The sequence below is a fragment of the Lepisosteus oculatus genome, chromosome 23 (assembly GCF_040954835.1).
Source record: "Lepisosteus oculatus isolate fLepOcu1 chromosome 23, fLepOcu1.hap2, whole genome shotgun sequence".
Lineage (NCBI taxonomy): Eukaryota > Metazoa > Chordata > Actinopteri > Semionotiformes > Lepisosteidae > Lepisosteus > Lepisosteus oculatus.
Genome location: NC_090718.1, coordinates 5,453,858 through 5,742,215, shown reverse-complemented (window position 1 = coordinate 5,742,215; position 288,358 = coordinate 5,453,858). Strand labels below are relative to the sequence as shown.

Below are 288,358 nucleotides of genomic sequence, written 5' to 3'. Positions count from 1 at the left end.
GAATTTCATTCAAATTTTGTCAAACATTTCTGTGCTGTTAATATCACCCCTTGTGCCATGGTCTCTATAATAAAAAAATAATCCATCACTAGGTTTTACAGTGTTTGAGTCCACTCCATTTTCTGCTTGGTGCACACAAAATTTCTGTGTGTTCACATTAATAATGCCAACCCAGGGCTGACTACCATGGTAAGGTTTTTTCACTAGCTTCGTTTTTAGGACCTTAAACCATCCTCTTTTGCTTCATGTGTCACGATAAGTATTGGAAAAGTAAGTGCAATACAGTAGCTGGAATTCAGAGAATTTAGGATTTAAGAAAGTACTAGGGTTTAAATTTATTTCCAGACATTGATGTGTTGAGTATTCAGCTTAGCTAGACATCACACATTCTCTTTCAATGACAATTAATTTGAATATGGGTCTTCAAAAATTCTTCTGTTTCGTGATTCAGATGGACACGCTGACCAATTTAATCAGATAGTCATGGTACGAGTGGAAGACTGGAACTGAATCACTTCAGTCTATTAATAGAGAACACTTAAGCTCCTTCTTAGTGGTGTTTAAGTTAACTGGGATCAGTGGGCCAGAAAAAGGTGAAAAGCTTTCAGAAAGTGAAGAGCCATTTGGGATCCCAAAACGCAGCTTGGCAGTGTGTTCTGCCAGTTCAAGTCATTTTAAATCTACACAAGTCTTACACCAGAAAAATAACCTCAGCTCTTAAACACACAGGCCCCATCATGCATTTACTTTACTTTTCACAGTGGTACAGTAGTTTCTGAAAGGAACTCCAAAAAAACATGAACACTCCCGTAAACCACTTTTCTTTAGAAAATACAGAGCGGCTATTTGGTTAAATAATAGTGAAAGAAAAAAGAATTGTACTCATGCACTTATGTTGAAAATTGCTTTAGAAAGAAAATGTTTACCACAAAATTTTTTGAAATACCCCTTTGCATTTCAGAATGTTAAGTCTCTGTTTCATTAAATTCAGTGTAAGTGGTGCACAAAAACAGCCTCACAGTCTTTTGCGTATATGGGTCTGTGTGTGCACAATTTAATGAACGTGTTTCCAAATCACAAGCGTGCATTGCGCTCCCACTGCTTTTCAAAAGCACTCAGGATGATCCTGATTCTTGAGTCACGCTTCAGTTAACCAGCATCATGACAGGAGAAAACACACTGATATTCAGGGATTCATGGAGTTCACGTCTCTCCAGGGATATCTCCGGAGAACAGAGACATGCAAAATCAAAGAAATCAGTACCACCTCCTCTCACTGGTTCACTCCTTTATATGCTTAATGACGTCTTACTTAAGCACAGAGGCTTCACTTGTCTTCTCAAAGAAGATGTAATTGGTAGCCTGATTTATTGAGTGACATACAGTACGTGTACAGAGGTTCAACCCTGCTTTTTTATAGTGAAAAGATTGGACTCTCCATTACTGAACCTTTCTCACACAAGGACATTCTGCTGTTGAAATAAGACAATGACTTTCAGAGGTTTTTGCTCCTTCGCAAAACTTTATTTAATCTTCTGGCAAAGCCCTGTCATAATTATTGAACAGCATCTGAAAGTCTCTTTCAACGACATCTAGGCAAAAGGAAAGGACTTCAATTTCTCTTACAGACAGCCACCCTGCTGCTTGCTACTGTAGATTTGAAAGAGTAAATGCAATTCCTTTAAAAAAACTGGGCATACGTTTGTTATGGAGCAAGACCCTGATGCCAAAATCTATTCATACTGAATCAACTAAATGCGGAAAAGGTGAGGGGCCACCCGTTTGAACATCATTATTGTCTGTTGGTTCCTGCCCTTGGGAGTTCAATTTTACAAAACAGTGAGCAAATTAAGCTCTCCTTTGCAAAAAGAGCTTAGGCTTGCCTGTCTAATGGCAATATTGACTTTCTGGATAATTTAGTCAGTGTGTACCTGTTATTTTATTCATACAAGGTACTAACGTACAGTATCATAGTAATTTTGTGCAAAATCTGCACAGGAACTGCAGAATGAACCCCAGTGATAACACCTTTTTAAGTGAGCTGGTGTTACTGGTTGTTGTTACACCGCTCAGAAAGCACAACCAATACTTAAGTTGCATTTCTGCTCTGCTTATCCTTTTACTGAATGTCACGCACTAAAAAGATTGTCCTACCTGTAGATGTACAGTGTTCAGCATATTTCAAAACTCCCTGAGATAAATGACTCTTCCTGTCGATTTTGTCTGACAAAGTGGAAATAGAAGCAAAGATGAAAGCCACAGCTGCTGTGATTTGTAAGACGGCTGACCGAAGTGCAGACACTGGAAATAAAATTTGATTTAGTATTTGCCAGTATCCAAAATGTTAAATACAACTTTGAATTTCACAGTGGAGGAGGCACAGTGGAGCGCTGTCTGTAACTTTGCTGCCTTGTAGCACAGGGGCCCTGGGTTAGATTCCGGGGGTGCTGTCTGTGTGGAGTTTGCATGTTCTCCCTGTGTTTGCGTGGGCTTCTTCTTGGGAGCTCCGATTTCCTCCTACAGGCCAAAGCCATGCAGGCAGACTAATTGGAATGGCATGTATACACCCCAGGGAAAAGTGTTCGAAAAGTGACATTTAAAAACGGTGGACGGCTCGGATTGGTTAACTATGGTAATTCCAATAAGAAAACAAAGTGAGAGCAATTTCAGCATTTTTAAAAGAATGGAAGCATCCTATGTAGAAAGTTAACAGAAGTCTGTTTTAACATATACAGTACATGGAATGCAATGTCCCCCCCTTTCAGCAGACCATGAGAGTGCATTCAACAGCAACACTTAAAAACATCCTGGACTAGCAGAGAGAACTTACAGCACAAATAGTCTTCAAAGTTTTAAGCTCAGAAGAGATCTAATTGAGCAGTGTGGGCAGATTTTGAAAATTGCTCCTTAAGTGCACTTGTCAATAAAGCATTTTGGGTAATATATAATTTTTTTATAAAATAATTGAAAAATAAATCATTCAAAAGTTGATTTTTTCCTCCATCAAATGACTAATTGAATAAAACAATGAATCCATTCAGTTAGATACATTGACTTTTCTATGACGTGAAACATTTTAGATCCGAGTCTGCCAGATCCTCACTGATGCTTATGTATTTGCACGCTGTGCCTGTGAGGATGGCAGGATGAAGAGTAGTGGAGGAGAAATTGCCTTTAGCTCTTCACTAAGTAATCTCTCACCCCTCCGATCACCGACTCTGTGAGCAATGAAGATACTTACTTCCCTCCTTATTGATGCAACACTCTTACATTGCTTGTTGAACAACGGCAGCATTTTGAGATAAATATTTTATTTGCAACTTACTCTCATCATTATTTGTATGCCCCCCCCCACACACACACACACACATACTGGGGAGGAATACCATATGTATTAGTTTTTGTGCCAGAGGCAGCACACGGTGAATGAAGCCTGTGTCATCTGGAGGAAAGAATGGCCTGTGATTACAAATGCAGGTCTCTCTTGGTCTACAACTCATTGAAGAAACAGCATCTTCAGCTGATACAATTCTTATCAAATTATTTACAACTTGGTATGTTTTGTTGTCCTGATGTTACCAAAAACTACGTGCTTCTTGCTGTTATTCTGGAATGTTTCTTTTTTTTTTACCTGTTACTGGGGGCTTAAATATCAAAGGTCATTATTTCATCTTTTGTCAAATTCACCACGTAGATCTTCCACAGACTAGAGAAAACAAATAAGTTTAATTACATAATTCTGCCAAATATTAAGAGTGAATATCAAACTGCATTGGCACGTACAAAACGTTTAACACCACATGGTATCCACCTTGTAAATAAAACACAAGATCACCTGCCTTGTTGTTGAGACTGCTTGCTAATTATATAATAGTCAGTTCAAAGCACCTGCATTGAGACAACTACAATGTGCCAAAAACCTGCCCAATAGGCACAATTGAAAAATAACCTTTCCAGCAGCTGTGCAATCTTCCAGACTATCCAGAACTTAAAAAGCCCTATTATCCCAACTTAAAACACACACACACAAAAGTTGAAGATGAAGAGATGGTTTTAAATAAATTCTTGCAGTGTTGCATCTTTAAAAGAAATAAGACAGATGTAAATAGCCACCTGCTGGCTGTGCCTCATAATTGCAGACAGTTTCAGTGTGCGAACCCCATGCTGTGCACCTCTGCCTGCCTTCTGTCTGTTCCTGGGATTACAGCCTGCAATTTGCACACAGAGAAAGACTCCACCTGGATAAAAATAAAACATAAGCTTCCGTTTCTGGAACTGGCATTCATGGAAATGTCAGATAAATTCTCCAAAGGCTCTTCAGGCCATTAAATTAAGCATGACATGCAGAAATGGAGTTGCAATGAAATGCATTATTCTGAAGTGGAGCGTTCATTCGTAGAGCGTTTGTCTTGTTTTTGTTTTCTAGGAGAAGGAAGTGGAGGGGTCATTCAAAATTCCTCTGCTGGCTCCAGGTGCGCTGAGTGACTTGTTTAGTGGATAGCAAGGATGAAAAGCTTTAAATAAAATTCTCAGTAGTGGCACAAGGCTCCTCTACAAGGTTCACAACATCTGTCAGTCAGGCAAAGGCAATGCTCCCTGTGACAACCCCAGCAGCAGAAATCCGTTTGTGTGTTCCACTGCTGTAAGGCTTTATTGAATCTTTTTTATAGTTGCAGTGTACTTGGACATTTCAAAGTAGAGGTGGGAGAAGAGGGTGTGAAGTTTGATAAAAAATAACAGCTGTAATCGCTACGTGTCACATCTTAACGATGATCTCTGAAAACTCTCTTCTTGCAGTTCTCAGTAGCAGCACTAAAATAACTCAAAACATTTGGATATTCTGATAATAGTTGTTCACAATTAAAGGGACATTTCATTCCTGTCTTAATACAGACACCAGGACATTTGTTTAGACTAACACGGCTCTTAAAAATACCATTAAAACACATGAATTAAATCTTATCATGGTACCAACTGGGAACTTCCACTTTCACCATTATCTGACACAGTAAAAAAACCTTCTGTTCCAAATCTATCAAAACTATTACAGTATATTATAGCTCACCTTTCCTTTCCAGTCTCAGTTTTTGACCTTCTCATGTATCGAGTCCCGTATCTAGTGATGAAAGACTTTGCACAACAGTTGACCATTCAGCAGAATGGGGAACCACAGATTAAAACACAGTCTTATGAAAATTAAGAGATTGGCCTGTAAGAAGACTGACACAGAAAAAAACCCTGTTAATCCATGCACAGCTGTGGAGTGGGGAAAAATATTTTTTAAAGCCCAGTCTAGAGGTCATGGTGTGGTGGGCTAGGACTTTTCCTTCCATGAATGTTGCTAACCAAAGTGGGTTTATGACAGAATGGTTCAGTCCTTCCTAATGCCAAATGTAAAGTGCTTTTACAGGCATTCATTTCCTCTATCAACAAATTACCCAATCCATTGTACTGCACAGCTTGCCCAAATACACTGCGGTGTTTCTCTTATTAAACAATCATACCTTGCTCTACAACAGTTTCAAAAAGAGGAATCTAGCCTCTGACACTATGTTTTCTGAGAGTCTTTCAATTTCAGGCAGTTTAAGATCTATAGAGTTGCTATTGCTCCAGAAACCCTTCAAGGGACTGATTAAAACATTTTCCTTAGCTGTGAATTTTTTACTTCTTAACTAAACCTAAAAGGACACCTGGACCTTATAAGTGCTGGTGTTTGAGCCCTATGATTTAGAAGAAACTGAGCAAACACCCTAAGAGTACTTGAAAAGGAGAAATCATTTGACCCATAAAAATGGTGGCTGGTAGCTAATGTAGGAGCTCTAATCTTCTCTCTTCAAGAATAAAAGGCTTTTGTTCATTCAACCTGTCTCGGTAGGGCCTTCCTTTGAGCTTAGTATCCGTGTATCCTGGTTACTGTTTAAACTGATTCTATAACAGCAATATCTTTTTTTGGAATGTGTACTGTACATAGTCGTTCACAAGACCCTTAATGAGGTCTTACCACTGTATAATAGTGCACATTATCTATATATCTTAAAAGCCTCCTTTCTTATCAGTTTTCCACCTTGATTGCTGGATAAGAGTTTAGAAAGAGTGGAGAAATAAAAACATTAAAGAGAAGAATTCTGCAAAATGAAAATCACAGGTGCGTGGGGATTAACACCAAAGCACGCCCATAAGACGCAGTGTTAGAATTTAATGCTTCCTAACAAAGCTATCTGCAAATTCAGACTGGATTACCTCCAGTGCAGAAATGACCAGTATTATCACAGAATTACCGTCAGTAATGCTCAGTGGGATCAGAGTTTGTGTTAATCAAAGACTTTAATCTCAGATTATTCAGATGGAACTGCAGAAAGTAAAATGATGAAATGGGCAAAATTTCAAGAAAAATATTGAATTTAGAGGATGGGCAGGAAAAAAACAGTCATGAAGTGTAAACATCTCACAATGATACATCCTGAGTATCGCTTTGTCAGAGCCGGACTTTGGAATTCATCACATGGGGGGGAATATACAGTAGTTTGGATTCCAGCACCTAACCTACTGAATAAAAAGACACGTCAAAATGTTTCTTCAGGCAAGCTTTGTAACAGAATCTGGGGAACACCAGCAAACCTGCAGGTCAGCACCGTTTTTTCTCGGATGGGAAGACCTACAGTATCTCATGGGCTAGTTAACTACAATCTACCTTCGGTCGTGCGAGATAAACGTGAAGAAGATCTAAAGCACAGAAAAGGTGGCCAAAGGATCTGCGTCTCAATAGCACAATGTGCTGGATGTGCTGGATATTGATTACAATCATGTGGATTAGTGTCCTGGGGGATTTTGAGATTGTAAGGTAACAAACGTGCTGACTAGACATCAAACATGCTGTGCTTGCTGAATGCTGTATCTTGTACAAGGTTTATATTTAAACTCCACTGCTTCCATTCCCAGACTATAATAATAACAGTGTCAGTCAGCAAAGTTTGAGGAATTGAAGAATTTGGAGGAAGCTGCTGTTTCTGTCTCTTCCCCCCCGCAATCGCTTTGGGCAAGCGGTCAGCCGGTTTAATTGTAAATGAGAATTCCAAATTGCCAATAAACTGTACTGTCCTAATTTTATTTTGCTTTCAGACATTATGCATTCCTCCAACTCACAGAGAAGAAATCAAGGTCTGAGTTACTGTACTTGTTGACATTAGTAGCGGATTATGAAGCACATGGGAGGTGATTTCAATTTACCCCGAAAGCCTTTACAGACAATCGACCTGATGATGGTCTCAAGGGTGTTTTTTTCTTCACTCAGCAAAATCCTACGTACTACACTAGATAGTATACTGTAGATGGTTTCAGTTGTCTCTGATCAGGTTAACAGACAAGCAGTGCAAGTGAAATCAAGTTTAGTTTGTAAAATTTCCTACAGTAACATTCAGAATTGTACTGTACCTATTTTTTTATTAAGAAACCATTAACTGAAGGTTGTCACTCTGTCCAAGCATTTCTTTGAAACAAAAAAACACATCAAGGTTTTTTGCAACATTCTGTGCAAGCTTGGAGAATGGGAAAAAAACGATCTCTTGGTCAGGTGGGTTGATTTTGCTGCAACTGACCAAGAGACAGCTTTAAAAAAATCTTTGAACTTAGATAATTAGGTTAAAGTAACAACCAGGAGTGCTTCTGAGGAGCTGTGGTTACTGAGGATGTGGTAATAGAGATACATACATACTGTTGTCAAGGGTTTCTACTTATCAGAGGATGCTATGGTATATAACGGCTCCGTAATGAAACACAAGGGCAAAGTTTGTACACGCACATTTACGGTGAGAAACCACATTAGGTAATACGGTGTTCTTCCTCTGTCTGTAGGTTTTGCAGCTGGGGGCACCACATTATATTGTATTCCTCAGCTTTATGGAAGCATGCAGAGCTGACGGATGGGTCAGTTTACACGAGAAAACAAAACCTGCAAATGGAGCTGCAATCCAAGTAAGCAAAAGGACAATCTTCTCAAGCCAAAGTAGTTGGAGATGTCCTGCTAATGACTGTTTGAAGACACTAAACACTGTATGATACTGAGGGTTTGAAGTTATTTAGAAGTGAAATGCATGTATGAAATGCATCTATCATATCAACATTTAATTATCCGAAATGATAGCACAGCACTCTAAAGAGCAAGCGTGTAAAGCATAATTACGCAAGAGGAGGAGGTCTGAGTCTTGTACATCACCTTGTGACCTTCTAACAAGTCAGTACAGCTACAATTTTTACCCAGTGGGCTAGCTGGACTGCTCGTAGCCCTCCTTACTGTATGTAAAAAGACAATCGTCCCTTCTGCAGTGTCCAAACTAGGGAGCAGTGAAACAAATGAAGATGAAAATTGAGAAGACATTTTGCGGAGGATAAAAATGAGCTAAAGAAAGAAACGTTATCATAAATGACATTGGTGACAATATTTATAACATTTATAACATTTTTCTCAAAGAGGAGATTATGCCAAGGGATAGATGTTGATTATAATGAGGATCCAAATATGATTTTCAGGACCTAAGTGGCTTTAAGAAGATAAGAACATGAGAACATTTGGCCCATCTAGCCCCTTCGATACAGTAATCCAGTCCTTAATGGATGCCAGGATCTCAACTAGTCATTTCTTGAAAGAAACCAGGGCACCAGCTTCACAACATGGTTTGGTAACTTTTCCCACACGCCCACAAGCCTGCACCCACTCCCCCAGGTAAAGAAGTGCCTCCTGTACTCACTATGAAACACGCTTCCTCTGAGTTTCCATTTGTGTCTTCTGCTTCATGTTTTGCAATCCATGCATAAGAAATCCTCTGGGTTAAATTTGTCAGTGCCTTTAAGGATTCTGAATATGTAGGGAACAATGCTGTACACAATATTCCTAATGAGACCTTACTAGTGCATTGCACAATTTTAAAATAATGGCAAAATTGAAAGCAATTTTAAATTTTTGCCATTACAGTAACCTAGCATTTACTCTGATTTTATAACTGCTTCCCCACATTGTCAACATAAACACCTACTGTACATCATTTTGTACCCTGTAAGTAATGTGTAACTTTGTATCAGTTTGCCTCTTCTTCTGTTTAGTATATATTAAAATTATATTATAATTGTGCATAGCGAGCAGGTTTTTAAAATACTTTAAAAGTTGCTTGTAAATTTTCCTAACTGCCTAATGAAGTTCATATGAGTCATAGGTTTGTGCTTTGAAAATTAATCATCACTTATCATCCCCCCTCTGTACAGAGTGTCTGAAGATCGAAATTCAAAAATGATTCAGTCCATGGCTTTACAAATACCATTAAATTCAATATATATGCAGTGCTTTGTGATTAGCAACTTTACATACTCTTGGCACGCTGAAATTACATAAGGTATTTTAAATACTTTTTAAAAATGCTTCAAAATATAAAGCCTTCTAAGATAAAAAATTCCAATCACTAAAACAAATGGAAATACTGCAAATCCTCGTTAATCCTCATGCAAAATTCATTGTGTTATAACCTAGTCATTGGCAGATGTTCTCTTGTAAAACATTGCCTAATCACTGCTATAAATTCTGCTCCTTCAGCAATATTGAGTTAAACCTGGCTTAATTTTCCTAAAAACTTTGGCTCAATGTTTCTAACAAATGTAGGGGATAATGTATCCAAACCTGCCATATCGAAGGGCTTTATTTTTAAATAAGTTATCACAGATCTGTGAAAGAAATGGACATTCTGACAGTGACAGTGAAAGCTTACTGTACTTACATGTAGAATTTAAAGATCCAATTTTTAGAAATGCATAATGCTTTATTGACCCGCTTATCAGCATGCCATAACTTAATAATTGCCCAATAACAGAAGTAGATATGCATTAGACATCAATTATCAACTAATAAGGTGTGAAATTCAAATTCCAAACCGCTCATCCATTCTGTTTGACTGGACTTTGAAGACCGCAATAAACTGCCTTCAGCATTAGAAGATGCCTAGTAAAATGATTTTTTTCTCTGGTTTGAGGAGTGATGAGCATCCTTTCAGGAATTGCTTCTTTCGATCTTTGAATGAGATCCTAATCCAAGGTCCAGACTACCTGATCATTAAAGATCCCACAGAACCTTTCAGAAGAGTCAAGGTGTTCCCTCACTGTCCTGGCTATAGTTAACCCTGGGCCTCACACGTACTGCCTGTCCGAAGATATTTTTTTATTTCTCCTTCCATTATTAATTTTCATATGGTGGAAATGACAACACCACTTCTGTAAAGCCTCTGATTCTACAAAGTGATGTTTATCTTTGTGCAGTGGGTCTGAGAATGTCCTGATGTCCTTAACATGTTTTCTCTGGGACTCTCAGATAGTTTAAGCAGAAAAACCGTGATCCAGCAGTAGTGCGAGGCTGATTCGGGTCACTAACAGATTGTGATGGCTTGCAGTTGGCCGAGCAGTGCTTGGTGTGGGTGGTAGGGCTAGGATTAATCAGCGAGGTCCTGGTATCCAGAAACACAGCAACCGCTGGGACCTGCTACGTACAGTATGTGCCTGAAGTCTATCAGTGACATCATTGAGAGATGCACTGCTGCTTTAAGACGTATTGACTCTCCGGTTGTACGCTGGGGAATGTCAGCACATCCAATGGCCGCATGTCATTCTTTCCCAATCTCTGAAATTGCACCACATCCCATTCCAGTCCCATTCCAGTCCTAAAGCATCTAGCATTTCTGGATTGGGTGGGTACACAGTTAAAAACATTATGGGCCATTCTGCATTGAAAACACCACTGCTTTGCATCTTTGCACATACTATAGTGTATACTGTATATCCCAGATAAAAAAGATCAAAGATAGTGTGATAATAATGGTTCTAGTAAGACTGTGCCAAATACAGATGTTTAATTCCAACGAAGGTAGACTATCAGATTGTCCAGGCTGTTAAACCTAGACTTTCCTGCACACAAAGCTTTGATATCATAGCAAGAAAGGGAACATACACCAACAACTTTGCTAATTAAACAGTTTCAATGTTGCAATCAGCGCAACATTCAGTTTTTGCAAGTATTTCTGACTTAATTATCTGTTCCTCTGCTACTGACATTGCAAATGACAAATGCTTCATGAATGAAGTGTCCCCCCAACCAACGCATAAAGAAAAAAGAGCATTCCTGGCCTTGGCCAACTTACTCACTTAAGCAGTTGTGTAACCTGGTGATGTGTAATGTAGGATTTATTTTGTAGCTCCACTGCTCTTCCTTTAAAGTAGTATTTTAATGAAGTGCGCTCTATTTTCAACTCAAAGCCAGTCCTTTTCGTTTTCCTCCCACTGACATGCCCTGTGAGCAGCAGCTGATTTCTCTTTACTCAAACTGTACATTCTGAGCTGTATTTCTGGAGGGAAGTGTAATCAGTAGTTTTAGATTTCTATTCCTGACTTGAAAGGCACTATATGGCTCTTTCAATGTCTTCAGTGCTGATTCCCAACCACAGAGCTTTTTAGGGAAGACCCGGATTTTACTTTTTCCCTCTGCACGTCCATGGGGCATAGGGCTGAGAGAAGAAGCCACATGGCACCAGGAGATTGTGCATTAAGAAGACTGATTTAGCAGGCAGATTTAGAAAACACAAAGAGACAATTCTGCCTATTTCTGCCAGTGGGGGGGAGAGTATATTTGAGAACACACAGTAGGCTGTGGTAATTCATAGTGGCTGGAAGGGAATGAAATGTATTTATACATATACAGTTGTTTTTTTATGTTCTGCAGAAAATCTCCAACTTTTCTAATATAGTTACACTAGAGCAGTTAATGACAGAAGCCGTTCTGAAATCCACAGAGCTGAGGACTTGGAGAGACAGGCAGGCTTGGAGGGGGCATGAGCAAACAATTAAACACTGTCCAGATGCGACATTCCTCAAAGCCAATCTCCCTTTTCCCCATAACCTAATTTTGCCCTTTGCGATAATGCTCATAAGAAAAAACAATTACCTGCAAATGTGTGTGTGCAGGTCTTGGTGAATACAAGTGCTCGCTGAGCCCTGCTACCATGTACAGTATTTAACACCTTGAGCTTAGACTGATGTGTGGTACACTCTGTGCCTACCTACTCTACTGATTCAAAAGATAACAATCCACAAGCAAACATCAGTTTTCATGGAAATGGACCAAGTTAGCAAAAATGTTTGAAAGGTTTAGCTGACATGCATTTAGGATAGAAGATGGGAGGCACTGAGGTCTGGGTATGTAGTTAAGTGACGTTATGTTTCAGAAGCTTTCCTTAGAGACCTCCATACAGAGTGGCTAATGATCAGTTAGAAAAGCAAAACTGTCCAGATGGACAGTTCTTGATCATAAACGTTCTTGTTTGTTAAAGAGTTTGCTTTCCTTCTAACAAGCGGGGAAACACATCATTCAGATTGTTACAGTGCATTAGAGAACCGGAGTAAAAAAACAACAACAACAACAACAAAACCACTAGTTCAAAAACCAATTGCTTCACTAACTGCTGAAATCATGCTTTCCATTACCAGACAAAGTGCAGGCACAGAATGAGTGATGATTTCAGCTCCCAAATCAGTTACCAGGCAGCAGCCTAGACATCCTGTATCAGCCATAAACAAATGTCTGCATCGCAGTCATGAATATTCAGATAAAAACAAACAAACCGGAGAGTATGATGTTGGGACAATATCTTTGAGCTTTGAAATGAAATGGAGGCATCAGGACGCCCTCTGACAAGGGCGATTCTGTGTGTATTACTGGGAGAACAAAGAGATGCGAGAGCTGTACTGAGGGGAAGCAGGTAGAGAATGCAGTTCTGATCAGCACCTGGTTTGAGGAGAAGACTGCATCACACCTGCTGGAAAACTGCAGGCCTGGCCTCTTTCTCTCGAGCTAATCTTGTAGCAGACAAAGGGAAGTAAAGTCATATTCTGAAATGAAAAGATGCATTCTAACATTTTCTGCATTGTAATACATTACACACGAAGACCTAAGAGATACACTGTAATATGCAGCTGCCTCTTAGTTTACGAGATTCTCATTTGACGTGCTGGCTCACTTTTGAGACTTAGGCTTTTAATTCAAATACCCTCCTGCAAAGTATGTGTGGTCACTCTGTAGTTTCAGGTACTTGTGGTTCAGATGACCTTGCACAGGCTATTTGTTTTAACAAAATTGTATGAGGATTAATTCTGCCAGAAAGCATCAGAGCGAGTTTGAGGGCATTCATTTAAAACAAGTGGATGCAGTGTAACCAAGGGCAGTGAACTGTTTCACCTGAAAATTGTTTTGCCTCAATGCAATAAATATTTTGGCCTCAGTGAATGTGTTTTAAGGGTGGGGGACAGGTAAAAAGATTATGAGCTGCTTTTGCAAAAAAGAGATTAACATCATTTTGAAGGTATAAAAGTTATGAATTTAAAACATACAAAAAGGATCGCTAATGCGTGGGTAATACATTGTTCTCATTGTCTGCAGTCATCATTGTCTACAGAAGCCACAGGCTTCCTTACTTTTTAAATTGCAGCTTCATTCATTCTAATTATTTTTTTCTTTCTGTGAAGGTCACTTTACAGCATGTTCTGGTTTTCACAGCACGAGGAAGGAAATTATCAGATATGTCTTGACATTAGGAAATACATTCGCTCACCAATGTTAGTTTATCTATTTCTGGACAGCAAATTATAGCCTGCAACTACTTTTTTTCCATAGGTTTTAAAGTTGTGTTGAGCATTCTCATTTGAGAAGCTCTCCTGTAGGGCTACACAGGCTTAAGGCCTAATTCAGGATCATGCAGACACTGCAGGGGATTAAAATATTTAAAGTACTCAAGTGTCCAGCTGGGAAAGATTCAGGTAACAGCGGCCCAGAGCAAAGCAGAGCAACTTTGAAAAAGCTATCGAATTGCAGTTAAAGCGACATACTGTACTGTATATTTTATGTATATTTCATATCCCGATGAGATTTCAAGTCTCTGTTCGCGTGTACAGCCCTCGTCAGCTTGCATCTCACTTAGAGGACTGTCCTTGAGGCTGCTGCCTGTTGACACCACTCACGGCTGTTGGAAGAGCTCCAACCGCATTCATTGCAGAAGAACAATTTGGGGGGAAAAAGGTGTTTCTCCGGCAGCCATGAGTGACAACAGATGCACAGCATGCTCAAAGACCTACACCTGTGGGTCTCCGAGCTGGGATCTTGTGAGGGAAAGCAGATGAGTTTTAAGTTTAAATATACTGCATGTCAGGATTTAAAAAGTGGAGAGGCGTTACACTCAAGGACACGCTACTGCCCAGATGCATATTTGAAAATGAGTGTTTGACAGCAGCAACACTAACGTGTAGCCTGATCTTGTCAGAGCTCAGAAGCTGATGATAGGAGAGCTCTAAGGCAAACCAGGTTGCTGCTGTTAGAGGTTTTGGTAGACCAGTAGGTGGTGCTCCACCCTTTGGACAAAAATTTCTGTGTTTTGGATGTGACATTAAACTGAGATCTTGGATCCTTCGTCACTAAGGATCCTATGACACTGTTTGCAAGAGTAGGAGTGTTTAACATGGTGTTTGGGCTAAACTCCACTTGGGGCTGACTCAATCTTGCTTTTGTCAATTTCCCCTTAAATCAATCCATGACCACACTTCCCACTTCCCCCCCTGCTCTGCTGCACAGTGGAGGTCCTGGTGCAGACTTGCTGCTATCCGTCATGCGGGTGGGGGACGCATTTTAGTGACAAATGAAGTGGGTGCCCTCGTATACTGTATGTACTATACACCGTTTAGGAAGTGTGATGAACATGCCTCATACACATTCAAGACATTATACGTGCAATGCAAAAACTTCCCCATTTAGGCAGATTAATGGTAGTAGTAACAGTACACATACAGACTCACAACCCCCGGTTTGTTTCAAAACCCAGGGATATTTAAACTGGATGGAGACAAAACTATTTCCCTAACTAAGGAAAGCAAACTGTTTCAGAATAAATAGAGAAATAAAATAGTCTACTTAGCATTTAATTGAAATCTATAAGCCCAGAATTTGCTGTTTGTTCAAAATCGTGAAAGTCAATAGATGAAGAATTTAAGTTTGTACAAAGAGGCAGCATTCTGGGTAGTCAGACATTTGTGGTCCATTCTTTTGCACTGAATCATATACGCAGCTGACATTAGTGCCTAAATTTCCGAGGGGAAAATGCTTTTAAGAAACAGCAAGTGGTCACCCCTGGCTCTCTGGTAGTTTGAGTGTTAACGTGCATATCCACAGATATACAATTACTTTCAGAGGCTGAAATACATTCAAGCTAATCAAAAGCCCCCTAACTTGATGAATAAATAAAACTTAAAAAATGAACAAAACCTGAATGTGCAATCTTGGTGAGATTCCAAGGAGGCTAAACTCAATTATATAAAAAGTAACCATTCATCACCTTTTGCAGAGGCAGGAGTTGCTAAAAGATTGTTCTCTGCACTCTCTTGGCAGTTTTCACTATTAAAATCATTTGATTCTACTCATGCTTTTGCCCTTTCATTCATTGTTAAAGCCCTCTCAGGCAAATGCCCTGGCCATTACTTTTTATGACATTCTGCAGTACAGCAAGTAATTATTCCTCAACTCCAACAGAGCAAATGACAAAATGACTTCATAATCTTTTTCTAAGGCCACGAAATTTGCACACATGAAGAATGGTGCATCAACTAAATATCTGTTGACAAGTGTTGGCATTTTCAACAGTTTAATAAAGGTGGCCATTTTCTCAGTATGGTGTTAGAGTGGGAATATATATATATGATTCAAGAAGAGATTTACAGTAATAAAAGCCATTTGCATTGATACAAAAAGATAAAAATATCTGAAGTATGTGAAGGTTTGGGAAACCTGTGTCTGATTGTCCCCTCAGATTCTTAAAAAGTATCTAGGCTATACTCTAGGTCTTGAGTGCAATTTAAAAAGCGCGTCGGAGTGTTACCATATGGTCTCAAAGATGCAAATTGTTCCTTATTTTCCATCAGGGACTAACTGCGGGCAAACAGCCCACTCCGCTGTAAATGAATTAGATGGGACGCTTGCCCACAGTTTGCATTTTTGCACTGCATACTGTATGTGGGCTTGTATCTTCTAACAATATGTGCGGGGACGTTTAACCCTCAAACACTCTGGAATGCAGAACTGTAAGTGTTTTTCAACAAGCCTTTCGATCACCCTCATCCATGTAAATATACAGACTTTGTGCTCAGTACATTATCTATCTTTTGAGGGACATTCCTCAGCTATAACCCTGAATGTTGCTGCGTCAGCCAGACGCTCTGCTGCTCTTCTGATTATAAAATTTCTCTATTTTTCTTATAATTCGCAGGCAGAATTTATCTCTGCAATGCTTGGCTAGGACATGGCTGAATAATTGAGGCCAGATGTACTGTACATTTTCAAACACCAAGTCCTGAAGTTTTCATTCCACTGAAGAAATGGGAGTAGAGAGAGAGAGAGATGGGATGGCAGGGAAAAGCCACCCTTTCCAGCCATGGCAAAGAGGGTTTGACTGGGGCAAAAGAGAACCAAGTTAATCTGATTTCTTCCAAGTGGATTATATGCAGGAACAACTTGTGTGCAGTTGGGATTGAGCTGGATTGGCATCTCTGAAGAAGATGTAATTTTTCCCCAATTTGTGGCTCTTGCTCCTGCATCAGGGCTAGTCCTGCTTTCCTGGACTATTCAGCGCTCAAATGCTCTACTGTCTATCCTTCCACAGTCCACATATTGAATTTAAAAAGGAGAAGTCACTGTCTAAAACACATGCATATGAAAATTCTCAGGCAGCGTTCATTTTGTCCTTCTTCCTATGCGTTTTCCTACTGTCGGAGCTTTCCAGATCAGTCCTTCCAATACATACAGTACTGTATTCACGCCATTGATGTGCAGATCCTCCTTTAAGAATGGATACAACACGGAAAATCGCCTAAATCTCCGCTTTTATTTGTGTGCATATGCAAGTGCATGAAACCATCAAAAAGACTCATTAACACAGCAGGTTTAACTTCACCCACTCGTCCTTCACTGCAATCCAACCCAGCCACGGCGCACAATATCTGTCATTCTGCTCCGGCTTTCAGACTGGGGTCTGTCGACTCTCTTCCATTCAGTCCTCGCCCACCATTAATCAACAAGGAGCTGCTTTTTGTTTTCCTGTCTCCCGCTGCCTTTTCCTCCCTGGACGGTGACAAACATGAGAGTGCCACTTGCTCCAGTGCTGGAGGAACAGGAGCTCGCCAATCTGCTGTGCATCTGCTTGGCAGCGGCCTGGGCTTATCATTTCTCCACAGGAATGGACTGGCACGGTACCGATTGCGTTTATTTCTTTTTTACTAAATATTATTCTTGCCTCCCACTACCCCCGCCACCTCCCTGCTTTGCCCACCCAGCTAAGATCCTGAATAAATAATTATTTTCAGCACCAGTGCGCCTTTGACCATCTTTTGGACTTTTTCCCAGAGGTTTGATTCAACAGATCCGCATTTAAAACAATTTGTTTTCTTTTTTTTTAAACAGCTATCAGTATGTTCAGATAGTTAATTCAAAAGACCAGACAAACTCCTGTGAGTGCCTACAGAGGATAGGTGAATAGAGGAAAAGGCAAAACCTATTGCGGAGCCCTGTGGATCCTCAAGGCAGGGTTCATTCTGGCTACCCTAGTGTAAAGCAGAGAGATACAGCATGTGCCTCCCTGAGACACAGGCTCAGCCCTTCAGCCCAGCACTCATACAGTACAGATGGGCGCACAGGAGCAACTGGGCTAAAGTACCTCACCCAACGATGTACACACAGCTGTGTCTGCAGTAAAAGACCCGAACCAGCAACCATTTAGTTAATGAATCCCAAGCATCACACACTTCTTTGTATCATCCCTGATTAATGGAGGACTGTAAGCTAAATTAAAGTTTCCACACTTTCCCTAAAGCTGCTATTCTGACCAACATCGCAGCAACTAAACCGCTGTGTTTAAGTTGACATATTTTTTAAATAAATTGCCTTCCTTTTTATTTATGTCTGGCATAAAATCTTTGGGGATCTCTAAGCCAGGAACCAGCAAGATATTTTTGGATTGAAAAGAGCACAAAATTGTTTTGTAAGCAAATATTCTGTATTTTGTTTTTCCTTAGTAACCATCCTGGAGCTGTGCCCCTTTTCACTGTAATTGTTCAAATGCTTTCTGAATGAAATGTCTTATCAAATCAGAACACACCTGTAGACGGGTGTATTGATTGGCCGGTTCCCTGCATGTCTCATTTCCTGTGAGATACTGCAGGTTATAAATATAAAATCTGTCCCCTGGGGTCCCAACCTGTATACAGCTGCCCAATATTATTGTGCATGCAGGAGGATAATAGCAGACAATCTGATATACCAAGACTTCAAGTAAAGCTTATCCTGTTTTAAATGGAGAGTCTTTTGAGATTGCAACACCTTTCTACTTCTGACATCATTGTCCAGAGATATCGCTATTACATAGCCCAAAGTTAAATTATCATTGCTCATTTGGTTAAGACAGACATTTCTAAAGAACTTAATCAGTTTACAGTTATCCTGAGAGCCCGGTGGTTCATATCTTGTCAATATTAAATGCTGCATATGGTCTGCGTAGGCTGGAGGTATTTTTGCTTGAGGTAACACTGATACTTCCAATTGGACATCTTCTAAGATGAGCAATCCAGCACTGCCCCCTCTCTCAAAGAAATCCTTTAGCTCCCAATCTACATAATGTTGTTTTAACAACAGACAGCAGAAAATCATTTTTCTTTTCATTTCAAACCTATTACAAGCTTGCTCTGCACTTATGAACCACTTAAGAACCACTTTACCAACATCATTCACTTTTAACTACATTGTAGTCTAACCTTGACAAGCTTGAAGCAGAGCTATTTAGAAAACCTGGAGTCAGAATGAACAAGGGAAGCAGCTGATTTGTAAAAAAACAAAATACAAATTTTAAAGCTTCTAACCACCTCTAAAAGAGTGTTTAGATTTCTTTGGGCACTTTCAATGCTTTTGTTATTTACAGATCAGGCAATATGGCCACCTCCCACTGTTTGTTGTGAATTGCAAGTTCGCTTGCAGAGGAGATTGCTTTCATCAAAATTGTTAAATAAAATAAAACATTGTTAGTTTCCACTGTGGCATATCATTGCAAAGCTGTAGAGGCCACAGGAGGAAAGAAAGGGAAAGTGCTGAACTTTAAGAAGCAAGCCGATGAACAGCACAATACCAGGGAGGTCTTACAGAGCTCCAGGCTTCCGAGGCACAGATTACATCAAAAGCCACTTGAGATACAGTAGTAAGGAAGATCTCAGCCACATGGAGGAGAACTGGTTTGTTGATCACAGCAGCAGCACTCTTAGACAACAGGCCCATAAAGGATTATGCCAAAGTGATCACGTTATGGCTTTGTCGAAGAAAATCCTACATGACAACTAGACGTCCTCTCTGGCTGCCAACGTTACCACCCTTTCCTGTATACTGACCACTAAACCAAGCCAGGACTCATGACATTATGTAAGGCTTTGGAATAACTGCGTAGGAATTATAACTCTGTTCTCTCAAATATGGATTGTACATTATATCCACTGGAAAAATAAATACGTTCTAGCAGGAACCTGAACACTAAAGCAGACAGAAAAAGACAGAAGACCTGCATCGGGGGCGATGGCTACATCTGCCGTCGTGGCATTGGATCAGACGGACGGAGGAGTAGGAGAGGGGATGCTGGGCAGCTGGACCGCCTCGATTCTCGTCCATGGGGGCTCTGTGACGTTCTCGGCACAGTGGAAGCATGAATCAAACAAGGTGGCAAGGGCTGGGAAGGCAACTGCTGTCTCAACCGGCATTAGGGAGGTAATGGTGCTGATGAGACTGCAGGCCCTGGCAGCAGAAACCTGTAAGGGAGGAGGCCAAGGCCATCGTGTTGTGGCAGCTGCTGAGCTGCTCATGCAGCTGTCCCGTGTCTCCTTTCAAAGGTTCACATGAACCGGGACTGTGCCGAGGGAAGCAAGGACAGTTCTGCGTCATGCAGGAAGCAAGATTAAAAATGTTTGCTTTCAGGATTGACATTTACTCTGTGTCTCCGATATTGTTGCAGATAGAAGTACAAGCCCTTCAAATGAGAAAACAGGTTTTTATAGTGAAAACCTCCTTTTTTTTTGCACCGTTTTGGCCAAGCATCACTCTTCTATATATTTTTCACAAACCTTGCTCAGATTAGAAAGAAAATATAAGGACTTTACAGCAATATGCTGTCTCTAGTATTTTGATTTTCTGTTGGCCCATGCAAGAGAGTTTGTAGCTGGACTTAGCATTGCTACCTCAAAAGGCCCTTAACTCAGATAAGGCATACTGAAACTCTCTCTAACACATCCTTCAGCGCTTTCAATTTTCCTGAAAAAAGTTCCTAAATATCGTCCTCACCCATCAATAATTCAGATCTAAATAAACTACTTTGTGCAGTGCTTTTCTAAGGATGGCAACATGCATGATTTATGTAGCATTTTGACAATCGTTAGCAAAAAATAAAAAGTAGAGAAGGAAAGAAAAGCCAGCAAACCTAGTGCTCAGTACAAACCACATAAGTCACTTGCCAAACCACTGGGATTGTGGAGCTGCGTGTTTGACATCTGCATGCGCTGCACTGGTTTCTGCCAGAGAGAGGCCTGATGGAGAACCGGGGGCCTTAATCTTGATCTGCTTTCTCTAAATTAGCTCTGAGAGCTCACAGGCTGTTTCTGCAGGCTCGGGGAGGAGCAGAACTAGAGCCGGATGAGCAGAAAAAGACAGGGCGGCTCAGTGTAACTTGAGACAGATGCATTTGTCTCTGAATATTTTAACCCTTAAGTCCATATGATTTTCATTACATTCCAAAGGCACTGGCTGGCAGAGAGCAAAATTTCTATGGTAAGGTAGATACACCATGTTTCTTTACACAATTTGTCTTTTTCGAATATGCTCTGAATTTCCTGCAGTAAGTGGATTCATGTAGAAAGTAGTACAGCAAATATTGCTGCATGATAAGTGATTTTGGCCGGCATACTGAGAAGACTGCATCCTGCCCTGCACCTGTTGCTTGCTGGGATAGACACTGGCTTCCCCATGACCCTGTACTGGATAAAGTGGCAGACAATGGGTGGGTGGATGGAAAATGGATTTGTAGGACTAGATTTCTATAGGACACTGAAATAAGCCCATTGTGCTCGCAGCTTATAAGCAGCAGAAGTAATTGGCATCCAGCACCCTATATTAATGGGCCCTAATGTGGGAATAATGAGGGGGATTGTTATTCGTTTGCCTGGACCACCTGTTTTCTCAAGTCTCCAGAACGAAGGGTGGGAAAGGCTGTGATCACGAGCAAAGCCACCACAGCCAAATAGACATGTTGACATCGGGGGGGGGGAATGACCCTGACTGAGGAATTAACAATTTCAGTTGAACTGCAAAAACAGCTGTAAAAATCAGAGCTGAATCATTACCCTTCTGTTGGAACAAATGAAAGATGCCCTGCAACCACGTCTTCCGTTTAATTTATTGGCCCTATGCACTCATATGCAAAACTGATTTTCATTTAAACTAATCATTTTCAGAGCAGAATGACCCATCTGAAGTAATGCATCACCTCTCCCCAGCCAATCAGATTTTAACCGCTGGTGTGATTTTGTATAATTGAGCAACTGTTTCATGGTGCGCCAAAATACAGCAGCACCAAATGCAGGGAGTCCCCTTCCTGCCCTGATTTTTCCAAATCCGCTGAATTAAATGATCGCCTGGAATTGTGAAAGGACTGTCCCAGCATGCTTCCCCGGCACTGTGGTCAGTGCTGGTGGGATGAGCTCACCAAGAGAGCAGCTCGGCCCGCAGACCAAACCCGAGTGTCCAATCAGAGGGCAGGCAGCAGTTGACCACATCGACCACCGGGAGACGCTGGGAATCACGGCCATTAAAATTCCCAGTGCAGCCCCGAAACCATTTCTGTTAGGGTGAAGCAGCGAATCAGTCAATTGCATCTATGCATCTCAATGAGCCAGGCTCAATATTAACAGTTCGGCAGCTAGGTTATGAGGAAAAATGAGTGGCATAACCACTTCTGCTGCGCCTGGGTTCCTCAGCCTATTTCTCATTAGGGACTCCACCATCGTCGTCCACAGTTGTAACAGCAGAAGCCAGCGAGAGTCAACACCCACGCTGACCGACGCACACACATCTGCACTTGCAGGGTTCCGATCTCACAACCTGAACTGCCGAGTCCTGCAGGGAAATTGTTTTCCCTGAATTATTCAGAAATTTCAGAAGAGGCATTGTTTATGTTACTCCAGAAGCAATTTGCTTTTGATACATTTTTCTATTTTTTTTTTGTTATGTTGAGCAGGCTCTGTATTAAGCAGAGGCAGGATTTCAGTTTAAGATGGGAAAATTAAATGAAATGTATATTTCTATCCGCACCAAGATGACACAATAAATGCATAGTACCTCTTTTTTTTTCCACAAGTGCCTTGCAAAAATTGTCACTATCCATCTGATGATGCCCACTTTGTTGAAATAGAAATAATATATAAGCATTGTTTTAAAATGAGTATTTTAATCCAAACCTGAATGCTCAAACTGAACACTTATGGGTGAAAGAGGTTAAATAACAGCAAAAACGAATGTACAGTATGTGGTTTGCAGAAGTGTTCACTCAACTAAGTCAATATTGGATGGAAGAACCTTCAGCTACAAGTCTTTTTGAATAGGTTTCCAACAGCTGTGAGCACTGGCAAGGAGCAATTTGTACCCATTCTTCTTTGCGAACCTGCTCAAACTCGATCATGTTGGTTGGGGATTGTTGACAGACAGCAATTTTTGCAACAGTTTTTTATTGGGTTTACGCCAGGACATTAAGTGGGCCACTCAATGACAATCATCTTCGTGAACTCTCTTCTTGTTAAGCCACTCCACCATTGCCTTTGGTTTAGGTCACTGTCCCGCTGAATTTTGATCTCAGTATTTAAGAATATTTTCCTCTAAGATGTACTTTGTCCCCCTCACTGCTGGAGCAACAGTAGGGTTGGTGTTGACTGGGTGATGTGCTGTGTTGGGTCTGTGCCTCACATAATGTTCCAATTTTGTCTCATCTGACCACATGTAAGCAGAAGCACATAAAAACAATGTGTATACAGTACATTGTGATTTTACAGAATGAGACACATTGAAAGGGGAAAGTACGTTTAAAAGGCACTGTATTTAACAAAGTTTAGTTAAGAATTTCCTCTTTACTCCGTTGCTGCTGACTACCTTTAGAACTGTTTTAAGAGTTGAAATGCAAATTACATTTCATATATTTTTTTAGAACAACAATCGAACGGTCACCGACGGGACATACTTGTATAAATGACCATTGCCTTCTATTTCCATAATGTGTCTCAAAATGATCCTATTTATGCAAAATACTAAGGCAGGTTAAGTAATCCCTACATAACACAGGCCTGTATTAACAGTAAAGGAGTAATGTCCTTTTCAAGATGGTCTCCATGGACTTTCAATTACCTCCGGTTTTCTATTCCAACTGATCTCTTAGCCACGTGCTTGAAATTGGCCCTAGTGTGAGTATGTGCTGGTCGATCACAGAGCACATTAACACAGACGCACACACATTCACACCAGGGTCAATTTTCCAAGTTAATCTTTGGACTGTGGGAGGAAAACCCCTGCAAACACAGGGAGAACATACAATCTCCACGCACATCTGTAGCGCCTCAGGAATGGAACTCAGGTTTCCAGCCCTGCAAGGCAGCAATTCTAAGCACTGCGCCACTGTACCACCCTGATTTAAAACAGAAAAACAAAAATCAACACAGGGAGGTTGAGGCTGTTATATAAGAATGACAGCAAGGTTATGTTCCAGATGAATTCACATAATCCAATCATGGAAGCCTTTTCCGGATGAGCTGTCGAGCAAGTCACTCGGTGTCTCCCAGGAAGAAATGTTCTCTCGGTTAACCTGTCCAGTGCTGCCTATGGCTTTTAAACATGCTTAAGGCCAGATCACCCATGAATGACTCTTTTAAATTAACCTTTTAACCTTTACCTATTGTATGCTAAACAATTCAGGTCCCACGGGCATCAATTGCATTTCCTCTGTATCTTTGGTTACATGGTTATTTCTCCAAGCAATACCTCAAAAGTTTGGAACCATTCAGTCAACTGAATGTCGTTATAGAGACAGGTGTCTTTCTTCTGAAATCATATCAACCAATAAATGAATTTACCAATCAAATGAGAACGTGTGGACTCCATGCACATTTTAGAGCTCACAAGGAAATGCATCAGGGCTCAACCTGATGTGTCATTGCAAAGAGGGGCAAAAGACTTAACAAACCAAGACATTACAGTAATTTCTTTTAATTTTCATGTAACAATTGTCCAAAACTTGTGTTTGACTTTGATGTTTTAGAGTGATTGGTGGAGACCAGTGCCGAAAACTCCATGTGTTTCTGTTGGGGTTTTCAACAAAACAAATTGTGCAGAAATCCAAGGGTTGGGAATCTGGAGGCATAAGGCAGCCTTTAACAGCTCATCGTTAAAGGGGGGTCCTAACAGCTGCGGCTCAACATCTGACTTGTCCACAGACCAAATGTGACAATCCATCGTGCAAACGGACAACAGAAAGAGGTTAACGAACCTGTGCCATTGTCTCTGAACACATTCTGAACATACCATCTGCCACGGAAAAAAAACAACGCGGTGCTCAGCGCCCCTGCCAAAACCAGCCGCGAAGCGCTTTGGTCTCTCGTCTCGGCTCTCAGGGGCCCCCGTCACTCGTTAGTGGCTGGCGAGGCCGTGGGAGCAGCAGAGGGGCAGGCCGGCCAGCGCTGAGCGGATCGGCTCCTCACTCCGAGACGGCAGGTCTGATTTGCCAATCAGAGGAGTCGTAAGCTTGATCTTCACACAGGCCCAAAGGGAGTCCCGGCCTTCTTATGGCGCAACAGGCCACACGGTTTTCTTTATGCAAGCTTATACTACGCTACATGAAAAATAAACACAAAGTCCCATGCAACATGCATGGAGGTGCAGTGGTTATCATTGCTGTATGGCTGTGCTGAGGCCCTGGGTTTATCTCCTGGGGGGGGCTCTGGCTTCCTCCCACAGTCCAAAGACACGCTGGTAGGCTAGGCGATCGGCTTCTGAGAAAACTGGCCCTGGTGTGAGTGTGTGCGTGTCTGTGGCTTCAGATGCCCTGCAACCCTTTATCCAACGAATTAAATCACGTGGTCAGAAAATGGATGGATCGATGACGCATGCAATGTGAGAATGCTGCGTTTTTGACTCTGCTTCTGTATTTCTGCATGTACAGTACGCGTTGGGACAAGTGAATGCTGAAGCTGAAGCCCCTCGTGACAAAACTGTTGCGGATGAGAACAAAAGCCCTTGCTTGGGGCTTTGACATGTTGATCTCGCTACTGCAAAAAAAAAATGAAGAGAAATTATCCTTGATCTCATCCAGGTCTTAACTCCAAAGTTTACTAAACACTTTTCAAATCTCTTTGACGCCCATCTGTAATTCTGGAGCTGGCAGACGACAGTGAGGCTCTCCTTCTGCTCCTGCCATGGAAAAACCCCTGCGCTGAGCAGAGCATTTCGCTTTCTTCCCTTCAAGAAATGGTGCTAAGCCTGCAATACCCCCGGCATCACCTTTAAAGCAGAGTTTCGCCTACACACATAGTGCTGTTAATACAATTGCCTGTTTTGTTAAAAAAAAGTGCAAGCTCTTGTTTCAGTTTACATCCAAACATGAAAAATTCCATTAAACGTCTGCACACAGAAAAGTATACCCCATGGGAATCTCTCTAAACACCCATTAAATCACTTCTGCTACAGCCTGCCCTGGACTAGCTAAATGTTAGAATGCCCTCCCAGTGACTAAGGCTTTAAAAAGAGAGCATAGAGAACACAGGCTCACCAACATTCACAACAAAAACAAGAAGAGGAGGAACTGAGCCAATGAAGCTTAATGATTTGCTCATCTGTAGAAGATAACATTTCTTCATCCTCGTTTATCATTTTTGATTATCAGGACCTCCCAGGGCTAACGTTATCACTGCAGTTTAGCTGCCACAGTCATCAATACATCCATAATAAGATCTACTTAAAAGAGGGATTAAATACAAAATGTAGAGGCTTTGTATATTTTTACATCAACATAATAGTTTTTTTTTTCTAAAAAGCAATTGTCTGAAAAATAAGAAATAATCATAAAAACAATGGAAGAGCCACTTAAGCATATCAGAAGAATATTCTCATTTTATATACAGAGTAATAGCTTGCAGTTCACACCAAGTGTTAATTTTGTGTCAAGTTAAACAATCACTTTAAATGTTCTAACTTTTCAATCTTAACCTCAGCTTTTACGGAACAAATTGATTTTGGCTGCATCATCTGTTAATCACAAATGAGCCCGGGAGTTTGTTCCGAGAGGAATAGAGAGACTCTCTCACAAACTCCAGTATCCTGAACCAGGAAGCAAGCACTGTGGTAGACTTGAATGAAGGATGGGGTTCTTGCTGAGACTAAGAGCAGGATGCCAGGGTGCCAGCCCACCAGAGGGGCACAGAGGAAGAGACAGTTGACAATAGCCAATCAAAATGAACCTGCAGGTGTTAGGGAAATAAGAGGAAACTGGCACCACAGAAGAAAACACGTTCACAAATCCAATCATTTTTAAAAAGATAAATTGCCTTGGATACATTTTACCTGTTACAAATTTAGAGTACAGGTTGCCAAGAACTGCAGTATATACAACTCATTAATTGAGAGAGAATTAATTACTAACAGCAATGTTGCAGCTGTTGGAGTCTACCCATTCTTTACAAAAGTGCAGGCCCCTCAAACGGAATGCCATATCCAGAGTTCGTACTGTATCTGCATGTTAAAGACTTAAGAAAGAAAAGGTCTGAAAATGTATTCTAAACAAAATGAAAAAAACACTGTGTAGAATGCACTAGAAGAGCCGGTCATTTTCTGTGAGTGTCCTGGGATGGCCTGCAGATTGGGACTCAGGGCATGTCAAAAACGATTAGGTATTACAGTGTGGGTGAAATTAGGACACTAAACTAAAGAGAAAAAAAGCCACTCTCTAGCCTCCTCTGGAACTTCTTCACTCATCTTTGTGATGGAACTAATGATGGCAGCAGAAGGAATTCTCACATTCACAGACACATTTTGTCTGCTTTCTGTATGAATAAGAATATGCTTTCATACTTATTGGGTAGTGGTTCACCATACAGCTTGACAAGGATTCAAAGCATACTGAATATGCAACTAAGGAATTCATCAGGAGAAAAAAAGTGGAAAATCTTAGACTGGTCAAGTCAGTCTACAGATGTAAACCCAGTTGAGTGTGCGTTCTATACACTGAAGAACAAAATTAAGTCAGAACACCCCAGGAATAGGCAGGATTTCAAAGTGGCTGCAGAAGAGCATGTATTTAATGAAAAGCACGATGAGATCTACAGGTCACAGACTGCATGCTGTTATTGCCTCAAAGAAATATGCAACCAAATATTTTATAATCTGTATTCTTTACTCTCTAAGCTTTACTGAAAGTCAATATCTCAATACTTTTCTAAATCACTGTGTTGAACACAGAACATGCATTTGCTCTAATATGATACAATATTTGCATGGAATTAACCAAAATAGAAGCATATTTTCCACTGCACTTGTTTTTCATATTAATCTCATGATCGCAAATGCAAATTGCTTGACTGTAAAGCAAAAACGGTAGTTTCGATTTTGCTATCTCAACGCTTTTGGAGGGCACTGAAGTTTCAGCTGTATGAAGTGGTGATACACCGTACCGAGTCCCCCTCAGATGACATTCCTAAGATGCTCAACAGGCAGAAAAGTACAAGGGCATGCATATTTATGTTTAAAATCAGGTCACTGAATTAATAAAATGTGTGTTGCCATTCCATAAATGAAAAAAAAAACAGCATTAAATATTAATTCTTTGCCAGTGCAATATGTTTTGGGTCATGTACTATAGAAAGCAGCGAGGATGAAACAGAGGCAATGGTTGTTCTACATCATTGGTTTAACCCTGCATTCTCCGGGGTCAGTTTCTGCTTTTACATAAATATTCCAAAGGGAAAGTGCCTGTGGAAGTGACGTTACAGGCAGCACAAGCAATGGCTTTCTGAGTCGGGAGGCAGCAGAGGCAGAAGTACTGCAATAGCAGAATGCAATGTGTTAGAACATGCAAACCAGACTGCCCCCTTGATGTTAGTAGTGCTGCTTGAGATCTGTGCATGTTTCACACTTTGGCCATACTTATCCTCTGCTTTTTCCACCACGCGTGTCTGTGAACCAGAGTCACATAAAGCCACGGTCGACCTTAATGGACTAGTATTGAGAGACTAACTCATAGCACTTATCTTCCCCGTGGTAAACTATAGTGCAACTGTATTGTAGTGAGAAATGAGAAAAGACTATTAAAATTAAAATAAAAGTCCATGGCAATGTTTCGGAAGTAAATCACAGTAAGTGTCAACTTACATTTGAATGGCTTTTTTTTAGCCGGTAATTATCCTTTTTTTCTTTAGGCTGACTCCAGGACACTATTCAGCTGCTATTTAGAAATCGGCTGCAGCCTTTTCATGCTCTATTGGAACCAAAGATCCCCGTTTATGACTGAATGCCAACTCAAGGACAAACGAAGCAAGTTAAAAATGGAGATGGACTAAGGAAAAGGCTGCACAATCAATGTTTCCCCCCAGTTCGTCCCTCCTCCCTACCACTCCTCCTCGTCTTCCTTGGCTGTGCTGGTTAAACTCTCACTGTCAGCCTGGCCCACAGCTTGCTTTTCAAATGGGGTCTTCACTTGTTTACCAGGAGGACAGGAGCCAGGTAACAGCACGTGCTGGATTTTCTCCAGAGGAAAAGACGGGGAAGCTGAGCTGATTCAAAACCCTTCTCAGGACTGGCTACTGTATGTTAAAAATTAACATGCTTGCCTGCAATACAGAGATCGGGGTCTGGCAGTAGAGCAGATTATTTGGCTGGCATTCAGTGTCCCTCTGCTAAAAAAGAGGCCTACGATCAGTCCCTGCTCAGTCGTCAGCATATTAGATATGGACAATAGTAGCAGAATTAATGTTGCCATAAGGGTCAAAGAGAGCCCAGTGCAGAGTATCATTGGAATTGGGGTTAAGAAGGATTTGTAAAAATATGAGGGAAAACTTGCTGTTGTGCCATCAGTACAAATAAAATATCAATAATAATCCACATAAAAATGCTCCCATTTTCCAAAGAGCTTATAGATTGGACCCCAATATATTGTAACATGGTTGTACATAGCAAACATTTCAAAAATACTTTTTTAGTACAAAAGAATGTACCTAAGGGGGTAATAAGCATGAGATTTGCAGTTACTTACTGTAAATAGACATTTGTATGCATGAAAAAATGGTGCAGCTGAACAAGACGAGAAAGGTCAGCAAAGATAGAGAGACAGAGATAAGTACAGTAGATACTGATAGCTGAACCTTCATTTCTAGACTATTCCCAAAGACGCTCCCGCCCTCTGAGATCCCCCGCGGAAGCGTGAATAAGGGGGAAAAGCGGAGCTCAGCAGCCATGTGTCAGACACACTGGGGCCGGGGCCAGAGGCTCAGGGAGTCCCTGAAGCGTGTCTAACAGGCATGATGGCTTCGCAAGGCAAAGATCGGGCGCACGGAAGCGGAAACACTTTCAGATGTCAGCTGAGATGGCAGTACGTCCAGCGGGAAGGTCGCTGCGCTGTCCCCGTGCGTGTGAGGGGGAAGGGAACCTACAGACCTTTCATCGGCTGCAGACCCTGCAACAGCTAACACTAACCATCAAGAGCAAAGCAATACAAGAGATTATTTTACTGCCGCTTGCAAGGTGACCTGATAAATAGCTTCATCCATCCATTTTCTACCTGCCTTATCCTGTACAGGATGGTGGGGGAAGCAGAGCCTGCCCCAGCAAGCAACGGGCACAAGACAGATACTCCCTGGACGGGATGCCGGTCCATACAGGGCAGAAAGACAGAAACACACACACTCATACCAGGGGCAATATCTCCAGAAGCCAATCAACTTTGGACGGTAGGAGGAGATCAGAGCTCCTGGAGGAAACCCACAAAAACAGAAGACAGACAGACATCACCCCAGGTCCAGAACTGAAGCACGGACCCCAGCACTGCAGTGTTAACCACTGTGCCACCCTGCCACCCCTTAAATAGAGTCATGAGGCATAAAATATATGTCCTTTGGATTACACCCTTAACTAAGGCACAGTCAGTAAAGCATACAGTATATATGCAATGGCAAGAAGGAAAGCTAAACTACAGTATACAAAAAAGCAGAGAAAGTTACTTACAGTAGTAAAACAGGCTATAGGAGAAGGCAGCAGAAAATAGAACTGTTTTTACTGTTTCTGAATGTAACCAAGAAGTAAGCACTTTTTTCAGAAGATCCACAAGTGCAATCTGTACAAGTGATTATAGGTATGGTGTAAGCACTTAATAATTAAATCAGTAAACAAACACTTTCCCCTTTCTTCTGGATTGGTTCCCTGCTATTTAGATTGGCCAGCTGTCAGAATCCAAGCAACAGTCTGAAAATACAATGAAGGGCATTAGAAAACAAAGCGAACATTGTCTTCTGAAACGTTTAGGTGAATACAAGGGGAATTTTTAACTGTTGCTGGTTTATAGGCCTAAACAAAATTTCCTTTGCATCTACTGTCTCTCCGTTAACCCTACTCTCTCCCCACTCCTGTCTCTCCATTAACCCCACTGTTGTACATATAATCAACTTAAGCATGTTATGAAAAAAGATATTGCTGCTCTGGAGGAGCAACTGGATGATTCCCTGGGCTTAAAGGAATGTCCTGAGCTGACAGGCTAAAACAAAAATTGCATCTTTTGAGTCTTGAACAGAGAAGACTGTGAGGAACCCCAATTTAAATATTCAGAATTGTCAAAGGCATTAGCAAAGCTAACCTGATGGACTGCTTCACAGTACCTAGAAGAAACATCAGAGCTAGGGCTCTGTACTTCAAAACCCTGCAACGCCCTGCCTGGCTTTAAAGCTGGGTAAGGCATCACTGTGGTACCCTTGAGCAAGGTTCTTTGCTCATATTGCTTCAGCAAAATGCCTAGTTGTATAAACGGGTACAACTGCAAGTCACTTCAGATGCAGGCATCAAGCAAATAGATGAATAATAATAGCAAAGGGACAAGCTAGAAGGGATAAATGCCCCCCTTTGGCCTGTAATGCCTCTTACGGTATATCTAAACCTTGCATAATAAAATAAAAATACTCGCATAATAAAATAAAAATAAGTCACCATAGCTTAGGGCATTTGGTAAGAAAACATGATCATTATTTTTTTCATTTATTTGACTGGAACAAGGCACCAATTATAACACTTGTGACCAGCTATGTGATGTATTGCACCCAGAATTATCTATATATGCGGAATTTACATTGGCAGTCCCTTGGCAGATAGGAGAAAAGGCTAAACCAAAAGGAAAGACAATACACAAACTGCAAAAAACAGCACTTACAATAAATTCAGCAGCTCGTTATTTGATTGCAGGAGTTAACACTGTTCACCCTGACCTTATCAGATGTCAGAAGCCAAGCAGTACTGGGATGGGAGAACTTGAAAGAAAAAACACTGTACGTGGTGTGTCTGGGGCCTGTAGGTGGTGAATCAAAGACAAACCCTAACACTCAAGTCAGAAGTCACACTTTTATTGACTGGAATCTGTGATGCCACAGCTACCACTCAGATGGATCCATGCTGGCCATGCACCGATGCTTTCCACTCACAAAGAACTGCAGGAAAAAAAAAAACTTGCAAAAAGTAATACTGTGTAAACATAACATTAAAAATAAATGTAAAAAAAACCCACATCAATCCATACATAGTTATTACACACCACACCTAAGTAAATTTACCGGTTCTAGAATCCACAGTTTACCACAATCTGTACATTCACTTCCCCACAATCACCCTAAACCCTGGAATTGCACAACACCCCTTCATTTGTGCACAGAAACACCAATTACACTTGCCCATAAACCAAGGCTCCTTTAACAGTGAGGCAGCAGCATTAACACCACAGCACAGTACCTCCCAGAATTATCAGCAGCAGCAAGTTAAATTATTTCACATGAACCTAAATGAGTTATATTGAATCTGACGGGGGGGGCAGGAGCCAGGCAGGGGAGGTGAGAAGGTGGGCCAGACGAGCCTATTTGTGTAATCCGGGCTAGCCGGGGCTCCACTGGGAATTCCAGAAGTGTCTGTTCTGGTCCTAATAGGGAGGTGGAGGAGCAGCTGGTGCCAGAGCTACAAGCACTGAAAGACATCTTAGAGAAGCAAAGAACCGGAGAGAACTGCAAATCTGGAATTCCCCCACTGAGGGATTTCTGGGAGCTTGTTATTGTGATCATTTTAGTTTGTTTTCTTATTTTGTACTCTGGAGCTATAACCACTTACTATTTTTACACAAGGTATCCATTCCTATTGTATATCCATGAATTGTGATTGACACTCAAAGGTTTTAACTTCTTTTTTATACGACAGTATGTAAAGCATACACTATGTGCTGGGACAGTGAAGTTGTGTACTATGAGTACTATTCAAAAGTACGGAATTTGTTTCTGGGGATTATTTTGTATAGATGTTTAGCCATGTCCAAACAATGTCATTTGTTGTGTTCAATCCCCCCATTTCATGCGAGCATAAATAGTGGGACAAATGGCGACAGGTGTTTCAAATTGTTCAGGTGTTCCACGTTGGCTTAATTGTGAAAGCACAAAAGAGCTGTGCGTGTGTATATTGGTTCCTGTTTTGGAGCTTAATTTCTGGGTCTGCCTCTTGAGTTAGTGGCAGTAAACCAACATGACGAGAGAGCTGTCTATGATGGAAACGCAAGCATGAAGATGACAGCAAAGGAAATTCCAATTAGACCCTTTGCAGAGATATGCAACGATAATCAACATTATGCCTTTAAAAAAGAAAAAACTAGAGGAGGGAGCAATCAGCAAAGGCCAGGTCATCCGAGGAAGACAACAGCAGTTGATGACAGAAAAATCTTTAGAGCTGTGAACAAACACCCTGAAATAACAGCCAAAGGGATTGCAGACAACCTCCAGAGTGCAGATGTGAAAGTATCTCAATTCACTGTGCATAAAGGAATTTGACAGGAGAATTACAAAAGTTGCACTGCATGACGCCGACCTCTCATTAGCACTAAAAACAGAAACACCAGATGAGAATCTGCCAAAAAAAAGTACAAAGAGGAATAGTTACAGATCTGGAACAAAAGTTTTTTTATAGACAGACAAGTCAAAGATCTGTGAAGATCTGTGAAGCACGGTGGAGGCAGTGTCATGGCTTGAGCACACACGACTGACTCTGTAACTGGCTCACTGATCTTTATTGATGGAGTAACGGATGTCGAGGGTAGCAGAATGAACTCTGAAGTAGCAGAAACATCTCGGCTCCCCATATTAAAACAATCTTCCAAACCCATTGGGCAGCAACTCCTTCTGTAGCAAGACACTGACCCACAGCATACAGTCCACTTCACCAAGGAGTTCACCAGGAAGAAGAAGTGGAAACGTTTGAACTGACCAAGTCAATCTCCTCATTTGAATCGGATGAAGGCGGTAATTTTAGTTGTTGAAGAAGAAACTAAATTCAAATGTGCAACAGCTGAAAGTGGTAAAGGCTTGACAAAGCATCTCAAATCAATGTGTCAAGAGTGTGGTCATGTAAATGGGTCACACACCTGAAGCAGTCATTTCTTGTAAGGGGTATATGACCAAATACCAGCGTTACAGTAGTTTAATTTAAATTAATTTGCAATACTTATGATGACCTGTAATTTTTGTCCTAACATGGTTTAACATGCGCAGAAATCCAGAAATAAAAGCAGATAAAATATTTCAATTGTACACAGCAAAAATTATTTTTATTTCACTGTCCTAAGCCTTACCGTTTTCACTGTACTGTATAATTTAAAAAGCAGTGATTACACCATTTTACTATTTCTTTCAACACTTAAATACTGTGTATGAATCTAATATCAGTATACATTTGAAATCTTAACTCAAGGCTAAACCAAGACCAGGAGATCAGCAAAATTGAAGGGTTTAATTCTTTCTCTGGACACCATGTTCAGCGAAGCACAAACTGAGCCATTAAGTGCAGCCAATGCTGGTGAGACTAGAAGCCTGCAGACAGGAAATATGCCTATTCTAGCGCAGATGCTTAACCAAAACTGTACCCGTTTTTAGATGCGTTGTACTAATTCAGTCACATATACATTTTGTGATCAATCGCCATGGAAGTTTCATTAAGTAGTAGAAATCAAATATAACTGAAGTTTTCCTTGAACTTAAACTGTTCGTCTTCCTTATCAAGTAAATGTATAAAAAGTCAGCTGTAACTCTTCTTGTTGGGATGACTACATTCTGTCTAGATTACAATTATTACTCTTTTGCATTACCCTATAAGAAACTAGATTTGTTAGTTTAGAAACCAAAACATTAAGAACAGCCATGTCAAAGGTGGATCTACTCTATCATTTGTAAATAAGCACACTGGGTGATAATTAGTTAAGTATAGTGATGGTGATGGTGATGGTGGTTCATTTTACATTCTTGCACAGGTTTAATTAGTGGAATGTGGGAATATAAAGGAATATCTCAGGATTGGTTGGAGATAGTTAACAGTTTAGAGAGGCTGATTTGAGGACTGGTGCGAAATCCTGGAGGATCTCTGAAATAAAACCTCCTGTTCAGTCCATCATTGCCAATTTAATGGGTTTTTTTATTCGCTCAAATCAGGATCCACCTTGTTTATGGGTAGGGTCAGTCAAATCTAAATCTAGCTGGGCTCATTTGCACTGAGCCTATTAAAGAAGGTGATATTGCATCCTTTTGAATCCGTGATGGCTCTGAATTCTCTTGTGGCAGAAGACCTGGTACAATTCTATAGCAGAATTCACCACTGTCTCAAGAGAACTGCTGAGTTTCTCCAAAGCTGGAGTTGCTGATGAGCAGCCATTATCAAATTCCAGCGCTGGCAGAGTTTCAATCACCACATCTAAATGGAAATATTTTAAAGCGTGAGAAAAATAACCTTAAACAAGGTTACAACATACTAAGTCTTGAATCCAGGATCTCAGTACTGTGACTGTCATTAAAAATACATTATGAATCAATAATTTTCCCTGAATAAATGTTCATGGTATCTCTATAAACCTAAAACAAAAAATGTTTCATTCAGCAGAATAAGAAAACTAGATTCTCTTGAAAAACATAAGACTAACTTTCTAGGTACAGTACGTGGTTACCATGGAAATGCACATTAAAAAAATAACTTTAAATATCAGCGCAAAACCTGTGATAACAGGCATGGTAAATCCCATAGAGTCTTCATAAAGGAAAACTGCTTGAATGGGATCCGTAAGAAGCAAATCCAAGCTCGTCACTTAGGTTAACCACAACAATTATTAAACGGCTGTTTAAAATAATGCATATACCACTTCAATATTGTTGAAGAAACTATATTACATTGAAAGTCAGCGTGGTTTAGTATGGTGCTGTTTATGTGCTTAAAATTCTTCAGAAAAGGGAAATGGATGAAGACCATTGAGATGATGGAGTAAGGAAACGTTTGCACTAAATCTGCATCTGGTCTCCAGTTTGAATTACAGTACCATCTGTATAACTCTGAGCAGCCTGATCCCTTCAAAGTCATCCAGGATTCTCACATGGAACAGAATTCAGTTAATCTGTGAAGAAGGGTAAGAAAGCCTTCAAAACGAATCTGAGATTGAGCTTTACATCTCAGCGTGGACTCAAATTGTAAAAGGCACTGTGAATCTTGCCAGAATGTACTTGCAATGGTGCTCTTGAACGTTTTTTTTAAATGCTAATTTTGACATCAGCCTTGACTTATAAATTGCCCAGTAATAAGGTCCCCTCCTCTGGCACAGATAACCAACTTCAAAAAACCGACAGAATGTGATTAGCATTTACTGCTGAGTATAGTGTTTGAGTTCCCCTTTTATTCCATTTTTTGGTCAAAATAAAGCGCTAATTGGAGCTCACTATCCAGCTGTCTTCTGCAGAATCAGGTTGGCAAATTAGGTTGGAGACGATACACCTCGAGAAAGTCACATTAATTTTTTGCTAAAATGGCCCACTTTTCATGCCTTTTCACTTGTACAATATATTCAAGCACTCTCCTTATTCTTAAATTTTAGCATTAACATATCACTGATATGTTATTTTACAGTTTATTTATAATTATTTTTACTACATACTGTACCTACCAAACTACCGAATACTTGAATCTTTAGATCTTGGTTCCCAGCGTTGATCACTGAACCCAGAAGGGGAAGAGTCAGAAAGTGCAGCTAGGCTCCTCTGACATGCCCACTATTCACGAGCTCTGCCTCAATTCAGGCCAGGCAATTCAGCTCCAATCAGAGGACTAGACCTTCCCTCCCTGATGTTACTGCAGGCTAGGGGCAGTTGCTGAGGTTTCTATTTTGCCTGAGAGCTGAAGAGAAACACCTGACTGGCTCATCCCAAACCTCCAGTTCCACCAGTAAAACTGAGCACACTGTGGGCCCCTTGCAGAATATGGTGAGCCAGAGAACACACATGACATCTGCATCTCCAAATTGAACCTGCGCGAAGGCCAACCCATCTGGTCATTTCAGGACCCCATGACACTGGAAGATTATTTTTGGGGATGTACAGTAGCTGCTACAGGTAACTTGCAAATGTCGCTTGACAATGGAAGAACTACAGTGAGCTGAAACAAATTACACCCACAGTAGTGCATGGCACTGGAAAGCATTGCAAGTGAGTAACACGGAATCAGACAAGAATGTGTATCCACTGTGCTTCCACTTGCCTTGGAAGGCGCAAGCAAACATCAGGAAATTACTGGAGGGCCTGAGGGCTGCTGTCTGAACCCAGGGGCTCTCAGCGAAAGTTGTGCATTCACTGAGCATGTGCTGGCTGTCTTTGATCAAATTTCCACCAAACATATCCAGCAAGATTCCTGTAATTCCCCCATGTAAGGAGTTTGGGCCATGAATGGGCCGCAATCTCTTGTTATCTCATCCACACCATGAGTGTTTTAGCAAAGAGCCGCGTCTCAATCCACTAACATCACTCTTATGTTCACAGTGCTGCTGTGTATGTGTTTCAGCCATAAATCTAAATTCTTCCAAATTATGGAGTGTGTTTATGTTGTGTCAGGCCTCGGAAGCAGTAACACAGAAAAGTGACCTGCATGTGTTCCAATCTCATCTGTCTTCCATGCCAGCTGAACAAACAGCAGCAAAGCAAACAATAGGCATCCAGCTGTGGTAACTGGCAGCAAGCCAGGTCTGGTGTGGGCATTCTGTGGCTCCCCAGCCTGGTCTGCTCCCTCCTGTTCCCCTGTCACACTCCTCTCCCTCCTCTGACAGCCAGGGAGGGCTTCATCACGTCAATATCTGTGACACGCCACTCGCGTTCCTTTTCATTTCCCCTGACATTTAGTGAACACATTCGCAGCTCGGAGCCGGGCACCGCCGCAAAATATCACAAAGCAAATCAGATGAAATGAGGGGCAGAGGGATTTATGATCATTTCCCCTTCTTCGGCGGTGATGTATTGTACACACATTCATTGGTAACTACTGTACTGCTGTCAAGCTGACATTGAGCGTGGCCTTCTCTTACAGTACAATGGATTGCTGTCTTGTGCTGATACCAGAGCGGATATGCTGAAAGGTGATCGTTCCTGAGTGCGGGTAAAGGGAATAAAAGGCATTAAAGCAAATTTATAAACCTTATTTATATCAAACCTTTCTGGTTGATATCATCAGCCACCACTGATGTGAACGCTAATTTCTTTTCATGCATTTAAGATCTCTTATTCTCTTATTGACTTAAGCTTAACTCCTATCCACAGGTTTCACTTAAATCTGAAAGATTTCTTCTGTGGGAAGGTGACCATTCATAAGAAATGAAGGCTGCTTACTGCGCAAGGTTGAAAAACCCGAAACAAATAGAAACTCTACTGTTTTAGCTGACCTGGAACACCCCTTACAGATATACAGTAGCAAAACCCTGAAAGAGATGCCAAAAACCATTCAAATGAGTTTATAAGGTTAGCATAAGGTTTTGTTATTGCAAAAAAAAAATCGATATTTTTAACAGTGCTCTCAGGTTACAGTCGTTCCAAAAGATACAAAGCTACATACGGAAGAAAATGATTGAACTGGATTCAGATAGATGGATGAAAGAATCGATATTTTACTTTTATTTTCCCTGCCAGCACCCAATCAATGAACCTCAATAGGTCTTAATGGGGCACAGTGTTGAGAGCTGAGTTCTATAGAGACATTTGAAATTGCCTGGCAGACACAATAGATTCACTTTAACCAGCCCTAGTCAAACATTAATACACTAATAATAGACAGGAACTCACAGTGTTTCTATCTGTTTGAAACTAATTTTTAAATAATACCAATAAAATTGCAATAGTTTTTTCTCTCTCTCTCTCTCTCCTTCTCCAAGCTCTGAGCTGCAAAGCCCCACTGTTCTATAATTATTCTGCCCTTTAAGAGAAGGAACAATGGGAGAGACTTTGTTGCTATCAATTTAATTTCTGTAGAAGTGACACTCACCAGCCTCGATACATTTTACCTCCATTTCACCTTTTCTCCGCTCTCCAAATGCGGAATCATTCTATTAAATTTGTGTTTAACAAGGCCCTGGCAGTTACACAATGGAGGTAATTCATTAGAATTACTTAAAGACCAATTTGGAATGCAGCCGTTGTTTGATTTAACATAAAAGCCTGTCTTATCTTTAGGAAGAGGCTTTATGCGAAGACTATTAGCTCACTCCCAGTGGATAAGTGCATTTACTCATATTGTTATTGTTGGTGTTTTCCCTCTTGCATTTTAATCGGACCTCTGCAACAGTGGGACAGTGCCACAGTGGGTGGGAGGGGTGAGTGTGAATCATTCAGAATTAATATTAAAGCACAGAGCCTCTGAAGGACAAAGGGTGGCTTAGCCTGTCACACAGAGTGACTGACGAGAAAAGAAGAGAACTGCAGGGAATTAGGAAACTCAAAAAATGTTATGGCATAAAAGATATCCAGTATTAACATTAATTATCCATTAGCAAGCTGTGCAGACGGTTTGATCTGATTACCTATAGGATATAATGCACAATTATAGTAGATTAAATACTTGTCTTTGGCATCAATAATCCCAAGAGAAAACATTATAAACAACTTTCTGATGCAGATTCCTTGGAGACAGTGGACAGTGTTCATTAATCGTTTCTGGAACATCTTTTGTGAAAGTATTGCAAAATCAAATCACAGATATTGAAACTGCCTATATAGACTCATTAGCATGCTGGTATAAAAGTATCAAGATAATTGCTTTTTCATGCATTGTACCCAACTGGAAGATAGTGGGAAAACTGGAAATGTTCAGTGTAGAAGTGAGGTGATACCACATGCGTATTGTAAGGACATTTGTCCAATTGTCCAATTTATTTAATAATATTGCATGATGAGGTATTTAGTGGACACTTATATGCAAAGTGACTCAAAGGCCTTCTCTGACAGCTACACAGAATAACAGATGATAAGCACTCCCCATTACTCTCTGTCACTGCCCTTGCATGTTTTCAAAAGTGGCTCAATATTTTCCCACAGAGGGGCCATTCTGTTAAACAAGCCAATGGAATTCACCATCAGGCCACAAGCTCACCATGTTATGCAACACTGAGGTGCATCAAAAGCTATTGAACACAGATTTAAGTGTGAAATCTGCATTTTTCCATTTTCACTTGGTTTTATTCCTCTTGAAAACACTAGAACACAAAAAAGAAAGCAATAACTTCCCTGGCACAACACAGCCAGGGTAGCCAGTCAGTGGCAGAGGCAAGAGGAAGCAGCCCTTATAAATAACACCGTCCATCCCTTGCCTACAGGTTTTCTTGGTTTGTATTTTATTTACATTGGATCCCGCAGTTTAACTCCTGCATTGTGCACAGTGTATGACCACACTTATTCTCACACCAGGAATGTTTTTCCTTGAACAAATTTTTCATCATCTGTGAAAATTTCTACTTCTACAAATTGTCATGAAAAAAAAATACATCAGTCTACTTCCTTGGGACCCTGATAGCTGCACCGAGCCGAGTAAATGGGGAAAAAAAAAGTTTTCTTAATGGGTCTCACAGCAAGATGCCTCTGATGCTGTAATATTTTAATTCTTTAAGGTTATACAGGTCTACCGACAAAGTAGGAAAGCAAATTAAAGGCATTTTCTCTTTATGTTTTTGAAGTTTCACTGAAAATAAGAAGACAACATGAAACACCTGGTCTTTGCATTGTTCAACAGCCTGCAGGTTCTACCACCTAAAGTGGATCAAACTGCTATAAAATAGGAGTCTTAATGAAGTTTCCCTATGACTCCTCATTAACTATAATAGCTTTTACAGCGGAATGCATTAGGTTAAAATAAGATAGGCGTGAAGACACCCATTGATTGTTCTGTGGGGTCTCTCCAGTGGGTGCGACCACAAGCGCGTTCGCATCGCCACCCTGCCCAGTCACCTGGTCCCCTCACTGAGGCGATTCAGAGGCTGCCTAATGTTCTGCTAAATTGTAATGGTTTTCAAAATCTGATTTAATGACGAATACAGTCTGGATTACTAATTACCACAATTAGTGGGTATTAAAAGGTGTCAGGAAGACAAGTGAGCATGGAAGAAGCAGAACGCCCTGGATCCAGGAAGGGTTTCTGTTGTTTGCGTTAGTGTCATTTATCATTCTGTTCTTCTCTTTTCCTTCATCACGTTGTTCAGTTATTGATAGTCGGGCAGTGGCAAGCGCTACAGGAAATGTTGTCCTGGTAAGGACAGAAAGGTCTGAGACATACTGACCTTTTTCCTTCACAAATAGCTCCAAAAATGGAATTTCCTACTAATAATTTTGTTAACCACATACTGTAGCACCTAAATAGTAAAGAAAACTGTTGCACAGAACGGCACAAACCAGTTTGCAACCAATATGTAACAGCTTGGATAAAATACATTATTAGTTATGCTTCAAAATTTGAATTAGTGGCTAATTAAATATGAAATTATAAGATTTTCATGAATCTTTACAATAAGGTGTCAGCTTAGTAATGTGCTCATTAGATACCAATTATATGCTTAATAGTTACTAAATAAATCCATTTGCACATAGTCATGATGAGTAATGAAGCACCATCTAGACAATGTTTTGCTCAATGTGCACATTTCTAAAAGAAGTTATGATGGAGCTGTGTAATTGTAATTAGACAGCAAATAAGGGTAAAGCATGCTTTAAAATGGATCTTTAAAAAGGCCCAACTGCTACGTATAATGCTAACGTGAAAAACTCAGCATTTAGTAAACTCAGACAGAAACAGTTGGTCCCTCCTGCAAACACAGGGACATACTGTAGGTAGACTTCTGTTGAACATCTTGGACTCAAACCCATGAAGGGCATGTAAAGAGGCACACCGGTGAAAGTGGCCACTTCAGCTCCATGCTGTTGTTTTGCTGTTTTTTCCCTGGTAGGTCTTTCAGACATCTCCCCAGGGCAGTGCTGGAAACCATGAAGGATATATTCCTTCTCCATAACATCCTCCCTTGCCGTTGTAAACAAATAAACTAAACAACAAAAACACTTTGCATTTACACAGCACTCTTCATCACTAATGCTGTCCCAAGGGGCTCTGCACTAATTCCCCCCGTAAATCAAAAGCAGTGGCCTTTCTCCCTGGAAAACTGCCCAAGCACTCGCCCAGAGGCTGAAAGAAAACCCCACAGTGGTAGAGAAAGCAGAGGGGAACGTTTGCAAGAATTTCTGATTTATTCCAGTGGAGCAGCATGTGGAAAAAACACCCAAAGGAAAGAATGAAAAGACTGCTCCCCACCAGAAAGCTTCGGCAATGTGGAAGAAAGATATCATGTTACAGTCACAACAAACTGACAGGTTAATGTGCTTCTGAAAAAGCACTCTCTGACAAATGGGAGAAAACATACATTTCAACAGTGGAAAGTGATTATAGACAGATCACCACTGAATCACACAAAAATAAAACACTACAGGTCTCACCCTGGGATTTCGAAGGGCTGGGGTGGAAACAGATTCTGGCTGTTCTTCACGAGAATAATACAGAACAACACTACGGCAAAGTGATTAGTAAGTGATTTACTTGACTTCAGGAAACATTTTCATTTCTCTTCTCTTCTTTCAAAAGAAGCAGGTTCAACGATTTTCCCTCTTACCCTCAATTAAATAACAGCTGGTTTGCAAACCAAAGGACAGTCCCTTAACAGTGTGCCAAAAGGTACAGTAGCAAAACAGCTTTTCTGAACGGTCTTGATTTTCTAATACTGCTGCATTATATTGGCAAACTTAAAATTTGAATCTTATTTGCAGATGTTCTGATTTGTTAATCAATACTCCAAGCCTTTTTTTCAAACCACAGCAAAAAAAAAAATCATTACCGCCTTTCCTGAATCATTTGCAAGCATTTTTTTTAACGTTTTGCAGTCTATTTACTTATTATATATGTGTACATCCCACTTAATGAAAAAGATTGTTTTATGTGTTATGATTTAATCACTGGTACAACCCTCAGAACCAAACATATTGTTGCTTTAATGAGCATGCCAATTTCACCTGCAGAAGCACTGCCACACTCCATCTGCATATTCAATGTGATTCCTGAAGACTTTACACTATATACTGTAGGACAATATGGCAGGGTTAATTAAAGCAACACTGTCGGCTGGGAATCAGTCTGTTGCCTCCTGCATCTGTTCTCAGATGGAATCAAATATGCAGCTCCTGAAAGATGCAGGAACTGCTCAACAAAGCTGTTCTGTAAGCCAGTGTCTCCGAGTCTGTCTTGAGAAGAACATCACCTAAGCAGACAGGTGCTGTCTTAAAATCTCTTGGCAGAAAGCAAGTACAGTATGAATGCTAAAGGAACCAGCCATGGACACAGCATTCAGTGGTAGTGTAAGGTTGTACAGTAGTAGGATGTAGTAGAGCCTAATGATTTTGTTTCTTCGCTTCAGTGCATTTCAACCAAGCAAAACTCTTCTCCAAACGATGCCCAATTAAAGAAAAAATGGCACAGCAGTTGTGTGCCATTCAACAATGGGTTGAATGGGGTGCTATCTGCATGGGGTGTTCTCCCCATGAGTCAACCAGACACATATAACTGCAGTCTTTCAAGAAAAGTTCTGACTAGGAGTTACAAAACAATTAACACCACCAGGATCGTTAGTTACACAAACCTTATATATTACACAAGCCACGCTGAAATAGAGATGAACCTCCTGCAACCCCAGTGCCAGTTCAAATTCTCTAAGCCCCACTCCCAGATCCTCTGATGTGCAGGAAAACCTCCATTCAAACCAGGGGCGATCCAGGCTCTGTAACCCTGACATGACATGGTGGAACAAACAGATAAGGAGAAGACTGTGGATCCACAACAGCTAAGACAGATACAGAACAACTAATATATAGAGGAACTTATTGATTATAATTAAGCCAATATAAAATTACCCCCAGTTCAGCAGGCCAGCCCTGTTGCCCGGCAACCTTGTCCCCCATTGGGCCTGTCAAACGAGCTGCCTCACAGCCCATCTTCTCAGAAACTGTGACAAGGTCCAGATCATCTTCTAAAAACCATCACTTCGTTGATTATACCAACCTTATTAGTACAAATGTGGGGGAAAAAATGTAGTATGAATTAAAATCCTAAATGTACATTCTCATAAATGTTTGGAAATCAGAGTAACTTTTTTCTATATAATTTCAGTTAAGCGAAGTGTGTTGGTGGCACCATGTGACCCATGTAAATTGTACTGAAGAAAAAAAAGTCAATTTATTATTCAGAATCTGGTTATGAATGATTTAATAAATCCTAACTTTTAATTCAGCGGTTACTCTTAATCTTTACTTTTACACAGTATGAGGAATTATAATAGTCTTCAATCCCCTATCTTACCTTCACATTACTGGAGTTCTATGAATTAATAAGCTCATCTAGTCTCCATGAATCTCTGCTTAAGAGAATTCATCCACCTTCTCCCTTCAAATGTTTTTATTAGCACTTTTCTGCTGCAGAGCACAATCTTTCATTTTCCCCTCCTGCTGTCCAGCAAGTGACTGCGACACAGTCTTTGATAGTCAGTGCTTCTTTCATGCATTCGTTACCTGTTTTATTCATTATCTGTTCTGTTATAATGAATGTTATTATTATTTAATACATTTCCTATATTTAAGTGGTTTAGGATTGATGTCAAATCCAGCATAAAAGCTTAATGGTGCATGCTTATAAAAAATGAAAAAAACTGACTATATATGAGAAAATAAAGTCACAGTGTTCTAATCAAATAAAGATGCTACACTACGTTTCTCAAATGCAGTCAACACAGTGTAACTGAAGACAGGTCCCTTGACTGTAGACTTCATGTAATGCCTGCGTTTCAGAATCTCAAGTTGTAGATATGTATACTAATGGAAATGCTCTGCTGGAGAACACATTCAGTAAAAGGGTGATATCTGAAAGGAGAATGAAATCTTTTTAGGGTAGATTATGTTTTTCAGAGCTTTGTTCTCAATTCCACTGCAACAGAAACAGCCAGCCAAAAATAAAAAAAATGGAAGTTGTTCAGAACCCATTTTAAACTATGTCTCTCTACAAGCTCAGAATCTCCTAGATATCCCATTTTTGTGTGTTGAACAGATTCTCAATACTCAAGTAATTCCAAAAGGAATGATGAGAAAGCATGTCACAGCACTTGTTAAATCCTATATAGACTTCAAGAACAATTCAGGAAAACACAAAGGTGCAATATTACCCATAATCGATACAAACACACTGACAAGAAGGCTTGGTGTCTTGTTATCCTACTCAGTAAAGGATAAAGCAAAGGGAACCATTGGCTAAGAGCTCCTTATTAAACTCAGCTAAGCTCTTTATAGAGTTGTTGCAGCTTCTGTTTTCTGTTACACAGAGGATACATAAAGATTGTCTGTCCCTAAGACCTCAATAAGGATCTTCTTGAGTTCTCAAAAAAAAAAACATCCATTGATCTCTCCACCCTGGTCTGTTGGAATCCAGTCCTCACTAATAGGACTGTTGTTAACATATTGTACCTGTAGCAGAAATATGGAATAAACAGCACTTTCTCAAACTGAAATTTTATATTTATCCAGTGGGAAATGTGTTTTGAGTCCAACACAAAAATACAACATAACAGCATTAACAAAAATAATTATTTTACATTATTTATGAATATTGATTTATTCATGTTTACCTCTAATTAATTATTATTGCACCAGACCTGTGCCAGAGAATAAAGAACCCATGTTAAATTAAACCTCAAATTAAACTCAGTTTGTAACACCCCACTTTTACCCCTACAGTAATCCATTCAATACAAAATATTCAAGTTACCATTTATTTTGAAACTCAATAAAAGTGGATGAATTACAGGATATCAAAAACAAGGTGAACATGAAGAAAATGACAGGTTTATGGTTTAGAAATATTTTGACCAAACAGAAAGAGTTAGGCACTGACTCTATCCCTACTCTCTCTTTATACAAACTGCAAGGAATCAATAAGGTTCTTGTCCTTCATAGTATAGTGCTTTAGCATACTGTCCATCATTTTCAAAGGTAGAAATGAGAGAGCCACTGGCCTCTAATTGTTAAGCTCACTTGGTTTAGCAGTTTTGGGGATAATAACATAATTCTTCCACAGAGAGAAGATTATTTGTAAATCTGTCATCTTTTACTCTGGTCTTATTCTATTACCTTCATATCTGAACATCATTGGAAGCAGAGTTTTTGTAACAATTTTGGTATCTGTGAAAACAAAGATATATACTGTAAATGAACTGTATATTTGCTCAAGTGTGTCCTTGTGAGTGGTGAAAAAACAAGTACAGACACTGTGACATCAGTGACAGTAGCTGATCAGCTGAAGCTTGTAGCACTCTACCCGTTGTCTCATCTATACATTCTCCAAGGAAAACAAAAGGTATTTTCTGAGTAGTTGTCCCGTCTCTTTTTCCAATATGATACTGTACGGACCTTCTCTTAAAATTATCCTCCTGCGTGCCTATTCCTAAATGCTAGGAGCATTAGAAACAAATTACATGAGCTAGTAGCTACCACATTAGCAAGCAATTACAATGTTACTGGAATCACTGAAACATGGCTAACTGAAAACAATGGAGATGAATGTAGCGTCGGTGAACACACTGTTCCAGAGAGACTGGGAAGGCAGAAGGGGGGAGGATAGCAGTACATATCAGAAAGTGTATTTAGGCTCAGGAACTCACTCACATCAATACTGTCTGTTTCTATACATGTCCATTTCACAAAAAATATTTCTAAGGTATAGTATTAGGAGTATACTATACAGTATATCACCAAAAATATATGTTGATTGTACTTTAATAATTCAACATTGTTCAACATTAAGAAGTAATGTGCAAAGGAAGAAATCATTTTAATGGAAGACTTCAACTTCCCCTGCACAGATGGCTGAGAGATCCGTTACTGAACTGTATGATTTTCCAGATTAGGAGGCTTGACAAACACTGCAGAAGCAGCAAATGGAATTTTAAAAATTGAACAATATATACCCCAACATGGGGAAAAATATACACCAAGATGGGAAACATAAAGCCAGAAATATGGTTGTGGCAGAACAGAACAAGCTGTTTAGCCATGGGTGCTACTTCTTTCAAGAAACAGTTGGATGAGATTATTAGATCAATGACCTAGTAACTATCAAACAGGCTAGATGGACTCTCATTTTCAACTATTAATTGTGTTCTCTTTCAGTACTTAGCACCAGGCTGATGCTTGTAGGCAGGTACTGTACGTCAGGGAATCACAGCACACCTGCTCACAATACCACCGTGCCCTTCACAAGTTTATGTCCTCCTCAAGAGAAAATTTCACCACTCTGAATCTGTTTCCCGAAGCTGCACAAGCTATGTTCTCGTTTCATCTTATCAATTAATTTTTGAAAGAATGCTTTCTTTCCTGATATCCAGGTTTCCTCTGGAAAATCTCCAGCCCTTCAGCAGCAAAGCTGTGTGACCTAGATGACTCAGCCGAATTATCTTCTTTATAAATGTCACGCTAATCAAAAGGGATTTTTTTTTTTACTTAAGGGGCTGCTTCTTTTGAGTTCTTTATTGCTGCAGAATTATTTTATTCCACATTCCACATATCTTGAGATTTTGTTTGTGGAATCTGCATTCATGGATAGGGTAGTTATATAATAGAAAGAGAAACTTTTATGAAACATAACACATGCTTGAACAGCAGATTTTAGTTAAGCTCTTCCACAGGCTCATCTTAACAAAACATTATGGGTAAAAGTCCGATATCTGCTCTCCAAAGGAATAATTAAAATTGTCGTTAAATATTAAACATACAAAATAAATGTTGATATTACAGTACCCACAATGCTTTCCTCATTTCCATGCCCTCCTAATTGCTGTCAGTTGATGTCTTCTGCTATTTTTCTCTAGACAATACACTGTGAGTGTTAAATTTTGCAAAGCTGAACTAGAATAGATTTTCAATCATTTTCATTACCTTGAAGCAGTGCTAAGCGCAGGCTGTGAAATCGCAAATCCACCAAAGATCCACAATGCAAATGCAATTAAAAGGATCAGTTTTCTCAAACCACTTTGCTTCTGTCTGGAAACGTACAGTTGTTTTGTTTTTTCAGAAAAGAAGGGAAAGCAAAAGCAGAAAAGTGCGCCTGCGAGGTTAATACAATGGCCACAAAGCACACAAGTAAAGCTTGCTTTAGAAGCTTCCAGATTGTGTTCCACTGAAGTGCTGCAAGGTGAAGCTTCAAATCTGACCTCAAGAAATCCCAGGGAATGTTTAATTTAAGTTGCAAGAATCATTGGTACCAGACTTTGTATAACTCACTGTGTACAAATTGTGAGAGTGTTTCATTGAGAGGTTATAACAGTTAGAAACAAGAGGAGACCATCGGGCCCACCTGTCTAAACCTGAACAAATATTTATATTTGCTTTTAACACTAGAATTTTCATGACCAAAAACAACATTTTTAATCATTTTTCAAAGTATCACAAGTGGTCTCCAAGTTTATTTTTACAGCAGTGAAACAGTTTTGTAATAAACAAACATAATGACACAGCACTTTAGACAGAAACTGCTGTACATAACGGGTGAATTACTGTATATGTTTTTACCAGCAAAATCAAACCACAACACCATAGACTAGATACTGTATCACACAGGAGACACAAACCACCCTGAAGTTTTCAAGTGTGTTTCTTAACAATATACAACAAGATAATGCAAATTAATCATTTAACCACTGTTTAATTTTAGAGTTGCACCAAAGTACATCAGTAATTTATCAATTATTCAGCAAAATACAATCACAAAAGCAACATTTCGCCAAATGCATAAAACCTGTTGAGCCCTACCTTGGAAGAACACATGTGCAGAGTTCCAAACAGCTCACAATGGCTGCTGAAGGACCCCTAATTTTTCAATATTATTCAGCTGTGGGAAAAAAAGTTGATCCAATAGGTAGAATTAGTGGTCATTCAACAAATTCTGACCATTTAGGGACATAGGGGAGTTTCTTAGCTGTCTATTCATTTGCCTGTGAAACAATATTACATAACTTCTTGTCAATCTGTCATAAATACACACCAGAAGTGTGCAAACAAATGCAAGAAAAAAACAACAAAAAAACTCAATGCAATAGAAAACAACAATGCATTATATATTTTATTACTTAGTTAACATTTTGTGGAAGGCAGAGAAAATCCTAGGTGTGCCACAACTTGAGAAGCTGACCTTAAGAAAGACAATAAGATGCACGTGTGTTTTTTTCCTGTTTTTGTTCTGGCTATTTCTTTCTAATGTGTGTACTGGGTTATATGTACTGTAAAAAACTCTGAAGGTTCAGACTGGGTGTCCAAGGGGTTCCCTTGAATTCAAGACCCTAACTAGCTGGTACTGCGTATTCCTTCCGATATAATTAAAGGTATTGAAGGGTACATCCATTCCAAGAGGACACTAAACCTGGGGTTCATTTGGTGGAAGGGGAGTATATGAATTATGGCTATTTGTTAGTAAGTACTGATCTGTGACAGATCTCATTCAGCTGTTCCATGAAAGAGGTCAGGGTATCGGCCTTAAAAAATATGATAACTTGGCAGCTTGCTCCACTCTCCCACAACCCTTTGGGCAAAGATGTGCCTCCTGTTCTCACTTTGTAAATGCACTGTCACAAAGTCTTCACTTTCCTACTTGTTCGTGGCAGCCAAGTTGGAAGTGCAAAGTGGAGCCTGTCACCCCCAGCAATGAGTACATGGCAGGGTATACTTGCAGGCAGACACACAGACACGAACACAGACCATCACACCTGGGACAGTTTCCAGAGAAGACTAACCTGCCAGGATGTCCCTGGACTGCAGGAGAAAGCCATTGTGAACCCCTGGTCAGAGAGAGCTGTGAGGTAGCTGTGCCAACCACCATACCACCATGCTGCACATATAAAGATATATCAATTACATAATCCTTCATTTGCATGAATAGCAAACAAAATGGGAACAGAATCAATGGTAAAATGAATAAGGTAAAAGCTTTAAAGTCCAATTCAACATCACCTTTGGGACAGGCAGAATTACTGGCTCAAGAATGAATGTGCTTTGTATCCTGGCACATTGAATGGAAATCTTATGGCCCTGTCTTTTATTGGAACCAAACTGTGAAATTATCAGGGGTGCCCGTCTTTAAATGTATTAGCGTTACCAATGAATGGAAGGAATCATTGCACACCTTTTCCTCTGGCTGCGGACGCCTGCATTCCCTGCCTCTCTTTTTTCCCCATTGTTCCCTTTGTTCACTTCAAGAATAGCCATGTATGGCCACTGGCATGTATTATGGCTAAAAGCTCCTGATTCTTGCTTAGCAATTCTCCTCCCTAGTTATACTTGGCTATATTTGATCAAAGCAGCAGGACCAAAATGCACAGCTCACTTCAGCAGTCATCACTAACCTGCTTTAAATTTACCCCTTTAGTTCTAAACCTTAGGCCCCTCACAGGGCAAAATAAAACCGATTTCTCAGCCTCTCTTCTGTTTGACTGCTGCAACGGCTCAAAACCAGTAGGAACTTTTAGCAGTCCTTCTTCGTATACAACATCCCCTCTGTTCTCAGATGATGTTCTTTCATTCATGCTACTCCCCGCTAGAGCTCCTTCAACCTTGACAGGGATTTTAAGGATGTCCAAGTTCCCTCCAGAACGGAAAAAACAATTTTCCTCCCTCAAGACATGATCCTCGATGTGAAAATTCACACCTCCTTGCCGCAAGCGAAGACTGGCTGCATTAAGACGATTCTTGCCACTTCCTTTCTTTCTTATTCAAGACAAGCTCCTAAATATCCTCACCCTCTTAAGCCATGCAATCTCCCCTGCGCATCTTCCCTCGCGGTCCTCTGTTTTTCATCCTCTTGAGTCAGAACTCTGCACCTCAGTGTCCGTGACCCGGACACCAACCACTAGCAGAATCTGGGCTGTGGATCCTGCCTCTGGAGCATTTAAACTGCATCAGTTTGTTATATTAACTTTTGTCTCCTGAAAGGGCTCCAGCTTGGCGTCACATTGTCCATAGGCACTAGTGGGTTACAGAACAAAACAGCTATGGTACATCCCCCTATTTTTGTCAATGCCAGTATTCCAAGGGCCCCCACTTAAAATCTGTCCTCATCCACCCACTCATACCTCCATTGTTCACATTCTAAATAAAGGCACTTATTTATTCAATCTCTCTGTATTAACTTCCCAAAAGTCACACCTTCCTTCTACTTGTAAAAGATCCTTAGTAGGTACTACTCATATTCCCTGCTACTCAAAATCAGTCTCTGCACATACTGTAGTCCTTTGGGTTTGACTGAGCTATTTATAGTGCATTTGTGGGACCTGGGAATTCTAAAACAGGCATCAGTTGTACAGAAATTGCATGGCATAATTACAGTACATTGAAAATGTGAGTGTCCAGATTCACATCCAGTGACAATTGAATTTAATTACTGAAATATAATAATTACACTGATTGGAAGGGACCTCATGTGCATATGGCTCCCACATCAAATTGTAACAACCACAGTGCACCAAGCTGCCAATAACCTTTTAACCAGCTTTATATGTCTAGAAACCAGATAAACATTTTTCTCAGAAATCTGCTGCTGATAGATGGTCTAGATGTTTATGTCTGGTTAGGTCCAAAGAGATTTGTCAATTAACATATTTGCTAAAACCCTGCGCTGTCCCAGATGAAAACTTCAATGTTCAGCAGTTGACTCTTAATTAGATGCCATGTGAGCTCTTAAAAGGACACAGCTGTTCATTAAGAGGTATCGTCTGTCAATGTCCCTCCTCTGGAAATGCATTTTTTCTCAATCATCAATAAAAAAATTATCATAGCTTGCATTTGGCTTTTCTTCTAACCTTGCCTACTTCCAAGTCAACAGTGATTTTTCAACCAGATGTTCTGCTGGAATCAACCTAAAGGCAGAAGGTTGTGATGAAACACTACGTGCATTTTTACCATTCAGTTGTGAATGAGTTTCCAAAGTGACTCTTTTCCTAAAATAATTATTTCACTTTGGTTTCAACACTAATAAGTTGTGTGTACTTTAAATGAAAATATACTACAATTCAGTTATTTTCGTCTCCAAACTGGCACTCTGTCCAACTCAATTTGATGCAACCTAGCGAGCTGACGTTCATGGGGAAATAAATCACAAATATTTCTCAAAACACAGCACAAGCCAAAGACACTGTAGCTTTTCATGACACTTTCACAATTTCACAGAACTACAATCACAGAATTATGTCAGGGTGATGAAAAACATAAATTAACTACAGGCTCCTTCTCCATGCTGAAACTTTGTCAGATCCTATTAAAAAAAACATAGGACTGCGTGGATACCAAATTGCATTGCTCTCTCTCCTCATCTCCAGCATAGAGCTAAAAGGATGTGCTGGGTAAAGTTGAATGCCTGGCACAAATGTGATGTACAGCAACTGAAAAATTGCATTTTACTAGATACATTTACATTTACTAGAATGTATTTGTAAATTCTAATATACAAAGGTTGTTTTGTTTTTTTTATACAAGAAGCGAGACCCTGATTTCAGTGAAAAAAAGGCATCTTTATCATTCCTTGCTGAAGGAATCACATTACACAAGATAGAGGTCCTCTATAATATACAATATATTATCAGGGCATAAATGACAGTCACGCTAGGATAACAATAAAATACTTTTTAAATAAAAGATGTCATTGCTTGTGGTAACTTTTACATGTGGCATATCACTCCAGGGATTCACAAAAAATGTTCTGAATGATTTTGCCTTTGTTAATTAAAGTATGTCATTTGATTAAAACAATGATTTATGATGACTATAAAAGCACCTGTTGGTTTGAGAAAAGGAGACAATTCCCAACACTAATGGTTCTGGAAAAGTTCTGGAAAGAGCTACCCAGCCACGTTGCTGAAGCCGATACCCTGGGTTTCTGGAATAGATTTTCAAATCAACCACAACTAACCAAACAAGTCAGATGGGCCGAATGGCATCCTTTTATTTTAAATGTTTCTGAAATTCTAATAGGTGACAATGTTAAAATAAAATAATTCTATGCTTTGTATTTTTTTCTGTTTTGGATAAAGTGGTTAGAAAATGGATGAATGTATTTGCCTGAAGAATGAATACACCAGTCGGAAAGAGCACTTTCAGGGCTCCGAGCTGTTCTCTGAAGTCGTGTTGTGAAAGGCGCTATATAAAGATAAATTTAATTGAATAGTCACCCTTTATTTTTAAAGTTTATTATTGACAGGCAAAACACAGCAGGACTTGCAATAGTTTTGTGACTTCATCCACAAAGCATTCATTTTTAACAGAACCCCCCGTTCTGCCGAGAAAGGTTTCTTTCTGTTTTCCTTCTGTTTCTATTTGGGGACACCATTGTGTGCAGGGCTGTGCATTCACTGAATTTCTGCTGCTGTGCAGCTTTGTGAGACAAGCTCCTGCCTCTTCCCTATCGTTCTCACTTTGCCTGTGAAACAACATCCTTTCCTTTTCTTGTGTCTGCGCGTCGGGGTTCTGTCAGGTTTAAAGCCATTGTGCACCAAGTTCAGTGAAGCAAAAGGCACTCTGAGAAAGTGCAGCTTGCTTTCACAAAATATTCCATTTGCATACAAATTAAACCTAAGGTGGAGGTAAAGAAAATAAATCAATTAATGCTGACTTTTGAAAGCATGTAGAACATTTTTATCCCAATGCCCTACATGCCAAGCAAAGTTAATTTCCTAGCTCTAAACCTCCCTAGAGGAGGTTGGTTTGTGTGTTTCAGCGCAGGATCTGAACATGTTGTAGCCTCCTCTGATTAAAGATTAATTAACTGTTAAGACTTCGCCCTTTCATTATTGCAAATAGCTCTTGCATCTCTAATTAGGTTACAGGGCTTCAATCAAGAGTCTTTCTTTCCTTTTACTTTATTGTTGTGTTCATAAATAGACTGACCGTGTTTTGGGGCAGAAGAGGATTAGAGATTTAGAACCTTGCTAATTTGGTGACACGGAGATCATATCACTGCGAGGGCAGAGAAACGCTGGAAACTGTAGAAAGTAGTAATTATGAGCGTCAGTACCACTAGCAACATCCTGTTTCATAGCTGTTTCATGTTTCATGAGGGTGCATGCTTCATGCAGAGCAGAACAATAAAGACATAAACTGAAATTTTGCACACTAGATAGTTTCTAAAAAGTACTTGCAAACAATTTTATGACTCCTATGTGTTTGAAGTAGGCTAACTCACAAGGAACACAGGGTGGTCCAGAGACTTTGATCCATTAACAGATTCATTAATTTATTAGCCATTAAGTGTTCTGATGTTTTACTGCATTGAATCAATGTGAGCATCGCCAAGACACACCAATTGACTTATTGGTTTCCTGCTGCAAATATTCAGTCAATATTGAGTCTTGGGGGATAACAGGCACCAAAAGTCAGACATTTAATATTTGGATCTCACAGTGATTAAATGTAGTCCTAACATTCACCTTTCCCTAACTGGACCAAATACTCTATTAACATGAAATAACACATCCACACAAGAGTAATATAATGAAGATTCTTGCATAATCAGAATACAAGGGAAATATTATGCCTGTAATTTTACAAAGGGTGGATTGCTTGTAAGGAAACCACAATCCTCTAACTTTTTTCCCCAAAATATTATCATGTCAAAGAAGGGTTACTATTAACTGATGTTTTGTTGCAACCAAACTCCACTTTAATTACAAGCAGTTTCAGTTTACATTATTATATTTGAATCATATTAGCCTCCTAGCTGCCCATATGTCAAGCCCAAGAATCATTAATTACAATAGCAAAATCTGCCACTCATCCTTTGCAATACTACTGGAAACTGGAAATTTTAGTATTTGAGCAGGAGCAATGAAAGACAAAAATATTTCAGAATAGTACAGGTATCCTTACCCTTATCGTTTGAGTCCTAATCAGTCTTGAGTGTTTTTTGTTTGCATGCTGTCAGAATTACTGTAAATGCCTGTCTAGGATACGTGTCCATTGAACCAGAGAGAAGAACTAAACACTGCACTAGGATAGAGACAGGCGTGGGGGAAGAGTTATTTTTCAGATAACCAAGATGTGTTTTTAAACACAGTGACAAGAATCCGGCACAGCTATGATGCAGACAGCTGAGGTTCATTAACACATGCCATCATTATGTAATAAAAACAAAAGGTTTTTACTGTACTTTTTGCTATGTTCAGAGCCCTGTCACATTTGAATAATAATTGGGGTGCTAACTTTTTGGCTGAAATTATTATAATACAGCAGGGTTTTATGTGGGGGGACCAGGAGAACCCCTGTATGTTATATGGAAGGCTCTCATCTGTTACTGCATGCTGTGAGGGGATGTCTTGACAGGATGGAAACTCTAGCCTGAACTACATTTCCCAGGAGGCTGTGGAGGCATGTCCCAGCACCCTCAGCCGCTTGACCATTTAGATGAAGACAATTAGTCAGGAGACTACGGAATTTAAAAATCCACCAACCCAAACCACAACCGAGTGGTGACAGGACCCTGTGGAGCGGTTAGAGTCTTAGACAGAGGCTGACTTTCTGAATTTGTTTTGGAGAAGAGGTTTTCGGAGAGAAACATCTCAAGTCTTCAGTGAGAAACTTGGTTTTGCGGAAGAGAGCTGAGTTTGGAAGCTTTTAAGCTGCTATATTGCCTTGGATACTTTTAAAGGCACCCTGTTGAAGTCTACTTAGTACAGTAGCTTAAAGAAGAGGGTAGGCTTTTGTACTTTGGGGATTTTAATTATTTTTCCCACAATGTAAAACAAAGACCACTGCTTTTCAACCTTATTGCTGTATTTCTGCATTTTACCTCGACCTGCCTATGTAAAAGATCAAAGGCACGAAAACTCAAAGGGGTATCACAATACACACCGTACACACCTACATTCCCCCCCCAAAAAAAAAGTACTAGCCAACAGCATTTGGAATTTACATGTAGGCTTTAAGGAGTTTTAAGGCCTTACACCAAAAGAAATCCAACATTTCACTTTTGCTAAATTGACGTTGCTTAATCATGGCGAGACTTAAGGAAAAACTGATCAGCAGCTCATTATTCCTGTGACTTAATTCAACAGAAGGAGAAAACAGCTAATCAGTGTTACTGATTTGATCAAAGAGTCAGTGCAAATTAGGTGGATGCATTATTAATCAACAGAAGATAAATATCAAATTTAAAATAAGTCTTGACAGCAAATATGCCTTTTGGTAGCTGTATTTCATTGAAAATACTATTGTCATGCTTTACAGGCTGATTAAGAAACAAAATTGATGTTGGAAAAGGTGTGACGCTTCACTGACATGCTCACTCTATCCAGTTTTATAGGGAATTTTAAAAAACCATTCTCCTTTCTGCACAATCACATGATAACTAAACAAATTGGACACCAATAATTAATGTTGAAATATGCTACTGGGATACATCTACCTCCTGGAAATGTCAAAACATAGCCTACAGATATGTTCTTTCCCAACAGCTCACTCTACTCCACTCCTAGTTCAGACCCCAGTCTCCTTCTGATTGGATAGATGCAACACTCTGCCTCACTTCGTGCAAGTCTGCTGCTCCTTGCCTCCCTTCTCCCATGGACTCCTGTGTTCCAGCTGCTCTGACGGGTGGGGAGACAAGATTCTTGCTCTGTCTGCTCCTCCCCTGCCAGCCTGGCTCTCCCTTGGCCATTTCGTCTCTTCCAGCACCTGTAGAAGATTCACCTTTTTGGGGGGCACCTGTGATTCCTTCATGCTATCTACAGGCCCGCGTACATCTGCTCACTGGCTCTTCCAATTCAGAGGCGCGGGGAGCCGGAGCCGATCTTGGGCACACAAGGCAGGGTGCACCCTGGACGGGACTCCAGTCCATCGCAAGGCACATTCCAAGCAAATCCTACCTGTAAGCCTTTTGGCTGTGGGAGGAAACTAAACTGGAGCAGCTGGAGGAAACCCACACAAACGTGGGGAGAGCATGCAAAGTCCACTCAGATAGCACCCCGGGAATCGTAGCCAGGGCCCCAGCGCTGCAAGGCATGGACGCTCTTGACTGCGCCACCGTGCTGCCTGCTGTCTACCTCTCCTGTCATCAGCATAACACACTGCTAGACATTAGTTCAAATATTGGTGCAGTTTTAACAAACAATTCCTGACACATGTACTTATTTCTTTTTTTTTGTTGAGTCATATTATCCTGGTATTTGTTGCTGGATTATTCCTTCTACACCTTTCATTCTGCAGTATTTCATATTTCAATTAGCCACAATGTATCCCCAGCTTCACCGGATCACTCTAATTATTGCATTATGCAAGTCTCTTAAGTCACAGTAGCACATGAAATTATGCTTCAGTATGTGAGTTGCCTTGGATAAAAAGGCAAAATAATTGAAGTAATGCGTCATAACGATGGAAAAACAACAGGAAACAAGTGCACAATCGAATGCATCTATACAATATTTTTCATTAAACAAAACCTGTTCTTTTCCACAGAGTATGCTTTTGTTCCTACCAGTCTCAGAAGGGAGTTGAGAGGAATGTAGGGTTAGAAACTCTGCAAAACAACCAATAAAAAGTCACGACACGAAACAGTAACATTTACACTTTGTAACAAGTTCCCTGAGCATCATCACAGGTGACAAGGACCGCCTGACAGAACTCCCACGTTGTGTGTCTGCCGTTCTGTCCTCAGGATGACTGTATGAATGGGACACTGTACTTCCAGTATTCACATGTGCTCACTCTATTAACAGTCACTGTTTAGCAAACACTGTTATCCAAATCATCTGAGCCAAGTTTGGGGCAAACTACACATCTGCAACCTTTACTGTACAGACATTAAGAACAGGACTCCAGTTTTAAGCCTCATCCATAGGGAGGAGACCGAGAAGGTTAAACAGCTTTAAGTAGCTATCAGAGATTGACACTTACTTGGACAGCGGCAAGTGACTTGAACCACCCTTCTCATTTACTACAATCAACCTTCCTCTCCTGCACATTCACATAAACAAATAAATAACCACGGTTATTTACCATGAAAAACTCTTAGCTCTCAGCTGCATATCAATGTTAAAATTAGCATTGAATGATTGTCCCTTAGCCAGTCCCAAATGCAGACAAGCCTGCTTTTGTCCGTCTGCAGCGGGCAAAGTGAGATACCACAGACCTAATTACTCTGAGAGCGACTCGGGGGGGAAAAGCGCATGAAGAGGTGAGGGGATTTGGAGGGAGTGCAGCTGAACACTAATTTCACTGCTGGGACCTTTTGGCAATTAGCAAACTCCATTGAAATTCTGCAGGCGGAGGGGTTTAAGACGGCCAAGGAGAAAGAGTTTTTCAGAGCCACTGTATAAAAACTAGAGAAAAAAATCAGGACTTAAAGTGACTGAATTTCATTCCCAACTCTTTCTTCCAGATGGAAATTGCTGCCAGAGCATTCCCCAGAGATACACAGTTTGAAAGTGGGTGTCTACATACCTGTGATGGAAGGATCAGAGACACAGGCTCTTTATTCATTACATAAGCCTGAGAAAAACCTTGTGAATCTCCCTGGTTGATCCCTGTTCTTGCACATTTTAGACCTAAAACGCAATCAGATCTTCAAACAATTCCCAACCCAATAAAATTTGGTGCTTAACTTAAACATATAACACACAGGCATCATATATATATATATTGAATCTTTAAATGAATTCAATAGCAGATACTGTATCCTCATTAAAAAGCATGTGCAGCCTTATATTTAGCAACAGGTGGCACCACTTTGAGCAGCAGTGACTTTCATGACTTTTTCCCATTTATCCTCACATAAACAAAAACCCAGCAAGTGGCCGAATGTGTCTGATATTCCATCTACACCACAGCACTCGGAAGTGAGCTAGAGCTAGCTTTTGTGCCACTGTGTCACTTTTCTCAGCCACTCCTTTACAATCAGCAAAGCATCATCCACAGCCCACTGTGTGACGTAAATCACCACCATCGGACCTCCGGGTTGGTGAGCTTTTGAACCAATACAGCACAGATTCACACCACAAGCTCTGTCATTGCGGAACTCTGCATCGGCATCCTGAAGGTTCTTTTAATGCTTTTGAAATTCAGTCAGCCTTACTCTTATGGTTGGACTGGTAAGTTACACCAAACCTTAAATACATTTTCATGTTTATGTCATATCTGGAAGAGCTATTGAAATGGAGTTTGAGAACCAGCAAGTCAGCAGTCAGCAGTGTTATATTAATTTCAGCTGAACTGTCACTAGAGGGCATTTGGGCTCCAAACACTCCTACACAGATTTATATTTAGTGAAAATGTTAATTGTTTAATTGGGGGAGGGGAAGGATCACATTCTCACATGTGGCATATACAGGATGTCATGGAGATAACTGGTGTTGGTTTGCACCAATAGGTGATTTCTTTCCCTGTATATTGAAAAACATGACATAAAATAAATCCTTATTTCACGGTGTTGCGACATACTCAGGTGTGTGTCATAACAGGAATCTGACACACTGCTGTCAACTTTAAAACTCACCCAAGTGCAATTTAAAGCACAGTGAATTCAAAACACCAAACCCAATCCAACAAAACAAAGGCCTAGGCTCTTCTCTGAGCACTGCCTAAGCTTCCTGCAGTTCCTAAGTATCACAGCCGAGCAGCTAAACTGCTTACCGTCCTCAACAAACAGCAAAGTCTTCCCCAGACTTTTCTCAAAACATCCTCTCAATCTCTCTGAGACTCTTCACATTTCACAGAAATATCCCAAAACTCTGAGTTCCAACAGTCCAGGTCAGTCCTCCCCCTGGTGAGTTTCAGCCTTCTGCCCCACCAACAGCAGCCATGCACTCACCCCAACTGGTTCAGAAGCACCTGCTTCCTGTTCCTTAAAAGAGGCTCCTGACCAATTGCCCCCCTGCAAACTGGTCAGGTGACTGAGCGGCAGCTGCAATGCTTCCTCCCATCATGCCTGGCCCACGTGCTCAGGCCTCATGAGCCTCCCGAGGAGGGGAACTTCACAGGTCTCTCTCGCACCCCTGCCACCTCCCCATTTTCGCCCTCTCGTTCACCCCTCACGAAACCCAGAGGTGAGGTCTGTCAGCTGCTGAGCTCCCATCGGGAGAGTGACGCCAAGCAGACCTTTCATTTTTACCTCTTCTTCATGGTTAGAAGAATCTGACCAAAATTAAATGTGGATCTCCTCTGCTTTTCTTTGCACTGTAATTGATTGTATACTAACATGAAAACCAATTGAATTAAGAGACAGGAGCATACTCCCTATTTGTGTTAAAGTAGAATAAACTCAAATAATAAATAAGCATGCCAAGTCCAAATAAAAAATAAGTCTTGAGAAAGACTGCAAAACCTGTTAAGAATCTACTGTTTATTACTTGACCACTGCTGATTTACAACAAAATAATGAAAATATTTTGGGGGTTTGCATGCAATCAAATGCTGCAATTTTGAAAAATCAAAACATTTAAAAACTATTATTTTTAAGTAGTGCTTGTACTGTTTCCATACTGGATTTTTTATTTAATGCAATATACGTTCCCTTTCACAATTCCTTAAATATTGTAACATTGTAGTATATTATTGTAAGTAGATTCTTTCTGGATATTTTTTAATTAGAATTAGTATATGGAACCATGGTGAGTCATCTATTATATGATTATATATTACATACTGTATGAAAGAATCAGCAAGACTGGTCTTCTTACATTTATAATCTGTAATCTTTCTCGAAATTGTATTAATCTAAAAGTTATTACATGCATAATCCTTTTTACAACCTGACTGAGCAGGACGCTTATCCTAGTTTAAGGGAAATGGATGTTCTGCTCCTTTTCTTTCTTCCATACTAAGAATGGCCTAACTGTACCACCATTTAATACCATGATGGTCTGGCTGTCTGGCAACAGCAATAATGATAGCAAGAATGAAAATATAATAAAATAATAAATCCATCCATCCATTTTCTAAGTGCTTTGTCTAGTACAGGATAATGAGGGAGATAGAGGCTATCCAGACAAGCAACAGGAGCAGGACACATCCTGGACGGGATGCCAGTTTGTTGCAGGACACACAAACGCACACACACACACACACACACACACACACACACACACACACACACACACACTGCAGGACCGGTTTTACCAGAAGCCAATTAATCTCCCAGAATGTCTTTGGGCTCTGGGAGGAAACTGGAGCACACGGAAGAAACCCACGCTCACACGGGGAGAACATGCAAACTCCACGCAAACAGCACCCCAGGAACTGAACCCTGGGCCCCAGAGCAGCGAAGTAGCTATGCTAAGCAATGCCCTACTGTTCCACCCTAACTAAGAAATCATAATAAGGAAAGCCTAGATATCACAAAGTACTGTATGACACATATGAAGTTCAATTGAGACTTATGCATGGCTATGAAAAATCTGCAAATTTCTGTCTCATCACTCTGTCCATGTTATCGTCTTAACTAACTTGAGCACTTCTTCAAGAGGGGAGGGGGTCTGTCTACACCAGCCACTTTCTCTCACACCTCAACTTTTATGCATATGGAATTCTGTTGTCAAGGAAACAACACAGTCTCACTTTCTGCTGCAAAGTTTACATCATCCAGCTCCTCCATGCCTCTTCATTCACTGAGCTTAATTCAATTATGGACCTCAGAGGGCTGGAGAGGATATTATTATTGGGCTGAATGCTTGTTGAAAGCAGGAATTCGTTACAGGGTAGGTCGAATTGTCCCTTGACTGGGAGCTACACAAAAAGGATGAGCTGACCTGTCCCTGGCTTATACCTAAACAAAAATGTACCAAGGCCTCTGGTATCCAAGACATCCTTGGGCAGAGGAAATCAAAGACAGGATACAGTACTCACAAAAAATAATAGTGTTCTTGGCTCATTGTGAGGAGTGGGGGGGAACTCTCCAAGGACTTGCCATTTACTCGTATATGCTTGATAATATATTAATTCATGGCAGTAATTGAATACTTGTCCTCTCTGACTTTATGAATATTGATGTTTAGATTAAGGTTATTCAAGGGGGACTAACAGTCATCCAAGTATTACATCAACAAAATTAACTATATATTAGTTACTGTAGTTCTTGTAAACCATGAGTGATTGATCAGTAACCACAGTACATCTCAACATCAGCTTGATCTTTATTTGCTCTTGCTTTGTTTTAATCGCAATCGTTTATTATCGTAATATTAAAACAGCATATTTTGATCTGTGAATCTGTACCTGTATCTGTACTTTGCTAGTAGTTCTGTTTGATTGATTCCTGGTAGCCATAAAATTACACTTTGAATTCATCATTTCAATTTCTAAAGAACTAAGTGAATTGAAACTCGATCACTATCAAATCAATTCAGACGCAACTAATGATTCTGGATTAGCCACTGTTACATCTGTGATGCCTGTACAAGTATAAAAGTTAACAAGAAAGCTCTGACATATCATGAACAAAAAACAACAAAATGCAAATGATTTCTTTCTATAGGTTATGGAACACCTTTTTTCTTCAACACTTTGAAACATTAGTTGATGGAGAACTGAAAATAAATGTTCACATAATTCATTAAGACAGGCGAGAAGAGACAGCATTGAGAACTTCATCAGACTGGAGTTAAGACATATCCAAAGGTTAAGTTGTATTGTGCATCCACTGAAACACAAAATAAGTAGTTGGGTAAGTAAGATAACATGGATTTAGAATCTATTACGCAATGGAATTAAGCCTTCTGTACTGACCAAGAAGTAATTAATTATCTCAATTAAAGTTTGTGGAGCACAGATGGAATGAATTCCATTATGCCCTTGAGGCATCAGCAGCAAGAAACTGGTTTTCTTGTCCTTTTATGCGCAGCTGTTTTTTCTTACTGTTTTCTTTTACCATAGAATGACACAATGGTATAGCAATATATAAGAGCTCCTTGCCTTCGGATATCTAAGCTAGAAAGAGAAATAACCTATATGGAATGAGTTTAAAAAGTCAACAACTTTCAAGGATGTCAGCATTGTTCAGATTGAAAGACAGGGTAGAAGGGATGTGATAAATGAAAGATTTTTTGCAAGATGTTCTCTAAGGGACAGTCAAAGAAAAGCTAATTTCCATCATGGTAATATCAGTAGTTGACCGTGCTTTCAGTGGCAAAAGAATCACATGACGGGGGGCTAAATGATGACACTGAGATTTACAGTGCCTTAAAAAGTGGACCCAGCCTTTTGTGTCCCGTTTTGTGAAAGCTGAGAATGTTTCACATACAATTTTTTAACATAACATTTTAATCAAAACCAGAATGATCAAACGAAAGACACTGAAAAAAAGCGACAAGAAATATCATCAACAAAGAGAAAAACACTGAAACGTGTTGATTGCATAACTATTGAGACCTGTGAACTCAATATATGGTGGAAGCAAAATCCAACTGCAATTCTCTGGGGGAAAGTCTCTAACCATAATTGACCATTCTTCATGGAAGATTTGCTGAAGTTCTCTCAAGATGCCTGGGGATTGTTTATGGACAGCAGTTTTCAAGTCAGAACTTTGACTGGGCAACTCCAGGACATTCTCTTCCCTACTTTTAATCAACACCAACATCACTTTGGCCTTGTAGTTTGGGTCATTCTCCTGCTGAAAAGTTAATTTCCACTCCAGTTGTAAGGTGTTTAGCAGACTGAAGCATGTTTTCCTGTATTTGCCTGTATTTTGCCTGTATGCCTGTATGTATCTCACGGTTCATACACAAGACACTGAGAGATGGCTGATTCTTTTTATGTTCCTCAAAGTCTTTTCTTAAAAGTCTTCTAATTGAGCCTGTAAAAAATATTCAGCAATCATTCAGGGACTGACAGATGGGTCTAGTGTAAATTCTAGGACATACCCACTGGAATATGCTTTATTTAACTGGATGAGTCAATTTATAACAAATTTACTCTGACAACAGTGACCTGAAGAGTACTCATTTGCAGAGCTGGGCATTCTCCCCGAGCACTCTGTATGAGAGGAGCTGCTCAACAGACAGAAAGATTTTGTCCAGGTTGTCTAGACAGGACGTCGCAGTGTCTGGCGTTGGTGTTGCACTGACAAAGAAAGACACGAATAGGTCTGAGAAATGGATACTAAACATCTTCAGAGGGGGGACAGGGAAGATCCAGTGAAGTATGAAAAACTGCCTGTGTTCAGCCTGAAGCTATTAATAAAAAGACTGTCAATGAATGTAACACGTAACAACATGTAACACAGTCAGTCCTGGAACCTCCTGCTGTTGGTGTCAGCAGTGAGGAGTGGGAGGTGCCACTCTGGCCCCCGACCTGTAAGGTTGTAGGTTCAAGTCCTGGTGGGATGTAGTGTTGTACCCTTGAGGACTACCACCTGTATTAATGCAGACAAAAGGTGCTTCAGCAAAAATAATGTATTTCCTGAAGCAATAATATAGAGCTTCTTTCTGAAGATATGCATGCACTTGAGAACTAAATATTAGAATCTACAGTATATGGTGTGTGCAGCTCAGGATGAACATTTGATCGGAGGAAGAGTAATGAGTTGAACCGAGTAAGCGTTGACATGTTTTCTTCACATTCTGGTCCTGAAAACCATACTTGGTTTGGATGTGGGCATTTGCAGGCCGGATTCATTATACTGTACATATGTGTTCACCTCTGAACAGAAAGTTATTGCTCAGGAAAAATATTGTCGCTGAACCTGAAGCTTGGATCTTCCCAAATGGAAATGCCAAGTAATTGGCTTCTGGAAAAATTGGACCTGAAGTGAATATGTGTGTTTGCCCTTCCAAGCACTTAGCCCAATGCTTCTCTGAATTGGATAAGCAGTTATTGACGGTGATAATTAATAAAATAAATGTTTTAAACCAAACAGTTGAATGGTACAATACAACAAAGTGTACAGTATATATAGAATGTAATATATACAGTATATTATTTCAACTTTTAACTTACACTCTATACTGTATATAGTTTGGATGGACTAGATTATGTTCTGACTTGATGATTATGATGCTGCCCTGCATAACGGGTAAAGAAAATTCTCTTAGGATGAGACTGAGTGGATATGGGTGAATTATTAAAGAGCGATCACAAAAATTGAACAGCATAGTGAATCAAGATGTTCACCCAGAACAATGAATTTATTGAAGGGCATGTAAATCAGTTAATATAGGCTGAGAATGCCTATTAATCACAATTGTTCCTGTAGCAAAGAGACTAAGGAGTTATTAACATAGAAAACCTCAGTCAATGCAATTACCAATAATTACACATTGAGCATAAAATGTTATTGCTAATAATATATCTCCTTTGATTTTAATTATAAGACTGATCTATTGAAAAATTTGACCATTAAGAAATGTTAAGGTATTCTTTCTACTTGGACTGCAAATATATTTCCTTCAGCTAATTAAAGCCAATATAGTCTTTCACATCACCTTTCTCACTGTTGCCACATGTAAATGAATCTGTACCGTCCTTTTGTCCTTTTCAAGTTTGTACAGTGGCAGCTAGTAGAAACAGACACATTAAAAAAACACAATATATCTTCGAAATGAAGTGTGTATGAGCTGTTTTGGCATGGAACTAGAATACTCGATGCAATTCTGTTAAATCAGGTAAACATAAAGACAATATATCAATATACCCTGAGCTGTGTCCTTATTAAAACTCTCTCTGCCTCACAGGTGTGTGGTCATCTTACAACACAGTGTCTCCACTCACCGTTTCAGTAAATTGAATCTGACCTTCCAAAATCTCTTTCCTATCCCTCCCCTGCTTTGGTACAGATCGCCCAACACAAATAACAATAAATACACGGCTTAATTTTGACCTACTCATCTGGATGACTTTCATCAATCAATTCCCTCTAGTCTTGTATTCAGCATGCCTAGTGTGGTAACGCGCAGAAAATGCTTTTATTTAAAATTTGAGCCGAGCTCCTCCATCCTCTGAGGATTGTATGCAGAGATACGATTGCCGGAAAAGAACAACAAGATGAAAAGCTTCCTGTTCTCCAATCTGTTCTTGCTTACATTTCTAAAGAGATGCTTCTAGAAATACATGATAAAATAACATGGTAAAAAAAATCAACATAGATAATAAAAAACAACAGATAAAGAAAATTGAAATTTCACGGATAGCTTAGAGAAACATGAGTTCCCTTGACTGGGGATTTTAAGTGGAATCACAGAGTGTAAAACCACTACAACTGATCATTTAACAGGAGGAAGTTTGGAGATCTGAGCAGATCACACGGTGACGTGAGAAGTGGGCTGCGTGAAGGTGCAGTAGTTAGTTTTTCCCCCTTGCCATGCTGGGGAACTGTACAGTATGTGTGGAGTTTGTATGTTCTCCCTGTGTTTGTGTGGGTTTCCTCTGGGTGCCCTGGTCTCCTCCCATAGTCTAAAGACATCCTGGTAGTCTTCTGTAAAAACTGGATTCCATAAAAAAAACTGGCCCTGGTGTGAATGTGTGTATTCGTGTCCGTATCCATCTGTCCTAGGATGGACTGGTATCCTGCCCAGGGCGAAACCTGCCTCATTGCTTGCTGGGTTAGGCTCCAGCTCCCCCCTCCCAGCCCAATTACTGGATAAGCGGATTAGAAAATGGACGGATGGATATTTTTCCAGTATAGCTAAGGGTCACGTTTGCATACTGTGTTTTTCTGTGCGTTTTTGTTGGAGAGGTCAAAATGGTAAAGAGCATCAAGTCTCCCACTTGTATCTTTCTAAACTATGCCATTTTCCTGAAACAACGGGTTCTTGGTGGAAATTTTGAAAGATAACAAGTAGTCTGTCTGGATGTCACTTCAAAACCGCAGCACAGAACACAATGTCTTCCTAAAGCAACACAAGACAGAAAAACATTTTTGTGCGTTACTGAGGCTTTGAGAATGTCGTTCTGTTTTTAAAACAAAGCCACAGCGGCATTCAGCCTGTAAGGAGACAGGGTCGATTTCCTGGGGTTGTATGAATGACAGACCACAGCATTCATTTGGAAAACCAAGCCCGAATGAAATGTTAAATTAAGCAGCCCAGCTCGTGTGGACGCACAGCCGTCAGATGGGTGTTTCAGCCAGGTTGCGTGTTCTGCCTTCTGGGGTGAGCCGGTTGGAATTGGTACAGTCAGCTCAGTGAAGCAAAACAGTCACAGTATTTCACGTGTGATCCCAACAGACTCCAACGGTGGTCATAGTTCACATGCAAGCAATCTCAGCATCTATTTATCCATGTGCAGAACTGCGACAGCATTCCAAGCTCTGATTGGCAGTGAGATCTCTAAAGTGGTGTGGAAAAGCAGAAAAACACTCTACTGTACAGTGTACTGTATGTGATAAAGTACATCAAAAAGTGCTTCAGTGTTGCAGGGAGATGTGAAAAGCCTAAAACATGTCAAGGTAATCATCTACAGGAAAACATCTTTCCCACAACTTAATTTCTGGACAAGGAAGAAGCAGCATTAATTACAGCTCTGTCCTGGAACATCACTGCGACAGCTGTGAGGAGTGAGGGCCCTTGTCATTGAACTACAAGTCCCGAGCTCCAGTTCTGATCTCTGCCTGCTACCGGGTGAAAAGGAAGAGGACTTTAAAACTGAGAAAGCAAGGGCCAATTTGCTGTACCTGCACTGCAGGTCAAGTTGGTGGGCAGCAAGATCACAGGCAGCATGACAACGCAGCTGGCCAGGGCACATCTTCATACAGAACCTTTCAACCCCAGAAACCCTGCGTGTTCAGCTCCTCTCTGGGGAAGCCGGACACCAAATTCCTGTTCTGAGAGACACCGAAGTTCCACTTGTGAAAAGAAAAAGGAAAGGATGTCTAGCGGGCGCGGTGTGGTATCTCCTTATTAACTGACACGCCTCGAGGACTAGCTGTGACTGCTTACCTCCTATTACAGGTCAGGTCAGGGCTGAAGTGTGTTGAACAATGTGGAATTAACGATGGCGAACAACTACTGTAACTAGGCAATGTCTAAGGTGGCATACGCAACTGTGCCCCCCACCCAAAATAAACATATGGTACACAACAGGACTAAAACCAAAGCATTAATGCAAGAGGAATGTATAATGTGCTAGACAAGGCACACAGAATTGAAACAGTTAAACCTATTTAAATGGGGCGACTTAGTACATTTTCCCTGAACAAGTAAGCTGACCTTTTATTGCATAACATGATATGTAATTTAAAAATGGCAATTTTAGGATCCTGTTCAAAGCTGATTACCTACATAATTTATTCTGTTACTCACCTAGTAAAAAAGGCACGCTGTTGTTAAGGTTAAGGTATGGGAGTATAGGCAGTATATACTGCAGAATTTCATTCACTGAACTTTCTTTTCTTCTTAAAAAGGAAATAATTAGTGATTAAATGCCCTTAGCGGTTAAAATTAAAGTTCCTATCATATGGAGTCCATTACGAAGAAATAAATGTATTTTCTCTTAATACTCACTTCAAATGAATCTTAATTATGTACCCCATGAATATTCATCACACAAATACTATTACTGTATGTGCTGTGAATGAGACAGCGACTACATATTGTATAAACACAATAAGCACTACTCTGAGAAAGGGGAAAATAAGGCCTACTTGGTAAACCACATCAGATTTTGTTTTCTTTTATAAACAGTCGTCCGGAAAAAGAAACTATTGTTCACAAAATCCATAAATAAACCCCGTTTCGTGAACACATAATACTTGATTTTTCTAACATCAGCTGCGATTGACGCAGTTACTGAGGGTTGTAACTGTGAAAACTCATGAAGTTTTGCTTTTAGAACAAGGGTGTTCTTGATTGGCCTTACTTCATGTACAATCCTGAAAAGGGAAGGTCGTATAAACATACTGTACCGTACATTTTGAAATACCTGGTGGAAAAAAATGAAGGTAAATTTCATCCAAGAGCCTGTCATTGTACTGCACGTCTGCAACCTTCTGCTATTGAAGCACAACTTTGTGCAGCTTTCACTTCAGTTTATCCTCTTAATCAATAACAGAAGATACAATTAGTTTGAGAATGTCAGGGTTTTTAGTGAATTGCTTGTTTTCATGACTTTAAATCTTTCTAGTCAATAAAGCAATTAATTGCATGTTCTTCCTGATTAATAAACTGGCAAGAGCATTGTTCCTGCTATCAGGAAGATGTGCAGAGGAGAAAATCTGGAAAATTGCACCCAAACATTTTTTTTCATTTTAAGGCAGAGTGTGGAAGGGGGTCTGAAGTTTTCATTCTTTGAATTACGGTATATGCAATGGAAGAGGTACTGTACTGTATGTTAATTATTTTATTTCGTCGTTCTGTAAATAATCTCCTATTCCCCCCACCCTCGAAAAAATGTCATCACAGATGGCAAGCCACCAAATACCATAAGTCTATTTTTATTATTATTCACGAGCTTCACTTCTCCTGTTTTTTCTCAGGTCTCAAGCGCAAGAGCGCACTGCAGTCTCCCGAGGAAGCCGAGTGCTGCGTGCTCGTCAAAGAGACGACCTGGGAAAGGGAGCGAGAGGAGGAGTGCTGCGTCAGCGAGCAGGAGCAGGACAGCACCGTGCAGGTACAGGAACTCTGCAGCCTCACGCTGGTGGCGCAGGAGATGCGCGTCGACGCTGCTGCAGAACAGCCACGCGTCGCTCGCGTACAAAGCGAGCTCGCCAGATCATCACAGAGACGGAAGGGTTTAAACAGCTTCAGATGAAAGAAAAAAACAACGGATCACTGCAAAGAAAATCGAGCAAACCGTGCTTCCGGGCACAAGAGTAGCGCACATCCAAGTGCCTGGAGGTTAACATTCATTGCATGCAACAGGGAGATTTTTAACTGCCCATTAAAAAAGTTTCATTAACAAGCCCAATGAGATACTGTGATGTTCTAAAAGATTTAATGAAAAAAAAATGCTTTCTTAATTACAGAAGAGACCGCATGAAGAGGAAATCGATAATCCACACATTCTTGAAAGAACCCAGGCTATATACTTTATATGCAAAGGAACAAGTAATAGGTTTATCCCATGCTGAAAAAAGAAGAAAGAAAAAACAACGTTTCGGCCGTGGAGCCTTCTTCAGGCGTCTTCTTCAGCTACCCACCTGAACTATATACTGTATATGCCCATTTACAATAGGCAAGATGGTTCACGCAATAATGAGAACGCAGATGTGTTACTTCCACCTTTTATTTCACACTTATTTTGCTCACCCTTTTAGGATAACTGCAATAAAAATGGCTCAGTTGATTATTCTGTGTAAATCAAAAATTACTACAAAAAACATTATAGAAGTGAGATTTTAGGAAATAAAAGCAGAAATAAATACAAACTAAACATGTGCACACATACACTCACAAACTGATTCATCATCATGCCACAATGTGTCATAGTGTGGGAGCGACTTTTTTGTTTCTCACTATGTTGCTTTCAGAATAATATGTTATGTCTCTGTTTATTTTCTGAAACAACTCAGGATAAAGGCCTTGTCAGATGTCTGAAGCTAATTTGGGGAGCTTAATAAAGACATGGGTAAGTAGGCTTTAGTTTCACTCTCAAAAAATAGGTTTCTGCTAAACCCCAAAAAGACTACTGAAACATATGGTTAAGAGGTGTCTTTTTTCAAATGGAGATACTCAACTAGATTGAGTTCCTATCTTGTGTTTTTTAAACCTTGATACCACCTTGCTGAAAGAAGGAGGATTCACTGATTGATTTGTTGTTGATCAGATGTCAGAAGGTACACAGAAGACTGCACTACAATTGTTGACTAGTACTCCTTGACACACCAGTTAAAAAACGGCACCACACTCTTCCTACTGAAGGTGCAAATCTTTCTCCTTTGTATCTAAAGATGCATTAATGAATCATGCTGCAGGAATTTCTGTAATGGCCTTTTTCATACAGAATCACCAAACATGTAAGGAAAGTAAGATGGATCATTTTGAATGAAAGTTATCACAGAGGAAGGTGCTCGCACTCTAGTTAAAACTGAAAGAAAGGGACATTGTAATGGTAATGAAATGAAAATATCCTGAATGAGTGAGGCATTTATCCTGAATTATGGAGTATTATTACTGTAGCTTGGATCATACATTAATGGAAAAGTTTCTGGGCTTTGGAGAAAAAAAGAGAGTTTTATTATTGTACCATTTTACTTGAACTTAAAGTTAAAATTTCAATAAAGCTAAGAAAAAAATCACTGTGATGCTGAGGGGTTTTGCAGCATACAGTACATACTGAAAACCTCCTGTATTGGTCTGTTGCAACACTTGCAGAAATTCTTTCAGCTGACACGAAAACAACATGATGACACTCAGCTTATGCTGCTCTTACAGCAAAGTATTTTTCTCATTTTCTTTCCTATACATAAAAATATGCATATATATATACTTCATATATGTTTTAAAAAATATACAACTAGGATAAAAGTTACACCTCCACAAACACTTTTTTTAAATAAAAAGGACAGACAGATAATGAAATTATGGCAGTTGTCATAATTAAGTACGCCATTTAACACATTTGTACTGGTTTTGCTTCTTAAAAAAATAACTGTCTCCTGTAACCCAACTGAAATGAACAAGAAAAAAAACTGAATGTAGCCAGAGGCAACAAAATATAGAACATGTTCTGAGGCATCAACACCACATTTAATAAATGAAAAGATGTAAACCTGTGACATTGCAAAGCTTGTGTGCCACTGAATTAATACAAAAAATACCTGTTTGTACAGCAATAGATACTCTTTTACCTTTGCAGCATGGATCAGATACCCCTAGAGACATTCCTATGGTATATATGCAATTAGATAATATTCCAGCTAGACTGAGTGCAAGGATAACACTGAGCATGACACAAGGGATACAATCCTCACATCCCTTCCACAGACCTTGAGCTTTTTGTCCTGGGTCCCTGTTTTTCACACCACAAAAGCATATTTTTTGTCCTACACCTTTAAAAATCATCCTCTTATTGTTCTTTCACATTTAGCACAAGAAACAAACATTGTTTTATCTGTGAACACATACCATTTCCACACGGCAATAACACTGTGAACATCTCAATTACTTAATTTAATGTATCTATTTCAAATTACCGTATTAACAAGAAGAAAAGCCTACATTTTTCCTACACTCATTGGCAGTGACCCCACAGTGCAGTTCTTTGAATATGTACAGAAGGTGCTATCAGAAGAAATGGATTTGACTGTATAGTAGCTACAGTACAGTACTATAAAGAGGACTTTGGTTATTGGTTAGCAAAGGTACATAATTATTATTTACAGGAGAGACACCTGATGCTTTGTTATTGTTCTATAACAGGATGTACAGTAACTATAAACCCATGTGTGAATGAATTATAATGTGACAATTTTAGATAACAAACAACAATCTAATTTGTGCTTTGTTGCAGTTAAAATCTATGCCATATCTAGTTTGTGTAGGTGGCTATGCATATAATTGTTAAGCAGGGTATGTAATTAGCCAAGTTAAAGATTTAGTAACTGCAGACTTTGTGCATTTGACTATGACCGAAGAACACGTGAATAAATCGTCAGTCAGCTCTGTCAGATCATTTTAAAAAACACGAGTGTGGGTACTGCAGATATATTCCAATTCAATGTGCAAATCTTTGTAAGCTGAAACCTATTTTTGAAGTCAAGTCTCCAACAGAGGAACTCAGAGTACAGTACAAGCAGAACCCTAAACGTTACTGGGACTAACCCTGCGCATTAAGCTTGTGCTTCTCAGGGCCCAGTCTTGAGGATTCCATAAATTGTCCAAGTATTTGATTGAGTTACTATCATTTACTGTAAAATCCTCCCATTGTACCACAGCACTTGAATCAATGTTTTGGAACGTAAAATTAAGTAGCCGATTTATCTACTGCCAAGCACTAGTCTAGAAATTTTAGAGGAAAAAAAAGTGGGATTTCAGTAGGATACGAAATTGAGGATTAGATAGAACCACATTAACTGGTGTCAGTACAGGTTTAGCTAAAGCCCAGATGAATTTCAAACACTAACAGGGAATCCAAAGTGGATCACCATTAAGAGGTGATTCATAAATGTGCTATGAGCACAGACTGCATATTCAGAAAGAACCAGGCTGGGTCTTGAGGTGGTGGTGGAAAAGGGACTGCCTGCCCTTTGAACACTAACAAACAGTACTAATAAATCTTCATAATCTTCATCATAGTAATATCCAGAATCATCATTACAGTATAATATCAATGACAATAATAAAGAACATGTACATTCACAAGCAGGCACTCAACCACGCACTCACAAGCAAGCAAACAAGATTGTCCACCGAAAATATGGCAAAGAAAAAGGAATATAATAATCCTAACAATAAAAAAAAGAAGAAGAATATGAATAAATCACCACCACAAAGGGGCACGGAGGGGGAAAGAGAGGGAGTGACACATGACTGGACACGGGCTGTGTGTGTGTGGTTTTTAAAAAAAGAGGAGGAGGAGAATAAGAACACAAAAAGGCAAAGGCAAAGGCAAAGGTTCTCTTGTCATCTGTCGAGCAGAGCGGCGCGAGGGTGGAGAGCTGGGGCGCTGGGGTGGTGGGGCGCTGGGGCGCTGGGCAGTGGTGTCTGGAGCGCGGTACAGTACGGCACGTGACGAAACAGCCCTAATGGCGAGTCTGGTGACACATGCAGTGCACAGCACAGAAGGTTCGGTTCACACACAGTCACAGCCAAAGGGATGACCCACACACTGGGTTTCCTGTGGGACCCAGAGAAAAGAGAGAGGAGGAATCCCCTGACCTTCTCTGTCTTTCTCTCTCGCTCTCTCCCTTTCTCCAGACGGTTGTGTCTACAAATACACACAGGCCAATACGGAGGTGCACAGTGTTTCTACATCTATGATTTCCTTGTTGTGTTGCTGTGCTGCTTCTCCCAGGAGCGGTGCAGGCCGGAGATGCTAGACGTACTGCTCCTTGGGGAAGACGTAGGGCACGCGGGAGCCGGGTGGAGGGTACCTGTACACGGGGCTGCTGGGGGGACGCTGGGTGTAGGGGTGTTGGGGCAAGTAGGAGAGAGGGGGGTAGGCTGGGGGAGGCTGGGGCTCCACACAGTCTTCCGTGCTGCAGGCGCGACGGTAGGTCACATAGTCAGCCGGGTTTGATAGCTCTTCGTAACGCTTCCCAGAGTTCTGCAAGACACGAGAGTAAGAGCGAAAAACGAGGAAATACAGAGGAGGGGCGAAGACCCGGGCTTCGGAGGGGTATTACTAGAAAGATTAGTAACAGTTAGAGGTGTCAGTGGTGTAAGGTTTCATCTTTAGTTTTTTTTTTGCGTAAAAAAAAATTAGCTTTGTCACTCAAAAGCCTGCAGCTACGGTCAAAGGCGCTCTATTCCAAACTCTCGAGTCTGGCCACCTACTGTAGGTAATGACCCCTGAGAAAATGTTCTTCCCCAACCTGGCGGCCCTTGAAATTTCAGCACCACCCACCAGCGGGCTCTGTCCTGTATGGTCCTGCCGCCCTCCGAGTGAGTGAGCACTGAAAACGTGTTGTCAAAGCAGCGCAAAGTGACGTGGCTCACTTCTTTCTGTTTTTAATTTTAAATTGGGATTTAAGACAGCTTTCACACTAGAATCCAACTGGATTCAGATGGGAGTTTTTGGCTTCCATGCAAAGCATATTCTACTTCTCCCCTCTCAATTAATCTACAACACTAAACTGAAGCACCTTGTTCACAAGCTGGGTAGAAATGCCGTCATAACAGGTATACCATGATTGCTCTGTCATTGAGTTAGCCTGCTGTCACCATGATTTCACTGTGCTTTATAGCACTTTACTTCGCTTTTACCTCAGTATACATCAGGAATGTTTTATATGGATTGTAAAAGTTCTCTGTAAACGATGCAAGGTGATGTTTCCACAGGGTCATAACGCAAAAATTAGTTGTTCAATCTGTCGTTTTGCACTACTTGCAAAATGGACAGAATTGTCTTACGAAAAGAGGCACAGTTTAACCCAGGACACACATGAGCAACGCTGTATCACACAGACCATGCGCCACATCATTATCTGTGCGACATGGCATTAATATTTTTCATAAGAATAAGCATCTTCTGACAGGAAAAACATATCCCCCGAAAAGTGCTGTAGTGTCAGAAATTATATTATTATTATTATTATTATTATTTGCTGTAACCCTCTACTGTATAATCTCTATAGTCTTGAAGAGCCTCCAATCCACTTACCGTAAGACTTTCAGTTCACTCTGAAAATGTGTGTTTGATTTCTGATAAAAAATTATCACTAAATTACTTAATTTTTGTTCCAAGTCTCTGGAAATGTAGTATTTAATAAATTATTTAATATCAGAAAGGGGGTCCCCAGAAGTGGGGATGGAGACCCCTGCTCTGCAACCTACAGATAACACATGGGTGGCTTCATTTTATTTTCTCACTAAAGCAATAGTTTATTATTTAAATGGAACAAAGAAAGAAATACGAAAGAAAATAAAATCCACAGACAGTATTTGCTGTTAAGTTCAGCTTTATGAAAATGTTCTTGGCTTCTGTATTTGTTTATTTAAAAAAACAAACAGCAGGAAAGAATTATAATTTAATGGGTTTTATTTCACACTTCACAGTGTGAGGGTGAGGAACACCTGCCCTTATATACAGTAGTTCAGGGATTCGTTATCATAATGTACTTACACCTGCAAGTGCATTAAAGTGTATACTGTAGAACTCAAACCCCTGGAGAAACATGGGATTGAAGATGGAAGTATTTAATTGTCCCTCAGCTGTCTTGAAAGTATTCTAAGGGCAGTTTGAATGAGTAAAGCAGGAGGCATTCCAATGGCATGTAATAAATGGAATGTGCACAGCTAGGTTAATAATAATAATAATAATAATAATGGAAAAGAAAGTACAAAAAAACAGAATACAGGGACAAATGAAGAAAAGGAAATGAAAATGAGAAAATGAGAACTTACGGGCTGTCCCCAAGCATCTTTACATCTACGATTACGACGATCCCCACTCTGAACGCAGCATGGAGACCAGGAGGAGCAACACAACCATTTAAACACACGGCTTTTCCCCGCGGGCACGAGACAGCTACTGGACCTCTGCTCAGGCCACTCGGGACAATTGCTCTGGGGAGCTGAGGGCAAGCAGAGGGGTGTTTTCAAACATGCGGCTGACCTGGGGGAGCCACAGTACACGAGGCTTAGAAACTTGTCGCTAAAACCACTACTCCACAAAACAGGAATAAAGCTCAAAAACCAAGCGCAAAGGAGCCGAAATGCTGAATGTTCAGACAAGAACACGCTTTACAGCACGCAGTACTGGCTTAGATCTCTGTTTAAGGGCCACTTTAGTTAAGGGGCATCTAGCATTAAATTACTTTGAAGCACAAACGCTGCAGTTGAACAGCAGGAGAGACGCCCACTTTGTTAGGATGGTGGGTAGAGAGGAGTATGAATTGAAGAGAGGTTTTAGCAGCAAAAAAATGCAAATGTGATGGGCTTTGAATGTGCCAGTACTATTTCTCTAGTTATTTAGATCACTATTTCATTTGACTACATCTGTGAGAAGGTTTGCAGAACAGGCCATTTAGAATTCCGATTGTAAAAACTTTAAATCTGTAGGCACTGAAATGAACATTATTGAAGATATATTAATACTGTTATTACATTCTCCTATGGCAAGCCTTTCAAAATGAATTTGAAGATAAAGAAAGCAATTTTAATTCATTCGTCAAACAGGTTTCCTTTCGATAATTTAGTATTCATTAGTCAAGGCTGAAATCTGAAGTGGTTAATAGGAGCTTCACTGAAGTATATCAAAAATTACAACTGCATGCAAATACTCAACTGAAAAAAAAACAAAATTGTTGTTTCAAGTGAAGCCTTACTTAATGTGGCAGAAAGCACTAATCCTACATTAACCCACATTTATTTTTCATCTCAAATTCCCAACAACATGGTCTAACACAGGAGTGGCTACATTTGCATTAACACAGGTATTGCGACTGGGAAAATTAGAGCATATACTGATTGACCAAGCAGGCTCAGCAAGACGATAAAGATCAACAGGGCGACAACATCCTTTCATACTTTTAAGTAATTTGAATCAATGTCAGTAAACAGAAGCACCTAAACTTTTCAGCCCTGGTTAAAGAGAGACACCAACCAGCCAGCTGTTCTCCTACGTCATCCAAGTGGTAATGTGATTAAAAAAAATACCAGAAGCATTATCACAATCAAGGAGAGTGGACTGCAAATCCCCTGGTTGTGATGTAGAAAGCTGACTCCAATCAATAACAGCGAATGTCCAGTGCACTAACAGGATTTACCTTTTTTTAACATTTCTTGGATAAGTTGCTGAAAGATGACTAGTTGACACATGTGAATGTGCATTTTCTGTGCGAATCCTAGGATCTGAGCTTTAAAAGAGGGACCTGTTATGAGTTCGGGTATTCAGCTTCAATGACCTTTCATGACCCCGGAAACAAAAATTGCGAAGCCTGCAGCCACTTTTTCAGCCATGAAGATTCTTGAAGGATGCAGTACTGAAAAAGAGCTCTTGACAAATCCCCCCAGAGCCTCTGAGAGAGCAAAGATGCCATGCCATGAGTTTCACTCTGGGAAATCATTTTCTGGTTAAAGTCTGGCTTGGTCATGGCTACATCTTATATTGTCTCACATTACCATTCAAATAGAATTAAATATACTTTGGAATGAAATAAAATAATAAAAACAACTTAGCTCTAGGTCATTAGACTTTCTCATTAAGGAGCTTTTTTAGAAGTGAAAATGATTCTGTCTTCTGGAATATTTTAAGACAGTAAGCTCTTACACACATAATTTAAAGGCCCCAGGTCTTACTACATTACATAGCATGTTTACACATACTGTATGTGCATGTACTGTATGCAGAAAATAGCTTTTCCAAATTCATCGCAAAATCTAACTGAAAACTTAAGCTGATATGAAAGGTCTTTGAGCACCTCGCTAATAGTTTAGACTTCTTCTGTCTTCGTTCTTCTTCCATCATATTCTGCTTCATTAGCAATTGCACACTGGAATAGATGAATGCAAAGGGGACAATATTCCTTCATGGCCAGGAATGTCAAGATGCAGCGGGTTTCAGTCAAGCAGAAATTACACAGCCCTCCTATCAGGCACTGGCAGAGTGGAATCCTACCTCACTGGAGGTAAGAAAACGCCAATTGGAAAAGTAAATATATATTGAAGTGCAATATCAAATTACAGTGGGTGGTTTTGTACAGTATCTTCAAAACATATGTCAAGCTCAAGACTGAACATAGGAGAAAAAAAAACACAGCAGTTTACTGGACCATCTTCCAAGATTCGTCTTTGATACTTATGTTTTGATAAACCATAATTAACCACCTTGCCATGGGAAAGAGCAAGTGCCTTTCTCAGTTCTCGAATTGAAGACATCAGTCAGTTTCAGCAGTGGAACGTACTGTACCACAAGACGCCTACCTATGCACTCAGGCTGAGAGAAAGAGCCCTGTGTTTATCCCAGATCTTCAAACGACTGAATGGGAGATATATTCCATGTTTTTCTGTGTTGAATCAATAAATCTGAACAAAGCCAAAAAATCATGAAAAGACAAGACCCTGGGCTATATCTTTGTAGAGGAGTGCTGTATGTTTTGCAATCTCTGGTTTTTGAGGATTACTTTTAAAAACTCCTAATTTCCCACCTGTTTGAAGGATGCAATTGCTTGCACAGATTTGATGAACTCTGCTCTTGCATATAATGCTTAATTTGTGAAGGAGTCAGAAGGCAGTTATTTGCATACCTTTAACAATCTTCTTCTAAGTTCCTATAACTGCCGAAATTCTGTATTTTTCCACGAACATTTACCAGCAGTGTCTGGCCAGAGAGCTGAATCTGCATTCTCTGCAAGCCCTTCTACCTGCTAAGCTATTTCTGAGGCTTGGTAACAGCCTCTGTACCTTTAATCTCTGCAACTGCAGCTTCTGTTATCAGCTTAATTGTTCCTTGGCACAGCACCACTGCAGACAATGAAAGGTGGACCAAAGACCCCAACTATCATCAAACTGTAAGTACACCTTCCAACCTCTGCAGTCACTATTGATATGTTGAAGAAATTCCTGGGACAATATCAATTCAGCTTCCAAAAATCCTTTTCATTCATTGATTAATTAACAGTAAATACCTTTTATACAGCATTTGCCACGCGATTCAATGTTTCTAAGGAAGATAATTAATGGAAAAAGATACATGTACAAGAGCATTTATGAACAGATTGATTGCTTTAGACACATATTGTTCGGCTTGAAGAACATTTCAAATCTGATGTCAAAAGAAGGGCTTCAGAGTCAGATGGCAGAAATGCTCAGTTGAAACCCCAGCTGGGTTAGGGTTAGAATTCCCACAATACATAGACCATTTTTAAGCTCAGTGCTGGATTTTGGGGCCCGAGTTAGCTTCAGGACGATTGATAATTTGCTCATATCTGCAATTTTATTTTTGGAGACTTATGGCTGCTTGTATTGTATACTGTACCAATGAGAAATTATATCCCAAAACACACCAAAAGTTTTAGTAAAATCTGTTTTAATGGGTAAAAACCCTTATTTTTGTCATTTAAAGTGCAACTAGAAGTATAACTGAAGGCAACACTCAATGGTTCTAAGCCCTAACCCTGCTTTGGCCTAATAAGGATGCTGATTTACTGTATATTTCCCTCACTTGTTGAAATCAAATGAAGCTAGTCCCTAACAGTTTTTAATCCCTTGTGTATGAAAATTTACATTTACATATGTTCTGGGAATGTCCAGATGTCTAACAGGTATTCCTTGCTTTCCTCCCGTGTTCCTGTTAAATGCTACTGTATCTCTCATTTTGACCTGAAACGGGTTTGGTTGGCTGGTCCCACCAGGGTTAAAGTCAGTTTAGTACAGTGTTGTGTGCCTCTGCCTTGTCTACCCAGACATCACTGGATCCTGTCCTGCCTCCTGGAAATGTACAGCATGGCTCCTGTAACTGCTCACAGTGCGTGAGTGGAGGAGGAACCTTGGTCCTTCAGAGCTGCTGGACTCGCCTTTTGTTCCATTGATTGGAATTTAAAAGGGGGTAACACTGACAGCAGGGCTAACGGGAACAATGTGCGTTGTCTTATTTTGCCCCATTTGGACTGTTTTAAATAGAATGGCGTGGAGGTAAAATGCTGAGCTTAATTGAAGAATTGGGAGCAGTGGAACCCAGAAGAGTCTGAACAAAGGCGAGGAGAAGCAGAAACTGGAGCAGCCAGTTCCACTGTACATGTTACATACGAAGCAGTTTCTAGACCACTTTTCTGTTGCGCGATCCATGGAAGCGCTGTGCCACGCACAAGGGATGTTCAGCTCATAAGCCCAGAGCAGACGTGAGAACAAGCCATGTCTGAAGAAAAAGCTGGACCAGATGACGTCTTACAGCATTTTTTCTGTCCTCCAGCAGAGCACATCAAAGCAAAGGTGTGCTGTAACTGCAAAATTGGAAAGATGTATTTATTTTCGAAAAAAATAAATCTATCAGGTGCAGAATGTGGGCAGCTATTTCGATAATTCATTTTCTGAGACCATAACAAAACCCAGGGGAGAGAGGCTGACTATGGAGTTGCAGGCTGGAGGCTAATCTAAATGGAAATCGCTCACCAGCTGAGGAGCATTTTGCAAGACCCCTAACTATGGGGTTGTTCTGTGGGAAATGGCAGCCTACCTGTAGGGAATCTGGGCTAGAATGGGCGTTTTCCATCTCTCTGATGGTCCGAGGACTCCCTCATTGCAGTAATGGGCAGTTTGTATTTTGCAGGACAATTATCTAGAAAGGTGGGAACCTGCTCTTCTAACATCTTGTCGTGTGAAATGCATTCGTGTGAAACTGCCAGAAATAACACATCAGGATGCACATGAGAGAGCTGGCACTGATAAACCAGCCTCTGGTTACCTTTTAATTGAAGGCAGTGAGCTAACAGCCGTGACCTTTGCATTCAGAAGTGACAGACCTCAAGAAACATTCCAGTTACCCAACAAGAACTCCTGTGGCTGAAAGCGATAGGTGAAGACAAAAAAAAACAAACACAAAAAGGGATTTAAAGCTCTGAAATTTGTTGTCACACACTGAGAACTGACCTACCAATATGCAAGTGGTTAATCTTCTTTTTTGAGAGAGCATCAGAACAGCACTAATATGAACTCCGAGCTAGGGTAAAGAGAACGACTGGAGAAAAACAATTACCAGAGAAAGAGTGACAACCATTTCTTCTGAAGTAGAACACGTTTATTTTCACCCTGATTATAGGCCTCACAACATCACTTTATCATTGGATAAAATCAGAATTAAAATTCCTTTTTCTTTGCATATCCACCTTACCACTGCCAAGTGTTTAGAACAGAGCTCTGAGAGCCCTATCCATTCTACAGTATTGAAGAATGAACGCATGCGAACAAGCCATCTTATTTGGAGTTGGTCATTTCATTTTTTTGCTAAATGAAGCCGATGTATTTTTTTATCATTTCACATTGATAGAATACCCTTCAATCAAGAAAACAGTTCTGTACCCCCTATCTGAACCTGTTTGGGGAAGGTGGCTATGAAAAGCCACTTGTGACAGGAGCTGATTTTCAAAGGAACAGGATACAGGAGAATCCATATGGAAAGATGAAGGATTAGTGAGGTGCACAGTCATCCAGGGATGATCCGAGGCTAACAAATGACTGGAGAACTGCTGTATAGTAATCCAATAAACATTTATGTTAGCCAAGACTTGAAGAAACCGATGTTAGTTGTCTTTCATCTAACTAAGGAAATGACCTTGCTTGACAAGGAATACTATTGTTTCCTCTAAAGCGTCCTTTCACAACAAAATGCAGTCAAAAACTAATATTTTATCCTCCCACGTTAACTTATAAAAATAAAGAAAATGTTGCACAGTAAAGGTCAAATATAGTTTCTCTATTAAATGCAAAGAAAAAATACAGTAATATAAAAACTAAATAACAGCCTGTACACTTTTAAAATTAAGAATTAAGAATTGGTATTACGGGCAGATTGTTTCTACTGACATTTTTCAAAGTGTATTCCAGAATCCATTGTATATATGTGGTGCATGATTTGAAGGAGAGACATACTGAACATGTTTTAAAATAGGAAATTATATTTCTAACTTTAAGCATAATCGCCAGATCCACTCAGTGCATTGTCAAAATAAAACTGTATTGTAAAGTGTAACTACTACAGCATTAAAAACATTTCTTTCACTTTCTTTAGTGTTTCTGGTCTACTCCATTAAACTTGAACTCCAATCCTGGTCATAGATGTATTTTGTTTTATTTCCGTTTATACATGACCATAAGGTTATTTAAACCTGTAATAGGATGAACAAGCTTTTTCTATGTCGATATTAACCAGATCCATGTTCATGTACAGTAAACATGGATAACGGTGTCTGCTTGGCCATTGTTCAATCTTTAGAAAAGAAATATGAGGCCACTGTTGTAAAATGTGATTTACAGGAAATCAGTTCTCTATTATGATGTGTCCAGAAAGGAGTGACCTACAGTATCAACAGCAACTGTATGTGAACCAATTAACAAAAAAAATACAGGGCACAGAAATGCCTTCATTATTTGCTAATACAGTTGCCAGCTCTCCACACACGCAGATTGACAATCTCTCAGGCAAGGAAGCATTGAAACAAGAAGAGGGGTCAAAGGCCAAGAGGACAGACAACTGCTCAGAAAATCTGGGAGTCACAAATGAAACAGCAACCTAACAGCACCCCCAGTACAGGTCCTCATAACACAGTACCATTGACTGAGCAAATGCTGACTTTCGCCATAAATACAGACGATGGCAATTCAAGACGTTTAATGTAAAATTAAGTAATTGAATCCCATTTCATGCCTTAAACATTACCTAAACAAAAATCTTAGGAAGTTAATACACACCACAACATCATATACTGTACAAACATAAAACATCATATACTGTATACACAGTATAATTTCAGGAATGCGCTTTTATAAAGTGTACAAATTTGAAGTGCACATTTTAAACTTTCCAGTGTCCCAAAACTTCTCTGGCACTTGTTTTTACAGATCACAGCAAAAGATAACTTTTCTATTTATAGAAGAGTAATAATTGCGTAAATTTAAAAAGTACTACTTTCAATGTTGACAGCTTTAGAAAATTATCACCTACAACTTGCTATTGACAAGCCAAACAAAAGTTAAGCAATTATTAAAGTAATTAATGAGCCACTCTAAGCCCATCATTAATTCAAAGTGATAATTATGAAAAGTCTTGCCAGTACAGACAAAAAAATGTTTACTTCCAATGAGCTGAACGTTTAGATGCCCTGGTTTCTAAAAGTTTTAGTTTCTTCACAATCCAATATAAAGTGTGTTTATGAAAAAACGGAATTACTGTATCTGAATTGCCTAAATGTGACATTTACATTTTGCCAGATGCCCCCCTACAATGCTATACATATTAAAAACAAGGTTAAATTGAAGCTGCCTGTTTTTTATATCCCTAAATTCAGAATTGCACATTGTAAATCAGTGCCCTCGGACACACGGGAGACAAATGTGTGTTTTTGTCCAGGCCTGTGGTGGTCAGAGCCTCCTGTCAGTTTTCATTTTCATGCCACAGGTCCATGATGACACTGCAGACTCACAGTCTCCAGGGGTTCCTGTTTGAATTAGTGGGAGACCCCCTTCTGACCCAATCGTTACTGGTCACAGTTCGCGAATCTAAACTAACTGGCTTGAACCTGGTCTAACAAAGCTTCTCCTGTAAAACACATGATCATAGGGGAGAACATGCAAACTCCATGTAGACAGCACCCCAGGAATTGAACCCAGGGCTCCAGTCTTCACAGACACCAATGATAACCAGTGTGCCACTGTGTTCACAAGTCCAGCACAGTATAATACAATTCAAAGCATCTTTAGCATGTTACACCAGACTGTAGTGCTATGCTTCACAGTACAGCACAAAGCAGTGTTAAACCCAGAATTCTGGGTAGAGAATTAAACCCAGAGCCCCAGCACTCACTCTGAGGCAGCAATACAAACCACTGTGCCATCATCTGCCCATGGATCCAGCCTACATAGGGGTGTAGCCCCGGCATCCTGGCCAAATTTCCCATTGGCCCTTACCAATCATGGCCTCCTAATAATCCCCATCTATGAATAGGCTTCATCACTCTGCTCTCCTCCCCACTGATGGCTGATGTGTGGTGAGCGTTCTGGCGCACTATGGCTGCCGTCGCATCATCCAGGTGGATGCTGCACATTGGTGGTGGTGGAGGGGAGTCCCCATTACCTGTAAAGCGCTTTGAGTGGAGTGTCCAGAAAAGCGCTATATAAATGTAAGCAATTATTATTATTATTATTATTATTATTATTATTATTATTATTATTATTATTATTACATTCCTGTGAATGTAGTAGGGAGCAGAGCTTGCAGAGGGCATGGCCGAACACACAATATTGCAATACAGATACAGCGAGACATCTGACCTGAAATTAAGTGGTACAAAACTCAGCAAATACACTGAATTTCACTCCCCTCTGGAAAAGTATGTTTTAAAAATGCCCAGTTTTGTCTTAGACTGATGCTGCTACTATATCTCGGGTTTAATGCTCAAAGCCAGATTGCTTAACCCACATGAACAATTGTTGAAAGCTCCCATTGCAGACTGACTCTCATCATGTGCATTTGAGATTGTCAGTGCAACTCAAATCAAGGTTTTTTTTTTCTAACCAAGAAATAAACCTTATTTCTTTAAGTACTAGACTCTCAGTACCTGTCTTGAAACCAACAGCAAGTCTTTTTGCAAGCTGTTTCCTTTGTTGAGGCTTTTGCACCAAGGGAACCGAACCAAAGAAAGCAATCTGACCAACACTAACATGGTTCTGGCCAAACTCAATTATTTTCCAATTATAGACCAATGTTGTGTTCCAACCAAAACATTAACCAAGTCGTTAACGCCAAATGAGCCTGAACTATTTAAAGAGTTGTACCATGACAAGATATTCCTTTTGGGTAAAATGTTGGATCAACTGTTTACTGTGGACTGTTATTTCCCCATTTTTTTCTTCACAACTGTATGAAACTATTTAATTACACCCTTGTTACTCACTGTTCATTATCAAAACAATATGTTTTGGAAACTTTAACGAGGAGCAAGATATAAGACCGCATATTTTCCACCAAGCCTGACTCTTTTTCAGTTGCAGCATGCCGTAAAAATGTGCAGTGTGTAACATTCGACTTATTAGCACTTGTTATTGTACAGTTTTTACAAAACATATAACACAGATGCTGATCAAAGCAAGAAAACAAACCTTTTTTAGTCAGATATTTCACATCATATTTTTACATCCACCTTTTGTTCTACAGTAAATAGAAATGATTGTCTGTTCAGGGAAAACGATGCTCAGATTTGTTTTACCAATGATGTATAATGTGTGCACTCTGGCAGCTGTAGGAAAATTCCTGTGTTCCTGCAATATTGCTCAGAGTTGTTGAACACATTAAAAGTCCTTTGGGACACCTCTCCACTCTTTGAAATAACAGAAAGACGCACGAGTCGGTATCTGCAGCAGATCGCCCTCGATCACCACTGGCGGTTTTGCACCTACAGTCCAGCAGGAAAGCCACACACAGCTCACACACACATTCATGCACACGGCTGCCATGCAATTGCACACGAGGAATGCACTCAACTATCTAAGAATCAATACACAATTAAGCTCTCCACAGAGCAATAACTCAGCTATTTCTCATAAAAATCTAAACTGACATCCTTTGCCAAACACAGAATTGCCATGCACAGCTCGAGGAGAGAGGGGAGCGGGTGAGGATGGGGGTCCAGGGGAGAGGAGGGGCCTGGCATGGCTACACTCTGTAGGAGGTCACATGGTGATTTAATCTCCTGCTCGGGTAGGGCTTATTTGCATAAATACAAGGGGAAAATGAATGTGATTTAATTGAACTAGTAGCTGTGGATGTAGTTGTGAGAATAATAGCAAATGTTCTAGCAGAATTATACAAACTGGTCAACTACTTGAGCAGATCAAGGCAAGCGGTGGGGAGGGACATTACGTTTAAAGCTTTTGTGCAAATGATTCAAATCTCATTGAGATGTTAAAGATCAATCAGTCACCATGGCCCTGCCCAGCACAACGAATCTAATTAGAAATACTGTAGATGGAGGTAACCTTGAATAGGTTACTACATGTTGGAATTCTGTAAAATAATTGTAAAAACTGTTTTCTCTTCAGTGGGTGGTGACTTTTAAAAAATAGGAAAGCCCCTTTGATAATTTCATTCATGCTACAGAAACAGTACTGGAGCATAAAAACAGAAAATAAAGCGGAACAGAGCCTCCAAGCTTTTCTGGAAATTCCATTTACACATATAATTACTTTGAAGTTTTGCTTTCAAATGCTTTTTTTCTCTTAGTTATACTAAGGTATTGACTTCAACTAAAAGAAGCTATAGCATGTGCATGCATGAGTGAAGTAAAAGCGTATATAATTCACAGCTCCACACGCTGTCTAAAAGCCTAGATCCCCCAAATCAGCATGTCAAATGCTGACATGGAGAGCAGCCAAGCCTTTAGGGTTCCCCAAGGGAGGGAGGGATGCAAGAAATAAAAATAAAAATCAGGTCCACAACCAGAAAACACACAGAGATATCAGTGCAGTGAGACAGTGAGGGTGATAAAACCGGGAGGAGGCAGGAGGAGAGAAGGGAGTGCACCAGTCTGTGTACCTTGAGGCCAGAGTTTGAGGGGAAAGGCCTATAATGGCATGCGCTAGCGTAAGTTAGGCTGGATGGTTGCATACTCGACAAGGTCCCCTCCAGTGTGAATGGAGCTTCGTGGGCTGGGCGAAGAGGCCAAAGCAGAGGTGTCCAGCTCAGCATACTGGACATCATAGTCCTTGTGGCCAGAGCTCTGGAGACAAGAGAGGCAAGAGGTGTGAGTGGAGAGAGAGAGAGGAAGAATGAGACGGAGAAACAGACCTGACTCAGAAGGGCGGAGAATGAGGTGGGGAGACAAAGAAAAGAAGCTGGAAGAAGACACGTCTGTGGAGAAAACCAAGGAAGACAGAAAGGCAAGGCTGAAAGGGAAGGATAAGGGGAGGGAGAGGCCAAAGGGAACATGGAAACAGAAAACAGAATTGTTAAGGTGGAAGAACAGAATAAATGTAAAATGGAAGGGATGTACATTTGTAGAAGAAAAAAAGGAGATAAACAATGGGAAATGGAAGTAGACCAAAGATCAACACAGGAATAAGATACCCAAAAGGGAAAAAAGCAAGAATAGTCGAAACCACAAAAAAAGGAATTTGGTGTCCTTCCTCCCAGATCCCATTGCCTCTGCATGTCTTCAAGAGGCTCGATCTTGTAGTGTTTACTGACTGCTGGGCTACTGAACAGTATTTGGGAACCGTAAAGCCTTGTAGGTTTTCTCTGTACTGGCCCGGCAGGCAATGAGCGCAAGGCAGGACACATCCTGGACAGGATGCCAATCTGGGCACAGACACACACACGCCAACACCAGGGCCAATTTTCCCAGAAGTCAGTTAACCTGTCAGCATGTCTTTGGGAGGGAACCCAAGCTCACATGGGGAGAACATGTAAACTCCACTCAGACAGCACCCCAGGAACTGAACCCAGGGCCCCAGCACTGCCAGGCAGCTATGCTGACCAATGTGTCATCATCTCCTGTTCCAATATATTCTAAAGATACTGCACAGACAGTGCAACACTCATATTTTCCATTTGCATTAGGGTTCACAGCTTTGTGCACAGCTTTAGCTAAAGTAAACACACAAGCGTCACTGAATAAAATACATTCTTAGCTTCTACTGAAATCTTATTTTAGGATGATAAAACCAAAGCTACTCATCAGCTTCCAATCTGGAACTCCTCCAGTTAGACCAATAAAAATAATATCGACATATCTACATTGAACATTTTCTTTCATACTCTTTTGAACCAAAGATTATTAATTTCCAGGAATACAGATGCATCCAATTCCTTTTAAAACTAACAATATTCTACCCTATGCTTTGAATCTGGGGAGAGACTGTATCCAATTTTAGAAAGTATCATTTTAGATATGTTTCTGCTACATTTGTTGAATGAACTTTAACATAATTTACTTTATAGAAGATCTTAATTAGATAGTATTAATGAATCACTAATTAGATACTAATCAATCTTCCCATGTTTTGTACAGTGTATTTTATTTTTCTGAATAGATAGCATTTGTAGGTCTAGTAATTAATCCTGAAATCTTAAGATAACAAATGAATTTGCTCAGTGTGCCCAGCAGTGTGCTTGATCTCATTTTCCAATTAGAAGGCAGAGGACGAATGAAGGGATCGGGGTTTGAATGATCCTGAGAAACCCACTTTAGACAGCAAACAAGAGACGGTACAAACCCCTCAGGAAGAAGACACGAGGTTCACATTATGCAGTGTCCTAGAGGAAGCTAAGGGAACCCAAACTGATATGCCAAGTGTTTTTCTCCCTCACTACTCAGACACTGCATCAGGTACAGGAGCTCCTCTCCTCCACAGAAGAACTAGAGTCTTGTGTGTCAGTTACACTATTGAGATAGTAGCTCTCAATGTCAAACACATTTTCAGAGCATTAGTTTTTATTGCAGCCTGAGCCTTACTGAAAGCTGAACAGAGTAAAGAATCGATACTGATCTCTCTCTGCCAGCTTGCATGCTTAAAATAAAAAGACAAAGCAGTGATACAGTAGGTGTGGTAGAAAAGGTTCATATTTCTGAAAGAAAATCACTGGCTCTAGTTTAGAAACACTTCTGGTATTTAGGGAATGATCGATTTGAGAAGATGATTGGGGTTTCTGCATTTGCCCTCCATCTTTATCTCTTCTGTAAAACTATATGTGTGTTTTGGCTCATTTTCATCACTAGCACTTGGTTTCACCCAAATAACAGTGGGCTTTTCCTTCATAGGAGCAGTGGGGAAAAAAATAACGGGCAAAGTCATTTTAGCTTCATAGCTAATTACAGCTACAACTTCCTTTCAGGCACTGACTGTTCTCTCCAGAGACTGGGTCATGGGGCTTGACGAATCTGTTTAATTAGTCTCAAGCCGCATTCCAAACAAGTCACTCAGAGCTGAGGAGCACCAATTCCAGTTGCACTTTAATGACAACTTTTAAAAATGGACAAGCTCCTTTGATGAGCTTGGCAGTCTCTACAAGACATTCATTTATTGGAAGGAGTGGGTGGTGAAAAAGAAATGATTTTTTTTTGGCTGCCAAAATAGCAGTTCAATGGCAGGGTGCAAAGCAAAAATGAGTGAAAGCAAAAAAGCGAAACATTTCTGGAATGACATGGTGAATGTCAGAATGCCGCACAGTGAAGCACGAAGAAATGCCATGATACCGATGGAGATGAGCAACATATCCACGCAATCCAGAAAAGTAATTGAAATAGTCTGTGCAACTGTTCTAGATTCAGAGGTGACCAATGACAGTCAGTTCTGGCTTCCAAAACCAGTACTGTTATTAAAAGGTAATACATTCAAACCAAAAATGATTGTATTGATTCAAGGGATGTGTTCAAGGTGTCTAGATAATGTGATGCTCTGACTTCGATACCTGATCTGATGTTTGTTCAGTTTTAAAGCCTAGAAATTCCGACAAGAAATGACAAAACACTAAAGTGCTGAAACTGACTGCCGGCCTCACAGACCATTCCTACCCTCTGAATAGCCATGGGAGTTACAGACGGTTGTTATGTGTGATGTAAATGGGAGCAGAGAAGTTTCCTGGATGACTGAACCACCCAAGAGCTTTTCTTTCTCATCTTTGCTTGTTTATGTTTCAGTATGAAGTTCTGTCGGTTTCAAATAAATGGAGATGTTAAACTTTGCCACAGAGAATAAAATATCATTCTTGTTATTTTTTGCAGTGGGAAATGAAAAGAAATTTCCAGCATCAACCAATGTTTCACTGGAGAATTACAATGCTCTATCTGCAATACCAGAACTTCATTATCACCTACTGTACCATAAGAAAGTGAATTCACCGTATGCTACTGTCAGTTCAACACGGGCATCAGACATTTATTTTGCCCTTATCAGGTTCATCGGTGTGATTCAAAGTTAATGTGAACCACCCCCTCCCTCCCAGTGCTGCAAAATGCCAAGAATTAATTAACAGCCATTCTCGTTACTCGAGCGTAAGCTCCTAAAGACATACCAATAATCTGAAAGGTGTTCCTTTTTAGACAGCTGGGTAACTGCTAACATTAACTATATAGTGTATACAGCACATAAAAGGGTTCACAAAAACAATTCCATCTCCTGTAGCAGCGTGATTGGAATGATTAATTGATATCTGTACCCATGATGCGTTGTGACCAGTTGGTCTTAACACACACCCTAACCTGGAAGGGTTGGTCTTCTTAGATAGATAAGTAGCCAGTTGCCACTGCGTAGCTAATAAAATGTCAACATGTTTTACTGTACTTGCAGGAAGTGAAGAAGAACATCCCAGGTATAAAGGTCTACTATAGCCTCAGGACTAAGGAGATGAGGCAATGCGACTGATATTTCAATGCTCCTGCTGCTTGTGGCTGTGGAGGCTGCTGTTGTGTGTGTCTCACATTGTGCGTCTTCTTCCACACTAATTAGCACTGTGAAATGCAAGTCAAACAACTAGCGAATCAGTTGGATTATCATCCAGAAGTAAAACCAGTCAACATCTTAACAAAGCAATTACTGCAAAGAGGCTTCACTCTGGTTATTTGTTGCAACGCACGTGCAGCTCCTGAAAGAAATTCAGGCGAGAGAAGTGGACTTGCTATTTCAACGTACTTTAGGTGGCTATTTTGTCATCCTATAGCTGTGAAACCTTTCCCTCTGACCTCTTACAGTAATTCATTAAGGTTAATTCTCAAACAGGGTTCACATTATAAAAAGACAGTCCTATTCCTGAATGTGAATCTCACTGAAAAGAGTTGTGGCACACAATCATTTCCATAAAATAACATTTTTCAGTTTTGCTTATATGTGCATCTGTATGTGCTGTGAGAGGTGCTAAGGTTTTAGTAAGTACTATTGGCTCTTCAACAGATGTGTTTATCTGTAAATGTATTCGTTCTGTACATGCATTACACAGAACACAGAATTGCTTGCTTCTCCCAGTATTAGAACTCTACTATCTAACCAGATCTTTGCTACAGAAGAGGGTAGCGAACTCAGTCAAGACGGAGAAATTAGCTGCTACATCAGTGTGGAGAAGTAGTGGACGCCCTTGTAATTTTGGTTTCAAAAGATTATTATAAAACGAGATAATTCTTTAATACAACATTTCATTCCCTGACCAAGTGGTTAGTGACTGGTGCCAGGGAACACAGTACTTAAAAAAGCTTTTATAAATCACATGGTTCAAATGTAATCATTCACTGCATAGCTGAATGTCTGTAGTGCAGACAGTATAATGTGCTTAATGTTCAATTCCTTATGTTTATGAGCTCTGTAATAAACATGGGACGTGTCTTTTAGTTTTACCTGCAAAATTAAGCATGTTTTAAACTGCTACCATAGCATGCAGTAGAGCTGAAACTGCAGCAGTGGTTTTAATAATATTGAAAATAAACACTAATAAAGCTAGTCTGTTCCTTACATGAATAACGAATACCTTCGATAAAGACTTGAGAGAATCTTGTCACACGGTGTCCTTGCAGAGATGCCAGAGGTGATGGACTAGCAGCAATAAGCTTCAGCTGAGAACTTTCCTTTATTTATCTTATTTCACTAGGTCTGTCAGTGGAGAACACATTCTCATTTCCAGTGATGAACTGGCAACCCATTTATACAAGTCAGCATTTTTCCTGGAGCCGTCTGAGGGAAGAGCTTTGCTCAATGATATAGGAGCAGTGTTCCCACAATCTTCCTACAGTATCTACAACTTCATGCTGCTGCCTCTTTAACCCTCTTACTAACCCCCACCACTGTTGATGAGCACTTTCAGTTGTCAAATGCAAACTTTCATCAACAGATCTATGGATTGCACGTTTTTAACACAACAGCAGTGGCTTACAAATGCTGCATACATATACAGTATATCATCTAACAAGCCTTCATATACATAACACCCCAATTTAAACAGGAAATCAGAGACACTACATATTACACTACTGTTTGATTAAGCATTTCTAAGGCTCATGTGATCAAAACTGAAGCACTTGTTGGCATTGGTAACACTTTTATTTTGTTTTGCCAGGTGACGGTGCAATCAGTATGTGTTAAGGGCTGTGTAACGACACGTGATTGCGTTGGGATTACAGAGTAAGTTGGCACTAGGACAGGAGGATCAGAGGGCATTGTGAGTACAAATGCACAACCGAGTTTTGAAATGAGATGGAGGTGAGATAGAGGTGGTGATGTAGTCAACGGTGTAAGAGAGAGCCTCACTAGAACAATGGTTTGCAATTCTCTACTATGCCCTTTCCCTTCACTTCATAGTGCTGGAATCTCAGCTATCACTTAGAAAGTCCCTGAAAAACTTTGTACTCCTCTGTGCAAGAAGATTTCAGAAATCTAGAAATACCACACTTTCTGTACTAATAGAAAACAGCTAATTATTAGCTATTATAAGCAAAATGAACCTTTTCCACACCATAAACCCTAGGGCATTTTTCTTAAATTTAGCAGTGAAAGAAAGAGGTCAACTAAGAGTTTTCTTTGCTTTCGCAGTGCAAAGTTCAAGGTATAAGTGGTGCATGCTGACATCAGTACCTTCTCTTTGCATTTGGTTATATTGTATAAAAGTGATTTTTCTTCCTTTTGTATTTCTCAGTGGAGACTGCAGAATGGCTCTCACGAGTCAATGAAGGCCTGCTGGCTCCCTGTGAGCCAGCCTGCCTGGGAAGAAGTGGGGAGGAGCTCCTGTCTGTGGGCAGTACTACTCACCGACTTGTCTGAGTAGAGGGTGGACTCAGAGGGCGCCATGTCGTAATAAGGAGGCTGGAGAGGAAGCTTCTGCATTTCCTCCTCAGGTTTGTCCAGATGAACGACCTATGGAGACACCAGAGCCCGCGATTGGTGAAGGGGCGCTTTAGAGCTTGGCGCTGAGAAAACGAGATTCCCAGCCTCTCACTCTCTCCCCCGGGCCCGCTGCCCAGAGACGGTACGAGAGTCTGCTGCCCCTCCCCCGACAGGCCAGGCTCTTCCGCTGCAGAGATCCTTGGAGAGGTGGGCTTGCTTTCTGAGGGGAACTTGCAACACTGCAATAAGGACTCAGACTTGATTAGTTTCAGGTAGATTATGCAGGGAAACTAGTTTTCCGAAGAGAGACCTCACAGGAGTCCCTTGTGCACTGATTCACTGCTGAAATGCGTCAGATCATCAGATTAGGAATGATTTGCAAGGTAATTGCCACCTAAAGTAGTGCAGTGCTAGGTGACAAAAACAGTGAGAAAAAGAGTGAGAAAAATAAGCATTTTTATGTTTATTTTTTGAGAAGCATGGCATGCAAAATATAAAGCATCCAGAATGTACTGTATCTTTGTCATCTAAATGGTAAAAGGTGCATTGTGCACCTTTTACTCCATCGGGTAAGCCAGTTGAGAATGAACTTGCTTTTTCAATGTTGACCTGGAGACCCATTTATAGAGCAGGGCATTTACTAGAGCCATCTGAGTAAAGCACCTTGCTCAAGGGTGCAGGCTGCATCAACACCCTGAATATGAACCCACAACCCTCCAGTTGAGAGCCTTAGCCATCACTCCCTATCTCCGCTTATCTGCGTGATTGATTGTAAAAAACTACTCTCACCTTCAGTGGAGTGGATTAGCAGGGACAATTTTGAATAATTCCTGTGGACTCCATGCAATAATCAAGTAGCGTTAGCATGACTGCACTGACCTGCTACGACAGCCATGGAGTGGACATTAATAGAATGAAGTCGTACAGTACATTGATCATTGCTCTGGAAAAAGCCTCCTGTTTTTTGCCTCATGATGTATTGTAAAAGGTCTTGCATGCGATGCATCCCAAATATCTTGGGTGGTAAAAGCCCTCACCTTAGGCTGAGCACTGTGAACACAGGTCTGAGCCTGCTGGGCCATGTCGCTGGCCAGCGGTGACCAGGATTCCTGGAGTGGGCGCACACAAGGGCAGGCTGGGATTTGTCGGCCCCCTGCAGCCTCCGCCTTTATAGCAAGGCAGTGCTGTTGGCAGTGGCAAGGCAGTGCACCTCTCCTCCGACCAGCACCGAACCTCCAGGACAGCTGTGTGCTGCCTGAGGCATGTAAAAAGACTGGGAGGGTGGAACGTAGGTGGAGTGGAAGAGCCCGCACTTTCTCACTCTCCCCCGTGTGCGGTCCCGGGGTTCATAGCTGTAAGCCGAGATTTGAAAATCACACAACTGGCTGGGCAAATTCAAATAATTGGTAATTGTACATTTTTTCAAAAGTCTATTATGCTTCCACAAAGCATATCGATTGTCAACTGCAGTTGTCAACTGCTACAGAAATGTGTAAAGAGCTTTGTAGTATTGATGTGAAGAGCACCATACCAGATAAAATTATTGACTGATTGCTTGAAATCCAGTTGTGAATTGTGGTTAAGTGGAGAACAGCTTACTATTTTTTCATATTGTTCTTTATTCTATGATTTTTAGGCATGTTTTTACCCATGGGCCATCTCATCTGATCCACAGGAGCTCGCCAGTCAAAGTCTGCTCCTCCCACAAGGCCTTCAATTTCATTCTCTTGTGCTACCTGGCCCAGCCAAAATCAATGAATGAATGCTATTTGTGTTAGGGATCTTACTGAAGGCTGTGCAGGGCATTGCTGATAACACGCAGGATGCATGCAGCAAATTGATGCCTTGAGACATTTTAAAGTGCCGCTGCTATAAAGCAGAAGCTTTTCATTTTACGGATTAATTCCAGGAAATATGATGAAACCAGAGAAGATTTTTTTAAGTGAGTAAAAAAAGGCTATTTCACCCTTGAATGCAGGGCAGCAGAGTTTGGCTGGAGGAATGTTTAAATGGCTAGATGTGACTCAATTGAAACTTTTAAATGTGGGCTAATCCATCAGTGTGGCGAATAGAGATTTTTTTAAAAAAAATATGAATCCATGACAGGTCATATCTTATTTCAAAGGGATAACTTTTCATACTATAGAGAATTCTTTTTTCCAGAAATGCCTTTAGATCCCATAAAAACATCTGTTCAATTGACAACGGTCTATAGGGCACATTTTTAAAGAAACAGGGCAAGTCTCCTGGAACTTTTCTCATTTTGTTTTTATTTTAAATGAACTGTCCTACTGTATATGCAGGGGCCAAAAGTTACCATCAGTCTGCAATCTTTTTTAACTGTTTACAATTCCACAGGCTACAGATCTGAGGACCAAGAGTCATTAATACTCCTACTCCACACATTTCATAGGCCATGAAATTAGCTTCACAGAAGGCTCCCTAAAGGCTGCCAACAAGCCTGACTTGTCCTTTCTGTTCATTGCATATACCTCACATTAATGCATGGTTTTAAACTTTAAAGAGACTTTTCGTTAGATGAGCTGTCAAGCATCCTTAAGGACTGTTTTCCTTTTTTTATTCTCCATGATCTGTCGCTGTTGTGCATTCATCATAGACCCTTGATGGTTTCTCGAGCCACTTGTCTGAACATGGTTTTGTCCAGCACCCGTGGGTGGTTTTTTGTTCAGTAAGTCCCTAGGAGAGCTCTTTCCACATGCTTGTATAACATACTCAGACAAGGCTCGCAGTGCATGAAGACAGAACCAGGAGGTGGGAATGAAAAGAAAGTAAAACAATGGCACAGTCTGATGGAAATGAGATGAAAACATGCAAACTTACCATATTTTCGCCTCCGACAAGAAGACATTCCTTTTGTTTGGCCTACATCGAGGGCCCATGTGAAATTACCCCTTGCTGGGGAGGTAGGGTGTGTGCTGTAATTCCACATGAGTTTCAATCTGTCTGACTGACTACCACAAAATTACCAGCACCTTTTAACATGCTGCAGTTACAGAAAACACAACTCTTGGGGCTCTGGAAGTAAGAAAAGATTCAAAGTTTTTTTTTTAATGACTAGAAAGGGAATCATCTGGCTCCAGACAATCCTTTGTGGTTCTAGGCCACAAGTGTAGACATCTAGGCAGAGGTAATCAGTTGGGTCACAAGACAAGCAGGTACAGTACAGAGGAAAGAGGGGAGAAAGGGAGGAGATGGAAAAAGGTTCCACGTTTTCCAGAATTTCAAATCACTGCCATTCCAGCACTTTTCCTCGCTGCTGCATTCCAAACCAGTCCAAACCAGATCCATGGCAAGATGCTCCAATCTCCTGTACACAGGTACTCCATTCTCCTAAATCAGACTAAGCAGTAAAGCCCCACCACGCACATCTCAGACTTAACTGCCTGCCTCTCTCTTTCTCCCCAGCCTAATCAGCAACATAATGCTTCACTTTACATCCCTTCACAGCAATAATTTTCACTTTAACCAGCCATTCATCCTCAGCTTTCGAGCAATGCCTTACAGCTTGGGAAACAATCAATCACTTTCTTTTTCCTCCTCGCAGGCTGAAAAACAGTACAGTCAAATAGAAGCAAACAAGCAAGCACCTTTCTAAAATAAACACAAGTGGCTCATTTTCTTAGGCCACAGGGACTGGCATTCGTATTCTGGCACAAACAGAGTCAAGAAAATCTGAGAGGCAAAAGCATTCTTATTCAGGATAAACAGGGTTTGGTATTTACTGTCCCTGCATGCCATTTCTACACAAAGAGTCAACCTCATTGTTCAAACAAGGCACTGGGGAACTATCAAAAATACTCTTATGAACGTATGGCCTAAAAGGTTTTGGGGTGCACTCTAATGAATCTTTTTGGGGACCCCACTTACCTCAAGGACAATACATACTGTAACACATGACTTACTTTATAGTTGTTTTACGCAGTCAAATTAAAACAGCAACCTGTTTCCAGTCAAATGGCATACTGTTTATACCAGTTACAGCCAACATCCTAACTGGCAACAAGTAAGTTATCTGGGTGACAAGCAAATTAAAATACTGAATACAGAAATTCCACATCCAGTTCCACTGCAGTACAGCATTCCAATTCATCTCCATAATTTAAACGCATGCAGCACATTCTGTGAATTTTTTAGTATTAGTAGTAGTTTTTTAGCATATTCCCTCAGCCCAGGTCCAACAAAGATAGGACTAATAATAACAGTGAAAGTTTTTTTAGATTATCCATGCTCCTAACATGCACACATACGGTTTTATTAGTATAGTTCCATGTCAAGGCAAATACAAACATTCCACAGCCAACATGGTACTGATCTTGCAAACTTTGGTAAAACCACACCTCAGATGCGACAAAGAATGGCTTATCCATATTTATATTGTTACAACTAGAGATGCAATGTAATGATTTTCATGCAGGACTGAGTAACCAGCAGGCAAGCTTGTAGTTCATCAAACATGTCAGGTGACGTTTTGTTTTACTGCTCCATCTGAGAAAGCCAGTGAAACTCTTCACATCAACAATAGCATGCACACATGAACAATGACACTGCATTAAAGAGCAAGCATTCCCCATCATCACCAACACTGTAAGTTCCCCCATTATAGTAGATGGGACTGAAATGATGATCAAAATCTGATCTCCGTAGCTGCTTTTACATCAGGATAACTTTTCTTACATATAAATACACCAACCAACACATTTTTACAAGTAAAGCACGCTGTAGTGGTGCCTGTTGTGACTTGGCAGAAATTGCACAGTTTTCTTGGCTGAATCCTTTGGGTTGTTAGGTCTGCGCTCTCCGTAGGTCAGGGGTTAACAACCATCATGAAAATGATTTTTGTTATACAGTATTTTCATCAAAGACCAAAGCATTGTGGGAACTGTAGTAGATATGTGAACATCATATTAAAATAAACAAAACATTTGGTGAATATACTGTAATAATGTTTTCAGAATGATGAGAAAATGAATAATATATCAATAAACAAGATTTGAGATTTTCAACTTACCGATGCTGTTAATGCGGCGTCTATTTTTGGACTTATTTCAAGAGTTCTGCAGTGTTTCGATAAATAATTTAAGATTTCACGTTCAGGCAAAACTCATTATTGTTTAGTGAATTCCCAGTTTGCTTTTCATGACGTTCACGTTTGGAAACACTTGTTCACAAAAGTATGTTGATCTAAAGATTGACAAAGGCCCATAAATTACCTAAATTCTGACTGTCAGAGCCAGTGAAACAATTCCCTTACTTTCAAACACTCATTCATTTCAGACCATTTGTCTTGTATTACCAGGGTGTATTTCTAAATTTCCAGATTCTCCCAGCTATACTGTATGCCCGGTCCTCTGGAGTTCTGGAATTAAAATAAGCAAATTCAAGCTCAAACTGTACTCAAACAACTCCAGTTAATGTTGAAAAATGTGTGCAAAGGTGGTCAGGTACTAGGTACATTTTAACAAAAATGACAAAATTATCTTTAATTCCTGTCAATTTTAAAATTGTTCATTAAATGCAACCTGAATCTTGAGTATTGCTTCTGCAAGGATCAAAGTCATTGGTATGTTTATTTGACTCCAGTATTAGGAGATGTACAGTACCAATGCATTCTATGTAATGGGAATGCAATGTTTCCCTACCAAATCAATTCCTTATTCAAAGATCTAAAAGACAAGGACCAATGGTTCCTTTTCTGTATAGTTTATATGGGGTGTTTTAATGAGAAGCAACATTTACAAGGAAATACAATTTCTGTATCTATACAGTAGATGATCCATACGTTATGCATATTCAGAGCACTTCTCTCGCAGAAAAGCTTTAACTTTCTTGAGATGAGCCACAACACCCAGTCTCTTGATATGTATGAGATCATAATGTTGGTTAAAGATGTTTTACAGATGCTCAGACTAATGCCTCTTGCCATTATTTTATCGTTGATCTGTACAAAACAAACCATCACTTCACAACCCTGTGGCCTAAAATGTTATGATACTGTGCTTCACACTTTTTTGAAACACAGAAACGAAACCATAGTGTGCACCCTTCACTTTGAGCTCAGACTCCTTTAGTTGAAATCGGGATTTCCCTGTCCGTGTCATTTCCTTATAAGTAAGCATTCTGAGACAGCAAAAGGAATATATGCTCCCCTAGTTTTTACTGTGAGTGGAAAAAGCTCATTGGAAAAAATGTTCGGAAGGGCATCCTAAGGGAACTCATCCATGCTGCATCCATGATCCATTGCAAGAGCAAAAAATACCACTAAGCTTCTAAACGGGTTCATCTGTGGCCACCTTCACAGTTCTGGCTCTTACATTCTTTGCAGTTAATGGCATACACAGTGTAATTTCATTTTTTTAAATTCCGTATAGATGCTTCAGTTTTTTTCTTATAAAACACTCTTGGCCTGTTTCCATAATCTCTTGAGGTACCGTAAACTGGCAGTTGTTGTATGATTTAGATGTTTTTCCCCTTCCAGCACACTCGCACTAAGCTTGGCTCTGCTTTGTACCCCAGCTCCTCCACGGCTCTTTCACATGCCCCCAGCTGCATTGGTTTTGGCAAATGAGGTATTTTCTTGATGTCTTTCAGTGTTAAGTTTCTTGTTTTTGGCAAGTTTCTCATTAGACATAACGGGAATCTGGCTGAGTGCATTATAAAAAATATAGGACTCCACTCATTTTTGGAATTCTCAAGATTAATCTTTGATTTCCCTATTTTATGACATTGTCTCCAAGCTTTTTTATTTCACCTCAATTTCGATCAGCTGTAAATGTAACCTTTTACACCTTTTCTGGTACGTCCAACTGCTCTTTAAATACATGCTTCCTTTATGCAACCAAGTTCCAAAGACTTTGTTGCCACTCTGCTGTCACGATTGTCATGTGCTGGTAGTCAAGGCTTATGAATAGGAATATGAAAAGGAAGCAGATGCTCTGAGAGTGCCGCACGGCTCCAGAATACTTGAGCTCCACTGAAAAACTCTCACCAAGACAGCCAACAACAGAAACCTCACCAAGATATATTCTTCAGGGCTGGTCATGTTTCACAATCACAAGCAACGAAGAGAAAATGCACAAGAGTTTCTTCTATAGCGTGGAAAACATCTTTTGCAATGAAAGATGATGTGCAGGCCAGCAGACACACAGACGCATGCAAAATCTCACAATACAGTACCAAAGACCCGGGCTTAATGGAACTGAAAAGGAAGTCCTTTCATGAACTTAAACAGTTCTGAGACTCTCCTTCCCAAATGGTAAATATTCAGGAAGCAGAAAGAAACCAAGACACCAGACGTCTCCAAAATGTAGGCCCCCTGTACATGGAATGAGTGGGGCAGCCCTTACCTGGATATCATCTGCTGTCAGGTGGCTCTTCATCTCACTCGTCTTCTTCTTGGGTGGAGGAGGGGCAGGTTTGTGGGCAGGAGGCAAGTCCGTCCTGTGAAGAGGAAAAGGCAAAGCAATCACAGAGCCGTCGACTGCCCTCATGAGTCGTGTATGACAACAGCGTTACCACTTTCTAGCCTGACTTAATCAGGTCTCAAAGGCAGGCAAGCCTGGTTATTCCTGGGATGAAAGACCTCTAGGGAAATCTAAGGAAATCCAGGTGGCTGCTGTTAGTGTTCGTGGATCAACATGTCGTGCTTTTCCCTCTGGATACCACTGCCCTGGTATGGTGACCAGAGACACTGTGCCAAAGGACATGTCATACTCTGAGTGTCAAACAAACTCATGTCCTGACTTACTGACTGTGCTGCACTCCAGACAATCCTCCCTAAAGTTCCCCCGGAATTTAACTCATGAAGCAATTGTTTGCATTTCTCTATCCAGACAGTTATGTAATGGGACTGTTGGCTGCTATGTGTCACCCAGTTGCATGGTGCCCTCTACATATTGATGATGTAGGTCTCCTTCCTCTTGTATATAAAGTGGTTTAGCATCCTTTGGGAAGAAATGCCGAAGCCTATGCAAGCAAGCAACAGGCGCAAGGTGGGATACACCCTTGTTTCGACGCTAGCTAGCATCTGCCCTGCTACCCTGAATTGGAAGAAGCGGTTAGAAAATGGATGGATGGATATTCTACCCCAGTTGATCCAAGTATTCAAAAATAGTTTTTCTTTCATATAGGGCTAGTGCAGTATAGTTTGCCTGACATATACTGTATACAAGTGCCTTGCAAACCCTTGATAAATCACAACTCCATCACCATGGAAACTTAAATTAATTATTAGATGACTGTCTTACTTCCTGATGAGATGTGGAAATCAGCAAGAGAGGGGTGTTTCTATAAGATCAGAGTGAGTGTCTGAAGGCCAGCCTTGCCCCTTGTTCAGAGCAAGAAGGTGAGGCCTGCAGATTGATATTCAACCCCACACATTTGAATTATTTGCTTGACATTTACGACTCTGCTGAGTCCTGACTGCTGTGGTACTGACTGTGCCAGCAATCAACACATAGCAAGTGCATTTTTTGCAAGTGTGTCTCCTTTGGCCTTCCTCTCTTTCCACCCATCTGTCTTTTTGTCACGAGTATGTCCACTTTTTGATATGCTTGTTCAAAGACACCTAAGGGTTGGGTACAAAGGATGCTTGTTCAGACACCTAAGTACAAGAAGAGTAAAACAAGACTATTTATACTATTTATATTCACTATTTATATCCCTCTTCCTCTTTTTGCTTCAACGTTTATTTGGATCTTTTTCCAGATTTCTTAGCTTAGTTTTAAATAAAGTAAAGCCATCAACTGGACAACTAGTGACAAGATGTATGCTGCAGACACAACAAATAACCAGATTAACAGGAAAGAAACATACACAGAAACTAATCATAATGCAATTCTGCAGACAAGCAGGCAGGTAGGAAGAGACAGGCTATGCACAGTATGATGAACAACAAGTCACGTTATGTTAATGTAGTTGAACAGCTGCAGGTAAGACATTCATCTATGGATGAGAAGTGATGGCCTCCCTCCCAGAGACAAATATTTAGTCCACTGCACCATTACATACACACATACTCAATTTCACTAGAAACATTATCAGTGTCACATTTCCTTCCTTCTTAACTGCATTTCTTCATTCCTCTATTGATCACGGCAAACTATATAGTCCTGCCATATCAAACTAAGCTCCCCTAAAACCCTCAGGTGAAATCCATCATTTTTGCTATAACCGTGAAATGTGTTTCTTTTTAGATATTTACTGTCCCTTGCAAAGCATCCAGGCTCTTGTGCAGTTTTCCCACTTTGTTGGTTTAAAACCTGCAGCCATGACTTTCCACTCAATCAATGCCAAATAAAGCACTAAATAATTAATATGGAAGATAGAAAAGAAATGATCACATGAGCAGTTAAATCTTTTGCTCTGGCAAACCTAAATTAATTTACATCCACAAAATGTCTTTATCAAGCCAAAAAAATTATTAAATGGCCTATGTGTGCAATATTAATGGTTCAGAATACATGTCTTATTAAGGTCCCTCAGTCAGCTAGTGAAGTTGAAGCAAAAATTCAACACTTAAGACCAAGGAGCTTTCAAAACAGGAGAAGGGTATAAAAACATTTCAAAGACCCTTAATACATATAGTTTTCATCATGGTGAAGGAAATCAGTGTTAAGCATGCAGACACTGCCCGGAAATAAGTCCAAACTGTGCAGCAGGGAAGAAGGAAACTGGTTAGGGATTCCACTGTGAGACTGATGGCAACTTTAATTCCAGTTACAGGAACTGAAAAAAACGGATCTGAGACAGTCCTGTAACACCATGGGATTTGCAACACAACATGTGATTCTGCAAACATAGCAAAAAGCTTGGTCAGACAAGAGAAATTTGGATTTTTGTATTGCAAAAATGGAATTTAAAGCAAAGTGTTACATGTCATGCAAACCCAACATAGTGCATCACTCATCCCTACTGACAAGCATGGAGGGACTGGGAAACTTGTCAAGACTGCTGGGAATGTAGACAGAGCAAAGTACTGGCAAGTCTTAGAGGAATCTGCTTCGAATTCACCTTTCATCAGGATAATGACCCAAAGAGCAAAGCTACAGTGGAGTGGATTAAGAATACAAATGTGATTGTCCTTGAGTGGCCCATTCAAAAGAGCATAGCAATGTCCACTTATCCCATCTTGTTCATTCAGTACTTCATATAAAACAAGCAAAGGTTATTTCACCTTGTAATTAATCTCTGTTTGTTCCTTTGCAGCATGATGATGCAGCCCCGTGCTCTAACCTAGATATATTCCATAAATCAACTCAAGAGGAATGAGAACATATAAATATTTTTAATGATTTCTTCTTCTTTTTATTCTGCATTCAAAGGAAAAAAGGCACTGAGGTATGTTTTTTGTGTGTTGCATTCATATACTAGCTGGTGAAAATGTAAGGAACCCTTACAGGAGTTAACAGAGTCTCACAGAGGCAGGCAGTACATGCTGTAACTAAACTGAGGGGGATGAAGCAGATCTCCATTGCTTTCACTGACCAGGAATTTCCCCAGATCCCAGCAATATGAATATATGACCAATATGAGGTTTATTCTTATGTGTATATTGTGTGTGTATTATGTGTGAATATGTGTTTATTCTTATGCTTGAGCCTCATTGCTGTGGCCTTCTTGAATTCCCTTTAGCATTAGGAGCACTTTGCACTGCTACAATTCTCTTTGGCTGGGCTTTACGGATTTATTTGCATGCAATATCTTTGGCACCTTTTGCAATCGTGTCTGTTTTCTAAAATCATGCGAGGCACACCTGGTGAGGTCCCTTTTTAAGCCAATGTTAAAAGGTTAATCCTCCACAACATTTCTTTCTCCCTTTCACTTGAATCGCTTTTCCTTTCTACATGCTCTGGGCAGAGGAAGAGGAAGAGCGAGCCAGAGCGGCTGTACTGTGATCATGACAAGAATGATCATGGCCCCTCTAAACCCGCTCCACTCCAGCCCTGGACCTTGGCCCCTGCTTTGACTCTAGTATGATTCGCCTCTCTAAAGTCATTACATGCAGAATCTCATCAGATGTTCATATTATCATAATACTTTGCACGATGTCAAAAAGGCATTTTATTGGCAGGTCTTATTTGTCAAAAGTGTAATTTTATTAAGTGCTCTTCATGCAGAGCACCAAACACAATTGAAGACAAAGCACAGTCCTGTTGCATTTACAGATTTAAAACAGTTAGTCTACAGTTAGGTCTAGGGGTGGCCAGTGTTCAGTGGAAGGGATCTCCATTCAAAGGGTACTGTACAGAAGCTGAACCAGATCCTGGTTGATATTATCGCATTTATTTAATTTCAAATGAACGAGGTGAAAAGCGAAACACCATGAGGTCTGGGAACCAGGGGTCCCTGGAGCTGCATCCTAAATGTTGTTTCCAACAGTCTTGAGATGACTGAAGGTGGCAGCTAACGCAAAACACTAACAATTGCTAACATGTTTAACAATGTTGACTGAAAGGGGCTCTCTGGGTCACATTGAAGAGAAGTGTTTGCCGTAGGAATGAGGGCAGATTTCACAAATGAACAAAGTGATGAAGAAGAACGGAAAAGCAGAGCTATTACTGTATCGTTACAGTGCTGTGTAAAAATGATGCACATGATCAGAACCCAGAGGACGTAGAAACTGAAGAGATTGAAATGAAAGGGAGAAAGGATATTATGAAGAATAAGTAAAAAAAAACAGTACACCAAGGCCTGGTTCTTATCTGTTTCTGCATACAGCCGTGTAATTGTTGAATTTATCATTCAGGCTTCATTGACAAAGCCCTCAACCTACAGTACCAAGTATAACCATGTGAGGTTATTTATGTAATAATAAAGATTTAAAAATTCTCAAAAAAGGAAAAGAATATTGCATTAATTAAAAAAATATCTTTGAGAGAAAAGCATTTATCTCTGTTTGGAGCAGCAGAAGCCATAGATAATAAGACAGGAATAACGTGAAGTGTGCAGGAAATGTGAGGAATGCTGTATTTCACCAGTTAAGCCCACGGAGAAGAAAGTTTTACTGACAATGCCCACCAATTAACACAAGTCATTGCCGCAGTGCTTTGGCCTTGGGTTCAGGTCCTTGCGTGACGTGCTATCTGCTTGGGCTTTGCTTGTTCTCCTCGGGTTTGGGCTTTCCTGCAGGTGCTCTTGTTTCCTTTCACGGTCCAAAGACAAACTGGTGGGTTTACTGGCTTCTGGGAAAAATGGCCCTGGTGTAAATGTGCATGTGTTTGTGTCTGTGTGCACCCTGCGATGGACTGGCGTCCCATCCACAGTGTATCCTGCCTTGTACTTGCTGCGAGCCGGCTTAGGCGCCGGCTCCCCTGTGATCCTGCATTGGATAAAAGTTGGAAAACGGATGGATGGATTTATACTATTATGCTGAGAACATAAGAATGAGCAACATGTGCGAAAATAACATAATAACACTATAGTTACAGTGCCTTGCAAAATTATTCAGATGTTTGCACAGTGTTCACATTGTGTTGCTTTCAAACTTGGAGTAATGCCACATTGAAGTCACATGTTGAATTAATTTTGTTACATACACAACCTTCGCACACTAACTACTTCACACATGCAGAACAAAAAAAAAACAAAAACGAAGCAAACAGAATATTAATATGAAAGTAATTAGTGCTTAAGTATTCAAAACCTTTCCTGCTGAAGAACAACTAACCAGGATGCACACAATTACCTTATCAGGACACACAATACCTTCAGTGGCCTCTATCTGTGTGGAATAATAGTGGTTCACATGATTGCCAAATAAAAACACTTGTCTCTGTAAGATTCCTTTGTCAGGTAGTAAATTTCAAGCAAAGACTCAAGCATGAAGACTAACGAGCTTTCAAAGCAAGTCAGGGATAAAGTCACTGAAAAGCTCAGATCAGGAGTAGGGTATAAAAATATCAAAGCCGTTGAATATCCCTGTGAGCACAGTATACTCAGCTATTACGAAATGGAGGGTACCACTCAGACACTTCCTTGATTAGGCCATCCCTCCAAACAGAGCTGCTGGACAAGGAGGATAAAGTGGTAAAGGATGAAACTGTGCAAGCTGCCAACAACAACTTTCATAGAGCTACAGAGTTTAAGGGCTGAGATGTGCATCAGTCAACAATATCCAGAACACTTCAAGAAGGAGGCCATTACCAAAAATAAGCTATTTCAAAGCCCATATTGAGATCATAGCAAGCACGTAAGTGACCTTGCAAAGACCTGTCAAAACATGTTGTGGACACATGAGACCTAATTGGAGTTTTTTTGTCTAAATGTGAAGTCTTATGTTTGGTGCAGACCGAACACAGCACATCTTCCAGTTAGCACTAACCCTAATTTGAAGCTCTGTGGTGGCAGCATCATGCTCTGGAGATACTGCTGCTCAGCAAGGACTGGAAATTTTATTAGGATTTAAGGAAGGTACAATCAAATACCAGAGGAGATCCTAAATTGGGGTGAATATTCACCTCTCAGAAAGACAATAATCCAAAGCACAAGGCCAAAGCAGCATAGGGGTTACTTTAAAGTAAGACAGTGAATTTCCTTAAATAGTCCAGTCAACATCCTGACTTAAATCCCATTGAAAATCTGAGGAAATATTTGAGTCCATAAGTGATGATCAAGCAGAGACCTACCCCAAAATATCTGCAGCTGCAACTGCTGCCTAAGACCTCACAAAGTACTGCATTCTTTATTCTTAATACTTACTGTACATAATCAACATATTTCATTTTTTTTCTCTTTAGTTTATGTTGGTATTTACTGTAACTTATCTTCTTTTTAAAAGTCTTCAGTATGAGCATTCAGTTTTTAAACAAGATATTTCCTATACCAAATGTTTTATGCATCATTTTGTAATTTCACAAAATAGGGACATGACAGGAAAGGTCTGAATCCATATGCAAGTCACTGTATCAATTATTAGATAAAATATGAAAACGGTTATCTAGGCATGCATATTGTATTTTCATGCAAACAAATGATCAAGAGCAGCAATCATCAGACAACTCGTCTGTCCTACTTATGTACTGTAGCAATATATTTTAATAGTTCAGGCATATATATCATTGTGAAAAATAAGGAGTTTGGAAATTGCTTCTTATTCTATTTCATCTCGATCTACTGCCTCACCATAGACAAGCCCTAATCTAATGAAATAAAATCAAACGTTCTGCACTTGGATGTGTTAATTTCATCCGACAATGCTGATTTGCTTCCTTTTATTTTTGCAGCGCCAGATTTCAATAGAAAAAGAAAAAGTTAATTAAATTTAGCCCGGAGGTGTAATTTGTTTCGTCTCCATGTGGTCTGTGTTCAGATCAGTGGAAAAAAAAACTCTATACCCACAAGGGAATGCCAAATAACTTAAACAACAACGACAAGAGAAAAAAGAAGAGCTTAAGGATTGCAATGTCTCTTGTGTTCACCTCCATCTTATCTACCAATACAATTAGCTGAGCCACCGATCCAGTCTCAGGGCGTGTTCAATGCCCCGCGCACTCACACCCATGCACCATGACAATGACAAGTGCGGCGCCGCCGATCGATGCTTCTCTTCAGCCGCCGGCTGTAACCAGACTGGATCAAGGCCACAGGGACAGAAGGGGATGGGCGATTGCAATAAGTGAAGGTGAATGGAAAAGCCAGGGCCCCCATTGAGAGGCACTGAATACACCTCGTGTACACTGTGATAAGGCTACACAGGGCTCTGACAAGGCTTCGCCCTGGTCCGTGTGGGACTGCAGACGACAAAAGACTTTTTGGGTGAGATTAAGACAGGGACAGTTCAGGGGAGTAAAAAAAATAAATAAATAATAACAACACGCCTAATCCGGGAACGGAGAAGAGCTGAGTTGAGAAACCAGGTTAAAAAAAAAAATGACCCTCTGCAGCTTTAGAAAAGAAAGCCCTTGTTCAAGGGGTATCTGATTGAAGTTTCCAAGCTCTGAAAAGAGATAAATGAAGCAAAACGTAACATGTTATTATACGCTGGGCCTGGATTCTGTGGTTCTTCAGGCCTTTATGGAAGCTCAACAGGGACAGTTTAAGAGCTGGAAGCAGATGACTTCAATTCGTAACAATAGAGGCTGGGCGTTTAAAGCAGCTCAGGAATTCAAGCTATTTGGAGCTGATGATTTCAGATACCTGCGAGGAGGAAATAAGCACTGCGTTGAGCCTGCCTGGAAATGTTCCGGGTTTTTTACAAGAAACGGAAATAAAGCTCCTTCTCCCCCTACGAAACTGTACGCAATAATATTTTGTCTGTGACGATCTTCATACTGCTAACATGCTGCATTAATAAAAAGGAAAAAACGAATTGACAGTTATTGTGGGTTTTTTAGTATTAATTCTGAAAGAGGTGATCTAAACACAGTCTGGTCATATAAGTGATGGATATTTTATTACTGATATCCCATTCCAGAGACAAGTCACTTGCTCTGCATGTTAACATCATCTCCTTCTTTCACGGCGTCTTATTTTCTTTCTAGAATCCTTGTTGGCACAGATTCCTCCCAGTGGAAGAGATCTGAAGAGACGTTTCCTTGGTGTTTCAATTGATTTCTGTTGATCACAATCTTATTGCTAATTAAAATGTAAATTATACTTTTAATTGCAGTATGGGGTTAATAATCAGTCCCTGTCTAATCGTGAGAAGAAAATTAACTGCTGGCGTCTCGTATAACTCTCCATTTTCAAAGGGCAATGGCACCTGTTTCACATACAATCATTCAGTGAAGGTTTTGCTGTTATTGACTAGTAACGGTCATAGTGGCTTTTAATTGTTTTAGACCACTAATTTAAAAACTGGGCAACATGGTGGCACATGGTGAGCATAGCTGCCTCGCAAATCTGGGGTTCAGTTCCTGGGGTGTTATCTGCGTGGCGTTTATGTGGGTTTTCTTTGGGTGCTCCAGTTTCTTCCCACAGTCCAAAGACATATGGAGCTTAGTTAGCTCATGGGAAACCTGGCCCTGGTGTGAGAGTGTGAAGGGTTGTGTCTGCGATGGGTCAGTGTCTGGTGCAGGTTGGACACTGCCTTGTGCCCATTGATTGCCAGAATAGGTTCCAGCTCCACTACAACCCCTGAATGAATGGACTGGATGAATTGGATGACGTGGTTAGAAAACGGATGTATTTAAAACCTGAAATAACTGTATAGGAGGTATATAACCGGAGTTGGGGGTGCCACTGTGATTATTAGTCTATAAACCATTCATTTTCAAATATTTGATTTTTCTCAAACTATTTTGAATTTTCTGAAAAATCTGAAACAGTCAGTGTGGTTGGTCTGTGGGTTTATTACTAGGCATAATGTGAAAACACCTAGGATGTATAGACATTCAGGGAACGCTTACATGAGTATTTACAGTCGATTAAAACACTACACAAATAAAAAGTGTTAATGAAATACCCTGAGGCATTAAAGGAACATATCTGTTTTCTCCTTTCTGTGCATATGCTGATGGTAAAGATTAAAACAAAATACCACATTGAATCCTCAATTTACCACAGTTTTCATGTGTTATTCATCTGACACTTCTGTATGGCATCCCTTTACACCTTTTCAACACATGACAATGAAGAAAACATGAGCACAGTCTCTTGTTTCCTTTATGAAGTGTTTGTACCTCTGCTGCAGGCTTTCTTAGGATTGAATTTTGAGTGTCCTGAAATCACAGCTCTTCTTTCCAAATACCATCGGAACCTGTATAAATAAGTCTGGCTTCGCACCAGCTTTCCCTCAGCAGAAATTCAACACCGCATCTGGCCCTATCAATAACTTTTATTGCACTTTATATCATCAGTTACAATATCTTGCAGAAACAAGCCTGTTTATTTGCTCCAGACAGTTTAAGCATCTTTTTTCTGCCCCCCTCAAGGTAAATGCTCATTGAAAGAAAGTCTCAGAATCTGAGAAAGCAATAAAATACTCACTATTTAGGCTATTGTTATGTGAGCTAAAAACACAGCTGTGAAGGAAAATGACATTTTTCCACCAGTTTAGGAGATAATCTAAGCAAATGTAACAAAATCAAAACATTAAAGTCAGTGGTTGGAGAATGACAGAAGTGAAATTCTTTTAAACAAAAATGAGTGTAGGATTGCTATTTAATTTATGATGGAAAATAAAGAGGGAAAAAAATTGTCCTTTTTAGTTTCTGTGGCTGGTCAGTTTTCATTTTGCTTTGCAGCCGTCAGCGTCTGAGCTGCTTTCTGAGGAAGCCATTTGACCCAAACTGGATCAGCAGGAGCAATGTGCTATGTGTTGCTATAGTCTGTGCACCCTGGAAAAGACATTTCCAAAGTTCTTCAAACCTCACTGTGCACTGATTGTCTTCCCCTGATGTGTCATCCTAGACAGGGGACTCTACTGAGTAAATATTATTGATCAAAGAGAAAAGTTCACATGGTCACAAGGGGCAGCAGTGAGCCTAGTCTGTCCCTGACAAGGGGGCTGCAGGAGTTGTCCCACAATCCTCTTCTTGCCACACCTTCAACAATATGATGGATTTGTTGCTGTTGTTGTGCTGGTCAGTTCCTCAAACCTCATAATCCACGTCCCTCAAGCATCACTTGATCTGCAGACCTCAAGAGCTTGGAGGAAGAAATGAGGAGTAACACCATTTCTCTCCCAGAGGGAACGCTCAAAGCTGGGATCCACTGCTGTTCAGGTGTGTTGTTACTCCTGAATCGCTGAGAAAATTAGACTCAGAGATGCAGTCATTCAAAAGGGGATACCCCACCAGACACTTGGGGCACCTCGTGTAGAGCAAACAAGAGAAGTTCAATCAATTTGTCCTAGTTTTGACCACCTGTGCTCACTGATTTACTCAGTAGAAACTGGAATACAGACAGGATTTGAAAGTTTGTTCTGCTTCACCCACAGCTAATTTAGGTCAAGGGACAACTCTGAGATCAGCGAAAGGTTTATCTGATGTCTCTGGTGCCACACTGTCAATTACATTTATTTAAGAATATCTCCATTGCTTCTTGATGTACAATATCATATCAGGTTACTGTTTTAGTTGCTTAATCTATCTAGCTGTTTGGCATTCAGCACAATCTTTAATAGTCCCAGTCAGCAGCTGAACAATGAACACATTAGATGAATTCTGGCTGAACACACCATTTGGACAAGCCCAATATGTTATCATTAGAGACCAGCTAACGTGTCGATATTTCATCATCCTTTTCAGAGCAATATTATCACTGGGATTAACCATTTACAAAACAGACAAGGTATTGTTGTGGAGTACTGCATATAGCACGGTCCTCATGAAACTGTGCAGCAGAAAAACAAAGCAGAAGCTTAAATAGATACATGAGCATTTACCTGTATGATTAGTCACTAAATCACACTAATGCCTGATGGATATCCAGTAAAACCTTGATCACTACAATGTGAGTTTCTTTCTTTCTTGAGCGGTTGGCCATAAAATGCTTGCATACTTCTGAAAGACAAATGCTACAGAATGTGTTTGTTTTCAATTATTTACGTGGAAGTCTCTCCAAAGCAAGACAAACTCAAATGGAACCAGCAATCATTGCACCCGTTTGTCTTATTTTTGAAAGGGCAACAAAATAAATAATTTGTTCACAACAATTAATTGCAGATCATGGAACACTGTTTATCTTGATCTGGTGTGACTGAGCAAGTTCTCACTCTGTAACTATACTGCATGCTACTAATAATGACCTAAATGAAATGAAATATTGAAAAAAATAACTTTTTATTTTCATTCTTTATGGAGATTCCTTAGAAAACCTTTAAAAATATCTAGGCCCTTTACAAACCTAAATGTCTCTAGGAGCTTTCTGACCTTTGTTTGAAATGAATGTCCTCTTTTAAGCTTTAGGGAGTTTTAGACCTTTCGTCAAAGACACAGATAAGAAAGTTGGAATTTGAGATGGGGAACCTTTAAGAAATGGGTGGATATAATTCTTAGAACTGGCCCACCCAAATCATGGTCCCTTCACTTCTGTTCATGTCACAGTTTTGCTGCAACCAGTTCTTACGAATGTAATTCATCATGAGTAGTAAAAATATGGCAATTAAGCAACTGGTTGTATAAAAGTTTTACAATGGACCAGGCTGAAAGGGCTGCAAGTTGCAAGGACTACAGCATCTAAGCCCTGTCTGAGATCTTTAAGCTACTATCAATCAAATGTGCAAGAAGGGTTCAGTAGCCTCCTCTTGTTGGTAACTGTTGTTATGATCTTAAGTGCCTTGAAAACAGTTCAATTGAATGCACGATTCATAGTCAATAATCTTTGATTTTCCAATCCGCAAAGCATGGTTTGTTATCTTGATACTCCTGGGACATATCATTACAATGCGCATTACAATAAGGTCACTTCATTTACTCTGGGAGAGGCCACTGGCTTCTAAGCTCTTTAGCATTTCTAATTGAAGAAAAAAATGCTGCACACTGTACAATATAAATTTCGGGTCACATCTGCTAAATCTGTTTTCTATCACAGGAGCCTCCTAGATATATTTTTTGTACCACTAGAGTGCTCAGCTTTGATCCTTTCTGCTTAATGAATATTTTCTACAGATAGACTACCATCAAATAAATCAACAATAAAAATATGCATGTAATAACGGATAGGCAGCAGAGGACAGTACAGCATATAAAAAGTTCACAAGGACAATCATTGACTAAATGTGCAGTCTTTTGACATAGTGTTTTTTAAAATTAAAATCCAAATCACCAAAACTAAAAGTCGTTTTCGGAATGAAGACCTCATGCCAGGTGTTTTGAGTCTTTTGTGACTGAAGGACCAATTTCCACTTTGCTCTTTGAAAGATCCCTTAATGTAAACAGAAAATAAAAATGGACGCTTATCGTAATGTTACTATTTATTACAACAGTTTGGAGACAGAAGTGGAGGTCAAGTGGTCTAGTCAGCACTGTTAGGGGATGTCCACTTTACAAGACTGCAGAGTAACACTTAATTTGAATGTTGCTGCTTTACAGCTTCAATATCCCTTCATAACTGCTAAACAAAAGTGAGAAAAGATGCATATGGCTTTGCAGGTATATACACAAATGACATCTTACAGTATGCATGTTATGTACACCAGTTATGATGGAATTGTGAAGCCATTATGCATCAGCATTCAAATAAATTGTTACTGACTTGATTTTACACACCACGACACTTTGGGTAAAACTGTTCTTTTTGTTATTTCTGAGAAAGGATACCACCTGTATGGCTTCTGAAAAATAACTGGTTGGAAACCCCTGCCCAGCTCAGCGCTATGCTATACATGTTAACGTTCGTCATATGCTATGGATAGAGGAATTGTTAATTTCCACAGTGTTACATGTTCTCCATGTCAGTTCACAACCAACAGAGTCTACAATAACAACAAGAATAAGACAGCCTTGGGCATGCACACTGGACAAGCAGATGCACACTGCAAGCAGGGCAGGGACTGGGGGAGTGCAGGGAAGCAGTTTTATAGCACTTTGACTACAAATTTGAAACAGAAATTAAAGAGAAATGTTGAGTTTTACTGATGCTCTGCTGTGTGTTATTTTTCAAGGTAGTTGGTTCACGGAAGGCCATATTGAATTAAAATGTGATTAACCCAGATTGAAACTAATACTCTGAACCTTTTTTAAATTGTACATTGAATTGGGAAAAAAATATTATTTGTTTAATGGACTAAGCATACAGCCTTTTGTGGTCTTTTAACATGATAAAACAAAAATGAGCTGTTGAGTCTTTGCATGCTAACAAGGTTTTAAGGTTATTTTTCATTTTATTTCATACAGTTTTCTTATACACAGTATAATAGTATTTTCAACAACCAACAAAAGACCTCTAAATAAGAACCTTTTGAGATTTTAAGCATCATTGTCTGTAAAATAACTTAACATGCTGCACAGTGTTTGATCTTTTTTGTTTAAGAGAATGTACTGAGTTTGCACGAGCTTCTGTTGGAGGCATGCTGCAATCAGCCTACACAAAGACACCACTGAGGGGAGCAGAAAGGGTAGAGGTATGTTTTAGGGGAGGTTCTTGTACTTTCCTTGTAGGAGAGCCTGGTTTGTCTTGGGGCACACAACTATCAGCAATGCTGGGAGAAAGCAGGAGACAGAAGTCTGTTATTTTTGCAGAAGAGTGAGAGAGATACAGAGAAAAACTGAGAAGAGTACAAAGAAAGAAAGGCTGTGTGACTGAATCAGACAGAGAAGCAACTTCATTTCTCATGCAAGCATGGCCATTAGAATGATGATGGCTGTATATTCTGGTCTTATGGTTGAGACTTCTAGTGTAGTAATTATAGTCTTTGACCAGAGAAACGGAAAAGGGTGGAAATGGATGTCCATAAACTTTCAGTGGAATGGAAAAGAGTTTAAGGTTTATTATTCTGCAGCTTTCACTTCACTAGTGTAACTCGTAGCACCATTATCTCTGGATGGAAAAAGCAAACTGTCAAGGAACGCAAAAGAAAGTAAAAAACCAACAATAAAGAGAGCAGGCCTTGCTGGTGTTTTAGTTTTCCCATGTCAAGAGAGAGCTCTAACTGTGCCCACAAAATGGTAGGTATCTACCCACAAAGAAATTGTAATGTAGAATAACAGTGGACTTTTAAACCATTCTCACCATTAACCATTGCTTCTGATTGTAATTAAATCACGGTTTTGTTGAAAACAAAATAATTGATCTGAGGAAAGAACTGTCGCTTTTCTAGAACTTTCTGCTCTAGACTTTTCTTCAGTGAATCATCAGCACAGGCCTCTCAGGCTTTTCAAAATCTTTAGACCTTAACACAGGGATATGTAAATTGATTCCCAAGTTGTCAGTCAGGGGACACAGATTCTAGCTCTTGTAAGCATCGAATTCACCTGTCTTTTGGTTTTAAAACTTTTCTTTTTTGACTTGTCAGTTAATTTTTTATTAGGATTTTTGAGCGCTTTTTCAATTGGTTTAAAGATTTACCTGATTCAAGGACCTGCTAAATATTTTGAAATATAAGATGAGTTTGTTAAATGTATTGACTTTCCAAAATAATGATGGTGATTAAGTACTTGTTAATTAGTCTGAAAGGAAACCAGAAGGTCCTCAAGGAATTCAATTATGGAGCAAGGCTTTGACGGAGCCTTTCTCTGACAAAGAGCAGCCTAGCTATTTTGAGATAAATGGCTGCATTCCTAAAAGGCTACTATACAGCAGGTTGTCCGAGTCTTAACTAAATCAAAACTTCAATTTACACTCCTGTAGCAAATTCCATTCAGGATTGCTTTTCAGAGTTTGATGAAAGTGGGCGGTAGGTTTTAGATTCAGTTTGAGCCTGGACTAAATGAAACTTCAACACACCTCTCAAAAAATCACCATCAAACAGCAGTTTCCGTGTGACTGGAGAACGTGGACAATGCTCTTATCTAATCAATTCATGCACATTAGGCTTGGAAAATGTGGTCCAAATAAGTAAATTAACTGTTCAGGTAGTTTGGTTTACTGAAACCATGAAATCTTGGCCTTTGAGACCCAGCAATGTTCATCTCTCCTTAATATTTTCCTATAATATTCCCAGGGAGTAACATAAAAATGCACGTTCAACAAGTAAGTCATTCCTTTTTCGCCAGGAACAAGAAACAGCATCCTAAAACCAAGCCAATAAATATGTGTGACCTTGGATTACACATGCTGAAAGCAAAGGACAAAAAAGGGAAAAAAAACACATTTGTCAGGAATAACTGCAGGTACGCTGCGCAAGAACTATAATCACTGTATTTCCAATTTTCAAAGGAAATGGCACATGAGGCATTTGCGAAAATGGTGTCTGGAAATCTCTGCGGTTTTATTTTACTGCACTTACAGTGGATGGACTGGTTTCTTAAACTCACTTTTCCAATAGTACATTAAGTACTTTCGCCCATTCCAAATGGCTGGCAAAAAGGTGACCCAGAAAGGCTCATCTCATGCCTTGTTCTCTTCACTCTGTAGTGTACAGTTATGGCCTGGGAGGGCAGCTCAGTCAAACCTATCCAAAGAAGTGTGTAAACCTCATGTAAATTCTGCCTTAATTACTACTCATCTTGAAGTTCCTTTCTGGGTGATTTCCCAGCTTATGAGAATTCAATTCAAAATACTTTATTCGTCCCCAGGGAAGGGGACAATATACATGGCAAAAACTGAGTTACTCTATAAAAAAAAATACAAAAATGCTCGCAGGGACTTTGGGAATCTGGTGATACTTTCTAGCAGATGAAATACATGCATGTGTACTGTATGGACAGTAGAGTGTCTGTCAATGAAATCTCCTGAGGCAAGCCTTTTTTAAAGACAATTTATTGGAGGATATACTATATGTACTGTATATGCATTATATAGTACCATGAGAATACAAATCGGTGTATTCAGGTGGGCTGTTGCAGTAAAAGTTATGCACTGCCTTGCTGGATCATGTCCAGCAACATATGATATAGAGAGCCCCTAGTGCAGGAAAGTTTGTTTACAGAAATCAGGTGCACACTTTAAAACTTAAATGTATTAAATGTCTCACTGACAGTTGTTTAAAGGATGCTCTTGAATGTACAGTATTTTCACAAAATGTCTTTTTCAGGACAATGAAATATATTACATCCAGGTTGTGACCTCTGCCCTCCTGCAGCTGGTCCAGGGGCAGTGGTTAGCATGCCTACCCTTATAGAAATATCAGAGCTCATCCACGGATGGAGCTCCAGTCCGCCACAGGGCACACACCCAATATAGAGGCAGCAATCAGCCTATTAGAAACTGACTCAGATTGAAGTAGGCAATTTCCTATTCAAAAAATGATTTTGATAAAGAGATAAAATGAAAACCAGAAGTCACTTTAGCCATTAAACACCGACACTGCTCCTTCCTGCATCAGATATGTCTACTCGCTTTGAGTGAGTCGCTGAAGCGATTTTATTTCGAGACCAGTGGGATGTGGGAACTTTTATCTCTCTTTGTGCGTGTGCTGGAAAGGCAGAACAAAGCCTGTACTCCTGGGTCAGCGGTACTCACAGATCATTGTCGGTCTCGGTGCGGGTCTTCTGCTGGCGCCGATACACCACAAAGACGGTCACTGCCACGCCAATAATGAGGCCAGCGGCCACCACCCCTCCCAGAATCCCGATCATGCCCCCAGGGGCTCCCTGCGGCAGGGGCTTGTCTGGAAAAAGACAGAGAAAGGATGTGAGCGACACACAGGCTCACCGCTCCTAACGTGTCAGAGCAACACCGCGTTCCTCCAGCTAGAAGAAATATCACTCACACAAAAGCTGCCTTTTTTCTACTTCACCCCTGTTGTAAACACACAATTAGTGTTCCCACTGTGCCCCTATTTCAACGGTTTGTTCGCAAGCTATTACATTTGGATTACATTTGCCTTGAGAACAGGACCCCTACTTGCAGGGCTGTCATTTGTCTCACCAGTCTATTAACTTGGCGGTGCTTTGGGGTTTTATAAAAAAGCGAAATCTTGCACCAAAAAGGCAAAACGTAACATTCACTGTGCACTGACGGTTATCTATAAATCATGTGAAGATATTCTCCTTTAGCTTCATGTGCCACAGTGCACACAAAAGTTACAAATTAAACATTTAGTAGCTCAACAACAGTAGCTCAATTGTAAAATGCACACTGTGAATTTTTATACAGTTACTTAAAAGCATTTATGTTTCCATTTTTTGCAACCAATAACATTTTCAGCCGTGCTCTCCACCTTAATTCAACAATGGATAGGTTTTGCAGGTCTTTATTTAGTGACTGAATTTCATGTTAAGCTGAACTAATTAGGATTGAAGCAATTCAGAGCTTTGAAGATCTGTACAGTAGCTCTCTAGCACCTGTGATGTGGACATTTTTCACATCCCAGCTTGCCTAGTTGAAAGGATAGAAAACTTTTAAATAAAACAAACTATTTATTGTGGATGTCTTGGAAGCTTGGCAGCAACAAAATATCATCTGAGAATTTTGAAGAGAAAAAAAGCTTCAATAATAAGTGGAATCTTTTCTTAACAAAAAAGTGCCAAAACATACACCCTGTGCAGACGTTCTGAGGTCCTTTCAGTATAAAAAACCCTTGGTTTGCCACCTCGGAAATAGAATATAAACATCTTGCCTGTGACGGGCCCCTTTCAGTGTACTGGCCACACAGTTTGCACAGAACCAAATCTCAACCAAGAGATTGAACCTTCAAGTATTCAATGCAACAAACCGATTTGAAGTGAAGGACTTCCACAAAACTACCAGATGTAATTGTCTTTTTTCTCCCTTTTGAATTAACTCACTTCTCTGCCTGAAGACTGTGGTGTGTGATTGTTATAGCATGTTGTTGTTTCTTCCCCTCGGCACAGCCTGCTGACTTTTGTGTACTATTGGGAACAGAGCTGCCAATAGATAGCAATAAGATGTGTTACAGTAGCTATTTTATGACACAAGACAACACAAAAGGGCCCCATTGTATAGTAGTATGGTTCAATTCAGGTGTTGAGAGCTTTATTGTCTTGCAGCTAAAGATGAAAGCAGCATGCCTAATGTTGTACTATCCAACCACAAAAGCAACATAGTCAACAGATGCCCATCTATGCAACATTACTCATAATAAGTTGACAGGTCTGAAATATCCAGATCCTGCTGGCTTACACAAGAGCCCACCATAACCTTCAGTCTGTGAAAGCTGAAATGGCTCAAGCTTCTGTGCTACTGTAGATAAAAGTGGCTCCAGTGAAGTTCCTGTTGTTGAGTGCCCCTGAGAGCACAGGTAGGTTTGAGAAGCCAATTCATTCCTTCGCATGACGTGTGACAACATCTCCTGGTGCTTCCCAGGCAGGTACCCGACAGCTCGTGTTCTTCCCAGCGAGAGCCACGTCATCGCAGTGCTTGTGTTAGGAAACAGAATGCAAGGTGACAGATGGCTTGACAATGCAGGTTTTAGTGGAAAATGTGCACAGATCCTCATTCACTCCTGGCAGGTACAGGGTTATATACTGTAGCTGTCTCTTTCTGAATTCAGAGAAAATGCCTAGGGAAATCTTCTTAATTCCAAAGGTTAATTTTTTAAATAAATGTTTCCAGGCTTAAGTGACTTTTTATATTTAATTAATCAGAACAGGAATGAAGAATAGACAACTGTTATATCATGTACATGAATACACAACTGTTATATCAAGGACTACATGTTGGAAAGCAGGGCATGAGTAGGAAGTATCTCATTCACTCAAGCTCTACACATAATAAATGATTCAGAGCAACAGACATGCAAAAATGATAAATCCATAGACATTCACACCACGGAGTCTAGCAAAACAAACAAGATTTTTAAAAACACATCAAACGCTGACTGGGTACAAAGATCAGGAGATGCGATTCTCATAAAAAGAATGGGTAGGGAACTAATGAGAGTCTAGACACTGGGAGAAAGAGAAAAGAGGCTGAAAAATAATACAGACATAGTAGACTTAGTGAGTAAAGCTAATCTATACTCCCTTTATAAATAACTTGAAAGTGGACCTCACAATTCTGTCTCTCTGCCTGGGCAAAAATGCTGTGCTTCTCATACAATTTAGTCTCTTCTCTTTTTACCCCATTTCCTGGAATGACAGCTACTGTATGTTTTTGTTCTGTCTGATTACAGTATTGTCCATCCCCATTCCACTTCTTTCCATTTTGAAAATGATATGGATAAAAATCTGCCTCTGGTTTCTATTATCTTATCACTACAAACCTCTTACCTGATGTAAAAGGGAGCCTTTTGTGAAATGGAACTAGACATGCCCCATAATCAACGATCTACGTTTTATTAACCAGCTCTTTCAAGTGGTAATTATTTCAATCTTACAAAAAGGAACCTTTGAAGGTGATATACATTTCCTCTTAATTACAGTATTCAACCTAGTCATAATCTGTGGTTAACAGCAACACAGATAAAATGATAGAAAAACCAATGCATAAACACAAACCAAGACACTGTCAGCAGACAGCTCTGCGTACAGACACACTTCTGAATGCAAACCCAGTAATCTCTGTAAAAACACAGATACACATACAGCAACTCACATACAAAGACAGGATATCCAGTATACTAACACAGACACCCAATCACAGACGCATGCTTCTCCCAGACGATCCCACAACTCTTCCTGGCTTCATCACAGAGAAACAAGCAGCTGTGTGTGGATGAGGTCATTGTGGTCCACAACTTGGCATGTCATGAATTCCTAACTTTAGGAGGGACACTTCTGCAGCTGTTGCTGAATTTCCCTTCTTCCCTTCTTGTGGCTGAGCAGCTCACCAATGACAAGTCTCCCATTGTCTTGGGAAATGAGAACTGGCAGCAGAGCTCTGGCAAGAGGGCAATGTTGCATGTCTGGGCGTGGGGTGCGATCTGAGAATACGGGCTTCACCACAGAAACATTCCCACACTGCCTTCTGTGACCAAATGGACACCCACTCTCAGTTGAACTCATGTTCATTGTTCTGTTCTCTGTCTATATCAAAAGTACTCTATAAATGATGTGTTTATATTTGCATTTCTAAATTAAAGACGAGGAAGGAATATACAAATGCTGAATTGTGCCCCTGTGCATATCCACTACAATGTGTATCTGTATTGTTCCACCAGATTGTTCTAAATGAAATGCTTTTCTGATTTACTGTGACGGAAATGCATTTTGCTTACAAAGAACATCAACTATATACCTGCCTTTTTAGCCCAGTGTCCCCCCCTTTTACAGCCATCGTCCTGTTGTTGCTTAAAACTCTTTCAGGCCCGGGAATTGTGAAACAAATTAGACTGAATGCTATCACGGCATGGGTTACAAAAGCTGAGTGCTGGTATGTTTGCAGGTGTTAACAAGCCTGACTTGTTGACTGCTTGACAAGGCCCCCCACTGTCTCAATTCTAGCCTGGCTGTCCATCTCCGGCACCGACAGGCAAGGTCTTCCTCCCAGCAGTTCACTCAACAGTCTGAGCACTGACTTCTCTTCTCAATAACTCACTCTGCGGCTGGGTGAGCTTCCCACTCCCCACAAGATTCACTGCACATACGAAGATCGGCACGCTGAAGCCACAGCTCAGAAGTCGATCATAAATTAAAGCTGATCATAACATTTTTAATGCTGTCATTTCCAAATAAATGAAGAATGGGGCTATTTTAATCATTTCTAAGGTCAAGGAGGTGTTTATATTCCTTAGGAAATCTATAAATGTAGAAATATCTTCGATCCACTTTATATTCAAAATCTATATTAAAGGAATAGTGTGGTTTGCATTTTGTCCAGATGAACTTTTAAAAGGAAAATAATGATTACGTCTTAATCATTTTTAAAACTCTATTTTTAAGTCATGTTCATCAGTAAACCATTACTTGACAATGAGAATAAATATAATTAATTACAAGCAATAATAATTGCTATTTCTAAAATAGCAATGATCACACTGACCTTTGCTATCAAACACTTCATTATAATACAGAAATTTCAACAACTGTAAAATGATAAATTATTATTAATTATAAATTATTTATAATTATAAATTATATAACTGTAAAAAGGATAAAATGTCAAAACAGGAATTCCAAAGCCATCAGTAAATTGTATATAATCTAAAAACTTTAGTCCTAAAGCATAACTGTACTGTAGCTCTTATAAATAGACCACATCACTAAACTGATGTTAACAACTAATTACTTAAGATGAGTGACTACAATTCAGTCTTATCACCTTTACTGTTTTAATGCGGTCTCTTTGTTATGCTTATGACTTTAGTCAGTTATAAGTGTGTCTCAAAAGAGGCAGGTTGACATCCTCTTTTATCTGACAGGTAAATGTGAGCTGAGGTCAGGCTGAAAGTCTCGTCACCGTGAACCTAAAAAAAAATCAACGACGACAGATCCCCTTTAAAGGAGCTGGCGTTGAGAGTATCCGTCTTTGTGTGCAGAAACAAACATGTCGAGAAAATAACACTTGGGACGGTCCAGCATAAAAAGCTTTGCGTCCACACTGAGGAATGGCTATCACCCACCACTGCCTCTCTATCATATCCTGCTGTCCGACACAAAGACAGAGTTGGCTCAAGAGGGGGAAAACACAAGTGACACAGAATGTTGGGTTTCAACAAAATATCCCCAGGACGTATTGTTTAAAGAAAATCTTTCACAGGATTAAGTGTGCCCTATGTTCATACTCTAATTAAACTTAAAGGCCAGCTAATTTGGCCCTCTGTAGTTACACACATAATTATAATGCGATAAAAAGCCATGCAAAACAACTCTAGAAACAGAGAGATGGGGCAAGGGGTCTGTGTTGCCTGCATGGCAGAATTAAAATGATCACTCCGAACTGGTGAGCTCTGGGAGACAGCACTGTCCTGCAACAGAGATATTTTAAGAATCGCACAGCTGTCTCAAGAGATGGTGTGCTTAAGGAAATTCAGTTCTAGTGACCTCAGATCCCTGAGAAATCAATACTGCCCTAAGAATGTAGTGCTCAGGACCATAGCGTTAGCAAATTCAATTAGTTCTAGAGAACATATTACTGGGAGAATCTGAGTGCCAGCAGATTAAATTAAATCTGGAGAATGTATTGTCGGGGAACTGAGAGAGAGCGAATTCTATTAATTCTAGAGAGTGTAGGGCCATTGATCTCAGAGTGGGCAACTTCCATTAAAACAGAATTCTGTCTTATTCATTTCTTAATAGACATCTCTTTCTGTTCCCCACGTGTATCCATGCCCAAAGTCAGAACTCTTTTGCAGGGAACCGCTTAAAACCCCCCAAAACATCAAGAGAAACTAGAAAAAAACCTGCAAAATCAACAGAAATCCTTTGGCAGTGTTAACCCTGCCCAGGAGTCACTCCATAACAAACTGTGCAGCTAAAACTGGGATGGAAGAGAGAAAAAGGCTGGAACCAACACTGTCGGCCGTGCCCAGGAGAAGGACTCTTGTCTGCTTGTGGTTGGCTGAAGAGGAGCTTTGACGAGGGAGAAAAAATAAAAAATGAGCAAGTGGGAAAGACTGCTCGGTAAGTTTCTGCTAACTCCCAAAGGTAGGCTCCTTGCTCCTTTTCAGGCAAGACCGGGCATTAACGCATGTTAAATCATCCAGCTGAAGTAATGGCCTATCTCTCCAATTGCACTAAGCACCACAAGCAATATTGCAGAATAACAGCGCAGGGCTTCCTCCCAGATCAATCAATAGGTTTGCAATTGACCTGGCAAAGCTGGGAGCTCTGAGGAGGCTGTGTGGAGCAGGGAAGAAATCCATCAGCTTGACAGGGCACCCCAGTCAACAGGCTTCACTCCTGCTGCACCCACAGAGCTCATCACACAACACCCAAGAGCTGTGTGCTTGACACAAGCCAAGCCAGCCACAGACACAGTAGGTTTACTCTCTTCCCTCTTACTGTCCTGACACAGCTGGAGAAACTGAAAGCACAATGGCACATATCTTTTATTTGCACATAATTCATAAATGCTGCAATGCAGCAATTGTGTTTAGCTTGATTTTAATCACGGTGTATGACAATCTGTACAGTAAATTGCACTCAATTTTTATGTAATGTGTTAGGACTGCATCTACAGTAGGTCTTAAGGTAAACTAATTCTGATGCATGACAAAAAGCTGTTTACTCAGGGTAAAAGAGTAAATTTAGAGTTCAGAAAATCAGGAGGTGAATATGAAAAGGCACATGGGAAACTGTTGAATTAATTACATAGCTTTTTCATCTTCTTCTTATCTATTTAATGTCAACATTAAAAGGTCAATACTGAAAAAGAAGAAAAATTGTGTTCCGCCTATAATTGTAACTCATTGGCTTTTCAAAGATGGGGCTCGAAGGAGAGTTTTACCACAACCCTGTACCTTTTTATTGTTTATGACAGAGCCCAACTAACTAGTGTTTTGACTAACTCATGTTTGAATTGATCATGTCCTACAATTTCTCTCACTTTCTATAATTCCTGTTAATGTTTCAGTCACGCTTCCCAATTCCTCGTCACTGTGGGCTGTTCCTCGGGGAGAACGGACTGTCCTGAAACAAACATCGCCTCCGAATACTCCGCCGGACCTCCCCACATACACACATGCTCCCCGGTTCACTTATGCACACACGCGTGCAAACAAGCCTAAGTCAACATTAGCTTTTAAAATCAGTTTCTTTTCATTACATTTCAAATTCAATTTCTCTGAATTTGGCAATTCTGCTGCAGTAAAATTGCTATTGATTTTCAATGAAAGTATAGCACAGCACTCTGAACTCTCCCTGCAAGCAGAAGTCTGATATGACACATCACACATGGCAGCAAGCATACTGTGCATTTTAACTCCCAGCCTGGTCATGACCTTGGTTATTGGGAGCCTGAAGCCTGCGATCTCCACTGCAGGGACTAATATCAGCTCCTCCACTATAAACGTTCCTTTTCATTTTCACTGAGCTTCTCTCTGATCTAGGTACTGCTTGGGGAAACTGGAAACAACATGGTAGTGAACTGCAGTGCACAATTCTGCAATCACATTTCTTCCTCCCTAACTACATCTCCCTATAAATGCTCTGTAATAGTTTTAGACAACTCAGTAGAAGAGCTAAACCAGGTTCTTCCTTCTTTAAACTCCCATTAACACTTTAGCCATTCTGTTTTTATCAGTCAGTTTATCCTCATAGATCTGATCCTGTAGTATGAAAAATAGGCCTTGAGCTTCATGAATGTATATAAAGGAACAAAGAATGTTAATGACCAGGAGCACCTGATAGCAAGTCCCCTGGACTGGGCTGGTAAATGTGATGGATTAGCTGCTACAAAATGTAATATTGGTGCTCATGTACAGTTTACCTTCAGTGGTTTTGATCAAGTTTTGGAGGATTCTGATTCAATTATAAATTGCTAATTGAAAAGTTTGATTTCTTCTCACCCAAACAAAGGCATATTATTTATTTACTCCAGGTAATTATGCCATAAAACGTGTTGTTACTTTGGAAAGGGTTTCATACCTAGATTTTCTATATGCACTTCATAACTCCTGATTGCGTCTATAACGTCTATAGGATTTTTGCAAAGCTTTGCATACTTTCAGCTAAACCTAATTGGACTGTGAGAAGAAACCGGAGCACCTGGAGGAAACCCATGCAAACACGATGAGACCATTCAAACTCCACACGGACAGCACCCCAGGACCTGAACGCAGGTCTCCGGCTCTGTGAGACAGCTGTTCGGACCACTGTGCCACTGTGCCACACGTGACATGAGTCTTTCTGCACAAAGTAAAGAGAATACGAGAACATCCTCTGTTTATATTCCAAGCAATTTCTTGAAATTCACTCTCAATGGGTCTAACTAACATTCCAGTCTGAGCCACCTCTTTGCTTAATTAATTGCAAGTGCTGCACTTATCCTTCCACAAATTTGAAATCAAGGTTAATACCCACTTGAACCGACTCTTGAAAAAATGTACTTGTCAAACTTTGCGTGTAAGAAAATAAAATGTGTTAAGTGAAGGAAACCACTTCCACTGTTCAATGTTAAATAAAAAGCAGCAGAACTCAGATTCTGAGAGTCACATTTTAAGAGAAGACGCTTTGAAGAAGAATATTATGTAGTAGTATTATTATGTAGTACAAAGACACTGAGTTTTCTACTGAACAAGTCATGACCTTTATACACCACCCAGAGAGCGCTGTTAATCATCTGTGATTTGCACTGGCTCTTCCGCACTGGGTCAGAGAAGGTGTTCTTTCTTTCTGTTAAATGATTTCAGGAAACCGGAATAATTACATTAACCTTGACTGATTGGGGGGAAGAATTCAAATGCACTGGCATCCAAATGCTGAACAGGAGTGATGTAACGAGTTTTCACATTTTAATCCTTTGTGCTGCACTGAAAAGCAGACCCTTATGAAACAACATTATGATTCACGAAAAGCAGAAAGTAGAGATTTGTACTAAGAGTTAAATTAAATCCTGGATTGGATGTTAATTCTGATTTAGGGTCATCAGACTAAGTGATACTCTTAATGGAACTGAAGCAAAGCAACTCTTCCCAAAGAATATGAACATTTCCATCAAGAAGACAGACATGAAAATGAATGAAAAACAATCAATGAGATTAAATTTTACTGCTTTATCAAGAATGTCAGTTTCAATCCATATTATGTGCTTTGTTTATTTTCTGGCTTCAGGTGTATAAAAAAGTGCATCAACCTTATTTCACACTTCATTAATGCTAAGCTAGTCAGACACGGAGAAATAGTATTCTTGAATCCCTTCAGTATTCAGATGATGAGCCGAAAGTTTCAGTTTGGGATTTTGCTTAGCCCTATAAAAAATGAACAATCTGTCACAGGCGGTAACAGTTCAGCGACAGATGTGAATCGCAACAGGTTCTGTTCACAGAACTCCACGTCTGCGTCACGACATGGGAAGACTTAGGAAGCATGTGGGTGTTGTGCAGAAATTAGCTGATAATTGCAGCCTTTGTCTCGGATGAATGCACTAATAAATATTACTGCACTGCTGCAGGCACTGAAGAAGCACATTAAAAAGGGAACTTTGTATTGTTTGAACGGGCATGTTTATTGGAATTCCTTCTTTAACAGCCACCTTTTAATTGGTCTTTTTAATCCATATATGAAGAGCACACCAGGGGCCTCTAGAAATTGTTAGACCCAAACTTCACCTTAACAGGAACCATCTACCCACACCTCTCCCTACTGTACATACTGTATAATCAAAAAAGCTCTTCTTCTAAACCATGCAAACTGAGTCACAGTTCTGAGGACATTTTGTTCTCTGGACACCTGGTTCTGTAAGAGGACTTAGGAGGGCAACCAACACTGATGTACTCCCTGGAGTCTAGGGAACAGTAAGAAGAGCACTGAAAATCTGTTCGCAATTTAGCCTGATGTGATTGCTTTTTATTAATGCAAGGCAAATACCACAGAACCCCAATAAAAAAGAAATGCAGTTTAATGAAGTTCATAAATCTGTGTTATACAGTGCCAGGCTCACAGCACTGCTGGGTTCTTTTATCCCCTGCAAAGACAGGAATCTCATTTACAAAGCCATTTCCACTACTGACACTGCATGCCACTGGACACCTGTTGGTCTGGCTTTGTCTCTGAAGGCTGTCCGTGAGCTGAGCTCTGAAATCTACCGGAATGCACACCAGTCACCGCAACCAGCTCAGACCCTGTCCTGCGCTGCTCTGCTGTCCTACAGCATGGGCACTTTGCTATTCCACCTCCTGCAGTGCTGCACTTCATCACAGGGAAATTGCTAACACCTGGCTGGTAGGTAGTTAAGACAGAAATAAGCCATTAGTGGCCTAAAAGAAAGCCAAAAGCTTCAGGGAGGCCATTAAACCACCTGTTGTTGAGATGTTGTTCATTTTTTTCACAACATTACACTGCTAGACTGGAGCCTCTCCGAGTACAAACTTTGACCTTGAATCCCATTTAGAGTTAGTTGCAGTTCGCACCAGTAGCTGACGTTGTTCCAGAGAAAATACACAGGTATTACTGGGACTTAAAACGGACATTTCAACATTTTTTATCTGTTTCTCCGTGCGAAAAAGCAGGTGGGAGACAGGCATGTGTGCTGCTGGCAGGTGGTAACTTAGGAAGAGAAAAAGAAAAGAAAAACAATTCAAAGAGTGAGGCTGCATCAGAAATCTGAGCGGTTGGTCTCCACGATGAATATAAACAAGGCACAAGCTCGGCATCAACCATTCACCATGTACAAAAAGCCCGGCTCACCTGACAACCACAGCCCCTGATCATCTGAAAAGCACAAGAACAGGAGCAGCAGTCCATGTGCTGTAATGATCTTTATTGCTGGACACTTCATACGGACCAGCTAATAGCCGTTTCATCAGGAAATACTGGTCCTTATTTTCCTTGAAACTGTGAGAAAATCACCCACTACATTGTAAATGAATTAGATGAGCAATTTGCCTGCAGGGAAAACTATGCTCCTTGGAAGCTTCTACAGCTCAGCTTAAACCAAAACATGCCTGGAATATAAAACAAATCTATCTCCAGTCTACACAGAAACAGGATTACCTATTTGTGTTGTGGCCCTACTAGGCTGTATTTAATAACAGTCCTACCGGATAGATACAGTACTTATGATTTTAGTATGCTAAAAACAAAAACATTGCGTTTGGGCAGAAATTACGTGAGGATTGATGCCAGGAGCACACATAATAATTAGAAGACTTGTGCACTCGCGTCCCAGGCAGTTGTAACTTTTCTCAGCATCCACCCGCTGTCGAGAGTAGAATACTAGATGCTGTGGCTGCAGGCAATCTGCAGCCAGTACCAAAGCGGCTGTTAGTCAGTAGATTTATTATTTCGGAGCTGTCAGATTGACGCTGTCAAACTGGGTGGCTTTGCGTTGGCAGCTCAGTAATTAATGATGACGCTCACAGGTACCGAGTAACAAAAAAAGTTATAATCAAGAGGCACTGGAAATGAAAGGGTATAATAACGGCAGCTTGATGGGAAGAGAGTGAACGGTCCTTTTGGATTGCGAAATGTGTTAATTTATTAAGCAGAGTGGACTGGGAGCTGCTGTCTTGATGTAACAGCTGCAACAACACCATCACCAGCCTCCTCCATCTACAGCACTATAGCTGTATAGTCCTCTCAGAACACACCAGGATCACACACACAGCTCTTCCACCATCACCACTCCACCTTCCTCCCAGGTTAAAATTCATTTTTGACATCAGTGCTTAAATATTCCCAATGACGACACATTTTCTAAAAACCTTCCATAGATTTTATGCATTGCTGCATGCAGACATCAACACACAGATGAGCTGAACAATGAGCCAACAAAGTGTGTGAATGAAAACTATGTCTGTGGTTATAATACTGGTTTGATGCATAGGGGTTTGCAAACATCTGAGCACATTTGCAAAACTGATGCCACACTAAATCTTCACATTACCAGAGCCTTGACTGAGCTTGCATGGCTTTTTGAAAAGCCCAGATACAGTAGTTCTGTTTCTGATTCATTTATTTCTTATGGCCAAAATATAATTTGATAGATTTATAAATAATGTCACATATCTATTAAAAACAATGGTACAGTATATACCTTTGTGTACACAAGTACTGATACACTGAATAGATATGTCTTCCCATATTAAAGTCATTGGCAAGTGGGCAATTGCTTAAAAATCCCTGATAACGCTGCACAGTAAAAGATGTACTGTACAATCCTACAGTACATACAATTTAAAAAGGGCACAGGGCCCAGTTCACACAAGCCCCTTCATCAGCATTGTTAAAAAGACTATTATTAGAAGCTGTGACCCCGGAGCCTCCAAGGCTGGGAAGCAATAGGCTGCAGGGATGCATTTCTAATCTCACAGACAGCCGTTGCTTCATAAAATGCGATTTCCTGCGCACTGTGAAATGCAAGATGTGGCACCATCACCAGTGCTTCTTTGAGAAGAGGAAGCACTTTTTTGCTGCAGGAGAGTGGTTACCAGGAGGCTCTCTGCTCAGTACCAAGGATGCACGCTGTTTACACCTTATCCAGACCCCTTCCACTGCCTCCTCTCTCTCTTGCTCGGTGAGAGGAATTACTTCTCCACTGCGCCTTGCCTGCACGGCTCCTGACAAGCATCAGGAGGTCGGCGCTGTAATCTCCTCCGGCTCACAGCCAGCTGTGCGGAGCGCCAGCCTGGCCGAATGATTTAGAGGACACGCTCTCCGCAGTAACGCGTTCCAGCTACGTCTCTGCGTCTCCCTGCCTGCCGCGCGCTCCCAGCTGCTTTTGAGAATTTTATTTTCTGAATACCAAACTGTTTTCAAATTCTAGCCTGCAATCAATAATCAAGGCCATTCAAAAGCTTTAGCTCGTTTGTTACCATCCCCAGTGTCTGAATCCAGACAAGAGTTACAAGAACAAGCTCAGGCTGCGCTCATTATATTTTAAGAATGACCTACACCACTTCAGGATTTATTGCTAATGACCTAGCAAGTGGTTATTATACCTTTTATTTTACCTTTCACCTAGCAAGTGGTTATTTTCTACCATTCAAACAAAACAGGACTACGTATATCTGACTTGAGCAAAAAGTAAATTATCAAGCCTCTTCGAAGAATGGAATGTATCTGAAAATTAGCCAACCGGTTCTTACATTTTCTCTTATTTTAAGCAGGTGTCAACAGCTTAAATAACAGCATCTCATTTCCTGTTACTACCATTGCTGGCACAAACAGGGCCTAATCGAAATTTTTCCCCATATACTGTATCTGAATTTCCCAATACAAAATCCTCTTTCCTTCCATCTATAACATCTCCCTTTCCCTTCCTCTTGTCACGATGTGGCGTTTCCCCACAGGATTCACATCAGCTTCAACACACTTCAGCCTCAAAGGAAAAGCATTAAATTCTGTCACCATGGCAAACAGTCACATCACATGCTCCACATGCTGTCCAAGCCCAGACAGAGAACACCGCTTGTTGACTGGATCGCCTCGAAGGATTCACAGAGAAAATTCTGAGTCCCTCTCCTGTTGCTCCCTAAGTCAAGGGGACACTTCAATTGCTAACTTCAGTTACTTGGAATTAATAATTAACTTAAGTTCTCTGGGGGAGGGGGGGGAATCTACTACACAGCCACAATAAACCATTTTCACTGGCACATCTATCCCAGAACAAGGATAGATCAACTAGAAAGGAAGGAAGCTGTCAGTGCTCTTAAGACTTAAGAACATTTCAAATGAATGATCCTGAAACCCTCACCAGAATGTTACAGTATGGATAGTATTGATGTAGTTGAGAGGTACATAATCTTCCTTAGGATCTATCCACTTCTATAGGTTAAAAAATAAGAAGGATCTCACCAAAATTCTATCCATCCATCCAATCATTTTCTAACCGCTTCTTCCAATTCAGAGTAGCTGAGAGGCCAGATCCTATTCCAGCAAGCAGCAGGAGCAAGGCAAGATACTCCCAATAGGACACCAGCCCAGCGCAGGGCACACACAGACACAAACAAGCACGCACTCAGTCCAGGGCCAATTTACATAACAGAGTGTCTTTGGACTGTGGGAGGAAACCAAAACACCCTGGAGGAAACCCACAGAAACACAGGGAGAGCATGCAGACTCCATGCAGACAGCACCCCAGGTCCAGAATTGAATTGCTGCAAGGCAGCAATGCAAAGCCCTGCACCACCAAGCCATCCTCATATTACACACATTTTCTTCTGGCTACTGCTGTGAAATAAGCTTGTATGGTAATATACAGTTCAAAAATGCTTGGTGGAACATTTTATTCTCATTTACATAATAATCCAGACAAGAATGCCCTGTTTCCTTCTCTCTTCATGAGTGTAGTACTTTTTGCTGTATAATGTTCAGTTTCCTACAACAAACATGAAATTGAAGTTGTGGAATCTAAATTAAAAGGAAGCTACTTGTTGAAAAGTCTTGCCCGACAGTGTATTGATTCGGTTTGGATTTGCATTACGTTTACTTTGGCTGCTTCACAGAGTTGACCTCATGATCAAGAACAGGCTCTCCCTGGGATCGTGCTTAATGACAAATACAAATAAGTAATTTGCAATTTACAATCTGCATTCTAGATCTACGTTTTCAAGATAAAAACGCACTTTCAGGGATGTGATGCAAAAATATAAAACCACAGATATAGTGTTATTTAAAGAAGAGAATCAATGACAAAATCCGGTGACAGTTCAGAGACAGTCAGAGAAGATGTGTTGTTGTTCTTGAGAACAGAGCCTCTCTGAAGCCCCGCTTGTTCATGAGCACATTCATTCTAATACCAGCGAGCCAGCGAGAAGACACCCCTATGGTACTCTTCTGAGTTAAACTACACTTGGGGAGACAAACGAGGGCTGTGTGCATGTGTGACTGAGGCAGATATCCTCAGCTAAATGCAGATTCCCTCACCTGATGGCAAATCGCAGTTGACTGCAGACAGTGTGTATCCTATCTGCTTGGCTGCATTGTGGCAGAGGGCCCAGTACAATAAATGGGGAAACTGGTTTTTCTCGTTTACGTGCTATCACTGCAGAAACAGCAGTTAGCCACACTTTACCTTCAAGGAAGGAAATCAGCCTTCAGGCACTATTACAGCAACATAACAGTAGCCCAGGGGGGAGGAGGATTCTAAAAATTTTAACCACAGCCCTACAGTACCATGGTACAGCATTTAAATATCAGCAAGCTTTTAAAGCTTTTAGCTAAATATATCGCACATTCAACAGCAAATTGGCCCGGAAAGGCAAGCACTCAATTCTGTCTATGTTCCTTTGGGTTTATTTTAATTTATTTTTCAATTTGCAAGCTGCCAGTTGAAAAAAAAAATACATGTAACTTGAAAAGGAGCTCTTTTCTCATTACTATTGACCAAGAAAGAGAGCAGAAAATCTAAACCATATTTTTGCATTCTTCATTAAAAAATAACGAGAAATGCATACATTTAATAAGAAACACAGACATAACAGATGAAAAGAAAGAACGTGAACTAGAAATTAACTTCCATGCTCAGAAATCCTGGAAACAATTAAAAGTTTTTTTACAAGTGCCACTGTCTTTTTTGCATGAAAATGCTGGGATTGTGAGATAATTTCAGTAATAACCCCCTAAAAATTTCACACAACTTAATATTGAACTTCAAAGCAGCTGCACATTACACACAAAGCACATCGGCCATATGCTACGAGGTTCAACACACAACAGACAAACTGTGATAGTGGTCTGATAACAAATGAATTCTAGGCAGTGTAGAGACCTCAGTATTGTATGGGGTATTTCAGATGTAGACACTTTAGTTCAGCATGAATAATTAATTCTTTAAACATACATATTCCATTCACATTACATACTACTGTATATGGTTTAGTAGTTTAGATCTTTGTAAGTGAACTGCTTTTCAGGATGTCTAAAGCAGGCAATAAAAGACAGTACTACCTGGGGGGATTTGAGATGTAGCAAAATCAAAATGATGGCAAGCAAAAAAAAAGTAATCAGCAATCTGAGAGACACTTGGCTCATGTGATCCAAAAACTGAACCATTCAATACAATCAAGGGAGGTATATCCTATCTGATGCAAGTGCCAGTTTACCAGAGTCTGCTTAGAATCTAATTGAAAAGCCCTTACCATTGAGCAGATAAAGCAGAGACAGACTGGAGTGTTCAGAGGGGACTTGGATTTGATGCCAGCCCAAGTCAGGCCTTCCCACTTACATTTATTGCAGTGTAATTCTTCCTTGTAAAAAGGGGAGCTGCTTTATTGTCTGTGGCAGGGGGTCGCCTGCATCTGGAAGTCATTAGCGTTATTCAGGTTCCCAGAAAAAGATCACTACTCAAACCACAGTGAGTGCATGTCTCTCTTATTAACACTACAAGTGCACATGGTTCGAGTCGGCAGGCTGGGTGTGCTTGGGGAGCATGCAGTTCACTTCAGAGTGCTGGCAATGACTTGCCCGGTTTCTGTTGATTTTCTTTCAAATTTAGTTATGGAATCATACATGTTTGGGGGCACAGCTGCTGTGGCCACAGGTGAATGCACAGGTTCTCTTTGGATAAACTTCCTGCCCTGAAAAGTAAACACTAAGAGGTCATCTTTGTTCAAATAACGTTTTATTTATTGAATTACTCTAATTGCAGTGTTGGGTATTTCACAACTGAATGCCTGAGAGGCTAGAGCTCTGTGTGCCTCAGCAAGTGGGGAACTGGACCAAGAAACTGTCAGACAAATACACTTCTGCTCAAATTCCAATAATTTCCATAGCCAAAAAAGTCACTTTGAGTGGGAGACTTTTGCAAAGTTTGCATTTAACTCAAACATATAGAGCAGACTGTGCCCTAGGTAAGTTTGTCAACTTGTTATTCTCCCTTTTTACTGACATAATTAGACAACAAAAGGAAGAGTTTAAAGGATTGCAGAATGCAGTGCTTTATTTTCTCCACTGCCTTGAATTTACAGCTGAATCTCTGCGCCAAATGACCACATTTGGCAATTTCTTGTTTCTTTTACTCCTTTTTTTCATAACACATTTTTCTAACATTAAACCACAGCACTTAAAAACAAAAGGGGAGGGGGTATTTGATCCAGTTTATTTATAATTGTAAACAGAGACACACACAGGCTTCCGTGGTCCTTGAACAAGCAAAAAGGTCCAGATAACATGAAAGGTTTTACATGTGCTTGTAACTGACGGGAATTACACACACTTCACTCCCCATTCCCAACACTCAATCTGTAAATCCTAATACAGAAAGAAACAGACCTGTGTCATCTGAAGCAGGTGTACACAGACCACATAACGTTTTCCCAGTGAGTCCTTGGACACGCACTAATCTTCTGTGTGTAGTTACACACAGTGGGGTGGGAAGATGCTGAGAACAGCAGCGTAACTCTTCAGAGCGCAGCTAAAGCCATCTCCTTTCTTTTGACGTATTGCATTTGAACCAGACCTTTCTACCACTGCCTGTCCCTAAATTCTTCCATCTAATCGGGGCCCCCTGTTGAATGAGAAACGTGCGACGTGCCACTTGGGCTGTAACAAAATACTCGTCCCGAGACACCAACTTTGGAATGCGAATACGAGCGCGCTGGGGCTTGACTCCAGCGTATCCCTCCGGAAGACGCAGGGGGAGCCAGGAAGGAGGGAGGTGTCGGGCCACGTGCGTCCAGTTTGGAATCCTCGCATTCCGACTGCCTTCCCGGCACCAGCTGGGATAGACATCAGCCTACAGCCCTGTATTCTCCACTCCCGCCTCTGCTGAAAGTGAAACGTGAATGCAGGCCCTCCTTGCTTTCTGAGGCTGGAAAATCGCAGCAGTCTTGTAGAGCTGCTATCCTTCAGATCAGCCTAGTGTGAGTTACAGGGGTGACAAATGCAATTCCACACGCATTCCTCTCCCTGCCTGCCCCTCTCTTCTTCCCTACCACAACCCTCAGCTAGCACGAAACACACTGGCAGCTCAGACACACACTCCAGCTTCAAAGAACGCCACAAGGTACCTCCTGATTCCAAGACAAAGCGCGCGCTATGTGCAAAGACGCCTCGGACACGATCGACACATCAAAGGCACACGAAAGTCTTATTTATCCTCATGCTTTTAAAGTGGCCCCTTATTAGTAAGAATGATGTGTGAAAGCACACTCCACACATTTAGAAAAGGACTGTATTTCAACTCTATTACTGAACTGAGTGAATTGTTCTGCCTCAGGCTGGTCATCAATAACAGCCAACAGCAGCTCATTGAATCTGCAGATCTCTGGACTACATACTGTACAGTGCATACCATCTTAACATTGGATGTGACAGATGACTTATTAGAAGCTGTACATTTTGTACTGAAGAACCATGATACCAAGCAATACTGTTCTTCCATAGCCCTTTGCTTAAATTGCCTCTTGTTCTTGGTCTTCCATATAATTTCCACTTGTCTCTTCTGGTTCATGTGTAACTGTTCCTTAAGAAAAAGTAAAGCTTTTGAGGATTTTGAATACTTGAAAACTCAAATCCCTTCAGTCTTCTCTGTCTTTAAGAATAAAAGTGTTTATTTCTTCAGCGAAGGACATTTAATCCCCAAAACATATGCCATACCAAAGAATCGTTTTATGTTGATGACTGGACAGTGAATGAAACCCAGAGCAAAACCTGATAAATATTCTAAGGTTAGATTTGAGCTCTAGAAAGCTGAAGAATCCAAGCTAAAAAGGCCTTCATGATGCAGATGTCAGACAGTCTTTGATGTTTTATTCAAGGGAAAGTAGCTTGTCACCTGCATTTGTGAATGTGAAAACTAGTCTGTGACTATGGAGAGAGAAATACGCAGATAGGAAGACCAACGTGATTTTACTGGGAGTCATATACCGTAAGTAGACCAGTTATTTGTTGATGCTACCCTGTATATTCTTGAAAACTGCAATGGACAAGCATTCATTCACCTAAGGATTAGTGTAATGGAGTGGGTTTACTGTAGGTTCCAGGACTTTGCAACACACACTTGTAAAAGTACTGTAGTACAGAATCTTGGTATCTTGGTATGTCTGCTCTTTCTTTGATACTGTAAGTCTATTCAAATAAACAAAACATCAAGAAACAACAGCAAGTAAATATCTATCAAACTAACGCAGCCTAGTGTTCCTGTTTTAATTCAGCCTTACCTTTCCTGTGTTGTAGTGGTGTGGATCCAAAGGTGGGGTTTGGTGAAATACACGCTGGGGGGGTATTTTATTAATTCATTTTCTCTTTTCGTTTGCACGAGTTAACACGACCTGTGCAGGAACGCTGCGCAACGTTTCGTTGAAGTAGTTCGCGGGCAGTGTTGAAAAATGACCTGTACACCGGTAACAGCTCTTTACATTGAAGAACCGCATATGCACACGTTTAAAAATAAACATATGACAGTACACTACTAAACGTTTGTAAACCACCGAATGTTTGTGTATATAACGCGACACAAAGTAGCTCTGTCTTACAGGCTGAAGACAGAGCGTCGAGAAACAACATGGATTGGTGTTGTAGAGTCAATGACGTTGCTTGTTGCAAACGTTAAGGAGGTATTCTGGGATGTTCGTGACATGCACATGTTACTATAGAACAAGCTACTGTAATAATTGCGAAATTCGGGTTGACTTTGTTCTTGTATTTGAATTGTTAAATTGTGTGCAAACAAGCTCAACCCTTATGAAACTCCTAAAGACACCCGACCATTTAGAATAGTTAGCAAGAACTACAGCACAACCCGTTGTGTTATGTACTGTGTCGTTTTGAGGTTTCAAAGGCTGCAGAAAACACGATTTAACTAGAAATTATTTGTTGCTTTTAAATTAATCCCTCATAATTGACATAAATTAAACGGTGAAAATTAGGTTTGCGATAAAGTGCAGCATTAAGCTTTCAGTACTTGACTTTTGGTTTTCTTAGTTTAGTTAATGATTCCAACGCGTGCAGAGCAGAGGTCCGAGTCTTTTTCACCGCAGAAAACGAATCACTAATATAAGAGAAGCAAGCGGATGAAACAGGTGTTGCCAATTTCCCCACTGCATTGTCGGTGGCGAAACATCTCCGTCTCTCTTTTCTAACAGTAAAAAGAGAAGATACGAGAGAGAAGAAGACAGGGTAAAGAGTGACAGAAAACGGGAAAGTTTTTTTTAATTAAAGTTTCGGAAAGACGCTAAAGTTTCATTTCATCAAAGTCGAGTGAAGAATGGTCTCGTTTTCTTGACTTTATTTCTTTCTCTGGTTCTTATCTCTCTCCCAGCTCAGCCGCTGCCCAGGTTATCTCCCAAATTACCACCACAACTCATTTATTCTCCAATTGAATTAGATGCTTTGGCAGAAACCACATCTGCCTCTCTCTCGCTCGCTCTCCTGCTAAAACAATGACCTTCGCTGCAAGTGAGAGCTGATGTTGTCGCCACCTGCATTAATACCACCTGCGTTAATAAGTCCCCGCTCACCCAGGTGACCAAGCAGTGTCGGTGCACCTTACAAACGGCAGGTGGTGCTGTTGGAATGGGGGAAAAACAATAACACTGGCTTTTCCAAAAAGTAATGGAATAGGTATGATTATAGTGACACCAATGCAGAGATCTAAATATAGAAAAACTAGGGTGGGACAGTACAGTTGTACCCTTGGGTAAGACTTCTCTCAAGCTGTTCAGTTAAACGTGACAACACAGGAGTCAAAGCTACGGGTGGAAGGAAAAATAAAATGTGGAAAATGGTTACATATCAAACCCAAACATTTTAATTGTTTTTTTTTTTAGCTCCAGAATGCACAGTGCTCTCCCTCCCTATCTATCCTCACAGATAAATAAGCTTCAAAGCTTCCTGCTAAGGATATTTCCGTGTGCTGGGTGAGAAGCACCGTGGCTGGTAATTGTTTGACAAATGGAGCAAAGAGAGCAGTGAAACATGTCTCTGCCCTTTACGGCATTTCTCTCCTCCCTCTCCGTGCTCTGCTCTGCTCTCCCCCTCTCCATCTGTTTTTATTTTTCTTGGTATGTGTGACAAACAGCACAGAAATTCCAAACTGTGCTCTCTCTCTCTCTCGCTCTCTGTTTTGGCAAGACAGCTTGTGTATCACATTTAATCACAATGGTTTTGCCAGGCGCACTTGGGCCCACGAGACATCAAGGGGGAGAGAGAGGAAAAGTGATCTTCATGGCTGTGCAGCGCAGAAGCAGCATTTCAGGCAGACCACCAAGCCAAGACACGTTATCCATATTATCTAGACAATTTTATTGGCAGTAATACATGATGAAAGCCTGTCACTGTTGCTGTGACAGTTTGGCTTAGCCTGTAACACTCTGCTACACACTCCAGCCATACAAATCAGCACTGTAAGAGACAAGCATTTTAGGAGAAAATAAGGTCTTTGGCTGATAAGTGATACAAGTGAAAAGAGGGACTGATCTATCTGCTTTTAAGCACTCTCACCATTTTACAATGCAAGGAAACAGAATGTGCAAAACGATCTTCTAATTCTACAATTTGGAGTCCCTCACATCAATGGCAGCAGCTACAGACAGCTGTTTTGCCCCTGTCAGAGAATGCATCACTGTGACACAGCTAACTCTTACAAATGGATTGATCACGGACATCTTCCAAGGGTCTGCCTTCAGGGTTAATTTCTTATGAGACCGTGAAGTCAGTAACACTTCCACCTGTGAATATTGTGATGCGTTGTGAATCATCAAGACCAAAAGCTTCTCATTAGGTCAATACCAATCCGTAACTGCAGCAGAATCCAATTCCCTTTGCAACAAGCAGGGTGCCACACAGCCCAGCTTTTGAAAAACCCAGCACAGAAAAAACGAAACCGCCATGTTAATAGCACTTTCTTGCTCTTAGAGTTAGTTTATCAAACTTTTGAGTGATAAAGCACAATGTGACCTGGGTGTCATCAAACTCACTTCACATCAATTCTCTGAAGCAAGAACAGATTTTCTTTTTCAAAAAAAGCATAAGACATTTACAGTACAAAGGCAGACAAAAACATTCAGACAGAGCAATGTCCTGTGCTGGGCTTTTCCTTTGTTCTGAAGGGAAGAAAGAACTTGTCATCACATGGGAAGATGAAATGCTTTTTAAAAGATTGCCCATAAGAACCAGATATGAGTTTCTAGACACGCATGCCTGCTTAAACTAACAAAATAACTAAACGCTCTGCAGTCTTTAAGCTAGCAAAATCAGTAAATGCTGCCTCAGAGCACACAGGCTGCCATCACACAGTGGTGCTGAAGCTTTGATGAGGCTGACCCTTGTAATGAAAAGCAGTTTCTTATGCAGATATCCCTGAAGCTAATAAGCAATTGAAGAATGAATTGCATTTTTAAAAGGTCACTGAAACTGCTCTTGTAAAAGTTTATGGTGGCTGCAGATGTAATAGTCTTTAAAGTGAAATACACAACCTAATTACTTTTATTTCATGCTCATCCAATGTCATTCATAATTAACTCAAACATTTATGTCTGTGAAAACACACTGCGATATGAATCTCACATAATTATTACAATTATTTTACTTTTTAGAGGCATTTTTATATAAATTCTCATTGTCTGCAGTTGTATCTGCCTGATGTTCTGTTCAGTGACATGTACGGCACCAGGCAGAATTCAAATGAATTTTCAGAGCTGTGTGTAATGTCTGTGTAATGGCATCAGCTGTTATACTTAGACTTTGCTTTGTAACATTTGCATCTGTTTTGTGAACTTCTTTGGCCCAAGAATATAACACCGTCCACTAACAGCACATGGGACAGCAGCTTCACGGTGGCACAAGCTTATTTATTCACATCCCACTTTAGGAGAGAGAACCTTACTGTTGGAGAAAAGTCAGACTCATTTCTGAAGTCTATCACAAAAGAGTACACTTGTCACACCTGCACCTTCCTGATCACTCTTTTCTCCCAACATTAAAAGCATTGAGCCCTGGGGAATGCACCTCTGGAAAAGCTCTTCACTGGAATTAACATTACTGAGAAGACATGAGTGTGATAGATGCTACGGTCAGACAGCATGGTCCCAATGATCTAGACACATGCAGAAAAAGCATACAGTGACCACTGACGTGAGGCCCAGTCTTTTTTAGTGAATGCCTTTTCAGGTTCACACAGCAAATTAAATCACTCAAAATCCCTACCACCCCAGCTCCCCCCTTCATATCAAACAAAACCCGTATTACACCCATGTGAGAATAACCATAAAACACCCTTTACCACTTAGCTAAGCAATTACTGTACATATTTATCCCCCACTGTGTCTATTTACAGAGTTTGATGTCCAGTCTAGAGTATACAGTAGGTCAGTAGGCACTGCAGTGCCCTCATCTTCCACCCTGCCACAATTAGTAAACCGTTACCACAAACAAATGACCAGACAGATACATGCTGGGTTAGAACCTGTCATGTTACACTGGCACCAAACTCACTGGCATAAATTCAATCCTTGATCTGTTGTTAGTAATTAATAAACGTGTTAAACACTGTACTGTGCATTGGTTTTAAAAGCAATCACTGCAAAGCATAACTTCTGTAAACTCATTTCTCAATTTTCATTTACAGTGTTTGCAAGAGATAAATGCTGTGTATAAACATGCTGTTTGGGAACAAACTTGAGTCCCAGAAAACATTTTTTCAACATGTATGCATTCAAAGTATTTAAAATATTCAGATATTAGGTCTGGGTCTGCTGTGTGGAACAGTGCAGTTCTATGTACTGAGAGTTTTACTGGACATCATGAGAGAACATCATTCTAAACCTTATTATCTCTCTTCATCTTTAAATAATAATAAAAATAAATAATAAAATCTTTAACAACCCAAATGAAATGTCAAAAACATTAAAAAGACGACATTTTAAAAATTCATATAATCAGTCTTAGCACATAAAAAAATGGCATGTTCTCATCACGTTTTAATTAATCTGTATTCAGTCAAAAACGTAATGGACTACTTGTAACAGCAATCATTTAACAAAATGCTTGAAACGTTTTAGGCATTTCACAAAGTGATTAAAACAAGCTAGTGTATTAAAACAATTTCAAATTAAATATAATGATACCTAAGAGCACTACAGTATTATATACTGAGTTTGGAAGAAACTTAATAATTATAACTAACAAATTCACAAGTTATTAGGAACATGATTAATTTTTTGCAGTAGGTGCACTGGCATGAGAGGTAAAATCATTATGCTGAATAACATTTGTGATGAAAAGTGTTTAAAGAACAAGGTGTGGTGCCACCTTTGGAAGCCATACAAGTGGAACTGTACATCTGTGATGCGGGCTTTTGCCCTTTCTATACAAGGAGGACATAAATATCTAAGTATCATCTCACAAGAAAGCTGTTATTCCACAAACAGCATGAGAATGTGCATTTTCCTGGGGGAACTTTGTTCCCCTTAAGATGGGACTGCATGAGAGGCAGCCAGTGATGTCCCAGGACTTTATCGATGTAGAGCAAGCGGAGTTCTTTAGCAACGGCCCAGACCTTCGCCCTCGGTCCTCCTCATTGATATTAGCGAGATGTCATGACTTGTGGTCTCCCAGATTTTGGCCTGCTGATGGTGGACGGTATCTGGTGGTTACTGTCTTGCCAGGTTTGAATGTGACAGATGAAGACTGACACTGTGCTGAGTAAATGCAGCCTCCGACACATACTGTAGATGGCACACATTGGTTTCTTTCTGTGTTTCTTTCTTGATTTTCAAAGGTCCTGACATTCAACGGGTTAAATCACCCCAGTACTTGTGCCCAATCAACTCTCTAATTAATGACATGTAGTACTTTTGGAATAGTCCTAGGCACTCAAGTGTATCATGCTCAGTCTTAAACAATCGATTAATTAAGATGATGTCAAACACAATACCCAAAATCTATATACTTTGATTTTTTGAAACCATACAAGTATAAATTACTTGGAGTTATCCATTTCTTTTTATTCTCTCTCTCTCCATGGAGGGCAGTGTAGAAACTGGGGGAGTCTTTTTGGGCTCATGACTAGTGTCCCATGCAGAGGGAGAGTCTAGTACTGTCTAGTCTGCTTCATGCCATTGAAACCAGAATTGGCTCTACTTTGGATTTTGTTTTAGATGTATATACTGTATATTTCAGATACACTAAATAACTTGCAAATGTCTAAATATGACAGATGGTAGTGCGTCCTTGAAATGCAAAATAAAAACAAGCATTGCAAAATGAGCAAAAATGAGCAAAAGCTCGAGCTCACTTCGTACTCGAGTCAGCACAAGCCCATACTTATTTGTGCAAGTTCCTCAATAGGCCTGTGGGACAACGAGTATGGAGAGGGGATGAAGAGTCTTTAATACATTAAACTGAGCAGTGCCTAACCTGGAGAAGGTGATTTTAATAAACTAGTCTGAGTATAGTAAGGAGCACAGTTTACTGCACTTTTGCATGTTAATGTGCAGTACAATGAAAGCGCCTTGGTGATGCTTCAACTGTTTATAGCTACTACACATGACTGCACCCAGCTGAAGACCGAGCTCTGTTTGGCATTAACAAGAAAACGCTGTAATTTTAATGTGGATTCCTACTGTGCTTTTTAAACATACACAACATACTCAAGTTATAATTAATCACGCCTTTCTAGTTCATTGTAAAACTAAACAGTCTTCCTGCTCTCATTCTGAAGTCTTAACAGTCTTTGCACAGTTTTTCTGTTTGCTAGGAAAGGGCTGCTCAACACAAAAACTTTTTGGAAGGCACCGTTTTAATTATGAATTTCTTTTAGAGAAGAATTCAGCTTTTCATAAATCTTTGTTAGGAAGGCTGGATTCAATTCCTGGGGTGCTGTCTGTGTGGAGTCTTTATGTCCTTCCTGTGCTTGGTGCTTGATGCATGGTGCTTCAGTTTCCACCCACTGTCCAGAGATATACTGTACTGGTTTAATGGGCTGCAGGAAGATTGATCATGTTGGTCGTGTGTCTGTGTCTGTGCGCCCCACAATGGACTGGTGTCCCGCCCTGGGTGTACCCCACTCTGTGTGCTTTGCTTGCTGGGATAGGCTTGGGCTTCCCTGCAACCCTGAATTTGGATACAGTGGTTAGAAGATGGATAGATGCAGAGAACTGAGGCAGAGAACGGGAACAGGCCTGACCAATGTAGGCAAAACTGAGAATTAACAACCCATTGACAGGCAGGCTGGGGACTGTCCCAGAACATCTTCTAAAGGTTCCGGCAATGCAGACTAAATTTGATCACAGATTTAAAAAAACGAATTTTTTGACTTCACAACAATCACAAATTGCACCCATCTTCGAAGCCCACATTCCTCGACGAACTAAACCGAAGTGAATTTTTTTCTGGTCCTCTGTTAAATTCATGAATAAAAATTAATTTTAGTTCTGTTCTTTGGCTAGTTCAACACCCAGAAAATCTTCCTCAATATGCTGCAAATCAACTTGACTTCTCTGTACTCCAGTAATACGATCCACCTGGTTTAACAGCATGAACAGAATCAATTGAGATTCGCCTTCATGTACCTGCTCACATATTGAAAATAATGATATTATTTCTTATTACTCTAGCTGAATTGGTTCTCAAAGCTGGTACGACCAGCCCATTTCAAACTGTGGAATGTTGCCACTCAAGGACCAGAGGGAAGTACAAAATCAATCAAGCCAGAAAAAAATACATAAGGAGGCCTCTCACATATTCATTATCTCCTCAACAAAAATCCCAGGCGCTCCCTCCCCAAACTACAGTTTCCATCCTGTGCTAGGAGAGGAGGATGTACTTTCCACCGAGCATTCGGCTCAACCATTCATTCCAACATTTCTCAGCGCAGCCCAAGCTCCGCCGTCAATGGAAAACGAATTAGCAAACCTCTAATTAAAGGCAGAATCAAGGTTTTTCTTTGTGCGGCGGGAGGACAGGATTGATAGCACTGGAAATAATCGGCCCTTCGTTGCTTTTCTGCTGGGAAATACCAACAGAGCCGCGCCGGGGCCCACTCCCCTCCACCCAGCTCAGCCCCCTGGCCCACTGCCATCTGCAGTCCATGCTTATTCGTCTTCTTGCCACAGTGATCCCAAAGGTGTTTCTTTTTAATATTTTGAACCACTATATGAGTAGGACCAAACTGGATCATTTCAAATTGCATGTTAGCACCAGACTTTGCTAAATATGAAAAAGAAATCTGTACTCACTCCTCAATTCTGTCTCAGAGTGAAAGTATTACATTTTTGGTGGCGTGTTGAACAGAATCTCAGCATCCAGCTGTCCCCTTGTTCACAAACACCAGACCCATCAACAAAATCCCCCTGCTCTTGGTACAGCCGGTTAAAACTGAATAGCTTTAATATTACAACTTAAGGTGTATCAATCGGGCCTCAAGGTGCCATTGAACAATTTGCACTCAAAGCTTTTCTTGGCACACTTAAAGCTAATGAATCAAATTATAAGTCTTGAGACTTGAGTCTGTCCTTTCAATGTAACATAACCTTGCATACCTTTCATTAAGCTAGTACCCTAATTAAAACATATTTTTCTTTAAGTGTCTCTATAGTACTTTTTGTATGTCATGATAATGACTTACTAAATGGCCCTCTATCATTACTGATTAAACACTAAACTGCTTTCGGACTTGCACATCTATTACTGATGCACTAATGTACACTTTCCTATCTTCTGAGTACATTAAAACAGTGGCTGCCAAACTACATGTTTTAATGTTAATGTTAATGACCATCTGGTCACTCTATTGTTTCCTTCGTAGACATTGTTTGGCCATTTTTAGCAAGAAGCTGACGTTTCCAGGTCAGACTGAAGCAGATGCCTTTTTATATTCTGTCTTCTCTCTGCTTTCTGCAGCTCTGTATGTTTTACACTCTAAAATATTTTCTCAAGAGAGCAGCTTATGAGATGATAACACTTTTGACACCATGAGTTCCAGTCAAGATCATATCACTGTGGAAACAGGGACTAAGGTATCTGTCGTTGTTTTAAATGCACAAAAAAAAAACAAGTGTTATGACAAGAGTGGCAAAAACATTTTAACAAGCATTTGGCTGAGGAGTCCTTTGTATATGAGTCTTTGGTACTAGCGGGGTTAACTCCCTGCCTGGCTAAGTGAATAAACATAAAATGGGTGTATTACAAAATCAGAATCCATAACATACGAGAGCTGGCCAGTTATGATCCCTGCTGTCTGAATGCAGGTGTAATTGGGAAACATTTATTCCTCTTGATTTGGCATTTGTAATGAGACACGTTGGATTTCTTTTACCAACCGCTGAGAGCAGAAAAACATTCATCAATGTAACAGCTCTATTTAAGACACTGAAATGCGTTTTTTTATGATTAGCTGTTCTTGAATTATAGCTCGAAATTACATGACGTTAATCAACCCAGAAGTATTTAAAGATAAGAAAAAAAACTATTCGAACAATTTTAATATCTTGCCACCCTGCCACATTATTTTTACTTTTATTATTCACGTAAATGACACATTCATCCAAGGTGACTTGCAAATAATGTTGCTACTGCAAAACGTAATTATAAAGAACCAATTTAGTTACCTGCTGCAGTACTGGTTTACCAGTCTGCAGGACACAGGTACATCTTCCATGCATCCCTCTTTGTCAGAAGGCTTTTTTTGCTGGCAATGGCCCTGACAACCCAGAGTCTATCCAGGGAACAAAGAGTGCAAGGAAAAGCATCACCCTGCATGGGATGCATCCATCGCACTGTACACACAAGTATCAGTAAGACAATAAGGAAGCACCAGTTAGTGTGATTGTGAAAAGTACGGGGAAACAGGGAGCACCCAGAGAAAACCCGCTTAACCATAGGTCTAACTGTACAAGAAGGCACCTCATTCCATACCTGATAGCACTATCCTGAGACCCTGACTTGGAAGAAGCTATCAGGACATGGGTGGATGGACTACAATAGAGCTAGGGTCTCTCTCTCAGGCTCACTGGACCATCACAGTTTCACAGTTTCACACATCCGTGAACGTGTAAGTACAACTTGGTGATGCTGTTAGTGGGATGAACTAGCGGGTTTTGCAGTTTACCCTTCACAATAAGTCAAGAATTTGACTAGCTAAGGTGTCAGGCTGATATTAGAACTGATTAGGTGAAAATTGCAGCAGTAAAGTTACAAAGGAACCAAAACCCAGAAAAAACACAAAAGGAATTTCCATGACAAAGAATAAGTGCCACATCATGGCAAGATAGAACTGGGAGAAAACCAGGGCGTTTTCCAACTTCTGTTTGCTTTAACAAAACCCTGGAGCCTGGGTACTCAAAACATACAAAGAAAAGCACATTTGATCCAGTAACAAAACCAGGCAAAACAAATATAAAATGCACAAACATACACAAAACACACGCCCAAGTTCATCTTTACTCAAAACACTTCGATTGGAAAGAAGCAAACCTTTGGCCGGAAACTATCCTGCAATCTGATCTCCAGATCTTATTCTTGAATCTCTGTGCATTGTTTACCTATGCTGGCAGTCAAGAGCGGGTTTTAGAATTCTTGAGGAAAACCCATTGTTTCTCTGGGGCTTTTAGTCAGAGATAATGCAATCCCTTTTCTATGGAGTAAAGACCACTTTTGTGCTAACTCACCCATGAATAAGCTGGCAATGGCTTGCATGTGTTTCTGTATCAGTAGTGTCCAATCATAGCCCCTTCCTTCTCGGGGAGTTGGGGAGGGGGAGATCAAATTTGCCTAAGGATCAGCTCAGTGAATTGAGAGCCCTGAGTAATCACCTGAACAAGAATCAATTACACTCCTACAGCCAGTTCCAAGCCAGTGGCTTCATGCCCTAATATTCACTACAAGCACTTGTGCTGTAAACTTTGACTCTGTTGCTTTGCTTGAAAATTGCAGTTCATAAATGCAACACGTTTTTCGAAATTGTTGTCTCAGTAAAACACTCAGCAGAAGTCTAACCTTCTCCAAAAGTAAATAAAAAAATAATAAAGAACCTTGATAGAAAATAAATAGCCTTCACATTTGAAAGAGCAGCAAAGAGAAGCAGTGTCAAGGAGCAAAACACAAACATGTGCCTTTATTTCAGCTCATTACTGCAGCATGTACCCTCTGTGAAATATTATATCCAAACCTTAAAACCTTCTAGAAACTTCCATAAATATTTCTATTGAGAACATGGAAATGCACAAACACAGGGAAATAGATCTTCGAATGTCACCCTTTTACTCTTTAAGACACCCTTTTTGGGCATGTGATCCTCAAATGATTAGTATTATTTCTACAATTCTCTCTTTCCAATTAAGATAGTATCAAATCCTTGAAATGAGCATCATGCAGAATGCTTATGCTTTATTTATGGATTAGTTACATTTCAGCTTCAGCTTTCAGGTAACACTGAGCACGCTGGATGGTTCCCTACTTAATTACTGAATCTTATGCCGACCAGCCTTCAGAAGCAGCAGAAGAATGTTTACCGATTCCCATGATTAGGCAAAACAAGATGCAAAATAAGCAGTACCAGTTGCCCCCCGGCAGTATTCTCCAGGTTAGCGCTACCCACTGATTATTAGCCCTGCCTGATCTGAAGGGAATGTTCAAAGAAAGGAAAATAATTGAAGTTAGTTCAGTCTCTGCTCTTTTAATGTTTATCATGGCCCTGCTCTTAAGAACAAACTAATTTAGCTGAATGTCAGGGGGTGGGGGGAGAGAAGTGGATCAAAAGTTTTTCACATTTTACTCAAAGTTAGACTCAGAAACATGTGGGATGAGCTCTTCTTTGAGTTCACTTCTGTCGACACCAATTTAATAAACTAATATAACAAGTTATTTGTTGGCTATATTGTAGCCAGCATGCAGCACAAGCACAACATGGCCCAGCACAAACTGTAAGAACAGAACACAAGGCATTCAAAACAAAAAAGGACTTTTGCCCTATGTCATTGCTATTAGTTTATTGATCCAAGGATCTTGTCCTTTAGAATGCAAAAATAAAATATTTCGAGCAGGTGAAGATGAGCTGATTGATTAAATATATGGGTGATTAGTTTTCTGTTTTTTATAAAGAGCTTAGTCACTTAGAATGGCTCAAACAATAAAGACCCTCACTTAAGGAGTGATTACTGACTGGCAGTACACAGGTTGAGTCCATCATCCAGGTGGATGCTGCACATTGGTGGTGGTGGAGGGGAGACCCCATTACCTATAAAGCGCTTTGAGTGGAGTTTCCAGAAAAGTGCTATATAAGTGTAAGCAATAATTTATTTATTATTATTATTATTATTACTTTGCCAGAGGTCTGTCAACAGTGGGTAAACTAGTGGCTTCTGGGATTTCTCAGGCTTCCTAAGTCAGACTGTGATGTAATGTACCTTCCTCCCAGAGGCCTCAATTCGCCTGCCAGGTATAATGCAGCTTGATGAACAATTCTGCCCTTCCTCATCCTCTCTGTGAAGAACAGAAGTCAGTGCTACGGACCAGAATCTAAAGAAACTATTGGCCATTGCACATCAGTTGGGTACAAATGGAAAATGCAAAACAGTAAAATGCCTAATCTTGAGAGCTATGGAATAATATCTCTGTCGGCAATTAGGTCTGACCTAGCTGTGCCAATAAGACAGGGTCTCAGATTAAATGACTAAGAAATTCTGTGCTTATAACATGAAGGTATGGTCTGAGGTGTAATGACCCAATAAAACATCATTAGAGACTAGACAGGAATTAAACAAAACTCTTTTATACAGTATATGTAAGCATGTTGGAAGACGGCAGTTGTTGAGCAAAACCAAATCACTGCAGTGTTGACTCTGATGTGGGAGCTGTCTCTCTTGGGAAATCAGCAGAAGGGGAAGCACACGGCGCAGCTCTTAGATTAGAGCAGAATCAGTGTTAAATAGCTCAGAGTGAGTTCATTGCTGTCCCAGTTGACCTGCCTCTCTCCTTGTCTCGTCTAGCTACAGGGCAGTGACATGGTCCAATGATGTCATGTAACACCTTTGAAAGGTTCATACTGCTCCCAATTACTTTCTGAAGGGGAATTAAATTGAATCAGATCAAGTAGCCCTCTTTATTACACTTGGAGCGTGATGGCCATTCTCCAATGTGGCAGCTGTGCTGTCCTGACCTGCAAGGCGACAGGATGGATTGGACATGCAGTGAATATTCCTGCCCACTTCAGGGTTTTGGAGTCATGGGACCAAGAAGTTAACAGCTGCAGTACACCCTGCAGCTGCAGCTTTCTATATTACACTTGACTCCTGTTTTGCATGCATGCTGCTAAGCACCATCCTTATTTCACAAAGAATCAATGCACACTCTTGACAGCCTTGACTTTTGTTAGGTTTGTTAAGTATTTTAAACACTGGGCAAGTGGGCCCTGGGTTGGGTTCTGGACTGAGGCCCGACCCAGCAAAGCTGGCAGAGTTGTGTCATGTCAAGATGGGCAGTGTTACTTTCGCTTGCGTCAAGCGATGCTTTCTCACACTATCTTGCCATTCACCCCAAATGTTTAGCACACTGCAGCAAACGTGGAGGGAGCTCTTGCTGAGCAAGAGGGGAAACTGCTGAAGTACAGTGTTGCCAGTACAGGGATGCCAGTCTAGTACAGGGCACACACACATGAGCATTCACTGTCGGACACGTCTGGGAGGCCCATCAACCTGCACCAAGAATGGTGCCTTTGGTCCATGAGATGGAAACACACATGTGGAGACAGATACACATCTAGAGGAACACAGCAGGCTGTAATCAAAATGTATTTCAGAAAGCGCTGGATCATTTTACTTTTCTGAAATTATACCATATTCTTATTTTTTCCCGTTGCTTTACTATTAGGTTGAAATAGCAATGCCTCTCACAACCCTACTGAACAATGAGTTAGAAAAAAGCACAGAGCTGGTAAACTCAGACAAGGAAAAAAAAATCTGATAAACAAACAAACATTTTAATTGCCCGTATGTTTTTGTCTGCAGCAGCAGATTTGACCCTGTACCTCGGCCCTCAGCCCTGTCATTAGCCAGCTGTGAGCAGGATTCCTGAGGCAGTGATGCACATTCGCTCACGCGCTGTCTGCGCTGGAGCAGTGGAGCACAGGTGACTCACCGCCCTCCCGCGTACCTGCGTCGCTGGGAGCTCTCAGAGTTGTCAATGAGAGTCATTTCACAGATTCTGCTTCAGGGCGCAATGGAGCTTGGCCCCACAGACGAGATTCAGAGGGAAGCAAACTCCTCGTTCTCCCCTGTGACGATTCAAGCACTGAGCCAAGTTAACAAATTGCCCATTCAAAAGCTTCATAGAACAAAAAAAAAAGTGGCAAGAAATGCCCAGAGATGCGAAGCCACAAGGGGGAAAACACACACAAGGGGAGGAAAATGAACGGCTGCTTTTTCCTGTGTTCCTGCGTGAATGTTCGTGTGTATTTCTCTTCTCGTTGTAGTATGATGAACGACCCAGACAAAAGGAGACCAACAGCCCGCGCAGTCCATTTCTTGCATTTATTTAAAAAATGAGCATTTAATACACATTAGTCTTCACAGACTTCACCACAATTGTAATTTAGTTTTTTACAGTAACAGCGGGTTCTTTTCCCATCGTACCAAGCACAGAGGAAAAAAAAACACAAACAGGGGGGATGAGTACAAATGTAGTCAATCGGACATCTTAATAAGAAACAACTTACACTGAAAATGAAATAAAACATAATAAATCATAAGATATAAAAACAATAATTAAACAAAAATACAGTACAGGTTACAAAATGCATTTATATGCGTATACATACAGTACATGTATACTGTATATACACACAGGCACATTTAAAAAAAATCACAATTATTACACCGATTTTCAATGTTATCATCATTTCTTCAGAAAGGCAAGCGTGTGCTACTAAAATTTATTTTGCACAGCTAATCTGTTAGTCTAACAGGCGAAAGTTATTGGCAACAACCTCATTTTCCATTTCGCTGTTGCCTTATGGCACTCTTTATCACTGGAGCTGGTACAGCATATCCTTAATTAGGCTTCATAATGACACACTGCTAACCCTCTATAATCACACGCCACTCTGGTGCTTAAAAAAGCAACAATACTCGGTCGTGAGTCTTTTGTGTCTGAGACCCATATGGAAAATTGCACAAGCCTTGACCATCTTCTTCTGTTTTTGATGGATTTTTCAAATGGGTTTCTACTATGCCTCTAATCAAATGTAAAAAAAAATCTATAAAGAGAACAATTTTCAATAGCAGCCAAACAAATAGTTGCAGTCAAGCACTCCCTTCACATCCAGATGTGAGTCAAGAGACAGGGATCAAAGAGAAATGTCAACTTAAAAACGACTTAAAGAACATCTTTGGGTGGGGGAAATTTCAGTACCTGAGACTTTAAAAATTGGCAAAAGTTGAATTCCTTTGTTTTCATTCTGGTTGGTTTCAGAATGGATGCTAGTCTATATTCAAGCCCATGAGTCTGATGCTGATCTCGTTTTCCGAAGCGTTAAGCAGGTTGAGTATATGTGAATGGCATGCTAGTCCATCACAAAGTTATGTCCTCCCCCAGACTGCTGGTACTGACTTGGATAGGTGGGCAGACTGGAAGCGCTACAGTATCTTGCCCAAGGGTACACATGCCGTGTCCACTGTAGACACACAACCTTCCGGTTGCAAGTTCAGAGCCCTAACCACTGCTCAGCGCTGACCATAAGCTGGTAACAGTAGAGATAAAACACTTCTGCAATTCATTTTTGCCAAAGTGAATTGATCATGGTATTTTGGCGATGCTTTTCTTACGTTCAGAGTGCTTTACTACACTTGACCACGATGCAGCATGTTTCTAACAGCTCGCTCACTAGCAGGTTCTTCTGTGGCCCAGAGAGGTCAAGCACAGAGTGATCGTTTGTGAGAATTATTGCACAAGTAGGACAAAACCACATGAGTGTGAAAACACAACGATAATTTCACCTGCAGAAGAATATCTAAAAGGTTCACTCAGTTTTCCATCTCTGTTTGACACCAAAATGTCAAATGCACTTAACAAGAGTTTTTAAGATTCAATAGCTCTGACCTTCAGGATAATATCCATTTGTTGCTCAACAGCCTTCTATCCAAATCCCTCCATATACACAAAAAAAACTATACTTTTGTACGCTAGATGCTTAAAATCCCATTGTGCTTTTATGCCCTGGAAAAAATTATATTAAAGCAGTAACAGTTGTGAACTTGATATGATATTTGTGTGTCTTAAAAAATTACTTGTTGATATTTTTCTCGGGCAGTTCTGCTGTCTATTATTATGGGTACATAAAAGAGACTGGAAGAAATGCCTGAGTGACTAAAAACTTGTAAAAAGCACAAAGGAATATAAAAAGCTGGCTCCAAACCCACATATTTATTTGAGGATTTAAACATGGTCTCAAACAGGCTTTTCGTTTTCAGTGAGATTTGTTAATGCAAAAAAAAAGCCTGCTTTTGCGGACTTCTTTGATCACTGGAGAGTTTTGTTTCAGAGCACTAAATATCAAAGAAGTAAAAAAAAACTTCCAAAACTGTTGCTAAATGGGAAGAAAATTCTTGAGAAAAACAATTTGTTTTTTAAGATCCATTGTGTCAAAACAGAAAGAACAAAAGTTTCATGGCTCATTTGTTCTTGCAGATAAAACCCGAGGTGGGCCGAATGTGAAGCGATAAGATTTAAACCTGAATGGCTCGGATCGTGTTTGCCCAGTTTCTGAGAAGTTGCATGAAATCCGATTGAACAGTTGGCCTCTCCTGCTGCTGTAATATTATCTCTGTTAACAGTACAAACGCACTCAAGGCTGTCTTAAAATGCAGATGCAAAGCACATTTATCAGTTGTGCATAGTTTGCTGATGACTTTGTTGTCCTTTAAGCGCTGATTGTATGTTCTAACCTTTCACCTTGAGACCCTTTTTTTACTGGCTTTTATACCTGTTGTCTCTTTATCTCTCTTTGGTTGAAATAAGGCAGAACCTTGTCTGCATTTCAGCGATTGCAACATGACGTGACCAGCTGAAGATCCCATTTTATATACATTTAATATACGGTATGAGTCTAGTCTCTTTAATGTACTGTTTTGTAAAGAGGTGTATATACCCTCTAGCTCCAACACCTTCCAAACACTCCATTTCTATGCGTGATGAGCACGGAAAATGTTCCAAAAGGGGCAAAACATTCTGCTTCACCCTCAAAACTAAGCTTAGTGCTGGGGAGGGACAGTAGTTTGGTCAAATTCTCACTAAGATGACAAGACAACAAAGTGTATAGAGATGAGCATAATTTAGGTGGTGGAGAAACCCGGCTGGCTGAGCCCAGGGTCGAGGCAGAGCAGGTTGATGCAGCTCTTTTGCACCCACATGGTGAGGGGGCGTCGCCTACGGGGGGGGGGGTCTCCTGCTTGGCCAGCAGGAAGTGAGGAGTGGGGCAGGGGAAGAGATAGGCTAGGGCCAGAGGAGTGGAGGGTTTGCAGGTTCATATCCCAGGCAGGACACCGTTGTGAACCCGATATGATGCTGCTGCCGCGCCCTGGAGAAGAGTAATCACCTCTCCAGTTCCGCTGCTCCAGGATGTCATTACCAACGGGAGTTTGCTCTCAAGTCTCTCTACTTGTTAAGTCAAGGATTGGATCATAAGCAGCTGAGGGTTTCTTTGCAGCAGGGCAGGAAATGGGGCGGATGAAGGAGGGGATGGCTGAGAAGGAAAAGACCACAGGGAGCTCTGGAGCTCCAGGCAGGTGAGTCGGCAGAGCAGGGAAAAGCAAACGGCGTCTCGAAGGTGGGGCGAGAGGGGACTCCCCCTGAATGAGGGTCGGATCACTCGGCCCAGCTGGGCAGGAGCCGGTGGGAGCAAGGACATGGGTCGGAGCCCAGCACTGGCGCCGAATGGAGCAGGGACTGTCAGGAACGACAGGGCGAAACATCAGAGAGGAAGATGTGGAGGGCAGGGTCTGTCTCTCAAGAGCAAACAGCGAGTGGGAAGAAAGACGCGCGGTGGGCGCTCAGGAGACGAGATATTTATGCACAAGTTTAAAATAATAATAATAATAAACTTTATTTTATATAGTGCCTTTAAAGGTGGCTTCTCAAAGCGCTTAATCTGACCTCCTCCCAAACTTCTGTTTACAAACCGCATTTGTCAGACGTGTTTCTCACCAACGATCATTTTGTAAGCTTAAAAAAAAAACTGCCGAGAGCAAATTTGTTTTCCGCACCGTTAGACAACATCTGCCTATTTCATTGGCGTGCTTTGGCTGCTCTGTTTATCTTGTCTTTCAAAGAAACTGCTTTCGCTATAAATGTAGGAACTGTACTGGATTTCAGAAAAAAACAGCAATGTAAAATGAAAAAAAAAAACGTTTTTAGAACGTCTTCTAATATTCCCTTTCAAAAAGTTTGCTGTTCACTCAACAAGGTCCAGATTGAAAATGTCAATTCAAAGTGAAAAAAGTGAGAAAGTCTTTTATGGTATATACTGTACTCTTTTTAGCCATAGGAACCAACAGAAAAAAAAATCAGTTATTTAATAACTATTTTCTGACATGAAGGATCTAACACGAATACATAGGCATTTCATATTATGTGAGAATAAACAGCATAATGTACAAATGCTGAACATTTCAAGATATGCACGTCGAACCTCTGTTCTCTGAGGAACAAACTGTACAAATTCTTTCAAATTATGATATAATGTGACTCAGTCAACATCGCCTCCAAGTCCTTGGACTATGTCTCTCTTTGCACAGTTTTGGCTTGACATTGAAAACAAGGTACAATAACAAGACAGAAGACACTTCCTGTGCAAAACGTTTCAGAGGTTTGTGAGTGTAGATTACAATGCCTCTGGGAATCCCTCTGGTAAACCCTTTTGTAAATCTCATCCCCTCCATATAAATGGTTATTTTATATGCAGGGAATAAGATTTATAAAACGGTTTACAAAATTCAACAATAACACTTTTTCATTTTTCTCGAGTGTTGATGAGAATCTGATTTAAAAAATTGAAGTCTGTGCTACTGGAAGCTCCCATCACAGCCTCCATCCCATGTTAAAGTTTCATGTTAATTAAACTAAAAAGGAGAATACATTTGCACATGGTTTAGTTCATTTCTCACAACCCAATGTGAAACTGTTATTTATGTGCACTCAAAATAGTACATACAGTAGTATAAAACATAGTAACTACTGGGTATATCGTGTCTTAATTGACACGACGGATCTATTATGTACTATAGCTGAAAATCGAAGCTTTATTAAATAAATCCAAATGACAGCAAAAGGCCTGACTTTGTCTTCCTAAGAGAAGACTACAAACACCACTTCCACAAACCTTCCAATAACAACTACAGTAACCATTCATAGAATAAAAAAGACTGCTCGCTCCTACAGTGGAGCATATCTCACCATACTTTGAAACAAATTATTTACAATGTGAAACACTCAGGTTCTCCCTTATGAAAAGCATTTCCTCTGAATCCCAAACCTTTATCATTTCATTTGCTCAAGACCGAACAAAGGGAAATACAAGAACAAAGTGCTCCTTCTTTGATTGATAGAAACAGCTGTTCTGGAGCTCTGGTCTGTGTTGTAATGAACGTGTTACAGATGTCCATGCACAAGGCCACAATTTGTATCTTGCTGTGTCAAAAAAAAACTTTCAACTGTTTTGGCCTCTTCCACAAGATATGGTGCTATCTGTTTTGATAACTCTGTCACCAGGCTGCTGAGAAACTGAAAGAAATAACTTGGTTTCATGCAGCACGTATCAATCATTCCTGTCTTTTGTATTCTTTCACAGGTCAACTAAGATAGGATTAAACAACACTGTTACCAACTTTTTAAGGACAGTACAGAGAATAAAATAAAATACACTAAGCCATCTCACCAGGTATAGGCCTACAACAAGCTCTCCAACCCTTGGAGTGTCCCTAAGGGGTCTCAATTCACTTAGTCAACCTAAATCACCTGTTTATTATTTTTTTAAATAAGGAACACTTGAAAGTTACTGATCAATTACACAAGTAATTTGTTTAATTAAAGGATCTCAGAGCCTTGAGGGCTTGAAGGCTATACTGATTTTTGTTCCAAATGATCTCTAAATTACTTAATTTAACACATAACCTGCTCAATTGATTGCAGTTAAGCTGTCCTAGGTATTTAGAACTTGATAATTTCATGGTTACCTGTATAAAGCCTGTTGATCAGAACTCTCTGGGATGAGGACTGGACCATCCTGGGTGACAGTGAAGGATAAGTGGGACTGCATCCTCTGCTTGAAGAAAATACTGATTTTTCAACCATTTCCAATTCCAACAATCCACCGACACATACAGCAAGACCAATTAAATAATAGTTTTAGTTTGACTGTGCTCATTGCATTCTAGAAGCTGCAAGACCTTTAATGTATCATTTATTTTAACCAGACCCCTTAAAGAGAGGAATCATTCAACTGTATACATAAGAACTACTAATATTCATCCATCAAAAGGTTAAAAAAACACTTTGGTTTAATAAATTCTAGGTATCAATTCAGACACTCCCATCTTCTTAAAAACATTTAATTAATTAATTAAATATACCTGCAACCAGCTTTTTCCATAAATACTAGAAATGAATTTTACTCAATTGTGTTGCTTTCATATTAGAGACAGACATTATGTTGCTTCTCCGGTTTATTAACAGCAAGCGTACTAGTTATCAGAAAGTTCCTTATGTGTGAAGGAACACATTACCTAGCACCTAGGTCAGCACAGACACTCAAAATCAGTTTAGTATCCAGTAAATGGCATCAAAAATACGTTGGTGGTTTAAGAAAACCTTTAATGAGTTGAAATTAAAAAAAAAAAACAATAAATTGTTTTCCCATCTTTGGGCACTATTTACAATACTGAATTTCTGAATATGTGGCATCCCACATCACCTATACATTCAGAGATTTACCTAAATATTACTTTCTGTGTCCTGCGTATATATTTTTATATACAATTTCATAAAAGGAATTGCCCATATCTACTCAGATATAGAACAGATATACTCTACACTCTACACACAGGAGAGGGGAATGATCTAAAAGCCCATTGGCGTTTCTGATTATTTATCAGCATTCAGGTAGTCTATACAGCCACAGTAAATCTAGACAAAAAAGGATATCTCGGGTACTTTATTCAGTATATACATTATTTACACTGGAACGTTAAGCTCTGAAGCCAGAACTTGGTAATGCAGTTAATGAAGCCAGATGCTACTGAATATTGGTTAGGAATTTTAAAAGACAAAACCGCTATTCAAAAACAGAAGTAAAACTTACAAGATGAACTTTTTGTACACAGTCACAATACATAGATGTTTAGGGGGTTTTGAACTGGTAACATACAGTCCGTTGCAAAAAGTATTCACCGCTTTCCAAAGTGGTCCTGTTTTTAAGGTAAATATTTTTAATCCAAGCTAGAATGCTCAAACTGAAAACCTTTATGGGTGAAAGAAGTTAAATACCAACAGAAAAAGAAAACTCAAAAACTAAAATATCTTGATGCAGACAGTACGTATGCAGCAGCTTTCCCATGGAAGACCTGCGTTAGCACAGATTGCACAAAGTGACAGAAGCAACGATTAGTTGAATGGCCTCTGTGGCCGGTAATAATGAATCACAAAGTTTCAGAATAAATGCAACGGTTTCTGTACGTTCCCTCTGTCAAACAAAGACTAAACCCTGGTGACTAGGAAGCTTTCAAAATAATTCAGGGATAAAGTTAGTCGAGTTCAGATCAGGGAACGGAAAGAAATATTCAAAGACGCTGAATGGACGTCCACCAAATTCAGAAGGAGGAGGCCTAGATCGAGTTATCCCTCTTAACTGAGCAGCCAGGCATGGAGGAAGGCCAGGGGGGCTACAAGGTGACAGTCACTTTGAGAGCTCAGTGGGCTGAGACCAGAGAAAATGAAACCCCTGTTACTCCACAAAACTGGCCTGTATGGCAGAGTAACAGAATAAACCCCTCAGATCCTGCATGGAGTTTGTAGCAAAGCAGTTAAGCGATACTGCAAACATGCAGCAAAATGCATTGTGGTCAGACATGAGAAAATTGGAACTTTTTGGTTACCATCTGGTGCGAAAGCAACACAGCTCATCACCCAGACAGCAGCTCCCTGCTCTCGAGCACAGTGGTGGCAGCATGATGAAGGGGCTGCTTCTCGTCAGCAGGGACTGTGAAGCTTGCCAATGTTGAGGGGCAACTCGACGGAGCAAAGTACTGGCAAATCCCGGAGGAAAACTCGCTTCAGTCTTCTGAAGACCTAAACCTGGGACAGAAACCAACCTTTCCACGGAACAGCGATCGGAAGGACAAGGCCAGAGTGGCTCAGTCAAGGCCCTGACTAAAATCAGACAGAAAATCCGCGGCAGGACTTGAAAATTGCTGTCCATTAACAATCTCCACCCGACTCGGCAGAGCCTGGGGAAGTCTGGCCCACCTCAGTGTTTACAGTTCACAGAGGCTTAGCTAAAAGGACTCCGAGGTGCAATTGCTTTCAAAGGTGCTTCCAGCAAGTACTGACTCAGGGGTGTGAATACTTACAGGACATAATCGACATATTTTATTTCTGGATGGTTCTCTGCAATTTTATATTGAATTAATATGAACAAATGCACATACACATATTTACATAAATGTGTCCAGTTTGAGCTTTCAGGTTTTTATATACATATATTTTTATTTATTTTTGTAAACAATGCTCAACAAACTCAAAATCACGGTTAACAAAATGCAGAACAAAGGAACCCACCCCCACCCCCTGACCCCCTCCCTCTCTTTTCCACCCACAACGGCAACCCACACACCTATAGAGCAGAAAATAATTTTTAAAAAACTAAACCAGAAAGCCTATGGCTGCAACAATGAATGAGATAACGAATCTATAAAAAATGTTTATATAAAAAATAGAATAAGGATTTAACTAAGACAGTTGCTGGATCCAGTTAGTTAGCAATAGCAATAATTACAGTAGCATTGCTGCCTTGCAGTGTTGGGGCCCAGGGGTGCTGTCTGTGTGGAGTTTGCATGTTCTCTCAGTGTTCATGTGGGCTTCCCACAGTTTCAAAGACAGACTGCAGGGTTTATTGGTTTACTGGTTAATTGGTTAATTGTGTGTGTGCGCCCTGGGATGGACTGGTGTCCTTTCACAGTGCACCCTGCCTTGCACCTGCTCCTGGCCAAGATGGGCTCTATCTCCCCTGTCTCACCATGGGTACCGTGAAAAGTTTCCGGAAATAAAAAGTCCAAAATAGTCACTTTGAAAATGTGAATAGCTAATTTGGAACTTAACAAAATGGTAGGAGTGAATACTTTTTCAAGGCACTGTACTCTCTTCACTCTTATCGTTACACACGAAGCAACGATGTCCCGCTGAAGTGATGGCACTGCTTTGCTTACCACTGAAAACACAAACGTTTGCCATACTTTTCTTAAAGAGTAAACTTTCTGACTTTGGTCTACAGAGACAAAGCATTTCAATTTATAACTGAAAATATTCTCTAAAAATCACCCTTCTGGGTCCTTTTGACATAATGAGAGTTTGATTAAATCTGACTTTGCCTTCCATATCTTCGCTGAGCCCAATTTTCCCTGTAAAGTGGGGAAACTGTGGGCAAATTGCCCATCTAATTTGCTTATTATGAAGTGAGCAGTTTGCCCACAGGAAAAATGAAGACCATTATATAAGATAGATTTCCATTTTGCAGCTTTTGTAATAGCTATCTGAAAATCATGAGCAAATTGTTCTCTGGGTGGGGGGGAGCTCTGAAAATGACTGTGTTCATTGTTGTATATTTAAAAAGGGACTTAGAAAACTAAAGGAAAGTACAGTATTGCTTTCCCAGGCATTCCTACAGCCACTCCAGCTTATTCAAGATCCAGAGCTGTCAAGGGAACTCTCCACCTCACACTTGTTTTCCACGATGTTCGGTACTTTGCAGGTCATACCTGCCCAATTTGGACCTGCTAATTGTTTCTTTGTGTTTCTGTTCATGGCAAACGACTCCTGGACTGGACAGGAAGAACGGGGGAAGAGCTGACATGTCTCCTGGAGACTTGTTGGTGAGGAGGCACATCTCTTGCTTACATGAGCTCGAAACATGTACTTTAGGTGCTCAGAAAATCTGTTATGAGATATGAGAGAGCACTGGCCAGCTAATCCCATGCCTACACTAGAGGGCACTAAACTGACTGAGCACTGCTGTTTGGGGGAATTGGTTTGCAATGTGATCCTGGCTCAAGCTCACAGTCTGGACTGCAGAGCTCAATCTGCTCACATGATGTAGCCATTTGAGTTCCCACTAGCCCTGTGATAGACTTCTGGGCTTCTGGGTTGAAACTGAAAAACCCTGAACATCAGCCACAAACTGTTCTAGAGCTACACCTCCAAGGCTAAATTGCCAGTCAGATTCAATTACTGTTCTTCACTTCAGTTTCGCTTCGTGTCTGTGGTATAACATACCCAGCCACAGCACCAGTTGTTGGGCCAGTTCCTTCGCGTGAGAATTTAGACAAGTGGTAACAAATTCTTGGATTAAAGTTCGAAATTAAAAAAATGTTAGAGCCTCTGTTCCATTGAAGGTGCTGCAATGGTCTTGATTTTAAAACATTGTTGCCACGACCTCTATGGTAAGTAAATTGAATGCATTCATGTTCACCATCATAGTTCCTATTGGCTGACACTCTGGATGAGACATTCTATATACAGTAGACTTCTTTCTAGCCCATCCTTAACGTGGGCAATTTTGAAAACTCTGAAACATCAGACAGCGGTCATAATAACAATTTGCAATGAACATGTATTCTATGTACTGTAGGTGCCTATTTTGCCAACTCTGCTTAGCTCCTGCTTGTTCTGTCAGTGAATGTGTATCAGTTAGTTGCCCTATAAAAATGAAGGGTTTCTATTGTTAACATCGTACATGAGTAGAAGTCAATGCAGAAACTGTAACTTGTACACATATATTTGTATAGAATATGCAATGTACAGAAAAAGTTATTTCTATAGATACTTGGAGACAACAGCTGACTTTTCTCTATAAGAAATGATCGTGCATATATTTTTCCTGTACAGTATTCACCAACAGAGGGTCAACAGAAATAAAAAAACACAGAACTCTCCATGTTCTTATTTTCTTTTAAGCTGATAGCACTAACTCCGGTGTGTGGAATCATGGTTTTGAGCAGTGTGGCTCTGCTCCTCGCAGTGGCAGCTGTGATGGGAAATCTTGCCAGGCCTTAGACTGATAGCACCAGTCTTTGTCACTGAATCTTATCTCTTTCACAAGCAGCGCCTGCACACCCCACAACGCAGAATCCAGCTCCCTCTCAAATACTGACAAGTGCTCTCCCGGTTCAGCCTGCGCCACGAATGGAGACCAACCACTCCGCTCTTTAAAAAAAAAAGCTGATAAAAGCTGTTTTTTTTCCAGTCAGGCAGATTTCACCAGCCTTTCATTAAGGTTTTTTTTTTCTCTCTCTCTGCTCATTTGATTTCCTGTTGCACTTCTTGTTCGTTTTTAATGAGAAACTCCGCTGCCTGTCTTCAGGTCCTCTGGGAGTGGAACAAGGCACTGCGGAAAGCCGCCATCACAGGCCCAGGAGAGCTCCCAGTCCTTTCTCCTGCCACGGACACAGCCACAGGGCAGCCCTGTGTCTTTCTTCTCCGAGCCACTGCAGCGGGCAAGCCAGGAAAAAAAAATACGATATCTTCCCTGCTCCCCCACATAATTCAGGCATTATCAGTTCGTTTATGAAATATTTTTTGCGTGGGATAGCCTAGCCACCAAAAGAGTTCTGCCTTTTTTCTGTCTTCATCATCCTCCAGAAAGGCTCCACAGTGACTGATGACACGTATTCACATCTGACCCTGGACTACACGGTTCTCAGGAACAGAATGGGGTCTCAGGTTTTGTGCTTTCTCTTGTGGGATTTTTATTAAACGGACACCATTCAGATACATAATTTACACGTGTAAGGTGTCTTTTCTTTCTTTCCACACCCTTAAAAAGCCAGACTTCTTGAAATAAACACATCCAAGAATTATACAGTAGCTTTGCATTGTCTTAATGAAACTGTCCCTTCATTTCCAGCAATGTGTTTTTGCCCCCGGACCACTCCTGCTATAAAGCCGGAGAAGCCAAAAAACAACGAACGCCTTCCTTCCGCCATTCGCTTTTCCCTCTTGCAAGTACAAAGCTCTGCGGAAAGAAACCGTTTCGAAGATCACTGTCCATCACTGCTGAAACAATATTGAAAAATACTGTCATTTTCATGTCACTGATAACGGAGCAACGGAACAGTACAAACCCCTGTTCAATTAAGACACCATTCAAATCAGTTTCACAGATATTAGCTCGCAGCTTCAGTTTCTTTCTCTTTCCTCGTCTTAGGATTTGCCAATGTGGTTGCCCCCCCATCCCTGTTAAGATTAATAAAATATTATATCCCTCTCCCTCACTATAGTGCTAAATATGAAATTCCACTGATACAAAGCAGGATAATACAAGATACTGTACAGGTCCACAACGCAAATGCTGTTTACAACACTGATGAAGAGTGATGCTAAACCAGGTCGAAGGAACTCAGAGCTTGAAAGATGCATTTCATATATCTTTGGAAATTGAGTTCTTAAGATTAAAGAGTCTTGGTTTTCTAAAAGCCTGACCCCCATATGCTCTAGACAGCAATGTAATACATTCTCAGATGAAGATTCTGCATGTCAATCACTGTTTAGGGAGAGGGGAAGGAGCAGGAGGCTGCTGTAGAAGACTATGTCTGCAGAAATGATGCAATGCTGATCTTTATAAGAGCAAATCAACACTGTTAGTAAGCAAGTCAGCAGCCACCGGACTCGCTTTGCAATACAGAAATTCTGACCAGTTCTTTTTTAATCTTCCCAACCCTCAAAACGTACGATAAAATAACTTTTATGCAGCTTCTGAAATGTCATGTTACTATTGACCCTCATCCCCCAAACAAATACATTTACATTAAAAAAATGATAACAATAAAACAACAATAAAAAATCATATATCCAGTGTAGAACTTTCACAAGACACACCCCCTTTCAAAAGCAAAAAAAACAACCCTTAAAATATCGAGTACGTTCATTTTCGTGTTTCCTGTTTTTACGTAGTTCATACATAAACTGTAACAAGAAAAAAAAATGAATATATAAAAAAATCACACATAAAATACAGTTATTAACAAGCAACCAGCCTTCCGGCCTAAAAAAAGTCAATGACGGTTGGCGTCAGTCCTTTTTCTTGTTTTTCTAAGCAGAATGATTTTTAATAGCATTTTAGCCTAACGTGATGAGGTGTTGTCAAGCTGATGTTGCAAGTTCTCGGATCTCGGTGTTTGAACTTTCTCGTCGTGAGCTTGATTCAATGGGTTCTGATGGGTGTGCTGTCGGGCTGGAGCTCAAGGAATGGATCTGAAGGAGGGGTGGCGAATGACAGAGGGGTGGGGGACGGGGAGGTGTAGAGGGGGGTGAGTAGGGAGGGAGGGGGCGACGTCTGGGGTGCATGCCGCTACACGTACCACTCTTTCTTTGAAATGACAGAGCCGTCAGTTTGGGAGACCATGTCGTCGGCGATCTCAGGTTCGGGGTCGTACTGGAAAGCCAGAGTCCGTTCGTCGTACTCGCGGCTCTCGCCTTCGTCGACCGTGAAATACGGCCTCTTCAGGTCCTCCGCGTCGGGGTCGAAATCCCGATCGCTGCCCTCGAAGCCGCCGGGCCCCCCGACGGGCGCCGGTTTCTTCTCGTCGTCCGAGTCCTCGGGGTACTGCAGGTTCTTGGGCAAGGGCGGGTGAGGGGGCAGCCCCCCGGCTTTGCTGTAGCCGTTTCCGAACACGTGCTTCTTGGTGCTGTAGTCGCCTTTGAAGGTGCGCGGGCGGCGGCGCAGGAAGACGAAGAGCAGCGCTGCGGCCACCCCCAGCAGGACGACTCCCCCCACAGCGCCCCCGATGGCGGCCCCCGAACTGTGCTCCTCCGGTGGGCTCACACGGTCCCCGGGTTGCGGGATGTTAGGGAATTCTGGGTAGGAAAAGACAGATGGAAGGGGACAGTGTGTCAGTGCCCCGGTGTGAGGAGGTGTTTTTGCGCTTGTTTTTTTTTTGGAAAGATGAGGGAAGGGAGACAGGGAAGGGAAAGCAAAAGGGAAGGCAGTAAGAGGAAGGAACCCCCTGGAACCACGTCGCTCAGCACAGCTCGCCTGCGTGTTCTGTCCTAGAGCAGCCTCGAGTCACCGGCCGCTCGAGCTACAACTCTCTCGGCCTTGAGTCGCACTGGAGCTCGTCTGAAAAGAAAGCCTACAAAGTCGACAAGAGGTCAAGGCAGCGGCTTTCCAGGAAGATCGGCCAGGATTCCCTCTGGAAAGCTAGAAAAATCGAATCTGCTGTTCCTTCTCCTCCCACCAGCTCTCAGGCACCAGCTGAGCAGAAATGAGAAACGGAAGCGTTCTTCTTCCTCTGCTTTCTCATAAAGAGACGCGTACCCGGGTCTCTGTTCGATGTATTAAATATTTTAAGCTTTTATTACTTTGTATTAACTTTGCATTAGCATGCATTAACCTCCAAGCATTCAGGATGCTATTTCTGGGACACGGCTTTGCTGCAACAGCAGTGGCGACAAATTGTTCTCTTATCTCAGCGCTGGAGGGAAACCTAATGAAATCGACAAATGTTTTGATGATCTTGCCTTCCAAACAGACACTTTATAAAGTTTGCGGAAAAACTGGGTCTCCTTTTATTCATGGGACTCACAACATTTAGCATAAGTGGAGTTTTTTTTTTTCCAAGCAAGATGAATTCATTTGTCATGAGGTTCATCTTTAGCAGCAAGAAACTGGTTTTCAAAATAAGCATGTGCCTGAGAATTCACAGTGTTATAACTGCGGTTGTTCTTGTATCATCCAGCTTTAGATAGGATTCGTTTTGAAATGTTTAACAACATTGAGCTTTGAACAACAAAGTATTCCTCAAACTAAATTATAATTAAAGATAAGTAAATTCTAATTATAACTAATTAGTGCCTCTAACTAAATTATATATTGAGTCCATACAGTATTCACACATCCAAACAGGTATTTTACCCCAGAATGATCAAGCTTATCATTACCCTGTGCTTGTTCCTTTCTTTTCAGCAACTAAAAGAAAAAGTATCAATTCTTTTAATCTGTTTTGCAATTGTAACTCATGAATACAATTATTTACTAGGCTTTAGGATAAGATAATTTTAGCACACAGGCACATAAAGAAACATCCTCATAGAAATATACAGTTTTTGAAATCTGGATTACTCCCACTATAACATCACTGCCATTTGTCTGATGCACAGTACAGGTACCACAGATGCAGCTAAACTTAATTAAAAAACACTTCAATTTAAAACTAGAACCTGGGAAAGTCGACAGGCATAATATTTAGGTTTGTTACTGAATGTAGTGCACTAACTTTTCCAAAGCATTATGAATTACAGGAGGTACAATACTCTGCCAAATATTATATGTACAGTATAACACATTAAGGACTTAGCTTTCAAATGAATGAAGAGATGAACTGCTAAGATGTAAGATTTTAAGCAATGTGTTGCCAAGATGCACTGGTCACACTCACAGATAAGTTAAAGGCCAGAAATGTCACACGACTCCTGACCTTGAATGTTCTTATTTTTATCATTATTTCTCTTTATGATTGGTACAGCGGGAAGGCAGTATAAAAAGATAACCTTGGGCAGCTTACTTTCCACAGCCCCTGTGTTTCACAGTCTCTTTACCTGAATCGTTCTGTTGCTGTTGAGTCCACTCAACGGGTTTTTAAGATGCACGGTGTGTTCATTTTTTTACATCATTTCAATGTTGTTTCTCCCACTCTGACAAAATCAGCTTTGCTAAAAGGAAAACAAGCATTGCCAGAATTCTGTGCCCTTGGACTTTTCTTGAAGAGTACAGTGAACGAGAAAAGAAAAGTAGAGTTTTTATTCTTGCACAAGGGGGGAAGCTTCACTGAAGTTTGACATCTTAAGCCTGCCATCAAGTTTTGTTTTGGAAAATATTTTCAAAATCAGCTACTTTTAGCAAAAAAAAAAAGTTTGGTTGGCATTGAAGAAAACCACGAACAGAATCTACACAATAATAAAAAGAGAACCGGGAATAGATTAGAGTAATCCATTTCTCTTCATTTTTGGAACATTCTGTCAATGCCAAAAGTTAAAGATGAGTTTTCTTTTGTGCTGCTCCTGTATTTTTCTACCAGAAATAAAGGAGGGCGTACATTTGCCCAGAAGAATTGACACCTTCAAGTTTCATCCAGAAAAAACAGAACATTTCTCTTCTCTCGGTTTTAGTTTGTTTAGGGTGAGCGGCACCGGCCCTTGTGGCAGCTGCAAACACAGCTTACATCAAGTGTAAGGGGTTGGTGTTAAGGGATGATGCTGCTCCTTGGGTGACAAACTTGTTCCTTTGGTAACTGGCGTGCAGCTCTGTGCTGCCACAAAAAAGAATTAACCCTCAAAAAAGACCGTCTGTGATCCTGTTTGCCCTAATAGCTAATCACAGCACATCAAGAGAGAGCTCCCTCCAGTGGTATATGACACTATAAATAACCTTGAAATAATACTTCTGGTGTGGCACATTCTGGCTGCCTTTTAATAATAATTGGTTACACATAAATAGCTCTTTTCTGGACACTCCACTCAAAGCACTACAGGTAATGGGGATACCGTCCACCACCACCAGTGTACAGCCCCACCTGGATGATGCAACGGCAGCCATACCGCGCCACACATCAGCTATCAGTGGGGAGGAGTGATGGAGCCAGTTCAGAGATGGGGATTATTACGAGGCCATGATTGGTAGGGGCAAATGGGAAATTTGGCCAGGACACCTGGGTAACACCCCTATTCTTTTTGGGAAACACCCTGGGATTTTTAATGACTACAGAGAGCCAGGACCTTGGTTTTACGTCTCATCTGAAGTATCCATCACTATACTGGAGCATTAGAACCCACACAGACCGGGTGAGCGCCCCCTGCTGGCCCCACTAACACCTCTTCCAGTAGCAACCTTAGCTTTCCCAGGAGGTCTCCCATCCAGGTACTGGCCAGGCTCACACCTGCTGAGCTTCAGTGGGCTGCCAGCTGTGAGTTGCAGGGTGATATGGTTGCTGGATATGCTGCTTTTACACTCTTTAACAGCCAGTAACAGTGTTGATTCAGTCCCAGGGCTTTTTTCCCCACTCTCAATCACTTTCCCGCTACCACACGTTCTGGTCTCTACAGTAATGGTCCTTATTCTTGACTGCTCCTCTCTCGGCGCTTTATTTCCTACTGAAGCACCATTGTTTCAGCAGGACCTGATGTGGGGGTGGCTGTTGGATGGGGGGGACGTCACTTTGGCAACAGGTTCATATCCTAATGGCCACAGACTGTGCCCTCTCTTTAGTTGTTTCTGGGGCTGGAAAGAAAAGAGAGTTCGACTGCTGAGAACAGAAGGAAAGGAGGGTTGAATTCCTAAAAGTGCCTTTTCAAATCAAGGCCTGCACTTTGCTCGACTCGGAGGCATGCAGCTTTTAGTGTCCACTGAAAGAAAATGAATAAAAATAACCCCGAAAAGAGAACTTGATGTCTCAAAATGAGGAGCGCAATTGGTCACAAATGGCATCATTAGAGGGTCGAACTCTGTTCTGCATGACGGCGTGTTGCTTTTGAAATGCTTAAGAGCAGCAACAATGATAACAGCAAAGATTCAAGGGGAATGTGGCACTAATGCTAAAGAAGGGAGGAAACCTCTCTATGGTTGTCACAGCATGATCGTTCTTTTTAACTCTGGCTCTACAGATGAAAAATACTGACTTGTTTATGCAACTAGCAGTGAAAAGCCCTCTTCAGCCAAGGAATGGACGATTCAAAGCAATTCCTCAGCTGAGATTAACACTCTTGATTTGCATCTCATTAAGCAGCAGTAAACAGCTTCTTGAAAAACCTAACTGCTTTTTTAAATTTTTTTTTTTAACATTGCTGGCCTGCTTTTGCCTTGTTTCTGCAGAGAAATACTGCTACAAACACAGAAAGAACCTTATGACTACATCATGTGCTGTACAATTCTGAAATATTCGTTGACTTTTCTGTGTGATTTGAACATCCACCATCGTAACCACTAGTGAGACTGCAAACTGCATTAGGTTGGACCAGAACTGAAATCATCTGCTCATGTAGCTCAGATAGATTTAGACAGATATTAAAAAACAAAAAAGTAATTATGGATATGCTGTTGTCCAAAGCAATTCACATCAACTAGTGTGGGAACAAAGTATCAACAATTGCCTGTTGTTGGTTTAGCGTTTCAACCACAGGTCAGATGGGTTTCACTGTCATCCATCACATCTTAAAAACACAAAAAAGTGGAACTTAAAATGCGGCGAAAACAGAAAAGGGCAAAAGTGGGCTTAGAAACTGGAGAGATCGGGTGCAGGCACTGTTTTAATGCAGGCACAGGCAGAATGGAGAATTCGAAGTGTAATACACCGGGAGTCCTAAAAAAAACCTTGATCACTGAATCCATTAACTTTAAAGGCTTCTGTTACAACTGGATATTTGAATGAAACAAAGGAACAAGGAAAGTTAGAAAGGTCTGGCATCGTCCGCTTTTAGTCAAAACCTTCTTTGCAGGCGTGTCTGTTAATGGTTACCAGAATGGAGAACACAGCTAATGACGTTTGTTTAATTATCAATGAATCCTTATTAATGAGTAATGTGCGTGAGACCACTTCCCATAACAGCTCTGTGAGATTGAATTGCTTGTTTCCTGAAGGTCAGGCCACTGGGCAGGCTCCTTGGTGCTCTCCCCACCAAACCTCAATGCATCCCCCAGCTCCTCTTTCCCCTGCTCAAAGGCATTCATGAAGGCACTCCTCATCCTTGTTCCCCCCAGTTCAAAGCCAAAGCCTCACGCTGCCTCACCCACCTTTCGAAACCTTCTTTTTATCTCTTTGAAAACACGAGGTCACCCTGCCTCCCTGTCTTTGTTCCTGGTGCCTCAGTGCACGCTCCACCGCCACACAGTCTCAGTACCTCCCTGGGCTGTCCCATATCTCCACAGACACCTGTGAACCCTCAGCCAAACTGATTCCATAACATGCTGCAGAAGAAATACCCACTAGGGGTGGCTGGATACACTCTCTGGTGTATTCTCTGATTTATTCCTAGAGCAATAAATAATATATCTATATACATTCACATTTTTACTGTGCCTTCCTGGACTCTGCTCTGCAGGCTCTTCTCTCAGGTCTCAGGATGTTAATGGGATTATGAGTTTGGTGGAGTATCATTAAAGAGTTGAAAGAGAGAGCAGGGGGAGGTGACCTCTGGCTGGGGACTGATCTCTGTACCATGTCCAAAACATCAGGCAGTTTGAGCGAAGGCCTTTAATCCTTTCTCGTACCCTTCACCCTCAATCTCATCAGCTAGCATGGTGTTCCCAAGTAAGAATTGAAGCCTTTCTCGGAGTGATATATAAAAGAAAATATTTTTCTATTTTCGAAAGCTTTGAAAGTTTTCTAAGGCTTAATAAGTTTCGTGGTTATTAACATGGTAATTCCAGGCTCTTAACTAAGCAGAGCCCTTCAGCTGACAGAAATATTTTCACACATGGTTCAGTGGTTGAGCTACTGCAGCACAACTGTGGTTTCAAGACATTGTGGCCTGGTACTGTTTTGTTGGATTCTCAAAAAAAATAGAGAAAAAAGAAGACAAACAAAAGATTTCTAACCTCAAGCCACCCTGGTTTTGACAGACCAGGATGTTCTAGATAAGCCTGACATGTTACAGGGAACTCAGGTTTTACTGTTATTACTTTATTGACAGCTTTGCGGCACCAATAGGTGCTAACTTTAACAGCCCTCAATCTGCCTCTGAAAGCTTTCAAAAGGGAGGTTTACGGGCTTCAACTTTTAACACCAGGCCATCACATCTTCCTTTTACATTTCGTTATCAGATTGGCGCCCACTCACATGGGACAAAGCCACAGGAGTCTGCAAAATCAGCATGGAAATCACAAATAGTTTCATACAAACTCCACGAGCTGTGAATGTGCAAGAAAAAAGGGAGCCAAGTCATTTGTTATCTTATTAATGATCACTCTAATTGCAATTGCAAGTGTTGACTTAGTGCTGCATGGGAGAGCAAGTCACACACGCGTGCAGATGTGCACTCACGGTACAGATGAAGTGTCAGATACTGTATGTGCTATTCCTTTACTACATAAACAGATAGGGCAGGGAATGTTACAGATATACCCAATCTAAACAACAGCACAAGAGGCAGGGGAGTCATTCGAATGCAGGCATTAGCTCATTTCAACACCTGCTAGGAACCAGATAAAATGCACCTAAAATACAGTGGGACAGCAGCCTGATACAATCCTGGGCAACAATAGCATGCTTTTATTAACCAACCTCTGGGAATATGCAGATAGCGAGGTAACCTTGAGTACAAACAGCCAAACATTTCTATTGAGATTAATAGATGTCAAGCAGCGTTGTGAGAGGTTATAATTCAATCCAGCAGCTCTGATAACTCTATAATGTCTGGCAGAAGAAATAACAGCCTGTTAATATTCCCTGTCAGGTTTTATTCGTACTATTATTAAGGTGGCGATTTTTTAGTGTTGAACATTTTACCTCGAACCTTCTTTTATTTCTTTTTTTAACTTTACAAATGAAATGAATATTTTTTGTGTTCTCATCCAAAAGCACTGTACACATAGTAAGGAACCCACTTCACCCACTGCTGAGGAGCAGATCTCACCTGGGTGAGGAGCAACAGGCATTCTGCATCAGTAGCCCAGGAGCGGAAGGGAGATATTGCTTCACCAATTGAATTAAAGGGTGACTTTAGGGCGAGCACATTGTACAAGCAAGGGCACAGGGGTTAACTACCCTAAACTATCACAAAAGCTGTGTTCCCATTGACTTAACCGTATAGGCAAAGGCAAGATCTCTGATGGCTCTTGTTTTGGGGGTCAGTGTTGGCTGAGTAAAAGTCATAAATCCCTGAATGAAAGCCCACTTTTAACTTTGCAAAAATCTTGGACTTCTTGGAGGAATATTATAAAACCGGTCTTACACTGAAATTAGTTTTGTTAATTATCACAAACCTTACTAACCTTATTCAAATGAGGTAATTTTCTGTCAAGCATCTGGGTGTCATTTGGGCAGCTGGATTTTTCTGAAACGCTACCTCGCAAAATGCATATCTGAACCACTCCAAAATTGAAACAGTTCAAAGCATAATATCAGCTTGCTCATTTGAAGCAAGAGGGATAGCCACCACAGAGATCTCAATCATGCTCTGACAACCAAGGAAATTCCACAGATTCCAGCTTAAACCCTCTCAGTTGTAATGTTGTGCTCTTCTTTGCCGATTACGATGTGACCAAGAGGCTCAAGATCATCAGATGCAGCTATCTCCGAGGCCTTTGTCCATGCTTAGTTGAGGCCGTCTTGAATTACAGTCTTTAAAGAAAGGGTGTCCTTATTTGTTTTAGTCGCCCTCTGCTTCACATCGGGGTGAAGCGGCTCGTGTCACCTAACACTTGGCCTCAGCCAGACGGCCCAAGGCAGGGCACGCCCCTCTCAGCATGACACTTTGGCCCTGTCGGACAGCCCCACCCGTTTAACCCCATGCAGGGAGTGGGAGAAGCCGTGAGAGTTGGGGACGAGTGAGAAGGTGTGTGTTTCCGCCCAGCACACCCAGTCAGCGCTTCCGGGCTCGGGGGTCGCCGCTGTGCCCCTTCTCCGCAAGGCTCTGCAGTCCCAGAGTTCTCTCTCAGCAGAGCGCCTCTCTAATGCAGCCCTGTCATGTCGGATTCAGCTGTTAATGAAGTGAGTGCAGCACTGCGCGGCTGAGGAGTGGGGAAGCAGCCTCACATTTTCTGGGCTTTTATAGTAAATCAATTCCCATCATACAGAATAAAACCACTCGCTCTTAAAATGTTGACTCTGGGCTACTAATATAAAGCTTCCACTGCCAATGACTTATTCTTTATGGCAGCATTAAATTTCCATGATTTCACATCCTAAGGCAATACAGGACAGGAAAGTGTTGATGGTCACTAGTATTCCCTGTCTCTCCACATCTTATTGTCCCCCTTCAGATTCTCTCTTTTGCTCACTCTCCCTGTCATTTCCTATTTCCAGCTGCTCCTGCTATTCTCCAATGAAGCCCATTTTCACACCCTTCCATTCCTCCTCCCTGGTTGATATTTCCTCTCTTTATTGGATGTTTTCATTTTTTTTTCAGCTGGATCCTCTACCTATCATTGTGTCGAAGATCGATGAAAGACAGCCCGTATAACATCATTGCTGCTGGTACGCTGAAGAACAGGAGGCAAAGAGAATCTTATTCAAGAGTGGCGAATGCGTAAATAAAATGGCCCAGCGCAAAAGTGAAATGGAAGTGGAGGCGGTGGAGACAGGTCCCAGCAGTAACGCCGGAACATACTCACAACCCCAGCCATTCCTCTCTTTGAGAGCGGAACAACAGGGGATTTGTCAGCGGGAGCTATGTATTACAAGTGCACAAGCCAAGTCAGCTTGTTTGTCTGTGCTGCAGTCTGGGGACCCAATTAGCTGCAATAGGGGATAAAAAACTGGATCAAGGAATGTTTATAGGCTGTCTGATAGCTTCTTCTTTCTTGCAAGCATAAACATGTAAGGGATGCTTACCAATGAAAAGGCGGCCAATTGGCCAATCCAGCACTTTAAATTAGGCCCGTGAATACCTAATAGATCTAAGAATGTAATCCAGACATTTCTTGAATGAAGTGTGGGATTTGGCTTCAACAACATGGCTAGGTGACTTCGTCTCAGAATCCCACAACCATTTTGCAAAGAGAAGTGCCTCCTGTTCCCGTTTTCTTTGTCAAATTCACTCTGCCGTAGTCACGCGGCGAAGCGTCACATACCCAACTTTCATCTTGATGGGAAAGTCTCACTACTTGTCATTAAGGCCCAGAAAGCCAGGCGCGCTGATTTGCAGCTGACACAGTGCCAACTCAAGCTGAGCAAATAACCTGCCCTGTCAAAACCAGGATATTATCTGCAGGTGTTGAAATTGAAAGGGCTTCCCTTCAGTTTTTTGCATGCTGGAAAAAAAAATATGAAATTGTGACAGTGATGTTTCAGTTCAATTAAATTACATTTATTAAATATTTTCAGACGCAATAGCAGTATATGACGGCCCACCAATTTCTTTGGTTTTTATTTGAAGAGCTTTGCATTTTCCACATCACATAAGCCAGACAGAACATCTATTCAATCAAAAGGAATGACAGGACAATATAAAAAACAACAAAAAAACTATGAAATCCTTTATGGGCTATGGCTCTAGTAACTGCTAGAAAGACAACTCCACTTGAATATTTTACATATATATATATTATCTCCACTTATATCTGAAATCCATCTTTGCTGAGCAAGCAACGCCTCATTCTGCATCCTGTATGCAGTATATACCATATGTAAAAACAACTCACATAACATTGTAGCTTTCTTGCACAGAGGCACGACAGGCATTTTGGAGCAACCCACAGAGCAAGAGAAATAAAGCGTAATGTCTAATTGGCATAATGGAGCAACAGATTCCAGATCCAAGCTGTGAGAGTGAGCTCACACTACATGAGGAAGAGAAAGCAGATGAAATGCTTTGAGTCCACAAAGCTTATCTCTGCAAGGTGCACCAACCCCTCAGAAATGAATAAATGCATATTTATATAATTATAAATTCAATAAATAAATGTGCTTTTTCCCCCATCACAGACACCGGGCTCCCTCATCTACTGAACCTCTAGATCCCACAAGTTGAATTGGATGATTTAAGATGACAAAGTTGAACGACTTGAAAGGACAACATACTGTATTATCAGCTTGTGAAAGAGTGAGTACTTTCCCTGACTGGGGCAAACACGTGCATTTTATTTTACGGTAGAGTAGGAACAGTACATTTTAAAAGTGGATTTTTATTCGTTACTCAGAAATGAGCTGATGCTTTGAGCTCAGGTTCTTTTGCAGTGAAACAAGTGTATTGCCAAATGAAAATCAAAATACGCCATAATCAAAAAACAGTGACATTTTCGACAACACTCCACTGACATTATTATTCATATAATAACATTACTACTGAGATAAAGCAAAGCAGTGGCACACCTAAAGAAAACTTGCCAATTAAATTACGCAATGAAATACTACTCCCACTGCAAGCCATTACAATCATCATTGATTTCTTCAGGATTGCAATAATTGAATAGCTCAATGCAGCTTGGATTGCTCAGAAGGAAATTAAAACTTATGAAGAGCTGCTAAGAGATCTGAGCATTGCTGTTGCTATTGTTCCCCACTTTAAAAAAAAATAGAAAGTTATTCTGGTTTGTCATCTAAAGGCTGGGTGAAGGATTTCACAGACAGAGTTGGGCTTGCTAGCAGCACTGAGCTGTTAAATGTTAACCTTGGTAACAGTGATCACCTGATGGGCTCAACAGTGTATGATCACAGGCAATATCACCTGGGCATAACAGTGGCAGATAAATTCCTAACTACATAAACACTCCCTTTCTAACTCACACCAGCCACTCTTTGTTTTAGTCTCACACCTGTCTCTGTCCCCACCCTCCTCCTCTATAATGTCTGTCCTATTCCTTCCTGTTTCCAAAACTCCTGCACTGAAGCCATTAAAGAATACTCTTCCTCTCTTTTATCAACTACTTCAAGATTTTCAGCCAAAAACCTTCAACAGGAAAACTGAGTCTTCATTTTCTGATTAGTAACCTTTTGGAGGTTCTAAGAGATAATACATGAAGTAAAGTATTTTTTAATACTTTTTTCCTAAAGGAAATTTAGCTAGAGGTTGCTTGAAGTTAAAAGTTTAAAAAGTTATCCTCCTTGTCGAAGTATCTGCTTTCTAAGATTTCAATTTTCTTGGGTGAAGAATGAAGGCAGAGACGGACACTGAAGTTGATTGCTTTCACATTAATAACGGCAGTAATTCCCAACCCTCTTTAAAAATTAAAGAGCTACAGTCAGTTTAACCCAAGCTGTACTGACAGCTGATGCTTTGTCTATGCTTATTGTACATAAGTGATGTAAGCAATAAAGATCAACTACCCATCTCCCATCACCATGTGAGACAGACACAATGTCTCAAGGCCTTAACCATGTCCACACTGCTCTGGCCAGGAACAATTTCCTCATCTATGACCACTCACACATACAGTGTATGATCCTTACCAAAGTCTTGAGAGGCAGAGAGTGAAGGGGGATGAGAGTGGGGGAGTTCTACAAAAGCAGGATTAAAAAGGGTTTATTTCAAGGAGATAATGAAAGGTACAGTATGTTAGCCAATCTATATCAGCTACTAATGCACTTCACTGGGCGTGACACAGTGAGGGGTGAATTATTTTTGTCTAGATGTTTATATCTTGCTCTGCTCGATCTCTCTTTCACTTTGCAAACCACGGTTTATCACTCAAAGGGATGTGTCTCCTATCCAAAAGCCACCATACAAATGTGTAATAAGGATAGGAGCATGAAACTATTTTTGAATATATATGCGTTTTGTAGCACAGAAGCATGCAAAGTACAGTAACTCCTGCCATGCTGCTACGTTTAACTGACAGTTTTGGTTGCAGAGCCCTATTCCTTTTATTTAACCTCTGTGAACCCTAATTAATTAGCAGATGTAGCTGTTCAGTTCAGCAATGCAGGTTCTGTGCTCCTGCTTTGGGTTCACAGGAGTACCCAGCATTAATTGACTGTGAAGGAATTCTTAATGGGGTGGTAATTTAATATTATTGGATGCTCCAAAGTGTAAACATGTATCTGTGAGGCAGCTGCTTAATTGTGTGCAAGCCTGTCTAACCTGACAGCAAGAGTGATTGATCAGAAGACCGACAAGTTAAGTTTTTCTTTGCAAAAACATTTTGCTTTTGCCTAAAAAACAAATGTTTAAAACAGCGCAGCTGGGAGATAGCTAAACTAACACCTCTCTTTCAACTTGCTCACATACAAATTGAGTCGCTGAGCGAAGGCGTGAGGAAATTAATTAAAACAAGAATCATCCTGTGTTCTTCTGGTGGAGTTTAAACAGTCATTTGCATGTTGCTGATGGGGAATGTTTGGTTTATTAAAATGGTTGCAGTTTCTAATTAAAAACAGCATTTAGCCATGTTCATTTTACACTGCACATTTGCTTAGTTTATCAACTTTGAATCTTTTTTAAACTTTTCTCAAAAGTTATTAAAGGCCACATGCCAACAGCTTTCAAAATCAAGGTTATGTTCCAGATGTTGCTCGAGTATTTTGATGAATAACTTGATTCATCTATGAATATTATTGTAATGTACTGTAGAGTCTGGGGCCTTTGTACCTAACAAAACAATAACAGCAAATATTTGTTTGGGTGAGCATATCCAAGGATCCAAGGATAGCAATGAATTGTAAACTTTCAGGCAATGGTCTTGACCGGAATGTGGACAGTTTTCCAATTGGAAAATTTCCCATAAATTTTCAGATGAAGATTGCAAAATAAGCTTATATCTGATTAAGCTGTTGCTGGCTTGTAGTAAGATACTGCTTGTGTAATCTGTTATTCTCATTATCTACCTGGCTAGGCTCATGCGTATGAAAAGCCACACACTATATTAGACATGTTAGAAGGTGTTAGCAGCACAGAAGTAGAGATCTTTTTATCCTCTGCTCAGAGGATGATAACTGATAGACATAAGTCGTTTTTCTTTTTATTTACCCATTGCTATTTATGGATACCTGTAAAACAAACTGTGAGAAATGTAAGACATTTTTATTAGCTGTTTTCATAGAAAAGGCTATGTTTGATTTTCAATCCAATTAGAAATTTCTTGGGAAATGTGTAAAAATTAGAGGAAAATTATGTTTTTTAATTCAAAACCTGTTCTTTAAAATTGATCAAACCCTCCAACCATTCTGTACTGGTAACACATCCTGTATGGTTATGTAAAGAAACTCTGTCAGTCTCATCCTCTCTTAACAATCAAAAACCTATAGCATCAGTCACAGCTGTTTCCTTCACATCATTTTTTTCATTTTTAATTCTTTTCTAAAATTCTGGCTTCTTTATAAGATCTGGATGTCCATCCAGAGCAATTAACAGATTTCTAGGCATTGTGCATATCTCTGTCCAAGTTTTCTGCAACAAAGTTGCCAACTGTGGCCTTAATGCTTTATCCCAGCACTTGAGACGTATCTAACGTCTCATTATAGAACTGCCATTATAGAACAGTTGTTCCCTCTGTAAATGGCTGCTGTGGGCATGCTTCAGGACCTCCCTGATATCAAGGTGCCAGTCATAATGGGATCTTCTTCTTTTGCAGAAACCGTGAAGGCCATGATTGAAAGACAGGAGTGAGGAAGTTAACTGCGCACAATCAGAGGCAGGTCTGGGACAGAAGCCCAGAATCTTTGGCTCTCAGCGTTAAAGGAAGTAATCAGAAACAAACTTTAAAGGAAAGGGTCACTGCTGTAAAGCTACCTTATCTGTTGCCTTTAGTAGCCTAAGCACAAGTCACAAGCAGGTCTCTTGCAGCACAGATAGAGCCACTTGACAGCCAGCTATCTCTTGACTGAAATCATGACATTGCACTGTTTGTCACAGTGAGCTTCAGCCTGTGAGCTCTCCAAAGAATCCTCGTGCTTTAAAAAAAAAAAAGCAACCATGCATTTTTACACAACAGAAAGATCAAGCCATAAAACACGAACACTGCAAATAAAACAGTTACACACTGAAGGAGAGTAGGTGAGGGCTCCCCTCTTCAGGAGACCAGAAAGAGAAATCCCGAGTCCAGGCTACAGTGGTGAAGCAATCGCCAGGCCTTCGTTTCAGCACAATCACATGAGAGGAAGAAAAAACGTTTCTCTTTTTCTGTCTCTGTCAGTTTTCCCTGGCAGGGCTCTCTTTGCTGCCAGATACCAGAAGTTACAATTCTAGGAGTTCCTCCTCACCCAGCAACTGGATAACCTTCCATTCTTCACTTTCTAATGAAAAATACTGTTTTCTTTCATAAATTGTAGCTGCCTTCGGTTTACCATTAACGCGTCAGAATTACAAGGACATATTGTTAACAAAAGAAGTGTTTTAAACACAAACATCTTTTTGCAGATGCAAGATCAGGGGTGCTTGGAATCACCACTAGGTTACATAAAAAGTTTAGGCATAAGATTATTATGATTATTATGTTATGACTACAGTGATTTTGAGATTATAATGGTGGTACAGTGTTATATTAAAGATTGCACTACAATTACACTAATTACATTATGCTATTTTTTTTTCCAGATAGATTTCTTCCTGACATTTTTAACACATTCCATACTGAAAGGACAGGTTTCAGTTTTATTAAGAGTTGATAGTCTTAGAGTAGGTTCTTTTTCCAGTAGCGGTTAATGGGAACGACATCCCTAACACTAACATCACTAAAATCTGCTGCACTCTGAGACAGGCACTGAGCCAGAAGAGTTTGATTAGTGAGGTTAAGACACATTTTGATAGAACTCTGCAGAGAATCTCCCACTACAGATGCCAAATTCTATTTGAACACATAGAAAACTGGACTGACAGTTTTTGAGTTGCAACCATTAAACTGTTAAGATTTCGTGATTTGTGAAAGTTGCTCTAAGACGCCAGAATGCTGGCATGCTGTCCAGGGTGTATCCTGCCTTGTGACTGATTCTAGCCAGGATAAGCCCCGGTACCCTCACGACTCTGAATAGCATAAAAAAGCAGATGGAAAATGGATGGTTTTAAGGGTGCTTTTAAACACATACATTTAAATGTAAATGTAAGGAACTCCTGTTGTGCCAGTCTGTCTGTGGGGGAGAGATGTCAAAGGGGTGCCACTGACTCACTCTCCCCTGTGTGTGCACCGCTCTTGTGAGCACGTGTAGGCGCAGTCCCCGAGGAGCAGCCAGGACAAGGAGAGCCGGAGAAAGCCTTCGAGAGATCAGAATCCACTCATCTCTTTCCTTGAAACCAGTGAAATTACAGAACACAATTTCCAATAAACAGTTTCCAATAAACCAAACCAATTCCAACAAACATAAACAATATTGTGATTTAATCATCCACATAAAAGTTCAAATCAATGGTGTTCCACATACCAGAGCATTTTCCATATATTTCACTGTCCACAGAACACAAACCGCACAACATCCTGCTGGATCTCTAACAGTTTGCAGTGTGTGACTGTTATACTAAAGGCAAACAAAAAGAATCATATGCATTCATTACTTTTTCTCAAATAAACCAAGATTCCTACTGAAGAATAAACAAAAGGTCACGAAAAGGACCTTTAAGGTGGATACTGAGATACTGATACAATCTGTTTCCATCACTAAAACCCACACTAGATATTTGTCATGGAGAATGTCAGAGGAAGACAAAGTTCTAGAAACATTCCAGTCCAGTTCCTTTCTCGGTCCTGCCTAGCACTGTATACAGTAAGTGATGTCTTTTCGTAACAGAGGGTGGAAAACAACAGCTGCAACACAAGAATATAGCAGAGAACTGAGAGGACACCAGACTGAGACAGCCCTGACAAAGAGAATAGGACACAAATAAGTCACAAGTATCATTGCGCAAGAAACAGCGTTAGGTTCCCCCAAACCAAGCAGAAAGACACTGCCACCAGCTCCAACCAAAACAAAACCGCCACCCTTGCATGGGCTCCAGCAAACTGTATTTATTGTGAGCGAGTCACCTTGGCCGGGCTTACATCAACATGGAAAAAGCCAAACTGCGCTTCTGTGATGGAAATCTGTCCTTTCAAATGGAAACACTGAAGCACAGATTCTCACTGCAGTCAAATGAAATTGTGCCACCGCACAGAGGGACTAAAACTGCAACAGTTTTGATCTGATTTTTTTTTCTTTTGTGCTTGCCTGAAAAAAAAACGAGCAAAGGGATTCAACTACAAAGGCAGAGGTAGAGAAGTGCCAGCTCATTACAAAATATGGCAAGCCGGGTCTTATACCTTTTAAAAACCAAAAAAAAAATATTTTCAATTTGCAATTTACTCGGCTGATCTATTTTTGGTTGGAATAGAGGATTGCTCTTTTCTTCACATTTTCTCAGTTTTTCAGAGTCAGGGAAGCAACACAGATGGTAGCTTGGCTTTCTCTGTTATGTGAAAATGAACAGGAGAGACAAAGGGAGGTTCAGTTCCTGATCTCTGGATTCTGTCACACACTCCCTGAGGAGTCAGACCTGTTGTGCCTCTCTGTGTGTGTGTTATTCATACACTTCACTGATAGGCACCTGGACAGCAGCATTTGGTTTGTGTAAGGCGTGGTGTGCAGAGGTCAGGAGACCAGACAAACAAGAGGGCAGGTGCAGAAGGAGACTAAGAGAAGGATTGCCTGTCATATAGATAGAACAAGCAGACAGGACTTATAGAGGTACACAAACAGGAAACAGGAGGATCCGTCTCTCCGTTTTCTAACAGTTTCATCCAATTCAGGATCGTGGGAGAGCTGGAGCCTATCCCAGCAAGCAATAGGTGCAAGGCAGGATGTGATGCCAGTCCATCACGGGGCAAACACGGGGACACACGCATGTTAGTGTTGAGATCCAATTAATGTTGATCAGTGGTTAACTAATGTATAGACAAGGTGGAAGATGGAACCTCCCTGAGGAAAGTGAAGGTAAAGAATCCCAGAAGGGGTGAAATTACCTCATTTCAAACACGGGAAAAAGCTTGCAGTAAGCAGTAAGCAGTAAGATGCCCTTGCCCTTGCCCAGGTCTTTGCAGAATCCAGTTGCTCGTCCCAACAGTTTAGCAGAAGAGGAAAGCAGCCCGCCATGCGACCTACCGGTGACGTTGACCTCCACCTGCCCCGAGCGGGTCCCGATGCTGTTGGTGGCGTCGCACACATATGTTCCTGCCAGGTCATAGGTCACGGGCCCCTTGAAGAACAGAGTGTTGTTGCGGATCTCTACGTTGGTGGGCATGGATCCATTCAAACTGCATGGCGAAAAGTTTGCATTAAACACAAGCTCGATGAGGAATCACAGCTGCGGTGCTTCTGATCCTGTGGCTAAGCCCATATACACGTGATGGACATCGGAAATCATACGATATTGTAATGTTGCTCCTAAGGCACCGGTCCAGACTTTCAAAATGGGTTCGTAAAGTATAAAGAGTAATGCCAAAAAAGAAAACACGTTTGTACAAAATGAACACTAAGTGAACAATAAGCCTGCCATATTAAAGCACATAGCAAGCTCATTAACATAGGAGATGAAATCTAGGCACTTTGACAGCAAAGTAAGTTCACGATGTTGACTCAGGATGATGCGATTTGTTTGTTGTTCAAGAAATGTCTTTGAACTTTGTCTCCTGATACGGGACTGATGGCTCGCCTGCCTGCTGGTGAGGCTTTCAGTATCATTGAGGTGCAAACATAATAGTTTCCACTGTGATCAGTTGTACTTTAGATTATACAGTACAGTGAAACCATGCACAACAGCTGCCTAAATTATCTCAGTTTCTGTCACCTTGGAGCCAGTTCAGCAAACTGAACTGAAAGTCGTGCCAGTCTAGTTCTGGGACTAGTTTCTGCTTGCAAGAAAGCAGGTGTTTATAAGTACATACTTGCTACTGTAGGTTTTGTTGGAATCTGTATTTCTTTATCATTCTGTTAGAATTGTGTTACAATTCTGATATATTCTGATGATTTATGTCCAAAGACAACAAATAAAGCGATTACATTTTTAGATTAATTCATACAGCAACCATAAGATTCTATAAAAAATGCATAAATGTACTGGCAGCATCATCACTAGCCTAAGTACACCAGTGCTAAAACCTTTATCTTTAAACTTTGAATAGTGTAAGTTGAAATAATTCTAGCAGTACCACACATGGGCACTGTCATGCCTGGCCAGTGCAGTGCCCATGCTTGGGAGATGGCAAACAGGATGCAGAGACCCTGGAGACACTCACAGCTTCCACTGGAACACGGTGACGGGTGGGTTGGCGTCAGCCTTGCAGTTGAGTTGCACGTCCTGCCGGTTGACAAACCAGTTGCCATCAAACCCTTCGATCACCACTTCGGGCTCGTCTGTGGAGAGATGTTTATGTTAGTCTGCTGCTGACGGGCCCTGGAAGTCACTTTGTCGGTGGCTAGACATCCCCGCTCTTGCCTGGAAAATTATTATATCATCACATCACTGTCAATAACCGCTTTACCCAGTACAGGGCAGCGCAGGAGCCAGAACTGATCCCGGAAAGCAACAGGCTCAGTCTGCCTCAGTCCCAGGTCAGGCAGAGTCGTGACACATCAGTTTCCCAGCAGCCAATTAACCCACCAGCTCGTCTTTCGACTGCAGATCACCCAGAGGAATCCCAGGAAGAAACAGGGAGAACATACCAACTCCACACAGACAGCACTCTGGGCCCAGGGCCCAATGCTAAGCTATGGGCCACTGTGCAGCCCCTGCTAAGTCCATCATCCTTATACTTAATTTTAAGATGTCCATATTTTTTTCCAAGCTTATATGCCACCAATGAGAAAACTGACTCCAGTTCCCACTTGGACATGCTCGTTTAAAGCTGGTGTCCTCGTTTGACATGTCACAAACCCACACAGTGCATGACAGGCAAGTAAGAATTGAGGAGGTCAGGGGAGAAATTGTTTTCAAGGAAGCCAAAGAGTGCCTGAACAGCTAATCCTAAACCAGTGCAGGCAGTGCTCAGCCAACTGCACACTGCTGTTGGGGGAATTGCAGTCGGCTAGTGACATGACCCAGGCTCAGGCATCTGACATCTGGACCTAACCCTGTTAACCTTTAATAGCACCACTTGTGATCACATGTTGTTACAGCTGGCAACACAGCTGCTCACACTGTCACCAGTTTCATTCAAAATAACAGAAGGCCAAACAGTTAAAAGTGCCCAGCTTGACTGCTCCAGAAAACTACAAGATTAAACAAGCCTACACTTTGTACTTGATTCTTTCTGTTCAATATGAATTAAAGACTAATGCATAAATATTTTCCTTACAAATGTGTTCTTTTTTATCTTCTAAGGCATCTTCCTGTTTTATCAAGGCCAACTTTGTGCAATCATGATAAAAAAACACCTGAAAACAAACACTCTGAAGCAGCATGAAAGAAAACACGGGTTTATGAGTCTGGATGCACGTCTTTGAGCAATTTCTTGAATATGATGGGAACGGTAGCCCAGCATCTCAAGCAGAAAAGTGCTTTAACCTTATGAAAGAGTCACACAAACGGTAGCTACACTTCCTAGCTCACTGGATTGAATGTGAGGTGGATGTTTGTAAATGTCACAATACAGGTGTGCATTAAAGATAAAAAGATGGCAACAGTATGCCAAATCCATATCACACAAAAACTGAAAGGCACTAGGTACCATGCTGAATGGTGCTATACAGTCACTATAACTCACTGTACTGTTCTATACTCAAATTCACTGCTTTGTACTGTGCTGTGAAGTACTGTAGTCTGGTGTAACATGCTGCACGATATAATACTGTTCTGAACTTGTGGGCACAGTGGCATAGTGATTATCATTGCCTCTTGGCCCCTGGGTTCCACTCCTAGGGAGCTACCAGCATGGAGTTTGCACATTCTCCTCGTGTTCGTCTGGGTTTCCTCTAGGGGCTGCGGTTACCTCCCACAGTCCAGAGATACACAGGTAGATTAATTGGTTTCTGGGGAAACTGGCCCTTGTTCAAGTGTGTGTATGCTTGTGTCAGTGAGTCTGCTCGTCCAGGGAGCAGCCTCCATTCGCCCAATGTTTCCCAGGACAGGCTCAGGGCCGCTGTGGTCCTGGGTTCGATAAGCGGTTACTGGAAGTGCTGTGCTGCTGAGATGAGATGTCCTGAACTTAACTTTCCAGCCACTCCTACAGTGGCTCACAACATGTCTCCCACATCAGGAGGAGGCGGGGTGACTCTTACACTGCACGTTGAGTGTGACGCTGTCAGAGATCTTCTCGTTGCGGTAGGTGACGATGCAGGTGAGCTTCTGCCTGTGGGTCTCGCGGCTGGGCACCAGCACGTAGTCGCTGTACACAGTGACAGTCCCGTTGGCGTTCTGCGTCTCCTGGAAGGTGGGCTCGCCCTTCAGCCGGGTGTCCCAGGTAATGATGCTGGGGGGCTTCCCGTTGGCCGAGAGGCAGGTGGCCACCGTCATCTTGCTGGGCCGCGAGCGAGCCACGATGGTGGGGGAGGTCAGCGTCATCCGAGTGGTGGGCCGAGCTGGACACACAACGCAACAAGACAAAACGGGTCAGAAAAAAAACGGACTCATAACCTCTACAGAACCTGAGGGCTAAAATGCTGTCATACTGTGCTTGTTTCTTTACTTCTTTATAACAAAGGGAGGTGTAATGCCTAAATTATACTGAACATATAATCTGCTTAATGCTCAAGGGGGAGCTGCATCAGCATGCTTTGGCTGCAGAGGAAGACGTCAAGGTTAATACGAAAAAGCAGAAAAAAGAAACATGGCATTTTGGCTGTTGAGCCTCCTTCAGGCGTGAGGCAGCCTCTGGGTTGTCTATTTTTATAGACATAGTGTTTCATAGTGTTCTTTCTATATTTCAGCACGGAATTAACCTTTACTTGTTCCTGTTTCATGTTTATGGCTACACAGCCATAAACTCCTATTATTTCTAATACTGTACATGTAGATCGGACATTGAAACAGGTTCTTGATATCTGTCTCCTTGATAGTATTAAAGATTAGAGTGAAGTAGAGCCTGCTGAAACTCATGGACTGTAGAATTATGTGACAAAAGATTTCATTTAAAAAAGACAGAGGTCAAATACAGGTGATTAAGTAAACTGTTCCAAAAACCAGCTGCCCCCTAGCTATGAGTAAAAATAGAGTCATTTATGAATGTATTTTTGTGCACTTGCAACTTTGTACTGCAGATCAATGTCTATGCTTGAGTCTCAGTCACTGCAGACCAGAAACAATGAATTTAGCTGAGGCGTTAAAGACATGGTGAAGAGCGATTCAGAGCTCCGACTGCTGTATTATGACCAGTCTGCGGGATGCTTTCTGACACACACCCTGCTTTGAGTTGACAAGAAGTACTGGCAATAGGGACCACTTAAGCCAAACGCTTTCCCCTGCCAGCTTAACGGAAAAACACCAGCACTTGATTTCTAATTAGATATCTCTAATGAGACTCAACGCCTAACCTTTTCAAAAAGCTTCCTCTTGGTTAGTTAAACTGTATAACTGTTTCCCTGCCTGGGACAAAGGGACTGCATTGCTTCAGGCAAGATTCTGAAAAATCATGAAAAAATGAATTATTGATTTTTTTTAGTTTGTTCTACACTAATGCAAAGGCAATCAATTTGTGCTCTATCCGTCCATGGGGGAACACTTAAAATGACTAAATCATTTTGGGCTGTTTCAGAATAAAAAAAAAACAGGGTTGTTTATGCAAATGTATGGATTTACTTTTGTGGTGCATTTATTGAGAGAAAAAAACATGCAGTGAAACAGCAATAACTATGTCATATAATATAACATTTAATTACTGGAATTACATTTAGGAAGAACTACTGGGATAGTAGACCTTAGTGCTTCTCCACTTAAACAGTAGATTTGGAGTCATTCATCTTCTAAATCACCCTTAACTAAATGTTTAACTGAAAACAAACAATAACTAAACCTCACTGACACCTTACTGTTTACTTTAACTATGCTCTCCGGCTCTCCCCAATACCCTGCATTGGATTAAGTGCTTAGAAACTGGGTGGATGGACATAATGCGCACAGAGAAGTTTTGATGTGCAGTGTTTATTAATGTTCAGCCATATGAAGCGCAGCTATGAGGCTTTATAGGTGTTATGGATGGTGGCTTCACAGATAAGAAAATGAGCTTTGAGAAAATAGATAATCTCATACATTTTACTCGAGCCCATTTGTCTTGGATTGGGAAGAACAATGTAATCGGCAAAAAAAAACCCAACTAATTTCTACGGTGTGTAAAGACGTTAAGCACCACAGATTTCAAAATCAACCTGTAATCCAGCTAAGGGTGCTCTCAGCTCAGCAGCATGTCACCGGGCTGCCTTGCAGAGCTCCTCTTGTCTTCCTTGTCCTCTCGGAGGAGCAGTTCCATATCTCCCGAAGGGCGTGGCGCCCGGGGACTTACCGAACACGGTGAGGTTGACCTGGTTCTCGCGGTTGCCGGCCGGGAAGGTGGCGTACTCGCAGATGTAGGCGGCCTCGTCGGACAGCCGCAGGCCAGAGAAGGTGATGGTGGTGTCCTCCAGGGAGGGGGTGCGGTACCTCACTGCCGGGTTCTTGAAGCTCACGCGGTCCTTGAACGGCGGCAGCACGGACACGCCCATGGTGGGGTTGGCGATGGCCACGTTCTGCTTGGTGCCGTTGAGGAACTTCTGCCAGGTGACCTGGGAGATCTTCACTGGGGGGTTGCTGTTGGCGAAGGTGCAGCGCAGCTCCACCTGCTGGCCCACAAAGCCCGACTTGGTGGCGTCCATCTGCACCACCTGAGCCCTGAGCCCTGGGGAGCACAAGACACCAGCGGGGATGAGTCAACGGGTCTTGTGAGGAAAAAAATCAATGCAAAGAGGTATCATCCTCCACCCGTTCTTCTCCGACACAGAGCAGCATTTCACATTCCAAAAGGACGCTCTCTTTCAAGAAGGGCTGAGCTGTGACGTGAGTTTTAATTCATTTTTGGAATAAATCACCTTTGTGTGCAAATGCTTGGGGTGGTGGCATACTATTGTATTGGCTCTTTTATTATTATCAATGCTTATTAGGGCTACTGTGGAAACTGCATCAGTGAAAGAGATTTCTGATTGTTGATCGCTGACAGCACTGAACAACAGACAAAAATGCTTCTGTGACCACTGATCACTCCTTCGCTTCATCAAATTGCAAGAGGGGACTTAGCAGCTTAATTGTCTAGTGTATACTTGCTTTGTTTTGTTAATTGTTTATTCACTTCACTGAAGCTGTCTTGCAAAAAATGATTTTTTTTTTTCCTGTGAAGTTGCCCCGGGTATAAATATTTTAATCAATTAATAACAATAAAAAAAAACATTTTTTTAATTCAATCTTTTTTACATCAGGGACAACTGTGCTTAAATGCCATCTGTCATGACTGGCAGCACCCCAGATGAAAAAGAGCTAACCATCTCTATCCCCTCTTTCTCTGAATCCTGATCTGATTTCTGTCTCTTATACTGTAGTGCAATGGTTGCTTTCAAAAACCATATCTCTCTAGCTTTTATGGCTTCTCTGATATAATATGCAACAGCTGTCCTCTGTCAAGCTCTTGGGTATAACACACAGCTTCTCTTGCCACCCCTTCCTTCACTCTCCAGTTCTCTGATTAATGATAAGTCTACTACCCTCTCCCTACAGCTCAGATTCTATTGTAATACAGGGCTATTGTCACAACTCCCTACCTTCGCTCTAAGGTTCTGTACTAGAGATCTCAAACTCCCATCACTCTCTCCACCTGCCACCCCCAGCCTCCATGATGTCCTCTAACTCTCCATCACTCTAGAAAATCCAGCTATATGCCATTCCTCACCCCTTCCTAATGTCCAACGTTCTTAATACGGTTAAATTTAAGGTGCCATTATTCACTCTACCGTCTCGCTTTTAATTGGGTTGGAAGTATTCCAGGACTGCAATTACAAACTATCTCGAGTAGCACAGACTCCCTTGAGATGTGCTATTATGTGGCCAGATTGAAGATGAAATGGGCCACACCCTTTCACTCAGGGACTGGGGTGAAAGAGTCAAAGGCCAATTGTTGTTTTTTTGCGTTATTCTTTTTGTCCTCAGTTTATCTATACCAACGGAAAAAAAACATTTCTGTGAACCCTGTAAGAGAATTGCAGTCATTTGCTATTCAGGCCCCCTGGTTCACATGCTAGAATCTGGGAGGAGGGGAGCAGGCAAGTCTGTAAATTACAGTGTTCCATCTTAAATACACAGATCTTCGACAGCCATTGCCACAATATCCACATTAGCAAGATGTTTTGGTTTTCTGTGAATCTTACAGGGAGTTGTGTCTTGGATAATCTACAAACATGTAGACAAAAGGAGAAGTTGCAAATAAGGGGATAACACTCAATCAGAGTGCTTAGTCTCCACAGATACACAGTCACACACAAAAAGGTTTTGCGCTGAATTCGATTTCAATCCCACTAATTTTCGATCCAGGCAAAGGGGTCCTTTACAGCCTTCCAGGTGACTTAAAACACCTACCTGGATCATAATGAGATTAGTTTTAAACACAGAAGCCTACAAATAGGATACTTACAAAGACGCTCCATCTGCTGGGACAGTGACAGGCTGATCGAACTGATCTTTTAGTACAACAAGCTAAACCTCTGATCAGATTGAGGGCATGGATAATGGTAACCTGCACACAGCTATGTGGGGGCCTGTGTGCGTTTGCATTGTGTGTGCTTCAGCGTCTGTTTGTACAGTGTGCGGACATGTGAGGGGATTCAGAAATGTATCCAAAGGTACTTAGGTAAGCAACTCAGGCGTGACAGTGCTCAGCCTTAACCTTGACTACATCAATGTCAGTGAGTAGAGCAAAGAAAGGTTCGGAACTCCTTAAAATGTTTCTCCTCAAGCTTTCAACTGCTAAGTTAAAGAGGTCTGTGACAAGAACAGCAGGTAATCTGGCATTATCAATTATTTCTGAGTGTGTGGGGATATTTGTGTTGGTGTAGGTGGGTACAGTATTTTGTAATACTTCCTTTTAGACATAAGAGACTGATGGTTTCCACACACACACCTAGAACGCTCTCAAATAACATCAGCTCCCGGCACAGGCTTCACACCCTTTTAATTACATATTTCTGTTTTTTTCTGATCCTCATACCTCCTGTGCACCAGCTCTCGTTCAAGGGAAATAAGATTCACTGCAACCTGATAATTCTATAAGAGGGCTAGGATGCTTTTCTGTTAAATTTTCCATCCATAGTCTATCTCTCTATCTCTGCCTCCCCTTTTCAATGGGGCCCAGCTGGAGAAGATCCACTCTTGAGGATGAACTATGGGCTGCCTGGTCCCACCAACTCCCAACTGTCTGGCACCAGCTGGGAGCACGTTAAGGCTGGTCTTTGTGGTTTTCCCTCTGCCTTCCCTTTCTGACAGAACCCAAGGATGGATGCTGAAGAGCCACACTGGGGTGCCAAGATGTGACCCCTTTCCCACCTGGGGGTTAATTTATACTAGGGAGTTCCAGAAGGTATCTCTTCCAGATGTTTTCCAGAAGTGGACATTTTGGTTAAGGGACTGAAACCTGCCAAACTGGGGCTATCCGAATCATCTTCAAGTTAAAATACATCACTCACACATTTTTTGCGGCCAATTTCCTAAAATAATTGTCGCCTCGTCCTGTTGCAATTGAGCTTAACGGTTAAAAAGATTTAGGAACCATTTAAGGTTCTTGAGGGAATAATAATATTAAGACAATGACATTTACCAATGAAATAAAGCACACTGGAAGAGGTTAAACAAAATGTGCAGGAAGAGGCTGACTGCATTTCAGAAGGGTGTCTTAATATCCACTTAAACAGCATGTTACAACTTACTTAGCTGTGTATAGTGTTAACTTATTACAATTCCAAAAATGTTCTAGCTTGGGAAAAGGCATTCACAAAATGTCTAATAAGAAGGTGTGATTTAAACTGCTGCCAAGGAACTCCATCAAGGGGCACAAGGAGACAAGGGGCATTGGTCTTAATCACATAGTCCCTCAAAATCTCACGTTCCAAATCTTCTTGTTATGAAAGCCTGCACACCTCGCAGGGCTGCCCTTGCCTGGGCCATCGATATGCTCTTGGAAGAATGCAGAGGGAGGGAGGAGCTGTAATCAGAGGAGCGACAATCATACTCTTAATGAGGAAGGAGCCGAGCTGGGGGGAAGGGACTGAGAGACTCCCCCAGGCTCGACCACATGACGACACCCTGGACTTCCCCCCTGTTCCCACACACACCTTTCATTTCGCGAACACACCCTTTCAACCACCGTTTGAGACTGCTGGGTAAGAAACACCATTGTTCAGGTTCATGTGTGGCACCCTCCTGAAATATTAATCCATCCATTTTCTAACCTCTTCTTCCAAATCGGGGTCACAGGGGGTTTAAGCAACAGGCACAAGGCAGGGAAATTATGACAAATACACTTTGGTGCTGTTGGGATCACTACATGCAGGCAGTCACTTCTCTGCCTGGGAGTGACAGTGACTAAGGATGTGCTATCTTCCATTCACACATCTGGGCTGGGGTCAGGCAGAGAGTGTGCCACACAGAAACAACTTTGTGAGCTCAACTCAGATGACCTTCAGACCTGCTGGGCATGTTACAGACAGCATGTCGTTCGGTCTTCAGACATGATACTGCTTCCAGGCCTGGGAATCAACAAAATCTTATGAAATGATGATGATATTTTGAATGAATGTGCATTTAATAGATATGTATACAATGTTAACTCAACAGAAAATCATGTTTCTTCATGTAACATTTTCTACATTAACACTAAATGCGATTATTATGAAATGCTGCCAAGGCCTGTGCCCGTTTACGTTTCTAATATTATTGCTTTTAGTTTTTTTGTATTTTGTTAAAATTAATTAACAAAAGCATCACATAATACATCTTGCACTAATCACTGACCACCATTGGAAAGAGCCCAGATGTTAATAGAACATGACTCAGTGACTGTAGCCTTTGTGAAAAATCAACAAGTCACAATAATGGTGTTGCATTCCCACTCTTTAAAAGTCTTCTTTTTAAAGCCCTATGCTAACTCATTTAACTGAGGTTTTGAAGATGGTTTTCCAAATGTCAGCTACCATGTCCTCAGAAAACACAAGAAAATCCACCTTATCGCCTGTTTCTCCATTTCCAGTGATTCATTAAATATAATTGGTCTTTGCCTTGCTTCCCACCACAAGATCTAAAAATCTCTTCTCTGCCAAGCCCCATGATATTCTGTACAAGGAAAAAGTGCTTTATGCTTGTTTTTCACAGACCATGAGCTCAAGGATTAATCTGCGTTTTTTCCTATTTCTCTTTTTATCTCCCTCAGCAGCATTAAACTACCACAGATGTCACAGGTGCAGTCACTATGACTTTAATTGGAAACTGATTTATTCAACAAAATATGAATACACTCACATACAGTATATACTATATATATATGAAGTTAGAGTCAGTGTGCATTGACTGTAAGAGATAATTCCACCCTGAAAAGTAAAAAGAAGAATCACAACATTTCGGCTGTTGAGCCTTTGGGTGTCACCCGAGGAAGAGTCAACAGCCAAAACAAAACACCGTTTCTTCTCTATTCATGTACGTAAAGCTACAGCTCTTTGTTACGGTCAGAGGATTTTGAATAAGCCGGCCAGGGGTTGACTTCAATCCACTGCAGTGCAATACAGCCACAAGAGTGATTTCGCAGATTGGTAGAGGGAAGGATCGGATCGTTTCTTACACAGAAATTTGAACGAGAAACAACAGCGAGGGAGGGAAGGACACGCCGGTGTCAATGTTTTTCCATCTCTCCTGCAGAGCTCCAGGGACACTCAGCATTGTGCTGTGTCGGTGAAGAGCTCTTTTCCTACAGGCCAGCTTTAATAAAGCCCCACTTCCCACAGGGAGGCTGGCTGCCCCGCGGTCTGCACATCCTATTCAGAGACGCACGCGACGGAAAGGGGAGTTTCTGCCACTGCAGATCCCACCCCAGGCACCTGGCAGAGCCCCTCGACAAACACTGGGCCCCAGCACCTTCACCCCCAATCCCCCCGAGCTCCGTTTCCTGAAGTCAATGGTGGCCAGGCAAGACATCGACCTGCATTAGAATCAAAACGTCCAACCATCTGTCATTCTCAAACTATAGATCTCAGACTTGAAGGATTCTGCTGCCTGAAAAAAAGACGAATCCCCTCCTGAGCAAAAGCCTGTTGTTGTCGTGCAGGTTTGTACTATGTATGTGTACAATAGCAGAGATTTTGATTGAAGCTGGTACAAGAGCTGCCTAACGTGTCTTGTTCTAGCACGTCTTTTTGCATCTCTAGCTTTTTCCACCCCCCACCCCCCTCCCCTGCCTGCATCAACACAAGAGTTCCTCTGTACCTCCTCTGTCATAACGGAAAGCCGCGCATGCCAGTGGCGGTGGGGCGAGAACAAGAAAACGGATTCACTTTTGCGTGCTGTTTCCGCTGGTCATTCATCTGCAAAGTGCTGGTAGCGGAAGTTGTGCTCTTTTGCTCCGTGCAAATTACCCAGCCAAAGGCCCAGGGGGTGCAGAGAGCTTGCCACTGAGTCAGCTCTGGTGCACAGCACCGCCTCCTGCTCTCGGCTGCAGTGACAGCAGCTCCTAGTCCTGTTCTACCAGCTCCACTCCCAGATCCTGTCTCCCTCTGTAAATATCGACAGGCACCGCAGAGCAGCTGGAGCAGCAGCATATTAGGCCTTATCCTTCATACTTAGCTCTCATTTCCAGGTCATTACAAGTAGTGGACAGCTCTTGGAAGACAAACCTGTTGCACTATTGCTCAAAATGCTCTTGAAGGTCTCCACACCAAACTAAGACCCAGCATGAACACGGCTCTTCTGTTCACATCTACCTTTTATACTGTCTGAAGAATCTTAAATCACAAGGAGTGGGGACAGAGTAGTTCCTTCACTGTTTCGAGGCGTGTCTGCACATGTATAAAATGTCTTAGTAACCACCGTAGATATAGATTTACATAAATAAATCCAAAGATCAAAGCTGAAATGATGTAAACAAAAGAGAAACAGTCTTATTCCTGGATAGTTTTTATTTAAATCAAAATACAGAAATAACTCATCTCTTATTCCTCCATCTACCCCACTTCAGCACAGGATAACTTTGAAGACTCAAGTGGAAACAAGGAGAGCAACTACTGTGCATCTGAAATGTTCAATTATTGCATTGCATGAAGCCTTGGTGTGTAAAAAGACACTGTTCTGTGAGGGATTGTGGCTTTATTGTACTTTCCCAGCACACAAAGAAGACAGTCAAGCAATGAGGAACCCTCAGCTTTCCCTTCACCTCTGGCCCATCTCAAAACAAGGAAGTGCTGCTTTCATCCGCATTGTGACCAAACAAACACAATGAGCTCACCGCTACCTAACTGACAGGATGATGTCACTCCCGATACCAGATAGCAAGCCACCTGTCGCTGGCGCAGCTACATGAAAGGCTAAATGAGAAGGAGCAAAGAAACACCAACAGAGAACATGAGCTTTTAACACAAGCCTGCCTGTTTCAGTCCTGTCAATGATTACAGGGATAAAGGGCTGCGTTTCTGGGAGCTGTCTGCTTTAATGTCCCAAATTAAAGAGGATAGGACCAGTGCCTGAGTGATGGCCTATACCACACCGCACATGTTCAGGCCTGCTTTGGTACCTGATTCACACTGTTTTGAAAATAAAAACAATCCCCACGTGAGTAACAGGCATATATCGTATAAGTGAAGTCTTATGTTATTACCACTTGTGTAAAGGAAAGGGCCCCACACTTCATCCAAATCGCACAATCCTCTAGACTTAAACTTGGGTGGAGGGGGACTACAACAGCAGTGCAATGCTGTGTGTATTATGCGTCTGGCAGCAGGGGTCTGTGCTTGGAGATTATTCAGGTACCACGCTTCCTGCTAGAGCTCATTAAGACTCCCTTCTTCAGACAGGAGCTGAAAGACACAGCTAACCAAACAGAAAGAAAGAAAGCAAAGAAAACTGAGGAGGTGAGCATGGGGAAAAAGAGAATGCATTTGCGCTCTGATCCCTTTAACACAGGCTCCTGCTGAATTCTGGGTAGAACAGAAAATCAATATGTTTTCCTATGCAGCACAGGGGGTGAAGACATTGGGTGCTCTACAGAGAGAATCGAGAGGTAGAAATGGTGAGAAACATAAGCAGAAAGGGACAGAGAAAAAATAAAGTGGAGGATGAGGGGGAGACAACAGGAGAGAGCACAGGAGGACAGATGGACAGGGGAAATTTGAAAGAGCCATCATAGCATTTCTATAATGATTTTCTATGTGGATTCTTCCCCTTTGGTGCAGTACAGAACAGTTCCTACACAATGGTGGCACAGGGAGGACAAGCAAATGAAACACTAATGTTTCAGAAAACAGGCTATGGCTATGTCCACTTTCTCACATTCAGCTTTCCATCTTAGGACTAGATCTATCACACCTGAGTGATAAACCCACAGCTTAATTTGCTGTAGGTCTTCTCAATGTCAGAGCTGGCTGAGTCAGGCAGCATGGTGATGAGTTTGGCTGTATCTCTTTCAGACTTATTCCAGTTTGCTTTTGTTCAGCACACATCGGCAGTAGTTTCTTTTCTTTAGTCACTGTAACCCTTCAGATAAAAGTTTATTTAGAATCACTGATGTTTAAATGTAAAAGCTATGCAACAGACAAGCACGGAAAAGAGAGCATGGCTTTTTAATAATACACAACTTCCTTCAGCTCCCATTGTAGGCTGGTGGTTAAACAGCTTACACAGACAAAAAAGAAAGAAACTGAGTGACAAGCGTTTATGAACACTCTGTTATGATGGATTACAGGCCAAAGCAAATTCAGGGCTTGAGAGGGTTTGCTGATCCTGAGGGGGAGGATGACAATGTCATGAATAAGTTCTGTACAATCTAACAGCCAGTGGGACCAATATTCCAACACACAAGATATTGAAGTCTTGAAGAGACAGACCAGATACAGAAAGAGATCTAATAATCGTTTTTTACACATCTATTTCCTTTTCTGGTTATAATGGAGGCCAATTCATACATACCTGCTTTTAGAGCTGGTGGGCAACTCAGGGACAAGCTCACATTAAAAGAACTTCCGTAAAGAATAAAATGTTAGTGGGAAGCACAAATACTAAATGAATGCTTTTTCTCAGACTTCTTCTCAGCTTACCAAGTCCACAGTCGGAGCAGTGTGCATGGCAAGAATTACCCAAGTGCTGAACACTGCTGAGCTGTGAAGCCAGACACAGTGGATGCTTCTTGAAGCCACAACACAACTGTGATTAAGCCATGGTTAAATTGCCAAAATGTACGAAGGCTAAATTTCATAAGGGAGCTCGTCAAACGTGTGATTATTCATCTGTGATTGCAGGACCAAGGCCAATTCCTAATGCATGCTCTGTGTGAAGGGCACGCTGGATGGCCAGCAAGCTGATTCTCAAGCTGTAACCAGGACCGACTGCAGATGAGATACCTGCTGGTCAGTGACCAGCTCATTGATGAATGATTACCTTCCCAATTAAGGTCTCTCACCAGCAGCTCTGCAGGACTGCCAGTGTACAGGAGGTCCTGGGAGTGGCCGTGTCAACGAGAGAGTACTGCCTTTCGATGCTTGGCAAAGCCAGATCACAGCCAGCTAGTGATCTACCATCTCGAACCCATGATCACAGAACCCATACAGGCATTCAAAAGCTCAAGCAGAATGCCCCTCCCCTGTGCAAGTTCAAACATAATCCTAAATGTCCTGAAGAAAACAATCTAAGGTCAATGGTATCAGTAGACTTGAAGTCTGATTTTATTCCTAGGAAGGGATAAAGGCTAAAGGTTGAGGAAGAGATCAGTGATGTTTGGCCATACATGCTTGTAAACTATGTGCTGACAGGACAGCAAGACGTGATCTGTGAGTGGCCTGTAAAGGTGCAGTGAGCATGTGGCGAGTTCTATTTCGTTGACTTTGTTCAGTACTATAAAGTACAATGATGTGAAAAATAAGCTTGTTAAGATTTATGACTAATCTCTTCCTCCCTTGAAGCACAAACTGCTGTGTTCCCGAAAAATCAGTAAAGCCTTCCTGAAAAACACTGCGGACTACGTGTAATTACAGGTTAAGCCTGGAGAGCTATAGAGTTTAAAAACACCACTGCCTCTGCTAATGGGATTGCAGTGAAACAGTCAAACACTTCAAGTCATGCTGGGATGTGCTAAAAGCTGGACTAACATTTTCACTGAGTATTCCCTGCTGAGGCGTCCAGGCCAATCAGTCTGGCTGCTGTGTGAAGCTTTACTGTAAACATGGAGGTGAGAACAGATCGATAATTGATGAGGGCCACTTAAGAAAATCTTGGTTTTCTCCAATTATTAGGCATGGGGGGAGGGGGGGAGTGGCAGAACCGGATCGCGCCCAGCTGTCTCGTTAGTTGGCTTGGGCTTGGTACGTGAGAGGAGAGGGTCTGCTGGGCCGAAATCAACTGTCTCCAGCCACCTGCAGCCTCTCCTATCTACTATTTGCTTACTTTGATATGACCAGCTCATTCCTTTTTATATGTTTATCCTGCTAATAAAAACTTCAATAATTAAGAAGCTGACTGAGCCGAAATCTGTAATGGAATACTTTACAGGGGCTACAAGTCAAAAAGCCCTATTCTGCAAGGAGCATGATCTGTGTTACATGTGAACCTATCACTTCATGATGTAATGAGCTCACCAGACTTATTGCTCCTTTAATCGTAAAACTCCTCAGTGAACACAGCGTGGCTATATCTGAATATCTATTATGATTACCATTATTACAAAAAGCGATTTTCTGCTTGTCATCGATTATCTCCTGTTCACTGATGACTAAGCAAACTGCCTGAGAGCAGAGACACAGCAAGCGCTGAGAGGGCCAAAGACAATCCCTCATAAGTGGAAAACAATGCACTGCTTCAGCAGAAATGTGTTGCTACAGGATAAGCAAAAATTCAGTTGCGCATGGAGAAATTTGAACATGATGTGGCTGGTATTTCAAATACATGTTAGTGTCTGCTTTTTAAAAATGAAAAGAAGACCACATTTCAGTACCGGAAATGGAATCAGAGGTTGAATCTGTAAAGAAATGCTATTAACTCCTTTCCACCGACTGTGAACTGTACAGTTAAGGTGGCAAAGTTAACTGAGGTGTAAATTCATGGCCACACCTAGAAAAATAACAATTAAAGTGAATTAAATTAAAATTAAAACTTTATTTGGAAGGAAAGTGGAACTGAAATGAATATATATGAGCACCTCCTACAGGTTTTTATTCCATGGGTATTCGAACTTGTGTTTCCTGTGAATTCAACTACAACATTACAGTTCTTTACATACCTCTGTGGGTGGGCTGGCTGAGGGTATTTTGAGAAGAAAAGCAACAAAAAACCCTTTGGGAATAAGAATCTGTGTTGAAAGACAGACGCAAGACTTCAGCAATTTCAGCAGAATAAACCCCCCGACTCTGAGTGATTAAGAAATTGCTGGTAAAACTTTAAGTGCTAACAGAGTTATGCAGCATGCTATAGTGTGCTGGGAGACAGTGACACTTAAAAACTCGAATTCACTACTGTCTGCCTATGCTATGAAACCCACTTAATACCACAGGGATGATCAGGAATCAGGAAACATTTTATCTGGTCTGGAAATGACAGCATGCAAACTTATCACATTGCAGGGCGAGTCTAACAACTACTTTTCAGTATCAAAACCTTATTTTTTAGTTCAACTTAAGACATACACAGATAAAATGTGAATTAAAATGTGATAATTGCTCAAAGAGATGCCATCTAAATAAAATGAAATTTCCAATTTTAAAAATCTAAATTAGATCAGATTTTGCTCATTTTTCACAGTATCCCTGCTGTCTGCATCTTATCTGCAAACATGTTTCATGTTTCATCACGTCCATGTTTCATCACAGGTGTTAGACTCTAACATGTCTAATATTATGTACAATTACATCTCTTACACATTTAAATATTTCTGTAGGGGTCATTATACATTTTCTATTATTAAAGCTGCATTGAAACCAATTAGTTCTCTAATCAAGTTTATTTTAAGATGTGGCATCTATCACAAAACACAAAGTCAAATTTCTATTCTTTTGCTTCAGAAGAATAAAACCTGATTCGGGCAGTTCCCAGAGAATAAAAGAAAATTCCTGTGTGTTTATTTTGGTTTTCCAGAGTTCCTTGGACAGAACTTGCCAAGATTCCACGCCAGGTGCCTGGAACTGACAGTCTGACGGAGACAATTCTTTATTCTAATTGCCTCTCAGGAGCAGTTTCCAAAAGCCAAAGACCTGCCCTTGGCTCTGGGGGTTCACGACTGGTTACCCCTGAGCTAATACACCTTTTTGTAATCCACGACATTCGTGGAGCCTCAAAACATTGACAGTGACTGTCCCTCCCTCTGCATTAGTACAGGAGCACATGTTCACTTCATGTACGTCACTGTTCTCCTGAGCCCATGTTGGAAGTGTTGGCCTTCTGCACGATCTGTGTTAGCTGTTCAGTTGTGGTTAAAGTCACCAAGACGACGTTTTAAAACGTACTTTAAACAGCAGGCATAAAAATGGTGCAAAACTGGTCTCAGGAACATCATCTCAAATTATGGGAGGGCTCTGGGAAATGCTCAATGGCATATCTGAAAATATATTGCCAAAGCCTTTTTAGATATTACCAGTAGCACAGGATGCTGCCTCTGTCTTTGCAGATTGATCTGCAAACTTTGTTGTATGAGGTACAATGTTAGTACAACGATGTTACTTGTTCAACACATGACCAAGTAAAACGTGAGATTAAAGCAGCAACATATTTACATTGCTCTTGCCTTGTACTCAGAAAGTAGGCTGTGCTGTTTAAATACACGGAACAGTGAAATTCAATTATGCCTTTTAGAAAGTACATCTTTTGTTGCTGGTTTATTATCCACAAAGCAGTAAATGTTTGTCAGAAAAATAGGCCTTTTCATGAAAAACCCAGAAGCGACAGCAACACAATGATATCCACACTAATGCAGTTTGACTGCAACAAAACTCGCTGGAGTGTTCTGCACTACCTACACAGCTGGGATTAAAGAATTAGGAGTACACAAATGAAAATCAGTAAAGATTTCATGAACTGGGAAAAAGGGAGAACAATTAAAAAATAAGCTGGTCCCCTAACGAAGAGATTGTTGACTCGCACCGACATACAACAAAATCCCAGGGTGCCCCAGTCCCACTGTGAGGCTTTTCCAGTCCCAGTGAGTGCAGCGCTTGGGCGACGACAAGGGAACAGGGGAGAGGGGCTTGAAAGCAATCATTAAACCACAAGCCAGAACATCCCATCGCTCTGTAGGCATGTTCACCCAACCCTCCCACCAAACAGCACAACAGATGAAGAGACTTTTGAAAAGAACATTGGATTGCAAATCTTTTCTTAGAATCAGGCAAATGAATATGTACACCAGGTATCCTTCACTTAGTGAAATTCAGTTTTAAACACCACTAGATTGACTGCCATCTCATCACGTTATGTATGCATGTTTTATATGGGGATGGAAAACATCGCCGTCATTCTGTAGTGTATTGAGTCTTGCCCATTGCATTCTCGTGTAAACTCACACAGGGTCTGGAATGAAGAAGCCTGGTGTCCTTTAATCTCAACCCCTGTTCCCACCTGAGAAAGAAGCCGACCTGCCGCAGTGCTTTACAGAACGAGAGTGTTATTGATACGACAGCCTCCATTTAATGGCCGTACTTATCCCGGGCACAATCCCCCACCTTCTCCACTTCAGCTAAAGTGGAAAGTCAGGACTAGCAGCAATAACAGCAACATTGCAAAACAGGGGGATTGAGGTTATTTTAAAAACAGTAGCAAAAAAATAGTGATTGCACTGAATGAGAATGAGTTTCATGCACATGATTCCTGTGATCAGATTTCCTCACATACTCAGCCACTAGTTCAAATTCACCAGAGATGACGAAGACAAGTCACACACTGCAAGCCACATGCAAGGGGTGATAACCGCTGTACGGTACACTGTGGTAACCATCTGTGGGGTTACTTTTCTACCAATCCTTTCTTTTTTTCTCAACTAACAGCTTTTGACACTTCAAATTCTCCTCTGGCTAGATTAGAGCATTACAAGCTATCAGATTCTCTTGAAGAGAATCTCCTTTGGAGGTTGTTAGCTCAAGAAACATACAAAAAAACAACATGTGTTTGATTGTGCTCACTGGGAGAAATGGGGGAAGTCATGACACAACAGCGCCTGCCTACATCTTCACAGGCTCACAGAGAACAGCTTCCAAAGAACTGTCACATAATACACATTGAGAAGACTAATACGCTATCCAGCTTGGACTGGCTGTACCACAGAAAGGATAAAGAATGTGCTGAAAGATAGTTATTGAAATGTGCAATTCCTCTGCATTCTAAAAGCATCTTAACAGGATTGGACTTAGGTCATAAAGACGAATAACAGTGTTTTTTATGGATAAAAATGCATAGGGACAGAAAAGATTAAAATACTTGCATTGCACTGAGAGGGATCAATATTATATACTGTGTGTGCTTGGCACTTTGTTACTGTGAGTTAGGAAGACGGACAAATTGGAAATATAAGACAAGCTGGGAGAATAGATGTATGCTATAGAGACTCTGCAGATAAGCAGATACATATCTGCCTGCGCTGACGAGTGTTTGCACAGCTTTCTCAGCGCAGGGGGTCCGAATGATAATATCGGTGGGAGAGGGACCTAGACAGTTATGGCTCTGGTGTCTGCAGAAAATTGTAGAGGCCAAAGCAATTTTGCAACAACAGGCCCACTGTGCTGCCACTTTGCAGACTGGCCTTGTCATTAACGGCCACCAAGACTGAGTGGTAATTATCCCCCACACTTCACAGGCGTCCTGGATTTAAACTCTTAAGTGCGCATCCCAGAGATACTAGCAGCAAGTAGATCAGCACTAAAGCCGAAACGTCCTTCTGGGACAGCCTGTGAATCTGTGGGAAACTGATGCTCATGGATGAAGTGAGTGCTGCTGAGGAAAAACAATAAAACACGTAAATACACACAGCTGACTGATTGTGATCCAGTATTAGTATTGATCATGGGCACTATAGGCAGGGGAGAAGGACTCTTGCTGAGAGGAAATGCAACAACTCAATTAGTGCATATTGAAATTTCTGTCACTCACTCACTCCACTGCACTGTGCTACCGAAAGGCCTCTACAAATAAAAAAAACAGGCGATTGAAATTCCGAGGCCGTGCTCTAGGCAGGCCAGGCAGCCGTCCTGTGGGAGCTCGCACACTTCAAGCAACTTGTACGATTCCCGCTGCCAAGACAGACTCCAAATTCATCCCTTTCTTCAACAAACTGCTCCCCTGATCGACACCGTAAAAAAGACAAAAAGGGCCGTTTCTCGACTACTCAGCGGCTAATTAATTGACACTCGTGGAGCAAACGGTCCGAGAGGGCCCGCGGAGCTCTGAGAGGCAGTAGAATCAGGACACTAGCGCCTTCTCCTTCTGCCTGGGCTGTGTAATCACTCCCCTCAGCAGACTGGCAGCAGGGGCAGCCTCTGTGTTTGTATCCCTGGATACACAAAGGCCGTAAAGAACTTTCTCTTCCTCCCTGCCCACTGCCCTTCCCCCTCCCTGTGCTCCCTGTCTCCCGTCTCGCTGCTCTTCATTCGGCAGGATTGACAAACTCTCCGGCTGAGCTGATTAAAGGGCTTTGGGGTCACATAACTAGGCCAGCCATCCCACTCGCACCTGTCTTTGCAGTGTATACAAGTGTCTGCTGGGTGTGTCGGCTGTCATTCTCGGATCAATGGCTTTATTAAGCAGCAACGCAAGGGAAAAAAAAAAACTTTTATCCTCTGCCGAAGGAAAAAAAAACAAGCTCCCATCCGACACTTGTTTGTTTTCAAAACTCCAAACATGGGGATGCTCTGATTATGTTGCAAAATAAACTATATTTACTTTTTTTTCCTACGACCACCAACAGCAAGCAAATAATTTCCTTAAGCGTAATTACAATGCGGTATTAAAAAGCTGAATGTATTTATACAAGTTAAATTAGAGTGTAAGAGGACTCACAATTCACTTGCAATGCTTTCAAAACACAGCTGTGAAAATACAAATAAGGCATTAAAAGAAGATGGAAAAGAAGGGACAAAAGGTAGGTTTCCCTCTTATGTGTTGTTATTCTTCACCCCTTTGATTTTAATGACGGTCTTCTTTTATTACCAGCGACTAAAAACATTAATAGAAACGGGATCTACTACTATCTAAACCTGTCAACTCTTTAAATGGGCTTTAAAGTAACAAAATGCTAGGACATGCATTGTGGGAGGTAGTATCTATTACTCTTTGGCTGTTACTGTTACTTCCTGACGAGTGAGAATATTAAGTTAAGAAACGGGCTGTCATGGCAGTGTAGTGGTTGGCACTGCTGCCTCACTGTTTTCCATATTCTCCCTGTGTCTGTGTGGGACTTTGATGGGTGCTTGTTTCCTTCCAAAGACTATGTTAACTGCAGTCTAAGTGAATGGGCCTCTGAACTGTCCCTGTGTGTTTGGTGTCACCGGTGTCCCATACAGAGTCGAGCTCCTCCTCCCTTGTTTCTGGGTGCCGGGAACCCCTACTATGAATAAGCAGCTTTCTGGTGATGGGTGACAATCTGGAAATCCTGTGCCAATATTTAAAGGGTGACACAACACCAGAGCACTGTTACTTCCATCCTTTTATCATTATCATCTTTCTGAAAAGTCGACACCTCTTTTCACCAAACACACACGCACACAGATAAATGCTGCTAATGTGAGATTTTGATTTCTAAAACAGGATCAAGCTTTGCTGTGAAACAAATACTGGGAAACAGAACTTTTAAAGCACTGCTCAAGGCTTGCTGGTGATGGGCCAAAGGTGTTTGACTTGTCACTTGATGTATGGATTGTGAAGTTTATTTTAGACCAGTTAAATATCTCCTAACTTATTTGCTGTTATAGTATTATGAGTTAGAAGGAATATTGTTTTTTTCCTGCTCTGCCAAGTAAATGAATGTCTTTGTTTCCAGGACACTTTGCTGTCAGGCCAAGCCTGAAGAGTACTAGAAAAAACGCAATGGAGTCAAAGATCTTCAGGTACACAGACATATTTGAATGACTATATTTTGTAGACCTTCTCATTGACTCTCATTCTATTTTTATTTTTAGTGTTTTTAGATTCAAAAGAGATGCCAACTGGTTTATTAAATAAAGTCATTTACATTCTGTTAACCTCCCTGCTTGTTAGGTGGTACAATCTTTTTGTGGACATTTTCTCAGATTATTTCCCAGCTTTACATACTGTAGCAATGCGCAACAACCACACACTAAAATGCAAACTGTGGATGATACATTTCAGTAGTGAAGCCACAACACAGAGTTTACAATCTGGTTGTGGCTGGGAACAGTGCATTGCTGTTGAAAAACAAAAACACAATCTTGGGAGTTTGTGTAGGAGAATCAAAGATTGTTCTCTGGTATCACCATTGTCTACACTTTAGGTAACACCAACTCAAATCAATGAAGTGAGAAAAATGAGTGAGTTAAGACCTATATTATATTTAGTTTGGAGGAAGCAGAATAGATTTTGAGTGTCTGGTTTGTGGTAGCTGCCAACCTCCAAAACCAGGAAGAGAAAAATCATTTAATTTTACATAACTCTCATCTTCCACAGACAAAGGATTGTCAGACCTGTATGTCAGGATGTGATTCAGTGCACTTTCATCAGCATGTGAATCTGAACAGTAAATTAATAAGTGTTTTTCAGAGCTGTGGATTGTACAACTCATATTGTACACCAAAATATATTTTTCACCAAAGTTAAGCAATGTGCCAAATCCACATTTCTGACCCAGAGAATCTGTTTGCTTGCATCTCTGCTTTCAAAATTCTAGAATGAATAGATAAATAAGACATTTCTTTAAAAAGATTCCCCAACTGGAGGAGGCTGAAAGGTCCTGCCCCAAATGGTGTTTGATTTCTAGCTTTTGCTAAACATTTTCTACTTCTACCCCTGACAAAAATTAAACATTTAATTTAATTCAGTTCAATGGCATGAAAAAACTAGCTCTGCTGGTATCTCAGTAACCTGACAGCAAGCAGTTTAAAGTAACATTTTCAATATCACAGAGCCACCCAGGTGAGTGGCCAGGACTGTGAACTGTGAACTGTGATCCCCAGAGAGCAGAGGGTGAGACTCCAGACAGCAGCTGGCAATCTGCTCTGTCAGTGTGTCAGTGTGTGTGCTGGTACGAGGTACAGGGGTCAGTGTGTGCGCAGGTATAAGGTACAGGGGTCAGTGTGTGTGCAAGTATAAAGTACAGGGGTCAGTGTGTGTGCAGGTATGAGGTACAGGGGTCAGTGTGTGCGCAGGTATGAGGTACAGGGGTCAGTGTGTGCGCAGGTATGAGGTACAGGGGTCAGTGTGTGTGCAGGTATGAGGTACAGGGGTCAGTGTGTGTGCAGGTATGAGGTACAGGGGTCAGTGTGTGCGCTGGTATGAGGTACAGGGGTCAGTGTGTGTGCAGGTATGAAGTACAGGGGTCAGTGTGTGTGCAGGTATGAGGTACAGGGGTCAGTGTGTGTGCAGGTATGAGGTACAGGGGTCAGTGTGTGCGCTGGTATGAGGTACAGGGATCTGTGTGTGCAGGTATGAGGTACAGGGGTCAGTGTGTGTGCAGGTATGAGGTACAGGGATCGGTGTGTTTGCAGGTATGAGGTACAGGCTCTCTTTCACTTGTTCATTCTGATTATGATTCTTTGTCACACCATCCACACTCATTGCCCACTGTGGCTGAAACTGAAATCTTCACTCACAAGTCACTCTCAGTGCAGGGGCCTAGCCGCAAGTGAATTACTGCGCAAACAGTATATTCAAGCCTCGAAAGACAACGGACAACATGCGCAGACAACAATGTACCTTTTATTGGACTTTCTCTATTGCATCCTCAGACAATCAGCCTTTTGTTTCCTGCCGCCTGCATTTCTCTCTCTCTCTCTCTCTTTTGATTTCTATCAATCACCAAGCAATTCGTTTAAAACACCAGGGGAGTGCCAGAGCGTGTCCGGGCAAGAGGTTCCCAGTCCGGAATTGCAAAAGAACATTTTGGGTTTCGGAGGCTTGTGGCTACAGGGGAACTACAAGGAAGTGTGAATGGAGAGCAGGAGGTGCCATTTTTCACAGAGGGTTCTGGGAGTCCGGGACAGGCTCCTTAGACATACTGTTGTACCTGATACCCCGGCTTCTTCCATGAAGTGGTTAGAAGATATCCTCGGATCAGTTTCCGATAGCGACAACCAAGCAAACAAGCTAGATGTGCCATAAGGTCTTTCTTATCTTCTTCTGTTCTGAGAGAGGGTACACTGTTTACAGCACACAGATCTTTCGGAAATATCGTCACAGATGTGATGGATTCTCGACTGGCACCTTTTTCTCCGTGTGTTTCAGGGCTAGCCCTCCATACTTAGAAGCGTCAATAAAACCCAGCTCTCCCCACAGTTCTCCAGCAGTGCCATGTGAAAGTGCCACTAGTCAAAGTAGCGTCCTGGCAGGGAAGTAATTAATTTTATGCAATCTCGACTGGGAGCAGAGGTAAAAGAGAAAGAAATGTGTAATGTAACCCCAAGTCCTTAATTTTAGAAATCCACTGGTGTGTGACAGCAGCCTACACCAATATGTTAACGACCTATCACCAAAGTGTAATATTAGCAGCGCGTGCGGGCTGTGAGATGTTAGTTAGATCATTTGAAAGAAATTGATCTCATCAGTCTTCCATTCCTCCTCTGTGGCTGGCATTCTGAGATTTGATGCTGAGAAAAGAAGAGGGACTGTCTGTACCTGACAGTTTTTTTATATGCTACGTTTTATGAACACTGTCAGGAAATGCACATCAAGTATAAATATATCTTCATGATTGCCATTAGACCACAGGCTTCTCAGGGTAACAGATACGATATGAAATGTGTTTCATGTGTTAAAAAGTGTTACAGCACTCCATCGTTCCTTAATAAGTTATTTGGTATATGCAAGCTACTCCTAAACTCTTTTTATAATCTTCCATTGTCAGTAGCGGGTTGAAAAGCAGTTTATTTAATTTCTCTAGGTGTTGGTATGGCAGAGACACGTAGAGAAATTTCTGGTGTCTTCAGAGTCTCAAATGCAATTCTGAATGCTAAAGCAGTGACTGAAAGATTTGCTTAAGTTTAGCATTCATAAAGGCTTTACAGTGCTGGATGTGAGAACAAGAGTGTTTTCTTTTCATTTGTGTTTCAATAAACGTGAAGTGAAAAAAGAATGACAAGGTTAATTGTTCACTCGCATTAGGCTATGCCTGCCTTTATTGTCAAGCACACAGTTAGTATTCTCGCATTGCAGAGCTCTTTGATGCTAACAGAAGAACGCTGTGAAGTAGCTCTTTCCTCAGGACACACGCCATATAGATCACTCCCAGGATGGTCCTCTGGCAGCTCTGGGGTCAGAGGCTATATGTGCTTTCAAACACAAGATAGTGGGGACCCACAATCACCCCCAACCTCACCACCTCTAAACACTCCTCCACATAATCCAGGGTATCTTTCTCAAACCCGACACCACCTCGCTTCTCTGCACTATTCTCCTTCAGATGAATTTGGCAGTGCTGCAGAATCCCATGCCTTCTGTGTTGTCTGGTGGATGATTTGAACTCTTCATCACCACTCACACAGATGACCGATGAGTAGAGAACAGCACAGCTACTCTGCAGTGGAGCAAGGTGTAAGGATCCTGTGATTCATCCATTCTCTCATTCAGATGGGCCGCCACCAGCAGGGTGCCAAGTAACAGGGGCCAGGGGGTCTTTCATTAACACAGACATCTGACACTGGAGGGTCATTCGAGAAAAGAGGTACTTAAGTGCATTAACATGGATGTTCACGGGCATTTGCTTATTTGAATCTAGATTCCTAGATGATTCATTCATGGATGAGCACAGAAATATCGACCATCATTGTCACCACCGCAAAACACAATCCAATCCTGCAGGGATACAACTTCTTTACAGACACATACTGTACTATATACACTGAGTCTTCATCAGAGTCCCATGGCTAGTCAGCATACTTCTTGTTACTGAATTAATTTAAGACCTTGAATGGTCTAGAGCTTTATTCAGAATAACACTACATGTAGGGGTTGGAAGATGTGCTCACATTTAAATTATGACCATTTTTATTGAGCAGCAGATATCAATTGGCATAATGTGGCTTTAAAACTTGGACCGTCTTCGTCATCAAATTCTTCTTTGATGCAGCATGCGAGTGTTACATTTTCTCTCTTTACTTCCCACAAATGAACCAGTAAACAAATGAATAATTGCAGCCAACCTACAGTGATAATTATTGAGTACATCCTGAGCAAACACCGTACCTAACATTTAGCGCTTCTTTAAAATAGTTTACATGACAAGATCAAAGGTAAGTGCTTCCTCAGGAGTGGCAAACCAGCATTGTTTAACTAATTAGAAGTCTAACAAACCCCCCCAAAACAAATTGGACTTCACTAATTAACAAACCTGTTTTCATTTTTATTTATCAGAAATGCAAACTACTTATGCACTAATCCTACAATTTACGTGAGAGTTTTAAAAGTGAATAAATATTTATATATATATTCAAGCTGCTGTGTTGTTCCAGATTTGCTTAGCCAGAATCAGCAGGGGGCCCTAAGTTAATATACAAGCCAAATTAGTAGAAGCCAGTGTAGACCAAAAGCACAAACAATGGCCTAGAGCTGTCAATCACATCAATCCCTTAGCAGTGCTCTATTCTAGCTGAAGAAACCTTGAACATCTCAGGAAGTTTTTTTTCTTCTAGTGATGTGATCACGTTGGTGTTAACCTCTTCCCTCACTTCACGGTTATTTTTACATCTTCCCGAACGAGGTGTAATTCTCGGCCTTCTTAAAACAAAAACAGCAAATAAGCCGTGTGTTAAGATGATGTTTAATGTCTTGCCATTTAGGCTAGCTGTCTGCTTTTTTTTTGCTGTTGCATAAGAAACGCAGCAGAGACAATAGGATAATGACATTGCTGTATCTTATATCTTACCAGATGCGACATTTGTTTTACAATAGGAGCTTGATGATGAAGGGTTTCGTACTGTAAAAAATGCATCAGTCCTGTTTGGAAATTTTGTGTATGAAAGCAGCAACAGAATGTCTTGAGATATTTTAAAACTGAAAAAGATTATCTTCCCAAGGAGCCAGCCAGGACCTTGGGCAGCCAGAGTGTCCTTCAGAAACACACACGCAGAAAACAGCGATCAAGCTTTCTCGGCTTCCTAGCAGCTGAGCTGGGAAATTCAAGAGCTCTTTCGTCGTAGCTCTGCGTAGGGCTGGCTTTGTTTGGGAGGCTGTACGGTGAACGGATCAGGCTTCAAAGTGAAATGAGCCAGCGATCACTCTGACAGACGTTGTGCGGGGTTTTATGGCAGAGTTCAGTGTGTGGCTGATCACAGCAGTAGTTAGTACCTGTTGGCTCTGTGCCCCGCTGACATTGTCAATCTTGCTGCTGGGTTTCGGGTAGGTTGAGCTGTCAGCCTCCCTCTCCCCTGCCTCCAGTATCAGAAGAAAAAGTTCAAAGGCTTCTGTTTTCAGAGCAAACAAACCATTTCATTCTAGGTTAAACAGCACCGACCTGCAGGGACAGGTTTAAGCCATGTCTGCCTTATTCTGACAGGATACCACTGATGGCACCGATTGCAGAGGGCAATGTCTCACAAACGACTCAACGCCAGATGCGCAAGAGAACTCTACTTCTTTTATGCGACCTGAACTGTCTCTCTACTGTTCATTATGAGCCAAGATCTCCAGTTTGGCATAGCTGGCCCTTATTTAAAAGCATCTGTCAGCACCTTAAGTCACCAGAATCAGAGTTTCCAGTGGCCTATCTTGTGTTCTTCGTATTACTGCCAATTTGTACTTGAAATGTGATGACGTTAGATTTATGACCTACAAAGTCAATGATGAACGGTGAAAAGCACAGAAACTTATATTGATATCAACAAATCTGAACTGCTGTCACTACAAAATTGGAAAATTGGACCCACGCTTATTTTATTTTTGTAATTCTCCTCATTAGTTTTAATTTCTGATCCATGCACCGATTTCAGAGGCTCAGATGTGGAGTAAACTCCGCTGTGGATCTCAGGTTTATAAATCAGACAGGAAATGTCAGGTCTGCCCTGAGGTGGCAGCGAAGGTAGTGGGTGGTTGTGCGTATGGGATAGCTGCGCTGAACTGAAACTCTCCATGGTATAATTACAGGCAAGAATTTCAGACTGCAGCTCTCCTCGGCTGTGACCCGGGCCTTGCACGTCACCACGATCCCGGCTTGCCCAGACTTGACTGCTCCTCACACACGTCCTGTCCCTGTGAGCTCACATGCCAAGCAGGACCCAACAGGACTACAATAGCCTTCTCCCAGGGTCACTCCAGGGCTGACGCTATAGTGAATCAATGAGCCCATTGTGTGTTTTGTAAGCCAGTTCCGTAGTTGTGAGGGGCGTCCCGGAACAGCATCCTGGGGGCGGCAAGCTGTAGCTCAAACGAATTTATTTTCCACAAGTTCCAACACCTTGTACTGTTATCTGCTGCCACAGATATCTCTCTAAGCGGCCAGGCGTTTCTCTCCTTGAAGACTTCAGAACATTCCAGACGTCTATAGGAGGTCTGTCACGTCAGTGCCCTTAAATACCACAAGGTCTTCCATCCGACCTGTACTTACTGATCTGGCCCAGTTACTTCTAGAACTCAGAACAGTGTATCCCCTCTAAAAAGAAGTAAAAGAAAAAGGTTTGACTACCACTGTAACTTCACCCAGCCCCTCTTACAGTGTCAGCTCAGACAGATGATAAAAAGAAGTCCAGCTGAGAGAAAACAAACAGCTAAATTACATTTGATGAGCAGCTAAGCTGGAACAACAGCTGCCAGCTGCCCACACCTTCTCAGAAACATAGCTGGACACCCTGAGGAATAGAAATTCCAGAGGTTGTAAATGTAATGAGAATATCGGTACAGTAGGCAGATTCATCGGCCCATCTCCTAACCGCTTCTTCTGATTCAGGGTCACGGGGCAACCGCAGGCTATCCCAGCGTGCAACAGGCTCAAGGCAGGATACGCCCTGGATGGGAGGCCAGTCCATCACAGGACAGGCTGGGTAGAACGAGTTATCAGAAAAACAAAGACATTTGGGCTGCTACAAAATACTGTTTTGTCTTTTATATAGCTTTGACTGCTTTTAAAGGTTTTGGAAGTAAACTTTTCAAGTTTATTTCGATCAGCGAAATTTACAGATGAGCTAGCAAGACCACGCTCCCTGCATAAAGAGAACAGGCCATCGATGTGTAGCCAGGAGTCTTTAAATTTCCCCGATAAATATTTTCCCTTCATTCTTCCTGATAACCAACACATACAGGCCTGGTGCTGTCATTGCTGGATAACACTATCAACACCTGGAATGTGTGTTTTTTCTCAGACAGAAACTATTTTTATATCCATTCGAGGCTGCAGTGTTGACTACAAACGATATGTCAAGGACAAGAAACTGAATCAGACATTAACAGAGTCTGATGATTCGCTGAAGTAAGAAATACAAAAGCAAAAGTCATCCAACAAACCTTGTAAAGCTTTTACATCCTGGTTAAAAAATCAAACAACTACTGTACATTTTAATAATAAGCATTGTAAATATCTAAGAGGCAGCACAGTGGCACAGTGGTTAGCAGTGCTGCCCTGGGTTCAGTTTTTGGGGTGCTGTCTGTGTGGGGTTTGTACGTTCTCACTGCATTTGTGTGTGTTTTGGCAGGATGCTCTGGTTTTCTCCCTCAGTCCAAAAACTGTGCAGGTAGGTTAATTGGTTTCTGGAAAATCAGCCTTGATGTGTGCATGTCTGTGTCTTTTTGTCTTCCCTGTGATGGACGTCCCATCCAGGGTGTATCCTATCTTGCTGCCCTGTTACCCTGAACTCATATAGAACGGTACCCATTATGGTGGGGTAAATATCTGATAATAAAATAAATGTTTTAACTATCTTAATAATTTGATGAGTGAGCGCTTGTCCAAAACTGTCCGGTGGAATTTCAATTAACGTTTGGATTCAATAATCATCAGAAGAGTGTGAGTTCTGTCTCTGTGTGACATGTTGCACCTCGGGGCTGCAAGCACAATATTTGTAGGCTTTCTGTGGTGTCGATGGGGGAACTTTGAGCACAGGAGTTGGTTGTGAGAGAAAGGGCTTTCACAAGTGATTTAAAAAGTTCACCAACAAATAAACAATGCATGTGGACAAAGCAAACTCAGAATTGCAAGACTTACTGTAACAACACGTTTTGCTAGGTGTAAGGTTTTTTTCAACTTGTAAACCAGTTATCATTCAACAAGAGGAGGAAATCAGGTAACAGTCTATCTACTAAGCCCGGTACCTTATATTCCTCTGTATTAATAATTAGCTATGTCAGAGTGTCATCCTGTAACTCTAATTAACCACAATATGCAGTGATGCGCACTGACCTAATCTTTGAGATTCAGTACTTGAGAATTTCTAGCAATGAAAGATATAAGGACGAATGTTGCAGCTTCTCAGTTAATACAGCTCATATACAGGGAAATGTATTGGGGGCAAAGTAAAAAAAAGACACTGGAAAATTCCCCCTGCTGGCTCTGCTGCACTGTGATTTTCCTTGTCTCAGCTCCTAATGTGCCACACAGTGTCTCCCTGCCCAGGGATTTGACAAATACAGACAACAGCTGGGTTCGGATCTCAGGGGAGAGCGAGAGGAGTGCTTGGCTTGTCAGGAAGTGGAAGAAAAACAAACCCTATAGCGCATCAAATTTTCATACAAGCATCAGTGCACAGTTAAGAGCTGTTTTATGGAACAAAATCAGCAGATAAATATCCTCCAGGAACAAATGAATTATAATGTTTTGTTTATTTTGTAGGATATGAGAGTGATAGTTGCCTTTTATTTAATTTAATAGAAAATATATGGAGTATACTTTTTTCAGAAAAAGAAAAAACAATTTTTTTTTCCTATACAGTGTATGTATAAATAGAATCTAGATTTTAAAAGCAAACTAAATATTCTCCATAATCACTTTCTCCTGTCCATCTTTCAGGCTCTGAGCACCACATCTGCCATTCTCATCCTGAGTTCCTGTCGCTTCTGGGTCAGAATAGATCTCGCAAAACCGCACCTGTCTTGATCTCACAACGATCTTATCATCTCTTTGTCATGCCGTCAGTCACAAAAATCAGCTCTACTTGTTTCCTTTCTCAAGAAAATGATGTCAGCCCCTGGAGGGGGAGGAGGGGGGTTGCTTTGGAATTGATTGTGATTGAAATGACTAAAAAATGCCAGAAAAATGGTCATTTTGGCTTCCTGTAAAAAACACACACACAATGCATTTAAAAGCTAGCACTTCCTTTAATTGATGTCTGTTCTTAGGACAACACAAAAATATCACTAGACTGCTGCTGCTCATTTAAGCTGAAAAGAAAAATCATTCTTTAACCACAATCATGGCATCTACCACTGCTGCTACTCCTACTAAAACTCCTACTAGTACTACAACCCCCGCTATAAAACTCAAACTTTAATGACTCCGACTACCACTACTACTGTTGCTACTGCCAGTACTACTAGAAGCCGATTGCCTGGATGGTACCAACCCACAAAATAAACTATTTTGAACATCAAGTTCAACCATCATTGCAAAAAGGATGTAATCAATTATCAACAGATTAAGAAGGAAAGAAGAAATTTAACCCAAATAATAATAATAATAATAAGTATCTATATATATTGAAAGACAAATTAAAGTAAAACCTTTTCTTTTCTTATGAGGAAAGAAGTAAAAGAGAACCAGATGCAAAGTTTTCCTTTTTTTCGACTGAGCCGTGCTGCAGAGCTGACCCAGGCTCCAGGACCCAGGACCCAGCTACTGTTGAGGCGATACAGCAAAAAGGCTTGGTTGCTTCCATTTTCAGCCAGGACAGGAGCTTGCCCAGACAAATTGAATATATTTGTTGTCTACAGAGCACTCCTAAGGTTTATTTCAGAAAATAAATTAAATTGGACAAGAGGCAAAAAAAACCCCAACAAAATAAATGTTCTTCCAGATCCCTGCACTCAGACTCATCTATTATTTATTCGCGTCTGAAAATTACATGATGCAATAAACTGGATGGTGGGCAGCTGGAGTTTCCAGGGGAGTTAATTAACCCCTTCGTTTAGCATCACTTTTATGTTCACAAATCTTTGAAGATCTGTGACTGAAATATTTAGAAAATGATGTTCTCAGCAATACTGCCACCTTTGCTTTTTTTTGCAAGGGAAACGCCAATGATAGATACTGTATCTAAAGAAAAATGGCTGATCTCTGACCTGCTGCATTCATTACTGCTCAGCATCAAGGGTAAATCAATTAAACAGTGTGGGGAACTTGGAACAGCTCTGTGGATTTCAGAGCTGGATTTAATACATTTTGGAAAGCTTAGTACAGTGTGGTTAAACATAGAAGCAGCGCATTTAATACCAAAGACCCAATACACAATAGAGATCGGAGGGCCAGTAAAGCGCAATGTGATGGACTCTGATAGCTTTTTTTCTGAGGATTCTCATCCAGAAAAAAACACAGGATTTTGGCCTGTTGCTCAGAGGAAGTGGACTGATTTCAGAACTAATATTGGCTAACAAGGGCGGCTCAAGATCATGAACCTGGGAAAACCTGCCTGATCAAACACCCCCAAAACCGCAATTTCAAGTCTGTGTTCCCACACGCTCCTGTTGCAGCAGTGTTGTAATGTGAGTGTGACACCCACATAGCCTGCGGTCCATGTGGCAGACAAGTTTAGTCACTCTGCTCAATTGTATTGTCATCTATATCTCTGCTCCACTGGAGGGTGAAGCTCGATTGCTGCTGGAAAGGTGTGGCCTGTCTCTCCAGAGTCACAGCCGACGGAGCCCTCTCGATAATTACTGCACGACGCCGAGCCTCCATCTCACCACTTGAAGACCCGGCTCCCCCCTCTCTTGTACACAGTATTTACGTTCCTCTGCCATGCTAGGGTACATTTAACCCTAAACAATTCTACACAACGTGTATTTTTTCCCTCTCTTTGGTTTGCTTTGCTTTTGAAGTTTGCTTTTAAGAATGCCGAACACCTTGAAAGAAACACAATCACTTTTCTACCTCGTATAGCTCTGTATTTGCACATTCCCGTGCAAGTCTCATTCACACACGCTTTTCCAGATAGGCAGATATAAGAATATAACAAGGCCAACTAAATAAAAGTATTGTATTTTCTTTGGGCAATAATGGAATCTGTGTGATGGATTACCTTTAGAAATAAACATTTAATATTTTGCGTTAAGGCTTTCCTTCCCTTCTACATAAAATGCTTTTTTTCAAATCCTGCAGAAACATTAAAAGCAGTACCAGTGTCAAACCTAACCAAAACATAGCAGGCAGGCTAAAAGTGCTGTAACAACATTGCAAGCCGAAGTGACACATCCTCCTCTGACCACCACAGCAAGACAAATGTGACAGCTTCTCAGTGTTACTGCCAAACCACAAAAATTATAGCTCAACCTGGGAAGACTCCCAGGAAGTTTCATCCATGGATTCAAGGGTAAAAAATATTTTTGCAGATGTTTTTCTAAAATCTGTAGCCCTTGTCCTATTCTTTGGGAGCTCTCAGCCTGTAAAAGGTATTAGAGGGGCCAGTCGGGGTGCTCACCCTGCGGTCTGTGTGGGTCCTAATGCCCCAGTAAAGTGACTGTAAAAAGGCGCCGTCCTTCGGATGAGACGTGAAACCAAGGTCCTGACTCTCTGTGGTCATTATAAACCCCAGGTTGTTTCTTGAAAAGAGTAGGAATGTTACCCCGGCATCCTGGCTAAATTTCCTATTGGCCTTTACCAGTCATAGTCCCCTATTAATCCCCATCTCTGAACTGGCTTCGTCACTCGGGTAGCTGGTGTGAGTGGGGAGCGTACTGACACACTCTGGGTGCCGTCACATCATCCAGGCGGGTGTCCCGCACACTGATGGTGTAAAGTGCTTTGATCGGAGTATCCAGAAAAGTTTAAGGAATTATTATTATAAAAACCACTTGCAATAAGCCTAAAACACAAAAGTGTCATCCATAGTCAGACAGCCAGATATCAAAGATCACGGAATAGCCTGCTTGTCAAAATAGCAAACACAAGACTTTTAGTTTAGTTTGAAAACATACCTCTTGGACTTTTACCTTCATTCTGGAAGGATTTAATTAGCTATCTTCCTTTTTTTCTTTCCTTGGCAGAAACTCTTATCCAGCATATGATGTGAATTCTGGGCAAGCATCTCACTGGAACAGCTTCGATTCCTTACAAATTCCTGCCAAAATCCGATATTCCACAGCAGCTTGTACAAGTCCCCCAGCCTGATGAAAGTAAACCTTTAATTGAAGAGGCATTATTTAGTTTTGATCTTGTCTACGGTCCATTTAAAACACCACTCTTAGAATATTTGTTAGAATTGCAAGTTAAAAAAATTCAGATTTCTTCTCAATTGTGATATGCAGAGAGCGATATAATAAATATTATGAATGGAAACCCACACCACGTATTGTTTTTATTCTTTGCCTACAATCTGTATTGAATCTGTGCAGTATTTTTTGTATCGACAATGAATCCATTGCAAACCAATACCATATTCATAAAAGGCCATTAACACTCAAAATCAGTTAATGGGCTGTGTAGCAAAACTACTGAAGTTCTGGAACGTCTCAACATCCATCTTGTCTCCACTCAACAATTGATCGGCTAACAGAAAAAAAATGTTTTGACAGATTGTCATCATTTACTTATTCAACTCAGGTCTGGCACAACAGACGCATACCATTGATACACTTACTGGTTCTACTGAAGGTTTGGGGAGGACTGGAGAATTAGGCTTTCCTTTTTTACCTGTCTCAACATGTGCAAAACACATTTGCAGATCACCCCTACGGTTTTTCTTTACCTAGTTCTCAGCAGTAGTCCAATGCACCCTTGTTTGCTCGAAGTAGAGGGAGCAGTCCCAATCCATGATAATCCACCACCATCCTCGGCAACTGGGATGAGGCTCTTCCATTGGTACACAGGGTTTGGTTTTTGCCACAGAACATATTTCTCATAGTCCAGAAATACGTCTTCAGTGAGAGAGGCCTGCAGATCCTAGAGTTTTAGTCTTCTTGGATGATTTTCTCAGTTGTTCTTGAAGAGCTCTTGGCCAAATGATCACTGAAAATGAACCTCTGAAAATGATATTTTTCCACTAACCTGTTATGATAACTCATATAGGACAAGATGGCTCAGGGGGTGATATCTGTACCCAATCATCCAATCCCTTCATTCCAATTATCTCCTTGATTGTGCACAATAAAATAGGGGTTATTTTGTAATGTAATGTATAATTTCACATAGTTTCTAGTTCATATACCATTAGATCTCAAAAACACTGAATTGGTAAACTTTTTGTACAAGACAGATTTGATTAAACAAGGGTACCCTGGTAAGAGATTGTAATTTCCATAATCATATTGGGGGGTTCACAAGCTTTTTCTCAGCACTGTAGGTCTCGCTCAACAAAAGAAAAGCACACATATAGTATGAGAAAAAAAACACACTAACATCATTCACGTATTGATACGATAGATCATAAGCACCCCTTGTGTCCAGTTAACAAAATCACTAAATGGTTCAAGCTTTCTGGATGCTGTCTCGTTCCTTACTCGTATCCAAGCGCAAGAGTGAGAGGTCACGCCTTCTTTTCAGTCCTCGCTGGTTCACTCTAATTGTTAGTGAAGACAGAACAACTTCAAACTGCAGAGGAGTGTCAGTGAGGCAGCTCCTAATGGATTAATTGAAACAGCTGTTAAGTAAATATCAGTCCTGAAAGCATTTCCACTTTCTCCCTCTAATTACATATTTGTAAATTGAATTAGTTGTAATAAATGAAGGTTATTCTTTAGCTGCTCTAACCTAACTTTTATGGAGCCAATAATGAAAGTTTCATACAACCAGTGGCACTCATTTTATGAGCATGGGGTTCCATGTCTCACACGGATCATTACTCTGCGGTGGGATCAGTCCGTCTTTATCCCTGCTGTTCCGTTCTTTATTCCTTTCCTTCTATTAAGAGTCAATAATTTGCAAAGCGCTTTGTAATGATCCATCCTTACGACATCCCCTACTTTGACAAATCCAGCAAACACAAAGACAGGAAACCATGCTGGGATCTGACATTTTGGTATTGTAATAACTGCGCACCTATTTCAAAGCGCTCTCGCAAAACAACATTTCTTCCCTGCCGCTTAACCATTTTTTTCTGTCGATTTCTTAAAAAATAATGTTTTCATACTGTGACATCCGGTCGACAGCACTAGACTTGGGAGTAATTTTTATCACTTCATCAGGTCAATACAACACAAGCACGGAATTACCCAAGAGAGTTCCACAAAACAGGTTTTTTGGTTATAATAAACGGAAATGGGCCCAAATAGAGCCGTGCTCAAGAATAGATTGAAAACGTTAAGACAGGCAATCTGGAATTTACAAAAAAAGAAAGGTACATTATTTGGTAGTGGCTTTTTCTTTAAGCTGAAAAGAATAACAAAGAATCTATTTGTGATGTACTGTTTGCAAGTAGTTTCCAAGTGCAAGAAATAGTTTTGTAACACTGTCGTCAGAAGAAACTATCATACAGACATAACACCTTCTAGTTAAAACAGTAATTTGGGGTTTAAATCCCAATAATCGCCGGGTAAGAAAGCACTTGGTATTCTCTACCCCTTTCCACTCTGAAAGACTTCACTTTTTTTTCTGCGGCTGTCAACACTAATTAGAATTTGATCGCCACACACCAGCCCTCTTGTTGCTGTTGTTGTTTTCCCAGTCAGCCTGCTCGCAGAGAGAGCGGCGACCATCTGTCCCACGTCTCCTCATCTCATTCCCCCGTCTTTCCCGCAACCCGCCCTCCCTCGTGCCATCTTAAATGACGGACGCAGCAGAGACACAGTGCACCGCTCCTCTCTGTCTCGCTCATGTGCCCTTTCCCCCACAGCTCTCAGCGCGTCCCCTATCTCACCCCAATCCCCCAGTTGCAGGGTACCCTCTGTTCTTGGTGTGAAATTTATTTCTATAGAGTTCCCACTTCCGTCCAGAGCAGCAATATCTCTACCATAATGTGGTGACCAATAAAGTACACAATATTCTAAAACATGCCTCAGCATCTTTCTAGCCTTGTTTACTGCTGAGCTACCTTTACCTTTGCTCCCCTGGGGCTCTCTTAACACCTTCTCTGCTCCTTAATACTTGGTATCATCTCTTCAACTACCCTCACTGACCCATCTACTGCACTTGTCTGGGTTCTCTTTCATGGAGCTATTGTTTTCTCTTCCTCGTCCCTGCTCCCCTCTTTCACTCCTCTTGATCTCCCTCACCCCTTCTCCTCCACCTCTCCTTGCCCACAGCTACTGTAGGTACCTGTTGGAGCTGGTAGAGTGGCAGCACTGCACCAACCTCTCCAGAAACCGGTGGATAAAACCTGCAAGAGCAGGGGATAACAGGAAATCTGGCTGCAAATAAAAAAGCTTTTTGATAATTGAAACACACACAAAAAAAAAAAAACGCTTTTCTTTCCTCCTGGGATAGGAAAGTGGGGATGGTGCAAAGATTCAGTGACTGAGATTAGGAGTTTCAGAAGTGAAGGAGCAGTTTTGAAAGCAATGGCCAAGTTGAAAAAGTAAAGAAGATCAATATTGTGAGTGTACAATCACAAAACAGAAGGGGAACAGACTGAGAGCTAGATGTGGCACATTTACAAAGGGGTTTAAAAAATAATTTTAATACAAAAAGGAGCTAACCAATGCTACTTTTATGTACAGGTTCATAGCTGTGTGTTCTTCTTTTAAATTGCATTCATATAATCTCAAGCTCAAAATGAGATGTTTTTTTTTCATTTTTTTAAAGCAACCTTTTTAAAGAGGCCTACTGTAAATTGGCTATGGAGTTTCAGAGATAAATGAAGTACCTGTCAATTCACAAGACACTGACAGGCTCTTATTTCTGTCCATTAGAAAATCTAATAAATTAACCAGATTTGTTTAAGGGGGAAAAAATCACCATCTTCAGTCGAAGCATTCTTATTAGCCTAACATTGTCCTACATCTAAAAGAGTCTCTCATCCTCTTCACTTTTCTCTCATTTTAATTAACAAATAAAGCCAGAAGCACTAATTAACCCTGGTGGAGATTTGATTTTGCCACAGTGCCCTTGTGTTGTGAAAATAAAAAACTAAAGAAAGCAGTCCTATCACATCCATCCATGACTCATGGTGGCCGAAAGGCTCTGCAAAATGCCTGGGCCGGTTTGCTCAACTTGCCCCATGAACCACAGAGTTAATGACCTGGCATCTACAGTTCATTCCAGCTGTTCACAGGTGTTCCAGACCCAAAGGGGGAAAAGTGCAGTTTGAGCCTTTCGAGGTTTTGCAAGCTGCAGGGTTAAACACTAAGCCAGCAACAGGTGGTGCTTACTCCATGGTTTTTACTTTATATGGAATACATTTGCATAGGCAGACACACAGAGATAACGTATTATTATAAAAATATACAGTTCCGCATTTCTCTTATGAATTAAGTATTAGAGCAGCACTATACTTGCACAAGATGGATCAAGGTATTAGGCAATTGGAGTCCTGTTTCCTTCCCTGGCACACCCCATCTGTGGACTGTTTTACATTAAAATTCCCTTATCCTAGATGCTGGGCTGTTTTCTTTTCTGTATTTCTGGGAACATGTATTAAGCTCCTATGTTTGCGAACACCACAAAGTAAAGGCAAATTTCTTAGAATTACAGTAATACCGAGGCTAAAGAAACCAAATCAGCTCATTTGGATTGAACTGTGTAGGTAAGCATTGCAGTAACTGTCCACGGACCTGCTGTGTGTTCTATGAGTGGAGGTTCTTTTTTAAGTTATGTACCTTCTACCAATCCGCCAGCAACACAAAGAAAGGAGATAAACTGCTCTTTTGCAGGTGAATAGGAAACAGACGTAGTTTGTCATTGTGTGGTCGCTGTTCTGTTCAAGGTAATGGCTGGTTGGGGAGGTAATGTACCTTGAGCACCTACATCACTGCCCGGTGCAGGGGTCAGCAGCTTAAGGGTTGTTAGCCATTACTGGCTTGCAAAGTGACTTTTAATGGTACGTGCAATAAAAGTCTAATAAGCCACAAAGAGATTAAGTTAAAAAAATCAATGAAAACTAAGCTTGAATCTTCTGTAATTCTCTATACCATGCTACTCAATGAAAGCTCCTTGGCATAGACAAAAAAACTAACTTATTTACTGCATTATTTTTCACCGGACTAACCTATTGTTTGCAAAGAAACAAGTAATAGGTTTATTCCATGCTGAAAAGAAGAAGAAAGAAAACACAACGTTTCGGCCGTGGAGCCTTCTTCAGGTGTGAGTCTATTGTTTTCGCAGGAAAGCTCGCAATCTGCGTCTCTGATAACACTTTTCACGCTTAAGTGTACGCCCAAGCACTCTGGACAAAACAGCAGCAGCTAAGAAAGCAAAGCTAGACGTTCGCTCATTACAGCCCTTTTGGTAAGATGGACAGAGATTTGCTCAGCATGAAGTCTGTGCTGTTTGTGCTCTGAGTGTGGATATAAGCGATGCACTGCGACTGTCAATTCTTGCGAGATTCCGAGAGTCGGAGGGAATTTGCGAGCCATGCTGCCTGAAACCCAGGCATGGCACAACTACAGGGGAAGATATGGCTAAGAAGTTTCTAAATCATCTCGAGGAAAGAGGGATTGACATCAACACAAGACGATTTCTGACGATCTGTGCTGTCCCTGCCATGGTCGGAAAACAGAAGAGATGTGTAAAGATCCCATTGGCCATCCCAATGTAACACTTTTATTGTATTATCAATCAAGAAAATCCTCGTGCCAAAATTGCAAATCATGAGCTTAGTAATGTGATGCCTTCAGTAGTGAAAGCGAACTAAGTGGTACAACATATTAATTTATTAATATTAATTTATGAATTTTATATATTACTATATTTCAATATTAATCTTGTATTAATCAAAATGCAAGTAAGCCAATTGCTGATATTAAATATCAATGGCCCACAAACCTGCCAAAACAAACTCTTGCAATGCCCCTTCTGAAAAGCTGCCAGCACTTTGGTTTAGTACAGTAATGCCAAAATCTGACCCTGCTTTAACATTTCATTCTTCACTGAGGATCTGCGAGCATGAACAGGTGCAACAGAAAGCTCTTCATATTCTAACAAGAGCTACTTACCATAAATTACTGGGTTGAAAAAAATCAACAGCTTTTAAAAACCACTAAATGCTTCACAGTGGAACATAATCCTGATTTATTTTCAGAATCCAGCTTTATATAAGTATAGGTTTTGAAAACAGAAAACATAACACTTAGAAGCATTCAAGCACTGTAGAAGCTTTTTCAGAAAACTGCAGCAGAACTTTGCAGGACAACAAGATGGAAACTGTTGCACATTCAGGATATAAACCAATAACCCACAGGCTCTGTAATGTGAAGTATGTAGGCTTCACCATATTGTATGTACACAGCAAGTTCTGACACAAATCTCATGTTTAAACCACAAATGGGGATGCCTTGAACATCACTGAAGCTTTTGACAAAAAGCTTTTAGCCTTCTTTTTGGGGGCGAAAGCTGGTAACAGCCAAAACTCCCTTAAACTCCCTTAAATTAAATTAGGATTTAATTTCTTAAAAGTTATTAAGAAATTAAAGATGAATGCATACATGGAAATGCATAATATTAATGCTGTATTGAACTAAGGAAAAGGATACACCCATCGTTATTAAATGAAAAACTCTCAGAGGCATTTAAACAAATTTGATTGCAGGAGAGAGTTTTCTTATAAATGAGGGATAGACTACAGCACTGCAGGACCTTCCAAAAACTAAGGTTATTAAATATGTTATTATGCACTTCAGGTTGCTTTTTAACAACAGTGCTACCCATTTATTTAATAAGTTATTTCTTCCTCCCTTGAGTTTATTCTGATTCACACTAAATGAAATGTATTAGCGTGGCATGGAATTGTTAAAACCGTGCACAAAAGCTGTGAACTGCATTCAAATGAAATTCATCTGCAAGAAGTTAGTTTATGCAAACAAAGCATTGTTAAAAAAAAAGGCAGCCAGCAAACAAGGTCCCAGAAGGTGTGTAAATGGTGAAAAATGCAGATTACTCACGGGCTAAAAAGACCCCCAAAATCCGAGCAGTACAATAGAACCCAGATGACAGAAAAAAACAAAATCTGTGGAGATGGACAGTAAGTTGACTATGATCTTGGCCAAGTTCTATCACAGTGAGTTACTTCTAAGAATCCGAATGTGCAGGAAGTCTGAAGTGGGGTTGTTGATCATCCAAAAACAAAAAGCAAAGAAATCTTCTTAATCCCAGACTGCTCGGTCACAGCTGAAACCCTGTGACCACCAACTGATCGGTAGAAACTAAGCTCGGGTGGGGGGGTAAAGGATAGTCCTACTGGGACCATCAACGTTCCATGACCACTTAAGAAGCAGAGTAAACTATGGAAACAAACCCTAGGAATGTGGTTTCTGAAACATTTTTTGTTTACTCTTTGGAATGATTTACTATAGCCGAGTAAGCCAAGTAATAAGAAACATACAAACAAACATGCAAAAACCATGTAAGGTTTAGAAATACGAATTCTTAAGACATTAAGATTTACAACTACATTTTTTTTATAACTTACATTTAATCATGCGACACACTCCAGTGCTTTAGCCTCCCCTGACTTCAAACTACTTGATCTACAACAGTTGATCAAGCTGTTGGCATGTTATTGCTGCGAACCAATTACTGTCAGGCCAGTGTCTGCTGCAAAATCAAATTGGTTCATATTACAATCCGGAGGAGGATTACAAAGCTTATTGAAAGAAGGCATCACGACACACACCTTGGTGCCATAATTTAACTGAATATAGAGGTATTCCAATATTAGAGTGGTACAGATTTCATGCAAAAAGAAAAGATGTTTAAAAAGAGTGATTGTGCTGTGTAGAAAGAGAGAGAGAGTGTCAGTGTCCAGATTCTGATCCCGTGCACAAACAGACTGGCACAGAACAAAGCTACGCCTCCACTTCCCCTCCCTTCCTCAGAAGTCACACAGCTCTGCCGAGGTCTCACAGGCACTCAATGGGCAGAGACACTGAAAGGGCTCCACTGGGTTGGCCATCTCATTGTTGAGCTGTCACTTCACGGCGCACAAAGAATCATGGCCACAGCGAATACCTTCCAGTTGCTGGCTGCAGGTCAAGTTACGGAACAATGGCGCCTGGTATGATGGATGAGCACGATAGCATAGCGATTGTATGGAAGGGCACAAGGAGTCAGGGCTGAGACAGTGGTGGAGGGGACTAGGTTTAATGGAAAGGATGCTCAAAACTTTGGGATGAGGGGGCGCTTCTGCACAGATCTTTACAGCAACGACTAGAGGAAAGCTGAAAATAAGTACTTATGTCCATTGTTCATGGATGTGCCCAAATCTCGACATATAACTCAAATATACTGATATGTTTAAATATTGAAACGTGTATATATGTAATATGCAGAGACCTACAGTAATGTGAAAAAGAAAGTACACCCACTCAAGAAGAAATGGCTTTATTACCCTTCCCAGACTAATGAGAAGCAACCGTACTTTCTGAGACCGTCAAAGATATCTTTTGACCCAGGCTTTACGAGTTTCCACAAACCTGAACGCCCAGACCAAACTGACAAAGGTTCTGATTTGATATATAGATGGGAACAGTTCCTGAGGATCAAGCAATCATGTTCACTTGTTCAGCAGCACCTGTTCTAATCACCTTCTCAACTGATGTGGCAGCAAGGCTACTGACTCTTGTGATTGGTGATTTTTTAAAAATAAATAATGACAAAATAAAGTTTGTATGTGTTATCTGTCACATGAGGTTAGATTTATCTCGTGTCAGGACTTGGTGAGGACTACGTGAAGGTCAGCTATGTCTTCATACTGTATGTAACACCATACAATGGTAAGGGGGTGTACTTTCTTTTTCACATCACCTACAGTATATGTACACAGTTCAGGGAAATGCTAATGCTCCACGTATTGCTAGTGTGTGCTCCCCTTGGCTGCGCGGTAACTGAAACATTTTTCCAGGGCTCGGCTCTCGACCTTGCGGTTCTCTTCCATCGCCTGCCTGCTTAGAGCTGACACCCAAGGGGGCTCACTTCTGGGTCAGTGGCTGGGTGCTGGAAATGGCAGCCCAGCCCCAGGAACGACAGTCTAAATGTCACTGCGTCTCCCTCTGCCCTGGGCCTGCCTGCGCGGCAAGCGGTCTTTAAGCAGTGGCCCGATCGCTTGCCCTCCCTGAGCACGTTCACAGTTGCACACGGACACATGTACTTCAACTCACACACAGCAGCTAGCAGGCAGAGGGGAGACGGGTACAGGCTTTCAACCCATGTTACAGCCTCTCAGATTGCACTGGGCCAGTAGTGTCAATCTCTTCTGCTCAAGAGCACATTCACACGCTACAGCGCGTGGCATCTTAAAATGATTTACTCTTCAAAATACAATTTAACAGCAGTCAATGCCCTTAACAAAAATATTTAAAGAGACTTCATTTAAATGTAATCTAAATTTAAATTGTCACCTTTGACCAATCCTGGCTTACATTACATTATGTGAAACAAAGATTTCTTACACATGGTGGTCCGGCATGTGTGAGAGAATTTGGGTAGGATTTTTTATCTCCTCCATTTAAAAGATGAGGTTGAAAAAGCCTCTTTTTTGAGCTTCTGAAAGTTCACAATATTCTGCTGTGCTAAACGTACAGTATCAAATGCAACCAATACGTTCAGTTTTGACCTTGGTAAATACCACACATTAAGTCTTATCATTGCTGAGCAGCAGAAACCACAATTCCAGTTCAGTATATATCTATCTGTAACAAAGCGCTTGTATTATATCTTTGATACTCAATCATTTTTAATAGGTATTTCAGAGGTATGTAATGTGTGTGGGCTGTGTCAAGCCATGCGGGCAGCGTTTGTTCCAATTTTCTGAAAGAGATAAAGAATATTCTTTATGATAGTAAAGCTGCCATGAAATAAAAATAAAAAACCCTCAGAAATCTGAGCAGATAAAATAGTATTTTCTTTCTGGTGTTTATTGTATTGCAATTTCTCTGACTGAAAACGGAACAGACTTTACGTTTACGGGGGTCATTTATTGGTTAAATCTTGAATCTTTACATTTGTTACACACAGTAATAGCCAATCAGGACAGCAGGGAAGTAATCCACAGCTGTAATCTGAGGTTCGGAAAGCAGATTTCCAAACGAAACACTACCAGTTCAGAACTGCAAAACAAACACAGCCCTGACAATAAAAACAAATCAGAATCAAGATCGTTTCACTGCCAGTCTCACTGTGCAGCAGGTGGAATTCTAGGGTGGGCACAGCGGCAAAGAGCTCGAGGGCTGGTCAGGTGGAACAAGAAGGCAGAGCTTGGGGTGTACCTTACTGTGGCCAGGCCTGTCTTCTTAGGATCACTGATCACTTAAAGACTTTAAAACACACTTTGAAGAGGCTGCACAAGCTCAAGGTGATTTAGCGGCTGATTGAAAAGGAACACAGAGCCAGAGCCCAGCCCAGTGAGATTTGCTGAAGAGGGGTTGGTGGAGAGTCATTTATAGGTATTACTCAAACAGTGGATCAGCAGCACGGAGGTGGGGAAGAAACTCATTATGGTGTTTGCTAACGTAGAACAATGCGCGTTTCTGTTAGCATTAGCGTACCCGTGTTTTTGAATACCTACTAATGGAATCAAAATCGTGTCTAATACTCATGCCCACCCTTATGAAAACGTACCATGTTGATTTGATCAGAGTATTCTTGCATTTTAGCAATGGTTTCACCATGGTTTTCTGTATTCTATGCATTTAAGACACCTTTATTGCTTACTCGCTTCACGGGTTATTCTACTGTACTTACTGTGAAGGTGAACAGAAGTCAAGGGAGGAACTCATGTACTGGTCATAAGAACACAGGAAGGTTGGAAAGCAGATGGCCCTGTAGTGGAGTACAAAGACAGTCTGGCTCCACCTGCACATACTGCATGTCTCTAATTGTATTGCTGCCAATTGGTCTACACTACAGGAGTGGCAATGTTTGAGTTTATAGAGAAGTGTCTTTGTTCATCGCCAACCAGGGTCTACCCAATAGGTCAGGGTATTAAGGAATACCAATAATAGGTTAGTGTGTGCAGTGGTTCATGTTTGAAAATCCCTGAAGCCACGCTAACCATTATATAAAGGAATACAAGAACTCAGTTCATTTAACTTGCTGCTATTATATAACTGATCCCGAGATCACATCTAGTCATTCATGAAAGCCAGGGTATATACTTTGACATGGCTGGGGAGCTGTTCCAGACTCCCACAACCCTTTGTGTAAAAATGTGCCCCCTGTCCTCAGTTTTAAATGCACCTTCCAGGGTTTTGCTCCTCTGGTTTGTGTTTCACTGTTAATCCTGAAAGAGTCTGTTAGATTGACTTTGCCAGTGCCTTTGAGAATTTTGAATACCTGACTCGTGTCCTCGCAGTCTTCTCTGTCAGGTTGAGAACAATTCATTAATTCCAACCTGTCAGAACAGGACATTTTTTATCCCAATTAATGTAATTGGTCTCTTTTCTCTTGACTGATTCTAAGGAAGTTAAATTACTGTAACATAGTGACCAGAACTGAACACAATACTCTAAACGAGTATTGCACAATTTTAATACAACATCCCTGGATTTAGAATCTTTTATTTTAACTATACTTCCCCAGATTCTTTTTGCCTTTTTCATTGTTTCTCCACATTGTGAAGATGATGGAAATAGAAAAGCCTTTTTCATAGGCAGCTACTTTAAGATCAGTTTTCTAGTCTGATGCCTGCATCTGAAAAAGGTGGTTGTTATCCTCTTTAGCAAACCTCTCACGTATGTGGTAGAGAGTCCAGGATGGCAGAAGTTTTTACATGCAAGTTTACTTCCAATCAATCAAGGCAAAGCTCAAATAACTATCCTCCTCATAATGCTGGGTTTCTTTTGAGATACAAACATTGCGAGCTGTTTGAGATGTGCAGTATTCCTGAGGGAGAATCTCTCTTCTCCATGCGTGCACAAAGAGGTCAGCACGTGCCCTATCTCACTCAGAACTAATGCATCACTCCCACACAGAGATCTATGAGCCCCCCTCAGCATACTCAAATGCCTCCACACCATCTGTGAAAAAACAACCCCAGACGACGGGAGACGACCTTCATTCTTCAAGTCCCAAATTTCCAAAATCTTTTCTGAAAATTTCTTGTGCTCACGCACAGTTCCGAACTCTTGTGCAGGAGCCCATTTTTGAAAGCTGATCTTTGACCTGTGGGCTCCATGATTTACGAAATGAATCAGTTATTGTATCAATTGTATCAAAACTAAAATGGTGCAGAAATGAGGCTGATTCCAAAATTTCCATGGGAGAGGGAGGTGGGGTTCAAGAAAAGATGGAGATTTTGGAACTACATTCCCCAGAAAGCTGTTCATGCCGTCTTCAATCCCCTGACCAATTGGTGTAATATAATGGGTTGGGTGAAAATTTCAAAAACCAGGAAGCTGGTCGGTCTGATTGGCTATCTGGGGACATAAGACAGATCATCTGTGGTGCAAATTCTCCAGAGGGAAAAAGAGCAGTAAGCCTGAGAGACTTCTTAGAGACTTAGTTTTGGGTATAGTCTCAACAGACAGCCCAGATGTGGACAGTGAGAGACGAAGAAGTCAGTAATTAGCTCAAAGAAGAGCTTAGCTTAGGTTTTTTGGTTGTTGTTGTTTTTAAATTGTCACATGACCAATTGTTTTACAGCAATTAGTCAGTTGACTGGGGATGGTAGGTCATTTTCCAAAGCATTCTGTAGTCCAGACAAGAGTCTCCACTTTGTTTGCACCTACTTTCTAAATGTCCTTTGTGCAACTACTGTATGGTCACAGGATAAGGGACAAAGTAAGGAGTAAAGGAAGTACTAACAAGTCTACAAAACCACAAAACACCATTCTGAAACGCACTCATCAGGATTCATAGAACACATTATGTAAATGGTGTATTTGTATTGTGTGCTGAAAGGCGTAGGGTGCTGTGCTCTGTGCTTGTCTTCTCAGTTCCCAGACAGAGAGAAACCACGTCCCTGTTGGAAACTCCAGGTCTTTCTCCCAGATCCAGCACTTCATTGAGGTTTTCAGGGATTCTCCTGGACTTTTTTAAATTCCATTTTAATTATATTTTAAATGTAATTGACCAAATGCTTCAACTGTTCTGCCAAAAGCTTTTTCATTCATAATACTGTATATTCATTTTATTTATATATTTTACTCAAGCACCATAAGAAAATATAACCTGCATGTAAGCAATTGGAACGATAATCTGTGAGGCCATGTGATAAACTAGTCTTTTCTTTGTTTTTACTGGCGTGAAATCCAATCAATTTTTTTTATAAACTGCAATGAATTTGAGGCACAACATGAAGGTTAGCCTTCACACTTTGCCGACTTTTAAATGCAAACAGCTATAAACCTGACACAAATCCTGTTTTATGAAAGCCATTAAAATTTCTTCTAAGGTTTTCCCCTCTGATCGCCTTACAGATGTATTCAAATATTCTTGTTCAAACTGAAATGTAGATATTCTTTTAGATAATGAGCTGCACTAAGTGGTGAAACGTGTTTGTACTGTAAATGAACCACACCCTTCTAACTGCCCTCACACTCCACCTGTCTCTGTTTTTTTTTAAGAACGGATTTCTTGTGGTGGCTTTGAAATCCCTCCACTGATGCACATCTTCATGACTACGTGCCAGGGCTCTGTAACCACAGCATTTAGTCCCATGTGATCCACAGCCAGCTAAGGGTCAGGGTTCAGCAACACGCCTGTGCTCAGGTACGCTCGGCCACAGCAGCCGTTAGCAGTGTTGGTGGTGGAGGAGAAGTGAATTTTTTTTTGTGCAAGCAGGGGGGTTGCTGGCAGAAAAAAAAAGAGCACCGCTGAAGTCAGTTCAGCTTCTTGCATTGCGTTTTTTGCCTGAAGCACAACGAGAATGCATGGAAAGGCACCTCCCTGGAAAAGGGAGAAAGCACAGAGGAGGGATGCTTTGTCTCTGCCGCAAAACTATTCGTCTTTAAAAAAAAAAATATTCACAATATGGTTTGCTGACTCCTGGTAATGCCATCTTATCACCATGTGTTGCAGAAACTTTTTTCAGCAGTAACAAAAATCCCAAAATAGATATACAGAAATTTAGGCCACACAGCCTTTGTTTTAGAGGTGCACTTACTGTATCATGGCAGCCACCAAAACCCAATACAGAGAGCTGGGCACTGAACTGCTCACTGGAGATCGAGCAAATTCAGTTCACTCCAGAAAGATCCAGTAAGACTGAGTTTGTCTCTTTGGGATTTTGAAACTGAACTGGATGACTAAGAATTTACAGGGCAACAATTCAGATCATGATTAGTACAATATAAAGAGAAGTGAGACCATTATATAAATAGATACATAAAGAGGAATGAGAGAATTATATTCTGTGCAGTGTAAAAGGAGCCATACTTTACAAAGAGCATGCATAGCTAATAGAAGACAGTCAGTAATATAAAGTTAGAAGATGAAAAGCCTTCTCTTTCAATAATCCAGCACTCCCTAATCTCTTCAAAGGCAACATTCCAACATCAAGCATTTCAGATGATAATCTTCTATCTGGGACTGACGCTACTCCTTTCTGCCACTTAGTGAGACAAAGCAATGCTGCAGGAAAAAGGGGTGTAGAAACTTGGCATCGAAACAGAGCCCCATCCTCACAAAGTAAATCCTTGCACCCCCACTCATTCTCCCCGTCCACTTTCTCCGCTGTAAAACCTTGAGAAAAGAACGGGAAGAAACGTCCTGTGGAATTGCAGTGTTAGGCTGACGTGCTTTATAACATATTGTTGGCAACAGCGCAATGTTTCTCTCTTACTTCTGTTACGTTAGGATCAGATGACTTAAATCACTCATCACATATTTTCCACTTAAGTGCCAAAACTCTTAAATATTACTACGAGACAGACAAGAAATAGATGTGTGATTCTATTAAAAATTACAGTTTGTTGGGGGTATTTTAATGGTGTAGGTGGTAAGAGTAGGCGGTTACTAGTTTTCTTTCGCTAATATTTAGTATAGAGCCCACTGTGCAAGACTTCGATTAAACAGTCTGGCTCCCCACAACCCTCCACTCTGCGCTGCAATCAAAGAGCACTGCCGACACATTTGTTTATACGGGATTCGGTTTCCTCTTACAACCGAGCTCTTGAAATTGGATCGTGGAATTTCCTTGACACTGAGACCAGGCCTCCACTGGCAGTGCCATTGTCAGCCCCCCTCTCCTAACCCCTGCTTCCCCATCTCCCCTCCTCACAGCTGCAGCTCTGCGAACATCTGGCACGTTCCCAGCGACCTGCTCTTTCCTTTCTGCTGACCCACCGACTGCCCCCTGCCTCACGACAAACACACATGAAGTGATCTTTGTAGTTCCTCCTTTTCTGTAACAGCACGTTGCCATACGGGGGGGCTGGAGTCCATCCCAGCAAGCAACAGGCTCACCCATTCCACCACACGCGGACACACGCGGGGCCAGTTGTATCCGAAACCGATTCAACTATCGGTATGTCTTTGGCCTGTGGGAGGAAGCCGGAGGAAACCTATGTGAACACGGGGAGAACACACAAATGTCACGCAGACAGCACCCCAGGGACCTGACCACTGTGCCTCTACGTCGCCCCTCTTTTTTATTTGTATCGTTATGTTTTCCGGTTGTCAGTAGCAGTGGTGAGGTGGTGGCAGCAGCGGGGTCATCAGAAGTCACGACAATGACACTGGGGGTAGCAGCTGCAGTCGCAGTATTGATGAATGAGAATGGTTTCCAAAATCAACACTTCAACCACAGAAAATATCTAGGCCGCGTAAAAACTGACATTATTGTCTTTAGAAAAAACCAGCAGAAGAAGAAAAAAAAAACAAGACAATAATGAGAGTTATTCAGTTCACATTTCAGGCTTTTTCCTAAAACTTAGCCTTTCACAATCTGTTATTTCTTGCAGGGTGACAATAACTTTATTTGTGTTGTAAGTGGCTCTCTGATTTGGGTTCTGCGCCGGTGAGAAAATTGCGTCTGTTCCTGTTTGATGGATTTTCAGATCAGAATGTGTAAACTGCTGTGCGGGAGACAGACTTTTGCTGAAATGAGCTGGCAAAGTGACGTCTTTCAGATTGGATGTCAAGAGCAAGGCCTGTCTGACACCCCAGAGACACGAAGGATCCCCTGCCTCTTGTTCATGGATGATCAATTTCCCTGTCCCCCCCCCCAACGTTACCATCCCCTGCTCAACAGCATGAGTTCAACACAAGTAAATACAGCAAGCAATTTAATACACTGCTGATCCCCAAGGGCTTTCTACTCCAAAAATGGAAAGAATAAAATGACGAGGAATGCAATAGTGTTTTTTTTTCTGGAATTAAAGTGCAGTATGTTGGACTGTAAACTTTTTGGAGATCTAATTTCTTCTCAGCACAGAGACATTTTCCAGGGAATAAAATTCTGTTAAGAGTATCTTACCGAGCTATTAGGTATTTTGCTTTCATATTACTCCGAGAATTGCAGAACTGATGATACCACCTTTCTTAGATACCACAAAACTGCACTCTTTCTTGTGATTTGCACTTTTGAAAGTCAATCCACCCATTTGTCCAATTTCTAATCTGCTTATCCAATACCAGGTCGTGCAGGGAGTCGGAGCCTATCCCTGCAAGCAACGGACACTAGGCAGGATACACCCTGGAGGGGACACAGACACGCACACACTCACGCCAGGGCCTTTAGAATTGAACCCTGGACCTCAGCACTGCAAGGCAGAGTTGAACAGCACCAGAACACCTCAGAACACTATACAGTGGTTCAGACTTTCAGAGCAACAGGCCCAAGCATGCACTGGTGTGTTCATTTTCTTTACCTACTGTATAGGTAAAGACCTGGCTGCTGGTTTCCCCCTCCCCCGACCACAGAGAAGCTCTCATTGTGTGTGTAATCCCAAGGAGTTCAGAGCCATAATCCCACGCCAGCCTCAGCCTGTGCAGGCCTGCGTGACGCACCTCTGTGAAGGAACAGCTGTGGGTGAATCCGAGGCTGTTGCAATAGCGGGGTGTGGCAGGACGAGCCTCACTTGTGTTCCCTTCCCTAATGCAGGACAAGTCTGAACCCATAGCAATTAGCACAGCCTAGCAGATGGCCCTGTTAAACGCAGTTCAGCTGTTGCTGGGGAGGATCTGGGAATTAAGAGAATTCATATACAATATTAAACACCGCGAGTCGACATCATCGGCGAGCTTCTCTTTGTCCTTTTTTTAGGAATGTGTGAAGGAAGCAGAGGAGAGAGGCTGCTTTAGATTGAGACGGACTGATACCGACATAACTGGCAACCGAGATACTGCAGTGTGACAAGTGCAGTAGGAGGCTTGAGTGATGTTATACAATTCAGTACAATTCAATATAGAGTGCCTGCTATTATAGACTTGAGAGGCCCACACAACACAAAGGATACAGAAGATTGATGCAGTATCAGATCCTGTCAGGCTCACGTATGGGCACATGAAGTCACAGGCGTACACAGCCGATATTCACATATCCATGCTAATAGGGGCTGCAAGAAGGCTGTGCTGGGAACGAATGCTCGGAAGATAGGAGCATGGCGAATGAAGGAAGATAGAGACGTGCAATTCTGAGGATCAAGAGCAGTCAAGCTCATCGTTAGAGGGATAATTCATTACCTAAAAGAGAACACAGTTCCAAGATGCATTTCGAAACACGCTGTACTTGCAATCCTGTCTGCATGCAGGCAAGACACAGCTAGACAATTCATCTGAGCATCTGAGCCACCATTGGCTGTGGGGAATATGGGAAAAAAGAAAGGAAAAGGCTTCTTCTTTGAAATTCTTCTTAAAAAGCGTTAGCACCTTTATGTAGGGAAAACATCGGTTTAGAATATGTATTTGAAATACATATGGATATGCCTGACTATTGAGTGTCTGATTACCTCGGTGAGAATTTCAAGTAATTTTTCGGGCATAAAATCATGGGGGAGCATTCTAATAAATATTTTTGTTAGATTTCTGTTATTCATATTGTGGACTTGCCTTGTTTAAAAAGTAGAATTCCCCAGAGGTCAATACAAATCCGAACTGATTATACACTATAAACCTGCTGTTGCCGGCAGCAGGAATATACTGTACATAACAGCGATACGCCGGTTCGACTGTCACTCACCAGTGGTGAATGCACTGATGGGTGCAGAGAGTGAGACACTTCCCACAGGATAGTGCCAGTATAAAAAAAGGGTTTTGAAAGCAAGAGGAGGAAAAAAAACACCCAGAGAGAGCAAACAAGCATCGGAGAATAAGGCAAGTGATGGATGAGCAAACTTTTAAATAATTTAAAAAATGCTTTGAATGCATGCTCCCGAAATAAAGAGGGAGGCAGAGCGATCTGACAGCACGAGTCCCCACCACGAGCCCTGAGTGTTTTAAAATTTAAACATCATACAGCTGCAGCTGACACAAGTGGAGCTGACAGGCTCTCAGCGCGAAGCTGAGTTTCCGGACTTTTCGCAGGAGTGTTAGCTGGGAAGAGGCTTTAACCATGTTCTTCCTGGAAAGGCTCTTGATCAATCAGTGCTGAAGCAAAATTGTTTGCCATTGGGATAATTATCTTTGATAAGATTTTTGGGGGCACCAGCTTGCTCATTGTATTTAACGCAGAGCAATTAATTTGGAACCTTATCAGTTTAACATCCAGAACAAGTTAAAATATTACCCCACTAAAAACAAGTCAAAAACTTTAAATTAGTTTTATAGGAATAATATTATAATAGCTATATAAAATATAATATAAATATACTTAAATAATGGCCTGAAAAAGGCAAAGAGAAATACAGACTTAATGACATTTAGTTTTTGAAAAAAAATTCAGACCTTTACAAGTCTAGTCTTCTGCATTTTCCAAAACCCAAATGTTTGGTACCCATTAAGCCCTCCTTACTCCCTGATCTTTTTCTGATAAACAAGAGCAGCTTTCTGTGAGAGACCTGATTCATGATTTGATTGCTCTGCAGCACAAACAGAAATCAAAGCCAAGAAACCCACCCAGTTTCTAACCCTGCAGTGTTGCATCTAATACATTTGTTACGGAGGGAAATATAATAGAGGGATGACAATCAGCAAAGTGCTTAAGCTCTCATTACCATTAATCTTTCAGAGCAACTTCTGCAGAGATCAAAAGGCAGGCCTGACCTTTAACTTGCTTTAGTCCAAGAAGTTCCTAACCGTCTTCGCTAGTTTAATTCACTCAGAAAGACTGCATCCTCACTGCTGTTGCTGCTCTTGCTGCTGTTTGCTTGACATTACTTCCAGGTCACCACTTCACCCTCACTCCCAATCCTTTGCGGAGACACTCGCAGTGAGCCCTTGCCGGGGATCATTAACTCATTCTCAGTAACATCACCTTGACCAGGTCGGAAAAACAAATCACCTAGAGAAAGGCCTCTGACCTCTGACTCCATCTGTGTCAAACAGGTTTCAGATGCTCAGGTCAAAGACAGGAAAACACGCGAGACTGTGAGAAACATTGAGTGTTTGTATTGTGTTTATTTCAGAGCAGTGCAATCGAACATGCCCTCGTCAGTAAGCCCTTGTCAAATCCTTTCTCAGGCTTGGACTGGGAGCCCAAAAGTCCCAGGGGGCCGGGGGAGCATTGGGCTGTGCCGTCTGGGGTCCGGGTGGTGCAGGCGGCTGTAAGGGCGAGGTAGGCGCCATGGCAAACGGGAGAGATACAAATGGAGCACCCCACTGCCCGTCTCCTATCCTACCACCGCCACGCCCTCTCCTCTGAGTCCCCCCAGGCCAGCCCACCTCCCCAGCCTCCTCCCGGCCAGTCAGCTCTCAGTAAATCCGAAAAGCCTCCCTGCCATCTCCATGGCGACAGGCCCGAGCAGAACAGATGGCCTCAGTGCGCGGAGCGGCAATTAAAGAGGAGTGCTGAGCGAGGAGGAAAGTGGGTCAGGAACAGGGGAGCAGGGCCAGGGCTCCCGGCCCGCGGACACACACAAACACTGGAGTGCCAGCCTCCCGGTCCAGCACCACAATCACACACGCCACGCACGCCAGTGCAGAGCCATCTGGGGCACAGGTCCAGGGATCTTGGGGCAAATCCAAGACCAGGATAAACCGTGAGGGAACAAGGGGAATTTCTCTGGATCCACACAATAAATCAAGACTGTCACTTGGGCTTAACCCATTAAATGCTTCATGCGCCCTTGCAGGGTGAAGCCCACAGGCACCTGGATTAGTTCCATGAGAGCAGCGTTCTGGCAAAGATGGGCTTCTCTCTTTCTATACTCTCCCCAATCTGCAGAGGATCGGGAATGCTGCCGGACAGCGGGAAAATCCATCGGTACCGCCAATGCTTGCAGGCAGTATGAATTCAAGACTGTTGAAAAGAAGGTTCGAAAACCTTTTTTTAAAATTCATTATTTATGGATGGCACAAAGCAATGCTGTTGTTGAGAAGGAGATCAGGTCTCCTGTGCATCCACTGAGAAAACTTAATGAGCAGCAAAAAAAAAAAAACTGAATTAACATTTACGTATGTAGTTCTTTACATCATGTGGTGCTTTATAACAGTTCTCCAGCCGAAAAACACACCCGCATACTGGGCTACCCTGCCACCTCAAGGGTTCACGCCTGCAACCATTCTGAATTTCGCTGCGTATCCGCACGATTGTTTCTTTTCAAAATCGCGGGCAAACAGAAATCCACCCTAACTTGCCAGGAGGAACTCAGTTTGCAAATCGACACCTCGGGACTCGCTGGCGAGATGTGAGAAAAGTATTTTTATAGCACAAGTCCACAGTGAAAACTGGCAACCCAGAACTTTTCTGGTCTGAGGGACAGTCGCGCAGGGAGAAGATTCATTCTTCAGAAGCTCTGAAAGTGTGTCCCAGTTTGTTTTACAAGCAGAGTGGGATTTGGAAAGCGCCAGCGAAAATGATAAACTGTGGTTATAAGGCTATCAAAGTAGTCTCTTTCCCATTTTCTTTTAATAGCTATAATCAATCTATACAATATGTGATAAGCCCCTCACTTAAGAGAAACAAATGAGCAGTTACAGTGTACCGCACACAGTGGCATGAACACTGAAGCACAACCGAAAGTTACTCTCACTCCGACAACAGAGCTTCATCAGTGCCAAGTAAACTTCGCGAATAACCGATCGATTTCTTTCCTCCCGTGTCTGCAGTGGTTCTGTCAGCAGTAGATGTGGGGGTGTGGGGTCATGTGTGTGCTGTGCGCGAATGTGGGTGAGGGTGCACGCGTGTATCTGCGCTCTTGCATGTCGAGAGACGCTTTCTGCTTTCTTGCTGGATGCTGTGGTGAGAAGGGGTCACTCCCCCCACCCCCAGTCTAATTTCTCTGCTGCAGTGAGGAGTCCAACAGAGAGCTGGCCCAGCCCACGCAGTGGGTCCATTGATTTTTTCTCTTGCTTTTAAGTGCTTTTCCGAGCTCCCTCGCCGATGACTTCCACAGCCAACCTGTTCACCATCCCTGAAACAAGACTGCCAGCTGGCTTCCCTAGTGGGCAGGGCTGGCTGGTTCCAGGGGGTGGCAGAGAACCCTTCCTGAAAGCTTTGCCAGCGTGTAGAGCCGACCGAGAGGGGTGCCTGGGACAAACCTGGGCATTGCAGAGTACAGCAAGGGAGATCACTGCTGATGAACACTCGTCAATCCTCAACAGGACACGGTTTCAATCGAAACAAGATGAAGGGCAAGCACGTCAAAGAAGGACCTCAGATTGAGGACTGGCTTTTAAACCAGAGGTCCTGTAATACAACTGCAAATAAAACAAAGCACCAAGAACAAAACAGAGCAGACACAAACAGGCACTCTTATTTGGCAATACAAGTCAAGCTCAGCCCATTTTATGAAAGACCAGATGCACAGCTTAGCAGTAAGGCTATTTTCACAGACGTGATCTGTGGGTGTGGATTTTTTGCTGGAGAGCACACTGTCCTATTCTGGGGCATGCCGCTTTTAATATGACAAGACATAGAACGTACACAGATCTATTGTGAATATAAGACTGTAAAAAAAAAACCTTGACATTGTTATTGTTTACTAATTTCTTTGCTGCTAGAAAAATCTAATCCTTGTCATATTTTTCCTATTTGCTAATCCCTACCAGTTAAATCCTTATTTCTTTTTAAAAAGATGAAGCTGTTACGGATAGGAACAGTCTAAGCTTTTCAGCCCTGCTGTATGTAAAATGCTACACCTTCTGCATCACAGATATTAAGCACTTTGTTTCTTCACAAGTGCTACCTGCTGATCCCCTGGACTTGTGAAATTGTTATTCTTGGCGAGTGCTCTTCTCACACTGAAATTGACAGGTAGAAGCCGCCTCTCTGCCATTTCCCGCTGCTTAAAAGGAGAAAATCAGATTCTTTTTAAAATGGAAGAGCCGTACTTTCCCTTCTTCAAAAACAACAACGGAAAAGATAAAAGAACTTGATATATGGCCCTTTAGAAAACACTCTGCAGTTTAAGGTGAGAGAATGATGTGTATACATAAATATCTAAATATTTAACTCTTGCTATATTGCACTGCCTTTAGTTGAAGGTATCTTGATAAGACCCAACTTTGCCCTCAAGAAGTGATGAATAAATCATGATCTACATGTATTTGCTTTCCTTAAAGAAGGCTGTAGATAAACCTTATGACTGTATATCAGCAGTGTAGAATATGCTGTCATGTTCATTGTTTCTATAGATATTGCAACACCACTGGGGATGATGGTATGGAAGCTGGATGTTAAAGAGGTGAGTCTTCAATTACAGACACTCACACACATTAGCTGACTCTGGAAAGGCAAAAGAGTGTTCTTCCTCTCCTCCAGAGCTAAATTCTTCATCAGATCTTTTCTGGATGAAATCGAGCACCTACACCTCTTCCTGACATCAACTAAAAGCAAACGCTGACACAAACGCTGACCCCGAGGCAGACTGGTCAGACGGTCATCTTCCCCGTCTCGTCGTTTGCGTCTCTCTCCTCTGGCGTTGTGCAGATCTAACCACTGTTTAGACAGCAGATGCTAACAGCCTCTGGAAGCTGTGCTGCCTGGTTTTTATACTAGTTCAGGTGGGTAGCTGTGTCAGCATGTGTAGGCTGCAAAGGAACAAGTAACTGGTTTATTCCATGCTGAAAAAAGAAGAAAGAAAACACAACGTTTTTTAACTTTGACAAAGGCTCTACGGCTGAAACGTTGTGTTTTCTTTCTTCTTTTTCAACATGCAATAAACCTATTATTGGTTTTCATACTGCCACCTGATCAATGTTCTTTAACCAACAGCTGAGGTGAGCACGACCTGGTGGTCCTGCAGGGCAAGGGGTTCTGAATGGAGGTGAAGGTGGGGGGTAGATTATCCCCTGTGCAATTCTGGGAAAGGTAGTTAAAGCAGGGACATCCATTTTGACTCCTCCCAACACTCTCCTATAGCCTTCACCTCTCTATACTTTGAGAGCTTGTCAGTGCTGAGTGACATTTATAAGCTCTGCACGAGGCCCCTGATGGAATATTGAACTGTTTCCAGGTTCAGTCAGGCATTCCCTGTGAAGCCCAATGGCCTGAATTCAGCCTCCTCAGTCCTCTCTTGCACTGGGGGGAAAGAGGGAACTGTAGCTTTATAACCCCCACAAACACGTACATCGGCAGAAAAACAGAAACGGCTAAATCACAGGTGAGCTAAAAGCTTTGGGGCGTTTTGATTGACGTTTCTACACTGAATATACCAACTGACACCGCAGTGCGGTTCAGCCAACCCTGAAACTAGTGAATCAATAGCTGCCTGTATTAGTTACTTTAGCGCTGGCTTCTCCTGGAGAAGGTGAAAGATGAATGCCAAACTGTGGTCTTGTCTTTCTGCTGGTCCTCTTATCTCTCTGTCAGCCATCAGTCTGTCTCTCCATCCTCCTCACCCTCTAGCAACACACCTACAGCCGCGGTTCAGGACTTCCAGAGAGGTTACCGAGAGGTCAGAAAGTCGTGGGGAAGACATATTGTATCTATTGTTTGCTAGTCAATCTGCAAAAAAGTTTGGAGGTTTCAACTAAAAACAGCTTTTCCAGGCACCTCACAGCTAAAGTGTGAAAGACTGCTGTTCTCTCACAGAATACTTTCCCTCCATACAGAAGAGAAAGCACATGCTCAAAAATCCTTTGTAAAGTGCAAAGTACATAACGAAATCAATATGGAGAAATAAATTACTTCCATACTTAAACATAAATGTCCTAAGGAAGATCTATGGAAGATCTAAATGTTCAATACTGTACTGGATTAAATAAGGACATCTGCGGAGCACATTAGTGACTGCTTGAGTATTTTTGTTTTGTTTGATTGTTTGATTGCTTCTTATAAATCAGACTCGCATTTTGCCATGAATGGTTTTGGAAAAAATAAGTAATCATACCTATAGATTTCCAAAGTACATCCTCTTCGTGTACAGCAGTTGTACAGATCAGACAATTTAAATAATCTCAGTTCAAGACTCAGAGCATCTTTAAATTGTTCCTGTGAGGGTTTACAGCATTGGGTTAGCTTGGGCGTGAATTAATAACTATAGAAAGGAGCCATTTCATTTTTTTCAGCCGTTAATATAAAAAAATATTATTTTAATACATTGACCTTATTTACAAACACGCAATTTGTCACTTCAAAATGTTTCTCAATCAGAGAGTTACATTGGCATTGCGTTGAGACAGAAGAGTGGAGCGCCAAGGGGAGAGACAGCAGAAGCCATCAGTGCAGGAGCTGGTATGTCAGGCTATTTGTCCACAAATGCCGCCATGCAGCAGCAGTGGGGCCAAGCCATTTGTCAGAGAGAGGGGGAATAAATACTGTACGTCCATGTCTGGGCTTTCAAGGCAGGCTCTCAATTTGAGCACACCACTGCTCTGAAGCGCCTTATCCTCCCAAAGACAAGTCACTTCGGAATATTAAATGGGAAACGCTATCGCCCGTTAAAAAAAAGAAATGTTCCACATAACCAAGCCCCCGTTGTCTCTCCCTCACGCCCGCCGCTCTGATGCTGTCACACTCTGGAGCCACATCTCCACTGACTGCTGTGTGTGCAGTCAAGGCAAGAGCAAGAGCAAAGTCTGAATATCAGAGCTAAACGCCCTAACTAAGATGCTAAATAGGTCCACTAAAGCCAGCACTGGAAGGGTAGTGTGGGTCTGGAACGAGCAACTCTGTCATGTTGTCAAATGACTGTCAGCGTAAACTCTGCACAGGTCAGATAATGAGGAACCATCAAAGACCAATATTTCTACTCGAAGTCTCAGCGATTTTGTCCACATTGCCCATCACCCAGATTTTCCCCATTGAGTGAGTCTTTACAGAGTAGTGATTGCAAGTTTTCCTTGCCTTTATGGGAAGTTGGTCATCAGTCCAGATGTCTGCAGTAAAAGGGCTTGTTCAAGGAGGGGACACACAGGAGTGATCAGAACTGCTTTATTGCAGAGGCAAAGAGGGCTTAACTCAAAGCTGAGGAATTATCCCTTTTTACAACCCGCCAGTGACTAACCACCCCAGCTGTGAACCTGGACGACATTCAGCCACACAGAGAAGACAAGTTTTAGTTTTGGTATACATTCATGAAAACATAAGAAGGTTAAACCCCATATTTCATTCTGTTTATGAATGTAGGTCTCCCTGCACACTTGTCAGTATAGTCTATACTTATATTTACTATAATTCCCATTACATTACTTTGGCTTATGGATCCTTTAAAAATTGTTTTGGAGTTGTCTCTTATAATTGACATTTAAAATTACACAAGGTTTCTCTATAAAGCAAAGGAGCTTTGGGAATTACAAAAAAAGACAGGAGAATGTATTAGATTGTTTCCTTAAAGCACAAGGAGGGTGGTGGTTAACACTGTAATTGCAAAATAAAAAAATTAAAAACAGTAATCCAAATTGGAATAAGGCACACACACAGGGATTCGAATTCTCTTTGCTGCTTTTATAATGTACACTTTGTGATTTAAGTCAAGAATGCACACAAAGTGCTGTACCTGAGAACCGCAATCCGAGTTTCAGAAAACAAAGTTCAAAGAAGTAAAGTACAAGAAGCAGTGGGAAGAGGCTTTGTTCCCGCTGCCGTCGAAGAGCGACAATGCTTTTCTTTTGAACATCAAGCTGTGGGAGATGAGCTACTAAAGTGAAGGAAAAAGGCAGGAGAGGAGAGTGAGGCTGGGGGAGGAAAGAGCCGCCGTGACAGCAGAACTCCATGTTGGGTGAGAGAGGGGACGCAAGCAGCGTGTGACCCCGCAAGGAACTCGGCACCCTGGGGTCTCAACGCCACGTCTACATGGCCCCTTACGTGTGTCTCCCTGTCATCCGAAGTTTTTCCCACTCAGTGAAATCCTTTGCCATTAGAATCCCATTGGTTGGCGTGGGCAGGAGATTAGAGATGAAAGTGGCTGGGGGGCCAGACTTATTTTTGTTATATTTATTTAGTTCTGGCTTCCACTGTCTGCCCATTCATCTGTGGCGCAGAGCTCCACAGGGTGGTTTTTCTCCCTGGGAGAGTGGGCTGGCTGGGCCAGTGACAAGGTACAGTAAGGAGGCAGGGGGTAAACTCTACTCTGAAAGAACAACTGGCAATTCTGAAAAAAAGTAAATGTGTGCTGGACAACCTGTTATTGAGGATCAGAGTTCACAACAATAACGTGATGTGCTGCCAGAAAACCATTTCTTACTAAGTATAACACGTCAACTTAACAGTTTTTTTAACTCCATATTGAAAAGAATTGAAAACTGAAAATTGTGTACTTTTCACAATTTTATTGAAAACAACATATAAAACTGTTCTTGCGTATTTGATAGAGTATACGAATGTGCTTTCGTTACTGCAATGTCAACATAGTACGCGATGTCAAAAGAAAATTAATAAATCAGCAATAGGGTTTATTTGTGTTTTTTTCCTCATAGGAGAACATACTAAGCTATGCTTTGGGTTCTTGAAAAGTACTCTAAATAAACTTGTATTTTTATAAAACTTCTCTTTGTAGTCACTGGTATGGGTTCAGAACAAAGGCGATCTAAACAGGACAAGGCCGCATAATTCTTTCTCTAATTCAGCGAGATTTGTCTTTTACAGACACTCAAAAGCAATGTACAACCCCAGCTCGCTAAACAGGCAACGTTCCCAGTCTGAGAATTCAGTCCCATCTATCATCCGGCAGGGAATAAACATTCCCTTACGAAGGGAGAGAAGGATCAAGGGGTCATTTGCATTCGCTCTGGAGCCATCAGCTTTAACAGCCACGTAATCGCTTTCTTGGTTCAAGAACACAAGAGACAAACTGAGAACATTTTGTCACTCTTTGCAAATTGTAGTTTTACGTCCAAAGATGAAGAATTCTTGTTCCCCCCCTCAAAAAAAAACAAACTGTTGTTTTAGCCTTTCTAAACCTTTCTATGCTCGGTTGGCTTTTTTTTCCCAAACTTCAAAATCAACCAAATTCGATAAAGTGCTCCCTAAAGGCTTGGAGGCACATTCCCGGACACATGCTTAATGGATTAGAGTGGAATCCACATGCAGCAGTGGTGCGCCTCACTTCCTTCGCACTCCTGAGGTCAGCGGCACACTTCCCAACGCCCCTGATTCACTTTGCAGATCTCTCCCTGCCTCCACCTGGTCACTTCAGGCAAACCATGACACCTTTCTTCCCCCTCTTGTCCTGGCCCCTTTCAAGGCAAGCGCAACATCCTGTTCATTCTCCCAGAATGAAGCACGAGGGTACAGCACTCACAGCATCAGGAAACAGATGCAGTCAAGAGCAAGATGTCTCCTCATTCCATCAGTTCCTCATTTAATTTGCCTTCTCTAGTCCGAGGAAGTCTAGAGGAAGGAAGTCTAGTCTCTAGCCTTTCACTCTGCTTTGCAACTTTAAACTTTTCCTTACAGTTCTGGAAAAATGACCATCGGCAATACCACGCAGATTTTCATACATAAAGCTACTTTAAAAGGATACATCATGAGAAAGAAGATGGTCAGGCAAAGGACTGGAGGCTTGTAAATGGTTAACAGTTTAACTCTACCTTTTAGGGACATGAGGAAGGTCAGAGGTCTGCCCGCACTTTGATCACTTTAGCAAAATACAAGCAGGACATCCTGCAGAGCTGCTCCACTATCACCCTGACCTGTCACTGCTCCACTGGAATCTCTGTGATAGATGGGGAGGCTGGGAAGCCACTTAAAAGCATTTTCTCTGCGTTTTCTGACAGATTAACTTGTCAGACTCATCTGCCGAAACAGCAACCACGAAATAAATTCAAAAACAAAATGTGGAGAGATTAAGGTGCAGGCATGTCTCTAGAGCTCAAACACGCCGCAGTTCTGCAATAAATTGCTTTTGTTTTCAGAGAGTAACAAGTATAGTAATTTACATCAAAGTGTATTGGTATTCCTTTATTTAAACATACCTTACAGTACACATTAATGACCTCTTCCACCTCTTGACCTCTTACAAGCGAACTCTGGCATGGGATTGACCCGATTCTAGAATGGTGGACTTCATACAGTGTCAATTGCTCCATTCTTTACTTTTTAAGTCTCTTACTCATGGAAAAAAAACCTGTGTTCATTTTGACACTTCGTTTACATCTGGAGGGTGCAATAAGGCTATATATTTAAAAGCATAGAATTCAGATTAACTCATGCTAGAAAGGTAGAATGCACAGGTCAGTCTTCATTTAGAGTATTGTGTACAATTTTGATCACCATGTTACAGAAGATGTCCTGGTGCCCTGGAATCATCCCAGAGAAGAGCATACGGGGCTTACAGGAAAGCATGGACAGGCAGGAAGAACTGAACCTTTTCAGTCTTGAACAGGGATGTGATTCAGGTATCCAAAACCCACTGAGAAGGCCCTGAGAGAGTCAACCCTGCGTAGAGAAACCAAATTTATCTGGCCGAAGAACCAATGCTTCTCACTTGCTTCCCCCCTTGAAGATTACAGTGAAGCAGTCAGATATGATGTGAATAAAGGGCTTTGGATGCAACCAGGCATGAATGTGATCCAAGCCATCTCTCTCCTCCTCTTCTCTGTGAGCAATTATACACCAACGGTCCCCTAGTCCATCAGGATGTTTAATTCTAAAGACCCAATGCAACATCCTAACAAAGGTTTACTTCCAAATAAAGCAATTAAATACTGTACATACAGTTCATCATGTGTTTTCTAGGTTATTTTTAATGGAATCAAGTTATTTTTCTTATAACAAACCCTCCATTTGTAATCCCAGACTTGAACTGGTGAGGCGAACCAGACATCACACAAGTGATCCGTCTGCCCAGCAACTGAACTGCTTACAGAGAAACTTTCCTTCAGCCACAACAACATTTAAATGTCAGATAAGAAATGCTCTAATACTACTACAGTGGAAAATTTTCAAGGACAACGAGAAACAAATTCAACTTATTAAAATTCACTGTTTTTTTGTCAGAAAGCTTTGGCCTCTTGATGTGGTTAAAAGCCTTAAAAAAGAATCCAAGATCAATTCTCTGCATAAAGTAAGATAATCAATATCCTTAATTAGCCATTTGCCATCCAGTCTTCCAATAGTTTCGGTCTGTTTGACACAACAGTAGATATTCTCGGAAAAACTGGGTTTTAAGGCCACAGCAAACAGTTATATTTGATGAGGGCTGACATTAGACAGCAACTGTAACAATACACTTTGGAAATGCAGCATAATAGATAAGAAGTTTCATAGGATGCACACACATCCGAAAACACAACAAAATAGGTTTTTGAGTTCAACCTCTGATTCAGAATCTAAACACAATTAAGTTCTGATTGTATCACAGCATGATTCTTCACCTAAATCAGCATTAGGAAGGATGATTGCTGTACCATAAAGGCATATTTTTTTTCAATTTTATGTTTTATATTCCATTTAACTAAAATGCTGGGACAGTGAATTATTTTTAAAAAAATGCATCTTACTGCACATACAGTAAGTGGCCAAGAGTATATGCTTTCCAAAAATGGAATGCATGCACGATGATCACAAAAAAAGTGTCAAATTTAGTTCTTCACATTCCATCAACATTCTGATTTCTGCACATATTTCCCCACAACATTAATGTACTTCTTCTGTCCTTCAAATCCAAAACACCGATTGGCCCTAGTGGACATGCGCACGTCATCTTTATTAGCCTCAGACTGCCTGGACTACTGTCCTTGGACAGAGAAAAACACATCGGGGTGCCAAGCTGGACAAACGCAACACTGACAGCATGTGAAAGTTTCTGTGGGCTTTCTGTTGGTGTTGCCACATCTACTGTAATAATGAAGTGAAAGAAAACAAATCTGGAGCCTTGAGCAGCTGAAAATAACTTCACGGCACTGTCAATGTCTTTGTGCTCCCCTTGGATTGCAATATTTGCCATGGTCCATTACAGCCTGTGATTTCCCCAATGCCAGGTCAGTGTCTTCAAGGGCAAGAACTACCTGCAAAGCGCCTCTCATTCAAGGAGAACCTCTGCTTAATGCCTCCGTTTCAAAAACCTGAGAGCTACTATAAAATCATATAAAAACAAGTCCAGTCAAAAGCAAGATGGGTTTTGAAGAAGAGAAAAAATTGGGTAAGAGTTTTTTTGCTGCCAAATCACTGTGGTGGCACTGAACCAGATACCTTTTCAATTACATTTCTGTGTTAGACAAAGTCCCATTTGAAATAATTACATTTTCACCGGTGATGCTCATCCATCATGTGGGGTGTTAATTTCCCAAATGTTTAATCCCACTAAGATGTGGATTTAGAGTAAAGCACTAGTTCAGGCAGGAAAATCTCCTTAACCTGCCAGAGAAACTAATATCAGGGCTGGCGCAGGCAATACCTCCCCCAGACCGAACAAAGGAGTGAGCGAGCATCTGGAAGGGTATACAATTCCAAGATTATAAATACCAAAGTAAAACACAATGGGGAGTTAACTCCTCCTTGCACGCTGTGAACCAAGACAAGCCACCGGGCCTCAGCCCACTGCCAGCAAAAAATACTGCTAACAAGGTGAGGTTGGAAAAACAGAAGGGCCCTTGACAATTCTAGGGCAAACTAAAAAAAAAAATCTCCTTTTAATTACAAAGGAGACCAGTGGTATTGTTCTTAAACAGTGATAAAACACTAAGGCTGGTAAAAAGACACTGCTCATCCTTAACAAACGTAGATTAATTTCATCTATACCATGCACGTACAGGCAGGCTTTATTTTAAGGAGAATGCATGGGAGGGGTAGGGTCGCAAGCAGGAACATCCAGCTCTCCGGAGCAGCCTGTTGGCTGGGAGTATATTAGGTATTCCAGTCCGCCTTCGGAGAGGGCAGAGTTTGATAGTCGGCACTTGGGCTGATTATATCCCGTTAATATCTCTCTGTGCCGTTCATTTCCAGAATGGCAAGCCGGGCCCCGCCGCTCCAGCTGTCATCGATCGGGGGCCCGGCTCCGCTGAAGCACCTGGCGCACCGTCTCTGCCACCTGCGGCCCCTCATCGTCTCCCGCGAGCTCCGGGGCCGCCTCGCACAACCACCGTTTGTATTTATAGCTGGCCTCCCCAGTGCCTGCCTCGCCTGCCTCATCAGATGCAGATCACGCGGAGGAGGGTTGCCTTGTTTCACTCCGCTTTTGCAAACTTCCCTCTCTCTCGCCCCCAAAATATGGAAAGAAGGGCTGTGTCACAGGCCAGTTAAAGCGTTTGGTTTTATTGGGCCTCAGAGGGGAAAAAAAAAAAAAACTTGTGTCTCCTCAAATTGGACAATGACCCTGTCAGCTACCACCTGTCTACAAAGGGAGGAGAAGAAGAAGAAACAGGTGATTTCTAAGATGATTTATTAAGTTTTAAATTTTCACATTAACCTAATGAATTTTAATTAAGGAGACAGAACAATTAGCAAGCAGATGGTAATAAGCCTGTGCTGTAGCTGGTAAACAGCACCGTGGCGATGAACCTCCAGTAAAAACATCTGCATACCCCCGAGATCAAGAGAAAAGCAAGTCGAAGAGAAAACTCTTTCCCACTAGCTTTACCTGAACGCCGGCACTGAAAACAGGCTTGCCGAGTTGACAGGAGTTAACTCCCACCTTCGGTAGCTCTCTTTTGAAAATTAATCCCCCGCTACAGCAGATAAATGGGCAACAGCAACCAGGAAGCGTTAAAGCACACTGGCAGCATCTGGCAGGGTAAAGTCTATCATGTTAGAAACAGAAAACTAGCATAAACTAGCCACTCTTCTGTGGTAAACAGCTTTCTCTGGAAGGCCACATAAACCAAGTTGCAAGACGAGATGCGATCGAAGGTTTTCATCAAGTTCATAACTGCTGTTGCTCTTTGTTTGACAAACAAACAGCAATTTAACACAAGTGACATGGAGCTTGTGACATGTTGTTCATCTGTTTATTTGCAACGGGGACCCAGTGAGATTCACAGCGAGCTTATAGGATTCTGGGAACTATAGAAAGTGTGGGTTCTGTTCATGTGAAACCTTAAGGCCATAAATCATATAAAAGGTGAACAGTGGCAAACTGGTGTACAGTATGCCACAGCACCAGCCTTTGAACTAACCCTCTCTCCTGTACTTCTGGAGGAATCGGCTGCATAAAACACTGCAAAACAAACAGAAAGCCTCCATTGTTCTCGCCAGCGAAGGGCGCAGGGTGGGGAGGTGTCTGGGCCACACACTGAGGCAAAACCCTTGGGCACAGATGAGTCAGTCAATAGCAGTCCATGGGGGACAAACCGTTTCCACCCCCTGAGTCAGAAGAAACGGACAATGGATGGTTATATCATGTAAATAAACTTCTCATTTAAATGCTAATTTCTCGGCACTGCAGCAAATGTGCTTCAGTCCATAAGGGACACTTACCAACTCAGGCTTTCCGCAAGCACGAGACTCAAGTCCCCTTCCTTATTTCCCTGGCATTCTGCACCGTTTGACAGGAATGTGTCTCTACTGCACTGCTCTCACAAAACGGAGCTTAAAGCTTTTAAAAGCTTGAAAGTTGTTTTTTTTTACATGTTTTTAACTTACATTAAAATTCACTATAGGTTCGGAGACAACTGATCTTAATAAAAGTTACCGTTTTCTGCCATAAATGTAATAACATAGTTTCTTCTCTCTTATAAACTATTATAACATCGGAAACTCTGGCTCTTTGGATGTTATGGATTGCTATAATAAAAAAAATGCCACAACTGCTTGGAGAAATAAAGATAAACTACCACAGTTTGTGCAGATTTCAGTGAAATATGTGAGTGCGGGTCTCAGAGATGATTAATCTCTCTGCGTCTCTGGGGTTTTATTTTTTTTTTATCTGGTCAGGTATGATTTATATTTACATGAGTAATTTACTCCAGGGAGCTGCGAGGCAGTGTGGGGATTAGCACTGCTGCCTCACAGCTGCAGGGCTCTGGGTTCGATTCAGGACTTGGACGCCTGTCGGTGTGGAGCTCGCACGGTCTCCCTGCGTTTGCATGGGAGCTCGCCTCAGAGACATGTGCTGGCTTGATGGGACTGGTTATTTCTCCCCCTGAAGGACTAGCGTGATGTGAGGTGCGGTGAGGTGCTTTTAGTCCCTCGTTGCGCCCGGCGTTTCCAGGATAGTTCTGACTTGCATGACCCTCGCCAGGATAAGCTGCTTACTGATAATGGCGGGATGGGTGGATTTACTCAGGGCAACTAATAACAGATCCTGGAAATAGCTGCCCTGTTCAAAAGCCTTCCTCGTGCTAACTCCTTTACAAAGATCCTGACAGCACCGCACTTTCATCTAACACTATCAAAACCATCTATTCTTCCCCAACCTGTAGATTTACGACAAGGAGAAACTAAGTTCGCCACCAAAACAGGACCACCACTCTGACTATCTGTTTTGTTGAATAAATATGTACATTTCTGCTCTGCTTTGTCACCTCTCAACACCAGCACCTTTTGTCATTAGTAAATATGAGCGCCTGCTACCTAGAGTGCATTTAGGTAGATGATTTGGGGGGTATTTCCAAACCGGAAGGACAAGCTAAACATTTTTTTCCTATGTGATCTTCATTTAATGTACTGTTGATAAAGCCTAATTAACAATGAAATGCTGTATTTAAGCAACTGGTGTCGTCCAACTCAACCTGGTAGTCATCCGGGTGTCTTTACTGTGGTTAATCTCTCTCATGACTGCCTGAAGACATTTGCTATCTGAAATGTTTAGACAAGAGGCTCTCTGCTGGCTAAAGTGCTGTCTAATTGATTCATATCAGAGATCAAGAGATGAAAAGACCCTTGCAAGTCCACCCTTTAACCCCAGGCTAAAACACTGGTCACCGTTCCCTTCTGTCTTTACCTTTACAACATAGATACGGGAAGAAGCACAGTCACAAAAAGAAATTCTGTCCGCTTCCATTTAGCACTGATGATCATAAGGATATTGTCAGCCCTGACGACACAGGGCTTCTTTCATCTTCGCCTGCAAGAACGTACTTTCCTTCCTCCACCTCCCAATAAAAAGGCATCTTCTGTGGAAACCGAACAGCTTTCTAAAGGAAACCAACTACAGACACACTCACTGGGGTAATTACATGTGTTTCAAAATGTTCATTGCATGTACCTAGCCTCATTAAGTTCAATGCTAAGTAATTCACGGATAATTATATAATAATGAATGAACACTCAAAATAAATGATTTCTCTGTGTGCCTTTATTGCCTGGTGTAAGAAAAAAAATAATGGGCTGTAAACAAATCTGACAATGCGACAAGAAGCATCAAGAAATTGTTTTTGCCCATCTGATCACAAAATCACACACAAATACAGTAAATGCATGAACCAACCCACACAGGAAAATGAAGAAACAAATGGGGTGGATAAATTTATTGCCCTTCAAAATCATGTAGCTAATGGTTAATGGTCAAGCATAGTGTGCCAATTTACAATTTTCATGACACTTTGAAAAAAACGAATAAATAGCATTTTTAAATTTAACCAAAAAAAGAACATCCCTACGGTTCGATTCTATTAGATCTGCTACAGCTCAGTTGGAGACATTTAGACTCTTTACACTCCGAGACATTTTAGACTGACAGAAACAGTAGGATTCTGTCCAGCGGTATAACTAGCCAACTTTAGGAAGAAAAACATGAACTAGTATGATTCTGGCCATGGGGATGACCAAGTGGATGATTGGAAAGGGTGATGAGAGGAGGTTTTACTTGATCAAAGAAGCACACCAGTCCAAAGCGCTCAGATCTCACAGGCTAAGCCTAATAACCAGGGTTCTCGTGAGGTCAACCATTCAGGAACACGACGGGTTTCCAGGACCCAGAAACCAGAAGAATCAGATTTTACCATAGTTTAACTGTGGAATGGTAAAGAGCTGAGAAGTTAAATGTTACAGTATGTACTTTTTTGAACAAGCAGGGTGAGGCTTCCAGATCATGAGATCTGAAGTTCGTGAAACTTCAGACGTATCTGAACGAACTATAGAGATCTTTAGGGACTGTGTGAACTGCAATTGCTACTTGGATAATCAGCTGGGTAAGTGATCTCCTCTCATACTCGTCAGTTTTTAACTTCTGTTTCTCTGTGTCCCTGATTTCTGTGGCAATTTCTCAGAGCTCCGTGTCTCCCTGCATGTTCTCCTCTTTCGCTTCTTCTTCTTTCACCTTTTATCTGCATATAAAATATCAGCAAGGAAATTAGTTTACTATTTAAGAACACGGCTACTATTGAACAGGAAAAAATAACCAAATAACCACAAAATAACAAATTGGCCCTTCAAGTAGGAAAAGAAAGAGTTAAGCTGCAAATAGTAAGCCTTGGGAAACTATTGATCTTTCTCTGGAGCTTTAATTAAAGATATAATGACACACGTTTAATTTTTCATTGGGGCCATTTGTACAAATCTGATCAGACGAATTCGTGCTCATAAAAGTTATGCCAATTAACTTTAATCCTAGTTTGCATTAGGAGACAGTTATTTTTCACAATCCTTAAGACGTGCAGTATTCTTACTCTAACCCTTTCTATCTCACGTGCTGTGGGCAGCCTGCATGACTAAATTGAGTCACCTGATGCGTAAGCCTTTGTGTTGATCTATGGCTCTTGAAGGGCCAGTTCATCTGACAAGACCTTGACACTCCATGCCAGTCAAAACCCAAAATATTTGCCCTTTATAAGTGAATGTTGGGCTTAATTACATGTACCACGAACAGCCCTTTGGAGACTGTGTCACTCTGAATTCCTAAAGAGTAGGAGCGCCCAATACTGCTTTTTCACTGTCCAGAGTTTGAGACCTTCACATCTGACAGACGTAAGAAACAGAATCTTTAACTCTCAAATATTTTGCTTCATGAACGAAATTCCTCAGCTCTAATGAATGATCATGAGGAAATCAGACAGTCCATAGGACAACAAAAACACTAAATATTTTCAAGGTTTCCAACATATTAAGACACCATTTTTCTTCTTTATCCTTTTTTTCTTTCTTTGCCTGGTCTGGACATCTGTTGTTAAATGTTTCATGCATCATTCATCACCTGTCTCGTAGCTGAACCTCTCTTATCAGTTAGATGTCAGTGGGATCATTTTGCATAATGGAACAGGTTCTTGGGCAGACAGCCACCAAGTTAATAATGATTAAAATAGGGCTAACATTCTTCAGGATGTGTTTCAGGACTACTATTGGATGTACAGAGGCAGACTGCGATCGAATTCTTTTTTCTCCTTCACCAAAATGTGTTCCCCTCAGTGGTGTGGATTCAAAAACATTACAGAAACACAACTTACATGTTGTATTGCTTCCTAGTTTTGCAATTGTTTTCTGAGGGAAATATTTTAATTTACAGATTCAATTTATCAGCACCACAAAGAAACATTACAGGCTGTGTGCAGCAGAGGAACTGAGATAACACAAGTTGCTAATAGCTAAAAGCTTTCAGCATAATTTCCTATTTGAAAATAGCCCTACACCAATGCAACCAATGAGACTATGAAATGCAAAGCATTTGGAATACCCTGAGTTGATTTTTCAGTTTCTACATCTTGCCTGCTTTTAGAAAGCATGGTCGTTCTGACATTAACATGTCATCTGGAAATGTGTTGGTGAAAGAAAAAAAGAATTGCTACCTCACCTACTCTCCAATGGAGGGAAAAGCAGTGTCCCACATAAATCATTTCAAACAATGCATACTGTATATGCAGCTGCAAACATTAAGGCTAATCACTTCTTTCCAAAAAAAAAGAGCAAAAGGGATGCTTGGCTAATGGATTTTTTAGGACATTTATGCATTAGCTTAACTTATTGATTAATTGGGCTGCTCTCGCACCTTCTACCCAGCCATTGGAGTTACGAACCTCCCTGAGGCCTTCTCACTCCTGAAAGCCACTGTAGCTCAATGACTCCTGATGCTTGTTCAGCCCCAGATGTTCTTCCTGCTGCCCACTCTGTCCAGCTCACTCTCTGTATCATGTACAATTGCCATGAACTGACTACTGCACTATGAATGGTTGCCCAACTCACACAGCCTGAACAATGCACCATCAGCCTGTTCTGAGAAACTACAAAGACCCAAGAACGCAGTGAAACTCGATCACACGGTGGCACGTGCTCACGTTGACTTAGCGCACATGCACGGCAATTACATGCTTTCACAGCGGAAGTTCATCTACGCAGATGCGGCCGAACCAATGAGAGATAATAGACTGTATTGCTCTCGGCAGGAATCTATAAGATGATAACAACTACTTAAGGATATTGTAATAACAGAAAAGGTATTTCCAACTGCATCTTCTTAACCTATTAAGATAAAACTTCTCATGCAATTCCAAACATACAATGTCCCTGGACATAGAGGGGATTCAATTTGTGACGAGAGTTAAAGTTCTATTAAAGTTAAGACACTTGACTGCTCGTCTCTTAAGGATTTTTTTTATTTCTAAGGGAGGCAGACAACGCTGCTCCTTCAAATTCATTGCCCACTGATGCACTGATTCACTGATGATATCGTACCATCCAGGTCCTCCAGTGAACCCATACCTCGCCAGAACACAGCTGTAATATTTCTCTCGGAATTGGGAACACGAAAATAGATCAGAATTACACAAAGTTGACTATTTCTAGCAAATAACTGGGGGGTTTAAAGGAGATGTATCCCTGAAGAAAGTAAAATCCTCCCCTTTCCTGGAACGTGGTGGACAAGGGAGAGCACAGGAACATGTATGAGTGGATTTCCATGGCATTAATAAAATAGCAAACTCTGATCTCCTGCTCGGAAGCATTACAGGATCTGCAAAGCTGAACATCTTTAGAAAACAATTTGGAAAATTATAAATCCGTCCATCAAAGCTCAAGCTGAAAGTGCACCAATGCATTGCTTTGCAGATCGTGGCTCCTGGGGTTACATTGCCCATTTATTCTCCTTTTAATACTCAAATGCGTGATGCACCACCCCCCGAAACCAGATGTTTCCAAACCTAGCCTTTCGTTTGGAAAAGAAGTAGGATGTGCATTCACGGACAGAAAGTGTCTGGAAGAAAGTAAACATAATCAATTATTACATTAAGGTACTTAAGCTCCGTTTTTAATAATTTTAATTAATACTGAATACCAACATGTGAGCATATTTAAGATATCTTAAATAAATCCATTAGAGTGACACAATTAACACTTCACTTAGTTGACCATCAGACGGCACCCCCCTCCCTTCATTAAAGATAATGAGACCAGCCAGCCGTTACACCCGGAAAGAGCTGAAGAGGAGAATGGCAGGAGTGAAGGTCACTGGTCTTCCCTTGTTGCATCAGACTGAAGATGTTGACTTCATGCATTACAAAACAACTTTAGATTATAAGATATGATACCCGGGCACTGCCTCGGCGGATCATGAAAAAATGGAAAAAAAGTCAGGAAGCAGTTAAAATTGTTAGAACGCTGTCGAAATTGGTTTAAAGTGATGCAGTGCATCGCTTAAGAAATTACAGGATTTTTTATGCCAAGAATCAATTTCCATGTTCTGTCTCTTGTTTCACACAAGGTAATACCATTGCGAAAAAGCGATTTGCAGAAAAGCACGTGTTTTCTCTGTACCTAGGGGACTGGATTAAACAGAATGATGCCCACATAGGAGACAAGCCTTATTAAAACCCTGCAGCAAAACAGCTATCTTTTCAGGCACAAAGACCGTGTTACAGTACATACTCCATTTCGATCTCTGCAGTTTCATCAACAGCTCTTTCAAGTGTCGGAAATGAAATACTGCTTTTAAACCCTGATGGTAAATATACACTCTGGAAACATCTGTGTTGAATTTTTTAACTCAGTTTACATTATACACTCAATCTGTCAACATTGCACAAAAATATGTTGCTCTCAAGATCATTTTGAATTAAACAAGAACAGTTCCAATAAGGTTCGCATAGTTAACATAGTTCAGAACATAAAGACTGGAAATGAAAGGAGATAATTCTAATAATTTATTTTAAGATCTGAAAAATAAAACTGATAAAAGGACATAACTAAATACTTTTTCATTTGTAGCCATTACAATATTGGGAATACATATATGTGAACAGGTTGTGTAATAGGAACATCACACTGTTATTCTGATTCTTGAAATTACCAAAAATGTATAGAAGATAAGTCTTGCTTAAGCCACAAAATATGTTGGAAACAAAAAATAGGAGGACAAATATCTCTGTGGTACGACATTACAGTTTTAAAATGCTCCCGTCATTTCTGACAAGCTGTTGTCAGGGGCTAGCACAAAGAATGGACAACTAAGGACATTCATAATTACTTTTTCCATTTAAAATGCCAGAAGATTGTGTTTTGATTGAAGGTGACAGAAACAGACAATAGAGATCAGACTCAGGACAGAGGAATATGAAATCCATTCTACTGTATGTTGCATCACCTGATACAAAGAACAGATCGTCAATATTTTTGACAGCAAACCTGAGATTTATACCAATATAATTTATGCGAATGTCACCCATTCTCACACCAGTGGAATGTCCTTTTAATTGTTCACACACTTGTAACGTTCTTCTTATTCAAACAGCATCTTATTCAACCTATAATCGAGATTGTACCATTGCCAATCCCGTCTGAACTGGCAGCGAGCTGTGCCTGTGTTCTCCTGCATAATTTGTTCCTCTTAAAAACAGACTTGGATTAACCCCAGCACTGGGACTTTCATATTGCACTTGCTCCTCACCGGCACTGAAATGCATATCTCCTGCAAAATGTCGACTGGCACTGAATCATTTGCTTTATTTTTAGCTAAATTAACTTTTCTGCGCTCATACAGAGTTCCTTCCTCCAAAATTCAAGCAGTGTGGAAGAAAAAGTGCATGGGTTCACGAATCACGTTTGGATTGAAAGCGACTGAACGGACTTCGCAACTGAAGTGTATGCATTGCACCGCGTGAACACCGCTAATTCCTGCAAAGCAAAGTTCGATGCTTACCGTTACAGCAGATAACGGGCTTTAACAACAACAACAACAACAATAATAAAAAAACTGGGACATGTAGCGAATCTGGTTTCATAAGCAACTGTGGGCATCGCTTGATTCGCTCTTTTAATATCTAGGAAATTTGCATCGACAACTAATAAAACAAATTTAACCGACCAGCTAATGTTTGATCATTTCTTCCAGTCTGGATGCTTTGGAACCGCACCAGCCCTGGGAAACGTTTCGCATTCACAATATGTCGTAAACACGGTTGGTCTGTAAATTCACACCCTTGGTAAAATACCTCCTTGAGTAAACCAGTGTCGGTTCGACGCGGATCCGATTCACTTTTTTTGCACACATAAAGAAGAAAATAAGGTAACTTTACTTACTAAGGTAGCTACGGAGGGTAAGATATTGCTTTAACAGAATGCTTGATCTGGAAACGCCATTATTTTAGACCAGGAGACACTAAATGTGGATTTACTGCCCATGTTCCAGATTCGAGGTGTTGGTATACACTAGTTGCACCCTCAGAACAACATTTTCACACACAAAAAAATATTTTTCATTCCCTGCAAAACATGAACTTCTTTTAATATTTCATTACCTCCTAGCGAAATACATCAGTCGCTGAGCATGGATTTCAATTCTGCTGTACAGGCTATAGAATGCATTAAAGAGAAGCTTTTCTAGTAAACTTAAATGTAATTCTTCTTGAATGCACTTAGTCTCCTTTTCTAAAGTCAAGTTAATTTATGTAGCAACGTAAAACGACACGCACTTAGACGAGGATTTGAAAGGTTTATGTTTATTTGTAAGGTGTCGCTTTCAAAAGTAATTTAGAAGCTTCGTCTTGAGCTTTTAACAACGTAACGTGGACTTCATTAAATGCCGGTGGTCAGCCCTCAAAGCACTTCTCCGGGGACAGATGTTCATGCTTGTGACCGCCCCTCAGACGTAAAAAATGCATCACCGTCTCACAATGTCAATTGATATTTTATAATATTGTTGGTCAACAAGAAAGTTATTGACACATTTATTCGTGTAGTTGTGATATTGTCTCTGAGGCAACAAGGTGGAAAGGTTGGTATATTCTCTTGAATGCAGTACAGTCCCGTTGAACTGTGACGTCCACACATCGACAGAGGACTTTAAGTCCCGGTGCCGTTTTTAGGAATTAACTAACCCCGTACTTGCAAGAATGCCTGAAAAATTACTAAAAAAAAACCTGCTCTGGACGCAGTTAGCAGCTGTGCGAGAGCTTTGGTTAGTTTTCTGTAACTACCCGTGTACAGTACGTGTATTTGAAATTAACTTTGCCTTTGCCTCACCTGTGGGAAATCAAGTATTGTAAGTGTATTTCTGCCACCCCCCACCAACACAATGGGCTACATGATATCGCTTTTTCATCATTTCTATCGCCATCTGCCTGCGTTTACTGTAACCTCACATATTCTACATTAGATCATTCGAACTAGTTTGCAAACATATTTGGCTGGACATCCAGCATTGACAAAACGCCATTATAGAAGATAAACCTTACAGTAGCCCGATTCTCTATTTCGTTGAAAACACTGTGTTGCAACTAAGTTTCAGCTCAAACCCCAAGTTTTACAAACATGTAAGCAACAATGTTTAAACTCGGTTATGTAGGAGAGATTTTGGTGTGCGTGCATGATTGTACTTGATTAAAATGTAAAATGTAACGACTGAGCTGAAATGTATCCAAAATAACGCAGCAGTGAGTCACCAGCCTTTTTTTTACACTAATATTTAGCAATATGAGCGAAAGTGACTTGAAATTTTCTTACCTGGCACGTTAACAGCCACTAGGAATATCCAAAAGCTCGTCGGCGTCATCATGATCATGTCACCGTTTCCCAAATATCTGGGTTGTTCTTTTGTAGCCTTTAAATATGCTGAAGTATATTCGAGCTAGCTGGGCTCAGGTAAGCATGCAACTTGGCGATGGAGATGCAGGCAAAATTCCAGTCTGCTAACCGGGAGTTAAACACAAGCATCAAAAAATATGAGGGATTTAAACTGGGAATGCGCCAAGACGGGGGAGGGAGGGGATGTGGCGTCTGTCGGGGTCACGATCTAATTTGTCACGTTATTCCACGACCCGTAGACAAAACGATCCCGCGATCTGCACTTCGTTACAGGAGAGACCGTAAGGCGTGCGTGCGTCCTTCCAGTCCGAGAGCTACAGCGCAGAGCTCTTGCCGTTCACCAACCTATAAACGCACACACTGGGTATAGTACTTTCTGTGCAGCTCGGAGACGGAATCCCCAGATAAGAACAAATCGGGGAAAAAACACAATATTGCAATACGATACAAAAATAAAATAAAATAAACGCAACACAGGTTTTAACAATCCATGATTTCCCAAAGATAAAAATTCCGCTTTAAGCCTGTATCCGAATGCTCCGTAGGGTGATGCAGTTCGGTGCCTCTCTTTCTCCCTCGTTTTTGGGAGAAAGAAGAGGGGGTAAGGAGGGGGAGATTTGATGCTTCGAATCTGGAAGTTCCTAGAACAGAGTACGTCTCCCCCTTTTATTTATTTTTTCCCCCAAAACAAAATGAAAAGACCAAGCGATTTCTCCAGCTGCTTTTGTAATTATTTAATGGAGTTGGTTTTGTTGGGGTTTTTTTACTTTGTTCTTGACAAACTGTAGCCACTCAGCTGCCTGAACTTCCACAGATCCAGAGCTCGCCTCCTCCCGCGCTGGTGGAGAATCTTGGAATGTTGGTTTTTTTACGCAGAGCTAGCGGCTGCACGGAAAGTTGCCTCCGTTCGCTTCGGCAGGGGAGCGATGCGTACTTGGCGTCTCTTCCTCCAGCAGCAACACCACGATTTCTGTGCCGTTCCCGAAATTCCCAAACTGGAAGAAACTGCCTTTCTGCAGCGGCGTCTGGACCCGAAATGCTACCGTATAACTGACAGCCGCGGAGAGCAGATCTGAATTGGATGACGCTTACCGAGGGAGGCGCCTGGACTCACAATGCAAAGCGAGTAGGAGGGCTCTAACGTCCAACGAGGAAACTTTGGACTTTTAAAGCTGTAGGCCTACTCCAGTGAAGACAAGGTTTGGTCACACAACGAGCTTTAAATCTACAGTATGGTTAAAGACCCCTTAAACGCAATGCAAAGTACCGTCCTACAATAAGCGTCTGCCTTTCCAACTTGCCTTGTGCGTAATGACTTATTGGGAAAACGTAAATGTAGAATTAGGTTTTATTTTCGATTTAGGGGTTTCTTTGTCAAAAGATTTAAGTGTTTTCAAAAGTAATTTAAAAGAGCTTTCACCACAAAAGAGTGGTGTGAAATCGACCGCGGGGATTTCTCACGTGGCTGTGGCCATGGCGCACGTTTCCAGTTTGCGCTTGGACAGGTTGTTTGCGTTGGTGAGTTCTCATGGTACAGAATGTAACGAAAATAGTGAAAGTACCGTGTGCTTTTATCAGTACTTTATAATACTTTATTATGTCTACATCTTAATGTTTATTAAGTGCTTAAATACGGAGCAATACATACAGAGAGTTTCGAGAAAGAAATATAAATACTGCTAATTAGCCGAGAAATAACGCTATAAACACAAATTGTCTTCATAAAGTCACGTTGTGACTTCAAATTATAAGATGCTATTAATGAGTAAGGTATTCCATTCAGTTCTTGTTGGATGAAGGGGTGTTACCCCGGTGTCCTGGCCAAAGTTACTCCTTGCCTTTACCAATCATGGCTTCCTAACAATCACCATCTATGAACTGGCTTCATTACTGTGTTCTCCTCCCCACTGAGAGCATTTATACATAAATTATACCACATCTTTGAGAGTATAAGTGGGGACCAGAAGTGTCGTGGTTATCGTTGTCTCACAAGTCATCAGTCCTGGGTTGTTGGCCAGGGTTGACTGCTCCAAATTCGTCTCACCTCCCAAAGACACGTTATCTAGATTATCTGGTGTCTCTGAATTATCCTTTTGTGCTTCGGAGACATGTGTCTGTGTACCCCATGGACTGGCACTGCACCCAGGGTGGCGTTCTGAGGGATCAGCTCTGGTCTCCATGTCACTAGCTGAACATGTTGGACTCTTGTGCTCATTAAGGCACGTTTGTGGTCTGTGGGTTGAGTGGGCTAAAGGAGGAGTGAATGAGTGTTAGGCCACTGTATGTGTTGAATAATGCTTGCGAAGGTCACCGTGATTTCTCTTGACCTTTGAACTGATTTGTTGAACTTGATCTGATCTTTAGTCTTTAATCTTTTGACTGCCCTTTCTCCCAAAATCAGTACTCTTATGAAGAAGAATATCCATATTACATATGAATGTGATTAAAGAGCTACAAGGTATATTGAACTAGCAGGAAATTACACATTGTTTTCTTCAGTAGTTTAATCTCTGTATTCAAGCTGTAATCTCTATTGTATTAATATTATAAATTAATTACAGCACAGTCCTGTCTGATTAAACAGGATGGTGTGCTGAACACCATGCAGATGTTTTTCAAATATTTTATTTTCCTCAGGTAAGACTGGAAATTTGAACATCTGAACATCTTTGATAGGTTTGACTTGAGTAACAGAACCAAGACTTTGATTAGTAAATTTCAGTTCAGAGAAGAACACGAAGGCAAAGATCAAAAAGGATGAACCTAAAACTTGTCAGTGATACACGAAAGAAACAAAAATCATCTTCATTATGTATGTTTATTAAACCACAATTTATTTAAGAAAAATGAACAAACTGCTTTTGATCAACACTAGAATTCAGGTCAAATACCCTCATTAGCAATTTACAGGAGAGCTATGAATATATAACAGAAGAGGTAAAGCTTTATTTTATCATGCCATACTTAAAACACGAAGATGAAAAATATTGTCTATTGCTAGTTTAATTGCTGGAAATCATTTTTTATTCATCTCTTGGGAGCTGTGCCAAGGCAGAGATTACTGAAGTACTGAAGTTTGTATTTCTGATATCTTTAGTAAGTTAATTCTACACAGGTCTGACTGAAATATTTGGGAAGCTTACCCAACCAAATGATAATACTGTAAATATTAAATGAGGGCAGCGTGGTGGCACAATTTGATCGTTGCAGCGCGGGGGTTCAGTTACTTCGGTGGTGTCTGCATGGTGTGTGTATGTTCTCCCTGTGTTCGTGTGTATTTACTCTGGGTGTTCTGTTTTCCTCCCACTGTCCAAAGACATGCTGGTGGTTAATGGGCTTCTGGGAAAATCGGCCCTGGTGTGAGTGGGTTCCCTGGGCTGCACTGGCGTTCCATCCTGGGCGTATCCTGCCTGGTGCCCATTGCTTGCTGGGACCTCCTCTGCTGCTCCTCTGTGACCCTGTGCTGAATAAAGCCATTAGAAAATGGATGGATGAGTGAAATGGAGGGACATAAGGTGGCAGGTTTCTATTCAGGGGTAAGCTCTGGGCCCTGCTGACAGGTCTCATTGACCTTCAGAGGTTGCTGCAAGAGATCCTCCCCGTCAGACCAAGTGAGTGAACGGGGTGACTGGCACATCGAGCAGTTAGGATCGGTCGGTGTTAGAGGTTTGGGCACAGTTGAGGCCCCAGCCTAAGACATGCCTGCTCATCTTAGAAAAATGGAGAAATGGTGGGTTGAGCTGCAATTCAGAGTACTGGGTCTCTAGCAGAGGGCTTGCTGCTTTCATCAGAGTGTGCAGCTGATACGCAGGCAAGATACTTGTGAAGTTTGCCAGGTTAGCTTCTCAACTTTGCATTTGGGTGATGGATCCTTTGAGTGTCAGAGCTTAGCAGAGTGGAACAATTTACCAGAAAGTCATGTTCCTCCAGATGGCCATCATAAGAAAGCAAGCCTGCAGGAGCCCCTGTACCCCCATATGGGGTACCCCAATCACAGTAAACTGCTCTTGTAATGTAAGGAAGACCAGCAAGAGGAACTCTAGCACTGGCCAAGCAGGTGTCAGAGGGCATCATGGAGGAAGGGACCCAAATCTCTCCGCAGTAATGCAGATCCAATCAGTGTGAATCACCTGTCCCCAAGGGCAGCTTGTATACCCTGCTTGTACACAGTGCTGTCGAAGATTAGCGTCTCCTCAAGACTGCAGCTGATCGCTAAGTGCTGGGATGTAGTCCTCCAGCTTCTCTAGTGTGTTGATCCTTACCAAGGCTCTTATCAAGGACAGCAAACCTTTGGAGAAGAAAGTCCTGTTGGATGGGTCTGCTGAGTCAAAGAAAGGCAATGCTGAAGCTGGAAGATCACTTATGGTTGATAAGGAAGTAAGTAGTGAAATAGAAAATGCTGGCAAGACACCCCATTAATCCACAAAGCGAGGGAGAAGATGAGTGATGTGGCAGTCTCATTAGATAACTTACCCAAAAGTGCTCCGTATATGTGATAATATTCGTCACGGGAGATAATGACTCCGCAATGGGGGACGTGGGGAGATAGGTGAATAATTTTTAGCCACAGCCTGGGAATTCAACTTTATTGTTTCCCAATTGGTGGAGATATCATTAACATTATAAGACAGCGGTCTAAGGGTAGGAGTGCACAACTCCAGTACTATTTGGAAGCCTTTTGGTGCTGTAAATACTGTTTAAAAAGACCTCTGTATAGGAGAAAATGTGTAATTATTATTAGCCATTAATGTGCTACACATTTAGTGCTGAGATACTGTATTACTATGTTATTAAATGTATTCAGAGAGGTTATGTATAGTCTTTGTTTTAAAATTGCCTAAAGAACTGACAATTGTTTACTAATAATATGTTTTACTTTTTTAAATTAGTACAACCTTTTAAACAGAAAAAAGTGTCTGTTAAACAAGAATGAGTACCTAAGATGAAATGTGAAGAAAGGTTCAACTCCTGATATTAAATTTGACTTAATCTTTATTGAACTCTTCTTCAGGACTATAACTTTATCAGTGTTTAAATCCTAAAAGTGTCATGAAACAGGTTATCAAGTTTAATCAATTCTTTACAAAAAGGACCTATTTTAGAGTTGCTATTAAAAATCATTCATAATTAGTTCAGGTCTGTGGATTCTGACCTTGCTTTTCACTGTGCATCTCACAAAACCTCAGGCTATTCTTCCACAGTAAACTGTGTTGTTTATGTGGATAGTTTAATGGAGTGAAATTAAGAAGGTTCTATGGCCTGAAAAGGTTTAAATCAAGGAGTGCATTGAGACTGCTGTAAATTAGCAAAGTGGGGGCAGCTTTAAAATCCTCTCAGAAGTTGTGAGGCTTCTGGCTAACCCATTTTGCTTTAATTATTACAGCTTTTCCACTGAAGTCACTCCATTAGAAAATGATTATGGGTCTTTTGGGACAAATTAGTAATTGTCTACTTGTGAGGCAAAGGACCATTCCTGATGTCTGGAATGGAGAAGACGTACTAAGAGAAAGACACTTAGAGAAAGCCATGCTCTACACGAGGTGTTTTAAAAAAGTTTGAGTTCATCAAACTAATTTCCCTACCGCTGTGTGCCAGAAGATTTAAATTTAATTGAGGGTGCATGAGATGCAGTACATGTACAAAGACCCATCTACAATTCAAAGAAGGATTTTTCTGAATTGACAGTGCTGTTGTTATCTCATGCAAAGTGCTTGGTTTAAGTTTTTTTTTCAGCATAAGATACAATTTGAAAGTAGGTGAATTCACAATGGCTTTCAAATGGGGAGGTTTTGACATTACAGTAAATTGGATTTCTCTTGGTGCAGGTCTCAGTGCTCATGCTTAAATTGGTGAAATAGAGTTTTTTGTGAAATATGTTGAGTTATGCAACCTGTTTTCCTGTTTATTTTAAACTGTCCTGTGAAAAAGGCTTGCTGGTTTAAATGTATTCTGCTCGCCATGTAGTATACCACACTTTTAGTATACTGTCACTGGAGAAATACAGTATATTTTGGATTTATAGCTGTAGGCATCATATACATAAAGTCTGACCTATAAGACACTTTAAATAATGCAAAAGAATGTTTCTTAGTAAGAAAGGCTGACCTTTTACAGTGAGTACTTTTTTCCAAACTCGTCTTCTGCAAGAAAAGGAGACAAATGGGTTGAGAGTCAATACACCTCCTGGTAAATTGGGTTATAAAATTTATAAATGGACCCGAGATGATATGCGTTGCAGTTAGATTACTGGAGAAACAAAAGACAGATTCTGTCCCTTAAGGAAGTAATAAGAGAAAAACATTAAAGGCAGAATGTTTTTCCACAGAGCAATAATACAAAAATATCAACCAATAATGTCCTGAGTCAATATTTCTGTTCAATGACATCTTTTTTGGAAACAGTCTTTGGAAAGAACTGAAGAGTATAGGATTATTTATACATCACTCCAGCAGAAAGGAGTCTGAAAGAGCAGCAGTAGAGAGGAAGTATAAACTGCACAGAATTGAGGCCCTAGTGGGTAGCAATGACACAGTAGGGTTGAAAACTATAGGAGTTACATCTAGTCCTACTGTCCTGCAGTGGCTCAATGAAATGATGGCAGGGTTCTAAGCTAGCCAATTTCTGTGATGTGTATACTGTACCATTACTAATGATTGGGCTTCATTTCAAACTTTTTCCCACATGCGGCTTTGTATTGTCCGATTAGGTGCAGAAAACTGTGTCAAGCCTTAGCGATTCATCTCTTTGTAAACTGTATGGATGACAAGGTAATCTTCCTAAAGGCACATCATGTAAAAGGACATATATTTTTATCCAGGCTGGAATATATTTTGCAATTTGATGATATGTTTGCATTGCATGCATGTTTCATATAAATGGGCATGTTTTCACTCTGAAATACTCATTTTTAGAGGCCTGTTACACAGACAGCTGGTTCTTGGAAGAAATGCATGGGTCCTGTTGTGCCTGTACTTCAAGGGACATGTGAGAATGAAAGACTGAGGGCTAGCTGTTTCTTGTCATCAATTTGGGTAAGTTGTCAAATAGCCTTATCTTACCTTTGACTGTTGATGTTTAGGAAGGGGTTGTGCTACCAGACATGATTACTAATGTGCAGGGATGAAATAAGGAAAATATTTGAAAAGGTCAAATATTCATGTTCTGTGCACAGTGTAATTATCATGAGTATTCCTCTTCTTTTTTGCCAAGTAGATGTGAATAGTAGCTGGTGGAGCTGCCAGATTTACCATCTACAGTGCATTTTATTGAATTATATTTTAGTTGCTGGCATTATTATGTAATTTACAGGTTAATTGAGTACAAAGTCTCATTTGTAATGTCATATACTGTAGGAGCAGCACCCACAAGCCTCAGCTTTCCTTGCTGTTGGTGGACTTAATGAGTTAATGGCCCAGCTGACATATTTAAAAACTTCTTTCAACACTGGCATCAGTGGTACTTTTTAGTGAGGGAAAATAAATCCCAGTTCAGTGTCCCTGCATTGCGCTCGCGCCTGGGAATGGAGGAATTTCTCAGGTTAAATGGCAAAAGCCCAGGGCCTTTCAGCCGGAGAGCGAGTTTTGAAGTCGAAGGAAATTAATGCGGCTGTGTCACATCCTCATGCAGTCCGAGGCTGCAGTGAAGTGATGTAAACAGCGTTTAGACTGCGGTATAATTACCTTGTAAGGCAGCTGCAGTGACATCTTGTATAAAAAAAAATAAATAGGCCTGAAATGCATCACAAAAAAGCTCTTTTTTGCAGTGCGAGCCTTTTTTCTTCCTGTTTTAACAGTATATTACCTGCAGAGCACTTTTTGATCTGTTTTTTATTCCTGCTCCAAGAATTTTAACATTGAATTTGTCAGAAAAGGGCAATGTGAAAGAGCATTTAGGATTACATTCCTGGGAAACATGTTTGCGTATATTCCTTGAAGGAGGCCCACATATATGATATGTTCACGAAAGCCTGTTTATTTAATATTTTTCACCTTTTGGCATGTAACAAGGGGATAGGAGCTTGGCAGTACATTAGCCTTTTTGACTCTGTTAATTATGTAATCATGGGCAAGACCTGTCGAACCATTAGCAGAGTAATGTGTTTCTCTGGCCTGATGTTCATTCCTTGATGACCATTTGGGCATAGTAAATCACAGCCTGGGAAACAAAACTGCTTATTTAACCCATTTTAGAATCTGCCAAATAAAAGGGACCTGATGGCTCAAATGCATTCTCGTATTTTTGAAAAATAACCTCCTTTAAAACAGCTGGTTGTTAAATCTTCATTTTGGGTGCTTCATCTCTAGTAACTGCAAACGATGTAGAATGAAGTGATGGATCTCTCTTAAATCTTGTAGCAATTTCAAGCAGCACTGATTTACTATATTGAGCAATGCAAGTGAGCAGACACCAGAGATTAGCAGTTTAGTGCAATATTACGTTTTACTGGCACTCTGCCACATTAGAAACAAACCCCGCCTCTCCCTTTAAGTGCTACAGCTAAAGAAAAAGAAATTTAAAAAGTTTGCAAACAAAACACAGGCGTTCTAAACTTTTTTGATGGCTTTTGCATTTAATAGCTATATATGCAGCTGAAGAACGCCAGTTCTTTGTTAAATTGGGAAAGCTGTGACAGAATCATATCCGAACATCTAGCAAAATATCAATTTAAACTACAACAAATGAGGCATAACAATTCCAATCCCCCTTTTCAAGAAATATGAAATGGGTAAATCTTCAACACCCCTGTTTATAATAGTTGGATGTAAGACAACGATAGCATTTCCTGCCAACTCTAAATTACAGTAATCCACATAATGAGGACAACCTGGTTTACTTTCCCCACTCAGAGAGCCGAAGCTCTTTGTGGTGCTGAAGAGATGCAGCCTGAATGACAACTGTGCAGAGAGTGTTGATGAGCTTCTTTCCGAAGCTCTGTATCTCCTGGCTCCTGATTTTGGAACAGTTACGGTTATGAAGATAAGTGGATATCTGGAATCAGATGAATCATCCCACACATACAGGCAGATTGCTAGAGACGCGTAGACAAACACAGATTCATCAGTCTCTTCATATATAGATAGGAAAAGTGAAACAGAGACCGACCTAGGTGGAGAGACCACGAGACGGATGTAAATAAACAACTGATAGAATACTGCTTCAAAAATGAAGAAATATGTTCAGGCATAATGACTGCAATGGTTATCTAACATATCTTTTACAATGCACAACTGTAAAAAGTGGTAGGGAGAATTTCTCATCTCTTGCCTGATACTTTAAATATTTTGGTCATTGCTGACAATGATGGGAAACCTATGATGTAAATATTTACTACAGGATACATAACACATTTATTTTCCACAATGCAGATACTTCGTGCGGATACTGGGGAATGCAGCAGAACATTTTCCTCTTGTTAAAGTGCACAGGAAAACATCTCCCTCTTGTGGCTACCGGTTCTTGAAAAGCACAATAACCTGGATCTACACCAAGGCAAGAGGCCTTGTGAGAAGCCCAGAGCCCCAATTCAATTACATTTAGAGCCAAGATCCGAAATGTATATCTTAACAGCAAAAAAAAACCCAACACAAATCTTAAAGGACACTTCAGAGAATAACTGATACACCTGAGATCAGCCAGATATCTTGATATACCGTGGAAAAACAACTAAATTCCCAATTCTGCCCAATGAAAGATGCTAAAGATTTATTTTGTTATTTTGTTCAGCTAAAGTATAAAAACATGCACTGGCCCCCTGGCACTAATAATTAAAGTCCAAGGGCAGCCAACCAACGAATTATTATGTTCTATGTTTTAAATGACTTCAATATATTTACAGGTGTAAACCACCCTTAAGGGAATTGAATAGGGGGAATTTGCACAGTACAGATATATAGGTACCAGCTTTTGAAAACTCTCGGGGGCGCTTGTGTGAAAATGTTTTCAATGTTTTTAACAATGGTTTTTCTGTCCCCCTTTTTCTTCTTGAATGGTAAGAAATGGTAAAGCTTCACTTATGAAGGCTTATGAAGGTTTTCATATTGCCGTTGAAGAGAATGTGTTCCTCTTTGTCGTGCTCTGTTATTTATGGCATCTTCTATATCCAGTGAAACAGAATCCCCATGAATATTCATGCATATGGAGAGCTGAAAAGCACCGTTTATCTTGGCAAAACTTTACATCACACACATGTTCTGCATGTTCATTATGCTGCTAGAAGCTGTGATGTGACAGTTAAAATTGTTCATGGTTTCTAAACCTTTCTATCACATCTTGATAAAAAACAAATTGTGCCTTTGTAGAAAACTTCTACAAAGTCTTTTTAAACCCCTATCTTTTGCGTCTGAACTTTTTCGTCCATCTGGTTTTCTGAAATTCAGATTTATCTATTCTGAAATATATGCCATGTCTCCTGTTACGTTTGCTTGTTGGCAGAACTCATCCGACTCAGACATTTATTTCAGATTAAAAGTCGGTTTCTGATAATGATTTCATTACGATACGTCATTAAACGACAAATCAACTGAAACATACAGTAATTGATAGCCAGATAAAATTGATTGTGGAGACCAGGACTAGCATAATAGATATATAGCACTGTGTATGTCTTACAAACATTGACAAAGTTATAAGGAATTCACTCCTGTTTTGACAATAATTTGATGATGATAATAAAAATAAAATTATCGGGGGTGCTGAAGCTTTGATTTGCCATTTTCCTCTTTTTATACATACTTCTATCTTAGAGAACACAGTTTATCATACCATAGATGGCCATAGATGGCCAGTGATTCAGTAATGGAGTAATCCTGACACTTTATGCCAGATGTTGATGGTTCACCAAGCAGAAGCTCTTTGCTCTCCTGTGGAAATGAGGTCAGCTCATAAAATAGAGAAAATGTTCATCATGACTTTTTGGTTAAAAAGAACAGTAATAAAAAGGGCTAGTTTGTTAGCAGAATCAATAAATTGGCACTGCTATATAGAATCAATGCGGTATCCAACTCAGTACCTTAGAACTATAAAAAAATCCTTTAAACCTCCAAACAGAAAGGCACCAGAAACCTGTTCCTCAAGAGCTGACAGTGATATAACTATCAATGTTTTCTTCTCGGGTCCCACAGGCAGGCAGATGGGCAGATGTGAGGAACAGAAGCTTGTGCACAGTGTTCTTGAGACTGATATTCATAGTTCCTTTCAGCAACCTGATGTCTCCCATTGGTAGCATTATTTTATGGCTACATCTGAATCACACCTGATGAGAGGAAGACAGATCAAACGAATCTCCTTCTAAAGCAGGTTCACTCCCTCACCCATTGTTTTTACACACACAAAAAAAAACTAAGGCTTTCGTGATCCTGTTCCTTAAAGAGTCTAGCCAGAGAAATTTCACCTTAAAACCCAAAGCAAATCCCGGCCCTCCCGTTCATCCTTGACTTGCCTGCCTTCCTGTGTTCCTGGCCCGTGCTTAGGCCATACCAGGGTGTCTCTGAATGATTTAAAGGATTAACAGTAATGACTTCGTTATTGAGCCTGGCTGAAGTGGTCATTGATTTAATGCCCTGCTCCTGTAATTTAATGTACCTTGCAAAGAAAGAACAGAAACTTTAGAATCGTCAGCTCTTACAAGAATGAACAGGGAGTTGCAATTCTGGTCCTGAGAGTCGGGTCCAGTAGAATCTCTATGCGTCTCTTTAAGTCTTCAAGAGCTTAAGGCTGTGTAAGAGGGATACATTGATAACTTAGGACTTTTTGGGATAAATGCAACACTTCTCCCAGGTAGAGAGCTGTTCATTTCTTAAGGAGACACAGAAAAATCATGGATTCCGGCAGTGACAGCGAAGACTAGGGCAGGGAAAACTCCATTATCACATTAGTAAGAAGCAAAAGAAGTTAATCGTCCATAGTAAAGCAGACAGAATAGGATCTGATTTCCTAGCGGTTTCTGTTTTTTTCATGTTTATGGAGTTTACATAAACTTACAATTTGAAATTCTACCCTGTTTCACACTTTTTGCAGGTGAAAATGAACCACGAGTCTCAGAAAATGCAATGTACAGTACTTGGCCGAGTGCTTCCCATTGAAGTAATGGCTGTTTTGGAAGCATCCAGAAATAAAGGGTTGGCTTAGCACATCCCTAGCGGGGAAACAGACCTCCTCCAGCACAGTTACACTATCAGTGTTATCCATATAAGGCCGGGGGAGCTAATGCAGAGAAACAGAAGGTCCACTACAATCCTCCGTTGGGCCTGACCCTAGAAGACCAAGCAGGACAGCTGGATTTCGGCTGCTGCTGGAGTCCAAATAAAAATCAGGCCTGGCAGAAGCGTCAGCGGTAATATAACACAGCTCATCTTACATATTGAAGGGTTAAGGGGGCGATTGCTGGTTTGCCGTGCTGATTAAAGAACTGTGCTTTATTGCCAGAAATGGGACAGTGGTCCCTGGGCAGTGCAATCCTTATGCTTCTCAGGCCATTCTCATTCCTGCAATATCGACAGACCAATGATCCTTTCAGGCTGTGCGTGATGGCACCACAGAGGAGATTCGGTGCATTTCTGTGTCCGGTTGCAGAGAAAGCAAGGGCTCGAGTGGCTCTGCCTGCACGGCTCTGGCTTGCTCTTGCGAGTTTTGCAGCCGTTGAGATGAAGAGTTTGGATTCAGCGTGCACCACAACCCAGCGCGGGCAGAGGAGCTGTCGAAGCACCCCAAAGCTGTTTGATTGGAAAGAGTACAGTGAAACCACAGTGACGTTATGTTTACTGTACTTTTTTTTATCCTTTCATTGAAAAAATAATATTTGAAATGGCATGGACTTTATTTTTGGTCCTCCTAATTCGGTGGGTTACATTACACATCTTTCGCAGATTAGCCATGCAACCCAAGTTGCTAGGATACAAGTTGATTGAAAGAAGTTGAATAGATTTCTGTGATGTGTATCAAACAAAGAACGGAAAGGATATCATTCTTTTGAACACCTTGTGTTGTTGTAACACGAAACAGAATCAAAGCAGGAGAACAAGAAAGTGCCTTGGAAAGAAACATCATTCTTTCAGCAGCGTCAAAGCTTTGATGCTGCTGACTGCTGCAACAGAAAAATAATCTTCTATCTTTTGTTCTTGTCCACCATCTGATCCAGTATTTCATGCCGTTTCTTTTTTTTGTGAGGAAAACGTATTTGTATACTGTGTTCATATACTTATTAAGGAGATGTAGGTATTCTGAACTGAAGTAGGCTTGCTGTAAATATCGTGAGTGGCTTTTTCTTCAGTTTCCATTGTTTTCCCATTCTGGTTCATCAGGTTAGAGTAATCTAGTTTAACCTTGGCAATTCAACAGGTTAGATATGAAAGGCTGTATGCATTCAGCTTTTTCTGCTGTACAGTATCAATGATGATATATTCTATGAAGAATAAAATAATAAAAACCCATTTCCAGTGTTAGAAAACTTGAATGATGGATTGCCTCCAGGGAATATTAATTTAGTACTCTGAGTGTCTTGTAAAATAAAATCAGCTTTAATTAAGTTTATTTACTGTATATATAGGGCCTGTGGGGTTGCTACATGTACATGTTGAACAGCTTGCCAAAATCTGTTTTTACTTTTCCAGTTGTTGAGAATGTTAAATAAACATTTAAGAAAAGCTGTCTCATTTTAAAAGAAGATCAACAATGATAACTCACTGTAGAAAAAAAATTAAACCTTCAGATTGACCTCACTAACAGTCCTTATAAGTATACTGTAAATATCACGTAGCAACCATCACAATTCATTTAGGAAAGTCCATGTCCAGATGTACACGTACAGTGCTGATATCTGTAAGAAGAATGTGATACGACTCTTGACTTATCCTGACCTAACAAATCAGAGCTGTCAGCCTATAGCATTACTATGTACAGTAGCTGTGTCCGCGATTGTTTGCTTTAGCGTCATCCACATGATGCTGATGTAACCAACTTGTGAAGGCAGCTTTACGAACCCCAGCCATGTGTGTGAACTCTCCATCTTGTGCAGGCTGTCCAAAACTCAGCATGGTTTTGAAACGTGGCCTCCATGATGTCTGGGTTAATCATTGAGCCTTTCTGACACAGCCAAATATACATGGAAGTGCAGATCACCCAGAATGGAAGATGTTTAATATTTGTTCTTTTCATGTACAATGTACAGTACATCTGTGTCTGCTTGTAGAAACAAGAGACTGTAAAATTAACAACGTTTTTTGCTTTTTAAGTGTCTGGTGTTCTTTGCATTTTGACAGCATGCATGTAACTGCAGTAAGCACGTAGATTTATTATTTACAAGTAGATTTGTAATGCAGACGAAGACAGACAGCTTTTGGGATCACTAAAGAAAGTCTGGGACCCTCAGTGCAGCTAAGGTTTTTAAGAGATGCATGCCTAGAATTTATAGCACAGGAGCTTAAAATAAACAAGGGTGTTTCAGGGAATTTCAGAGTCTCTAAGTGAAAATAAATCCATAGATGTGTATTTGTCATTCTTTTACACTTTTATTTTTAGTGATAGGAAAGTCAAATTTTCCCATTTCAGAAGGTAATAAAAACCATCTTAAGTAGCCCTTAGAGTTCTTCAAAATCCAGTTCTCATTCCTGCAATATACTTAAACTATAGACAGACCAATGATCCTTTCAAATAGAAAAAAAGAAACAGGAAAAAAAATCAATCTGGTGTAAAATCAGTCTGTACATACTGTATTTATAATTTCATCACATATTTTTACTTTTACAGCAGTAACATAGTTTTTTAAGTGAAAAGGCTGCGGACAATATTCTGGTTAATAGCTGGGTTTATTGTTTTGTATTTTTAGATTGCAGCTAAGATCATAGGAAAAGCCGACCACAGCGAGTCCAGGCTATCAACCTATCAGTGCTCATCACTGTTCTCATCATTAAGTGATTCTAGCACAGCATCAGGTCTAGATCTGAACGTTCCCTGGGTCTCTGCCACACTGCGTTCCCTGCGATCCCTAGTAATCCATCCATCCACCTGCCTATTATCAGAAAGTTGCTTATTCCTGGTAAAGGTCACAGCAGCCTGGAGCTTCACTAGTAATCCTTTCCAGGCTCTGATGTCTCTGTGTGAACAAGTGTGGACTTGTATTGGCAAGATATAACCCTATGCTGCTTTATGTTTTTATTCTTGGTTATGATATATAATATATTTGTAATCTAATTGACAAATTCACTACTTGGTTGCTTCATTACATCTTAACAGGATGTCGTTTTCCCTTGGTATGTTTTCAGACAATTACTTGAGCCACCAGTGTGTGCCCTGGTTTAAATAAATTAAAATGGATTTGAGAGTCTACATCCTGCTTTTTAAATTGTTTTTGATTGATTATTGTCAGAGAGAACCTCATTAATTTGCGTTGTACATTGTTATTTTTCCTTTTTTCCTTTTTCCTGGGCCATAATCATGCAAAGTGAGTTGCGCTAGTCGAGATGGATAAAGTGCGTGGTCGACAAACCGTGGTTCCGTGGGAGAAAATTGACTCCACCATCGCAGGACCTAGAAATTGACAAATTCATGCTATTGTAAGAAGAGGAAAGAAATTACTTTTTCAACCTCGTTGTTTGAAGTGTCGTATCCAGCAAAGGCTTCAACTCTCTACTTGTCAGCTGCATTGATTTCCCATGATTAATGTCCATGAATCCCATGGAAAAAAATAAACCTTTTTCAGGATTTGAACCTCCGGGCATTTTGTGTTTTTATACTTTTATAGAAGAGGGCAGTCAATAGCCCAGAGTATATGTAAGTAACACATGACAAAGAAGATGAAGAGTCTACAGAGGCATGCTCTTACTAAGTACATGTTTCTCTTATGGCTCCTGTAGAATGGTCTTCTCATTAGGACCTGTGCTTATTTGTTTCCAAGACAACAAAGCTTTTCTCATTAGCAATAATGTGTCGTATCCAATCAGTCAGCTTCCAGGAGAATTCTGGTGGGTCTATTAGCCTTTGCCCTGTACACTAATGCTCAGATGAGAAGGACTGTGGAGTGAGTTTTAGACTACCAGACTGTGTTTAGAGGTTGTGTGTTACTGTAAGGCTACAGGTAGGAAGTACTGTATGTTTTCTTAGGACCATTTTTTTATGTTTTCACAAAACAACTGACAAAAAAAAAAGCAATTGAACATTTCATTTATGTTGTCCATATACTATTCTGGAAAATTTCAGTTGTCTGTAAACACTGAAGTCCCTGTTCCAAATAATGTCAGATGCTAAAGTATTGGAGGGAGCAGACACATGGAATTAGAAGAATTAGAGGATGCCAATTTCCTTGTTTTGCTCTTGACATCCAGCAGATTAAGCAGTGGGCTGCAGCGGAGCTGGAACCCATACTTCTATTACGAGTCCCAGAATGAACAAAACTCATTCTCTTTACAAATATCTGCTAGACTGTGAATCCAAAGTGGGATAGAGAAAGGGAACTTAACTGTAAGGAGTTTATGATTAGGGAAAATAGGAGAACAGGCAGCCATGTCTTTGGAGCTAAGCGCTAAGTTGTAATTTATTACTTAATTAGAGGTCCAAAATGCAATTTACAGTGTCTAAGGGGAATGCTTACACAAATTAAATCTTGAAACCAAATGGCAAGACCAGACACACATCAAGTGGACGCCAAGATGCAGGAAAATCAGAATTAAACCTGACAGATAGTCCGCACTGGAGCAAAGGAGGAGAAACGCAATTTAAAGTTTGGCAGAATTAGGCCTCCAGCAGATCTCCTGTGCTGAAAGAGTGGAGAACTTAATTTATTGTCACCTCTCTTTCCGATTAAATTTATAAATGTGAGTATGTATTATATTGTAATACCCTAGAGAAGCAGAAATAAGAATCATAGAAATTAAAGTATTCAAGACAGGAAGTCCATTTTTACTCTGAAGAGACCTAGGATAATGTGTCCACATGTTCAGGTCAAAATGAGTTCATTGGAATTGCATGTGCCAAAGAGTCCGAAGTGTTCGACTAGTGGCAGAGTTAAATGTGTTTTCTCAAATTGAAAAGCGGCAAGGCTACTGTGGAGCAAGGTCGTTTTATTCCCTAATAGAGCACTGAAATCAACACAACAAGAGCTAGCAGATGAATTGAGGCCTGAGAAATAGTCTCAACCTGCGACAGTATGTCATCAGCTTCACGTGCCGTGTGGTATAGTAATGTTGACTATTGTCAACAGAAAGAGGAGCAGAAGTGGCAGATTGTTGGACACCTTGAGACAGTGGTCCCAAAGACAAGGCAAACCATAGTGGTGACAGTGGGCATCCCTGATTCTAGATGCTCTGCAGCAGAACAGGAGGAACAGCTCCCACCTGTTAATACCGTGGCCGAAGGGTTGACATATTGTATATATAATAGAGAAGAACATTGCACTTTGTGCTATCCCTGCCGCCAGCAGTCGCTGCTTCTTTCATTAATACAGATATTAAATGTCGCCAGAGTGCCATCAATGTTAGCGTCAGTTTTTACCCATCTATGGAAAAGCCTCTCATGAAACTCCACTCTTTGTTTTCCCCATCCAGCTGCTGGCAGTCTTGTCACTTGTCTTGCAGAAGGCCTTCTCCTTTCGTCTCTGAGAAGACCCTCCAGTCCTTCTTCAGCTCAGCCATCATCCACTCTTCACAAGTCTCTCCCAGCCTGCACCCGTCAGGATGTCACAGACTCTTCTTTCACCCCAGTGCCTTCTTTTCTTTCACTGTCTTTGATTCTGGTCGTCCATCAAACCCCTTCTGCACTGTGGCCATCGATCAAAACATAAAGAATTGTGCACTTTTAAAATTTTCATTTGACAATATGAATTGACCCAAATATACCAAATCATTTAACGCTCCAGATGTATTTCTGTACTGTTAATACAATACGGATCTTGTGCCTCTAGGTTTATTAGTAGTTATATATATATTTATAAGTTTCTGTGTAAGAGCAGATTTGTATGAGTACAGCATACTGTTAATGTTTAAGACGCTGATAAAATCTTAAAATTCTTGCCTGTGCCTTTTACTCTTAACTATACTTCTTTACCTGATTATTATTATTATTTGATTTTGTTTTATATGAATTCACCATTCATGTCCTGTATGGCTGATTTAGTTTTTGAAGATTTTTTTCCTCAAAGTTTGAAATAAAGCTTTGATTGACTGATAAGCGCAATTGTGATAAGCTCAATTTACGGCATCTATTTTCTCTCAGCACTCCTCCATTGATATCATAATAGGTTTATTTTGTATCTTTCCCTGGGAGCACCAGAAAAGTTATTTTTACTTTTTTGTGGGTATGTGTGCTGAAAATTGTATAAGCGCTTACATTCACCTTCACAATCTTGCACTGTGTGGTTAATAAGAGCTTTTATATTACGCATGCAAGAGAAAAGGTCAGTGCATTCATTCTTTTTTATGGGGCACTGGAAAATAGCAAACTAAAAATATAGTGCTGGCATGAATTAAACTAATTATCGCAATTACAATACACAGTTTTCAAGTGTAAATTTAACTAAAAAGAATCGATTCTTTTCCCTCTCATTCCTTCCTTTTATGCATTTTCTTTTTACTTTTAGGCAGTTTAATAGTTATGGAAGGCAGTGGAGCTCTTGTCATTCCTGTAACCTGTTTCAAAATAATGCATACTGTAGGTATCCATGAAACCAGGAATAGATCATGCACGAGTCTCCCCAAATACAGCAAGTGTCTGGGTGGCAATGAAATTAAGTGTAATAGACCATCATTCCCATTGTTTTCTGAAGACAATGAGTGTTTGGAACCTGGACTATACTGATGTTATTGTGTGCAGGACTCTTTATTTTAACCCAACTCTACATAAGTCAGAGAACTGTATACATGACCCCAGGGCTCTCTTATTGAAATCTTTTATGCCTAGTTTTCTTCTAAATTACTTCCCTACACATGTAGAGCATTGAAAGTCAAAGGGAAACTTGGAGCACAATTCAGCACAATTCAACTAAAAGTCACATCTACAAAAGCTCTTCCTGGCATTTAGTGAGAAGAGTTAGAGAGCTGGAGATCTTTAAAAACAGCAAGTCAAGCAAAAATTGCTAATGTGAGCAATCAATCCACTTTCTAGGCTAGCAACTGGTAACATCAGTGAACTTTCAAAGAGTCTTTCTTGAAACTTTCTGCTGCATACAGTTTTTTTGTACATAATGTAGAGTCCAGGCCATTTGAGCAATACTCCTATACTTTCATTGATTGTCTTCTCTTTCATGGAAACAGAAATGCATATATGTGTTAACTTACAGTATGTGTTATAAGTATTACCACAAGAAGTGTTCTGAGGACTCTCGTTCGTGCAACAAAAATAGTAATTGTAATCTAACTTCTACATTACAAAGAATCATTAAATCATTACAACTTCTACATTACAAAGAATCATGTGTTATTATGCCATGTCATGAAACACACATGGTAATAGGTTTATCCATCTGAAATCGAACTATTCATGGATAAGAACGGCACAGATTAATTTAATCAGCTAAGGCTTTACCACATCTACAGTTCTACAGCTCAAAGCTTCCGCCTTATATATCCGAAAATAAATTGAAAATGTGCAGGTTTTCCTAAAAACTGAAAAAGAGCGCTTGTTGTCTGGATAATGTGTTCAATTGACCGTGGCTCCCCAGATGGCTGTGTAGAATCTAGCCAAGTGTCACCAAGGTCAGTTGTGCTTAAATGGCCGGTACCTCTAGCTAGCTGAACTATAGCGCCGTCCTGTGGTGAGTGCTGGAGGGTGTTGGGCTTATAGTGCTGTCAGTGAGAGCTGCATCATTCCTCCATTTTGGTACTAAATCTGCTGAATATGCAGTGGGACTTCTTATTCTAAAACAGAAGATGCCTTCAGAGAGAAGTGTGCATTGTCCTTCAGGTGTAGTACATGACAGCTCCCTTTCAAAAATCACACCGAAATAACAGGCTATTCTGAATTTAGAGAATAATAATTGTATACAGCACTGATAACTCGTTTCCAAAATGCAGATCTTCACACATCAGACTCCTAGCTTAGGAGAAAGTAAGGAGACAAGAAACAGATGAACAGATGGAAAAATATTTTCAAACAATTTGCAAGTCCTACCAGGTTTGATGAAGATGAAGAAAAAGTATGATGATGCATTTACAGTGAAGAAGAAATAAGCAGAGATAAAACCCGCGTTAGTTTGTTGGTAAGAGGTACAGGGCTCAAGTGCCCGACTGATAAGTGGAGCAGGGAACTGTCCACTCATAGCTGTGGCAGCATCGGTGCTCTGGGAACACACAGAGGACTGTTTCCAAGCTCTTACTTCATGGTTATGTTATTGGTTACAGGCCTCTGCTGCAGTTGGGACTGCAGAGAGCCTTGAAAAGAAAGTTTTATTAAACTAGATGTATCACTTGCCTATCCCAATCCAGCCATTTGCTGATAAGCACACGTTGTCTTTTATCCTTGTCTTTGCCTGTGTCTACTGTTTTTCTGTTTTGTACTGGGGATTTTTTAAACACAGGAAGAGCACGTTATGTATTTGATATGAAAAATCACTCATAACAACATGCAAATGTTGTCTTTTTTTCTTTAGATATTTGCTAGTTCTTTTGCTGAACTTCAGAGAATCTTTTGTGTGAGAAGTTTACTTAAAAATTTCCCCACTATACAGCCTCCATATGTCAACAATCACATACCATAAAGTATGTGATTGTTATTTACTCCACGGCCTTTTGTTTAATTGTTATTAATAAGCTTTTACATGTTCATTATTTCTTAATATGATACAGATTCTTGAAAGTTCCACTCAAATTATGGTAGGCAAATATACTGGAGAATGTTTTCTAATTATAATTATTTCCATAGTTACAGTATAAGTTCTATATAGCTTCCAGCTATAAACAGGCATTTAATTCCAGTAAACAAGTTCATGAGTTAGAATTGCAAATAGTTCCACTTAATTAGATAGCCAAGAGTGCACAAATGCACTGACCTTGTTTATAGCACAACAATTCCTGTGAGTTTAGTCTCCATAAATGGCAAAACATCCCTGGCTACAGTTGTGAATGTTCTAAATTTCCATCACACAATTTGAGAGCAGAAAAGCATATTCATGGTCACAAACCTAGGTAAGCAAACAAGAGAACAAATATCAAGCTTCAGATCAAACAACTGGCCCACAGCCATATATCACCATGGATTAGGGCTTAACTTAAGAGGAAAGGCCCTTTTGCTTTGAAGTAAAGTGTTGTAAACATATGGAAAGGACTGATGTAAATATTCGGAACATACATGGCTACCATATAATGACCTTACAGTGCTGTCAGTGAGAGCTGCATCAGACTGTTCCAGTACTAGATCTGCTGAATATGCGGTGGGGCTTGTGTGTTGAAAAATGAAAGATACTGTGGTTGTTTCAACACTGCTTGTCCCTTCCCAACCAATCTCCCCAGTTGTTTCTTTTGACTGGCCTCCCACATGGACTGTGGTTGTCCCTCCTGAGCCGCACAAGAACCTGTGCCCTCCTGTCTTTCACCTCTGCCTCTGCACTTGGCACCCTACACTCAGCCTGGCCTGGAGGCTGGCTTGGTTGCTCAGAGACTTCCTCATCTCTTCACTTACTACATTTAGGTGCTTTTGCATTTGCTCTCAGCCTGGCTGCTTTGCAGTTGGCTCATCAGTCTCTCATGATCAGCCATCCTGGTTTCCAAGCTTATCTTCTGTTGCCTGTCAGTCTGCAGAACAGTGTTTTTCCTACTTACAGTAACACCCTTTAAGTAATTTGTTCATCTTGGTCTTTTTGCTTGCTGTTCGTCTTTTGGACCTTCCACCTCTAGTTTTACCATATCAGAGCACTGCAGTTTATTTCTCTTCCTCTGCTGCCCACCTTCAGCGAACTTGGGTGTGGCCTTTTCTTCTTCCTTCCTGTCTTATCATTTGGAGAGAATTTTGAAACCTCAGGTAAAGTCATGGGTTGGTTGCAGCTCTGCTGTTTCCAGCTGACCTCCTGTTGCAGGGCATTTTTATTCAGGTTCTGAAGTTGACTCCTGCCATATACAGTACCTTCAGAGGTCGCATCTAGCATCTCCTTATTTTTTCTCATATCCTTATCTAAGAGGGCCCTCACAGGTTGCAGAGAGGCTACACCCCATACAACCCAAACATAACAGAGCACCCAGAAGCTCAAATCCCATTCCAATAGGCTAGCCTTAGGGGAAACAGACACACATTCACCATTGGGTAAAACAAAACATCACCCCTTATTAACAGGGTTTGATTAAACACCGAAGCAAAACAAATACTGTAAAACCCTAGTTCTTCTTTGAGCTTATAGTTATGCAAGACACCAATGCATAGTTGAGAATAGTGTTGAAATACGTTTATTTGCTAACAGAGAGTCTTCCAGACAGTGAGCAGATGGACACCTTGCTGTCTTAGAGATCAGCTCAGGATCAGAACAGGAAAAGTTCACTTCAACATCTTCTGCTATCATAAATGTCATGTTTTGGACACGGACACAACATATTTAAACGCAGCATAGAAAAGGGCTGATATTTGTAAACAACTACAGCTGTTTGAGAATGTCATATGCTCTTTCAGTCAGTCAAATAAGAACTTGTCCTTGCTAGAGTCATACAGCAGGAGTACTGCCTCCTTTCTTGACATAAAGGAACTATAACTGAATTCTACAACAATTAATTAAATGTTTTTCTTTAAATCTCTCTGAAGACAAATAGGCAGCTAAGCTGATTATTGGCCAAACTCTTGTGTATAAATGAAACCTCTCTTAACCAAAAAGATTCCCACCCAAACAACTTGCGAAGTACCGATGGGTCATTCAGTAGCTCCTTTCTCCCCTCTTCCTCTGTTACAGCACATACAGTAACAGAGGCTCTGCTTTCTCTCTAGACAGGAGAGGTAGACTGTCACTGAAAGTCTTCCCTCCCTACTGTTTAACGTCATCCCAACAGTCATCTGCCTACTATTAGTCTGCCATCTTGTCTGAACCTGCCACTCATTGCTTTATGCAAAAAAATACTCCTTTAAACCCATATCATGTCAAAGATGGCTTGCGGCTTTGTTGGTTAGGTTTGAGTGTTTTGATTTACAAAGAGAAAGTCAGTGTAAAATGCTGTGACAAGCCAGCCCAGTGCCAGCTCAATTCAGCGGTACCTTCCTTATTCAGTGGTACTTACACACTGTAGCTTACAGAGACCCAGACTTGGAAATAAAACACTGAGGTATCGCCATTGCAACATTATGATGACAACTTACAGTATATATCAAACTGATCAATACTTAAAAACTTTCAGGCTTTTCACTCATATCAGTGAGGAAAATCTTTTGGTGAGTCTACTCAAATGACAACAGCTGAAGAATGGGCTGTCTGTGACAACCTTTTTCATCCTCAAGCTAGAATAAAGCAAATCCAAGCATATTTCATGCACAAGCTTGCACAAGCTAGGGTATTTCTTAGTTATGCATTCTTGATCTTTGCTGACTTGCAAAGGATTAAAAGAAAATCAAAAATCCATCCCAATATAAGTGCGATGAGCAGTGCTATCACAAGGAACATGATGATGCTTGACCACTAATAATGAAAACCTGGAGTGACTATTTTGGAGCTCAGACATCTAACAAGACTGAGTAGCCCTGAAATGACCTAAAAGCTGACCGATGAAATGAGACATTTCCTCTATTGTGGGGAAAATACATAATTAAAGTGATAGTTTTCTTTATGAAATTCATCTTGCCTTTCAGTTAGCATTTGTTTGCTTCTCGTTATGTTACTGGCTATATTGGTGGTGTTTTCATATTGGGGTGGAAAGACAGTGCATTAATCTTTTTAAAATTTATGATGTTAAGAAGTTCCTGAAATCCATGTATTTCAATGATTGAAGTCAAAGTGGGATAAGAAGGACTTCAGTCTGAAGGTCATCCTGATGAGACAATCCATGTTTGTGCCTTCATACTGTAGCTTAAACGAGATCAGTCACGGCAATCTGCAGACTCCAGCATTTAGCCATTGTTTAATTTACGGAGTACTTCACTGACAATGCAAGAAATAATGAGGAAAAAAATCTGCAAGGTTTTAGAAGTGAAATGGAATAAAATTACAAGTCTACTTAAAACAGATCTGTTTTGCAAGACCCCGTCACCCTATCTAATAGCTGTTTGTGGTGACTTCAATTGAACAAATAGTGTTTTATTTTCTCCTCAATGGCATGATGCCGTCTTTTATCCAGCTACTCAGCAATGTGTTATGTACACAATGACTGCAAAACGTCAGGATTTCACGGACCATGTGGGGGTTGACATCGGCAGAAATTGTACATTAAGCATAATTCCACGTTTTTCAGTGCAGTTCGTAAAATGTGTCCTTAATGACCTGATGTCAGTGAAAATATTACAGAAAATTACTGCCAATATCCAGATTCTAATTACCCATACCTAAGCTATATCTGAGACCGTGGAGTGGGCACTACAACATGACAGGAGTCTCAGTGATCAAACCCCTCAGACCAGATAGGAGCCAACCTGGACACTTTTTAGAGCGGAACTACAGTAGGTGAGGAAATAGAAGACTCAATCCAAAACACAGTTCCCTCTTACCTAATCAATTAAATTATAACAATTGTCACATTACAGTTTTCTGTTCACTTCAATGTGATAGGTGTGATTTTATAAAGGGCAGAGCTTAACAGACAAGGTATTGATTTGAGTAATAATCTAAACCAGCTTCCAATTGAAATGTAAAGCTGTTTCGACCTAAAGGTGTTATATCAATAGGCTGTGTTGTCAATGAAAGTATCTACACTTGCATGCTGTGCCTTTAATCAATCCTCTCTTGGTTAAAGATAAAAAGGTATTAAAGAAGATACACTGGAGAGTTTTGTTAAATATTTACTTATGTAAATACTTCAGTAGCTGATACGTTAGCAGATCTAGGTAAAACCGTCAAAGTACAAAATCAATGTTGTTTTATTATAGTGCATACAGTAATGCCAGAATAATTAGTTATCAAAAAACAATTTTTTAAAACTTTTTAACAGACTTCTTTCCTCCTCTGAAGCTCAGCAGTGTGAGCCTGGTCAGTACCTGAATGGGAGACTCCTGGGAAAGCTGAGGCTGCTGCTGGAAGAGGTGTCAGTGGGGCCAGCAGTGGACGCTCACCCTGTGCTCGGTGGGTCCTAATGTCCCAGTTTGGTGACGGGGACACTATACTGTAAAAAGGCCCCATTCTTCAGACATAAAACCAAGGTCCTGACTCTTTGTTGTCATTAAAAATCTCAAAGTATTGCTTGAAAAGAGTAGAGGTATTACATCGGCATCCTGGCCAAATGTCCCCCTGACCTTTACCCATCAATAACCCCCGTCTCTGAACTGGCCTCATCACTCTGCTCTCCTCCCCACTGTGATGCATGACCAGAGCTCTGCCAGATTCCTGGACAGCAGAGGTGAAAGGCCACCTGCAAGTCAACAAATTCATTATGAGCAAAAGAGTCCTGTACGTTTAATTTTGTTTGTCGTTTATTTTTATGTTATGATGTGTTACTTTTATCTGTTCTCAATTGAGGACATTTTCTGCAGTTTAATTTAGTATCCGTTTTCTAATCGTTTTATCCAATACAGAGTGGTGGGGGGCTGGAGCCCCTCCCAGAAGTCAGTTAACCCGCCAGCATGTCTGAGGACTGTGGGAGGAAACTGGAGCACCTGGAGGACACCCACATGGGGGCAGGGGGAACATGCAAGCTCCACACATAGCATCCAAGGAGCAGAACTGAAGCCAGGGCCCCAGGCGCTGATAGACACCTCCACTGACTGCACCTCCACGCCACCCTTCAGTTTATTAGCACGTAGTAAATTAATGTGTACATTCTCAGAATGGGACGACAATATAATGTATCAAATCAAAGCAAGCAGCCAAGCTAATTGCTTTATTCTCACTGCAAGGATGAACTGAGTAGCATAGTGTTGTTCTTTGGCTTTTACTTTGTGTTTCCTAAATTAAGGTAGAATAGACATTTGATTACCTTTTAATTTGTTTTTCTGTAACATGTATACATGACAGCAGGAATGACAGTACACCTAATATCAAATTCTGTGAGATGTAGATAGTACAATTTTGTATTTTATGCCCCTATTGACTTTGTATTTATGTGTAATAGGACATCGGTGCTTATGCCATTAGGATACATTCTAACATTTGGTTTAAAGAATTCAATTAGTGTTATTAAAAACAAAATCCAGGGCAGTATCTGATAATATTTCAAACCCAGGATTGCAAAAATCCCTGTTTCCTAAGAGCTATTGAATTAAATTCCTCAGATGTTCATTTCGTGTTTCATGACTTCAATATTTTTTTCTTTCTTTTAGAAGGAAAAGGGAAAATGCTTGCACCACTTCCTCTGAGCTCCCATTTGTAATTTTGCTAGAAGCATTTTAGTAGGAAAAAAAAAGTAGAGAAATATAGCATCCCATTTTCTGATTGCTTTGTTATCGACATATATCTGCATATCTGACATGTGTTATGGATTTATGACTGAAAAAAAAAACAAGAACAGTCCTGAGGGCAAGATGCCAGTTGTATTGTAATATTACAAGCTCTAAAAATCTCTTATGCAATTATATCGGGGAAAAAAACGAATTTAAACAAAAGGTATGTCACAATCTGAGATAGTGGCTGTGGCCTGTCAGCTGCCATCATATCTTTTACCCCACCTACACAAATTCTTCAAGACAGATACACCGTGGCAATCTCGTCACACAGAGATATATTATTGACTTGGACAGAAGCGACAGCAAGGAGAGGTGATACAAGCTTTAAAAGTCCCAAAAAGGTCTGGAGAACTCAACCCTTTCAGAAACACGTGGCAGATTAGAAAGCAAAGACCAATGGACAGAGGTGGACAAAAAGAAAACTCATGTTTGGGACTGAAATGTATCTTTACAAAAGGATAGCAGATGTCAGAAACAAGCTACTCAATTAGTCGATGATGATTGTTAAAGCACATTTTTCTGGCAGCGTTCCATACAATAGAACCATCAAATTATGGATCACTGGTGGTCAAATAAGCAAGATGGGAATAAAATCTTCTGTTTTTGGTCTGTTACGTTTTGAAACTTTGAAATTAGTCCCCCCAAAAAATTGTTCACCACAAGAAAGGGCAAAATGTGATAAATGACGGTTACAGCAAAGCATGAAAAAATAAAAAAAAGGAGAGCCTGAAAGAAATTATGGAAAAGGACAGTGAATGATTTGACCCCAGATTTGTTTAGGGATATTATTCTTCTCCTCAGTTAAAGGCCAAGTAGTTAGTCAGCCTCCACAGCACCGCCCAGCTATCATCACGCTGTCTAAGAACATGACGTGTTTTAGCCTTGCACATTTCTCATCACCTCTGATCCCTTTCTGGAGTACTTGGACAAATTATTGGCTTGTTTTTTTTAAAAAAACAACTCTGAGATCAACTTGTCGCCTTGTTTATAGTGAGCGTGTAGGAATTGTTTAATGATCTAGATCATCAACCCAGGAAAGTATTTTTTTTTCATATATCTAGAGGAATATACATGGATAGTTGAGGAAGGGAGATTCTATCACTCAGCAATGACAGAATGACAGAAATGGCTGAGATGAAAATAGTAGGATGACCCTGGTCTGGCCCTCAGGGTTAATTCCAGTATTTAAAATTTCATTTCTGTTAGAATTTCAGTCCTGATCTCCTGGTAACAGAGCAAGGTAATTTTCAAAGCACTGGTTTAAATCACTTCCCCTGCTAAATTATTTAAAGAAGGGAATTAAAAGCAATCAGACAGGCCATTACTGTGCTGAGAATAGAAGATTGACTTGTACAGGAATGTGCCTCCATTTTAAAATAATGTGCAGATTGCTCAGAATTGGAATATCATTTTAAATTAATTACGTTATTGGGGGAAAGAAAAGGTCTTATCATTGACGAAAGACAGATGTAACGAGGAGAATGATATTAAACACAACCTTCATTTTTATTGTAAAGGGGAGATTAACTTGCCCCAACACACTCCAACGAATTAATGCTCTCAAATTGTTTGTGTTCGCTCATGGGCTTTGCTGGTTCAAAGCCAGGCAGTTAAGTGTTTAAACAAGACTTGTGGAGCTCCGAGGATTACAGGAAGACTTCCCTGCCATCTGGAGGCGTTTGGCAGGACGGGCATCATCTCGCAGTGGTCTAAAACAGGCATTGCCCTCATGCCTCAATGCCACAGTGAGCTCATTTGCTCGCTAGTCCAGTCTCTCACCTTTGTAATGGTAGGCTCAGCTGCTTCAGTCCTTATGGGTGCAATGCACGCCCCACGTACAGTAGGTCAGGAACGAATGCAGAAATCACAGCTCCTGCCTTTGCTACACCTGACCCGAAAGAAAACCTATTATCCTCACAATTAAGGAGCTCTTCAGTGTGTGTACAGCATTCATATTCTGAGGCTGTCGTCCATGAAATGTGGATTCTTGCGAATCCAAAAGTGCACATTTGCAATTAAACATCTCTTCAAGGGCGGTTTGTGTTAAGTGTGCTGAATCTACACCCATCTGTGCTCTCCGGGGGGCTCATGTCTTCCTTACACAAGACGATCACATTGTGCTGCAAGTCAAAGGGAATCTGGAAAGCGTGTGAACGAGCGAAATGAAATTCCTCTGCCAAAGTGCCAGCCTCCTTACTGTACCCAGCAAAGATTTGGATACCCAGGCCCAGGAAACAGCAGTAGCGTTTTTTTAATAATTAAGAAGACCAAAGCAATTGGCACGTTGTTTTAAAACCTCAGACAAGCGGAAGAGCCAATCGCACAGAAATTAAGATAGTTAAAAAGTAAGTTCTACTCTTCATTGCACATTATAGATCACATGCAGCATGTGTTTAAAAAAACGTACATCATTCATTCATGTCATCTGTTAATTACTACAGTTAGAGATCAAAAGAATGTAAATGCTTGAACAAAGCTTTAATCCACCTTACGCATCCGTTACAGCCTTGGTCATACGATTCTCCAAAGGGTATTGAAACCTTGCAATGCTCTTCGAAAGGTTCTGTGTTAATTTTCTTTTTCCACTGCTTTCACTCCATGAATGAGCAACATTAACAGTGCTCAGTCTAAAGGCTCAATGACTCTGAATCTCTCAGGTGTTCAAGAAGTACTGGATTTGTTGGTCTGAACTCTAATTTGCTTTTGAGGAATGATTTTTCGGGGGTTTCAAGAAGGACTAAAACAGTTTTTTAAGTAGAATTATGTTAAATCAATAATGGAATTAATTGCCTTGACAGATGTATAGTATATTATTAACGAAGGCGTCACATTCCAGCAGGTTTTGTAGTTTTTCCTTTATTGGTCCCTGATAGGAATTATTAACACCAATAAAACAAAGATTGACAAATATACAAATGTACTTCAGACAAATGATCAAAATAGTATGAAAACCATTGCATAGCATTATTTAGTTGTATTGTTTTGTGATTTTTGTATTATTTTACAACACAATTCCTCACTTTGAAATGCAATTAGTTCATTGCTTCCTGAGTATGTGATGTTTTTACCATTATTATTAGCTGTGAGTATTCGAAAATACAGCACTTGTGATTATTGCACATTGTGAGGCGATGTTGTTAAAAACCTGGGGACAATAAATGAACAACAACATACATCCACCCCTCACCATACAAAAGCGTGATATAGAAGAATTTAGGTACAGCGAGGAGCATATTTTCATTCACAATGGAAAGAGTATTACTTTGTAGCTGTTTTCCTTGTGGTCTAGCTTATTTTATCATCATTGAATATTCTCTTTATTTTTACCATCATTCTGGGAAAACACATTGGTAGTGCTTGAAGCATGACAAATGTAGTTATGCTCGGCTTATTTTCAACAGATTACATTTTTATGTAGTATATTTTCTAAATAACTACAATATTAATTTAATTGGGTTAATTAATTTTAATTAATCATCCTAACCATGCAATACTGTTCTTAGTTTGACAATAAATACTCTTAAGATACAGAATAAATGACCAATATTGAGCTTTATAGAGTAATGTAAATGTAAAAAAAGGAAAACATTTACCTAACTGCAAGCTGTGGAAGGGGTTTGTACGTTCCTTGCAAGTTTCCATGACTGTGAAGCACTGAATCCTGATCCTGGTGCTGGTGCCCCACACAGCTGCTAGTTTTCATTCCATCCCACCAATTAGAAAATTGAAGCCTTACTTGATTTAAGAAGTTGCTACGTTTGCATTTTGTTTCCAGTCACGTTTGGAATTATTTCACTTATAAATACAATATTTAAGGCCCCAACATGCTTAAGAGCTGGAAGCAAACAGTTCAAATTAATCTTACTCTTGTTAAGTCAATGAAGGATTTGATTGTAGAACTGAGGGCTCCGCTGGAACAAAAGCCAACAGGTGAGTCATCACCAAGACCAGGACTGGAAACCACTTCTTTAAAACTTGCAGTCATGACATATAAAGTATAAATTGCAAAATAGATTGAAGTAGCCTCTAATATACGTTATTTACACCACTTCCTCCACACAAAGCAGAAATGAAAAAAGTAAAAAATATACTGTCTTTAGTATAAAAACAAATTAAAAAAACATGATTGCAGAATCAAGAATTAAGCTCTTTTTCTGGCAAATCTAAGTTGAAGAAGAAAATTACTTTAATGACCCGCACAATTAGTTAATTGGCCTCTGTATGTGGAGTGTTAGTGGTTCACATTTCTAAGAATAAATACATCTGTCCCTGACTCCCTGCAGTCCTGTCTGTCCATAAGCAACCCCCAATCAACCGGAGAGAGCTTCATCAAATCTGTGGAGAAGAATGGACAAGTAATGCCCCATGTCAGTATGCAAAATCGGTAAGTCAAAAAGACTTG

General features: G+C 40.9%; 1 protein-coding gene and 2 long non-coding RNA genes across 8 annotated transcripts; 2 read left to right on the top strand and 1 right to left on the bottom strand.

The window, feature by feature from the left end:
- Window positions 1–69,682: 69,682 nt before the first annotated feature.
- On the bottom strand, window positions 69,683–258,567 carry nectin1b (nectin cell adhesion molecule 1b). 6 transcript variants are annotated; one of them, XM_069182914.1, is made up of 11 exons: window positions 257,398–258,566; window positions 186,117–186,488; window positions 183,901–184,200; window positions 181,920–182,037; window positions 180,787–180,938; window positions 116,901–117,048; window positions 113,934–113,979; window positions 100,244–100,339; window positions 92,805–92,909; window positions 86,685–86,794; window positions 73,831–73,971 (listed from the first exon to the last, which is right to left on the bottom strand). In XM_069182914.1, exons 1-11 carry the CDS (start codon window positions 257,453–257,455, stop codon window positions 73,923–73,925), a joined length of 1,554 nt encoding a protein of 517 aa, XP_069039015.1. In that variant the 5' UTR covers window positions 257,456–258,566; the 3' UTR covers window positions 73,831–73,922. The 6 variants fall into 6 exon arrangements, with proteins under 6 accessions (XP_069039014.1, XP_069039018.1, XP_015193227.2 ...); XM_069182915.1 differs by having other exon boundaries at window positions 73,882–73,971; window positions 86,611–86,794; XM_069182913.1 differs by lacking the exon at window positions 86,685–86,794 and having other exon boundaries at window positions 69,683–73,971; window positions 257,398–258,567.
- On the top strand, window positions 201,458–215,427 carry LOC107075697 (uncharacterized). Its single transcript, XR_001477206.2, has 3 exons — window positions 201,458–201,932; window positions 202,830–202,896; window positions 215,138–215,427. It is a non-coding gene; the product is annotated as an uncharacterized lncRNA (long non-coding RNA).
- A 1,527-nt stretch (window positions 258,568–260,094) lies between the features above and the next one.
- On the top strand, window positions 260,095–275,558 carry LOC138224731 (uncharacterized). Its single transcript, XR_011183158.1, has 3 exons — window positions 260,095–261,855; window positions 264,390–264,509; window positions 275,013–275,558. It is a non-coding gene; the product is annotated as an uncharacterized lncRNA (long non-coding RNA).
- Window positions 275,559–288,358: the final 12,800 nt, after the last annotated feature.

What these genes read in the sequence shown, in the direction of transcription:
- nectin1b (XM_069182913.1), bottom strand. Translation starts at nt 257,455, where the DNA reads ATGATCATGATGACGCCGACGAGCTTTTGGATATTCCTAGTGGCTGTT. An exon ending in AGTGGCTGTTAACGTGCCAG is followed by an intron (nt 186,489 to 257,397) that starts GTAAGAAAATTT and finishes TGTGCTCCCCAG; the next exon opens with GGCTCAGGGCTCAGGTGGTG. An exon ending in CCCTCTACTCAGACAAGTCG is followed by an intron (nt 73,972 to 92,804) that starts GTGAGTAGTACT and finishes CGTGTCTTGCAG; the next exon opens with AACTCTGGGAAGCGTTACGA.